General features: G+C 46.3%; 5 protein-coding genes, 3 long non-coding RNA genes and 1 pseudogene across 15 annotated transcripts; 6 read left to right on the top strand and 3 right to left on the bottom strand.

The window, feature by feature from the left end:
• The first annotated feature begins 12,908 nt into the window (after window positions 1–12,908).
• Window positions 12,909–27,944, top strand: LOC115837937. Its single transcript, XR_004032960.1, has 5 exons — window positions 12,909–13,009; window positions 20,829–21,027; window positions 24,605–24,672; window positions 25,205–25,391; window positions 27,343–27,944. It is a non-coding gene; the product is annotated as an uncharacterized LOC115837937 (long non-coding RNA).
• LOC115838094 lies at window positions 16,703–16,795 on the bottom strand (annotated as a pseudogene).
• Window positions 27,945–32,576: 4,632 nt separating the features above from the next.
• On the top strand, window positions 32,577–65,059 carry ADA (adenosine deaminase). Of its 3 annotated transcripts, XM_003253610.4 has the most exons (12): window positions 32,583–32,761; window positions 47,927–47,988; window positions 55,419–55,541; window positions 57,973–58,116; window positions 58,889–59,004; window positions 60,247–60,374; window positions 61,470–61,541; window positions 61,618–61,719; window positions 61,895–61,959; window positions 63,432–63,561; window positions 64,178–64,280; window positions 64,730–65,059. In XM_003253610.4, exons 1-12 carry the CDS (start codon window positions 32,729–32,731, stop codon window positions 64,741–64,743), a joined length of 1,092 nt encoding a protein of 363 aa, XP_003253658.1. In that variant the 5' UTR covers window positions 32,583–32,728; the 3' UTR covers window positions 64,744–65,059. The 3 variants fall into 3 exon arrangements, with proteins under 3 accessions (XP_030681448.1, XP_003253658.1, XP_012367279.1); XM_030825588.1 differs by lacking the exon at window positions 58,889–59,004 and having other exon boundaries at window positions 32,577–32,761; XM_012511825.2 differs by lacking the exon at window positions 61,470–61,541.
• Window positions 65,060–65,538: 479 nt separating this feature from the next.
• Window positions 65,539–154,529, bottom strand: PKIG (cAMP-dependent protein kinase inhibitor gamma). Of its 3 annotated transcripts, XM_030825590.1 has the most exons (5): window positions 154,332–154,529; window positions 101,260–101,406; window positions 95,117–95,186; window positions 69,902–70,075; window positions 65,539–66,292 (listed from the first exon to the last, which is right to left on the bottom strand). In XM_030825590.1, the coding sequence occupies exons 4-5, from the start codon at window positions 70,050–70,052 to the stop codon at window positions 66,213–66,215; spliced, it is 231 nt and encodes a 76-aa protein (XP_030681450.1). In that variant the 5' UTR covers window positions 70,053–70,075; window positions 95,117–95,186; window positions 101,260–101,406; window positions 154,332–154,529; the 3' UTR covers window positions 65,539–66,212. The 3 variants fall into 3 exon arrangements, with proteins under 3 accessions (XP_030681450.1, XP_030681449.1, XP_030681452.1); XM_030825589.1 differs by lacking the exon at window positions 101,260–101,406 and having other exon boundaries at window positions 154,332–154,498; XM_030825592.1 differs by lacking the exons at window positions 101,260–101,406; window positions 154,332–154,529 and adding an exon at window positions 153,913–154,248.
• A 9,230-nt stretch (window positions 154,530–163,759) lies between these two features.
• On the top strand, window positions 163,760–190,181 carry SERINC3 (serine incorporator 3). 2 transcript variants are annotated; one of them, XM_030826655.1, is made up of 11 exons: window positions 163,760–163,977; window positions 172,362–172,523; window positions 173,408–173,601; window positions 175,031–175,110; window positions 176,377–176,514; window positions 179,434–179,603; window positions 181,550–181,640; window positions 182,441–182,621; window positions 185,143–185,370; window positions 186,008–186,184; window positions 190,047–190,181. In XM_030826655.1, exons 1-10 carry the CDS (start codon window positions 163,939–163,941, stop codon window positions 186,144–186,146), a joined length of 1,422 nt encoding a protein of 473 aa, XP_030682515.1. In that variant the 5' UTR covers window positions 163,760–163,938; the 3' UTR covers window positions 186,147–186,184; window positions 190,047–190,181. The 2 variants fall into 2 exon arrangements, with proteins under 2 accessions (XP_030682515.1, XP_030682512.1); XM_030826652.1 differs by lacking the exon at window positions 190,047–190,181 and having other exon boundaries at window positions 186,008–188,937.
• Window positions 190,182–193,809: 3,628 nt separating this feature from the next.
• Window positions 193,810–197,490, top strand: LOC115838017. Its single transcript, XR_004033089.1, has 2 exons — window positions 193,810–195,675; window positions 195,998–197,490. It is a non-coding gene; the product is annotated as an uncharacterized LOC115838017 (long non-coding RNA).
• Window positions 196,735–211,413, bottom strand: TTPAL (alpha tocopherol transfer protein like). Of its 3 annotated transcripts, XM_003253609.4 has the most exons (6): window positions 211,308–211,411; window positions 208,606–208,630; window positions 206,932–207,391; window positions 202,810–203,003; window positions 200,618–200,728; window positions 196,735–198,042 (listed from the first exon to the last, which is right to left on the bottom strand). In XM_003253609.4, exons 3-6 carry the CDS (start codon window positions 207,374–207,376, stop codon window positions 197,764–197,766), a joined length of 1,029 nt encoding a protein of 342 aa, XP_003253657.1. In that variant the 5' UTR covers window positions 207,377–207,391; window positions 208,606–208,630; window positions 211,308–211,411; the 3' UTR covers window positions 196,735–197,763. The 3 variants fall into 3 exon arrangements, with proteins under 3 accessions (XP_003253657.1, XP_003253656.1, XP_004090144.1); XM_003253608.4 differs by lacking the exon at window positions 208,606–208,630 and having other exon boundaries at window positions 197,506–198,042; window positions 211,308–211,413; XM_004090096.3 differs by lacking the exon at window positions 208,606–208,630 and having other exon boundaries at window positions 197,536–198,042; window positions 202,912–203,003; window positions 211,308–211,413.
• Window positions 211,414–222,336: 10,923 nt separating this feature from the next.
• Window positions 222,337–222,615, top strand: LOC100594398 (putative 60S ribosomal protein L37a). Its single transcript, XM_030826656.1, has one exon. It carries the CDS (start codon window positions 222,337–222,339, stop codon window positions 222,613–222,615), a length of 279 nt encoding a protein of 92 aa, XP_030682516.1.
• Window positions 222,616–236,403: 13,788 nt separating this feature from the next.
• Window positions 236,404–237,745, top strand: LOC105740686. The gene is made up of 2 exons (XR_001116760.1): window positions 236,404–236,536; window positions 237,468–237,745. It is a non-coding gene; the product is annotated as an uncharacterized LOC105740686 (long non-coding RNA).
• Window positions 237,746–247,959: the final 10,214 nt, after the last annotated feature.

Below are 247,959 nucleotides of genomic sequence, written 5' to 3' on the forward strand. Positions count from 1 at the left end.
TCCTCACCTATAAAGTCGAAATAATAGCCATTCTTCTCACTCTCGGGGTTGTTGGAGGAATAATCCGGTGATAGGGCATGAAGGTGCTTCACAGAGTGTGTGGCACAAAACAATTGCTAAATAAACAGTAGATAGAATTCTTGACATTCAGAAAGACCCAGTGGGGAGAGAGAAAGGATGACAGGAGCTTAGCAAAAGAAGCAGCTGGTGCAGCTGGAATTTCATAGGTCCACTTTTGCCTAGCCAACTTCTAAACCTGTATTCTCTTGGCTCCCTCACTTTCCAGCCAGAGGTTCAGTCATACTGCAATGCTGAGAACTCCCTGCCTAAGCCAGACAGGGCCTTGACCTTTCCCCCACACTGGGCTGGGCACACTAGAGTGTTGAGCAAATCCACACTCAGCACCTCCCCCCACCCCCCACACACACATACACAAAGCCACACATGCAAAGCATTTGGATATCTTCTTCCAGGGAGCTTATAGACACCCCGGCAGAGGCTTCCGTGATCACACTGGCTGAGCACCAGCTCTCTGTGTGGTGCTGGATGTGGGGAGTTTTATCTGAGCCACTCTGCCCCCCCCCCCGCTGTAGGGCCCTGTCCTCTTATCTGACATTTAACTCTTGCCTAATTGACAATTACACTCATATCCTTCCTCTGCTCTGCAATCTTCCATGGCTCCCCAGTGCCTGCCACGTAAGGCCAGATTCCTCACCCTGGCATTCAAGGCCACTCATGGCCTTGGATGGTCTGTGTGTGGAGGGCCCACTAGGCTACATGAGGAACACTCTCTCAAATCCTGTCCTTCCTTCAAGATTGAACTAAATGCCACTTCCTTCCTTCCTTCATTTCTCTACCCATTCATTCAACATGCTTTATTAAACACAAAATGTATTTATTAGCACATATCTATTACCTACTATGTGAAGACATTATTCTAGGCAGTGGAGAGAGAGAGCGGTCTCAGCCAATTGCAACTGAGATGTGTTAGTTTTGCAAATGTGAAACATACGCCCATGCGAATGCGTTGGAAAGTTCCTCCACGGCCCTGGGAGAGGACATGCAAGTCGGGAGCCCTGATGCGTCACCGGCCTCACAGTAAATTCACCTCTGTGCCCAAGAATGCAGGGCTGTCTCCTGGTCCAGGATCATGGCCTCTTCCTCCTCTGATCTCCAAGGACTTGCACTCTCGGCTCCGCCACCGACCAGCTTTGTGGCTTTGGGAAGTCATTTTTCTAAGTCTCAGATTATGCATGTAAATTGATATATAGGAAGTGATTCCTACCTTGAGAGAGGAATTAAGTGTTAATTAAATTGCTTAAAGGGGTTACATTAGATTAGGTGTAAAAACGTCTGCACGTGGTAAGTGCTCATTGAGCGGCAGCCGTTATTATTATTACTATTAGCCGCAGCTGACTTGGGCAACACTGGCTACCTGCTTCCAGATGGATCCAGAGGTTTGCTTTCTTTTCCCACTGGAGGGCAGCAGAAAGCAGAAAGCAACTGCCTTCCAGTTGCACCCCCGCTAACACCCAACACTGGCCTCTCAAGAGGCAGGAGGAAGGGTAAGGGGTTTCTGGGCTCCAAAGTGAGGCTGGCCAGTGAAGAGCCCTGTTCATTTTCTGTGTCTCTAGGACTGGATGCTGGTGTCTGGGGTAGGCTCCCTAAACAGCTCCAGTCAATGGAAAGGCAGCCAGGTCATTCAGCCCACAGTCCCAGTGTCCATCCCTGGATGCATCCCACAGTCCTGGAGAGGATGGGCAGGAGTTCTGGCCTCTGGAGCCGCTCTTCGCATTTCTGTCTGTGTGACCTTGGGCAAGTGCCTTGACCTCTCTTTGCCTCCATTTCTTTTTCCGTAAAATGGAAATATTGCTGTTTCCCCCAAAAGGAAAAGCTTCCATATATGCAGAGGGATGGCCATGCTTGCGTTGCTTTGCATCAAGTAAATCTGTTACATTGTAATTAGCTTTTTTCTTCTGATCACAAATGCAATGCATTAATTGGTTTGAATATTTTGAGTGCCCTACAGCAGGCCAACCCCTGTATGAGCTGATGAAATTGGCAAAAATGAAGCTAGTCGTTGTGTTGGGGTGGTGGGATTCTGGATGACAGAGTTCCCCACCTCAGCAACTGCCACCCCGTTCTCCACACTTTCTATAATGTTGTTGCATCGCCTTTACAATGGTCGAAAAGGGAGACCAGGAGGAATGCTAACTGAGCACCTACTATGTGTGAGATGTTTCCATTCATCCTTTCCCTAATTCTGCAGGCTCCACACAGGAAAGGCCATGTCTGTGTTGCTTGCTGCTGGTTTCCCAGTGCCCAGCACAGTACCTGGCATGTTGTAGGTCCTCAAAACATACTTGTTTAGCGGTCAAAGAAGTCATTTGTGCAAAGTTTACAAATGAGGAAATTGAGGTTCAAAGAGGTTATGTGACTTGCTCAATGTCACCTAGCTAGTGGGACGCAGGACCAGGATCATTGGACTTCAGGTCCTGTGGAAGGTCTTTCTACTCATGCCTGTCCCTCTACCTGCTCACATTCTGACACCCTCTTTGTAAAGCTGTTTTATTTTACAAGCATCTGATCGGGTGGCCTGCAAGAAGAGTGTGCGCCCTTAGCCAGTATGGCCACGCTTCCTCCCTTAGGGGCTGCCAGGCGTGCCCCTCGTCTTCTCAACCCCCTGGGGACCCCTGGAGGATCTGGAGCACACCCTCCAGCTGGGGGGTTTGCCCAGCAGGTGAGGCCCCTTAGTCACTGTAGCCCATTTGGAAGTTTGGCAAGTGGGTTTCTAGTGCAAGGCCACCTCTGCCCTCTGAGCTCAGAGCCACCTGTTTCTGCCCCACCCAGTCCTGCACACACCTGGTAGCAGGTGCAGGGAGGAGGCAAAAGCCGGACTTTGCTCCTTTATCTGCACCCCTTTTCCCACTCTCAGGCAGATGTGTGTCCAAAAGTGTTTGACCTGTGCTATGTGCATATGGGAATATGCACATGTATACATGCGTGTCCCCATGCACATACCTGTGGACACGGGCAGCCCTGTGTGCGAGCACACATGTGTGTCTGAGTGTGGCTTGTGCGATCCTCCATGTGCCCGTAGGTGCAGACGTGAATCCGAGTGTGAACGTGAGCTTATGTGTAGCTCTGCATGCGTGTGGGTAATGCCGAAGGATAGACCACCAAGCAGAAGGGCATCGCCTTGCCCTGCCTCAGTTTCCTCGTCTGTAAAATGGGGACAACAATGGCACCTAACAGGTGGAACCGGCAAGGCACACAGTAAGTGCCATGATAGTAGCCCTTTTTATTAAGCTCCTCGGGGATGTGTGCAGATTCCACAAAATAAGAACACTGAAAGGGACTGGCTCAAGAAATGTTTCTCCCATCATTCTTTCATTCTTAGGTCCAGAAGTGTTTCTTCTGTTCTCTTGGTTTTATCACTGCAAAGGTAATATAACAACAGTAGAGGAAGTCTGGGAAGAAAACATGGGGAAGGGGGGATAACTGTCTCCCAGAACCCCACCACTCCCAATACAAGAAGGAATTTCATTTTTGCTTGTTCTTTTCCTGACTTTGTCCATGAGCCAGCACGGAGCTTGGCGCATGGCACCGGGCTCGAAAAAAATATTTGGATGTTTTAACAAATATATATTAGCTAAAATGACTACACTGAGTATTTTTCCATGCTGCGTTTGTTCACACATCATGGATATTTTCCATATGATAGCTGGTCTTTATAGTTATTATAATTATTATTATTATTTTGAGACAGAGTCTGACTCTGTTGCCCAGGCCGGAGTGCAGTGGCTCAATCTCGGCTCACTGCAACCTCTGCCTCCCAGGTTTAAGCGATTGTCCTGCCTCAGCCTTCTGAGTAGCTGGGATTACAGGCATGCACCACCATGACAGGCTAATTTTTGTTTTTTTAATAGAGATGAGGTTTCACCATGTTGGCCAGGCTGGTCTTGAACTCCTGACCTCAAGTGATCTGCCCACCTTGGCTTCCCAAAGTGCTGAGATTACAGGCATGAGCCACCACGCCCAGCCCAGTCTTTATAATTATTAAAGATAATAGGCCAGGCGCGGTGGCTCACGCCTGTAATCCCAGCACTTTGGGAGGCCGAGGTGGGCAGATCATGAGGTCAGGAGATGGAGGCCATCCTGGCCACATTTCACAATGTGGCCTAGTTGTTTCCACATGGTGAAACCCCATCTCTACTAAAAATACACAAATTAGCCAGGAGTGGTGGTATGTTCCTGTAGTCCCAGCTACTTGGGAGGCTGAGGGAGGAGAATCACTTGAACCCGGGAGGTGGAGGTTGCAGTGAGCTGAGATCATGCCACTGCACTCCAGCCTGTGGACAAAGTAAGACTCTGTCTCAAAAAAAAAAAAAAAAAAAAAAAAGATAATAAAAGAAAATTAGGAACTACCTAATGCCCCAAAACAGAGAAATAGTTCACTCAGTTATAGACGAGTCACTTGTATTAAGAAATGTTACGTAGCAGTAATGAACATCTTTTTCCATATAGAATTTTTTTTTTCTTTCTTTGGGACAGGTTACTGTTTCCACACTGGGAATAGGGTGTCCCAGAATTTTTAAAGGGGATTCCACTGAAAAAAACCAGAAACATTAACCATCAAGGCCATGCAAATCAAAGCCACAATGAGATCCCACCACATACCCCCACGAGGATGGCTACAATAAAAAAGACAAATAATAACAAGTGTTGGTAAGGAAGCAGAGAAATCAGAACTCTCATACATTGCCGACAGGGATGAAAAAAATGAAAAAAGCCAGTCATAAAAGACCACAGGCCTGGGCGCACTGGCTCATGCCTGTAATCCCAGCACTTTGGGAGGCCAAGGTGGGAGGATCACTTAAGCCCAGGAGTCCTAGACTAGCCTGGGCAACACAGGGAGAACCCATCTCTACAAATAATTTTTTTAAAATTTGCTGGGCATGATGGTGCACTGTGGTCGCAGCTACTTGGGAGGCTGAGCAGGGAGGGTCGTGTGAGCCCCGGAGTTCGAGGCTGCAGTGAGCTGTGATTGCACTGTTGCACTCCAGCTTGGGTAAGAGAGGGAGACCCTGTCTCAAAAGAAAAAAAAAAGACCTCAGGTTGCATGACTTCTTTTACAAGAAACATCCAGAATAAGCAAATTCATAGAGACAGAAAGTAATTGGCAGTTGCCTAGGGCCAGAGAGGGGTCAGCTGCAGGACTGACTGCTGATAGGTACAGGGTTTTTGTGGGGGACAATGAAAAGGTGCCAAAATTGATTGTGACATATATATTAAAAACTATTGAATTGAATTGTACACTTTATTTGTTGTTGTTGTTGTTGTTTTTGAGACAGACTCTTGCTCTGTTGCCTAGGCTGAAGTGTAGTGGCACGACCTTGGCTCACTGCAACCTCCGTCTCCTGGGTTCAAGCGATCCTCCTGCCTCAGCCTCCCGAGTAGCTGGGATTACAGTTGCCCACCACCATGCCCAGCTAATTTGTGTATTTTTTGTAAAGATGGGGTTTCACCATGTTGGCCAGGCTGGTCTCAAACTCCTGACCTCAAGTGATCCGCCCACCTCGGCCTCCCAAAGTGCTAGGATTACAGGCATGAGCCACCGTGCCCAGCCTGAATTGTACACTTTAAATGGGTGAAGTGTATGGCATGTGAATTTTATCTCAATAAAGCTGTTATAATAATGTATTTTTTAAAAAAGGATGGAGACCCAAGATGACAATAAAAGTACACGCCGTCATTTACTGGGAGCAGGGACTATCGCCAAGACTCATTAATCGCATGTATCTTTCACAATAATCCTATTGGCTTATTTTCCCCATTTTACAGATGAGGACGCTGAGATTCAGAATGATTAAGTAACTGGCCCAACGGCACTTAGTTTTTTAGCAGTAGAGGTGTGATTTGAACCCAAGCTCATGCTCAATTTGAAGTACTTTTGTTGCCCCCTTAGAAGGCACCAGGAGCTAAGGCACCAGGAGCTAACGCACCAGGCCGACAGGACAGACAGAGGCCCAGGATCGGGGCCTCCTCTCTCCCCTGCCATTATCTAGCCTGGGCAGCCAGAGCTCACGATCAGGGCTCTGTATCTCTCCCTCAGGCCTTCTCCCTGCACCTCCCTGTGTATGGCCCCTCCAGTAGAAACCCAGTGGAGGGGCTGATCTGGCAAACAGATCTGACTCAGGCCTCTCCAAAGCAGCTCTCAATCCTGTCCACCAAGTAGCCTCCGAGACTTCCCAACTTTACCGCACACAAATAATAATACATGTGCACAAAGATGGACAGACAAAGATATTCAGCATAGCATTGTTTCTAAGAGGGAAAAACTAGAAAGAACCTAAATGTCCGACACTGGAGGACTGGTTATTCTACAACGTAATGTGCAGCCCTTAAAAATCCTATAGCAGAAGGATCGTTACTGACATAGAAAAATGTTCACAATATGTCAAGTGAGAAAAGCAGACCCCTGCTAGCTGCTGCCGCCTGCCACCCAGGCCAACCCCTGCTTGCATCTACAATCCAGCCACATTAACCCTCATTCTGGTCCCCCGAATGCTCCAGGCTTGCTCGTCTCAGGCCTTTGCAGTTGCTGCTTCCTCTGCCTGGAATCCACTTCCCATCCCATCCCTTGTCATTCTCTTTCAAGTTGGCTAACTCTGCTGTAGACTTCAGGTCTCCCCTGAGCTCTCTCTTCCCCTGGGAAGGACCCTTGGGCCCTCAAGATGGGGCAGGGTCCCTCCTGTGTGCTCTCATGGCCCTGTGGGTCACCCATCATGGCCCCCATCACCCTCTCCGTGACTGGCCATTTAACAGTCTGCCGCCTGCATTTGACTCCAGAAGACAAGTCCAGACCTGTCTAACTGGCCTGACACTGCTTTCTTAGTGTCTTATCTCAGAGGAGGCCTCTCCCAGTGACTTCTGAGGCAACTGGAGCAAAAGCCAGACTCCTCTTCATGTTCTCCCAGGCCTTGCGTGGTCTGGCCAGTGCCCACGCCCCAACTCATCTTCTATGTTTTTTCTCCTTCATTCTGTTCCAGCCACATAGGCCTTCTAGATGGTTCTCCACATGCCAAATGCATGCCTGCCTCAGGACCTATGCATTTGCTGTTTCTTCTGCCTGGAATAAATGAAAAATAAATAAATACTTTTTGTTGTTGTTGTTGTTTTTGGAGACGGAGTCCTTTCTGTTGTGCAGGCTGGAGAGTAGTGGCACCATCTTGGCTCACTGCAACCTCTGCCTCCTGGGTTCAAGTGATTCTCCCACCTCAGCCTCCCAAGTATCTGGGATTACAGGTGTCCACCATCACGCCCAACTAATTGTTGTACTTTTAATAGAGACGGGGTTTCTCCATGTTGGCCAGGCTGGCTTTGAACTCCTGACCTCAGGTGATCCGCCTGCCTCGGCCTCCCAAAGTGCTGGGATTACAGACATGAGCCACTGTGCCCAGCCACAGATGATTTTAAAATGGTGTCACCCTGACTCTGTTATGCTCCTGTTTCCCTAACAGTGTCACCATGGACCCAGGCTCTTGCCATCTTTGTACTCTGTCAATCTCAGTGTGTTGGCCAAGTGAGTTTAAAATTGTAGTCATTCATCTAGCCAAAGTGATGATTCAAATATTTCAAAAAGCAAACCTTTACTCTTTCATAGAGAGGAGACTCAATTTTCCAAACAATCAAAATGTCACACGCATCCATGTGAAGAGACCACCAAACAGGCTTTGTGTGAGCACCAAGGCTGTTTATTTCACTGGGTGCAGGCGGGCTGAGTCCGAAAAGAGAGTCACCAAAGGGTAGTGGGATTATCATTAGTTCTTACAGGTTTTGGGATAGGCGGTGGAGTTAGGAGCAATGTTTTGCAAGCAGGGGGTGGATCTCATAAAGTACATTCTCAAGGGTGGGGAGAATTACAAAGAACCTTCTTAAGGGTGGGAGAGGTTACAAAGAACTTTTTTTTTTTTTTTTTTTTTTTTTGAGACGGAGTCTCGCTCTTCACAGGGGAGTGCAGTGGCGATCTCGGCTCACTGCAGCTCGCCCCCGGGTTCACGCCATTCTCCTGCCTCAGCCTCCGGTAGCTGGGACTACAGGCGCTGCCACCGCCGGCTAATTTTTGTATTTTTAGTAGAGACGGGTTCACGTGTTAGCCAGGATGGTCTCGATCTCTGACCTGTGATCCGCCGCCTCGGCCTCCCAAAGTGCTGGGATACAGGCGTGAGCCACTGCGCCGGCCAGAAACTTCTAAGAGTGAGGGAGATTACAAAATACATTGATCAGTTGGGGTGGAGCAGAAACAAACCACAATGGTGGAATGTCTTCAGTTAAGGCTATTTTCACTTTTGTGGATCTTCAGTTGCTTCAGGCCATCTGGATGTATACGTGCAGGTCACTGGGGATATGATGGCTTAGCTTGGGCTCAGAGGCCTGACATTCCTGTCTTCTTATATTAATAAGAAAAGCAAAACAAAATAGTGGTGAAGTGTTGGAGCGGTGAAAAATTTTGGGGCTGGTATGGAGAGGTAATGGGCAATGTTTCTCAGGGCTGCTTCGAGTGCGATTGGGGCAGCATGGGAACCTACAGTGGGAGAGATTCAACTGAGGAAAGATTTTGGGGTAAGGGGTGATATTGTGGGGTTGTTAGAAGGAGCATTTGTCGTACAGAATTATTGGTGATGCCCTGGATGAGGTTTTGTATGAATTGAGAAACTAAATGAAAGATACGAGGTCCGAATAAAAGAAGGAGAAAAATAGGTATTAAAGGACTAAGAAATGGGAGGACCCAGGACATCCAATTACAGAGTGCCCAAGGTGGTTCAGCGTAATTACTTGCTTGGTTGTTGAGTTTTGGGGCTGTATCCTTGACAGAGTCCTCCTTTTTAAGTTGGAGGCTGAGCTTGGTGAGGTGTGTTTTTAAAAGACCGTTAGTCCATTCTACCTTTCCTGACGATTGAGGACGGTAAAGGGTATGAAGGTTCTACTGAATACCAAGAGCCTGAGAAACTGCTTGGGTGATTTGACTAATAAAGGCCAGTCCGTTATCGGACTGTATAGAGGTGGGAAGGCCAAACTGAGGAATTATGTCTGACAGAAGGGAAGAAATTACCACGATGGCCTTCTCAGATCCTGTGGGAAAGGCCTCTACCCATCCAGTGAAAGTGTCTACCCAGACCAGGAGGTATTTTAGTTTCCTGACTTGGGGCATGTGAGTAAAGTTAATTTGCCAGTCCTTGGCAGGGGCAAATCCCCAAGCTGGGTGTGTAGGGAATGGAGGGGGCCTGAACAATCCCTGAGGAGTAGTAGAATAGCAGATGGAACACTGAGAAGTGATTTCCTTGAGGATAGATTTCCATGATGGAAAGGAAATGAGAGGTTCTAAGAGTCGGGCTAGCAGCTTGTAACCTACATGGAAGAGGTTGTGAAATGACAACAGAATAGAATGGGCCTGTGAGGCTGGAAGGAGATATTTTCCTTGGTCTGAGAACCATTTGCCTTGTGTGGGAAGAGATTGATAGGTGGAGGTTTCAGCAGGAGAGTAGGTGGGAGTGATCCATGAGGAGAAAAACTGGCCATGAGGGACAGAAGTTGGAATGCTAGCTGCTTCTTTACCTACCTTATCAACATAAGCATTGCCCTGAACGATGGGATCTGATGCCTTTTGGTGGCCCTTGCAGTGTATGACTCCAGCCTTCCTTTGGAAGCAAAGTGGCCTTGAGCAGAGTTTTTATTAAAGAGGCAATAATGATGGAGGACCCTTGTGTAGTGAGGAAACCTCTTTCAGCCCAAATAACAGCATGGTGGTGCAGGATATGGAAGGCATACTTAGAGTCAATATAAATATTGACGCGTAGTTCCTTTGCAAGAGTGAGGGCTCGAGTTAAGGCAATGAGTTCGGCTTGCTGAGAGGTAGTGGAGGGGGGCAGAGTGGTGGCCTCAATGATACATGTGGAATATACTATAGCATAGCCTGCCTTTGCTGGTGTGTGGCGATTAGGCCTAGTGGAACTGCCATTAATAAACCAGGTGTGATCAGGGTGAGGAACAGGAAAGAAGGAAATATGGGGAAATAGAGTGAATGTCAGGTGTATCAGAGAGATACAGTCATGGGGGTCAGGTGTGGTATCAGGAATAATGTGGGAGGCTGGACTGAAGTCCGGGCCAGGAGCAACGGTAACTGTGGGAGACTCAACAAACAGTGAGTACAGCTGAAGGAGCTGGGCGGCAGAAAGTATATTAGGGTGGCAGCGGCCACCACACGGAGACATGATGGCCAGCCTAAAACAATAAAGTCAAGTTGTTTGGACAAAAAGGCTACAGGGTGCAGTCCCAGTCCTTGTGTAAGAATTCTGACTGCACAGCCCTACACTTCAGCTGCGTGTAATGGAAAGAGTTGAGATGAGTCAGGGAGAGCTAGTGTGGGAGCAGTCTCTAAAACTGTCTTCAAGGAACAGAAAGAGGAGTGGGGAAAGCATTTAGAATCTATGGGGTCAGCTAGGTTTCCTTTTGTGAGTTTATATAATGGTGTTGCTAGGATGGCAAAACCAGGTATCCGAAGGCAAAAGTATCCAACCATGCCCAGGAAGGAAAGGAGTTGTTGTTTTGTAGAAGGGGTTGGGGTTTGAGCAATCAGTTGGACATGATCAGCAGGGAAAGCACATATGTTGTTATGAAGAATTATGCCGAGGTAGGTAATGGATGGAGAAGAAATTTGAGCTTTGGAGGGGGATACCCAATATCCCTTGGAGAATAAATGTTGAAGGAGCAGGAGGGTGTCTTGTTGAGAAGATTCAAAGGAGGGGCTGCAAAGTAGAAGGTCTCAATATATTGAATAAGGTGAGAAGCAGAGGGGTGGAAAGAAAGTAAATCATGAGAAAGAGCGTGGCTGAAGTAATGAGGGCTGTCCCTAAAGCCTTGCGGTAGCACAGCCCAGGTAAGCTGCTGGGACTGATGGGTGTCAGGGTCAGTCTAGGTAAAAGCAAAGAGAGGCTGGGACGAGGGGTGCAGGGGAATAGTGAAAAAAGCATCTTTAAGATCAAGAACGGAATAGTGAGTTGTGGAGGAAGGTATTGAGGACAAAAGAGTGTATGGGTTGGGCACCACAGGGTAGATAGGCAAAACAATTTGGTTGATAAGGTGCAGATCCTGAACTAACCTGTAAGACTTCCAGTTTTTGAATAGGTAAAATGGGAGAATTGTAAGGAGAGTTTATAGGTTTTAGAAGCCCATGCTATAGCAGGCGAGTGATAACAGGATTTAATCCCCTTAAAGCCTGTTGTGGGATGGGATGCTGGCATTGAGTGGGGTAAGTGTGATTAGGTTTTAATGGGATGGAAATGGGCATGTGATCAGTTGCCAAGGAGGGAGTGGAGGTGTCCCATATTTGTGGGTTAAGGTGAGGAGATACGAGAGGAAGATGCAAAGGAGGCTTTGGGTTGGGAGGAAGGGTGGCAATGAGATGTGGCTGTAGTCCAGGAATAATGAGGGAAGCAGATAATTTGATTAAAATGCCTCAGCGTAATAAGGGAGCTGGGCAGGTGGGGATAACTAAAAAAGAGTGCAGAAAAGAACGTTGTCCAAGTTGGCACCAGAGTGGGGGTGTTTTAAGGGGTTTTGAAGCTTGGCCGTTAATACCCACAACAGTTATGGGGGTAAGGGAAACAGGCCCTTGAAAAGAAGGTAATGTGGAGTGGGTAGCCCCCATATCGATTAAACAGGGGACAGACTTACCCTCCACTATAGGAGTTACCCAAAGCTCAGTGTCTGTGATGGTCCAGGAGGCTTCTGAGGCAATCGAGCTGGTCAGTCTTCAGCTGCTAAGCCGAGGAGATCTGGGAAGGAGTTGGCCAAGGAACGTTGGGTTTGGGCTCCAGGGGCTTTAGGAGTGGCGGCAATGTGAGTTGGACAGTCTGACCTCCAGTGGGGGCCCGCACAGACAGGGCACAGCTTAGAAGGAATCCCGGGCCGCGGGCATTCTGAGGCCTAGTGGCCAGGCTTTTGGCATTTGAAGCAAGGTCCATGAGGATGTTTTGAAGGAGCCCCTGGGAGCTGTGGCTTGGATGTTCTGAAGTTCTTGTATGCTGGAGACGTGCTTGTGGGTTGTCTTACCGTGGAGGCAAGTAGCTGTAACTCAGAAATGCGTTGCTGTCTAGCTACCTCCTCTCTATTATTGTACACCTTGAAGGCGAGGTTGATTAATTCTTGTTGTGGGGTTTGAGGGCTGGATTCCAATTTTTAAAGTTTTTTTCTAATGTCAGGAGCTGACTGGGTGATAAAATGCATATTAAGAATAAGGCGGCCTTCTGGCCCCTCTGGGTCTAGGGCGGTAAAGTGTGTAAGGGTTGCTGCTAAGCAGGCCATGAACTGGGCTGGGTTTTCATCTTTACCTTGGGTAGTTTCTTTAAGTTTGTCATAATTAATAGCTTTGTAAGCTGCCTTTTTAAGCCCTTCAACTAGGCAGGAAACCATGTAATCTTGCCTAGCTATACCTGGGGAATTTGCCTGTTAGTTCCATTGGGGGTCCTCTCAGGGAACTGCTCTAATGCCTTCCTGGAGGTCAGGTTCATGAAGCCGGTGGTTATCAGCATGAGATTGGGCTAGAGAAAAAACTCTTTCCCGTTCATTTGGAGAGAGGGTAGAAGTTAGGATGATATTTGAGTCACTCCAGGTTAAATTGTAGGACTGAGTTAGAAATCGGAATTCTTGTATATATTTAGTGGGGTCTGATGAGAAAGAGCCTAAATGCCGGCTGATTTGGGAAAGGTCTGATAGAGAAAAAAGCACACGTACCCTGACCATGCCTTTAGCTCCAGCCACCTCTCTAAGAGAAAATTGTTGGGCAGGTGGGGGAGAGCTAGTCGCAGAACGAAACGTAAACCAGACTGGGTGTGGGGAGGGGAGGTAATAGAAGGGTTATAGGGTGGGGGAGCGGAGGCTGAAGAAGAGTTGGAGCCTGATTCAGCCTGGCGGGGAGCGACCTGAGGAGGAGCAGTCTGGGGAGGAGGTGAGAGGCCAGATGGTTCAGTAGAAAAGGAAGATTCACAAGACTCAGCGACATTTGGGGTTGGGACTGAAGGGACAGGTGGGAGGGAAAGAAGGAGGATTTGGGACGAGTCGCATTGGGAACAGAGACTAGGGAGGGAACAAAGTGTGAAAAATGCCTGGACGTAAGGCACCTCAGATCATTTGCCCATTTTTTGACAAAAATTATCTAGGTCTCGTAGGATGGAGAAATCAAAAGTGCCATTTTCTGGCCATTTAGAACCATTGTCGAGTTTGTATTGGGGCCAAGCGGTGTTGCAGAAGAAAATAAGATGCTTAGATTTTAGGTCAGATGAGAGTTAAAGAGGTTTTAAGTTCTTGAGAACACAGGCTAAGGGAGAAGAAGGAGGAATGGAGGGTGGAAGGTTGCCCATAGTGAAGGAGGCAAGTTTAAAGGGAAGGGTAGAGATACGGAGAAGGGGGTGGGGAGCAGCCCTGGGCTGCAATGTGGGTGAGCAGCTAAAGCAGGGGTCCCCGCAATTGACTTACCACCAAGGGAATGTGGGTGAATGACCAAGGCAGGTGTCCCTGCGGTGATTGGACACCAATGGAATGTGGGTGAATAATCAGGCAGGCGTCCCTGAAGGGATTAAACACCAAGGGAAGACTGTCTTCCCGAGTCCGTGACCGGCGCTGGAGTTTTGGATCCACAGATAAAATGTGTCTCATTTGTCTCCACTAGAGAGGAAAAAGAACTGGAATTGGAAGGACAGGGAGATTGAAGGGTAGCAAGAGAAGGAGATTGAAAGGTAGCAAGAGAGGCTGGAAAAGAGAGTGAAAAGACCACTTACCCGATTTGAAATTGGTGAGATGTTCCTTGGGCTGGTTGATCTGAGGACCCGAGGTCATAGGTGGATCTCTTCACGGAGTGAGGGTGAGGACAGGGGACTGGTCTCCCGAGGGAGTCCCTCTGACCCGGGTCTTCAGCACCAAATGTCATGCGCGTCTATGTGAAGAGACCACCAAACAGGCTTTGTGTGAGCAACAAGGCTATTTATTTCACCTGGGTGCAGGCGGGCTGAGAGTCCGAAAAGAGAGTCAGCAAAGGGCGGTGGGATTATCATTAGTTCTTACAGTTTTGGGATAGGCGGTGGAGTTAGGAGCAATGTTTTGCCGGCAGGGGGTGGATCTCACAAAGTACATTCTCAAGGGTCAGGAGAATTACAAAGAACTTTCTTAAGGGTGGGGGAGATTACAAAGAACTTTCTTAAGTGGGGGGAGATTACGAAGTACATTGATCAGTTAGGGTGGGGCAGAAACAAATCACAATGGTGGAAGATCATCAGTTAAGGCTATTTTCACTTCTTTTGTGGATCTTCAGTTGCTTCAGGCCATTATACATGCAGGTCACAGGGGATATGATGGCTTAGCTTGGGCTCAGAGGCCTGACACAAAAGACCTGAAAAAGACAGCTTGAGACCAACAGAATGTCTCTCCCTCTCCCCAGTTTCTTTTCTCTTTTTTTTTTTTTTAGCAGCAGTTTACTCAAAAGGTAAACAAAAAAATCTTCTACTATCTCTTATTAATACTATATGAGGCAGGGCGCGGTGGCTCCCGCTTGCAATCCCAGCACTTTGGAAGGCCAAGGCAGGTGGATCACCCTGAGATCAGGAGTTCGAGACTAGCCTGGCTAACATGGCAAAACCTTTTCTCTACTCAAAATACAAAAATTAGCCTGGCATGGAGGCGCGTGCCAATAATCCCAGCCACTCAGGAGGCTGAGGCAGGAGAATCACTTGAATCCAGGAGGTGGAGGTCACAGTGAGCCAAGATCACACCATGCACTCCAGCCTAGGTGACAGAATGAGACTCCATCTCAAGAAAAAAAAAAAGAACAAATAAAAACTATGTGAATATCTAGTTCAAAATAGAAAAATGATTCTACTTTTGCATCAATGCATTATAAATATAAAGCCTAATTTTAATAAAACCTTATAAATCATCTAATCTCAATCAGCTTTGACCACACAAGATAATATTCCTATAAACCTTTTATAACTTCTTACAATTTTTCCATTCCTCTTTCTTTTCCCAACTTTCTACATCTATTCAGTTAATCTATTTTATTCTTTCCTTCTTTTATCCCAATTTCATACAGCCTTTAAATAACTTCTAAACTAGGCAAAACCACTTTCTCTTTAACAAAAACCACATACTTATGTCTTTCTTATAATCTTCCTTCCTACAAAGATGTCTTACTTTCCTTACATATTCTGAATACAGAATTGTCTTCCTTCTGGTCTCCAGTGTTAGTTACCATATATTAGTCAGAATTTTAAATCTTAGTAATCTTAATTTATACTGAAAATCTAAGAAGTAATTTTTTTTTTTTTTTTTTTTTTTTTTTTTTTTTTTTCAGACAGAGTCTCACTCTGTCACCCAGGCTGGAGTGCAGTGGCGCGATCTCAGCTCACTGCAACCTCCACCTCCCAGGTTCAAGTGATTCTTCTGCCTCAGCCTCCCAAGTAGCTGGGACTACAGGCACACACCACCATGCCTGGCTAATTTTTTGTATTTTTAGTAGAGACAGGGTTTCACCATGTTGGCCAGGCTGGTCTCGAACTCCTAACCTCAGGTGATCTGCCCGCCTCAGCCTCCCAGAGTGCTAGGATTACAGGTGTGAACCACTACCCAGCCAGAAGTAATTTTGTCAGTATGTACTAACAATTGATTAATACACATTTTATAATATTTGGAAACACAGGCTTTCTAATGGAACAATTTTTCAATGTGGAATAGGATACTTTTACTAGCGGATCTTAATATCTCTTTTTTTTTTTTTTTTGAGACAGGGTCTTGTTCTGTGGCCCAAGCTGGAATATAGGGGTGTGATTATAGCTCACTGCAGCCTCAAACTCCTAGGCTTGAGTGATCCTACTGCCTCATCCTCTCGAGTAGTTAGGACTGCAAGCATGTAACACCACTCCTGGCTAACTTTAAAATTTTTATTTTGTAGAGACAAGGTCTCACTATGTTGCCCAGACTGGTCTTGAACTCCTGGCTTCAAGCAGTCCTCTTACCTTAGCTTTCCAAAGTGCTGGGATTACAGGTATGAGCCACCACACCCAGCCCCTAAATATCTTTTGTTTCTCTGAAATAAGAAACCAAAAGTATATGAGCTTAAACTTACATGTAGTAATTAATGTCTTAGCATTATATCTTATTTGGAAATGATCTAGATCTTCAATAAATATTCATAGTTTAATTTAGCTTGGCAAAACTCTAAAGGCATAGTTACCAAAAAAATTTGAAAAACCTTTTCCCTTTTGTGGCCATCGCCAAAGCAGGAGTAGCCAAAATGATGTTTGATCCCTTTGTGACTTTTTTTTTCATTTTTTTGTTTGTTTGTTTGTTTGTTTGTTTTTGAGACAGAGTCTTGCTCTGTTGCCCAAGCTGGAGTTCAGTGGCACAATCTCAGCTCACTGCAGCCTCCCACCTCCCGGATTCAAGCGATTCTCCTGCCTCAGCCTCCCAAGTAGCTGGGCTTACAGGCGTGCACCACCACGCCCAGCTAATTTTTGCATTTTCAGTAGAGACTGGGTTTCACCATGTTGGCCAGGTTGCTCTCAAACTCTTGACCTCAGCTTCCTAGTGTTGGGATTACAGGTGTGAGCCACCACACCTGGCCTTAATTAATTTTATTAAATAACATATTTTTTTAATGGAACGCTTCAGAATTTACGTTTCATCTTTGCACAGGTGCCATGCTACTAATCTTCTCTGTATCATTCCAATTTCATTTTATTTATTTATTTATTTGTTTGTTTATGTATTTTGAGACAGAGTCTCTCTCTGTCACCCAGGCTGGAGTGCAGTGGTGCGATCTTGGCTCACTGTAACCTCCACCTCCCAGATTCAAGCAATTCCCCTGCCTCAGCTTCCCAACTAGCCAGGATTACAGGCATGTGCCACCATGCCCAGCTAATTTTTGTATGTTTAGTATAGATGGGGTTTCACCATGTTGGCCAGGCTGGTCTCGAACTCCTGACCTCAGGTGATCCACCCGCCTCAGACTCCCAATGTGTTGGGATTACAGGCGTGAGCCACCACGCCTGGCCTTCATTCCAATTTTAATATATGTGCTGCGAAGCGAGTACCTCACTGAATTTTAGACAACAAGGTAGGAAATTTACATTTCAAAGCACAGAGAAGAAATTTAAGCTTTCCAGAAAGCCATTTAAGTTTTACATTTTTTTTTTCCTTCAGCAAAAAATCGTACCAACAAGAAAGGAAGTGAACAGAGAGAGGGACTCACCACATAATTAAAAGAGGGGATTCAGTCACCTAAAAAAAAATTCCCCAAAACAAGATCCAAAATAGAAGAAGCAGAAAGGCTCTGTTTTAAAAATTATGGTCTGAATACCTGCTTTTAATTAAGTTGACTTTGAACTACAGAGCTCTTAAGAAAATATTTTTATCAGGTTTTAGCCAGGTAAATTAACAAACATTCTCGATTTTGTTTTTGTTTTTGGCTTTTCCTCTCTGAAATTTACATTAAGAAGAGTTTTGTAGGAGGGGCATATTTGTTTATTAGAGGTCTAGGGTAATCACTCTTTTAAGCTGTTTGTCTTTGAAATGTTTTAATTAAATGTGTCCTTTCTTTCTGAATATGTGGTTTCATTAAGCTTAGGAGAGAAGGCTAAACAAAACAAAAATTCCTATCATAGTCTAAATAGAAACCAAAATTTTAAATCAAAAGTATACCCGCACAAGTTACTCAAAACCAACATAAATAGGTGTGCATGAGACCAACAGCAGGTGCTCATACAGCACCCGGCACAGAGCCCAGTACATAGTAAGCACTCAGTGCTGGCTAGCTGTTACCTTTATCATCATCATCATTGTCATCCTCATATATGTATGGGTGGCTGATCAATCTCTGAGATCATGGATGAGGAAGACTTTGGAAGTCAAGACATAAAAGGAAACTTTGAAGAAGGGCACGTTATCCCAGGCCAGGGCAAGATACTAGAGCTGCACTGTAGCACTGCAGAGCTATAATAAAATGGGAAGCAGTAGCCCATGATTTCTGGGGGTGCTGGGGAAGATGAGGACCCAAGGGGAAACCACCGACAGCTAGTGATCAGCTTGACTAAAGAACTTCCCACAACCAGAGTTTTGACCCAAGATAGTACAGGATTTGGAGAAGGGGTGAATTTCTCATCCCAGGAAATGTACAGAGCCAAGGCTTAGTGCACAGCTGTCATCAGGAAGAGGATTCCTGCACTGGTGACAGGTTGAAGGAAATGACTTATCAGGTCCTTTATTTGGTCTTGGTCTCTCTGAATAAGGGTCCCAAGATTCCCTCCCCTGTTGTGGCCACATAGTCAGCAACAGTTCATAACATAATATGTTATTAAACATGTTAAGTTACATGTAACATAATAAATACATTTATTTACATAATAGCATTACATTTTTGTTCATAATTACATAAATTAAAATTTACACTTACATTCATATTTACATCAATATGATACATATCTACAATTATTTCATTCCTACACTGTGGTTGTATACTTTTACATTAACCTCTTCATGTGACATTGATTTTGTAATGTCATTTTCTTTAGAGAGAATAAGAAGATGCTTTAGTCTTTTCTCTAGCACAGTTGACCAATTTTTTTTTCTTTTCTTTTTTTTTTTTTTTTGAGACAGTCTCGCTCTGTCACCCAGGCTGGAGTGTAGTGGTGCAATCTAGGCTCACTGCAACCTCCACCTCCTGAGTTCAAGCGATTCTCCTGCCTCAGCCTCCTGAGTAGCTGGGACTACAGGCGTGCCTGGCGAATTTTTGTAATTTTAGTAGAGACAGGGTTTCACCCTGTTGGCCAAGCTGGTCTCAAACTCCTGGTCTCAAATGATCTGCCCACCTTGGCCTCTCAAAGTGCTGGGGTTACAGGTGTGAGCCACCGTGCCCGGCCCCCATTTTTTTTTTTAACACAGGGTCTTGCTCCATTGCCCAGGCAGGCATGCAGTTGTCTGATCTTTGTACACTGCAGCCTCAAACTCTTGGGCTCAAAGGATCCCCCCGTCTCAGCCTCCCAAGTAACCAGGACTACAGGCATGTGTCTCCACACGCAACTAATATTTTAAGATTTTGTAGAGATGGAGTCTCACTATGTTGCCCAGATTGGTCTTGAACTCCTGGCCTCAAGCCGCCCTCCCACCTTGGCCTCCCAAAATGTGGGGATTACAGGCATGAGCCACTGTGTCTGGCCCCAAATTTTTTATGGTCGATAGTTAAAGTTTCTTTCAGCTTTACAACTTATTACTGGTGCAGTAGCCCCCACTTATGCAAGGTTTTGCTTCCTGAGGTTTCAGTTGCCCATGGTCAACCACAGTCTGACAATATTAAATGAAAAATTCCAGAAATCAACAATCCATTAAGTTCTACATTGCATGCTGTTCTGAGTAGCGTGATGAAATTCGGTGCCGCCCCACTCTACCCCACCCTGTCCCACCAGGGCTGTGAATTGTCCCTTTGTCCAGCGTCTTCACTACCTGCCCATTCGTCAACTTAGTAGTTGTCTTGGCTATTGGATCAAAAAAAAAAAAACATAGTCTAAATAGGATTCCGTACTATCCATGGTTTCAGGCACCCACTGAGGGTCTTGAAATGTATCCCTCGAGGATAAGGGGGGACTACTGGAAGGTCATAAAATTCTAGGATTGTTGTCCAATTTAGAAGAACCTCTATCAAGTTTCTTGCATATCAGAGCTGTAAGATTTCCGGACTTGTTATGTTTCCTTGATTACTAAACTTAAAATTTTTTTGAATTGATGCTATCTATTACATCCTTTTTGTAGTGGTGTATTTTGACTTTTGTTATTTTCATCAGTGTCAGTATTCCGTGACAACTTCTCCTTAGCTAGATCCCCCAAAATGCCAGAACCACTGGGGCAATACCCAAAAGGAGGGGAAGTATGACAGAGAGGGAAGTTGGAGTGAGAGGGTCAGCAGTCTTAATAAATTACAATTAAAACATCTTACATTGGCAAATTCTACTAAAGCATGAGATCCTGAGTGTGCATTACTTGGCCCCTCCCAGGCCCCTGGCATGTGAGGGGCTCTAAGGCTTAAGCTGTGACTTTCACAGTAAGTTTGCTAAATCCATTTCTGCCTTTCCCCAGCGTGATGGGGGAGATTTTGTCCACCTCCACTTAAGCGTTGTTTTTTACAGGAAGCCTCCAGAATAAGCTAGTTGCCCCTACCCCCACCCCATTATCTGCGTCGTGAGGCTGGAGGTCATGACCATCTAGTTCCTTCTGTATCCTAAGTAGACTGAAGAGTGCCTGGTACATAGTAGAATCTTAGGCTCAGAGGGCTGAAGTGAGCTGCCAGGGTCATGCAGATAGGAACTGCCAGAGCTCAGGATCAGCCAGAATGAATGAATGAAAGAACGAATGAACTCCAGCTTCCCAGGCTTGGTCAGGGAAATCTCATTTCTTTCTTTTTTTTTTTTTTTTTTTCCTTTTTCTGAGACAGAGTCTTTCTCTGTCACCCAGGCTAGAATGCAGTGCGCGATCTCAGTTGACTGCAACCTCTGCCTTCCGGGTTCAAGCGATTCTGCTGCCTCAGCCTCCCAAATAGCTGGAACTACAGGCGCACTTCACCACTCCTGGCTAATTTTTGTATTTTTAGTAGAGATGGGATTTCACCATGTTGGCCAGGCTGGTCTGGAACTCCTGACCTCAAGTGATCCTCCTGCCTCGGCCTCCCAAAGTACTGGGATTACAGGCATGAGCCACTGTGCCTGGCCAGAAACCTCATCTCTTACCAGAACCCTTGATGGCCTGTTTCCCATCCTCCATCCTGGAAAACTGATCTGGAACGCCAGGAGGAGGTCCTCTGAGCCCTGAGGCAGAGATGTCTCACCTGGAAAATGGGTCTAATGACTGAGCCCCCCATGCAGCAGAGAGGACTGCAGATAGTGTGGATGAGAGGAAGGTCTCTGGCCCTGGACACAGCATCATCAAGTGGTAGCTTCATCTTTGCGAGCTGGGGCCGCTGCAGGAGCTTTCCCCTCCTCTCTCCAGGCTGAGCCTGTCTCTACCCCTCAACCTGCACCCCAGTCTTTTGGGGTCACCTCAAGCCTTTGGCTGATGCTTCTTTTGCTGATGTCAACCAAGGTGATGGACCCATTTGTCCTCATAAAGTAACTCTTGAACATACATGCACTTCTCCCTCCCTCCTCTTGCTTTGAAGGATGGGTGGTCACCTGCCACCATGGGCAGGGTGAAGGCCAGCCCCATACCCACAAAGTCGGAAGGCAGCTGCCCGTGGCCTGTGGGTTTCTCTCAGAGGGGCCAGGTCTTCCTCACCATGTGTCCGCAGCACCTAGCCTGGGGCCCGGTCCAGGGTCACACTCAGTAAATGCTGGCTGAGAATTAAGGGGGAGCTTTCTGGTTCCCCTCCAACACTTTTCTTTTTTTTGAGACAGAGTCTCACTCTGTCGCCCAGGCTGGAGTGCAGTGGCGAGATCTCGGCTCACTGTGACCTCCACCTCTCTGATTCAAGTGATTCTCCTGCTTCAGCCTCCCGAGTAGTTGGGATTACAGGTACCTGTCACCACGTCCGGCTAATTTTTGTATTTTTAGTAGAGATGGGGTTTTGCCATGTTGACCAGGCTGGTCTCAAACTTTTGGCCTCAAGTGATCCACCCGCCTTGGCCTCCCAAAGTGCTGGAGTTACAGGCATGAGCCACTGCACCCGGCACCAACGCTTTTCTGCAAGTGCTAGGGTCTGCCATAGAGACATCTGTGCACGCCCAGGGGCGGCTGAGGGGCCATAAGCCTCCTTTGACTCCATTATCTTGCCTGTGCAGGCCAGACGACTGCCTGAACCCACAACAGCTTTGCCAGAAGAGGGGCTTACTCATCACTTCCACACAACCTGTGCCCCTCCCCGAGTGGGACCAGCTGGGGTTGAGGAGGTGGGGGTCAGGCTGGGGAAGGCTCCTGGAGATTGCATTTGCAACCTACCCCTCCCCTGCCAACCTCTATTACCACACTGAGAGGAACAGGGAGACATCACTAAATTGAGGACCTAGGTAGAGAGAGAAGAAGAGAGTGTCCTGTCAGCCTTCAAAGGTTATTCAGAGCTCTTGGTGCAGGAAGGCACTGCTAGAAAACTCCAAGAGTCCAGGAGGGCCTTGGGCATAAAAGCTCAGAGTTGTCCTCAAGAAGCAACTGCATGGCAGTTATATCAGATGCACATTCAACAATAATAATAGCAAACCCTTACACGGATCTACAAGCCCTTATCCACACTTCAGAGATCCCAGTGTTTCTGAACAAAATAATTTAAGTGTAACACCAAAACTCATTGGGTAGCCAAAACCTAACCTGAACAGATGTATGAATACTCGTATATTGTTTTCTGCAGAAATATTAATGTGTTTCGTTATGGGATGCTAAGCCAGATCCCACTACCCACTAGTGTGTTATATAAGTCATGTGCTTTCCAAAATCCCAAAACTCCCTAAATTCCAAAATGCATCAGGATCCTGAGACACTGGAGTTTCAGTTAAGGAGTTGTGACCTGTGTAGCTTCCTCCATGACAGGCACTGTTCTAACTGCTCTCCATAATATTAACTCATTCAATCCTTACAATGACCTGACAGAGTAGAACTTACTATTATTCTTCCAATTTTATAGATAAGGAAACTGAGGCAGAGAGAGGTGAAGTGACTTGCCCAAACACATACAGCTAATGAATGCTGGAACTGAAGCTTCCAGAGCCTAGTTCCAGAGCCCACTCTCCAAACAATCCTACCATCTATTTCCCTTAAAAGGGCTGGTGAGGCTGGGCGCCATGGCTCACACCTGTAATCCCAGCACTTTGGGAGGCTGAGGTGGGTGGATCACCTGAGGTCAGAAGTTTGAGACCACCCTAGCCAACATGGTGAAACCCCATCTCTATTAAAAATACAAAAATTAGGTGGGTGTGGTGGCGGGCACCTGTAATCTCAGCTACTCGGGAGGCTGAGGCAGAACTGTTGGAACTTGGGAGGCAGAGGTTGCAGTGAGCCGAATCCATGTCATTGCACTCCAGCCCAGGCCGACAACAGCAAGAATCTGTATAAAAAAAAAAAAAAAAAAAAGACTGGTGAGATGGGTGTGGAGGTTGAAGGGTGTGGTAAACAGCAGGAGATAACCATTTTATGTTGTGTGTGTGCTATGGTTTGGATGTGGTTTGTCTCCTCCAAAATGCATGTAGAAACTTGGTCCCCAATGTAATGGTATTGGGAGGGAGGTGGGGCCTTTAAGAGGGGATTAGGTCATTAGGAGGGATTAATGCCTTTCTCACAGGAGTGGGTTAATTCTCACAGGAGTGGGTGAGTTATTGAGAGCAGTTCATTACAAGAGTGAGTTTGGCTTCCTCGGCTTTCTCTTGCTTCCTCTCACCCTACAATGCCTTCTGCCACGTTACAACACAGCACGAGGCCCTCACCAGAAGCTGACCAGATCTGGCCACCCTGTCTTGGACTTCCCAGCCTCCAGAACTGTAAGAAACAAACCCCTTTTCTTTGTAAATTACCCAGTCTCATGGGTTCTATGATAGCAACAGAAAATGGACAAATTGTATAATATGCACATGCCCAGGAGGGTGTGTGAGAGGTAATCCTGTTGTTACGGTTGTTCTGTAGGGTGACCAACCATTGGGAATTTCCCTGGGACTGTTTTGGTTTTAGCACTGAAAACTCTGTATTTCAATAAACTCCTCAGACCTGGTAAACCAGGATGGTTGGTCACCCTAGTTCTTGGCCTCTTTTCCTATGAGCAATATGAGACTCATGACCCACTGAGGAAGATTCTAGGATCTGAAGATGCACTTTGTCTACATAACACAGCTTCTCAACCCAAACCAGGATCTCCAGCAGGCACTTACTCAAGACATGGGGAAGAAGCCCCGGAGAAAACGCTGGCTGTATCAGATGCAGCGAGGGACAATGCCTCTGTCTCCACCTGGCATCTTTCTAAGAGGTTTTCAAGGACCAGTGTGACTCTATGAGGCTTTCGCCTTGAGTGTTGATGCTGGCCTCCATTGTAAATACAGTGGTAATACACTTGATATTCTGATTTAGAAATGCCTGACTCTCATCCCCAGCTTTGAATTTTAACTCCTCAAAGTCCAAAGTGACTTCTCAGCAATGACCCACACCATGAGCTCACATCTATCTTCCAGAGGCCTGCCCAGACCTGTTGAAGTAGACAGAAGAAGGCAAGGCCCCTGCTCTTGAGAAGCAGGTATGGGCTATGGAGGCAGGACAGAACTATGCCCCAGGCTCAGAGAATGGGGAAGAGAGTCCTGTGTGCTGAGGGCTCCCATGGACTCCTGGAGCGGGATGAGGAAGGAATAGGGGGAGGATGGGGATACTATACAATCCTCCTGAGGGCTGAGGATTCCGCCAGTCAAGAACTGAGGCTGGAGACTGCTGTTTAAACATGGCAGGTTGAACACACTTATTTCTCTCCATTGTTCTCTGAAATTCCAAGAAAATGACACAGGGATTTTTTTTTTTTTAAAATGCACATCTATCTACTGGGACAAAGAAAATGTATGAGGAAGAAAATAGCAGATGAGAAGAATCAACCAAATTCCGGAAGCTGGAAGGCAGATGGTGAGTGGGGACTGAAAAGAAACCCAGGAAGTTGAAACCTGGCTGCTCACAGGGAGCCTTTAGGACAAAGCAAATTGCAGAATCTCAGAGCGGCTCAGGGATTAGAGGGACCAGAAATCTCTGAAGACCAAGTGGTGTCGGGTAGGGCAGAAGAGAGAAGGGTGGGTTCGTTATCAATCTGGGGGACAATTGGATGTCCAGGTCTCCTACCCCAGCTGGCACATGCAAGAAGTGCCCCCACCCCACGATAACACGAGGCCCACCCACTGGATAGGCTGGATGAAAAGAATAATCTGAGATGATGTTTGCTGTGGTTTGAATGTGTTCCCCAACAAGCGTGTGTTAGAAACTTAATCCCCAGTGCAACAGTGTTGGCAGGTGGGGCCTCATGGGAGGTGTTTAGGTCATGGGGGCTCCACACTCATGAATGGATTAATGCTGAGTATAAAAAGGCTTGGGGCCGTGAGATCAATCTCTTGCTCCCTCTCTTATCGTCTCAGACTCTCTCATCTTCCACCAGGGAATGATGCAGCAAGAAGGCCCTTGAATGATGCCAGCACCTTGATATTGGACTTCCCAGCCTCCAGAACCATAAGCCAATACATTTCTGTTCCATAAAAATTACCCAGTTTCAGGTGTTCTGCTATAGCAGCACAAAATGGACTAAAACAATGTTGGCACAAGACTCACTGCTGAGCCTGGCATACAACAAGCCCTTGGTAAGTTGTCACTATGATTATACTCAGGCCTCTTTCTATCTTGCTCTCTTATTTTCTTCTCCTGGTCAGAAACAGACTTAAAGACATATGACATGGACAGCAGAATCTGGCTTCCTGGTAACACTTTTTCCACCTATCCATACACCCTCCTAACCTACCAGGCTATTTGATGTGGCAGAAATGAGCAGCCTTCTAGATCTACCATCCTCTTCTTCTTCTTTTTTTTTCCCCCAAGACGGAGTCTTGCTCTGTCATCCAGGCTGGAATGCAGTGGCACGATCATGGCTCACTGCAACCTCTGCCTCCCAGGTTTAAGCAATTCTCCTGCCTCAGCCTCCCAATTAGCTGGGATTACAGGTGTGCATCACCGTGCCCAGCTAATTTTTGTATTTTTAATAGAGACGGGGTTTCACCATGTTGGTCAGGCTGGTCTCGAACTCCTGACCTTGTGATCTGCCCACCTCGACCTCCTAAAGTGTTGGGATTACAGGCATGAGCCACTGCACCGGGCCTACTATCCTCTTCTTTAGTAACAGAATCTCCTTTTTTAAAGCTGGGTACCTTGCCTTACAGGTATAAGACATTTCCTAGTCTCCTTTGCAATTAGATGTGGCCATGTGACTATGTAAGCAGAATTTGTTGTGAGGAAAACCAGGTATCTAGATCTTTAAAAGACAGAAGTGGCCAGGTGTGGTGGCAGGCACCTGTAGTCCCAGCTACTTGGGAGGCTGAAGCAGGAGAATGGCGTGAACCCAGGAGGCGGAGCTTGGAGTGAGCCGAGATGGCGCCACTGCAGTCCAGCCTGGGCAAAACAGTGAGACTCTGTCTCAAAAAAAAAAAAAAAAAAAAGAGAAGCACTAGCTGCTGCTTCCTTTCCTCAGCCCTGCTCTCTGGACTGCAGATGTGAAGGCTGGTGCTCCAGCAGCCATACTGCACAATGAGGTTGGGGGCTGGATGCTAGGGATGGCAGAGCAGAGGGATGGAAGGAGCCATCTTCACAGAGTTGTCACATCAGTGGCATTGCCTGCCTCTGGCCTTTTTACACAACAGAGAAATAAACTTCTGTCTTTTTTCAGCCATTATTATTCGGGGGTTTTCTGTTGTGTGCAACTGATCCTAATCCTGTCTGATAAATGTGAGTGAAAGGGCAACCTGTCCCTTGTCCTCTTTCTTATTCAGAGATCTTAGAAGATCAGAATCAGCAGGGACCTTGGCTGTGTGGGATAAAATCTGGCCCACAGATGTTTTCTTTGGCTTATACAAAGTTGTAAACATTAGGACACATTTGAATACAGTTTAAACATTAAAAGATGGGTCTCCGGCTTTTTTGGATGATTGGAGGATCTGGCAACACAGGATTTATGTTTCAGCGCAGCAGCATCTTGATGAGGCATTTGCTCTCTCATTGCCACAATCCCCACCTCTCCTATTGTGTGAGGATGCTCTTCTCCTCCTCCTGTGAGTGAGGTGTGTCTATGGTTTATCCTATTAATTAGTATGTATATGTTATCCCCACTACACAGATGAGAAAATCAAGGCTCAAAACAACTTTCCCAAAGCCACAGAGCTGTAAGTGGTGGAGCTGAGGCTCCTGATCATATACATTTTGATCTTGATTTTTATTTATTTATTTGAGAGAGTCTCCCTCTGTGGCCCAGAGGGATTCTCATGTCTCATCCTCCCAAGTAGCTGGGATTATGGGTGCGTGCCACCATGCCCGGCTAATTTTTGCATTTTTAGTACAGATGGGGTTTCACCATGTTGGCCAGGCTGGTCTCGAACTCCTGACCTCAGGTGATCTGCCCGCCTCGGCCTCCCAAAGTCCTGGGATGACAGGCGTGAGCCACTGCGCCTGGCCTGGAATAGATCTTGAACTACATTTTTCAGGAGGGCTACATGGGAGGTAGAGAGACTTTCTCAAACATACCCAATCTCTGTTGTCTTCTCACAGGAGTGGCGTGCTGTGTGGATAATGAATGTTGGGGAAGGCGTCTCTCTCCAGCCCCTCTCAAGCTTTCTGTAGTCACTGGTCCACTCTGTATTGCTATGAAGAAGTTCAGGACCAGCCTGTATCACTCGGGGTCCTGGCAGGAACCAGGTGCCACACTCAAACTGAGTAATTGAAGAGGGTTTAATATGGGAGTTATTTACAAAGGTGTGGGCTGGTATAGCTGCCCATATGCCCTCGAAATCACCTCTACATGGCAATAGCTACTTGCTGCTGACAGAGTCTCTCTCTCATTGCTGCAAATATTTTCTAGCCATGCAAGAAACTCAGCCAGTTATGTTGAACAAACTAAGAGTGCCAGGAAGTTAATGTCCTGGAAGCATTGCCAGAGGGGAGGGGGCAGATAGATTCCCCAGCTTCCTCGCTCCTCAGCTGGGTTAAGCCTGCGACATATTCATTATCTCCCAGAGTGCTGCCCAGGGATAGAGCGCCAGGTGCTCAGTGTGGTGACCTGCTCATGTCAGCTTCTTCCCCTTTCCTGTCTTGTTTCTGCACCCACTTCCTTCCCATGTTTCCTCTTCCCAAATAAACTACTTGCATTCAAATCTTTGTCTCAGGCTCTGCTTCTGGGAAAACCTGAACCTAGAGAGGAGAGTTTAAGGAAAACAACAAAGGGTGGTGTGGGACTCTGGTAACAAAGGGAACTACTGCCTTTCAAGAAAACGGCAGGAGGCTGGGTGCGGTGGCTCACGCCTGTAACCCAACACTTTGCGAGGCCAAGGCAGGTGGATTATTTGAGGTCAGGAGATCAAGACCAGCCTGGCCAACATGGTAAAACCCCGTTTCTACTAAAAATACAAAAATTAGCCGGGCATAGTGGTGGGTGCCTGTAATCCCAGCTACTCCAGAGGCTGAGGCATGAGGATTGCTTGAGCCCAGGAGGTGGAGGTTGCAGTGAGCTGAGATTGCACCACCACTCCAACCTGGGAGACAGAGTGAGACTCTGTCTCAAAATCAATCAATCAATCAATCGGCAAGAGGGAACCTGGAGAGGGGAGGGTATGGAGAGGAGGGCCAGGAGGACTGTCAGGAGCTGTGGCCTTGGTAGAGAGACACAGCCCGGTGACTGTGCACTGAGGGAAAGGAGGAATGAATATCCTGACCTCTCTCCTCTTACCTGCTGATCTCCTGCTGGTGCTCCCTGTTGACAAAACCCAACCAGAGCCAGAGGGCAGGAGAGCCCATTGGTGTCACTCACAGCAGCATGGCTGCCGGACACAGAGCAGCAGAGCGGCATGCAGAAGGGTGGAGAGTGCACACCTGCAGGGGCAAACAGAAGAACTGCAGCATGCAGCCCGGCCCTTTGGATTTGACCCATTTGGAAAGCAGAATTTTGACAGTCTAGGATCTGGGTAAAGGGTTTTCCAAGTGTCAGGATGAAAGCGACTAAGGTGCAGAGGCTGGAGGGCTGGGGCAGGTAGAAGCAAGCATTCCTGTTACCTACTGCTGTGTGACAATTTCCCCCTAAAACACAATGGCTTAAAATAACATCCATTTCATTACATATCTCAATACTGTAGGTCAGGAATTTGGGCTGGACTTACTTGGGTAACTCTTCTGTCCCACATGCCATTGACCGAAGCCTGGTTTTCAGTGGGCAGCTCGGCTGGATGGCCCAACACAGCTTCACTAACATGACTGCTGTCTTGGTAGGGATGGTGGAAGCCTGGGCTCAGCGGGACTGTCAACTGGAATGGCCACTGTCAACTGGAATGGCCATGTCTCTTAGCATGATGGTCTCTTCTAGAAGCTTGGGTTCCCAGAGAGAATGTTCAAGAGGCCCCAAAGGACACCACAAAACTTCTTTATGATCAAGGCTTGGAAATCCAGGAAGCTTGCTCCCATCATGCTCTATGACTCCAACAAGCCAGCCCAGGTCCAAGAGGAGGAAACCTAGACTCCATCTTGCAATGTGAAGAATTGCAAATAATTTGTGTCACCCTTAAGCAACCAGCAACTCATCTAGGTTGACTGGCATTTCAGCAATGTAGTGGGAAGTGGTGGGACTGATGTTGAAGAGGAACTTGAATGTCATGAGAGGCTGGGGAGGTAATAAGGTGGGGAGTGAAGTTTCTCGAGTCAGATTCAGATTTAAACCCCAGTTTTGCCACTTACAACCCATGAGCCAAGCAGGCTGTCTCTCTATCTGAACCTCAGTGTCCTCATCTGTAAAATGAGGAGAACACCTCCTACATCTGAGGATGACTGTAAAGATGAAATGGGATGGTGCTTATAAAGTGCTTCCCAGTGTACCTGGCTCCAAACCTGTCTCAGTAAATGGCAGTCCCTATTATTGAACCCGAGTAACACAGAGAGCCAAGAAAGGATCTTACAAAAAACTCCCCTGGCTTTGACAATGTACAAGACCCACTGATAGGGTTTGGCTTTGTGTCTTCACCCAAATCTCATCTAGTAGCTCCCATAATTCCTACATGTTGTGGGAGAGACTCGGTGGGAGATAATTGAATCATGGAGGATGGTCTTTCCCATGCTGTTCTTGTGATAGTAAATAAGTCTCACAAGATCTGATGGTTTTAAAAATGGGAGTTTCCTACAGGAGCTCTCTCTTTGCCTACTGCCATCCATGTAAGACGTGACTTGCTCCTCCTTTGCCTTCCACCATGATTGCAAGGCCTCCCTAACTGTAAGCCCATTAAAGCCTCTTTCTTTTGAAAATTACCCAGTCTCAGGTATGTCTTTTTTTTTTTTCTTGAGATGGAGTTTCGCTCTTGTTGCCCAGGCTGGAATGCAATGGTGCAATCTTGGCTCACCACAACCTCCACCTCCCGGGTTCAAGCAATTCTCCTGCCTCAGCCTCCTGAGTAGCTGGGATTACAGGCATACGCCACCACACCTGGCTAATTTTGTATTTTTTTTTTTTAGTAGAGATGGGGTTTCACCATGTTGGTCAGGCTGGTCTCAAACTCCTGATCTCAGGTGATCCTCCTGCCTCAGCCTCCCAAAGTCCTGGGATTACAGGCATGAGCCACCGTGCCCAGGCTCGGGTATGTCTTTATCAGCAGCATGAAAATAATGGACTAATACAGCCACCCTCTCCCTCGCTCCCACATACAACCAAACCCCAAATTCAGCTGATTTTACATGTGAAATGCAGCTTGAATATGAGTTTCTCCACTTCCCCCACTGATATCACCATGCCCTACCCAGACCATGGCAGTTGCCTCCTTCCTGGTATCCTGTCCTCCCTCACCCCCACTGGCCCCCTGTAATGCCCTCCCCTCACAGCAGGGAGCCCAGGCTTCTCAAAGTGCCCTGTGGGTGCGAGCCACCTGGGGGGTCCTGTTTGTATAAAATACAGATTCTAGTTCAGTAGGTCTGGGATGCGGTCTGAAAGTCTGCATTTCTAGTCAGCTCCCACTGTGGGTACTGATGATTCCTGGATCACACTTTCAGTAGCTGGAGAATATTTTTTCCAAATAAAAGGGCGATTTTGTCTCGCCTCCACTTAAAACACTCCACTGACTTCCTAGCAATCCCACACCATCACTGGGTCCCACAGCCCTGGCAGGATTCAGCTCCCATCTGACCTTCTAGCCCCTTGCTCTCCACTCTCCCACCCTCTCTTTCCCTCTTGTTTATGGGTTAATTTATTTATGATGAAATGAAATCCACCCCAGTACTGGAACATTATCAATAACCTGTGTGTGGCCAGGCGTAGTGGCTCATGCCTGTAATCATGACTTGGGAGGCTGAGGCGGGTGGATCACCTGAGATCAGGAGTTCGAGACCAGCCTGGCCAAAATGGTGAAACCCCGTCTCTACTAAAAATACAAAAATCAGCAGGGCGCGGTGAGACGCATCTGTAATCCCAGCTACTCTGGAGGCTGAGGCAGAGAATTGCTTAAAATCCAGGAGGCGGAGGTTGCAGTGAGCCAAGATTTCACCACTGCACTCCAGCCTGGGCGACAGAGAAAGAGTCCATCTCAAAAAAAAAAAAAAACAAAACCCAAAAAAACAAAAAACAAAAATTAGCCAGGCGTGGTTGTGGGCGCCTATAACCCCAGCTACTCGGGAGGCTGAGACAGGAAAATCGCTTGAAACGCTGGGGGGGTGGGGGTGGGGGTGGGAGGGAGGCCAGAGGGGCAGAGGTTGCAGTGAGCCCATATCGCGCCACTTCACTGCAGCCTCCGCGAAAGAGCAAAACTCCGTCTCAATCAATCAATCAATCAATCAATCAATAACCTGTACCCGGGTGTTATTTCCCTCCGTCCTTACCTCCTCCCAGCTCCTTCCCATTCACCTGAGATAACCACTCTTCACGTATCTATGCTCATCTTTCCCTTGCTTTAAATTTTTTCCACCGATGCACGTGTCTAAACATACATACTTTTGGTTTTGCTTTTACACATTCTAAAAGTTGCACCATTGTATGCAGTTTGCCGCAACTTAGTTTTTTCACTCAACATTGTTTCTGAGACATTGTTTCTGTTGTTGTCTGGCTGAAGTTCATTCCGTTTCACTGCTGTCTAACGTTTCATGGCGTGAATATTCCGGTTTATTTGCCCACTAGCACGTGGAGGGGCATTTGAGGGTGTTTCCAATGTTCCTGTTATTCGGAATAGCGCTGGTGTGAACATTCTGCACAGGTCTCTGGCTGCGCCTGGGCGGGTTTCTTAAAGGTGAATGCCCAGGAGGGGATTGTCTGTGTTCTCCCTCCCTCCGAGCTCCAGCCTTCCTCGCCTCCTTTCACTCCCAGCTCCCTGGAGTCTCTCACGTAGAATGTCCTCTCCACCTCCACCCACCCCTGGTGAACTCCTGCAGGTTCTGCAGGCCACGGCTGGCCCCCCTCGAAAGTTCCTTAACTATACAATTATGGTGTGTGTTTCTGCGACGAGCGTCCGTCTATCCGGTGGAACGCACGCCGCTCGAGGCTTGCGATGCTCCCGGGGTCCCCGCTTCTAGCTCGGGCCTGGCGCACAGCAGCACCCAGACTGCAGGGGGACGCTTGAAAGTTGCTGGAGGAGCCGGGGGGAAGGCAGCGCCCAGCGAGGCGGCCGGAGCGCGCGCCCACAGGTGGGTCCGGTAGGGAGCCGCGGGGCCGTAGTTTTCGGGTCGGCGGGCGAGGTCGCCGGGTCCAGAATTCCAGGAAATGCGCGATCCAGGCCGGCGGGCGGGGCGGGGGCTCCGGCGAGGGGGCGGGCCCCGGGAACGGCGGCGGGCGGGGCGGGAGGCGGGGCCCGGCCCCGTTAAGAAGAGCGTGGCCGGCCGTGGCCACCGCTGCCCCCAGGGAAAGCCGAGCGGCCACTTAGCCGGCAGAGACCCACCGAGCGTCGGCGGAGGGAGCAGCGCCGGGGCGCACAAGGGCACCATGGCCCAGACGCCCGCCTTCGACAAGCCCAAAGTGAGCGCGCGCGGGGGCTCCGGGGACGGGGGTCCAGCGCCCGGGCGGCCCGAGGGGCTTAGCGGGGCCCAGCCCGGGGCGTCCGAACCCTGGGAACGAACGGGGGCTCCTGCAGGCGCGTTATTCCTTCGGCTTAGGCCGTGGCTTGCTTGCGGGCTAATCAGGGACAATGGGGCAGAGAAGGTCCAGAACCCGGAGGCCTCCAGAGTCTGCTTCTGCCCCTGACTTGACCCCTCTGGGTCTCAGTTTCGCTGTCTGTCAAGTGGGCATCCTAGCACGGTTGAGCGCTGTGTGGGCCTGGGCAGGGGCTTGAGGTCTCTGAAGCTCAGCTGTATGATCAGGCCCGATGTCTACGCCGGTTAGGCACCTAGTGCTGTGCCCGGCGCCTACTGAGTGCTCAGTGAATGGAAGCAGCTTTGTACGCCAGCGTTATGGTGGTGAGCGCCAAGGAGCCCAGGTTTGTGGATGCGCCCCGGGGAAGAACCGTGAGCCCTGCCAGAAAGGGGAGGGAGGGGAGCAGAGCACTCCCCTTCCCCCGCACGGGAGGAACAGGAGCTAGGTAGGCCCTGGGTTTGGGGCCCTAGCAGGGTTCACTCGAGGCCAAGCCATGGCCACTGGCCCCAGGGGAGAATCCTCTTGTCTCCGCCCACCAGCTGTGGCGTCTTGGGACTGGTGGGGTCAGGGAGGGTCCGGACCCCCTTGGCCTGTCTCAGAGTCGGAGAGGAGGGGCCCAGGAGTCTGCCAAGCAGGGTGAGTCAGCCAGTAGGGTGTGAGAGTGGTTGGGGAAGGAGTCAGCTGCAATCAGCCTCAACTTACCCTTCTAAGAAATAGGTGTGAGTGGCCCAGCAGGTTGGCTCACGCCTGTAATCCCAGCACTTTGGGAGGCTGAGGCGGGAGGATCACTTGAGTCCAGGAGTTTGAGGCTAGCCTGGACAACATAACTAGACCCCTCTCTCCAAAAAATAAAAAAAGTTAGGGGAAGTGTGTGTGGTGGTGCACTCCCGCAGTCCCAACTACTCAGGAGGCTGAGGCAGGAGGATCGCTGGAGCCCAGGAGGTCGAGGCTGCAGTGAGCTGTGATGGTGCCACTGCACTTCAGCCTGGGAGACAGAGTGAGACCCTGTCTCAAAAAAAAAAAAAAGAAAAGAAAAAAAAAGAAATAAGTATGAATGATGATGACAGATATCACAAAAGTGCTGGTGAGAATCTAGTGAGTGTGCATGGGTTAGTGTGAAGGAGACAGGCTGTGGGTGGGAGAGCCCACCTACCTTCTGAGGAGGGTGAGGCCTGGCCCCCACTACTGATGCCCCCAGCCCAGGGAAAATGCTCAGCTACTCCTGTTCAGAAGCTGGGAGCACTGAGGTGCTGTACAAGCCCTCCCGCCCCCAGCCCTGCCTCCTTCACATCTTACTGGAGCCAGGGGGCCCATGATTGGTGCCTCTCCTTTGCAGTCTTTTTGTTAAATGCTCTGGGCTCCCTCTGCCCTTGGGCTGGGGACCCACTGTACCCTGATGTGAATCCTATGGCAGTAGCAAAGCTCCTTGATTGGCCGCGTGCGGTGGCTCACGCCTGTAATCCCAGCACTTTGGGAGGTGGAGGCAGGCGGATCATGAGGTCAGGAGAATGAGACCATCCTGGCTAACACGGTGTAACCCCGTCTCTACTAAAAATACAAAAAATTAACTGGGCGTGGTGGTGGGCATCTGTAGTCCCAGCTACACAGGAGGCTGAGGCAGGAGAATGGCATGAACCCGGGAGGCGGAGTTTGCAGTGAGCCAGGGTCTTGCCACTGCACTCCAGCCAGGGCAACAGAGTGAGATTCCGTCTCAAAAAAAAAAAAAAAAAAAGCTTCTTGATTGCGAATGTGTTGGGAGTTATGGAGAGAACAGCAGGGCCCACTTCTAGACACTTGTTGCAGACACCCACTGGATCCTTGCAGTTCTTCTGTAACAGCCCGTCAAGGGAGGGGCTCATATTATTATCCCCATTTTTTGGCCTTGCCCAGTCCTTCCATCTGATTCAAGCTGGCAGATCATTTTCCCTGTTGGGACCTCAGTGTCCACACCTGGAGGATGGAACATCAGCTGCTTATGTGGGTGTCCCGTGTCCTGAGTCCCAAGGCCACGAGGTGATGCTTGAGAGTGAAGGTAGAATGTTACCTGCCATGTTTGAGGCGTGACAAATCTTGTATGATTGTGAGGAGGAACTTGCCCGAGCTGGCAAGAGAAGCGGGAAGGAGTGTGAATCTCAGAGCCACTGTGACCAGAGCCAGCTCCCTGCCCTCTCGTGGGTGGCAGAGATGACAGTTATAGTTATTAGCATTACTAGATGCAGCTTATAGAGTGTTGATGTTTCTGTGCCAGGCACCGTTCTAAACACATTATCTGCATTTTTCATTTAATCCAGGCACAGAAAGGTTAACTAGGCCCAAGATCACACAGCTAGGAAATGTCCAATCTGGGGTTTGAGTCCAAGGGAGGCTGGCTTCAGAATCCCATGCCTCTAACCATCTTTCCTAAACTACCTCTGCAGAAGCCTTTGGGCATAGAGGTGCCAGTGCCCCAGGTGCAAACCTCCTGAGACAGGAGCCTTTGCTGTGTCCTTCAGCTTCTCATACCTGCCACCAGCTGAGGCCTGGGACCTGGTCAGCTAGAAGAAAGCAGAGCAGGGCAGCGCTTTTCAAACTGCACTCAAATGGCCTGACCTTTAATGTTCACACTGTGATTCTGTGTGGGTCCGGGTGGGGCCTGCGATGCTGCACTGCTGACCGGCTCCCGGGAAATGCTAATGTCAACGATCCAGGAACACACTTTGCTTAGCAAGGCCCTAGGCAGCTGCCTTCTGTTGTGCGGGATCCCTATTGACTCCAATGGAGATAGCACCAGGTTCAAGAGGCTACCTTCTTTGGAAGAGGTAGCAAACAAGATATGGGGTTTTACTGGGGGCTTACACACAGGGAAGAGAGTCCAGTGGCGGCAGGCTGAGCAGAAGAACCGCAACCACTGGCAAATCATTGCAGTTTATATAGCATTTTCATTTAACACCTTCCCCCAACCACCTCCACCTAGTAACCTTCATTTAACCCAAAACAAAGGGCCTCGGTCCCTATACCCCTATATGGTCAGTGTCCCATGGGAATGGGGTGGGGCTCAGATGTTCCTCATAGATAAGGAAGGGATCTCCAGGTTGGCCACTCCTGGATTCCTTCTCTCAGAACTCTGAACACACATTCAAATGTGCCTGCCACGCAGGGTCATTGTCAGGGGATGCCCAAGTCAAGTTTTCCCTGTCGGGTGTACCTCCCATACCCCCACCTGGTTTGACTGAACACCTGCTGGGCACTGGAGGAAGTGGAAAGCGGGGTTGGAGGGGTGGCCCTTATCAGCCTATGTTCACAGGTGGCACCAGGCACTCAGGCATTCTGCATCCTGGAGGCCAGTGCTGATCACATGCCTGTTGTTATAATAATCATAACAATGGCTGTCCTTGAAGTGGTCCTGGGTACCAGGTGCCTTCAGTGACTTTTTTTTTTTTTTTTTTGCCAGAATCTCACTGTATCGCCCAAGCTGGAGTGCAGTGGCAAGATTTTGGGTCACTGCAACCTCCTGCCTCAGCCTCCCAAGTAGCTGGGACTACAGGCATGCACCACAGAGTCTCACTCTATTGCCCAGGCTGGAGTGCAGTGGTGTGATCCTGGCTCACTACAACCTCCACCTCCCGAGTTCAAGCCATTCTTCTGCCTCAGCCTCCGGAGTAGCTGGGATTACAGGCGTCCGCCACCACACCCGGCTAATTTTTGTATTTTTAGTAAAGACAGGGTTTCACCATGTTAGCCAGCTGGTCTTGAACTCCTGATCTCAGGTGATCCTCCCACCTCGGCTTCCCAAAGTGCTGGGATTACAGGTGTGAGCCACTGTGCCCGGCGAGTGGAATCCTCTGGATGACTTGTCAAGGCATGGGTCTTCATCCCCATTTACAGATGAAGAAACTGAGGCTTAGAGAGTGGAGGGACTTGCCAGGGCTACACAAAATCTGAGAGCCTTGAAGCTGTAGACTGGCGAGTGAACCGGTACAGGCTGGGACAGCAGTTTCTTTCTTTTTTTCTTTTTTTTTTTTTTTTTTAGACAGAGTTTCGCTCTTGTTGCCCAGGCTGGAGTGCAACAGCACGATCTTGGCTCACTGCAACCTCTGCCTCCCAGGTTCAAGTGATTCTTCTGCCTCAGCCTCCCGAGTAGCTGGAATTACAGGCATGCACCACCATGCCCGGCTAATTTTTTGTATTTTTAGTAGAGACGGGGTTTCTCCTTGTTGGCCAGGCTGGTCTCGAACTCCTGATCTCAGGTGATCCGCCCACCTCGGCCTCCCAAAGTGCTGAGATTACAGGCGTGAGCCACTGCACCCCGCCAAGGGACAGCAGTTTCTAAACTGTCCCTCTCTGATGCAGAGGGGAATTGGGGCTAAATCAGCAATGTGCCTTTTCTGTCTCATATTTAAATGTCTACTCTGCACGAGGCACTGTCCTGCTTTGCATACAGTGACTCATTTAATGTTTATGTCAGCCCTCTGAGGAAGGTCCTGTCCTATTATTAACTTCACTTATTATGAGGAAACCGAGACTCAGAGAGGGGAGGGAACTTGCCAAAGTCACACAGCCAGCAAGCAGCAGATCTAGACTGGAACCCAGATCTGCCTGCACTCAAGTAGAAGTTGTTCATTGCTTTGCTCATTTGCCAATCCCACCTTATGCAAAAAAAGGGGGGCAGTGTGGGGGGAAGAGTTAGAATCGGGGTGGCAGTGTGGGCCAGTGCGTTAGCCCCGGGCTTCAGATGTACTGGGGTTGAATTTCTGCCTGCTGCTTAGCAGCTAGGGCACCTCAGGTAGACAACTCCTGAACCTCAGCTTCCCCCTCTGTAAAATGGGGTGACAAAACCAAGATCTTGGGGTTCTTGGGGAAACTGACATGCTGATTGGTTTTTGTACAGTGCCTGGCTGGTAACAGCAGGCCCTCAGGGGTGTGTTTCCTTCCTGGGGACTGGAGTGGGGGTTGCAGTAGACTCTGGGAGGCCTCTCCAGCTGCGGAATCTCCCTCCACTCTCCTCCCTCCTCCTTTTTGTCTTCCTGACACAAAACCCACCAGCTGCACTTCTTTGGGCTTCAGTGGCTTTCAGTTACCAGAGCCACCTGTTAAAACAAAAATGTCCCTAGGAAGAGCCTGCCTTACCCATTTTCACTCACATGGCAGTTGGTGGGGGAGGGGAGCAAAGGAGACTGAGTTTCATTGAAGCCTTTTGCTTCAGAGGAGGAAGGGAGGATCAGAGAGAGGAAGTGGTCTGTGGTCACACAGGGAGGCAGGGGAGGCCAGGCAGCTTCCCAATCCTGCACTCAACCTCTGGGTGGACTTGACCTGGGTGGCTGGGGGCCCTGTGATCCAGGAGAGACTTGTCCACCTGCTCAGGTGTCTTGAAGGGGTCCCTATGGTACCCCCTGGGGTGGGGCAAGGGAGTAGGACCATGGTCTGGGTGGGGTGGTGGAGAAGAGCAGGCTGTGGGGGCAGAGTGAGGTTGGAATCTGTATTTACCCAAAGTGTTGGGGGTAGGCTTGCCCTCAGCCCTTAGTGTTCTCAGGCCCCAGAGCAGTTGTTGGGATAACCTCTGCACTCCTAGTGACCAGGGAGCTAGAACAGCCAGGAATTTGAACTTGGACACCAGCCGGGGTCAGGCTGTCTGGGTCTGAGTCCTGATTTCCCACTTTCCAGCTAGAGGAGCTTGAATGAGTCATTTAACTTCACGGTGCCTCAGTTTCCCCTCTCTAAAATGAGAATTATACCCATACCCACCTCTCAAACACCAAGTGCAGGCCTGGCTCAGAGCAGGTGCTACAGCAATAGCTGCCATTGGTCAGCATCATCATCATGGTTGGTAATGGTCCTGCTTGGACTTTTGAGACAGAGTCTCACTCTGTCGCCCAGGCTGGAGTGCAGTGGTGCAATCTCGGCTCACTACAACCTCTGCCTCCCAGGTTCAAGCGATTCTTCTGCCTCAGTCTCCCAAGTAGTTGGGATTACAGGTGTGCACCACCACGCCTGACTAATTTTTGTGTTTTTAGTAGGGACAGGGTTTCACCATGTTGGCCATAACAATGGCTGTCCTCAAAGTAGTCCTGGGTACCAGGTGCCTTCAGTGACTTTTTTTTTTTTTTTTTTTTTTTGAGCTGGAGTCTCACTCTGTCACCCAAGCTGGAGTGCAGTGGCACGATTTTGGCTCACAACCTCTGCCTCCTGGGTTCATGCGATCCTCCTGCCTCAGCCTCCTGAGTAGCTGGGACTTGGGATCCACTTGCCCTCGCTGGTCCTCCCTTCCACCTCTGTGAAGAGGAGGTCTCAAACTCCTGGCCTCAAGTGATCCACCCGCCTCAGCCTCCCAAAGTGCTGGGATTTCAAGAGTGAGCCACCGCACCTGGCCCCTGTTTAGATGTTAGCATCAGTGACCCAGCACCTTGCTATGTGGTATGAAGGAAGCGTGCTGCTCCTAAGACCTCCCGGTTTAGAGTCAAATAGCTTCCTGGCTGTGGTGTGCATTAGACTTTCTAACTCAAGGTCTTCCCACTCTCTGAGCCTCAGTCTTGTTGCCTTTAAAACGAGTTTAAGTGTGCTGAGTCCCTATGCTGTGGCTCCACAGGAATTTCCCCAGGTGGAAGACACACCTTGCCTCCTGTGAAACCTCTGAGCAGCAGAGCTGTCAGGCCCCGTCAGCAGGAGACACTGTGGGGACTGCTCAGTCCCTTCCACTGTGTATCTCGGAGCTGGCGGAGCCTAGACGAGGCTGAGCATAGAGGGCTACCTGGAGGAAGTGGAGCTGAAACAGTTTATCAGCCCAGGGCTGCTCTGTCTCCTGGCCTCACACTAAAAGTCAGTTGAGAGGCCACAGTGGCATAAGTCACTGACCCTGGCACTGCCCAGCTCATCACCAAAAGCAGGGCTAGGGAGGGAGGGGACATTCGGCTGGCAGTGGGCACCTGTGGCTCATCTGGGTTCTGGCCACGGTGCTCAGGTTCTGTGAGCTGACCAGGCAGCCCTGGCTCCTCTGGCCCTGTGTGGGTTCTGCCAGGTCCCATGGGGGCAGGTCAGCCCCTTTGTTGTTGCAGGGAGAACACCCAGCATTGCTGACATGGGACAGGGAGACGAGGAAATAACGGTGCGGTCATTGAACACATAGAGAGCACCAGGTGCTGTGCGAGGTGCTGAGGACATGACATGATGACACAGACAAGGTCCCCCCTCTCAGCAAATGGCTCATGAGGGAGACAGACATGTTACATACATGAACCCGAGAAGTCAGATGAAAACAAAACAGAGCGATGTGTTTGGGAGGCGAACCCAGCTGCTGGAGGGTGAGCAGGGCCGTCTACCTCCAAGGCAAACCCAGTCAGATTAGTTGTCCCCAAGGCTCGCCAGGGAGAACTAATCTGACTGGGTTTGCCTTGGAGGTAGACGGCCGTGCTCGCCCTCCAGCAGTTGGGAACATGGAAACATGAGTCAGATCTGGGAGTATCTGGCCCAGGAGTCCAAGACTTGGGTCCTCATGGTAGCTCTGCCACCGACACACTGAGTGACCTTGGGTAAGTGAACCCACCGCCCTGGACCTCTCTGGCACGCATCTCTTGAGAGCAGGGACTTAGTGCATTTCCCGAGGGCCTCCACGGTGCCTGGCACATAGTGGGGCTTAGTAAATATTTGTTGGTAACTGAGGATGCTTCCTGTTCACATCAGCGCTGGGAGGATTTCCTGCTGTTCGGACAGATGCTGGGCTGGCTGTGAGTCAGCCTTGCAGAGAGCAAAGGCAGTGGGAAGGGGCGTGAGATTCCCCTCTGGAGAGGTCAGGAGGCCAGGTACGGTCTCGGCATGAGTGCCAGGGAGAGGGTGTGGCCTGTGGGCAGGGCTTGGGCTGAGGCAGAGGGACTTGAGTTCCACCCCAGCTCTACCACCATCAATTTGTATAACCCTGCACAGGCCACTGAATTTCTCCGGGCTTAGCCTGGCAAGTCCATTTCCCCATCTGTAACATGGGCCGATATGTACATTGCCTAGGGATTAAGATTAAATGAGATAAAGGGTCTGAAAACAGTAGGTAGCTGCTTTATCATTATTATTATTTCTGTATTATTGATGTCTGAGGCTTGGCCCACAGAGGCAGTACAGTAGAGTGGTTAGGAGCTCAAGAATCAGACGAGGGTTCAAATTCTGACTCCATCGCTGACTGTTTTGGGGTACTTCTTTGAACCTCAGTTTCTTCATCAGTAAAATGGGAGTGAACTCTCTACCTTGCTGGTTGTAAGGATGAAATAAGATAATGCATATAGATGGTCTAGCACATAGTAGATACTCAAAAGTTCGAGGCCACTGCTGACCCTTTTCCCTGAAAGGGGACAGGAAAGCGGGGTCCCCATCCCATTGTCATTGTCATCTGCAATAGGCTGACAGACTTCCCATGGTGTGTGGCAGTTTTCTAGAAAATTCAGTAGGAGGCCTGCCTGAGCTTGAGCCACCTGTGGAGGTGGCTTCCTGCCTCTGCTCCACACCTGGGCCTCTTCTCAGGCAGCCGTGAGAAGGGATGAGTGCCACTGGTCATGGTGGGCAGCTGGCTCTGCTTTCCCCCTTCCCAGAGGCGCTCCTGCCTCCTGCCCGGCTCCCTGAACCCCCAGCTTCTGCACCCCGGCACCGTCTGGCTCCTGCTCCACTGAGCACCCACTGTCTCTGATGCTGCCTTGAGTACTTCCGTATGTTATTCAAATCCCAATCAGATCTTCCCTCCAGCAGTAGCTGGTCTTCTGTTCTGGCTTCCTGCCATCCTGTCCTCCGCACAGCAGCCGGGAAAGGTTTTTTTAAAGGGGACTCTCCGATTTAACACACTTGGGTGGAAAACCCTTTGCTTCGGCCTCTGCAATCTCCCTGCCCCCTCTCCACTTTGCCCTGGCCTCATTTCTCACCACTAACCTCACTCTGCACTCTCGCCAACTCCCCGCCCGCTTCCTGATTCAGACACTAAGCACACGCAGCTCCCCTTCCTGGAGCCATTCTCCCTCTCCTTCCTTCTTTCTTCTCCCTGGCGAACTCCTTCTTTAAGTGATCTTTTCCCAACACACTTTCTAAATTGCCCCCACCCCGGTGTGATTTTTCTTTATCTCATAGCACTTGGTTCTGCTTCTTATCACAGTTTGCAAAGCTGAGTTCAGAAAGGTGTGTTTGCTCATTCTCAGGCAGGAGAGGCTACCTTGTGCTGCTGCGGTAACAAACAGCCCCCAGGTCTGAGGGGCCTGCAGAGACCCAAGTTGACCTCATACTGCTTGTCCCTCCGGGGCCTCCAGTGAGGTTTAGGCTCCTTGGATCACTCAGGGCCCCAGGCAGATGGGAAGATTCCACTCTGAACATTGCCAATTGTTGTGCCAGAGTAAAGCAGAGCTGGGAGGTGGGCTCTTGAATTGGCATTTAAATACTTTTGCCAGGTGGGGTAAGGCAGCTCACGCCTGTAATCCTAACACTTTGGGAGGCCTAGGTGGGTGGATCACCTGAGGTCAGGAGTTCAAAACCAGCCTGGCCAACATGGTGAAACACTGTCTCTACTAAAAGTACAAAAATTAGCCGGGCATGGTGGCGGGCGCCTGTAGTCCCAGCTACTTGGGAGGCTGAGGCACGAGAATCCCTTGAACCTCGGAGGCAGAGGCTGCGATGAGCTGAGATCTTGCTGCTGCACTCCAGCCTGGGCAACAGAGCCAGACTCCATCTCAAAAAACAACAACAACAACAACAAAAAACCCAAGTAAATAAATAAATACTTTAGCCAAAAGTAGCCATGCAGACCTCCCCCCACCAGTCCCACCCACAGGGGGATGTGACTACTGCCCCCATTCACTGCCTGATCCTCCTGTTCTCAGGAGCTCCAAGGCCAGGCCTGGTTTGACCTTCTGACTTCCTCCTACCTTCCCAGTAACCTCATGCAACTCCTTTCGCTCAGCCTCAATCATCCCCATGAGTGTTTAAACTTGCCCAAGACATTCCCCTTTGAAAAAGCCTGCCATTCTCTTGACCCACATGCACATCCTGCCCCCTCCAAGGCCGCTAGTTCCTTTAGGGGCAAAATTGTGAAAGAGTAGTCTAAACCTGCTTCCTCTTCTTACCTCCACTTCTTTCTTACCTTATTCCCATGCGGATTCTACCCTCACTCAGGCCTCTAGAACGGTTCCTCTAGGGCAGTGGTTCCTAATCTTGACTACAGGTTTTTAAAAAAAAATCCTCCACCTGGGCCTGCCACGAAGGATTTTTCTTTAATTGACCTCAGATGGGGCTGAGGCCTTGGGAACTGGCCAGAACTTCCCGTGCTCCTAACTTGCAGCCGGGGTTGAGAACTACTCCTCTGAAGCCCCCAGTGCCTGCACTTTTAGCCCGACGGACATGTTTCTGCCCTTCCATCCTGTGACCTCCAGCAGGGCCTGACCATGTGAGTTTCCTGTGGCTGCGGTGACAAGTTGCCACACCCTGCGTGGCTTCAACCAACAGAAACGTGTGCCCTGGCAGTTCTGGGGGCCAGAAGTCCAACATCAAGATATCATCAGAGCCACATGCCCTCTGAAGGCTCTCGGGGGAATCCACTCCTTGCCTCTTCTGGCTGCTGGCGACTCCAGGCATTCCTTGGCTTGTGGCCGCATCATTCCAGTCTCTGCGTCTGAGGTCACGTTGCTGCTTCCTCTTGTGTGTGTTTCTCTTAAAGCTCTCTGCTTCTGTCTTATAAGGATACATGTGATTGCATCTAGGGCCCAACCAGATAATCCAGGATAAACTCTTCCTGTCAAGATGTTTAATAATCACACTTTGCCATATAAGGTAATTTTTTTTTTTTTTGAGATGGAGTTTTGCACTTTCACCCAGGTTGGAGTGAATTGACGTAATCTCGGCTCACTGGAATCTCCGCCCCTCAGGTTCAAGCAATTCTCCTGCCTCAGCCTCCGGAGTAGCTGGGATTATAGGTACCCACCACCATGCCCAGTTAACTTTTGTATTTTTAGTAGACACAGGGTTTCACCATGTTGGCCAGGCTGGCCTCGAACTCTTGACCTCAGGTGATCCACCCGCCATAAGGTAATATTTCTTTTTTGAGAGGGAGTCTTGCTCTGTTGCCCAGGCTGGAGTGCAGTGGCTCAATCTCTGCTCACTGCAACCTCCGCCTCCCAGGTTCAAATGATTCTCCTACCTCAGCCTCCTGAGTAGCTGGGACTACAGGTGCATGCCACCATGCCTGGCTGATTTTTGTATTTTTAATAGAGAGGGGATTTCACCATGTTGGCCAGGCTGGTCTTGAACTCCTAACCTCAAGTGATCCACCCACGTCAGCCTCCCAAAGTGTTGGGATTACAGGCACGAGCCACCGTGCCCGACCCATATAAGGTAATATTTACAGGTTCTGGGGATTAGGATTAGCATGTAGACAGCTTTGTGGGGGCCACCATTCAGCCCACTATGCTAACCCTGTGAACCGTTGCTTGCTCCTCCTTGACATCTGATGGCCCAGCCCTCTGCATACCACACACCCTCCCACCTCTCTGGCCACGGTTCTGTAGGCTCAGCCTCCTCCGTAAAGCCACTAAGTGCTTGCACTGGTCAAAGCTTCATCCTAGGCCTTTTCCTTACCTCCCTTGATGTTCTCTCCCTAGGTGAGCTCCTTCAAGCCCACAGCTTCTGCACTCACCCACACTCCTACCTACATTCCCAGCTTGGGCTTCTCAGGCCAGCTCTAGATTTTTGTATCCCATTGGCTTCCTCCATTTACCTTTGGATATCTCAAAGGCATCTCCAGTTGGCTGGGTATGGTGGTTCACACCTGTAACCCCAGCACTTTGGGAGGCCAAGGTGGGCAGATCACTTGAGGTCAGGAGTTCAAGACCAGCCTGGCCAATATGGTGAAACCCCATCTCTACTAAAAATACAAAAATTAGCTGGGCATGGTGGTGGGTGCTTGTAGTCCCAACTACTCGGGAGGCTGAGGCAGGAGAATCACTTGAACCCGGGAGGTAGAGGTTGCCGTGAGCCGAGCTGGAGCCACTGCACTCCAGCCTGGGCAACAGAGCGAAACTCTGTCTTAAAAAAACAAAAAACAAAAGGCGTCTCCAGTTTAACATAACTAAGACCAAACCAGTCATGCCTCCCTCCCCCGCATCCTCCCTCCTGGAGGGAGCTCAGGACTTGGTCTTCTCTTCCAGAGTTCTCTGTCTCACACTGCAGGAATTGCTCCTCACCCAGGCCTAACCTGGAGTGTGAGCCTTGGCATCTCTTTCTATCCACCTGTTTTTCCTCTATGCACCTCACAACCCTGGTCCAAGCCACCGTCATCTTTCAAATGGTTGCAGTAGCCTCTAACTGGCTTGGGGTGAGCCATCCTCTTTCTCTAACCAGCTGCCAACCCTGCAATGGCTTCTGTGTGCTTTCCAGATAAAGCCTGACTCCTCATGGCCCGCAGAGCCCTGCCTGGGTGGTCCTGTCCTGCAGCCTCTCCAGTACCATGAACCCTGCCTTCTCTGAACCTCTATTTAATCCCTTTCATACACCCCTTTTTCTCCTGCCATGGGGCCTTGCACATGCTGTTCCCTCTGCCTGGAATTTTCTTCCCGCCTCCCTCCGCACCCCTGCCTTGCGTTGCAGGTTCCTCTCTATCCTCTAGCTTTTCGCTCAGGCTCATTGTTGGCCCTCTAGATGTGTTCACTTCTGTTGTTTGTTACCCTCTGTCATAGGACTGTGTTTGTACTTCCCAAGGAGTCGTCTTGGTTTGTGACTGTACATTTTCCCATGTGACATTTGCTTAATGCCTCTCCCACTCTGGGGCCTGTACAAGCCCTAGGAACAGGACTTGGACCCTTCTGTTTAACTCTACAATCTACCATCCAGCAGGAGCCCAGGCCTTCCTTGACTTCCGGGTTCAGGTGATTCTCCTGTCTCAGCCTCCCAAGTAGCTGGGATTACAGGTGTGTACCACCACACCCAGCTAATTTTTTGTATTTTTAGTAGAGATGGGGTTTCACCATGTTGGCCAGGCTGGTCTCAAACTCCTGGCCTCAGGTGATCCACCCACCTCGGCCTCCCAAAGCGGTTGGGTTACAGGCGTGAGCCCCCATGCCCAGCCTTCATTGACTTTTAGTTGACAACTATTTAGCATTCGCTGTGTGCCAAGAACTCCCTGCATACTAATACAGTTAACCCTCACGAAGCCTAGAAGGAAGGGCTGTCATTCTCCCCATTTAACAGATGAGGATGTCGAGGCACAGGAAGTGAAGTGACTTTCTCAGGGTCAAGCAGGGAGTGAGCGGAGGAGCCAAGATTCCAGTTCTAACCGCATGATGCTCTATACAGTGCGACTCCAGCTCTCTGGCTGGGCCCTCTCCATAGCCCTGTGAGGGTTAAGGATAGAAAACAGGCTCAGAGAGGTGAGGTCCCTTGCTTGAGGTCACACAGCTGGTTGGCCGTTCCCTGGGCTATAAGCTTCAGTATTCCCAATGCTGAGCATATTTTGAGAACCCAAGAAACAAACATTTGGCTGGGTGGGAACTGAACTCATTTTGTCAGGGAATTCAACAACTAAGTTGGCCCTGAGACTGGGTGTGAAGACCACTCTGTCTCTTGCCAGCTGGATGACCTCAGGAGAGATCTGATGACTCTGAGGTCCTGCTGATGGGACCTCTGGTGTCTCTGTTCCCTGCTGGCCTCCCATGGGCCTGGGTTGGGTTTCCTCTGCAGGAGGCAGCTCATGTATGTGCTCCTAGACGCCCTTGGGCCAGCAGCTCCTTGGCTGTTCCTTCCTGAGCCAGGGCAGCCAACTTTCTTATCCAGCTCTCCATGCTCCCCACCCCAGCATGAGATGTCAGCTGAGAGTTTTCTGGATCTCCCCTTGGCTAGGGGGAAAGCTTCCATCATTTGGAACAGGAACAGCAGGAACAGCAAAGTCCCTTTCCCCACCGTCTCCCACTGCTGGTTGTGCTTCTCCTAACAGCTCGTGGTAAACACCCTGACTGAGTGGCGGGGGCTGTTTCCTCTGGGCTATCCATGTCCACCTACACTGCCCTTTTTCAGCCTTACAATTTTTCTTGGACAGGCATAATAGTCCATTGTTTTTCAGTTGAAGAAACTGAGGCTCAGAGAGGTCAAGTGTCTTGTCTGAGGTCACACAACAGAACTGGGAGTCAAGCCAGATGGGCTACCTCCAAGGACCCTACTCTTAAACTCTGGAGTACTAGAAAGATCTTCTGTTGCTTAATATTGATTCCTGATAGGCTATGCCGGAGTAGCATCTGCTTTTGAAAATGGAGCCTGGGTCGGTTGCGGTGGCACATACCTGTAATCCCAGCACTTTGGGAGGCTGAGGTGGGTGGATCACCTGAGGTCAGGAGTTCGAGACTAGCCTGAGCAACATGGTGAAATCCCATCTCTACTAAAAATACAAAAATTAGCTGGGCGTGGTGGCACCTGCCTATAGTCCCAGCTACTCAGGAGGCTGAGGCACAAGAATTGCTTGAACCCAGGAGGTGGAGGTTGCAGTGAGCGGAGATCGAGTTACTGCACTCCAGCCTGGGAGACAGAGCGAGACTCCATCCATCTCAAAAAAAGAAAAAGAAAATGGATCCTGAATTTTGATATATGCTGTGGCTCTTTCCTAGTTTGGGACATCTGGGTCAATCCCTTTTGTTAAAGTAGTTTATTTAGTTGGCTGAGAGTGGGAGCTGCCTACGTGACCTGGAGCACAAGCTTTGGAATTGGGCTTGGGTTAGAATTCCGCCTCTGCCACTCACCAGCTGCGATTAAGAACAAAGATGCTGGGTTGGGCTCCTGCTTCTATTACTTGCAAGCTGTGTGGCCTTGGATGAGATATTTAACCCCTCTGAACCTCAGTGTCCTCAATTGTGAAAGAGATTGAGATAACAGCTGAACCCATATCCCAGGAGTGGATTAAACGAGATAGTGCAGTACAGAGTTTACTGAAGTGTATGGGGTCAGCAGCCGGCCAGTAAAATGGTGGCTAATGGTTATCATGATTAATGTTAACATTAAGCTCTGAAAGGTCCTTCGCGAACTCATAGGTGTTTGTTCTCTCTCTCCCTTTCTCTCTCTCTTCCCTCTGCCCCCTTGCAGGTAGAACTGCATGTCCACCTAGACGGAGCCATCAAGCCTGAAACCATCTTATACTATGGCAGGTAAGTCCATAGAGAAGAGCCCTCTCTCCCTGGGATTTGAGTGGGGTCCACAGCGCCACCCAGAGGCCCCTGGGGAATTCCAGGGTCACTGTTCCTTCTGTCTCCCTGTGGGAATCAAGCCAGCTCCAGGCCAGAAGTGAGGCTGTAGGGACATGGAGGCCTCAGCACTGAGCTGGAGACCCGCAGACCAACTCCTGAGCTTTCTGGGCCTCTGAGTCTTGTCCTCCTGGTGTCAGGTGAGCCAGGCCTGAGCGTGCTCTCCGCACCCACCCACATACGTGCATGAAGGTAGTTCCCAGGGCTGAATCAGTCTTTTTTTTTTTTTCTTTTGAGATAGAGTCTTGCTCTGTCACCCAGGCTGGAGTGCAGTGGCACGATCTCGGCTCACTGCAAGCTCCGCCTCCCGGGTTCACGCCATTCTCCTGCCTCAGCCTCCCGAGTAGCTGGGATTACAAGCACATGCCACCACGTCCAGCTAATTTTTGTATTTTTAGCAGAGATGGGGTTTCACCATGTTGGCCAGGCTGGTCTCGAACTCCTGACCTCAAGTGATCCACCCAGCTTGGCCTCCCAAAGTGCTGGGATTACAGGCATGAGCCACCGTGCCTGGCTCCTGTCTTTTGACTTAGCTGAGAACCTATAGCAGGTGATGTGCCCACATGAGATGCCAGTACCATTTGTTGAGCATCTCCTAGAGCTGGGCTGGGCTTTATCAGCTCATTGAATTCCTCCATGCTTGGAAGAGGAGGATATGCTCTCTGCATTTTACTGAGGAGGGAATGGGCTCAGACAAGACAGTTGTCCAAGGTCACACAAATTAATAGCAGATCAAGAATTGAACCCAAGGCTCTCTGACCCCTAAGGTTTTACTACATCATCAGGGTCATAACCTGCTAGGAGTCACAGAAAAGTGGCTCCCCCACTCTGGGCCCAAATCTGTGCATCTTCCAAGTGAGAACACACTTCCTGCCTCAGCTCTCAGAGATGCTAGGGGGTCAGAGGGTCCCCCTGTTCCCCAGCGAGGAAGGTTCTTCCCTTCCTACCCAGACCTCAAGGGCTCACAGCAGCTCCTCTCTTAGGACCAGCATTTAAGGGCAGGGACTTTGAAGGCCAGCGGATCTGGATTCAAATCTGGACATATTGTCTCCTGTCTGCAAACTTTGTCTCTATCAACTGAGGCTAAGAACAGGCCCTCCCTAGACAGATGACCTAGGAGATGACCTCTGGATTCAAATCTGGACACATTATCTCCTGTCTGCGAACTTGATCTCTATCAACTGAGGCTAAGAACAGGTCCTCCCTAGAGAGATGACCTAGGTTCCTTGTCCGCCCAGCCCTGCCCCAGCCGACCTGTGTTCCTCGCATGTTTGCACAACACTCATTTTGTCTGGAGCTGAAAGAATTCAGCCTCTCCCTCACAGTCTTGAAATTCAGCTCGGGACCCAAATTTGAACATTTCTGCTCCATAAGCCAGAATCCTGTTATTCAGAGGCCTGCCCCTGTGGAGAGAATGAGGGATCCCTGGGGGGTTGCCCCCAACTCTCGGGAGCATCTCCACCAACTCCCTGAGAGATTTCTGGTTTAAGTCCACTGTTCTCCATCTTTTCGCACTTCCAGGGACCTTTTTCTGCCCCAGGAGGCTGCCATTGATTTAATTCCGTTTAACTGCAAGGCATAAGCATATTAGCATCTCCTGTGTGCCAAACACTTCTTTAAGTGCTTTACCCGGGTTAAGTTATTGAATCCTCACAATTTGTAAGATAGGAACTCTATTGCCGTCATTTACAGATGAGGAGACTGAGCTGTGGTAGGTGGAGTAAGGTGCCCAGTAAGCACAGGGCGGAGGTTTGAACCCAGATAGTCCGCCCCAAGTCCATGGCCCTGGCCATTACCCCCTGTCAGAGGTTTTGGTGAAGTGACGCACGTAAAATGCTTAGTTCAGGGCCTAGCACACATTAATGTGCTCCATAAATGTCACTTAATGATAATATTCTTATTAATTAGAGCTTATGTCTTTAAGTGGAGTGAAGCCTCTTGGCTTATCTCTGCCTGGCCTTTGCCCATGTCAAGCGGCCAACTTGCCAAAAGGCCCCTAATGAGGTTGTTCAGTGGGGCACCAAGATGAGATCGAACCCAGGCACTCATTAAGGGGTCATGGAGGGCTCATCAGCTGCAGCCAGGGACTGGGAGCTCCGGGTGGGGCCAAGAGAAAGGGGAAAGGAGCCGCCGGGAGGGGCACTGGTCTGATTGTCCATTCCTCATACCATCTCTGGGCCTTGGAGATGGCATGCGGCAGGTGCCAGCTGGAGCTTGGCCTGAAGTCAGCAGGCAGGGGACTGGGGAGTTTGTCACACTCAGATATGGGTGTCTGCAAATGCACACAAATATGGGCTAAAAGTGGAAGGAGGAGGGGAGCCCCTGGCTTGAGCCCCGCTAGGCCCAATTCAGTGGCCTTTTTTCCAGCTCTGGGATTCAGGCCTGCCTCATTAACTGTCCTCACCCATTTCTCCTTCCTCCAGTTCACAGGATTCTGGCCTTTTCAGGGGCCTCTCCAGCCTTTTTCTCAGTCTTGTTTATAACCCTGCCAGCTATTTCTACAGAGATTCTGAACCTGGCTGCTCTTTCCTCCGATCACTGCCCTGGTCTGGGCCACCACTGCCCCTCCCTGGTGCTGTGGCCTCCTGATTGGTCTCAGCCATCTACTCTGGCCTTCCTCTCTACGGGCCCCGTAGTGCTGTAGTTGAAGCAAGAGCCTTAACCCATGGTCTTCCCGGCTCATTCCCCACCTTCCCCATCTCATTCAGGGTCGAAGCCAAAGTCCACACATGGGCCTTAAAGTTCTGCAAAGCCTGCATTGCCTCTCTGACCTCTCTAAGGCTCCTTGCTTAGTCCACACTGGATGTTTTTCAAACATGCCAGACCTAGGAAACAAAGAGAGGCTGGGTTACTTGCCCAAGGTCACACAGCCTTTAAGCCACAGAGCTGGGATTCAAACCCAGACCACTGGGCTTCAGAGTCTGCTCTTTCTCGTGACACACAAAGTTTCATTTCTTCCTCTGTGCACCCCTACATGGAAAATATTATCATGTTTTACTGACAAGGGCACCAAGGGCCTTAGAGGGGAGAGCTCCTGCCTGGGATGATGTGATAAATAGGGGTGGGAGATGGACTTGACCTGCAACCCCTGAGCTCATCCTCCCTCCCTCCCTGGGCTCCTGAGGTGGGGCTTCTTGTGGCTGTGTTGCCCACCAAGGCCGGAAGAGTACCAGACAGTGCCCCAGCACAGCAGCTGTGGCTGACCATGGAGTAGGGATCATCTAAGAACATAGCGTGCGTGGTGGCTCAAGCCTGTAATCCCAGCACTTTGGGAGGCCGAGGCGGGTGGATCACCTGAGGTCAGGAGTTCAAGACCAGCATGGCCAACATGGGGAAGCCCTGTGTCTACTAAACATACAACAAATTAGCCAGGCGTGGTGGTGCACACCTATAATCCCAGCTACTTGAGAGGCTGAGGCAGGAGAATCGCTTGAACCAGGGAGGTGGAGGTTGCAGTGAGTCGAGGTTGTGCCATTGCACTCCAGCCTGGGCAACAAGAGCAAGGCCCTGTCTCAAAAATACAAAAGAAAAGAAAAAACAGAGCGTGGCCCTATGAGGAGCTTCAGCTTGTGTGGGTGGCCAGGGACAGCAAGAGGTGCCAGGGCCCTAAGAACAGCTCTTTCCTGCTTCAACTTTGGGCTCCAGATGGGCACTTTCCAGCTCAGTCTGAGCAGCTTCTAGAAGCCGTGTCCCGTGGGAGACACTGGGAGTCCCCTGTGCCCTTTGTCTTCTGTCGGGCCCCCACATTAGCTCTCTGGCCTCAGCTCTGGCTTCCCTCCATTTTGTTTCCCATGCAGCAGCCAGAGGAGCTTTTAAAATAGTAAATTATTTCATGCTGGTCCCCTGCTTGAAATCCTACAGTGCCTTCCCAGTGCTTTCAGCCAAAGCCCCAGTCCCTTCCTAAGCCCAGCCTGGCCCTGCCCTCCCTGGTGCATCATCTACACAAATGCCTGCTTTCTGACCTCCAGCCACCCTGCGCTTCCAATGCCCACCGCTTCCTGCCTGCAGCCTTAGCACAGACCCCTCCCTGCCCAGAACCGCCCCCACCACCCCAAGGCTTCTGCTGAAATGTCACCTCCTCAGAGAGGCCTTCCCTGGCTGCTCTGTCTAAACTGTGTTGAAAAGATCCTTCTTGATGGTTGTTGAGGAGGGAGGCTGGAGAAGAAGAATCGAAGAGGAGAAATAGAAAGCAAAATAATTTGTTCTTGGGGACTGGCTGGTGGTGGGCATGGGGAGGTGCCCATCCCTGGTGTGGGCAGCTGGGTAGATGGAGGAGCCGTATTTGGAAATGTGGAACCCGAGAAGGGAGTGAGCTAGAGGAAGGGGAAAGGTGGCACGAGATGCCTGCCTCTCAACAGGCAGCCAGACACATGGGTCTGTCCTGGTCACTGCTATCTGCCCAGTGCCCAGCACATCACAGGCCCTCAGTGGTGGTGTGTGGGCATAGAGAATTAGAAGCTGTGGACCTCTGGATCCTGAGCTGAAAACCACCAAAGGAGATGAGTTGGCCTGGCCAGGTGTGTGAAAGGCAGAGTCTGAGAGAACGGCCAGAGGGCAGAGCCCCTGCAGGTGGAGTCCCGGGGGCTGGAGGGAGACCGTTAGGAGAATCGCACATGGCTGGTGCAGCAGGTCACAGGAAAATGTGGCCACTGGGTTTGGCAATATGGGAGCCAGAGCCCTAGCGTCATCTTCCTGCCTTCTACCCAGCACTTCCCAGAGTGATAACAGTGTTTGACAACTGGTACAAGCTCTTCAGGGGCCACAGTTACTGGGCAAGGCTTTGTGAGGGTGACTTTGGGGCAGCTGGCCAGCAGTGGGAGGGGAAGCCGTCTCAGGGGAACCCGAGGCACTGAGCTCCGACCTCCAGGTGCCAGTGCCGCACCAGGGCACCGTTCCCCTGCAGGCTGTTACAGGGATTAGGGGCTGGTAAGGAGCCGTGGTGGGCTGACTAGCAGGCTGGTGGGCACCAGGGTGACCCCTTGGTGGTACCTTCTGGGCACTTGTGGGGACTGGGGCTAACAGATGGGGAAGGGAGCACATTCAGGGGGCTTAGGAAACATATTTATATAGGGAAACATTTTAATATTTTAATAACAGAAGCCATTCAGGGACTTACAAACTTACTTACGGATACTATTTGGTCAAACCTCTGTTTCTTTGGCATTTTCCTCCTTTTTTCTTTTTTCTTTTTTTCTTTTTTTGAGACAGGGTCTCACTGTGTCACCCAAGTTGGAGTGCAGTGGTGCAATCTTGGCCCATGGTAGCCTCGACTTCCAGGCTCAGGTGGTCCTCCTACCTTAGCCTCCCAAGTAGCTAGGACTACAGGCGCACGCCACCACGCCTGGTGAATTTTTGTGTTTTGAAGGGGTTTCACCGTGTTGCCCAGGCTGGTCTCAAACTCCTGTGCTTAAGCGATCTGCCTGCCTTGGCTTCCCAAAGTCCTGGGATTACAGGTGTGAGCCACTGTGCCCGGCCTCTTATTTTTCTGTTCCTGCTTTGTGGATAATTGGATGCTTGGACCTCTTGATTTAATCTTCTAATTTTCTTAACTGTTTACTCCTATTTTTCATCACCTTGTCTTTTGTTCTGCTTTGTGGAGGATTTCTTCACTTTTAGCTTCCAGTTCTTTTTTTTTTTGAGACGGAGTCTCGCTCTGTCGCCCAGGCTGGAGTGCAGTGGCACAATCTCGGCTCACTGCAAGCTCCGCCTCCTGGGTTCACGCCATTCTCCTGACTCAGCCTCCCGAGTAGCTGGGACTACAGGTGTCCGCCACCACGCCCGGCTAATTTTTTGTATTTTTAGTAGAGATGGGGTTTCACCGTGTTAGCCAGGATGGTCTGTATCTCCTGACCTCGTGATCCGCCCACCTCGGCCTCCCAAAGTGCTGGGATTACAGGTGTGAGCCACCGCGCCTGGCCGCTTCCAGTTCTTTTCTTACATCCTGACGGTTGCTGCCGCATTCTCTTGTAAATTTCCGGGGGCTCGTTCTTAGGTTCTGTATGTTCCCTCATTTCAAGGATGTTGTGTCTTCTCATCTCTTTGAGGATATTCATGTCTTTTTTGTTTTGGTTCTTAGGTTTTCATCTGTTCTCTGCACTGTTTCCTCAGAGTGCTTTTGTCTATTCTCTTGTTTTGTCCCTCATGTTAGAAGCATTTCTTTTTTTTTTTTTTTTTTTTTTGACAGAGTCTCGCTGTCGCCAGGCTGGAGTGCAGTAGCATGATCTCGGCTCACCACAACCTCTGACTCCCTGGTTCAAGCGATTCTCCTGCCTCAGCCTCCCGAGTAGCTGGGATTACAGGCACGCACCACCATGCCCAACTAATTTTTGCATTTTTAGTAGAGACGGGATTTCGCCATGTTGGCCAGGATGATCTCAATCTCCTGACCTCATGATCCTCCCGCCTCGGCTTCCCAAAGTGCTGAGATTACAGGCATGAGCCACCATGCCAGCCTAGAAGCATTTCTTAATGTCTGGTGTTCTCTGGCTGTCCCTTTTATCTTTAAAAAAAGGGGAGACTGAGGCTCGAGGTGACCTTGTGAGCTGGAGCAGAGCCGGGATGGGAGGAGGAGGCAGGAGCATGTGCAGAAGGGAGGAAGCCCCCCGAGCTTGCACCCTGCTTCCCGTGGCTGGGAGGGGAAGCCGAGATGCTTGGGGAGAAATGGAAGCTCCAAGCCAGAGGGGCTGTTTCCATCATGCCCTTACTGAGCGCTGCTGTTGTCCAGCCTGGTGTGGTGGCTGTGGGCGGGGAGGGGAGAGAGGTCTGAGCTGGATGGCGGCCCACTGGGCCCCTCCCCTGAGCCTCCGTCGGCCCTCTCCCAGTGTGCTGGGCCGGGCAAGCCTCTGATGTGCCAGCCAGATGGAGGGTGGAGAAGTCCTGACGCCTGCCCCTACCCTGGGAATTGTGACGCTGGTTACTGCCCCTGATAACCCCTGACTGGGCATAGGACCAGCTGGCTGTGCCAGCTCCTGGGGCTGAGGAGGAAGCCATGAGCTTGCCCTGGCACTTTCCTTGTCTGTAAGCATCAGTCAACCAAGGATATGGAGGGGGTGTATGCACGTGGGCACACATACACACACACACGACTTCAACCTGTTTGTCCCCCTTGAGATTTGCTGACTTGTGCATTGGGGGTAGAAGGTTCTGGAAAAATTCTGATCCTGGTTCTCAGTTTCCCCATCTGTCCAGTGGGGGCAGCTAGACTGAGAGATGCCCATGTCTCCTGCTGTGGTCCTGCAAGGAGGCTGGCGCTCCTGAGTCTGCTCCACCCTGGCCTGTCAGGCCTGCCTAGGTCTTGCCCCAGGTTGGTCCACCACTCACTGTTTTGTTTCCAGGAGGAGAGGGATCGCCCTCCCAGCTAACACAGCAGAGGGGCTGCTGAACGTCATCGGCATGGACAAGCCGCTCACCCTCCCGGACTTCCTGGCCAAGTTTGACTACTACATGCCTGCTATTGCGTGAGTTGCCCCCAACCCGCAGGTCCTGGGGCAGCACCGATCCCTATGACTAGGACCAGGCCTGTCCCTCAGCCTGTGGGGGCCAGAGAAGGTGCTCTGAAACCACAGCTGTCTTTCTCACTATTGTGTACATTTAGTGAGTCTCTCCAGTGCCTTTAGGCCTCAGTTTTCCCTTCTGAGATGTGGGTGTGATGGACTGAAATTGCTTCAACTTCTACAGAGAAATGGCAGAATATGGGAGCTAAGAACACAGGGTCAGAGGCAGTGCAGGGCTTGAACCTGGGCCATCTGTCTCCTAGTTCAGGGCTTCGTGTTGTGAGGGGAGGGGAGGCCTGAATATAGGGTGGGGGCGGGGAGATATGGGGAAGATTCTCTCAAAGGCTTTTTTTTTTTTCTTGTCTTGAGTCGCTGGGGAACAGCACTAGGTACTGAAAAGGCCCAGAAGGGATATGGGCGAGTGCTAGAGAGAAATTTCAATGACCTATTTATTTATTTATTGAGACAGAGTCTCGCTCTGTTGCCCAGGCTGAAGTGCAGTGGTGCGATCTCAGCTCACTGCAACCTCCACCTCCCAGTTTAAGGGATTCTCCTGCTTTAGCCTCCCAAGTAGCTGGGATCACAGGCACCCACCATCACATCCAGCTAATTGTTTTGTATTTTTAGTAGAGATGGGGTTTTACTATGTTTGCCAGGCTGGTCTCGAACTCCTGATCTCAGGTGATCTGCTCGCCTCGGCCTCCCAAAGTGCTGGGATTACAGGCGTGAGCCACCGCGCCCGGCCTCCATCCTCATCCTTGAGATGCAAGAACTTCCAGTGACCCCTTCTCCTGAGAGTGGCCTGATCTCCCCTGGGCAGGGCACTTTCTTCCCACGCTGGGCTCTCCCGGCACTTGTGTGCCTTCCCTCACACATTCCAGTAACCACTTCATTTTCACTCTTCATGGTGGGAACTTCCAGCTAAGCACAGTCCACAATTATGTGATCCACACAGTGGCCCTGGCAGGCCAATTTGTGCCTTGCTTCTGGAACAAACATGCAGTAATAACAATGAAAATGTTTTGAGCATTTATCTGCTCTGCTCCGAGCGCTGGCCCGGGTGGGGTTTATGAAGTTTGATTCATTTGTCCCCACAATAACTCCTTGACGTAGGTGTCAGAGGGTGACTAACTAGGGGTCACACAGCAGATAAGTGTGGGCACAAGGATCCAAGTCCATGACTGTATCCAACGTGTCTCCCACATCCAGGCATCCCTCTGGACTTGTCCAGCTGTGTCCTTTTCTCTTATTTCTCTTCCCTGCCAGCCTTAACTCCATCACCAACAAATATTGGGCTACTCTGTCCTAGGCGTGGTCCTCAGCTGAGAGGTCACAGCCATCACAAGACAGAGGGATCCTTGCCACATGGAGACTGCATTCTAGTAGGGAATACAGCAAACTGGCTGATAAGCCATATGACACACAATGTTGAGTAGTGATAAGGACCTGGGAAAAAAAGAAAGCCCAGGAGAATGGTGGAGGGGCCGTTTGAAGATAAGACGGTCTGGGCCAGGCACACTGGCTCAGGCCTGTAACCCCAGCACTTTGGGAGGCTGAGGTGGGCGGATCATGAGGTCAGGAGATCAAGACCATCCTGGCTAACACAGTGAAACCCTGTCTCTACTAAAAATACAAAAAATTAGCCGGGCGTGGTGGCACGCGCCTGTAATCTCAGCTACTCGGGAGGCTGAGCAGAAGAATCACTTGAACCCGGGAGGCAGAGGCTGCCGTGAGCTGAGATGGCGCCACCGCACTCCAGCCTGGGCGACAGAGCAAGATTCCGTCTCAAAAAAAAAAAGATAAGGCGGTCAGGGAAGGCCTCTCTGAGGAGGTGAAGCTTGAGCTGGCTCTAAACCAAGGGAGCGGGAGAGACACAGTGTAGGACAGTATCGGGGAAGCGCAGGCCTGTGTCTTCTCCAGTGGCCTCAGGGAATGAGGGAGAAGGAAGATGTTGGGGAAGCTGGCAAGGCCTGGAGGATGCAGGCCTTGTGGGCGGGACCTGGGAGTTGTGATGTCACTCTCCGTAGCAGGAAGCTATTGGGGCTTCGAGGGGAGAAGTGATATGCTTTGATTTACCTTCTTAAAAGATTGTCCCAGCTGCTGGGTGGAGAACAGGATGACAGGGGCAAGCATGGAGACAGGGAGGCCAGTTAGAGATGGCGTGATTCAGGCCAGGATGGAGGGGTGAGAACTGGCATGCACTTCCAAAGTAGAGCTGATAGGACTTGCCCAGTGTCTGGGATCTTATCCAGTGGATGCCCAGAGCTTGGGTCTGGGGGATGAGGATGGGGCCAGAAGTGGGTTTAATCTGCTAAGGGTTGGGGACGTCATTTGCTCCTGGAGTTCCCAAGGGACTTGGGGAAGGTTGTTCCCAACCCCTTTCTTCCCTTCCCAGGGGCTGCCGGGAGGCTATCAAAAGGATCGCCTATGAGTTTGTACAGATGAAGGCCAAAGAAGGCGTGGTGTATGTGGAGGTGCGGTACAGTCCGCACCTGCTGGCCAACTCCAAAGTGGAGCCAATCCCCTGGAACCAGGCTGAGTGAGTGATGGGATGGAAGGGGCCATGCTGAGGGTGTGGCTGGGAGGCTCAGCTCTGAGACTGGAAGGGCGAACTGCTGGGAATCCCTGACCCAAGCAAGACCTTGCTTTTGCCCCCAATCTGGTCCATGGCCTCAGAAAGATGGGTTTAACTCTGTCACAAGAGATGTGGTTCCCATCCTCACTTTGCGGTTATGTTCTTACCTTGGGCACAAGTGTTTGGCTGTGTCTTGCTCTGGCCACAGGCCTGCTGTCCAGGAATGTTAACCTGCGTAGCCACCCAGTATTTCTGAGGGGGTCTCCCTTGTCACTGATGCTGATCAGATCTCTAAAGGCCCTAAAGGTCCTGCTTTAACTTCATAACTGAAGTGAGTCTGGCCCATTTCTAGCCCCCTGCCTGGGCCCCCATGGATCTCTAAGTGGTATCACAAAACCAACCTGCCCCATTTTCTGAGCCATGATTCTGATACATATAGAATGTGAATGTCATGGCAGGCCCAAGCTTAGCAATGCTGTCCATCTGGGGGTGGGGAGGGCCGTGTTGACACCCCACACCTCCCGCTAAGATCTAGGAGCACCCAGCTGCTTTAAGAGCCAGAAGGGACATGCTAGGGCCTGGGGGCATCTCTGCCAGTCTTTCCTCTGAGGCAGTGGGTCAGTGGGGGAGGAGGGTCCTCCCCAAAGCCTCCTCTTCCTCCTCTGTCCCAGTCCCAGAGCTGCCCTTTAGGCCTTCCTTTTGCCTCAGGCCCATCCCTACTCCTCTCCTCACACAGAGGGGACCTCACCCCAGACGAGGTGGTGGCCCTAGTGGGCCAGGGCCTGCAGGAGGGGGAGCGAGACTTCGGGGTCAAGGCCCGGTCCATCCTGTGCTGCATGCGCCACCAGCCCAGTGAGTAGGATCACCGCCCTGCCCAGGGCCGCCCATCTCACCCTGGCCCTGACCTCCTGGCCTAGCAGTGGGGCTGTACCTGATCTCCCCTGTGCCCCACAGCCCCATGGTGTCCCCTTGAGCCCACTGGCAGGAACTTGGGGCTTCCTGAAACAACTGAGACCTCCTAGGCAGGCTCAGAACTTCCTGGAGACGTTCTCCCCAGGGACGCCATGCCTTTATAGCCACCCTGCAGGAAGCTCAACACCAAATGGGAACTTAAGTGTTGAAAAAAAAATCTAGGCTAGATTCTGATCACCCCATGGTCCTCCCTCGAGGCCCAGTGGACCAGGCCCCATCCTGTCTGGGCCTGAATAGGTCTGATTTCCAGGATTTCTGAGGGGTCTCCCTTGTCACTGACGCAGATCAGATCTCTAGAGTTTGTGCCTCATGGTGCACAGCCTCACTGTGTGACCTTGGGCAGGTCACACCGCCTCTCTGGTTGTGCACAAAGACACCTCAGTTGTGCACTGTCACAAGGAGATGATCATACTTACTTCATTCCTCTACCCTCAGGATTAGTGAGAACCAAAGAGCTACCTGCACGCATTTCCTCTAATCCTCGCAGCAGCCTGCAAAGCAGAACTACCACCATTGCTTATTCCCATTTGACAGATGAGGAAACTGAGGTGGAGTGAGGTGCAGCCTCTTGCAAGGCACGAACCCTGGATTTGCATCCAGGGACATCTAGTTCCAAAGCCTGTGTTCATTCATTCTTTCTTAAACACTTCATAATAACTGTATCTGTTAAGAGTACCTAATACATTAGCAAGATACTTCGAAATACTAGTGTGAGTTCTATTTTAGATGACATGTTAAACGGTCCTCCGTTTCCTCATCTGCACATGGGAGTAAGCCTGCCATGAGTGTTGTTGGAAACACCAGGTGAGAGAAGGGTCCGTGTCATTTACTGAGCTCAGGCCCTGTCCTTGGTGCTTTACACACATGGCCTTGGCAAAGCCTGGCCACGACCCTGTGCAATAGCTGGCAGTGTTCTTTCTGAAAAGGGCAGGAACTGAGGCCATAAGCAGAGCAGTTTTCTGCAGGCCATGTGGTTAGGACGTGGCAGTTAGGATTGGAAGACACTGAGCCCTGTTTTGTGCTGGCCTCCCATGGGGGGTTTGGGTGGGACAGCAGGCAGGTAGGCTGGGAGGTCTCTCCATGGTGCTGGTGACACAGCCTGGGTGGGCATCTCGCCCACAGACTGGTCCCCCGAGGTGGTGGAGCTGTGTAAGAAGTACCAGCAGCAGACCGTGGTGGCCATTGACCTGGCTGGAGATGAGACCATCCCAGGAAGCAGCCTCTTGCCTGGACATGTCCAGGCCTACCAGGTGGGTACTGTGAGAAGGAATGGAGAGGCTGGCCCTGGGTGAGCTTGTCTCCCACCCATAGTTGGGAGAAATCACAAGAACCAGCGAGCATGGGGTCTCCTGAGTTCTGAAGTGTGTCTTTGTTGGGTCTTAAGGCTTGGAACTGGAATCCCCCTGGGCCAGGCGTGGTGGTTCATGCCTGTAATCCCAGCACTTTGGGAGGCGGGGCAGGAGGATTGCTTGAGCCCAGGAGTTTGAGACCAGCCAGGACAACATAGTGAGACCCCATCTCTGCAAATACAAAAAACTTAGTCAGGCATGGTGGTGCATGCCTGTAGTCCCAGCTACTTGGGAGGCTGAGGTGGGAGAATTGCTTGAGTCCAGGAAGTCGAAGCTGCAGTGAGCTGTGATAATGCCACTGCACTCCAGCCTGGGTGACAGAGGGAGACCCTGTCTCAAAAAAAAAAGAAGAAGAAAGAGAAAAGAAAGAGGGAGGGAGGAAGGAAGGAAGGAAAGAAGGAAGGAAGGAAGGGAGGGAGGGAGGGAGAGAAAGAAAAGCCTCCATTTGGTGTTGGGAGTCCTGTGTTGAGCCTGCTTCTGGCTGTGATTTGCCGTGTGAACCTGGGCAACACTGTGTCTTCTCTGGGCCTCTGTTTCTTCTATTGGGATGACTGAGTTGGAGCCAACATCTCAAAAGTCGCTTCCAGCCTGATGATGAATGGGCTTCCTGTGGAGGGTGCAGCACGGTGGGGAAGTCAGGGCTCTGGAGTCCCACTGCCCGGGCTCAGAGCTTGGTTCCACACTTCCTGTCTGACCTTGGTCACATTACTTGACTCTCCTGAGCTTCAGTCCCTCATCATAAAATGGGTGGGATAATAGTTGTGAATATTAGATAATGTATACAAGTCACTTCATATACCACCTGACACATGGTAACTGGCTAATGAGTGACAGCCACCACTTAGATAAGGACTTCGGGGGTAAAAGACCAGGTTTCCCCATGCTGTTGAAGCAGGCAGCATGACTGGGATGGTTCAATCTCCACAGCGTGGTCAAGGCAGGGCCTGCCGGGGCCCTCCCCCTAGGGCACCCATGACCTAGCTCTCCCCGTTCCAGGAGGCTGTGAAGAGCGGCATTCACCGTACTGTCCACGCCGGGGAGGTGGGCTCTGCCGAAGTAGTAAAAGAGGTGAGGGCCTGGGCTGGCCATGGGGTCCCTCCTCACTGCCTCCTCCCATACTTGGCTCCATTCTGCTTCTCTACAGGCTGTGGACATACTCAAGACAGAGCGGCTGGGACACGGCTACCACACCCTGGAAGACCAGGCCCTTTATGACAGGCTGCGGCAGGAAAACATGCACTTCGAGGTAAGCGGGCCAGGGAGTGGGGAGGAATCATCCCCGGCTGTCCCCACTTCCTTTATAGACAGGCAGAAAGCAGGGTGGGTCCCAGGAACTCGAGGGGTGGCCCCAGGCCCAGATATGGGGGAGGGATCAGCATGGCCTGGGGCCATCCCTGCCAGCCACACACCTGCTCTTCCAGATCTGCCCCTGGTCCAGCTACCTCACTGGTGCCTGGAAGCCGGACACGGAGCATGCAGTCGTTCGGTGAGCTCTGTTCCCCTGGGCCTGTTCAATTTTGTTCCAGGAAGGCCAAAGAGGGGAGAAACTGTAGGGACTGGGCATCAGCCCATGCCGGGTCTCTTAGATATGAAATCTCTTCGATGCCCTGGGAAGCAGGCATTGCCGTCCTCATCTTACATATGAGGAATCCGAGGCCCAGATGTGCTGTGACTTGACTGGGATTACACAGCTGCTAACCAGCAGAGCTGGGGCCCTATAGCTCATCAGCTGGAGCAGAACACTCCGCTGCTCTAAGGGAAGCTTCCACGCTTCCAATTCTCCCGAGTCTGCCTCCTGGGCATTGCATAGGAAGCAGGAGTCCCTCCGGCCAGCACGTTCTCTGTTCCTGGCACCTGGCCCTTGGGACCCCTGGGCATTCCCGAGTGCCATCTTGAGGGTCTGTTCCACCCTGCCTGTCTCCCATCCTGACCTTCCACTGGAGGGTCTGTTCCACCCTGCCTGTCTCCCATCCTGGAGTCTAACCAGGGTCAAGGCCCTCCTTCCATCCTGTCGCCAAGCCGTAGGAGCAATATCAGGCCTTAGGAAAAAGCCGCCTTCTCCAAGACAAGGACAGCAAGAACTCAGGGTGACCATGGTCAGGCCAGCACTTATCCATCTGTCAGGCATATGAGAAGGGGAGGGGCTTGGGCTCTGATGTTCTGATGACAAGGGGGTTTTGGGGCTTGCCTTAGGGACACGTGGCACCTGTGGAGGTTCTTGGAGGTATGTGGGTATACCATGGGCTGGAAAAAGATCCAGGAGTCATCTGCACAGATATGGTGGCTGAAGGAGAAGCAGGAGGTGGCCCCAGGAGGTGGTGGAGCAAGAGGGCCTAGGATACAACCCAGAAGGACAATGGTATTTAAGGGACCAGCAAGAGACAAGTAGGAGGACAGTCAAAAGTGTGGTGTCACAGACATCCAGGGAAAAGGTTTCAAGAAACAGTCAACAGTGTGAAATTCTGCTATACAAGTCAATTATGGTCAGAGCTAGGAAAGATCCATTAGATACAACAAGATGGTGGTCAGGGATCGTGCCAAGAACCGCTTCCATGGTATGTTGGAATAGCCAGCTCCCAGTGGGGACTGAGGAACAAGTAGGGTAGGGTGCAGAGGGGAAGGCTAGAGAGGGTGGCAGCTGGAGGGGGATGTTGATTTCTTGGCTCCCACCCCCACGCCCCCACTGGCTGCCATTCTGCCTGGTTCCCATGTCTGGCCCCTCTGCTGCCTTTGCCCAGCTCTGGTCTTCAGGATGGGTTGAAGTCTGGAGTTTCTGGTTACATAGACTTGAACAAGTCACCTCAGTTCTGAATTTATTTCCCCCTCTGCACAAGGATCAGATCTTTCAGATCTGTCTGCGGCTGCTGTGAGGATCAAAGGCGGGTGAACGTCAGTGTGTTCTGACTATTTACGTAAGAGTAAAAGGAGGGTCGTTCTCTCCTCCTCCCCCTTCTGCAGACTCAAAAATGACCAGGCTAACTACTCGCTCAACACAGATGACCCGCTCATCTTCAAGTCCACCCTGGACACTGATTACCAGATGACCAAACGGGACATGGGCTTTACCGAAGAGGAGTTTAAAAGGCTGGTGAGTGGGCGTGAGCCATACTGGCCTTGACTCGGGTTTGGGAGTATGGTATCTACAGGTCCAGTCTGGGGCCTGGAACCTTTGGAAAGAGGGAGTGAGTTTGCCTCAACAGTCCAAGACAAGCCCAACTTAGACACTTTCCACAGAGAAGACATCTTTGTGTTGACGTCCTGACCTAGGACCAGGTTTTTGATCCTTTGCTTGGGTTGAGTGCCTTTAAAGAGTCCAGTGAAAGCTGTCAACCCTCTCCCCAGAAAGGTGTGTGCAGCAGCTATGAAGTCTTGCACACTCACTTCAGGTTGTTCTTAAATCCCAGGCTGAATGAGTCCATTCCTGCAGGTGTCTGCGGGGTATCTCTGGCCCCCTACATGCCACCCTGTCTCTCAAAGATTTCTCCAACTTCCTTCTCACAGCCCTTTATCATGTAATGACACATTAAGAACACGACCTCATGGTCTCTACTCTGGCACTTGCTGCCGTGTGACAGTGGACAAATCCTTCCCCCTCTAAGCGTATCTGCCCATGTTCAGTGAAGAGGATGGACTATCACTACATTGCTAAGAGCTGCCTTCTTTGTTCTCTTGTTCCATGTTGTCTGCCATTCTGGCCTTTCCAGAATATCAATGCGGCCAAATCCAGTTTCCTCCCAGAAGATGAGAAGAGGGAGCTTCTCGACCTGCTCTATAAAGCCTATGGGATGCCACCTTCAGCCTCTGCAGGTAGGTTCCTGTCTGGGCTTCTGGGCAGTTGCCCTGGCCTGGCCCCAGTGTGGCTTTCTGTGGGACTTCTAGCAAGATGCCCTTCCATTCTTGGGCAGCGCCAAGAATGTGTGATGACTCCCTGGTTTCTGGGCCCTGGCTGGGAGCAGTCTCATTAGATTGGTTTGTTTTCTATATAACTTCTTGAGAGGCTGTTCTAAGGGGAAACTTTCTGAAGCTCATTCCCAAAGGTCTGGGCAGTTTGGGACATCTCCATGGCTGCCCAAAGCCAAGGGCAGGGAGTGGGGCCCAGGCCTGTTCTGCTCCTTTCTTCCTGTGTGGTCTTGGCAAGGCATCTTCTTGCCATCATAGGAAGGAGTTCCTTTCTGGTTCTGGTGTTCTGTGATTTTTACAACATCCTGGGTACTACAAGTTGCCTGATCTTTCTGCTTCTCTGAACCAACGAGCAGGGCAGAACCTCTGAAGACGCCACCCCTCCAAGCCTTCGCCCTGTGGAGTCACCCCAACTCTGTGGGGCTGAGCAACATTTTTACATTTATTCCTTCCAAGAAGACCATGATCTCAATAGTCAGTTACTGATGCTCCTGAACCCTGTGTGTCCATTTCTGCACACATGTATACCTCGGCATGGCCCCATCACTTCTCTTGATTATGTGCCCTGGCCAGGGACCAGCGCCCTTGCACATGGGCATGGTTGAATCTGAAACCCTCCTTCTGTGGCAACTTGTACTGAAAATCTGGTGCTCAATAAAGCAGCCCATGGCTGGTGGCATGCAGCAGGTGGCATGTAATTTGGTGGTCTTGGGTGGGCCAACGTGGGTAGGATGAGCATGGAGGGAGCCGGGTCAGCCTGCTCAGCAGCAGGGCCTCAGCCTAGGGGTGGCTGTCAATGCCAGGCCAGAGATCCCAATGCCGTGAGCCAAGAGGGGTCCAGAGGCTGTCCTCCTTCCAGAAGAAATAAGGCTTCTCTGGTTGTTGCTCAAACATTCCCTGAACTCTCAGCCCCTCCTAATTCTAGGTTTTAAGGAGTAAGCCTTCCTTTTGGGCTCCTGAAGCTGGCAGCTGGGGTGAGAGTGGATGAGATGGAAGAGGGCTCATGAGACACTGGCCTTGGAGGGTGCTGGCCTCTGCGAAACGCCAGCATCTTCTCAGAATCGTATGTTCTGGAAGCCTGGGGCAAGTCCGGCTAATTGTGGACTTGGGGAAAATAAGGCCCAACCCGTTTTTGCAAGGTTAAGGAGAAATAATCTTAAACCAGTCACACAAATCATCAGCATTTATTTCCTGGGTCCTAGGTGTCATTTATCCTCGTGGACAGGGCAGAGGTGGTCAGATCGTTTTGAGCCAAAATCCCTTCCCTAAAAACAGATCTGTGGAGCTCCATGAGGGAACCTCAGAGATGCACAATGAGAGTTTAGCTAAAATGGCTTAAAAAAATGTGAATTGATTGTCAGCTCTCTCCGTATCTGCTGAAAAAAGGTTTACAATTTTTAAAAAGTTTAAAAGTGTTTTCTAAAAAAGGGACAAGCAGGTCTGGACCCAGAAGATTGGGCTGGAGAGGAGGAGTTGGTGTTGGGACAGGGTCCCTGCCCGGACCGCTCGCGAGAGGAGCGTTCCTGTGTGGGCTGCTCACTGTAGGGCAGGCCCCGCCCAAGTCCCGGCGCCAGCTCAATAAGTAACATCTTGTGGTTACAGTGTCTTGAAAGTGTACCTGGGCACGGTGAGAAGGTGGTGGGAATGTGGAGCCTGTGGGTGTGGGCAGAGGGCTTTCCCGGAGTGGAGGCCACAGAGGCCTCTGGGGAGCCTTCTCAGTCTGGCCTGGTTTATCTGGGACATGGGGCTCAGAGAAGAGGCTGCTGGGCCAGTGCCAGGGTTCCCCCTCTGGGAGGGGACAGAAGGTCTCTCGTCCAGCCTTCTTGGACAAGGTCAGATTCAAGATGAGGTGGTCCCATCGCTGCTCTGGGGCTGGTTGCCAGCTTCCTTGTCTGGGGCGCTTCCCTCCACCTGTCCTTCTGGAGAGGAGAGAAAGAGGTTTTTCTTGGGCACATATACACAAAGTAAAGCACAGAAGGAGGTGTGAAAGGGCCCAGCCAAACTGATAGCAGTGGATATGCCCTGGGGAGCAAGACAAGCTGGATTGAGGTGTTGGTGGCCAATGGACTTTAGCCTGGTCTGTAACATCTTTTTACAAGGAAATGCACATAGTGTTAGTATAATTAAGAGTCAATTAAGGGCCATTATGGATGGGTGCTTAAAGCATCAAGTGAAGGGCTCTTGAAGGTTGCTTTATTTGTGCAGGTTCCCCAGAGAGAGAGGCCAGATGTTAAGTCCCCAGTGTGTCACAGGTGCTCAGCAAATGGCAGCTGTTCTGTTTTTTGTCTGTCTGTTTGTTTTTAATTTTTGTATTTTTAGTAGAGACGGGGTTTCACCATGTTGGCCAGGCTGGTCTCAAACTCCTGACCTCAGGTGATCTGCCTGCCTCGGCCTCCCAAAGTGCTGGGATTATAGGTGTGAGCCACCGTGCCTGGCCAATGTTCTTCTAAGAGAGTAAAGAGCACTGAACCAGGCTAGCTCAGGGAGCGCCAGGGTGTGGCCTGCATCAGGGTCTGTGGGGGCCAACCGTGCATCATGGGGTGTGTGTTGTACCTCCTTCTCAAATCCATCCTGTCAGACATCTTGGTGGGGTGAAGGGCGGCAGCAGGCTCACGGAGATGGAGCACCTCACCCAGGGAGTCAGGATGCAAGCCAAGTCTCCTCACTTTCAGCTTCCCTTGAGCCCCCCTGTGCAAGGTGGGACAGGCAGCTCCTGCCACCCACTGGACCAGCAGTGCAGGGTGAGGGGAGTGCCAAACTCACGCCCAGACCCCAGTCTCCATGCCTTCCTCCTCAGGCTGCATGATAAACAGGTGTCTTTTCATAAGGTGCACCAAGTAGGGCCTGGCATGTGGGCAGAGCTCAATAGGTGGTACATTCTTAAACCCCAGTGACACTGTGCAATGTCACTAGGTGCCCTACAAGCTCACCGAGGGCCTGAGTTCAAATCCAGCCCACCAGACCACACCTTTTTATCCTTCAGGCTAAGCCCTTCACAGAACCAGGAGAATCACCACCCTATAAGCAAGCTCCAGGGTCTGCAGATGGATGGGCACCTTCTTGTGCAATGCACACAGTAACATGGAGGTGTAACTAGGGTCATGATATGCACGAGAAAATCAAGGCCCAGCGAGGTGAGCTGATTTGCCTGGATCGAGGGTGGAGAGCCCTGCCTGCCACCAAGGCTAGTACCCCTTCTACCAAATTTAACCTCTTCCAATAAGCAGCCTTCCTGAAGGTTTATAGAGGCCTGACATCAGCACTGCCTCACTGTGCCCCTGCAGCAAGCTAGGAAGTGGGTGGTAGCTCGGGACTCTATCCCGAGCCCGCTGCCTGGAAAGCCTGCTCTTATTCCCAGCGGGGTGGCGCCTGGAACTCTGTACTCCCTCCTGCCTTGGAGAGTCGCTGGACTGGGCCTGGCCCACAGCCCCGCCTGTGAAACAGAACTGGTCACTGCGGGCTTCCTGGAAGGCTCCTTGGCCAGTCACTGTCGCCTGGACACCACCATGAGTGTTTCATTTCCTTCAGTGAGCACTGTTCTTTCCTCAGGTCCCCTTTCAAAATGTCAGTCACCCTGGCAGGTGAATGTCATGTAGCCAGAGGACCCACACTTTAGGGAATCTGAGTCAGGGAAAACAGCTGTTAAGGAGGGCCTGGGTACATGGGCCAGCAGCTACAACTGCTGAGGGAGAGACAGAACAGAGCTCACCAGAGCTGAGGCTGAGGACACAGAAGCCTTGAGAGAGAGCCCAGGGCAGCCTGCCCAGTGTGGCAGCTGGACATGCTGGTCATTCAGTCGGTCAATGAACAGCCATTGACTGGGTATCTCTGTCATGTGCCAAACACCACCAGGCACCGAGGGCACAAGACACACAGCCTGTGCTGGAGAAGCTCAGTCTAGAGCAGGGCCATTATGATCAGTGGGCTCATGGAGGCAGCAGGGAGAAGAGGTGTCTCCCCGGTCTGGGAGGGGCACTGCGGTCAGGGAAGGCTTCTCAGCTGAGCAGATGCCTGGGTCTCTAAGAATGAAGAGAACCCAGCCACGCAAGGGGAGGGAGGGGAGAAGCAAACAGAGGTGCAGCATGTGAAGGCCCACAGGGGCTTCTGAGCCATCAAAGTACTTTACTATGGCTGGCGAGAGGATGAGAGTTGAGGCTGGAGAGAGAAGAGCAGGGTGAGCCCGTGGAGGTTCTGCCTGGGCCATGTGACAGAGGAGGGTGAACAGATCACGGGACAGGGGAGGCTTGCGGGGTGGGGTTCTGTTGACAGGGTGCTGGGGGCTCTCTCTCAAGCCAGCCAGATTCTATGTTAACTCCCTGGGTGGCCCAGAGCAAGTCCTCCAACTTCTCTGGGCCTCAGTTTGTCCATCTGTAACATGAGAGGGCTGGGTCCATGCCCCTGCAAAGTCTTCTCTGTTCTGTACTTTTAATTCACTTCTGGCCAGTGAGGGGCAAGAAGACTAGGGCTACCCAGGGAGGGGCAGGGCTGTGGCCCTCCAAGGACAGCCCACGGGGAGACAGATGCAGCCTGATGGCTGTGCTGTGAGAAGCACACATGGCCTCTGTGGCACTGTGAGAGCAGGAGGGAAAGGCCTCAGCCGTGCAGGGGTCAGGGAAGCTTCCCAAGGAAATTCCCAGGCTGACTGTGGACTTGAGCCAAGGGGTTCTCTGGGGGAATAGAGGGGGCGGGGGTGTTCCAGCCAGTACTTGGGTGGGTGGATGCTGTTTCCTTTTGTCATTCGGTCTGTGGTTACCAAGCACCTGCTGTGTGCCAAACAGAACGCAAGGCCTCTGCCCTCCTGGCACTCACATTTAGACCCATGAGACCTTGTCAGAGAATGATGAGGGTCATGTGATTGGGGAAGGCTGATCTAGCAGTCAGAGAAGGCCCCTTGGAGAGGCTTAACTGAGAAACAGACCAAAGGTAGATGTAGCTGGAGGGTGTCAGGAAGAGAAGTGGCATCGGGTGAGACTTGGGCAGGGCCTGGCCTACAGCAGGACTGCCCCAGGGCAATGTGACAAGCTTAGCTTCACTCAGTGAAGCCACTGGGGGATTTTTTTTTTGGCAGAAGCATGATGGACAGAATGGTTTAAACGAGGTCTGCCGGCTGCTGCATAGAGCTAAACAGGAAGGGCGGAGATGGGTGTAGGGAGCCCAGGGAAGCCGGCCGCTATAGTCAGCCAGGTGAGAGCTGTGAGTGGCCAGAGCCAGGTATAGCTGTGGGGATAGCAAGAAGTGGAGGGACCTGCGATGTATCTTGGAGGAGAACTGATAGGACTTATGGGTGGGAGGGGGCAGGGGGACAGGAAGAGTCCCGGATGCCCGGCCAGAAGAGTCCTTGGGGCCTAAGACTCAAACATCTTCCAACCTAGAGATTGCTGGACTCTGCCACTGACCATGGGGCAGGCCTGACTTAAATGTGGTTTCTTCTCTAAGAAAGTATGGGCAGTCTAGGACTTGGAGGCCAGCCCGGGGCCTGGCAGAGGGCCTCTGGCATGCAGTAGTGCCAAGGACCTGCTGGCTCTAACCTGCCCCCTCGAGTGCCAGCTCGCCCATGTCTCCAGCCAGCTTCCTCACGCTCACAGCCTCCGAGTCTCCCTGGATGTCAGGGACCGCATTCCGACGGCCTGTCCGGTCACAGGAGATGAAGTCCGAGTAGGAGGACTCGACCTCCATCATGCCTGTCGCATCGCTCCTCAGGCCTGTGGGGACAGGAGGCAAGGGGGCAGAGGTTAAGTCCAGGTGCATTCTGCAGAGAGGACAGCTCCAGTTCCCCAGCACAGTGGCTTCTGTCAAAATGACAGTTATTGCCTCTGATTGAAAACAAAGCAAAAAGCACAGAAAAGTACAAAGAACAAAACAAGTCACTCATAATTCCACACCCAGACAACCACCATCAACATTTTAAAGAACATAGGCTCAGACTTTTCTTTAAATAAAATTATTGACAAACATGTACACACATTTATTAATACCACGCACCAGGCACTGGCGCAGATACCACCACGAACAAATTGGCCATGGTCCCTGGCCTCACAGAGCTTACCATCTACTACAGGTGGCATAAAGTCACCACATACCTAAGTCATGGCCTTGGTGCTCAGGGCTTCAAGGGAGAATGCAGGGTGCTGGAGTGATCACTGGAACCTGATCAAGGCTGGGGGTCACAAAGTGACATTTTAGCTGACAACCAAGGATGACGAGGTGTCATGCAGATGAAGAGTGAGGGGAAGAGCATTACAAAGAGGGGAACAGCAAGTGTGAAGGCTCTGAGGGAGGGAGGCATGAGGGCTTGGAAGGACAGAAAGAGCCAGCAGGCAGGAGCATGGCAGAAGAGGGACAATGACACCGAGGACACTGCTGAGGTAGGCAGGAGCCAGACCACATCTGGAACTTGGTTCCTGAGGGGCTTTAGGCCAGGTCATGAAGGAGCAGCCGTGCCTTTTCAAAGATGACTCTGGCATCCCGGCAGAGCAGTGCCAGGAAGGGGCAAGTTAGGAAGCTCCTGCGAAGTTCAGGTGCCAAGATGGTGGGTGGAGGAGGGGGGCAGTGGGAAGGATTCTAGATGTAACTTGGAAATCGAACCAACAAGAAGTAGTGTTGGACTGACAGGTAATTTAGGTTTCTGGTGTGAATAAGTAAGTGGACGGAAGTGTGGTTTGCTGACATGTGGGAGAACAAAGGAGGAATATTTGGGGGCATAAAGTCCTATTTGGCCTATTCGGTAATTTTGAGATGCCTGTGAGCCCTCCAAGGGGAGAGGTAGGGTAGGTACATGGAACTAGGAGGCTGGAGCTCAGAAGAGAGGTGGAGTGGGGAGGAAAGATATGAAATTAGTAGTTCTAGATCAAGACTATCCTGGCTAACACAGTGAAACCCCATCTCTACTAAAAATACAAAAAAATTAGCTGGGCGTGGTGGCGGGTGCCTGTAGTCCCAGCTACTTGGGAGGCTGAGGCAAGAGAATGATGTGAACCCGGGTGGCGGAGCTTGCAGTGAGCTGAGATTGCGCCACTGCACTCCAGCCTGGGTGACAAAGCGAGACTCCATCTCAAAAAAAAAAAAAAAAAAAAAAAGAAAAAAAGAAAAAAGAAAGAAATGAGTAGTTCTTACTACAGAGATAGCAGTTAACAGCCCTAGTGCTTGGTAACACAGTCTAGAGAGAGGAGAGAAGAGCACCACATATATAAAGAAGAGCCACATACATTTAGAAATGATTTGGGACCATACCTTATGTTGTGTTTTGTAGCCTACTCTTTAGGACGCTTTAGAACATGTCACTAAGGCTCCCTCCACATGAATTTTGTGCCAGCATACTTGGATGGGCCATGATTTACTCTAGGAGGAGGCCTCCAGAAATGAACACAGAGGGACTTCCCAGTTTTCTACCACCACACACAGCACTGGGCCTTTATGAGAGTCTCTGTGCCCATCCCTAATTATTTCCTGAGAGTATATCCCTAGAAGTAGAATTGCTGGGCTAAAGGGAAGGGTGAAATAATTTTTAGATTTCTGACACATTTCCCAGTTGCCTTCCCAAATGGCATAGTGGTATTTATAATGACAAAAAATTGGCAGAAACACTTATAAAGTCAGTACTGTTTTTATTTATATTCCCACCAGTAGCACACAAGATTGTCCATTTATGTACTCTTGGCAACAAGAAGTTCTGCTACTATATTAACGAAAGGTTAATTTGCGAAGGGGATACTAGTATCTCTCATTGAGCACCTATGGTTTTCTGAAGGCAATTAGATAGCAGTCATTGCATGGACTCTGGCTACCTCGCAGACCTGAATTAGTAAATGGGAGGGGTGGTCTAAGCACTGGGCTGACTTTAGGAGTTCATAGTCCAGTGGGGTGGGCCCAGCCAGCAAATCCTAGTTCTAGACCCACTCAGGCAAATGCCCAATGTTTTCTATAGTGTGAGGATGTTTACTGCACCTGGTCAGTAATAGCAGCCTATAGGAAACCACCCAAATGTCCACCAGGAGGTTAGGCATCGCGTGAATTATGAAGTATTCATAAAAAAGAAATGTGCCATACAGCCACTATGGAAAACAGTATGGAGGGTTCCTGAGAAAATTAAAAACAGTACTATATGACCCAACAATCCCACTACTAGGTATATATCCAAAGAACTGACATTGGTATGTCAAGAAGACATCTGACCTCCTATGCTTACTGCAGCACTATTTATAATAGCCAAGATATGGAATCAAACCCAAGATATGATTGAATGGATACAGAAAATGTATATATACACAAAGGAATACTATTCAGCCATAAAAAAGAATGAAATCTTGTTATTTGGGATAACATGGATAAACCTGGAGGACATAATGTTAAGTGAAATAAGCCAGACACAGAAACACAAATACTGCCTGATTTTATGCATACATGGAATCTTAAAAAAAAAAAAAGTTGATATCGGCCAGGCACGGTAGCTCACGCCTGTAATCCCAGCACTTTGGGAGGCTGAGGGGGGTGGATCATGAGGTCAGGAGATCAAGACCATCCTGGCTAACATGGTGAAACCCCGTCTCTACTAAAAATGCAAACAAAAAATTAGCTGGGCGTGGTGGTGGACACCTGTAGTCCCAGCTACTCGGGAGGCTGAGGCAGGAGAATGGTGTGAACCCAGGAGGCGGAGCTCGCAGTGAGCCGAGATCATGCCACTGCACTCTAGCTTAGGCAACGGAGCAAAACTCTGTCAAAAAAAAAAAAAGTTGGTATCATAAAAGGAGAGAATAGAACAGTGGTTACCAGAGACTGGGGAGGGGAGAGGAGAGGGAAGGATGGAAAGCTGGTTAATGGGTACATAGTTACAATTAGATAGGAGCAGTAAGTTATTGCACAGTACGGTGATGGTTAACAATAAGGCATTCTAGGCCGGGTGCGGTGGTTCATGCCTGTAATCCCAGCACTTTGGGAGGCCAAGGCAGGTAGATTACCTGAGGTCAGAAGTTCAAGACTAGGCTGGCCAACATGGTGAAACGTCGCCTCTAATAAAAATACAAAATTAGTCAGGTGTGGTGGCACACGCCTATAGTCCCAGTTACTCTGGAGGCTGAGACAGGAGAATCGCTTGAACCCATGAGGCGGATATTGCCGTGAGCTGAGATCACGCCACTGTACTACTCCACCCTGGGCAAGGCAGACCGAGACTCTGTCTCAAAAAAAAAAAAAAAAAAGGCATTTCTATATTACAAAATAACTAGAGAAGCTTTTGAATATTCTCATCACAAAGAAATAAATGCATGAGATGATGGATATGCTAACTGCCCTGATCTGATTATTACACAACATATATGTATCAAAACATCAAGTTGCACCCCACAAATATATACAATGACATGTCAGAAAAAAAAAAATAAAAAAAGAAATGTGCCAAATTGTCCTGTACTGACATAGGACAATGTCTGAGATAAACTGGCAACTGAAAAACAGAGGTTGCAAAGCAACACCTAAAATAAAACCCAGTTCCCGTGGAGAAAGATAGCAGACATGAAAAAAAATCTGAAAAAACATCTATCAACCCTGTCAACTGTGGTTCTTTGTGATTAAGGGGAACTTTCGTTTTCTAAGTCTATATTTTTTCAATGGTTGGTTTTTATAAACCCAAATTATTGTGCAATGCTTTTAGAAGGTAGCTGACATTGGCAGAAGTGCCCAGAAGGCACCCAGGGTGGGGCCGAGCCAGTAAGTGCTGCAGGTGTGTGTGTGTGTGTGTGTGTGTGTGAGAGAGAGAGAGACAGAGAGAGAAAGAGAGAGAGAGAGAGACAGAGACAGAGAGAGACAGAGACAGAGAGAGAGACAAGAGGATCAGTATGGAGGGCTAGGCCCACATCCCCCCAACAACACCTAGCTCAGAAGAAACACCTAAAGAATGAATTAGGGGCCCTCAAAGATCAGACAAGTGAGACAGGGAGGTGTCTTAGAAAGAGCAAAGAATGAGACACGTGACCTTAAACCCAAGCTCTGCCACCTAACCTTGGGCAAGACCCTGCCTTTCTTGGGGCCTTCATTTCCCCTGTGTAAAATAGAGGAGGGCCAGGACACTGTCCACGGCAATTCCCCCTGGCTGCAGCAGATGGCGCGCCCTGCCTATCTTCCTAGCAGCCTTGAGCGCTGCCCTAGTCACGCTCTGGCTCCTCCTTGGCTAAAAGAATTCCCGGAAGTTCCAGAGGTGGCTCCTTCTACAGGTCACAGAGGTTCACTCCTGCCCTCTCCCTCTGGGGAAACTGCTCAATGCTTCAGGACAGGGAAATGGCTTATGATAATAACAGTAATAACAGGATAAAAATGATGCTGACAATTCCTACAATAAGGAAAGGAACCATGGCCCAGGTGCCTTTGTTTTCACACACATCACACACTCAGTGGCCACAGCTGCCCTCTGAGGTGAGTGAGGCCGGTTTAGAGCCACGGCTCAGAAGGGCCTCAGCCCCACCTGAAACGCGCTGCTCTGGAAAGGGACAAACCCCAAGCAGGCCACACTGGCTCCCGGAGCCTCCGAGTCCTCGGCTCTCCCTCAGTTAGAATGTCAGCTCCACGGGAACAGGAATTTGGTCTGGATTTTTCCCATGTCCAGCTGAAACCTAATCCTAGCAGCTGAGCCAACAGGCTCTGGCTGCTGCATTCCCTGATTCTCATCCAGCACCTGGTAAAGAGCAGGCGCTCCATGCACACTCGCTGGATTTCACTCTCGGGCCTCTGAAGGAGAGGGAGTTTGTATCTATCCCTCTTCTCCCCTGCTGCCCACCCCTCCTCTGTGGGGAGGAGCAGCAGTTCCTTCTTGAGACTGTTGAGAAGGGCCTCTGTGCACTGTGGAGTGCTGTGCAGGTGTTCTTGTCCTAGGACCTGACACCATGGGATGGAATTACAGGCTCCATCTGAAAGGCCAGCTTCATGCTGGAACGTCTCCTGGGGCTTTGACCTCACAATGCCATCTGATGTTACAAGCTGCCCAGTGCAGGCCACTGGCCCTCAGGACACGGAGACAGCAAATGCCACACTCAAAGACCAATCCTAGACAACATCAACTGGGCCAACATGCTCTGGCTACCATATCCCCTCAGGGAACAGCAACTCCAAAGACGGCTCTGGGAAGCTCTCCAATCCAAAGCAGAAACACATCATTTCATTTTTCTCCCATATTTATATTCGTCACTCACCCTCTCATCTTTAAAGTCAACAGCAAATGGGGAAATAAAGAATCCTCAGAGTTGGAAATCATGTCAGAAAATGGTCATTCTCAAACCCTGTTAATGAGAGTGTAAACTTCCAAGACCTCCTTGGGCAGTGACTTGACAGTGTGTATCCAGACACCTCAACTTTTTCCATATCTTTGGCTACTAAATCAGTTTATAATAATCTATTTTAAGAAAATAATCCAAGATCTACATGAAGATAAAATGTACAAAGATGTTCATCAAGGTATTTTGAGACAGGGTCTCGCTGTGTCACACAGGCTGGAGTGCAGTGGTACAATCATGGCTCACTGTAGCCTCAACTTCCTGGGCTCAAGCAATCCTGTTGCCTCAGCCTCCTGAGTAGCTGGGACTATTCCATGCCTGGCTCATTTTTTTTCAGAGATGGGAATCTCATTATGTTAACCAAGGTGGTCTCAAACTCGTGGTCTCAAACTCCTGGGCTCAAGTTATCCTCCTGCCTTGGACTTTCAAAGTGTTGGGATTACCGGCCTGAGCCACTGCGCCTGGCCCACGTTATTATTTACAATAGCAGGAAACTAAAGACACTAAAATGAGTTCCTAAATGGATGTGTCAAATGTCCTAAACGGACAATGGAGAATTATTAATATATACATACTTAACTAATTTATATCTAAATGAAATACCATTCAGGCATTAAAGTGATGTTTGTGAATATTTTTTAAAGACATGGCAAAATGTTCACATATAGTTAAATGAAAAACAATATCAGTGATATAATTACATACATTAATATTTTTATAAGTGATTTTAAAATCTGTTATATTTCCTTTTTTACAGTGAACACATTCACTTCGTCTTAAAATTACTTAATTTTAGATTATGTGTGCATGTGGTCTAAAACTCAAAAGGTCCAAAAGGACAGAGGTAAGAGCTTAGTCTCCTTCCCATCCGATCCAGACACCCTCCCCAAGGCAAGCACGTTTTGGTGTCCTTCCAGACAAAATTTATGCAATATACATGTTCCCCCTTTTTCTCCTTCCCTTCCTTTTTCCTTTATTTAAAACAAAATTTTATTTTCCATCTTGCCTTTTTTTCTTTTTTTTTTTTTGAGATGGAGTATCGCTCTGTCGCCCAGGCTGGAGTGCAGTGGCGCGATCTCGGCTCACTGCAAGCTCCGCCTCCCGGGTTCACGCCATTCTCCCGCCTCAGCCTCTCCGAGTAGCTGGGACTACAGGCGCCCGCCACCACGCCCGGCTAGTTTTTTTGTATTTTTAGTAGAGTCGGGGTTTCACCGTGGTCTCGATCTCCTGAACTTGTGATCCGCCCGCCTCGGCCTCCCAAAGTGCTGGGATTACAAGCGTGAGCCACCGCGCCCGGCCGCCTTTTTTTCATTGGAAAATGTGTCTTGGCTTTGGGAGGCTGAGGTGGGTGGATCACTTGAGGTCAGCAGTTCAAGACCAGCCTGGCCAATATGGTGAAACCCCATCTCTACTAAAAATATAAAAATTAGATGGGTGTTTTGGTGTGCGCCTGTAGTCCCAGCTACTCAGGAGGCTGAGGCAGGAGAATCGCTTGAACCCGGGAGGCAGAGGCTGCAGTGAGCCATGACTGCGCCACTGCACTCCAGCCTGGGTGACAAAGTGGGACTCTATTTAAAAAATATACACACACACACACACACACGCGTGCGCGCGCGCGCCTTGGAAACAACTGCAGATCACTCTGAAGCCACTGCAGAACTGATTACATCAACACACTGAAAACAAACCCAGGCCGGGTGCGGTGGCTCACGCTTGTAATCCCAGCACTTTGGGAGGCTGAGGCAGGCGGATCCCAAGGTCAGGAGATCGAGACCACGGTGAAACCCCGTCTCTACTAAAAATACAAAAAATTAGCCGGGCGTGGTGGCGGGCGCCTGTAGTCCCAGCTACTCGGAGAGGCTGAGGCAGGAGAATGGCGTGAACCCGGGAGGTGGAGCTTGCAGTGAGCCGAGATCGCGCCACTGCACTCCAGCCTGGGCGACAGAGCAAGACTCCGTCTCAAAAAAAAAAAAAAAAAAAAGAAACCCAAAGTAATAACTAAATTGTTCCTTTTATTGTCTGCATGATATTCTGTTGTCTCACTGTTGTAGATTGATTTAATTACTTCCCTATTGATGGACCTGAGGGTTGTTTCCATAAAAGTGGAATTGCCACCTCAAAGGATCTGTGACTTTTTTATTATAATAGGTACTGCCAAATTCTCCCCACAGAAGTTAGTTCCTGTCTCTCAGTCCGTTTTGTGCTGCTACAACAAAATACCTGAGTCTCAGTAATTTCTAAAGAACAGAAATTTATTTCACATAGTTCTGGAGGCTGGGAAGTCCAAGATCAAGGCGCCAGCCTGTGGTGAGGCCTGCTCTCTGCTTCCAAGAGGGCACCTTGAACACTGTGTTCTCACAGAGCAAATGGCAGAAAGGCAAAAAGGGGCAAACTCACTCCCTCAAGCCCATTTATTTATTTATTTATTTATTTGATGGTGTCTTGTTCTGTCGCCCATGCTGGAATGCAGTGGCATGGTCTCGGCTCACTGCAACCTCCTCCTCCCGGATTCAAGCGATTCTCCTGCCTCAGCCTCCCAAGTAGCTGGGATTACAGGTGTGCACCACCACACCCAGCTAATTTTTATATTTTTAGGAGAGATGAGGTTTCACTATGTTGGCCAGGCTGGTCTTGAACTCCTGACCTCAGGTGATCTGGCCGCCTCAGCCTCCCAAAGTGCTGGCATTATAAGCGTGAGCCACCGTGCCTGGCCTCAAGCCCTTTTATAAAAGGTGCCTAATCCCATTCACAAGGAAGGAGCCCTCATGACCTAATCACCTCTTAAAGGCCCTGCCTCTTAATACTATTACATTGATATTTTGGAGGGAACACATTCAAACCACAGCAATTCCCAGTAGGTGTATCAGATGAACACTTTCCTTCACCACAGTCTTCTTAACGCTGTTTTGTTCCTAATCTAAAAGGTGGTTTTAAAACCAGTGCCTGATTGTTTTAGTTCCTACTGCTCCTAGGAGTGAACCTGAGCATCTTCCCACATGCATCTCCTTTTCTGTTTCCTGTTTCTTCAAATCCTTTTGCTCATTTCTAATGGATTTTAGGTCTTTTTCTTATTGATTTGTAGGAGTTCTTATTAAGGCAATTAATCTTTTGTCTAATTAGGAGTTACTAGTATTTTTTACTTGTGATTTGTACTTTGACTTTATTTTCGGCACTTCTCCCCACACACATATTTTTTATATTCATTAGTAAAATTTGATCTTTATTTTATTTTATGGTTTCTGGGCTTTGGAACATAATTAGAAATGTCTTCCCCACTCTAAGATTAGTAAAGAAACCCCCTTATTTATTTCTGGTACTTTGTTTTTTGAGACAGGGTCTGGAGTCACCCAGGCTGGAGTGCAGTGGTGCCAGCTTAGCTCACAGCAACCTTGAACTCCTGGGCTCAAGGGATCCTCCTAGCTTAGCTTCCTGAGTAGCTGCGACTACAGGTGCATGCTAACGTGCCCAGCTAATTCTTTTTTTTTTAAGAGATGGGGTCTCACTATGTTGCCCAGGCTGGTTTTGAACTCCTGGGCTCAAGTGATACTCCTGCCTGAGCCTCCCAAACTGCTGGGATTACAGGTGTGAGCCACCATGCCTGGCCTCTAGTACTTTTATGGCTTCCCTTTTCATATTTAAATCTTTGATTGATCTAGAATTTATCTGTAATAAGGTATGAGTTAGAGAGCCACCTTAATTTTTTCTACCTATCTCAAATCATTTGTGGAGTAATCCATCATTTCCTCATTGATGTGAAAAGCTATCATTGTTACATATAAAACTGTGTATTGGGGTCTGTTTCTGAATCTTTTTTTTTTTTTGAGACGGAGTGTCGCTCTGTCACCCAGGCTGGAGTGCAGTGGCGCGATCTTGGCTCACTGCAAGCTCCACCTCCTAGGTTCACACCATTCTCCTGCCTCAGCCTCCCAAGTAGCTGGGACTACAGGCGCCTGCCACCACGCTTGGCTAATTTTTTGTATTTTGTTTAGTAGAGACCGTGTTAGCCAGGATGGTCTCGATCTCCTGACCTCGTGATCTGCCCATCTCAGCCTCCCAAAGTGCTGGGATCACAGGTGTGAGCCACCATGCCTGGCCTGTTTCTGAATCTTTTAATCTCTCCAGCTGATCTGTCTACTCATGTACTAGTATCATGTTGTTTTCTATTACATAGCTTTAAATTAAAAAAAAAACTGTAGGATGGTTTCCTTCTCATAGCTCAAATCTTTTTTGACTTTAGATTTTTTTTTTCTGGCTGTTTTTGCTGGTCTATGTTTTCTTATGAACTTAATAGTCATTTAACTTGTCCCCCAATTTATCTTATATTTATCAGGACTATACTAAATATATACAGTAATATCTGGTACCTGAATGTAGATAGAAATCACATTTTTATGATATTGAGTCTTCTTTTTCAAATTCCTCTTCCACAAGGTCAGACACTCAGACTTCCCTTTTGCTCCTCTGTGTACTCCAAAGGGCTGGCCCAGCACCTCGCATATGCTGGTGCTTGACTCTTACTTACGGAATGAATGATGAATTATTGCATGAGTTCTACTTCTGATATGCAAGGTAAGTGCCTTCCACACATTCTCTCATGTAACCCTAAACACAATGAGTAGGCACGATTCTAATCCTCATTTTAGAAATGAGGAAACTGAGGCTCAGGCAGTAAAGCAACTGCCTTCAATTTCTTAGAATGCTCTTTTACATTCTCCTAGTCCAACACCTTGACTACTTGTATACCCCCTTAATTCCATCCTTTACTCTCTTCTAATGTTTCTGTAATTGTTCTACACGTCTCATTCTCTCTCATGACATTATCTTCCATTCATTTCAATGTCGATCCTCTCATTGCCGAGCTGCAGACATCTAGATGAATCCTCCCGGAGGATATCAACAAAATTATGCTCTCCCTCCTCCAGGACTCTCTCTCATTCATTCTTAGTCAGGAGCCACCTCCACAATCAATTATGCAAGTCAAAAACCTATTACCCGTAACTCATGCCTGACTTCTTCCTCTCTTTAAGAAGGCATCCTGCACCTTAAAGCTCAATTACCCAGGTTCAATTATTTTCTCTCTTCAGGTCCATCCTCCCATTTTCTCCACGCAGTAATCATGGCCTCAGTTGGGCTTCATCATCTCTATCCAGTCTCTTACAACCTTCCCCAATTGGTTTTTCTGCCCCCAGTCTTCTCACTTATTCCTCACCCCCCACCCCCAGTTCATCCTCAAGCCCTCTGTCCTCTACTTCAAGAGGGACATTCCCCAACATCAGCTGGCTTATCCTCATGCTCAGCTCAGAAACCTTCAATGATTAAAAAGAATCAGGCAGATCCATTTATGTGTATATTGACATGGAAGGATGTTCTCAATATATGATTACTAATATGCCCTAACACATGGGTCTACAGTCTTTTCTCTCCTGAGTTCTAAGCCTTTATTTCCAACAGCCCATGACCTATCTCCAGCAGGGAGACAGCTTTGATTCATTCAGGACCGTCACAGGGGAAATACTTGTTCAATTAATGAAAAGTTGTTGTAGAATCCAACCGAAAGACATCCCAGAGCTCATCTAGACAAGGCTCTCATCAACAGCTGCAGAAACGGAGGCTCAGAAAGGGCAAGGGACTTGCCCAGGGTTCTTGATCTAGCGGTCCTAACTCCCAGTCCAGAGCTCTTTTCCCCACATCACATCACACTGCCCCCTTGGGAGTCCCTGATGACATTACAAATCTCTGAGGGGAATGGGTGGCAGGGTAGAAGGCATCTAGAGTGCTCGTCCAGCCCAGCTTTGCTGTTTACCAGCTGTGAGGCCGTGCACAACTCCCCTCACCTCAGCAAAGCGGGGCTAACAGTCACACCCTGCAGTTCAGGGGGCTGTTATGAAGATTCAATAAGATGATGATGCAAAAAGTGTAGTAAGTGATGGGGAATGTAAGTGGAATGCAATTAATAAATGATTAGGATGGTTCATTTGGGGGCTGAGTTAGTAAAACCTGCCTTTGGACATTTCACTCAGCTCCTTTGTTTTTACTTTAATGGTGCTACAGAAGATTAAAACTTCCTTCTTTGGTGCTTTATGGTGTTGTGTGGTAAGAATATAAACTCCCCAGAAGTGGTGACCCTGGCTGGTGTGTTTACTGTTACGTCCAGAAGGCCCTGCACATACTTGAAGCTCAATGAATAGTTGATGAACAAGTGAATAATAGAAGATGTTCTAGATTACAGGGAAAGAAGAGCAAAGAATGTGCGGCCCTGCATCATAACAGTGGCTAAAGATATGGTTCAATACCCGTGCAACAGGGTGACCCCTGATGAGTCCCCTTCTCTCTCTCAGTTTCCTTTCCCACCATCTAAATAATGAAGTTTGAAATACAATCTCCAAGTCTTCCAGTCTTTTTTTTTTTTTTTTTTTTTGAGATGGAGTCTTACTCTGTCACCCAGGTTGGAGTGCAGTGGCATGATCTCCGCTCATTGCAACCTCCGCCTCCCTGGTTCAAGTGCTTCTCCTGCCTCAGCCTCCCAAGTAGCTGGGATTACAGGCATGAACCAACATACCCGGTGAATTTTTTTTTTTTTTTTGTATTTTTAATAGAGATGGGGTTTCACCATGTTGACCAGGTTAATCTTGAACTCCTGACCTCAAGTGATCCACCTGCCTCGGCCTCCCAAAGTGCTGGGATTACAGGCATGAGCCACTGCACCTGGCCTCCAAGTCTTCCGGTCTTGATATTTCATTTATTCATTCAATGTACTGAGCAACTTCTATATGCCAGGCACTGTGCCAGGCACAGGGTATATACTGGAAACTAAAAAAGATATTTACAATGTGTAAAGAGAAAAAGGCACTGAACAAGTAAATGAATCTATCATCACAGATTATGGTATGTGCTATGGGAGAAGAGGAGAGGGTTCTCTGCATGTGGATCATTGAGTTAATGGCTGGATGATCAGGAAAGGCCTCTCTGAGGAGGTGGTTTTTGCTGAAATCTACAGAAAAGTTGGATAGAGGGTGACCCAGAGAGCCAACAGGCAATTTGAGTCTAAAAACAATCTAGAATCTCCTAGCTCAGCCTGAGCCCTACAGGGTGCTAAGGAATGAAGCTCTTTCTTTTCCTCATCCTCGGGAGGTTTTGGTGTCTTGTGGGATCTGGATGATTGCCAGACATGTGATTGACCTTGAATGCCCAAGACAAAGGGTGAAGCCCTTATACTCTGTCCCCAGACCTTTTGGGGCCCTGGGGTCAGAGGTTACGGTGCCTGCTCTGGGCATTTCCCCACAGGAAGCCACTTCTCCCGTGGGTTTCTAATACTCCCCCAGCTTTGTAAACTGAAGAGGCCCCAGGCTCTGCCAAGAGCTACATGGTCTGTTCCAAGTCTGCAGCTATTAGTCCTCATTGCTCAGGCAGATTCCATTACAAGCTCCAAATTGTTTTCCAAATATACTAGAAAGGTCATTTCCTGTTTTTTTTTCTTTTTCAAAAATTCAATATTTGCAGAAACCATACAAAAAGCAAACAGACTTTTGCAGAAGACATGAAGCACAGAAGTGGGACTTGGTCTCATGGGAGAAGTTTTATCAGGGGTGGGCAAAACGGTCTCTAAGACTTCTCTGAGGGACGAAAGGGCCGTGGAAACAGAAATGCCAGGGCCTACTGAACAGGCATTCATCACATTTCAAGGGTAGCGGCTTCTCTCTGTGATGGAAAGCCAGAAAAGAGAGGCACTGAGGCCAACAGAAAACTCAGGGCCCCAAACTGAGAACATTCCAAGAACCTGGGCAAAGGGAGGGCTGCTGGTTCTATCCATGTGTGGCCTGCCCGGGGCTGTCTGCAAAGCCCTACCCAGCGCCTTAGGGGCACATCCAGCACAAGGTCACCAGAGAGGAGCCTGTCACCTGCCTGGGCAGTGCCTGTTGCCATTCAAAGAGTGGCCCTGGGTGAGGCTTTGTTTAGAGGCAGAGAGGCCGGGCCTTGGCCTCTGCAACTGCCAGGCCTAGATTCAAGCAGGCCTGGATGCAGGCAGTGACAGGAAGGGAAGGTCAGGGTGCTGGAGTCAGACAAGGTCCAGAGTGACTTCTACGCTGCCTATCCCCAGGGACACCTTTCTGTCCTCCTCTTCCAATTCATTTCTTCTCGGACCATTCTCTTCATGGGACTTTCAGACACCACACCCTTTGGGCCTCCCTCCAACCACTCTGCACAGGCACCTGCTACTGCCGGGACCTCTGTGTTAGGACGCCAGTCTCTTCTGTTTGCTCCCTAGGGGCTCTTATCCTTTCCCTGAAATAATCTACGTTGGTGACCCTCAAAGAGGCACAACCCTCTCTTAAGAGCTCTAGATTTGTGACTCAGCCTATTGAGCATGTCATTTGGCTATCCCACCAGCACTGCAAGCTTCAGACGTCAAGCCACCAGCCTGCTCGCCCTGGCCTTCCCAGCTGAGCAAGGGCACCGCCATCTGCCCAGCTGGAAACCCGGGACCATCCCTGACCTCGCTTCTTCTTCACTACCCATGGACAATTCTTTACCAAGTCCTGTCATTTCTTTTTTCTTTTTTTTTTTTTTAATGTTTTTGTAGAGACAGGGTCTCACAAGGCTGCCCAGCCTAGTCTTAAATTCCTGGCCTCAAGCAATCCTCCTACCTCGGCCTCCCAAACAGCTGGGATTACAGGCATGAGCAACAGTGCCCAGCCTTGTCCTTTTGTTTCTACCTGCAAAACAGAGCTTGAATCTGCTGACCTCTCTCCTCCACATGCACCACCCAGGCTCCAGGATGTCTCACCAGGACTCTCGGCAGAGACCCTGACCAGAGTCCTGTGTCTCTCTCACCCCTAGCCCAGGGTCTATTTTCTATATGGCAGGCAGGGTAATGTTCTCAAAATGGAAATTGGATCACTGGAATTTCCCTGCTTCGTTCAACCTGATGCTTTTCTATTTCACATCTAGTGAAATCCACTCTCCTGATGCCTGAAGTCCTGCATTGACCTGGCCCTGCCTGCCTCTGCAGGTGAGCCTTTGTCTCATTTCTGCTCTCTTCTTGGTCCATTTTGCTCTGGTCACACTGGGCCTCTCTTTAAATCCTCAAACCTCATTTAATTCCTGACCTCAAAGCCTTTACTAGACTATTTCCTCTGTGTACAACATTCTCTGTAACCCTGCTCCCTATAGAGCCTCCTAAGTGGATAAGTGGATTCCTGGCCTTGGTTTTTCAAATGTTCTTGCTCTAGGACCTGACATGGGGCTCCTGTAGGGCACGAAGCCTCCTGAGTTCCTCTGCCCCCAACTACTGCATGTCAGGAAAGCCCTGGCAGAGCTGCCCGGAGGCTAATGTGGTGTGGTGGACGCCACAAAGACTTCCGAGTCTCAGCTGCTGTCCCTACAGTGGCACATGGCGCTGGGCACCTCACCTGACTGCAGACACCCCTTCTATAAAATGGGAGGGCTCACACCTGTCTTAAAAAGTGGCTGTGGGGATTAATTGCAGCCAACAGTTAAACAGTTTTTTGTTTGTTTGTTTGTTTTTGAGATGGAGTCTCGCTCTGTCACTAGGCTGGAGTGCAGCAGCACAATCTTGGCTCACTGCAACCTCTGCCTCCCAGGTTCAAGCGATTATCCTGCTTCAACCTCCCAAGTAGCTGGGACTATAGGCGTGCGCCACCATGCCCAGCTAATTTTTGTATTTTTAGTAGAGACAGAGTTTCACCATGTTGGCCAGGATGGTCTCGATCTCTTGACCTTGTGATCTGCCCGCCTCAGCCTCCTAAAGTGCTGGGACTACAGGCTTGAGCCACAGTGCCTGGCCTGTTATACAGTTCTTTCTTACTGCATGCCAGACTGTGCTAAGCATCTTATAAGCATTTAATTTTATAGCAACTCTATGACAGAAAGTATCATTATCCCGTAGTACAAAAGAGGCAGCTGAAACTCAGCGAGGCTAGGGAGCTTGCCCAAGGCCATATACTCAAGGAGTGTGGAGCCAGATGGAGCCTGTGCTATTAGGCTATAAAGCAGGGGAGTGAATTAGTATTATGCCTGGCATGTAGTATGGATTTACTGAAAAGTACCCATTCCCTTTTCTGACCTTCTTTTTCCCCTGCCCCCAGCTTCATAATAAGGCATTTCTTGAGGAAGGGCAAGAAAGTAAGCAAGTCCCTGGAAAACATTCTACAAGGCTGTCTAACACATACACCCAGATACATTTTACCCACGTTTAAGCAACATCCTGTTTTGGATATTCAGCTGGATATAAACCTTCAGAATCTTTTCAGTGATGTTGGGTTGACTCTCTTGATTCTACCACCACATTCTACTCTTTGGTATCTAACTTCACAGCAACAGTAAAAATAATTATTTTGGGGTATGAATTTTTTAAAACTCTTACCTCCTCAGCAGCTATATCCTACTGGCAGGGTGGTGTTACTACTTCACGTAGGGCCAGGGCTAGGGACTGGAATTGTGACACAAACTCTCTTCAACCCATGAAAGTCTGTGCTTCCATGGAGGTCTCTGGAAAGCTGCAGAACAGTCCAGCTGCATCACTGCTTGGTGGCCGGGCATGCTGGGTCCTCCCTAGGCCTCCTGCTGTGTCTGTATTATCAAACTTGCTGAGGCTCAGCTACACAGCAAGGTTCCCAGAGAGTGGCAGTCTGTATCTTACTGTGAGGGGACGGGAAGGAAGGGAAAGTGAGATCACTTCCTGGCAAGCCTGCCAAAGGCCTAGGGGCTGGGTCACACTCCAGGTCTGCCCATGCCAGGCTGGGCACCTCTGGACAAGGCTCTTCCCCTCAAACCTCGGGAGTCTCAAGTGTGGAATGAAGGGGAAACTGGGTATCTCTGTGGTGGTTCTGAAACATGTCTGCAAATTATCTGGCATTCCTCCTCTCGGGAGGTAGAGTTTAATTTCAATTTCCCCCAATAAGCTGGCCTTAGTGACCTCTAACGAATAGAATGCAACAAAAATGATTTTGTGTCACCTCCAAGATGAGGCTATAAAGGGTTATACAGCTTTCACCTAGCTCTCTCTGGGGACACCTGCCTCTAGAGCATTGAGCTGCATATGGGAAATCTGAGGTGGCCATGCTGTGAGGAAGCCCAAACAGGCTCTACGAAGTAAACACAGGGGAGAGGTCCTGAGACGGCCAGGAAAGAGCAGCAGCCGGCCAGCCTCCAGCAGTGCTGGCCCCAAGCTGCTCCAGGTCCAGCCACCATCTAACTGCAACTGCATAAAAGATCCAAGCCAGAACTGCCCAGCCAAGCTGTTCCCAAATTCCTGACCCACAGAAACCATGAGATATAAGAAACTATTGCTGTTGTTTTAAACCACTGAGTAACAGGGGTGATGGATTACGCAGAAGTGGGTAACTGAAGCAATCTCTAATGTTACTTCTAGCTCTGGGGTAAGGGAGGTGAGAGCCTTCTAGCTCTGAAGGAAGGGCAGGAAAGCAAGGAAGTCCTTGGAAAACTGCCCCTCCTTTCACAGTAGGATGGAGACTGCCACTCTCTGAGAACCTTGCTGCGTAGCTGAGCCTCAGCAAGTTTAGATCATACATCCACAGCAGGAGGCCCAGGGAGGACCCAGCATGCCCAGCCACCAAGCAGTGATCCAGTTGGACTGTTCTGCTGCTTTCCAGAGACCTCCATGGAAGCACAGACTTTCATGGGTTGAAGAGAGTTTGTGTCAATTCTAGTTCCTCTAGAATTCTATAAAATGCATCTCCAAAATACACTGTGGAGAATGAAAATAAGCAAGATATTATCTCTATAGTATTCATCCATTCCTTCAGAAAAATTTTACTGATCCCTCAGTGTATACTAGGCTTGGGACTAGATGCCACAGACACAAAAACAGTAAGATACCATTGTGCCCCTGAGGGAAGTCCATGGTTTAGTTAGGGAGCTCAGTTCATAAACCCGTAATTCTTAACCAGTGGTAGTAGGGGGGCACAAATCACAATTACCAGAATCACTACAGGATAGTTTCTCATAGTAATTCTAATAAAGCCAGGTGGGGGGATCTGGTGGGGGATTACTATTATTCTATTATTCTAATAATGCCGGGTGGGGGGACTTGGTGGGGAATTATTATTATTCTAATAATGCTGTGTGGAGAGACTGAGGGTGTGCTCTCTAGCTAATGATCCCTGTCCTCATCAGCTGCTGTTACTGATGGTTGGGTTTCACAGCCCACACACATGATGAGACAGAAGAGTTTAGAAACACTTCTGCATATACATCTAAGTATGCGAGGCAGAGGGCACAGCCTGCAAGAGGCAAGGGGAGCCTGCTGCCCAGAAAGACTAATAAGAGGCCGTGGGGCTGGGGAGCGGTGAGTGGGAGAGGAGGTGAGTGGAATGACAGTGACTGGGGCCTTTCAGGGTCTTGAGGGGCAGGAGCAGACTTTAAATTTTGCTCTAACTTTGACTTTACCCTGAATATGTGAATGCTTCCCTTCCATGCCAATATTCAGAGGCTTCTCACTAGTGTAGGGTGAGTGAAGCCCTTCAGACAGTGAGGGAGTCTCTGCACACACTGCTCAGACACTGCACTGTGTGTCCACGGCCACTGCCAGCAGCGGCTGGGGCTCTGCCATCTCCAGCTGCAGGAGGGATGTCCTTCCATCCTTCCTGCCTCCTGACAGAAGTAGGGTTCCGAACCCAGAACTTGCTACATAGGGAAATACCGGTTGAACAACAGCCTCCCTTGGAACCTGGAAGAGCAACATGTTTGCAAGCCAGGGACCATCACTACTTGAGCAGAGTGCAGATGTCATCCGTACCTCTGGCCCACATTAACATCATTTACTCAAGGTTCCTAAGCCCTTGGTTGTTCAGTATTCCAGCCCTCCACCCCACACCTCCAGATACTGAGTCTTCATGGGAATGCCAGCCCCCTGTGAACAGTCCAGTGTAACTCCTGGCGGCCTGGGGCGTAGGCCCCTTAGCCTGAGTCCCTCTTCCTCTTCCCTGACCCACCAGAAGAGATGAAGTTTCCTTGTCTGCCACCTGCAGCACCTTGACTTCTTCCTAATAATGAACGCAGTCGAAATTCATTCAACAGTCATTTGACAAATACACACAGAAATGTCCCGTGAGCCAGGCATGATGCTGATACATTTGTTCATTATCTGCCATTCCAACTGATTCCAAGAGGGTAGGTACCCTGCCTTTCTTGTTTGTCACTGGATCTTTGAAATATAGCACAGCTCCTGACATACAGATTTCTTGTTTGTCACTGGATCTTTGAAATATAGCACAGCTCCTGACATACAGATTTTAATCACTCAGTGACCAAATAACCATCTGATTCCTGGCTCCTGACCAAATAAATAATAACAATGATAAGAGTAAAACAAAACAAAAATGTGTTTAAAATTAATTTATTTAAAATTTAATAAAATAAAAAAATGGCTACCACTTATGGGGTGAACATACTATGTTCAAACATGTTGACATGTTTGGGGTGCTGGGCGTGCATTTTTGTGGTTGTACTTGGGGCATCCACAGGACAGTTGTACTTTTACAGCATAAAAAGTACTTGGCACGCCAGGCACGGTGGTTCACACCTGTAATCCCAGCACTTTGGGAGGCCAAGGCGGGCGGATCACGAGGTCAGGAGTTCGAGACCAGCTTTACCAACATGGTGAAACCCCATCTCTACTAAAAATACAAAATTAGCCGGGCATGGTGGTGCATGCCTGTGATCCCAGCTACTCAGGAGGCTGAGACAGAAGAATTGCTTGAACCCAGGAGGCAGAGGTTGCCGTGAGCCGAGATCATGCCACTGCACCCCAGCCTGGGCAACAGAGCGAAACTCCATCTCAAAATAAATAAATAAATAAATAAAAGTACTTGGGGCATCCCAAAGCACAGCTGTACATTTATAGTTATAATTGTGACCTTCAGCAATATTTGATACTGTATCCCAGTTCAAGCCTAAGCAGAAACACTAGAGGCTTGGTGTGCTCTCTCGAGATTCTGGCATCTGAGAGGCTGGTGGCCAAGGGAGCACAGTGGCCCACAACACTTTGGGTTCTCTCTAGACCAGTGTTCTTAAACTTTAAGGGTCACAGACACATTTGAGAGTTTGAGGGAAGCTACAGATTCTTTGCCCAGAAAAGTATATATTCTCTGCGTGTGCGTGTAACCATACCTATGATTACAGGGGGCTCTTAACCCATAAGCCCCTGGCTGAAAACTCCAGCTCTAGACATCACATAACCCTGCATTCTTAAGGTCTGGAGGCTCTGGACCTCGACTCTCCCAGCACAGCTGGAACAGAAGCCTTCCTAAAATGGCCTTGGCCAGAAAAAGAGTCCTGGGAGCCGACTGCTGCATCCTAGTCACTGCAAACATCTGCACCCAGGGGATTCCCAGGGGCCCTGAGTCAGAACAGGTCACAAGATGTGTGGCTTGGAAAGTTGCTATGGCAAGGCCCTGAAGCCTTGCTGATAAGCACCCAAATAGTTCCAACCTCAAGGCAGCTTCCCTCCAGATGAGACCCTTGCTATGACAACAGTGAAAAGGACTCTTAAGAGAGGTGCTGGAGGCAGAGTAGAGGCCAAAAGAGGGAATTCAAAGGAGCTGGAAATCCCCCAGACTCCCAGGACTACTAGGACCTAGAGAAATAAAGGCTGGATTTTCTGCCCCCATTGCAAGGAGACAGAGCTGAAAAGGGGTGAGGGGTGGGAATGGGGGAGGCAAGTAAGCTATGGGTCATAGCCTGTATGAATCGGGGCTCCACCAATTGCTAGCTGTATAATGCTGAGCAAATCACTTAACATCTCTGAGCCTCAGTTTCTTCTTTTGTAAAACAGAGATACCAACCCCCAACCCTTAGGGCTGTTGTGAAATTAAAGGAAATTCATGCATAATTTTTTTGAGTCCTTTCCTCCTAGGAACCTGAAAAGGTAAGGAATGAATGAAGTACAGGATGATAGTTGAGAGCTCACTCTAGTCTCAGACGAAAGCTGTGAGGCAAAATTCCTGACTTCTCTGAACCTCAGGTTCTTCATCTGTGAAACGGGGACAGTGATACTTGACTTGTAAGGTTCTATTGGGATTGGAAATAATGGATGTATAATGCCTGGCTCACATGACAAGAGCTCAATAAAGGGTGGTGGTTACTATTATCAGAAAAGCAAAGCTAAATTCAAGAAGTCGTTTTGGTGTAACTGAAAAAATAGAAGATGTGGAGCTAAAAAAAGCTCGAGTGAAATCTTGGTTATGCAACTTTCCAGCTCTGGTACATTGGCCAAATGATGTAATCTCCAAAAGCCTCAGTTTCCTCCTTGGTAAAACATGGATAATAACAGAAACTACCTAATTAGACACTGGATGTAAAGGTTTAGCCCAGCGTTGGCACAAGAGCACTCAACCATATGCTATAAACCATATTCTTTGAGCTCACACAATAGCTCAGGGTATGACTGATGGCTTCCTGTGACCTGGGCAGATTCTTTAAATTTTTTTCAGTTTTATTAAGGTATAAATGACAAATAAAAATTTTATATATTCACACTGTGACATGATTATCACAATCAAGCTAATTAACATATCCACCATCTCACACAGTTACTTTTTGTGGTGAGAATACTTAAGATCTACTCTCTTAGCAAATTTCAAGTATACAATACCGTATTATTAACTGTAATTACCATGCTGTATATTAGGTCGCCAAAATTTATTCATCTTATAACTGCAAGTTTTTACCCTTTGATCAACATCTCCCCATTTCCCCAACAACCCTTTTACTCTCTCTGGAAACCACCCTTCTACTCTCTCTTAGTTCAACACTTTTAGATTCCACATATAACTGAGATCCTATAGTATTTGTCTTTCTGTGTCTGCCCTATTTCACTTAGCACAATGTCCTCCAGGTTCAACCATGTTTTTGCAAATGTCAGGATTTTCTTTTTTAGGGCTGAATAATAGTCCTCTGTGTGTGTGTGTGTTGATTACTATAGCATCATAATTTTTTTTTTTGAGACATGATCTCACTCTGTCAGCCAGGCTGGAGTACAGTGGCATGATCACGGCTCACTGCAGCCTCGATGCGATGCTTGGGCTCAAGGGATCCTCCCACCTTGGCCTCCTGAGTAGCTGGGACTACAGGTGCATGCCACCATGCCCAGTTACTTTAGATTTCTTTTTCTTTTATAGAAACAGGGTTTCACTATGTTGCCCAGATTGGTCTCGAACTCCTGAGCTTAAGCAATCCTCCCGCCTCAGCCTCCCAAAGTGCTGGAATTACAGGTGTGAGTCACCATGTCCAGCCTATAATATTTGAAATCAGGTTGTGTGATGCCTCCAACTTAAATCTTCTTGCTCAAGATTGCCTTAGTAATTTGGGGTCTTTCATGGTTCCATAGAAATTTTAGGATTATTTGTTCTATTTCTGTAAGCAATGCCATTGGAATTTTGATAGGAATGGAATTAGTTCTGTAGATCACTTTGGGTAGTATGGACATTTTGACAATATTGATTCTACTGGGCAGATTCTTCAAATGGCTTGGTGTGGACATAGCCTCAACTCTTTCCAGAACTAGGCATTAGAGATCTTGTTCAGCCGGGCAGGATTCTCACTTTTTACTGTCTCCACTGGCTTCAGAGGCTCCTCTCAAAGGAGTTTTCCTCATGGCCAGGAGACAGGGAGTGACTTCAGTGTCCGTGGTAAACCAGATTAGGGGGTGGCCTTCTGGCAGAAGGAATAACTATGTGCTTCCCTGGATGCATGGCCTGCCCTCCTTGCTGAGGTGCAAAGGAAAGTAGCCTGGGAGATGAGCAGGCACACTCATAGCTGCCAAGCAGTTTGCCCATATGGTGGGAAGGCAGCTGCCCTGTTTAATGCACCTGGGGAAAAGGGCTGATTGAGAGAAGTGCTAAATGGGCATGCTGGCCCCAGGATTCAGTTCTGGACCACGTTTTGGTTGTCTGAGGGCTCTGTACAGGATTTTCAAGGTTTGTAAGAGAATAGCCGTCCCTTGATTCCTCTGTGTCCTCTGCACTGTCTGAAAGGTCTGAAGGAGCACCAGCAGAATGGCAGGCGCTACACACAGAAGTCAGAGGGCACAGACTCGAGACTCCGGCCCTTCTCCTTCTTCCTAATTGTGTCAGTACCAGCAAACAGTTCCACCTCTTTGAGTCTCGGTTTCCTCATCTATCAAATGGAGATAATATATATGTACTTCATAAGATCAAACTAAATGAGGCTGAGAAGGATGTAAGTGCTTATCATGTCTGGCACATGGCTTAAATAATAGTTCTAGCAGCTTTGCCCAAGCACTCTTTTGTCTGTGGGTGTTGCCAAGCACACACCTGGCCTTCAGTCAGTGTTTGCTCCCTCCCCTCTGTAGACTGGTCCTTCTTGGCTGCAGGGAGAGGGAGCTGTGAGACTGATCCTGAGGATAGGACTTCTTCACTGCTCTCATCCCAGGCGATAAGCTGCAGTGACAGGACGCACTTAATATGTGCTTGAGGATTTCAACAAATCCTTACATGGCAAACAAAACAGAGAGATTTCTCTGGAAACCCTAGCTGGGCATGTAAAATATCCATGATATTTTGAGATATCGTGATGGTATCTCATGAGATGAGAGAAAAGAAGAGTAATACTTATTATCTTCATTTAATAGATAAGGAAACTGAAGCTCACAGGTGTGAAGTGACTTGTCCAAGGCCACCTGTATGCTCTGCTTTACACTGGGTGCCCCCATCCACCCACCCAGCACCACTTCCTCTTTTCTCCCCAAGAAGGCTATCGTATCTCAGACTTCGGGCCCTGTCCTCTGCCTTCTTGAAGGTCCAAGGGAAGGAGGAGCACAGGCGCTAAGAAGAGAGGTGATGAGAGTGGGCCAGGCAGAGTGCTGAACTCTCTCAGTCCCTTAGAACTCTCTCAGTCCCTTACCCAAACTGGAGCTAGACAGTCTCCTTCCTAAGCCTGACTCACAACTCTCCCCTGCTTAAAACCCTCCATGACTTTCCATTCAGAGCCATCAGGATAAAGTTCAGATTCATTCATGGCCACCTCCAGACTCAACTCCAGCCAGGGCACCCCCTCTGCACTGCGTTTGGCCCATGGAATTTCCATGGAGTGCTGCTCCCCCCGAGCCTCCAGGCCTTCGCTGTGCTGCTCTGCAAGCCCCCAGCCTGTCCCCATCCACTCTTCTCCAAGTCATCTCCTGCATACCTTTCAAGCCTCAGCGCCCTCCGCCCACTAGCCCTCTGGACCTACCGCAGACTACTGCTATTAGTCTACTGTCGGCCAGACCCATACACTTCCTGAGGGCAAGGACTGTGCCACTTTTGCTTTGTTATCTGGTGTCCAATTTATAGAAGATGCTCCATAAATATCTGCTAAATTAATGTAAAAATGAAAAAATCTTTTCTTGGCTGAGGCAGGAGTCTAAACTGAGCTGCACCAGACACAGCTGCACTGTGCCCCCTACAGTGCTGAAGAGAGAGAAAATCACAAGACCTTCTCTCTCCCATGCAGCTTTCAGCCCTCACACCATCCTTAGCTTATGGACAGATGCACAGTGGATTCGGCAAGCTCTTCAGAGTGATGCACTCATCCCCAGGCTCTTTAGCCTCTTTGTGACAATTCCAGCTATGGAGAAGGTCCAGGTGGGTGTAGGCCAATCTAGAATAGCCTTCAATTCTGATACCTTAACAACTACATCCATGGATGCCGATGGATGCCTGGTAGGTGAAAAGATGCCTGGTGGGTGAAAAGATCTCTGTGGACCCAGTACTTCCAACTTGACGATTCAAATAAATTCACCAGATTTGTTGATAAATACTGCTGCTTTAGGTAAAAAGTCGATTATTATGTTACCCTCAGTTTAAAATTATTAACTTATGCCTGAAACATTTAGATATCATAAACTATGGACACTGACCCAAGGTGGCCATACTGCCAGGTGGGCCACCTGTGCTCTGTGAATGGCAATTTGTTCTCAGCTGGAGGGACTGCATCTTCATCCCTCCTCACCAGACTACTGGGCCGAACCCATTTCTTTGGGTTGGGTTTTGCTTGCTTTTGCTCCCCTATTACAGCATTAACATGAAAATTCCCATAATGTGCCCTGGTCTTTGTGAAAAACAGCTTTACAGCAAACACTTGGTGGAGAGGAAAGCTGGCACCAGGCCCAATGTTGCTAGTAACTCCTGTGTATGATTCCACCTGCTTAAGCTTAAGTACATGGCTGGGAAACCCATCCCCTCTTAAGCCACCAAAGGTAAACTGTCTTTCTGATGCTATTAAAAAAAAACTGCCTGAAAATGGAATCTTGACTGTGAAATTGCAGCATGCTGTTAAGCATATAACTTCTGAAAAGAGCCATCCTGCCTTTTCTTCATAAGGTCAAAACCTCCCACTAATTTCGTTTGGAACTTACGTATTTTCTTCCTTCAACCAGAAATAAAGATATTCAGGCAAAAATGTGTGCTGCTCTGGCAGTAGAGTATGAACAGTGCCACTACCTACCTGGTTTAATTTCTTTTTCCTGCTTGCATCTCTTCAGATTTTCCACTGTTGACTAATCAGTACGGGAATTCTAAGGAACGAGAAGAAAAACAAAAATTAGAGCCAGACATACTCTGGGATTATAAATTGAAACAATCTTTTGGGAAGACAAGTTGACAATATCTATTAACTTGTTAAATGTGCATACATACCCTTTGGGGTCAAATTCCTGGACACATCACATTCTTGAAATGTCCAGGAATTTATACTACAGATATATTTATCTAAGTAAAAAAATACTCAGTGAAACATTGTACAGTAGCAAAACCAAGAGGCGAAAACAACTTAAATGTCTATTAATAGAAAAATAGTTAAATTATGGTGTATCAATACCATGAGAAACTATACAGCTATTTCAAAGAATGAAGGAGATTTCATTGTACTGATACGGAAAAAAGTACATGCTTGATTGTTAAAAAGTATATTGTAAAATTGCATATATTATCATTTTTTAATTAAAAAAAGAACTTTACTTTTTTTTTTTAATTTTAAGAGACAAGGTCTCACTCTGTCCCCAGGCTGGAGTGTACTGGTGCGATCATAGCTCACTGTAGCCTCAAACTCCTGGCCTCAAGCAATCATCCACTCTCAGCCACCTGAGTAGCTGAGATTACAGGTGTGAACTACTGTGTCCTGCTCAAATGTGAACATGATTATTTATGTTTAGAAAAAAAAAAGTACAGCATTTGTGTACCTGCACATTTTTTAAAAGTATACATACTTTACACTTTAAACAATTTTCAGTATACACAGAAAAGGGCAAACTGTAACCAATGGTTCCCCCTGGAAAACTTCTCTCTTGAAAAAAATTCTTCTCTTTTGAGAAATTGTGAGAAAAGAAATGAAAGACTTTCACTTTGTATATTATCTATTTCTGTTTTGATTGAAAACTTTTAAAGAGGCATGTATAACTTTCACATTCATTACACATGCTATGCAAAAAATTCTATATCTAGCTAACATATCAAGTGTGAGGGCAAAAGACATTTTCAAACAAAGACTGGGCAAGTTTACCATTCACAGACCCCAAGAATATTCTCCAGTAGAAAGGAAATGGAATATAGAAAATAAGTGAGATTTTTAGAATCAATAATGAGCAAAGGAAGGAATAATCTAGCACCCTTCTTTACTCCCTCTCCCTCCTTTACTCTTGGTATAACTGACTCCTCTTCTCAGTTTTTTTTTTTTTTTTTTTTAAATGGAGTCTCACTCTGTCACCCAGGCTGGAGTGCAATGGCACGATCTCAGCTCACTGCAACCTCTGCCTCCCAAGTTGAAGCAATTCTTCCGCCTCAGCCTCCCAAGTAGTTGGGACTATAGGCGCGTGCCACTGCACCCAGCTAATTTTTGTATTTTTTTAGTACGGTCGGGGTTTCGCCATGTTGGCCAGGCTGATCTTGAAATCCTGACCTCAGGTGATCCACCCACCTTGGCCTCCCAAAGTGTTGGGATTACAGGCATGAGCCACCGCGCCCAGCCCTCTTCTCAGTTTAAATACCACCTTTTCAAGGAAGACCCCAGCCACACTCTCCAAGGAAGATCCCAGCCACATTCTCCTCTTTCACTCCCCCTGCTTATTGACTTCTTAACACCACCATTTGTGCTTGTAAACTTCATGCAGGTAAAGGCCATGCCTGTTATATTTAACATCATCCACCTATCACCTTGCCCAGTGCCTGACGGATATTAAGTTCTCAACAAATATTGACTAAATACGTGAAAAATTTATTGAAGGCTCAGCTCAAACGCTACTGCTCCTCCAATCTCTTAGGCTTTCTACAGGACTCTGTACCCATCTTGGGGCACGTTTTCACAATGTGTTCATGTTATCTGAGTCTTTTTTTCCTATCTGGCCGTGAGCAACCTCAAAGTCTTATTTACCTTGACATTCCCCACAGCACCTTGCATGATGCCTAACACATAAAGGGTTCTTAGCAGTAGATGAATCTACTCACACATCCAGGAAAGTACAAATGATGGCCGCAGGCTCTAACCAATTGCAGATAGTAGTGATTGGAGCCCAGAACACAAGCACCTTTGAGATATGCAAACAAACACGAGACTTTGCCCAGGGAGAAATTAAAATTAGAGCTAAACTTGAAATACAGCGGTATGTGGGTGGGGGGATTGGGAGACAGGCCCTTATTCAAAAACAGAGAAGTGAAATCACTGAGTGATGATTTATTTTAAGTATGTTTTTCTGTACTATCTAGCTTTTCTTCCCTTGAACATATTCTAATTTTGCAATCAGAAAAAAAAAATCCACAATAAATGTTATAAAAACAAACCAACGGAAAATCAGTGGTGATTTTACACTACAAAAGTCACCCATCCCTCTGTTTCCTTACTATAACTTCGGACTTCAGATTCAGGGCCCTCTCAGGTGGGGCCCATACATTTTTGTGAGGAAGTGTTCTTTCCGCCCCTCTGAAGCCACAGGGGATAGGAAGGTGCCAGAAGTGAGTGCTTCAGCAGGGGCAGCTCTCAGTTGCTCCCTAATGCAAATGCTGGCAAAGCTCCCAGAGTCAGGAACTGTAGGGAGAGAGCAGAAGGAATCAACCCAGCGCAAGATCAGGACCTCCACAAGATGCTGATCCAGTGTCTGGTGTTTTGTAGCACTTGTGCATATTTCTTTTGCAGTACTTTTCACGTGCCATTAAAATTATTCACTCCTCTGCCTGCCTTCCCTTGATGCAACAGAGAATTCTACAAGACCAGAGGCAGTGTCTTTACGCTGGTCCTCTAGCCCAGTGCTTAGTACTAACAGGCCTTCAGTGTACATTTATGGAATGTTAAAGACCACACTGATAAAGTACTAAAACAGTAACTGACCTAGGTCCCTGGGACATAGTAAGAATACACCAAATACTTTCTTCAGTGCCATGAAGGGCCATTATTCAGTTCTGAAGAGTCAAGCTAAAGCCTGTAATTTCTTGAAAGATTAAAGAGACTTCTTTTAGGAAATGCAGCTTCCTCCAGTAAGAGCGGATGCATTATGTGTTCTAATCTGCAATTCATAATCAGTCAGCATAGGAGCCCACGGCAACTTCCAAAGAAACCCACTCTGAAGGAGCAGTACTCCAAGTTTTCCTAAGACATTTCTGAAGGATTTCCAGTAGTGAGCTCAGCCTAGGGTCATGATTAATAACCTGTTTCCCAGAACTTTAGATTTTCCACCTCGGTCTCCACTTAGGAATTGCTTCTGGCCCCTCGTGAAAGCACTTGGCAGAGTTAATTGGGCCAGTTCAGCTTCTTGTCTGTCACACCCAGCACCTGCTACCAGCTTCTTCCTTAAGTGGCTGGGCCAGGGTCCTCTGGTCCCAAGAGACTAGCACCCACTTCTGCTTTTGGCCTCAGCACTGGCTGGCTGATTTGAGGTTCAGCACCACTTGACTGGGTGACAGGAAATAATGCTGAGGCTTGGTTTGAAGAGCCAACATGGCAGCTCCAGGGTCCATCACAGGGGTTTCAAAATGATGAGTTCAAAGATAACTTCTGGTTCCTCATGCAAATGTCATCCTATGTCTGAGGGGGCAGATGCCTGTATACATTGGCTGACATTCTCTTTCTGGAAATTGACAGCAGCTAATCCTAAGCATGTATTTTTGTACCAACTAAGTGCTTTATGAGCCCTATCTCATTTCATCCGCATGGCACCCCTCTGAGGTCAGTATGACTGTGACCCCCCACTTGACAGAAAGATAAGTAGATTCTATAAGGTGAAGTGATGAGTCCAGGATCTCCCAGCTAGGTGGTGGTGAAAGCAGAGCTCTCACCTGCTGTCCCTTTCCAATTTCTCACTGAACTCTAGAGCTCCTGCTACCCCTTTCCAGTTTCTCACTGCACTCTAGATTGTCTAAATCGAAAGAAACGGTGGACACCAACCAGATGCAGGGCTGCAAATTCCCACAGGGGCCAGGGGCCAGGCAGGAGACTAGAGGGCACAAGTGATGGGGCAGGCGAATGCGCAAATTGTAATGAACTGGAGAACACACCTGCCTAAAGGCATTCAAATTAAAACCAAAACACCACTCTGACTTCTGACTAGAGTTCACTTGTCATCATTTAACAGATGGAGCAACTGAGATCCAGGGAGGTGATATGAAAAAGGCATGGCAGTATGGTGAGATATTCAAGGGCTTCGGGGACAGCCAGTTCTCATTGGGAACTAAAGCTCTATCCCCTGCCAGCTGTGAGACTCTGGGCAATCCACTGCACCTCTCTGTGCCTTTCTTAGATGTAAAATGGAGATGATCTCTACCTCACATCATTGCTGTGAAGATTAAGAGAAGTCAGCATATGCAAGATGCCCAGCCCTGTGTGTGACATTTATTTCAGGAAGATACCAAAGCCAAGTAAGATCTCTGGACACATCTTTTCCACAACCTACCTCCACTCCCAAGATGCCCTAAACTCACTGCCAGGAGTGACTGAGGTGGGAGAGATCAGGAAACGCACACTGATAACAGGAGCGACTTTGACACACAAAACAAGAACTGAAAGCCACCCTCATCTGGTACATGAAGGCCTACCTAGTTGAGGAGTGTGAGGCATTCCACATTTCCACTCTCCACCTCCTAGCAGGGACCACAAAGTCTAGGCACCTTCCTTCCAGAGCATCACCTTCTCACCACCACCTTAGGAAAAAGGATGCCTTTTTTGATTACCCCAAATCTCAAGTAGATGGTGGTCCTCAGTCAATGGGGTTAGGGAATAATACTGACCATCTAGCGCTCTGTAAAGGGTTGAGCTTAACATAGGGCCTAGTGCTTAAAAGATACTCAATAATGCCAATTCCTTCTTTCCTGTCTCCCCAAGTGTACGTGCTAGTGTATGTGTGTGCACATACACTTACCACTGAGACTTTTTCTTTCTCTTTCTTCAAGAACACCTAACCTGAAAAAGACCCATAAAAACTCAGAAGTAACTTAATGTTGCCTGTTTTATGTCTTCTTTTAACTGTCCTACAGGCACCCATTTTTAGCTACTCTGGGAAACTGAAAACCTAGGGTACTTTGCTCCTAAGGCGATAAGGGCCCAACACAAAGGGAAAAGAAATATGGGCAGTTCACTTCATACTGAATTTGGAAATACAGAGATCATCTAGTTTTGTCCCCTCATTAGGTACAAATGAAGAAACAAGACCCAGAGAGTGTGAAACACTTGCCCAAGGTGACAGTTTCCTTGGGTGACCCTTCTAATATATGGTGGCTTTTTGTTTAAGCTGAAATCTTCCCCTGTTAGCTGTAACTTTTCAAATATACTTAACCTGCTATCAGGGGAGGTGGGCTCCCACACACTGCAAGCCATCTCAAGCCACCTAGGAACCCTCATTTCAGGGACCCACCAAGTAAGGGACCTGGGTACAACAAGGGCCCCCTCTTTTCCTCTCTACAGAGTAGCTTGCTTAGTTTCAAACCCTGAAAACAGACACCAACAAATAAAACGCCTAAGGGCTTACATGTCCTGTTTATATTCCAGGCATAAACAGCACATTTTTAAAAGGAAGCAATAAAAAGATCGCAAACCCAAGGTTAAAGATTTCCAACCCCTTTCCATCTTGGAGTTTTCCACACAGCTCCTGCAGCACTGGGTTTATATGTGATAAATTCATGAAGTCTGACCATATCTGTAACTGAAATTTAACACAACAATCATATTCCTGAGGGGGAAGATAATAGGGAATTTTCACTACTTGCAGAGACTTTTCTTTCTAGAATGTTTAAAAATTATTATACCACCTTTGTAATCAGAAAAAAAGAAAGCATTTTACAAACACGAATTTCTTAGGGAAGATTTATTTCTTCACCTATATTTGGAGCAAGGAGCTGCTTTTAAAGCTCTGAATACTCTGTCAAAGTTCTTTGGGTAAAAATGACACAGCATCTGAATGGAGCCCATCTGTGAGACTTGAGGCTCCGACTAGCCTTAGGCAGTTTCAGACAAGGCCATAATTTTCAGAGCAAGCTCACATATATCATTATATAAAAATAGACATTTTGTGGCCAACAGGCTGGAAAGCAAGTTCTCCAGAGAGCTCTGCCTCCAAGCTCTGCTTCTCCGTGGGGGTGTTGGGCAGGGGAGGAGAGTAAAGTTCTACTTACAAGACCAAAGTTTCCTCAAAATCCAGTGGTCCTCAGTCAGAAGCGGAGGCAGAATTTAAGAAACCAGGATTCAAGGTTAGCAGTCCAGACCTGTGGTGCAGGCAGGATTCTCACTTTACCCTCCTCTCTGTCTCTTCCCCGTGTCTCCTAAATGAAAAGCACTTTGAGGTTTTAGTGGGTGTTTCCCATGTCTCTGGCCAAGTAAGTCCCCATTTGTTGTAATCCAATGCTCAGCCTGATGATGTCAACCACACAACTCACTCGCTCAGTTTCCACCTCTCTGTCCACAGGAGAGATCCATTTCCTTTGGACAATGAGCCAGGGGGTTGTAACTGCATCCCAGGCCACCACGCTTGCCTAACATCCTTCCTTCAATTTTCAACCCTGCAGCTTTAGTGACAAAAGGCTTCCTATCCACTCACTGAGCCAGGGTTCCTGGGTAAATTCCTTTGCTTCTTAGTGGGTTGTCTGCTTTCCCGTGTGTTTAATTCCTTTCTTTGGTATATACTAGTTATGGTGGAGATCTTCACCCCACCCCACACCCATCTCTTTCTTCCTGCCCAATTTTCCAAGTTGTTTCATTTCTCCCAGGTCTCCTAGGTACATGCTGGGCACAGTACATGAGTTTGTCCTTCATGTAGGGGAGGTGATGTGTGCCCCCGGGGAAGGCCTGGAAACAGCACTGGTCTGTCCCCTGGGGAACTGGGTTCCAGTCTTGGTCAGGGCTTCAACTGAATGAATGACCTCAAGCAAGTCACATCCCTCTCTGGACCTCAGTTTCCCTATCAACAAAATGCTGGCTTTGGTGCTTTCCACTTCTGAGATTCAATGACTAAAAATCAGTGACTGGGGAGCTTATCAACAAATGCATTATAGAGCATTTTACTACAAGCTACCCAACTCTATGCTTGAGGGAAGGAAGAACCCTGGAGAAGTAGAGGCCACTGCCCAAGATGCCAGGCTCAGCTGGGCACCTTTAACCCCCTATATGAAGGAGATGAACAGATTCTCTGGGAGTAAAACCAAAAGAATTCACTGAACAAGTCCTTAGGGACACGCAAAGCAGCAGCATAAACTACAAGATAAGACAAATAAGTAAGAGGCTGTAAGTGTCCTTAGGGACCAACATGGAACAGCAGTGGTTACCAGAGATCATTTCTTGCATTTGGAGAGTGCTTGATGGTAAAGACAAAGAACATCTCTCTACTTTCGTGTACAATGGGAAGCAAGGTGACATGCATAGTGGTTAGGAACATCATTTGGGAGCCACAGATGTGGATCTGAGTCCTGTGTGACTTAATTTCTCTGAACTTCAGTTTTTTTAACTGTCAAGTGGGATACTAGTGCCTCTGTTTTAGGATTGTGAGAATTAAAAAACACATGTAAGGAAACTGAAAGTATTTGGTACATACTAAGTATTAAATAAATGTGTGCTCTCATTGTACATCATCTCATTTGATTCTCATAATATCCTTAGGAGAATTAGATAAGTGCTATGAGGCTACATTATTAATCTCTCCTTCCTGGAGAAGAAGACGTATACAGGCCGAGCGTGGTGGCTCACGCCTGTAATCCCAGCACTTTGGGAGGCCGAGGCGGATGGATCACAATGTCAGGAGATCGAGACCATCCTGGCTAACATGGTGAAACCCTGTCTCTACTAAAAATACAAAAAAATTAGCCGGGCGTGGTGGTGGGCGCCTGTAGTCCCAGCTACTTGGGAGGCTGAGGCAGGAGAATGGCGTGAACCCGGGAGGAGGAGCTTGCAGTGAGCCGAGATCACGCCACTGCACTCCAGCCTGGGCGACAGAGCGAGACTCCATCTCAAAAAAAAAAAAAAAAAAAAGACATATACAGAGAAGTTAGGTGACATGCCCAAGGTCACACAGCTCAAAACGAAAGGGACAGAATTAGAAATGAAGCCTCAACTCCTAACTAGGTCAGCACACATGCCACACACATGCCAATGCCAATGCCATTTCTCAAAATGGTTGCCGCCGCCAGCCTGGGAAAAGAAACACTCAGGCCACTAGGTCAGTGACGCTGCTCTCCTTGCTTTGCTACCCAAAACCTGTGTGGCCTGAAGCAAGACTGGGCTCCAGCTAACTCTCAAAAGGAGCAGATCTGATCTGTTTCAATGCCACTTTGATGGTGATGGGAAGGTAGGACCAGAGCTCTACTGGGAAAGTGGCTCTCTATAGGTAAGGAAGAGGCTGTGGTAGTTTGTGGTTTAACAAGAATTTTTATTAGTTCTCAGAAAACACAGATGCTTATCAGAAAACACCCAAGAAAACAGGCTATATTAGGAGGGAGTTTGCCAATCTGAAGGCTTTTCAACAATGTGACATAGGACTGCTGTGGAATAAAAACCACAACAGCCTGGCCGGGCGCAGTGGCTCATGCCTGTAATCCCAGCACGTTAGGAGGCCGAGGTGGGTGGATTGCCTGAGCTCAGGAGTTTGAAACTAGCTTGGGCAACACGGTGAAACCCCGTCTGTACTAAAATACAAAAAAAGTTAGTCAGGCATGGTGGCGTGTGCCTGTAGTCCCAGCTACTTGGGACGCTGAGGCAGAAGAATTGCTTGAACCCGGGAGGCGGAGGTTGCAGTGAGCCGAGATCGCACCACTGCACTCCAGCTTGGGCGACACAGTGAGACTCCGTCTTTAAAAAAAAACAAAAAAAAAACACAACAAAAAACAAAAAAAACACCAGCCTGGTAACCCACAGCGAGCAGCCGTTCACAGCTCAGAGAGATCTGGGCTTCCTTCTAGTCCCTAGACCTTCTTGCTGTGCCTTGGTTTCCCAGTGTAAAATGAGAATAATAATAGCCTTACTCTCTAAGGTTCCTGTGTGGGTTATGTGCCTGGCACATACTATACATTGAAAAATACTTGAATACTTCTTGTCTAATTCTGACCATTTCATCATCCTTTGCCCTAATGGTGATGTGACAATGAAATAAAGTCAAAGATTGGTCGGGAAGTCAAAAGGGTCCTGTATTTCTCCAGAATGTCAGGATGAGTAAAAAGCCCACCCAGAGCTGTCAGGCCTGTTCTCAGCAGCAACACTCAGTTTGGAGGGACTGGAGGTCAGGGCCATTGTTTGGCTGAGCCTTTATTCCAGAAGCCTGAGTAGGCGTCAGGAAATGAGGCTGGGCGCTTGAGATGGGTGCTTTGAATCATGTTTTGTTACTTGAATAAAAATAATAGTAAGGAGCCCATTCATAAAAACAACATCATTTTCTTCAACAACATGTACTCTGTATCACTTCCCTTGTGAACTGAGTAATTCTATGTCTGTGACAGAATCCCGGAAGACAAAACCATAGCAACACTGGCACATTCATTTCTTCTTATAACTGACAATACTGGACACACTTATGTGGGCTTGGGCCAAGCTGTGCGCTGAGCACTCTATAAACACCACTTCATGTCATCCTCACAATAATCAGGTGCAGGAGGCATTATTAATATTCACATCTTACAGCTGTAGCAACAGATGCATGGTGAGCCGACCAACCTGCTCAAAGGCTCACGGGAGCAAGGGGCAGAGCCTGCGCTCTAACTAGGGACCGCGTGGTGCCAGTCCTCAATCCACAACCCCCTTGCACTACCACCTCCTAAAGGGCTTCCCTTCAGGAAACTTGGCTGTTTTTCACAGACAGCAGTATCAGCTCCGTTTGAGGATGAAGGAAACTTTGGCTGTTTAATTCCACCCTCTACCCCCAGTTTAGAAGGGGTCTCTCCTTCCTCTGAATTTCCTTAGTATTCTCTGTTTCTCTCTTAAGAAACATACCCTTTTCTCCGTTGACACATATTTATTTGGGGGCAGGTCTTTTTTCTCTGCCAGAATCCTAACTTTTTAAGGAAAAGATCTGTGTCTAATTTAGCAGCATTTTGTACATATTATGAGATACTTATTAAAATAAGGAAATCCATAAACAAACCCCAAAACTATTATTGGATATTTACCATATGCCAGGTAATATTCTGTTTATTTTATTTATTTATGTTGTAGAGACGGGGGTCTCGCCATATGCCCAGGTTGGTTTTGAACTCCTGATCTCAAGTGATCTGCCTGCCTTGGCCTCCCAAAGTGTTGGGATTACAGGTGTGAGCCACCGTGCCCGGTCGTATTCTAACTGCTTTATATAAATTACCTCATTTAATCCCATAAGGATCTCTATGAGGTAGGTATAATTATTATCCCTGCCTGACACATGAGAAAATCACAGGCACAGACTGATTAATTTGTTCGGGCACAGTGTTAGTCCATTTGCATTGCTATAAAGGAATACCTGAGGCTGAATAATTTATGAAGAAAAGAGGTTTATTTGACTCACGATTCTGCAGACTGTATAAGAAGCATGGCACCAGCATCTGCTTCTGGTGAGGCCTTAGGAAGCTTTTAGACATGGTAAGATGGAAAGGAGAGCCAGAATGTTGCATGGCAAGACGGGGAGCAAGTGTGAGAGGGAGAAGTGCCAGGTTCTTTAAACAACCAGGGCCAGGCACGGTGGCTGACACCTGTAATCCCAGCACTTTGGGAGGCCAAGGCAGGCAGATCACCTGAGGTCAGGAGTTCAAGACCAGCCTGGCCAACATGGTGAAACACCGTCTCTACTAAAAATACAAAAATTAGCTGGGTGTGGTGGTGCACACATGTAGTCCCTTGCTTTTTTTTTTTTTTTTTTTGAGATGGGAGTCTCAGGCTGGAGTGCAGTGGCACAATCTCGGCTCACTACAAGCTCTGCCTCCAAGGTTCACACCATTCTCCTGCCTCAGCCTCCCGAGTAACTGGGACTACAGGCGCCCACCACCACACCTGGCTAATTTTTTTATATGTTTAGTAGAGATGGAGTTTCACCATGTTAACCAGGATGGTCTGTATCTCCTGACCTCGTGATCCGCCCAGCTTGGGCCCCCAAAGTGCTGGGATTACAGGCATGAGCCACCATGCCTGGCCAAAATAATTTTTTTTAATTAAAAAATAACCAGTTCTCACTTGAACTAACCAAACAAGAACTCACTCATTACAGCAGGGAGGGGATCACGCCATTTATGAGAGATCTGTACCCATAGCCCACACACCTCCCACCAGGCCCCACTTCCAGTACTGGGGTTCACATTTCAACATGACATCCAACAGCTATCCATCAATATAGTTAGACATCCAAACTATATTAGCTAGCAACTGATGGATATCTGTTGAAGGAGTATATGAATAAAAAAATTCTGGCCACCACTACCCACTTTCTAGTCCACACAGCTGCTATACGGTGCAATCGCTCATCACCCTATCAAAGGCAGGTTTCAGCTGTCATATACCATTTCCAACTCACTTATTCACTATGCCATGCAGTTAGAAGGTCCATATTTTTTCTAGACAATTAATTGAGAAGTATATTGATTGAGATTTATGAATAAAAGTAGATTTTCTTTCCAATTATAATCATAATGCTTATTGTAAAAAGATAAGAAAATACAGAAGAACAGGAAAAAAGGAAGGAGAACAATACGTCGTCTCACCACAATCCTGGTGTAAGGCCCCAGAGAAGGAACCACACTTACACTTAAAACAATGTTCTTGGTCAAGCACGGTGGCTGATGCCTGTAATCCCAGCACTTTGGGAGGCTGAGGCGGGCAGATCACTTGAGGTCAGGAGTTCGAGACCAGCCTGGCCAACATGGTGAAACCCCATCTCTACTAAAAAAACACAAAAAAATTAGCTGGGCGTGGTGGTGCACACCTATAGTCCCAGCTACTCAGGAGGCTCCCAGCTACTCAGGAGGCTGAGGCAGGAGAATTGCTTGAACCTGGGAGGCAGAGGTTGCAGTGAGTGAGCTGAGATCATGCCACAGCATTCCAGCCTGGGTAACAGAATGATAATCTGTCTCAAAAAAAAAAAAAAAAAAAAAAAAAAAAACCACACACACACACAATGGTTTGAAATCAGAAACTTAAGTCATTTTTGGGGGGTGGGGAATCAAACTCACAAAAGATGACTAAGACATTGCTCAACGTATTTTTTTGGTTTTGGAGTACACGTGGCTGCTTTTTCTTCAGGGTTTGGTGTCCTGAGGATCCACTTTGTGGTCCCCTTTGAAATGCTGATTTGGTGTGTCTGAAGGAGAGCCAGAAGGAGAAGAGAAGCCTGACTCCAGTGATTATGTCACTAGAAACTGGATGGGTTCACAGGATATCACACTGTCCCCTCCCTGCCTTTTTTCAAACCACTTCCCACCAGCTTGAGATAAGTTTCCAACTACCGCTGTTTTGGGAGAGATGGACCTTCACTTAAACAGTGACCTTAACTTTAAACAGTCTTGGACTCATTGATTTTTGCAGCTGAAAGGAGCATGTGGTCTCTTCATTTTAGGGGTGAGGAATGCCAGATCCAGAGAAGGCAAGGGACTATCCTCAGGTAGTACAGCCTGGTGCTCCAACAGGAGAAGGTTTGAGACTCTCACTTGCTACTCTCTATTGGTTTCAGACTCTCACTTGCTACTGCACTTTGAAATACAAATTTGAAGGGCTCTTCCCTCTTACTTTGGTTAACTCCTATTCAGCCATCAGATTTCAGATTAAATGTCACCTCCCTAGGGCGCCCTTTTCTCTGAGCCACGTTAGCTCCCCCTGCTGTACTGGTCTCATGGTACTCCTATGTCTCTTCTCTTAACATATTTATAAGTACACGTTCCATGTGTTTCCCACCAGACTGTAAGCTCCACAAGGTCAACAGTATGTCTCCCTGGTTCACTGAATACATCTATCCCAAGCGCCTAGAAGAGTGCCTGGCATAAAACAGGAAACTCAATAAATATTTTCTAAACACACACACACACACACACACTCTACTTAGTCCAGTCTATGGTAAAACATTAACATACTTTTTGTAAAAAACACCACGTCTTCTGAACTACAAATTGGGCCTTCTTGCTGAAGGAAGGATCATTAGAGAACAAGGGATTTCATTTCCAATAATTTCCGGAAGATAGAAAAAGTTCAGAGAGGTATGACAACAGAAGCTGAAGTTTGGAGCACAAGGACAAGAAAGCACCATTGGAAATGAGAGACAAGGAATGGTGTGGGACCCCAGGGAGGCTCTGGACTTGAAGGCAGGCGTCAAGAAGATTCAGAAGGGCCAAAAAATTAAGGGATCCACTGAAGGTCCTGTGCCAGCCAGCTCCTCTATCCCATACCTGCAGCACACAGAGGGCCCAAAAGCTCTGCAGAACCACAGCCAAAGACAGGAGGCCTCTTTAAATAAATTGAATGAACTGCCTAGGATTGGAACTGCCTAGGATTGATCTAGGGCTTCTAGTAAGAGACTGGCCTCCTTATGCTAACATGTGAAGGGCCCTCAGTCTAACTGCTGCTCCTGCTCATGTGCCCTAAAGCATCTTCCACTTAGTACCTTAGTACCCTTCCAGTACCCAGCAGCTTCCCGGGCAGGGCAGAGGCCTATGGGACAAACAGATGAACTGAGACCTATCCCATTAAAGAAGTCTTTTATTATTGACTGTGAATGGCCAAATAAAGCATGACAGGACGTCTGATCAAAACCAGCTGCATGACAGGAGTTTGAGAGCAGCCTGGCCAACATGGCAAAACCCCATCTCTACTAAAAATACAAAAATTGGCTGGGCGTGGTGGCAGGTGCCTGTATTCTCAGCTACTCAGGAGGCAGAGGCAGGAGCATTGTTTGAACCCAGGATGCAGAAGTTGCAGTGAGCTGAGATCATGCCATTGCACTCCAGCCTGCGTGACGGCCAGACTCTGTCTCAAAAATAAAAATACAAAAATTAGCCAGGCATGGTGGCGCATGCCTGTAATCCCAGCTACTTGGGAGGCTGAGGCAGGAGAACTACTTGAACCTTGGGAGGTGGAGGTTGCAGTGAGCTGAGATGGTGCCACTGCGCTCCAGCCTGGGCAACAGAGCGAGACTTTCTCAAAAACAAACAAAAAACTGATGAGTCAAGAAAAAGCAGCATAGTAATGTGAGGTCCTTGTTTAGATCTGACTGGAACTAAAAAAATAACTTATGAGTTAAATGGAGATCACTGCTAATAATAAAGGATTATTAATTATTTTATGTGTGATAGTAGTGTGGTTATATTTTTAAAAGAAGTCCTTATTCTCTTAAAAGTATACGCTAGGCTGGGCGTGGTAGCTCACGCCTGTAATCCCAACACTTTGGGAGGCCAAGGCAGGTAGATCACCTGAGGTCAGGAGTTTGAGACCAACCTAATATGGTGAAACCCTGTCTCTACTAAAAATAAAAAAATTAGCTGGGCATGGTGGCGTGCGCTTGTAGTCCCACCTGCCTGGGAGGCTGAGACAGGAGAACTGCTTGAACCAGGGAAGTGGAGGTTGCAGTGAGCCAAGATTGTACCACTGCACTCCAGCCTGGGCGACAGGGTGAGACTCCATTGCAAAAACAAAAACAAAGACAAAAAAAAAACGCTGAAGTAATTACTGATAAAATGATGTCTAGAATTTACTCCAAAATAATCTAGTGGCAGGGGAAAATGGCTACCAGCACAGATGAAAAAAGACTGGTCATGGGTTTTTAATTTTTGAAGCCGGGTAATGGGTGGTACATGCGGATTCATTACACTACTCTTTCTAGTTTTGTACATGTTTCAAAATTTCTGTAATACAATTAAAAAACATATCTCAATAAGCATATTATTTAGACATAGGGAGATAAATGCTAGATCAAACGCCTAAAAGGATCAAAAGTATATGCTCTTGGGAGCAGGATAGGAGGAAGGGTAAAGAAAGGGTGGGGGCAGGGAACAGATGGTTTTTATTATAAATCTTTTATGATATTTGACCTTAAAAAAGACTAACACAAACTATGTGCGTGTACCATTCTGACAAAAACAAAATTCATTTAAAAAAGGAAATAGGAGTAACATGATTTAGAGAAATAGAAGTAACCACCAAAAGAAGTAAAAGCAGAAAAATAAAATGGCTGCCTCAGGGTGAGGAGGTAAGCAGGAGACAGATGCCTTTCTGGACTCAGAGATTTTTTTAAAAAGTCATATTCATGTATTACTTGGATTTTTTAAAGTTAGCTATTACTATCAGTTGCTACTATCCGTTACTAGCAGGGCCTTTTGCTAATCTCTACATCTATAAACTGAATACTTCCTCAGGTTTAGAATCCTAAATCACCCACAGTGAATATCTCCACATTAAGTGTAATAATAACAATTATTGCTATTAAACTATTGTTTGCCATTTGTCAGTGCTTTACATATGTTATTTCTAATCCTTCTAACACTCCTGCAAGGCAAGTATAGATGTTCCCATTTTACAGATGAAAAGGTTGAGGCTGAGAGACATTAGCCATTTGCTTGAGGTCACAGTGTGGGTGAGGCCTGTGAGACTCAAACACCAAGCTCCTTCCGTTACCCTACTTCTCCTTTGCATTCCGTTTGTTCGGTATAGTCCAGAAAGCACCTTTACATAAATTTTCTCATCAACCCCAAGAAACAGGAGGGACATGACTATCCTTACTTGACAAATGAAGAAATCAAAGCTAGGAGAAGTTACATAACTTGCGCAAGAATCCAGGCTCCTGATCCTTAATCTAGTATTCCTTCTACCATTCCTTATGTCCTCTCAACAACAAAATGTTAAATTAGTCATAATCTCCTCATGGGCATTTGACATAAGAGTCACTGCACATGAATGCAGCAATGCAGCTGAAGCAGGAATTTTAAAAAGAGAGAGAGGGGGAGACATTTTTTCCAAAGGAAATACACTAATAAACCATGGAATGTCCTCAGTTGCTCTAATGACAGCATGTTGCTTGAGTCCTTAAAGGGACTCTTGAAATGTCAGCAGCCTGCCTGCCTGGCACAGAGCAGATGAGTTGCTGGCACAGGCAGCCTGCAGCAGTTCTGACAACCAGTGCCACTCTACTTAGTTCCAAAGAAAGAAATGAGCCATGAGTGCCTCTGCCCTGAAAAAAGAACTTCTGTGCTTCCCAAATCTACTTCAGTCAACAGCCGTCGGGCCCCAGGGCTTTTTAATAGTTGCCAGGAATCTTCTTAGATCAGTGCTACTCATCAGAGCAGAGGCATGTTTATGAAACTGTACCTCAGGTTGCATAGGGGTGAGAGCCAAACGTGGGATAACTAAAGAGGGTGAACATGTGACCCTTGGTCATCTCAAGTCAGGGTAGTTGAAGCTCTCCCCACAAGAGAAGCAGCCCAAAATTTGGGCACAAGAGCCTTGAGCCTGGTATAAGATGCTCCTCAGTCTGTGCTCACATCTGAACAATGGCCAAGCAGCAGTTAGGGAGAAGAGGCTGTTTACTTGAGTTCAAACTATTTATAGCACCAGCAATCTGCACATATTTGGATGACAAATCTCTGGGCTTCAAGTAAGTGGTGCTTTGCTCCTGGACAATTTCATCAAACACACTCCCTCCCCACGCCACCCCCAGTCCCCCTCACTAACACATGTTGCCCTCAGGATGTTTTATTTAAGTTGCTGAATTTTAAAAGATTATAAAAAGAAACCACATTTTAAGAACAAGTGACTTTTAATCCATTTACTTCCAAGTTTGAACTACATATTTTCTTTAAGGCTTGAATCAGAAATTAAATTATAATACGTGTATATTCTATAAAAATATACATTTGCCCCATACATGAACAAAACAGTAACTGAATGATGTCTGTAATTTAACACGTATATTGACCTGGCGTGGTGGCTCACGCCTGTAATCCCAGCACTTTGGGAGGCCGAGGTGGGTGGATCACTTGAGGTCAGGAGTTGGAGACTAGCCTGACCAACATGGTGAAACCCTGTCTCTACTAAAAACACAAAAAAATTAGCCGGGTGTGGTGGTGGGCGCCTGTAATCCCGGCTACTGGGGAGGCTGAGGCAGGAGAATTGCTTGAACCCGGGAGGCAGAGGTTATAATGAGCTGAGATTGTGCCACTGCACCCCAGCCCGGGCAACAGAGCGAGACTCCGTCTCAAAACAAACAAAAACATGTATATTGTTGTAAAGATGCTGAGGCCTGCTCAAGACCTACAAAGAGAACGTTTCTACGATGATTAAAGGCTTTCAGAACAGATCCACAAACAATGTGTAATCATATACACATTACAAACAAAAGAGGTCTTATTACCTATGGAAGCAATGGTAGTGTACAGTGTTCACCAATGCCCATTGCCCCCACTGCATGCCATACAGGAAAAAGGCTCAACTGTAACAAACACATGTGCAGAGCCTTCTGCACAGTTTTAACTCACAGAAGGTGTTACAGCCTTAACAATGACTTTGTTTGGAAAAACCAGTCTACCCTAAAAGCTGCCTTGTTTTTATAACAAAAGCATTGCTGCTCTGAATCTTGCATCTCCCCTGACCCAGGCATTGCCTAATTCTAAAGACGAAAAAGTGCTTGTTAGTTAACATGCATGTTGGCGGCTTCCAGTCCTACAATGCAGGCAGGATGTGGTGTAAAGAAAAAGGCCAGTAAAGTGAAGACAAAGGTTTATAGTATAATGGGTGATGGCAGACAATTAACATAGGGAGAGGAAATAGAAGAGATTCCTAAAAGGGACTTACATGTTTTCTTATCTTTTCCCTCTGTCAATAAAGCTCATTAGAAGGTCCCTAAGACAATCTTTGAACAACCACTTTTTTTAAACATTAGGAAAAAAGTTCCGGTCATGGTAAAGAAAAAGAGGCATGTCTATACATAGAATGTAAATTATTTAAAAATTTTTTCAGGTCACTTTGTCATTATTATTATTATTCTTTGAGTCTCGCTCTATCGCATAGGCTATAGTGAGAGCACGATCTCAGCTCACTGCAACCTCCGCCTCCTGGGTTTAAGCAATTTTCCTGCCTCAGCCTCCCAAGTAGCTGGGATTACAGGCCTGCACCACCGCATCCGGTTAATTTTTGTATTTTTAGCATAGACAGGGTTTCACCATGTTGGCCAGGCTGGTCTTGAACTCCTGGCCTCAAGTGATCCACTCACCTCGGCCTCCAAAGTGCTGGAATTACAGGCGTGAGCCACAGTGCCTGGCCTAATGCATGTAATGTTTGATCCCATGTTGTTATTTCTAGGAATTTTTGAATTATAAAACTATCCTTATCATTGAGACCTTAGCTGAGATGTCACTTCTTCAGAAAAACTTTCCCAAGCCACCCAACCTAAAATAACCACCCATCTACCTATCACGTCACTTTCTGTTAAGCGTCCATACAGCACCACTTTTGTTGTTGTTCATTCATTTCTTTACTGCCTTTCACTGCTGCCTCCTCCTGTTCCACATTAAAATATCACTTCTGTGAGATGAGGGACCTGGTCTGTCTTGGACACCATTCTTCCTAGGTGCTGCACACTAGCCAGGGACATTGCAGCATCATCTCATTTAATCTTCACAGCCATATGAGGTTTCTGTTATCCTTCCACTTTAGAGATAGGCAAACTGATGTACAGTTTCATTTTAGTGAGTGGCCAGTAAGTGGCAGTCAGAATCTAAATACTGGCATGTATGACGACAAAGTCTACACTCTAAACTACCTCTCTCAAGATGATACAAAAGTTTAAATAGTTTAAATGTGCACACTTTTTAAACCAAACCATCCTAGTTGTGGAAATGTATGAAATGGAGATGATCACACAAGAACACATAATTAGATACATCTTATTTATTGCATACAACTTATCATAGCAAATACTGGAAATGTTTAGGCAAGTCACCAGTTAGCCATAAGGTTCAAGTTTACATTTTGGTAAACAAGGGCCCCCATCTCAGACACCATGAGGATTTAATGAGACTATGCATAGTACCTGGCTCACAGTCCATGTTTTGTTGTTACTGATATATTTATTGATTCATTCGAGACAGGGTCTTGCACTGTAACTCAGGCAGGAGTGCAGTGATATCATCATAGCTCGCTGTAACCTCAAACTCCTAGTCTCAAGTGATTCTCCCACAACTCAGCCTCCGGAATAACTAGGACTACAGGCACGCACCACCATTCCTGGCTAATATTTTTCATTTTCTGTGGAGACAGGGTCTCACCATGTCGCCAGGCTGGTCTCAAACTTCTGGTCTCAAGTAATCCTCATGCCTTGGCCTCCCAAAGTGCTGGGATTACAGGCGTGAGCCACTGAGCCCAGCCTACATTTAAATCTCCAAAAGGATATACAATATACCAAATTGTATATCTCTGGACAGCAGGATTACACGGGGAGTGTGAGATATGGCAAGGCTCACACCTGTAATCCCAGCACTTTGGGAGGCTGAGGCAGGCGGACCACTTGAGGTCAGGAGTTCAAGATCAACCTGACCAACCTGGTGAAACCCCATCTCTACTAAAAATACAAAATTAGCCTGGCGTGGTGGTGTATGCATGTAATCCCAGCTACTGGGGAGGCTGAAGCAGGAGAATCTCTTGAACCTGGGAGGCAGAGGTTGCAGTGAGCCGAGATCGTGCCACTGCACTCCAGCCTGGGCAACAAGAGTAAAACTCCACCTCAAAAAAATAAATACATAAAATAACAAAATAAAATAACAAAAAAATAAAAATTACATGTTTATGTTTATTTTATTTACAGTTTTGGAAGTTAACCACCACAATTACGAAAAACCATTAAAGTAAAAAACAAACCACTTTCAGAAGGCCTGGCTAAAGCGAGTGGGGCTTTTTTTTACTTTCATCGCTATATCTTTCTGTTCTGAATGTTTATTTTTGTGTCTATGTATTAGTTTTATAATTTTTGTTAAATTGGCCAAAGAAGGAAGGTTGGTGGAATTGTGTGATCATTAACCACAATAAATAATAATGGACTGAATAATGTAAATATAAATTTCAGGAGAAAGAAAATTTAGTCTTACCTTGACTGGAATAGGTATTCTACTAGACCTGTGCCTTATCAAAGATTTCTTTTAAATGATATTTCTCAGTGTTGCAGAGATATGAGAAAATGTAGGTGAAAATGGAAAACGGTACAACATTCCTAAAGGGCAATTTGACAATATGTGCTGAAATCCTTAAAAATGTAGGGGGCATATGGGACCCCTCTGTACTTGCTGTGCAGTTTCACTGGGAACCTACAACTGGTCTAAAAAATAAAGTTTCTTAATTAAAAAATGTAAATGCTCTCTGACCCACTCATGTCACATCTAAGAATCTATCCAAAAGAAACCACTATAGATGTGTGTGCAAAGACTTGACTTAAAGTTGTTCACTTCAGCACTGTTCAGAATACTGTAAAACTGAAAATCCTTAAAGTCCACTATTAGGGAGTAGTTAAATAAACTTTGGCAAATCTACAGAATGGAATATTACAGTCACAATAAGTGATACTATCGAAGAATATCTGATGACATCAAAAAAATAGTCACATAAGGGCCAGGTGCGGTGGCTCACGCCTGTAATCCCAGCAATTTGGGAGGCCGAGGCAGGTAGATCACAAGGTCAGGAGTTCAAGACCAGCCTGGCCAAGACAGTGAAACGCCATCTCTACTAAAATTACAAAAATTAGCCAGGCACGGTGGCAGGTGCCTGTAATCCCAGCTACTTGGGAGGCTGAGGCAGGAGAATTGCTTGAACCCGGGCGGCAGAGGTTGTGCCACTGTACTCCAGCCTGGGAGACAGAGTGAGACTTTGTCTCAAAAAAAATAAAATAAAAGAAAGTCTCACTTTAATGTTAAGGTGAGCCCCTATGTATAGACGGGGCCCATGTTTGTAAAACGGAAAGTAGAAAAAAATGGAAGAAACTATTAATCAGTGGTATATCAGGATGATGACACTGCAGGTAATTTTTATTTTCTTATTGGCATTTTAAATTTTTTCTATAAAATAGTATTTTATAATAAAATATAGCATTACTTCTACAAAAAGAAAAAATACAAAAAGTTATTTTTAAGTTCCTTTGGACAATACATACCAAGTGCTACAAAATGTGCATACACTGACTTATAAATGGCAGAGACATTTATATCAGAGTTATTTATTTATTTACTGCTTTGTTTTCAGACAGGGTCTCATTCTGTCACCCAGGCTCGAGTGCAGTGGCATGATCATGGTGCAACCTCGACCTCCCGGACTCAGGTGATCCTCCCACTTCAGCTTCCTGAATAGCTGGGACTACAGGCATGCGCCACCATGCCCAGCTCATTTTGTATTTTTCTGTAGAGACGGGGGTTCACCATGTTGCCCAGGCTGGTCTCAACCACCTGGGCTCAGGCGATCTGCCAGCCTCAGCCTCCCAAAGTGCTGGGATTACAGGCAGAGTTATTTATAATAGTGAAATAATAGAAATAATCAAAATATCAAACACATTGTCTGGCCATTAAAAATGATGAAGAGAGACATAAGCCACACTCTGTCAGTGGGAACAGTCTCAGACTCTAGGGCCCTGCTCCTGTTCTTAATCCCGGGCCTGGCCCAGAAGGTGTGCTGCCCAGCCTGTGCCCAGCACTGGAAGGTGCAAAAGAAACACAAGCTGGACAACCTCAATGAGGAGTAGCTAGAGCAGCTGTTGAAGGTGCACTGAAAGTGGGAAGAAATGAGCTCTAAGCTCTGTTCAGGGACCTCAGCCTTGAGTTACGCCATCTGATGATAGGAATGACCAAGATGAGTATGAGGATAAAGGAAAAGGAGAAGGAAAGGAGCAAAGTAGATAGCCGAAGAAAAGGAAAATAAAATAGAAGAAGAAAAATTAGGAGTTTTAGAACAGCGAGATGAAAATGAAGCAGGATTCTGAAAGGTAGAAATGCCCTGAGCAGCCTCTGAGCTCCTGAGCCAGGAGAGCCCTCCTTCAAGGAGCTTTGGTGAGACAATCACAGAGACTGAGTTCTTACGGGGCTGACCTTGCAGGATATCTGGTAGCCAGACCCTAGGGTCACAGGTGCTGAGCAATGGCAGCAATAGGGTTTTCTCTAGGGAAGTCTCATGGTGTAGTTAGATGGCTTTCCCCAGCCTGCATTTCGTTTGCTGCTTAATTGCCATCAAGGTAGCACTAGGATCCGTTACCTGGCCCTCTATAAGATTCCGTAAGATCCCTACATTTTTCTTAAGAAATGCTTTTCTGCTTAAACCAGCTGGAGTAGACACCTACTGTTAGCAGTACCTGAGAATCCTGACAGATTGAGTAATGGAAACCAGAAGGGAATGCAGACAAAACTCGTAAAGAAATGAAACAGATCTTGGATAACTCATGAATGGAACATGCCTATTCATGTACCTATGGGTTACAACTGATTTGTGGATCATGAAATCAATTTAGTGGACTGGGACTAGCATATTTTTTATTTTTATTTATTTATTTAGAGACAGTCTTGGTCTGTCACCCAGGCTGGAGTACAGTAGTACAATCTTGGCTCACTGTAACTTCTACCTCCTGGGTTCAAGCAATTCTCCTGCCAAAGCCTCCCGAGTAGCTGGGATTACAGTTGTGCACCACCACGTCTGGCTAATTTTTGTATTTTTAGTAGACACGGGGTTTCGCCATGTTGGCCAGGCTGGTCTCGAACCCCTGGCCTTAAGTGATCTGCCTGCCTTGGCCTCCCAAAGTGCTAGAATTATAGGCATGAGCCACCATGCCCAGCTGGGACTAGCATACTTTTCAAAACACGAAACAGTATAGAATAGAATGAAAATAAGAAAATGTTTCATTTACATATAATATATGATATGCACGCATGAGTCATAATATAAATTGTGCATCTTATTTTCAAAGTCAAAAAGTTTGAAAGAAATTGATTTATCTCACCTGCTGGACTTAAAAGGAAGAGAGAATTTAATAAGCATTACAACAGGGGCTAGTAAACTTTTTCTGCTTTTTCTGTAAACGGATAGACAGTTAAGTACTTTAGGCTTTGTGGTCTCTGTGGTAACTACTAAGCCCTGCCACTATAGTGCAAAAGCAGCCACACACAATGTGTAAACAAAATGAACATAGCTGTATTCCAATAAAACTAATTATTTACAAAAACAAGTGGCAGGCTGGATTTTGCCTGCAGGCCATAGTTTCCCAATCTCTCTCTTAGAGAATGAGATGTGGGTAGTCAGTGGCATGCAATGTTGGAAGAGTTTTTAAAATAATCACCTACTGGCTGGGCGTGGTGGCTCATGCCTGTAATCCTAGCACTTTGGGAGGCCGAGGTGGGCGGATCACCTGAGGTCAGGAGTTCGAGACCAGCCTGGCCAACACGGTGAAACCCCATCTCTACAAAAATACAAAAATTAGCTGAGCATGATGGCGGGTGCCTATAATCCCAGCTACTCGAGGGGCTGAGGAGGGAGAATTGCTTGAACCCGGGAGGCAGAGGTTGTAGTGAGCCGAGATCGTGCCACTGCACTCCAGCTGGGTGACAGAGCAAGACTCTGTATCTAAATAAATAAATAAAATAATCACCTATGATTGCCTGAGGTAAAGTCCATATTAAAGTCAGGGCTATTTCAAACTCAGAAGTAGCTGCTATAGACTAATGAAGGGCATGAAGGATATAAAGATTATGAATGGGCTAACTGCATCTAACTGCACTAGAAAACGTAAAGAAAATTATAAGCCCATGTTCTAGGACTGTTATGGGACAGTTTCTGATGTCCAGTATCTGACGTTACCAGTGCTGGTAAAGGCAGCAGTGGTGTTTTCTCTAAAAGAGTCCCCCTTAGTGGGGTTGACCATTTCTCATGGAAATATTGTCCGTGATTGCTTCACTTCCATCTGTGTAACATCCAAGCACAGACGTTAAACTACCTTTCTGCTTAAGCCAACTACAGTGAATTTTGTTGTTTGCTACTAAGAATCCTGACCAATACATGCCCCCAATAACACTTCTATTATAGTTCACAGCACAGTACATTATAACTACTTGTTATATTCTATCTCCCTTAGTAGATGGAAAATTTTATATTTTATTCAACTCTATAGTCCGAGCACTAGCAGAAGGCCTGACAAACAGAACACACTTAATAAATAAGTATAAGTAGACATTAGAAAAAAACCTACTAACACACAAAAGCTATTGCTTTAGTTAGAATGGTGAGAAAGGTAATTTTTAAATGATGCTTTAAAATATTTTCATAAGCGCCCAGGTCAAAGTTGGTATCATTCATCCAAGAACAAGCAGCATAGTAGTATTCATATAAAGGTCAACACGTCCTAAAGAAGAAAAAGAATCGCTGATTTTCTTTATTTTCATTAATGATTTTTACTGGTTGTTCAAAGGACTTATCTTAGACTAAGCCTCAAAGGTCTGAGAGGTTTATACACGTCTGGAACAATGATAGTAATGTGAAATCATGATCATGAAGGTCTGTTTTCTCCTATATTCACAGCCTATCTTATAATATAATAAATGAATGGAGTGTTATAGAAAGTTACAGAAAGACCACTGCCTGAGATGGACTTGGGATCAAACAAACAAAATGAGAAAGGAGAGCCCTCCAAAACTGATCCTAGAAATAATGGCTAAAGCCGGGCACATCTGTAGTCCCAGCTACTCAAGAGGCTGAGGCAGGAGGCTTGAGCTCAGGAGCTGATTCGCACTGTGGAAAACACAGCAAGACCCCATCTCTAAAAATAATAATAATAATAATGGCTAGAATTCACAATAACTCACACTATATCACAATTTAGAGAAAGCTTATACATAAAATGAAGCTGTGTCCTTTCATGACATCAGAAAAAAAAAAAAACGAGATCAAAATCATAACATGTCATGAGGCCAGTGATACCACGGTAGCAGAAAGTCTTAGGAAATGAGAAGGGACAGTGAAAAAGGATTCAGTTTAAAACCATTTTTCCCACCTGCTGTAGAGGAGAGGCAGTTTTGACTTTAGATGCTCATTCCAATTCCTTTGGGTGAAAAGAGAGTAATTCTTCACAATCCCATACCCTAAGAGATGATCAAGATACTTTACCAGAGCCCTCTTCTCCACAGTCAAAATTAATCTCTCCATCTGACTGAGAAAAGCGAGGTTAATAAGTAGTCTTATACCTCACCCCAAAAATAGCTCCTGGTGGATCCACAAATCTAAATGCAAAAATATGAAACCATAAAAGCACTGGAAAAACACATGGCACATTTTATGACCTCACAATGGAGAAGGTATTTCCAAGTACTATGATATAAAATCCAGAAGCCATTAAAGGAAATATTAATAAATTTGACTATGTATAAAAATATTCTGCATGGCAAAAAGCATGATCAGCAAAATAAAAATCAAATGTCAAGCTAGAAGAAATTATATTTCCTATCAATATAAATAGCTTATTTCCTTAATCCATAAAGAGATTTTAGAAACTGGTAAGATAGACGGCCAGGTGCAGTGGCTCATGCCTGTAATCCCAGCACTTTGGGAGGCTGAGGTGGAAGGATCACGTGAGTCCAGGAGTTTTAGACCAGTCTGGGCAACACAGTAAGACCTCGTCTCTACAAAAAAATACAAAAATTAGCGAGGTGTGGTGGCATGTGCCTGTAGTCACAGCCACTCAGGAGGCTGCGGTAGGAGGATCGCTTGAGCCCAGGAGGCTGAGGCTACAATGAGCTATGATTATGCCACTGTACTCTAGCCTGAGCAAGAGAGCAAGATCCTCTCTCAAAAGAAAAAGAAGACATTGACACGACAAAGATCAACAAGCCAAGGGCTTGATTCCAAGCCCTCCTCTGAGTCTTCCCAGCTGGGAACCTAGACAAAAACAGAAACAAGCCATCCTCGTTGTGCCCAGTCCAAACTTCCGACCCACAGAATCTCTGGAAAAAAAAAACATCGGTTGTTATAAGCCACAAAACTTTGGTAGTTTGTTATACTACAATAATAAGTAAAATATTGGATTGTGCTCTGCTAATATATAGTTCGGAATTTTTCATAGTAAAATGTAGAAATTTTCCTGAGTAAAAGGGCTTATGATTTTTCCTTTCTCATAATGTCACTGTCAGGTTTTTTGTTTTGCTAATCTCTTTCTATTCTCAAGAAGCATTTGTGTAATATTAATTCTTTCTCTTAAGTGCTTGGTATACTCCTAGTGACAGGCTAGTCTTCTTTAAGGGAAGAGTTTAACTGCTGATTCCATTTTTTTTTTTTTTTTTTTTTTTAAATGGAGTCTCACTCTTTCAACCAGACTGGAGTGCAATGGCGTCATCTCCACTCACTGCCACCTCCGCCTCCCGGGTTCAAGCGATTCTCCTGCTTCAGTCTCCCAAGCAGCTGGCACAGGCCATCATGCCCAGCTAATTTTTGTATTTTTAGTAGAGATGGGGTTTTGCCATGTTGGCCAGACTGGTCTTGAACTTCTGACCTCAGGTGATCCTCCCGCCTTGGCCTCCCAAAGTGCTGGGATTACAGGTGTGAGCCACCACGCTCAGATGACTCCATTTTTATTAGTAGTTATATTACTAATAAATTTATCCATTCACCTAAATTTTCAAAATTTTGGTTTAAAATTATTCATAGTATTCATAGTATTATTATTTTGTTAATGAGTATACTATCTCCCTTTTTCACTTTTTTTTTAAGCACTCTTTTTTTTTTTTTTTTTTTTTTTTTTTTTGAGACGGTCTCACTGTGTCCCCTAGGCTGGAGTGCAGTGGCACGATCTAGGCTCACTGCAGCCTCCCCCTTCCAGGGCTCAAGCCATCCTCCCACCTCAGCATCCTGAGTGGCTGGGACTACAGGCGCACACCACCACACCTGGCTAATTTTTGTAGAGATGGCGTTTGGCCATGTTGCCCAGGCTGGTCTCAAACTCCAGAGCTCAAGTGATTTGCCCGCCTCGGTCCCCCAAAGTACTGGGATTAAAGGCTGTGCCCAGCCCCCTCTTTTTCATTCTTGATTTTGGTTATTTGTGCTCCTTTCTTTATTTCTGTCTTCCTTTTCTTGATCAACCTAATCAGAGTATTATCATTTTTATTCATCTTTTCTAAGAATCATACTTTGGCTTCATTGATTTTCCCTACTATACATTTGCTTTATACTTCATTAACTTCTACTGTTTTCATTCTTTCTTTCCCTTTATTTTCTTTCTTTTAGAGACAGGGTAGGTGGGGTCTCACTATGTTGCCTAGGCTGGCCTCCAACTCAAGCAATCTTCCCATTGCAGCCTCCCAAGCAGCTTGGACTACAGGCATGCACCACCATGCCTAGCTTCTCTTTATCTTCTTCAGAATTATGTTGCTGTGTTTTCTCTGACTTACAAAATGTGGTCTGACTTACAAGATGGATGCTTGCTCAGTTTTTAGCTTTTCTTCAAGGCTATACACTTTTGAATCTGCAAATTCATCTTTCTGCAGTTCTAGAAAATGATCATCAATTATCTCTTCAAATATTGTTTCTGCACCATTCTTGCTCCACTCATTTTGTAATTCTAATTAAATGTATATTAAAGCTGGACGCAGTCCCACCTACTTACCTGAGGTGGGAGGATCACTTGAGGCCAGAAGTTTGAGGCCACAGTGTGCCATGATCTCACCTGGGAATAGCCACTGCACTCCAGCCTGGACACTGTAGCAAGAAAAAACTTGAAAAAAAAATTTTTTTTTAATGTATATTAGAACTTGTCACTGGAGCCTTTTAATTCTCTAATCATCTTTTCTATATTTTACATTTTTAAAATCTCTTGATGGTTTATTCTGGAGAATGTTCTTCTATCTTCTAGTTCACTATTTTTCTCTTGCTAGGTAATCTGCTTTAAATTTATCCACTGCATTCTTGTTTTTGATTATTATATGTTTTGGTTCTAGAATGTCTATTTGGATTTTTTCAAATCTGCTGTCACTTTTGACAGTGTCTACTTACTGACTTTTTTTTTTTTCACACTGTCGCCCAGGCTGGAGTACACTGGTGCGATCTCGGCTCACTGCAACCTCCACCTCCCGAGTTCAAGCGATTCTCCTGCCTCAGCCTCTTGAGTAGCTGAGATTACAGGCGCCCACCACCACACCCAGCTAATTTTTTATATTTTTAGTAGAGACGGGGTTTCACTATGTTGGTCAGGCTGGTCTTGAATTCCTGACCTGGTGATCCGCCCGCCTAGGCCTCCCAAAGTGCTGGGATTACAGGCATGAGCCACCGCGCCCGGCCCATTGTGACGTTCTTATCTTGGCTTCTATTTCTTTTTGAATAGTAAATATAGTGTTTTATATTCTGCATCTGAAATTCCACTATCTCATGGCTTTGATACTTTTGTTGTATATGGCTTTTGCTAATTCTTTTCATGGTATCTTATTTCTTCGTGAACCTGGTTTTAATCCTATGTACTAGTCATTACATAAAAAATTATTTAGAGGACTATTTTGATGTCCCGGATGATAACATCTTCCTCGAGAGAAAATTTTCATTTGCTTCTGCCAGCTGCCTGATGGCACTATTACTTGAGAACTATAATGATGAAAGATCTTGGTCTACGTTCCCTAGACCTAGAAGCTCAGTGGCAAGGCTATTGTGAGGGCTGGCTTAGTTCAAGTTCCCTCTTATGCCCTTAGGGGTTCCATTCAAACTAGAAAAGTGGTTTATCTGATTCCCCATCCTTGACGGACAACAAGCTAAGAATTCTGTCCTCAAATATGAAGCCACCAAAAATACAGCTTAACCTAAGAAAATGCTTTCTCAGGATCAGCAAATGCTTCCAGAACAAAAATGGCTTTGGTAGCTATGCTTACCTGATAAATATTGAAACTCTATACCTCAGAAACTTGGACTTCCTTTTTCACCTGGTGTGACACTTTGTGGCTTTTGCTGAATATATGACCATAAATAACTTTGTATCTTGTAAGTTAAAAGCCAGTTCACTTTGTAGATAGGAGTGTAAACCAGTGAAAACTTCTAAGCATGAATTACAATACACATCACAATTGTATTTATTTATTTAGAGACAAGGTCTGGCTCTATCACCTAGGCTCCTGTGCAGTGGCACAATCTCTGCTCACTGCAACCTCTGCCTCCCCAGCTCAAGCCATCCTCCTACCTCAGCCTCCTGAGTAGCTGGAGCTACAGGCGTGCAACACCCTGCCCAGCTAATTTTCTTTTTTCTTTCTTTCTTTCTTTTTTTTTTTTTGTTTTGTATTTTTTTCATATTTTCTTCTTGGGGTTTTGCCCATGAAAAAAATGTTACCCGGGCTGGTCTCGAACTCATGAGCTCAAGTGATCCGCCCACCTCAGCCTCTCAGTTTTGGAATTACAGGCATGAGCCACCACGCCCGGCGCTACATCAAAATGTTAAATATACATACTCTCTGATCCAGCACAGTCTTCTTGAAATTAATCTCACAGATATACTTACAAAAATGCACAAAGACATAAACAATTTTCTTTGCAGCAGTGGTTTTTGCTAGTAAAAAATTGAATATGGCAACCTGAATATTCACCAAGAAGTGGCTAGTTATGAATACATAAAATATGGCATGTTTATACAACAGAATACCAATGTAATGGAAATGTATCATTTTTTAAGTTTTCTAACATCCAGTCACTTCTTTCTATTTGGGGGTACTTCCCCATTGTGCATAGTCTCACTGGGACTCTGAACCTTAAGAAATGGCACTATGACAAAGGAACAGTTAGAATTTATTCCTGACAGTGTCCAAGGGCAGTGATGGCAACATACTGGCCTGGCTGCTTCAGCTAAAACAGGATGATGATTCCCTGGCCTGCCTTGGTTCTGATAATTTGGAAGCCTTGTCTGAGACCCCTTCTGTACATTCCCTGCTTCTGTTACTCAAAGGCAAAAGGTCTGTAAGTGATACAACCATGAAATCATTTAAAAGACTAAAATGTATCTATGTGAACAATAGCAGTAGAATATTTTGTATAATATGATCTCATTTATAGATTTTTTAAGCAACCAATAGATTTTATATTTATGTTTGGACATGCATAATTTCTGGAAGAATTATCCAGGAAATTGTTAAGAATGGTTTACTTCTATGAAATGAGAATGGAGATTTAGGGGAAAGGGGAGAAGAAATCTTACTTAAATATTCTGTACCTTTTAAAAACTTTAATTATTTTCTAAAAGTTTATTTTAAGAAGAAAAACAGCCAGATAAGATGGACTGCTCTGAAGCCGAGATAAACTGAAATCTTTAGGTGCTTATACATACTGAGGGCCATTCAAAGCCAAAGCCCCCTGTCATTCTTTAGGTGATAAGTGATAAGGAATGACATGTGCAAAGAAGGATTTAGGCATAACTTCAGCAGAAGGAGCTTTATTAGCTGGGCACAGTGGTGTGCATTTATAGTCCCAGCTACTTGGGAGACTGAGGCAGGAGCATCACTTGAGCCGTGGAGGTGGAGGCTGCAGTGAGCTGTCATCGTGCCACTGAACTCCAGCCTGGGCAACAGAGCAAGACCCTGTAAGAAAGAAAGAAAGAAAATGAAAAGAAAGGAAGGAAGGGAAGGAAGGGAAAGAAGGGAAGAAAGAAAGAGAAGAGAGAGAAAAGGAGAAAGAAAGAGAGAGGAAGGAAGGAAGGAAGGAAGGAAGGAAGGAAGGAAGGAAGGAAAAAGAAAGAAAGAAAGAAAGAAAGAAAGAAAGAAAGAAAGAAAGAAAGAAAGAAAAAGAAAGGAAGAAAGAAAGAAAGAAACAAACAAATGTGAGGTTGGACTGGAGTGTTGGCAGTAGGAATGGAATAGAAGGGAATAGTCCAAAAGATAAGATGATTTTCTCTCTCTTACAATTATTTGTTACCCAAATACTTACTATTTGGTAACAAGTGTTAAGCACAGGACAAAAGATATCTGAACTTTACCAAAATCAACCAATCGATCAATCATATAGTCCACTTATCAAGTCTCAGTTCTCCTACCCACAAAATGGAGAGAATAAAATGCCTAACTCATAGGATTATTATAAGGGTTAAAGGAAGCTATGTATGTAAAACACATGAAGTCTTCCATAAATGTTAACTACCAGTACTACTAATATTACTATTACTACCACAATGATGAGGACAATTTAAAAAGCAACCTCTCCGTATATTAGAATAGGACTCAAGTATATCTAAATAGGATATCTTTCAGAAACACATTTACAGTATGGAAAGGGATGACATAGAGTATATATTCATTGTCCTTTTTAAAAATATTATGGTCATTTAAAGACAGAAAGTTTTATTACTAATGACTAGTGATTTTATGGGGGTTATCTTATAGAAAGCTAGTCAACTTTTGAGAAATAGTGAGGTTCCTAGCCCCTCTGCTATGCAAAGGCTGCCTCCTGAGTTCTCAGACATGGAAAAGCCTTAGGAATCCAAAAGAGCACCAAGTCTCATGTGTGTACCATACACTCCATCATAGCTTTTTTTTAATTATTTTTTATTTTTTGAGATGGAGTCTTGCTCTGCCGCCCAGGCTGGAATGCAGTGGCGCGATCTCCACTCACTGTACAAGCTCCGTCTCCCAGGTTTACGCCATTCTCCTGCCTCAGCCTGCCGAGCAGCTGGGACTAGAGGTGCCCGCCACCACGCCCGGCTAATTTTTTTTTTTTTTTTTTTTTTGAGACGGAGTCTCGCTCTGTCGCCCAGGCTGGAGTGCAGTGGCGCAGTCTCGGCTCACTGCAAGCTCCGCCTCCCGGGTTCACGCCATTCTCCTGCCTCAGCCTCTCCGAGTAGCTGGGACTACAGGTGCCCGCCACCACGCCCGGCTAAGTTTTTGTATTTTTCAGTAGAGACGGGGTTTCACCGTGGTCTCGATCTCCTGACCTCGTGATCCGCCCACCTCGGCCTCCCAAAGTGCTGGGATTACAAGCGTGAGCCACCACGCCCGGCCTAATTTTCTTTTTTTTTTGTATTTTTAGTAGAGACGGTGTTTCATTGTGTTAGCCAGGATGGTCTCGATCTCCTGACCTCGTGATCCGCCCACCTCAGCCTCCCAAAGTGTTGGGATTACAGGCATGAGCCACCGTGCCTGGCCTTTTTTTTTTTTTTTTTGTCACCTGTCACCCAGCTGGAGTGCAGTGGCGCGATCTCGGCTCACGGCAACCTCCACCTCCCAGGTTCACGCGGTTCCCCTGCAGCAGCCTCCCGAGGAGCTGGGACTACAGGCACTCGCCACCACCCCCGCTAATTTTCGTCTTTTTAGTGGAGACAAGGTTCCACCATGTTGGCCAGGCTGGTCTCCAACTCCTGACCTTGTCAAGTGATCCACCTTCCTTTGCCTCCCAAAGTGCTGGGATTACAGGGGTAAACCACCACGCCCAGCCCACCACAGTTCTTAGAGACCAAGGAATAAGGGCATAGTTTTTTAAAAACATTTACTGTTCAGGAAAGGCTGAAAAATAGTACAAAGAAATGAAAAGTACAAGTCCCTCTCATTAAGTATAATTACTCTAAATACACTGAAAATCCCAATAAAATCATTTATTTATATACGACCTTAATAGAACAGATAGATTCATGGCCCCCTTTTTAATTTCAATGAAGTACTCCTATTGCAAGATGCATAAAACCCCCAGCAGTTTATTTTGAAACTGCAAACAATCCTGGAAGTCTTGAATAATGAGCTTGACAAATTGGAGACTTTTATTCCACTATCATAAAAATAATGAGTGGGGCTTTTTGAAAAGCATGGCATATTCCAAAGGCTTAGAAGAAAGAAAATCGTATGAAGGAGACTTAAACCTATGTATCTAGTATGATTTTTACATACCAATTTGAGAAAACGAATAAAGCCAACAAATATCTATCAACCCTCTACTCTGCCGTAAATAAAAAAGAAAAAAAGAAATGTTTCACTTGGAATCTAAATTTAGTACAGATCTTCATTAACTTACTACTATTGGCCGGGCGTGGTGGCTCATGCCTGTAATCCCAGCACTTTGAGAGGCCAAGGGGGGCAGATCACCTGAGGTCAGGAGTTAAAGACCAGTGTGGCCAACATGGTGAAACCCCGTCTGTACTAAAAACACAAAAATTAGCCGGGCATGGTGGTGCGCACTTGTAATCCCAGCTACTCAGAAGGCTGAGACAGGAGAATCACTTGAACCCAGGAGGCAGAGGTTGCAGTGAACTGAGATCGTGTCACTGCATTCCAGCCTGGATGACAGAACCAGACTCCATCTCAAAAAACAAACAAAAACCTTACTACTAATATTAGCCAAAAGACACTATTATGGCTAATAATTAAGTTTTGGTTGTAACATATGTGGGATAATGTGATATATGAGCCAAACACACTTTTTTTAAGCTCAGAGCTTCAGCTAAATGAGAACAGAAAATAAAAAGATTATTTTAGGTAATAAATGATGTAGTTGTTCACAGTAATAAAGCAGCAATAAACTTTAAATTAGGTCTCTAGGCTGGGTGTGGTGGCTCACACCTGTCACCCCAGCACTTTGGGAGGCCGAGGCGGGTGAATCATGAGGTCAGGAGATCGAGACCATCCTGGCTAACATGGTGAAACCCCGTCTCTACTAAAAATACAAAAATTAGCCGGGCATGGTGGCACACACCTGTAGTCCCAGCTACTTAGGAGGCTGAGGCAGGAGAATCGCTTGAACCTGGGAGGCAGAAGTTGCCATGAGCAGAGATCACGCCATTGCACTCCAGCCTGGGTGACACAGCAAGAGTCCATCTCAAAAAAAAAAATAAATAAATAAAATAAATTAGGTCTCTAATATTCCTCCCAACTCTTGGGTTTTATGACCTTATCACACAAGTATTTTCTTGTTAAAAAACATGAGGTTCCCTAGCAAGTGGACAAAAAATAAATATACGTATATATGGAACAATAAAATAATCTATACACATATACACACACAAAAGGAGTGGGAGTACTAAGATGAAAGAAATATTTTCAGAGTATGAACAGGATGCTTTTCAGATGAAATCCTCAAGTATCAACAAAGAACTGTGGGTGAGCTTAAATCATGTGGGCCTAAACTACTCTGTAACTTATCTAAAACCAACAGGATGGTATCTCTGAATTTAGACGCAGAAAGATACATGGTAGTTTGGATACTTAGAAAGATTTAGTTTAAAGCCAATGTTTACAAGAATATTTATAAACTTACATAAAACCTATAGAGTTTGGCAAGCTTTGGAGAGACAAACAAACAATTCTGGTCAGAAATGAACTTCCTGTAAATAGATTTCAGTGTTTTGACAGTAAACTGTTAAGCACTATTCCTTATAGTTTTTGTAAAAGGAATAAAAGGAAGGTAGAGAATACACGCATCTCTCAATACATTTTCATGTTTGTTTACTTGTTTGTTTTCAATTGAAATTAAAACATTTCTTAATTTCTAATACTGAGGATAATTCTATCGATAGTATCTTTTCTTTTTTCTTTAAGAATAACAACATCAACAAAAATAATAATGACAACATCAACAAAAATAGCACAGTAACATGTTAAATGATTTCTGGCAGTCTGTCAAAAATACAGATATTAAAATAGGACACTTAAATTATATTAAGCTTCAATAAATTCGTAAAATCCAAAACTGTAACAATTTTTAATACCCTACTCTCAGAAAAGAAAAAATGTCACATGTTACTGTAGAACAAAAGTAAATCAATAAGGTGATTATTCTCCTGTATCTTATCAATTGAGTTGGGGGAAATCCTGTCTCTGTAGGTGCCCCCACGCCCCCTGCCCTTTTCAGAAGACAGGCAGCCTGGAAGTCTTTCCAGAAAATCTTTGAAAAACCACAGTCTGTTGTCTTCTGCATAGACACTTTGGATCTTACAAAGCACTTAGAGGTTTGTCCTCTGCTAAAAACAAGTTAGGAAAACCAAGAATCTGTTTTTTCCCCCAAGCTGGAAGCTCCTGCCCACCAGCAAACTACTGCCTATTCCAGCCCTGTCCCCACCAGTACTTGCCACCCCCTCACCCCCTCACTCCCTCACCCCCTCACCCTTGTCCCAGTTCTTAGCTAGCAATTAGCATCAAGTCTGGACCCTGCTCAAAAACCCATCCTTCCCCTTGCTCTGAATATCAAGTTAAAAGTCCCTACTCAAAATGGGGTGTTGGTTACATAGGTATATGCATTTGTCATGAGCATTTCACCATATGTAAAATTTATTTGGATTAAAAAATTTTTTAGGCCATGCGCAGTGGCTCACACCTATAATCCTAGCACTTTGGGAGGCTGAGGTGGGTGGATCATTTGAGGCCAGGAGTTCGAGACCAGCCTGACCAACATGGTGAAACCCCGTCTCTACTAAAAATACAAAAAAAAATTAGTCAGGTGTGGTGGTGTGTGCCTGTAATCCCAGTTACTGGGAAGGCTGAGGCACGAGAATTGCTTGAGCCCGCGAGGCAGAGGTTGCAGTGAACTGAGATTGAGATCATATCACAGCATTCCAGCCTGGGCGACAGAGCAAGATTCTGTCTCAAAAAAAAAAAAATTTTTTTTAGATTAATAAACTGGTCTACAATGCTCTTCTGGCCCTGTTAGCTTCTCTGAATTTATTTTGTGCCAAACTTCTCTCTCACTGTCCTTTGGTCACTTTTTTCAGCTTCTCCAAGGGCAAGCTCTTCTCTCGACCCCAAGACTCATAGCTCATTTCAGCATGTAATACTCTTCAGCCAACCCCACACTCCCCTAACTAACCCCTTTCTCCTAGTTAATGCCTACTCACCCTACCAGGCTCAGCTTGGGTGCCTTTTCCTCCAAGGAGCCTTCCTTCCTCCCTTCACCCATATGCACAGGAACATGTTCACATATGCAGGCCAAGGCATCTCTATGTTCCCTTAGCATTTACTATAAACGAGCATTAGAGTATAAGGTCCATGACAGCAGGCACTATGTTTTTATTAGTCACTGTCATAACCCTAGCACCAAGTATGTCACAGATGATCAGTAAATATTCATTTAATGAATGTCAAATGAAGGCACAAAGATATCAGTCATTCTCATCTATAAACCTTCCTTCACCATTTTGCTGATCTAATGTGCTGTCTGGACTTTCTGTCATCTGAAATCCATCTGTGAAGATATCACAGCTCTGACTCTAATACTGCTTGGATTTCCTATCTCAGAAGAGGAAACTTTCCAGGTTCAACTTAAGGCAACAATTTTCAAAGAGCAAAACGTGTTTACTCTTAACATGTACACTTCAGGCACTTGTCTAACCTCTCAGCCAACAGAAGTGGTTTGTCTAGACAAGGGTTTATGTGAGATATTCACTGCATGGCGTTGGTCATACTGGCACTCCAAGGCAGCATAAACTTTAGCCTTTCCTGGGATGGAATTAATGACGTGACACCTTCAAGCTTTCAACTTTGGAAAATCACAAAAAAGTAAGTCAACTGATTCCCTAAAAATTCTCTCTCTTGCAAGGTTGTTATGAGGCGGTGGGAAGAAAAATGTGAAAGATGAGTCAGTGTGACTCAGTGTTAAGAAAAAAGCTCTGCTTCTGGTAAACAGTTTGCTCTTTTACTGACAGGACTAGGATTACCCGACTCCCACTTCTAAAAATACACAAATAACAGGTGGTATACATTATATAAGTGGTTCCAAAACACAGACTCAGATCATTGACTCTAAAAAGGGAACAGTTAATCAGCAATGAGCCAGACCTTCCCCAGAGCCTGCTTCTCGGAGAAGCCCCCAGACTAAGTAAGCATTTCCCTAAAGACAATTAAGATCCGAAATGCTTCCACTGCCCACTCAAGTGACCTAAAGGAATGACTGAGCCTCCCTTACAATAACAACCACTTCATGAGCACCTACTACGTGCCAATAACTGCTAGGCTTCACACAATTCATCTTTAAACTTTACCACAATCCTGTGAGATGGTTGTTATTATCCATGTTTTACAGATAAAGAACCTGGCGCACAGGGGTTGGGTTAGATTTATATACAGTTGCATAGTGGCAGCACCAGATTTGATTTGAAAGTGCCTGCTTGTTTCCTTTCATTCCAAACTGAATTCAAAAATACGTATGAATCACCCTGAGCAAGGCAATGCATCAGATACTGCAGGGGATACAAGGCTAGAAAAGGCCACTCCAATTATCAAGAAAGCAAAATAGGAAGTAAATGAGACTATGTAGGAGAGCTTCATCTCTCTATTTCCAAGATCCCAAACAAGGCCCGCCACACAGAAGTTGCCCAGGAAATTACTACTGAAACATATGTGGAAGAAAAGGGAAACACATAATCAAATGTAACACAGGCAGTCTGTGCTTAGTGTCACAAGATAGAATGTGCTGTGATGATTTAGATTGTATCTTGATGGACGGCTTTGAGAAATATGCACGAACAACATGGCATTTGAGATAAGTCTGACAAACAGACTGACAGACAACAGAGAAAAATAAAGAAATCAATGGAATATGTGGGAGGTGGTAACAGTTGAGACAAACCCTTTGGTATCTCTAGCAGCACAGGGAGAAATAAAGCTAGAAGAAACAGATTCTACATTGTGTTGGCCCTGAGTCTGCTTCAAGTCCCTTTTTATACAGAAAAGCGTAGCAATTACGAATATTTCCTAGCCGATTCAAATACATGGGGAGGCACTCTTAATGCTTAAATAAGTAAAAATCTGCTGTATAACCTTTTGTGGAACAAAGTGGTGGTGGTAGAATATAACAGAATAAATGAATATTTGTTTACAAATCTAGAACATATGTGGTTGTAGAACTAAAGGAGTATTACAGATAAGTTCTACCACCTTTATTAACTCAACTCTGAATCATGATAAGGATTCTGTGACAGCACATTTTATTTTAATTTAACCTATAGCTCCTTCAGCAGAGGACCAGTCAGGTCAATGACACTCAACAGGCACAGCTGGCTAGAGGACTTTCTGGAAACGGAGGTGATGCAAGGCATTTTTTGGTTGACACAACAGTTGATTGTCTCCTCACTCAAATGGGCATTTAGTAGGTAGAGACCAAGATGTTAAACATCCAGCAAATAGTGGGGCTGTCTTATAGAAACAAAAATTGTCCCTTTATTCTGCTTGATTTTTAAATACCAAGGTACTCATGTAAAGCTCTTTATAGTTATCTGAACCTAGAACTCCACTCCTTTTTGTCTGTAACAAAGTACTTTTGCATGATTTTAGAGGCAATGTATTTTCCAAGAATGCATTTACCAAGTAAAAGGAAAATGTTAGGCCGGGCGCGGTGGCTCACGCCTGTAATCCCAGCAGTTTGGGAGGCCGAGGCGGGTGGATCACAAGGTCAGGAGATCAAGACCATCCTGGCTAACACGGTGAAACCCTGTCTCTACTGAAAACACAAAAAAATTAGCTGGGCGTGGCGGCGTGCGCCTGTAGTCCCAGCTGCCGGGGAGGCTGAGGCAGGAGAGTGGCGTGAACCCGGGAGGCGAAGCTTGGGCAACAGAGTGAGACTCTGTCTCAAAAAAAAAAAAAAAAAAAGGAAAATGTTGCTTTGTTTTGTATTTAAGGAGTGAATTATAATGTCCATAATATATTTTCAAATAGTTCAGCAAAAAATTGAAATACACACATGCAGATAAACTATATGCAGCAAAATGTTAACAACTGTTTGGGCTAGGTTTTTGATACAGGTGCTCATTGTACTCTTGTTAATTTTTTTCCACATTTGAAATTTTTCATAATAAAAAGCTAGAGGGGAAGTCCATCTGGCCTTCATTAAGTGAGAGGTCATAATAGAGGTTAAGACCACTGACTCTAGAGCTCTGGGACCTTAGGCAGGTTACTTTCCCTCTCTCTGCCTCAGTTTCTCCATCTGTAACATAAAGATAATAATAGTACCTATCTCACGGAGCAGTTGTAAGGATTAGATGACTTAAAAAAATGAAAGTTGCGGCTGGGCACGGTGGCCAAAGCTTTAGCACGAAAATGCCTGGGAAAGCTTCACCAGAGTCCTTCTCCACCATGACAACACTCCTCCTGCTCATTCCTTTTATCAAACAAGGGCAATTTTTGTGAGATTTCAATGGGAAATTATTGTGCACAGAAATCACTACGCATCCACCTTACAGTCCTGATTTGGCTCTTTCTGACTTCTTTTTGTTTCCTAATCTTAAGAAATCTTTAAAGGGAACCCATTTTCTTTTTCAGTTAATAATATAAAAAAGACTGCATTAATATGGCTAAATTTCCAGAACTCTCAGTTCTTTAGGAATGGGCTAAATGGCGCCAGTATCATCACTACAATATTGCCTTGAACTTGATGGAGTTTATATTGAGAAATAAAGTTTATATTTTTCTTTTTTTTTTTTTTTTTTTTTGAGACGGAGTCTCGCTCTATCGCCCAGGCTGGAGTGCAGTGGTGCAATCTCGGCTCACTGCAAGCTCCACCTCCCGGGTTCACGCCATTCTCCTGCCTCAGCCTCTCTGAGTAGCTGGGACTACAGGCGCCCACCACCACGCCCGGCTAATTTTTTTTTATATTTTTAGTAGAGACGGGGGTTTCACCGTGGTCTCATCTCCTGACCTCATGATCCGCCTGCCTTGGCCTCCCAAAGTGCTGGGATTACAAGCGTGAGCCACCACGCCCGGCCAAGTTTATATTTTTCATTTTTATCTTTTAATTCAATTTTTTCCATGAATTTTTTGAAGTCTCCTTTTATGTATCTAACAATGTTTGTGTGAGAATTAAATGAGGTAATATATATAAACACACAGTACAATGGCAAGCACATACTAGATGCTCACTACATATTTAAATGAAAGAATAAAACTGGTCCTAAAGATTCAATATATAAAAAACTAAGGTATACCTCAGGTACTAGATAAAATTCCCCCAGTTCCTTCAGAAGTTAAAATTAGTTCCAAATTCCATTTTTAAATGATTAACAAGGAAGATCAAAGAGTACATTTAGATCTCTTCCTAACTCCCTTTTCACTGAAAGAGATATATTATCAAAGAAAAGTAAAGAATTCCTATAATTACAAAAATCCAAAACTTTTTCTGTCACTTTCTCAAATGGAAGTTTGTTTTCTTTTGAGAAAAGGTCTCATGCTGTTACCCAGGCTGGGGTGCAGTGGGACAAACACAGCTCACTGCAGCTTCTACCTCCTAGGCTCAAGCAATCTTTGCACCTCAGCCTCCCAAGTAGCTGAGACTACAAGCATGTGATATCATGTCAGCTATTTTTTTCTATTTTTCATAGAGATGGGGTTTTACTTTGTTGCCCAGGCTGGTCTTGAACTCCTGGGCTCAAGTGATCCTCCTGCGTTGGCCTCCCAAAGTGCTGCGATTATAGGTGTGAGCCACAGCGTCAAGCCTTAAATGGAAGTTTAAATTAGAAGTAACACATCTTCTAGTACAACACTGGCTGGATGACTACTGGAGATGATTTGTGCGGGAGCTTTTGAAAAGAAATATCAACAAAGTATACCGAAATCTCCAGAAAAATAATCCAGATAAAAAAGACTGTGTAATAAAACATTTACACAGAACAGTATATGGGGAAAAAAACAAACAGTTCATATGTCACTGGGACCAAATGATAGCTTCAGGATATTGCTCATTTTGAGATACATGTTTTTTTGTTATCTGGGCATAGAGTAGGGGTTTAGTTTGTTTGAATAAGTAAGCCTATAAAAGTACACGATGCTATAAATCACAAATACTAAGAATGCCAAAAGTTTAGTACCTGAAAAAGCAAAAATCAAACTTTTAAAAAGTCAAATCTAAAAGGCAAGTGGTAGTTTTAAAAGTTTTAAAACTTCCTGAGAATTTAAGTCTACAGCATTGACTTTCTGACCTGGGTTTATATAACTCTCATACCCAGGGGATGTGACAGCTGATTGTCTTGTCCAAACAAACACTGCAGAAAATTATTAAAACCATCAGGGATATTTCATTTCTCTTCCCACAGTATCGAATTCTTATCTCAGACAGATATGTGTGTGTGTGTGTGTGTGTGTGTGTGTGTGGTGGGAGGAGTGGCTGGATGAATGTCCTACATAATTAGAATTCTTTATAGTACTAAGGAGAAGGCAAAGTGTTTTAAAGTCTTAAAAGAAAACTGATTTTCTAGAGAAATTCTGGCTTTAGGAAAGTAGCTAAGTGATGTGTGGATGACAGAGCTATCTTTAATTAGGAGTTGAGTAAATTGTTATAAGCAAAATCTAGACAAATAAAGATGCTGTTTATATTTCAAAGACGGGGAAACAGACTCTGCTACAAAACTTTTCCAACACAAATCCCCAGCAAATAGTTTTCCTTAGGAAAACTATTTTTATCCCTTTATCAACTTGGTTGATAAGTATTTCATTTTCAGTGCATATATGGACAAGCTACATAAAGTAAAATTGTTCTAATTATTTAAAAAACATTTTGCAAATGGAAACAAAGCTTATTGTGCTGTAATGTTTATTTGCTAGGCTGACAAATGACTCTGCCACGAATATTATGAAGTCTCAGAATGAGAATACACAGAAGGAATTGGCTTGACTCCCGAAAAATCCTCCAGAAACATGGTCCCTCCCTCCAGACTAGAACACCATTCTGGAAAATTGTGATTAATGTTAATTAACCCAGAACATATTTACATATATTATTCCACTGCCTGTATGGGATAAGATGCTACCTTTTTTGTTTTTGTTTTTTTTTCTAGACAGTCTTGCTCTATTATCCAGGCTGGAGTGCAGTTGTGCGATCTTGGCTCACTGCAACCTCCACCTCCCAAGTTCAAGTAATTCTCCTGCCCCAGCATCCTGAGTAGCTGGGATTACAGGTGCACAACACCACGACTGGCTAATTTTTTGTATTTTTAGTAGAGACGAGGTTTCACCATGTTGGCCAGGCTGATCTCGAACTCCTGATCTCCAGTGATCCAACTGCCTCAGCCTGCAGAGTGCTGGAATTACAAGTCATAAGCCACCATGCCCAGCCTATTTTTAATGGAGAACAGGGTTCTCCATTAAAACCAACACTATGTTGGTTAGGCTGGTCTCAAATTCCTGAATTCAAGTGATCCACCCACCTTGGCCTCCCAAACTGCTGGGATTACAGGCATGAGCGACCGCGCCCTGCCAATGCTGTTTAAGATGTTATTACTATTCCCATTTTTTCCGATGAAGAAACTGCAGCTTAGAAAGGTCGGTGTCCAAAGTCACCAAGTTAGTAAGTGCCACAGCTGCCACATTCAGCTCCCACAAACTACGCAGGAGTGATGGTAATGGCGGTGGCAGCACTTAGGCTCTACTCACCGTGTGTGAGGTATTGTTCTTCTCACTTTCCTATGTCAACTCAAGTGATCCTCAAGACAACCCATATGAGGCAGGTTTGTATTTGGGCCACCAGCCTCCTCTTTCTCTACCCTGCTCACCACACATGGCCTGCTTCCCTCCCCACAATACCAAAATCAGCATCCTGATGTCGTCATATTCTCTCTACCCTTATCCTAAATCAAAGTTTGTTCTAAAATGCTGGTAATTGTTGAAGCTTGATTATAGATAATGGAGGTTTCTTTATACTATTCTCTCTACTTTTGCTTATATTTGAAATTACCTTATAAACATTTAACATTTTTTGCTCTAACATGGAATGTAAGCTATTGAAAAGGCTACAAGACTAGCTCCACTGACAATGAATTCAAAGGAAGTGTTACTGAAGATGGCTATGCAATAATAGAAGACAGTGACATTGATTCATTCTCTCATTCCATGAACATAAATTGAGCACCCACTGTATGTTAGGATGTACAGAGGTCCAAGGAAGGACTCCTGTCCTCAGCAAACTAAGAGTTTAGTAGCAGACACAAAATAAACACAAAGGTAATTATGGAGGAGGACTATCTATGAGAAATGTTATAAAAAGAAAAGTTTGAAGTGCTACGTGATTTGGAAAAAGAAATAACATCAGGACAAATTCCATTACATTGAACTCCCCAAGACATTCCAAACTTTACATTATTTAAAATCAGTGAGGGGCCTGGGTGCAGTGGCTCATATCTGTAATCCCAGCACTTTGGGATGCCGAGATGGGTGGATCACCTGAGGTCAGGAGTTCGAGACCAACCTGGCCAACATGGTGAAACTCCGTTTCTACTAAAAATACAAAAATTAGCCGGGCGTGATGGTGCATGCCTGTAGTCCCAGCTACTTGGGGGGCTGAGGCAGGAGAATCGCCTGAACTGGGAAGGTAGAGGCTACAGTGAGCCAAGATTGTACCGCTGCACTCCAGCATGAGCAACAAAGTAAGACTCTGTCTCAAAAAAAAAAAATCAAAAAACAAAAAATATACTAGAGAAGATGTCTCTGGAAAGAAGCTCACCAGGGCACCATTTATAATGGCCAACAATAAGGCCTAGTGATATTCATTTCAATTGATACACGGTAACCCATACATAACAACTTAAGAAACAAAGCAGAAGCTCTCTCCTTGATGGGATCAGAACTAATAATGGTATAACTCATTTTTTAAAAAATACAGTTAAAGAAAGGAATCATTAAAAATGCATGTTTGTTTTCCAAATACTTGCTAAGGGATGAAGGCCTCTCCTCTTCCCTCTCCCCTCTCCTCTCCTTCTCTTCGACAGGGTCTCTCCCTGTCACCCATGCTGGACTGCATGGCATGATCATGGCTCACTGCAGCCTCAACCTCCCTGGGCTCAGGTGATTCTCCCACCTCAGCCTCCGAGTAGCTGGGAGTACAGGCATGCACCACCACAACCTGCTAATTTTTGTATTTTTTGTAGAGACAAGGTTTTGCTGTATTTCCCAGGCTTGTGTCTCGAACTCCTGGACTCAAGTAATCCACCTGCCTCGGCCTCCCAAAGTGCTGGGATTATAGACATGAGCCACCGTGACCAGTGAAGGCCTTTTCTTGAGAATAAGTTCAAGCAATTAAAGTTTCTGCATGAACTACACTCGTGATGTACATCTATGATTTTCAGTTTTTACTGGAATGATACTTGTGAAGTATTCTGAAGGCAGAAACATATATGTATATATATGTTTTGGAGACAGAGTCTTACTCTGTCTCCCAGGCTGGAGTAAGTACAGTGGCGTGATCATAGTTCACTGTAACTTCAAACTCCTGGGCTTAAGTGATCCTCCCACTTCAGCCTCCCAAGTAGCTAGGACTACAGGGACACGCCACCACATCTGGCTAATTTTCTTTTTGTAGAGATGGGGTCTCACTGTTGCCCAGATTGGTCTCAAACTCCTGGCCTCAAGTAATCTTCCTGCCTCAGCCTCCCAGTGCTACGATAACAGGTGAGAGCTACCCTACCTGTCAGAATCTGCATATTTTCATAATTTTTTTTCTTCAATCTTTTCAGAGGTCTCTTCCACCTCTAATTTGACAAGAATATTTTTTCTTAGCCATTTATCTTTATCAGGTAAACACATTCAACTTATTTTTCATAAAAGCAGTATCTTCCTTTTTCCCTTTACATTTCATTGGTTAACATAATATTTAATTATTTTGTAATCACAATAATAAAACTGAACAGGCTAGGAAACAAACCCAGTTGATTCTTATGGATTGTCACTGTTAGCAACACATTATGAGGAAATATTTATAATGCAGGCCAGGCACTGCAGGCGCAGTGGCTCACACCTGTAACCCCAGCACTTTGGGAGGCCCAGGTGGGTGGATCACCTGAGGTCAGGAGTTCGAGACTGGCCTGGCCAACATGGTGAAACGCTGTCTCTACTAAAAATACAAAAATTAGCTGGGCATGGTGGGGCACGCCTGTAATCCTAGCTACTCCAGAAGCTGAGGCAGGGGAATTGCTTGAACCCAGGAGGTGGAGGTTGTAGTGAACCGAGATTGTGCCACTGCACTCCAGCTCAGGACACAGAGCAAGATTCCATCAAAAACGAAAGCAGAGGAAAGGAAAGGAAAGGAAAGAGAGGAAAGCCAATGTAAAAACTGCAATTTTCTCCAAATACAGGGTATAGCTGACATTGTTGGCCGCCTCCTGTGGTGGGCACTGCCCACTTCCAGGCTTGTATCTATTTCTCATTCTTCCACAGCTGCAGAATCCCTCTGTTTTTGGGAATGGCAATGTGTACAGCTAAGAAACTGCATTTACCAGCCTTCTTCACAAGTAAGAATGGACAATGAGATGTAAACTGAACATGGTGGTTGGGACTCAGGGTACTTTAAAGGGTGTCCTCTGCCCTCCCCTTTCCTACCTCTTCCTGCCTCAAAGACCATTTGGCTAGAGAGCCAGAGCAACACGTGCGACCACATGGTGACTGCAAGCTGTGTGATAAGCATGGTGAAACAAACAGAGAGAAAGATTTAGGCTGCCTGATGGCACTGTAGAACTGCCATGCCAGGAACAGACTATCTACTTTGGACTTAATATTTTTTGAGAGAAAAATAACCTGTCTTCTTTAAAGCACTGTTATCAGCAGCCAACAGAATTCCTCTTTGACCAATCTACTCAGCTTCCATTCCCCTATTCATAGAAAAAAAAAACTTTCCTAACAGAAACACAATTCTGTTTCTGATTGGTCTAGAGATAATTTCATCCCTCTTGTAAATGGCTTGTTCAAGAACCAGGCCTAAGTCCATCAGGGCATCACATTGCCCTACTAACAGGAATTGGCTCAGGAATGAGCATATGACCCAGTCTAGGCCAATGAGATTCTAGGGTTAGTTCTCTGGAGGCTTCTGAGAAAAATTCTCACTCTAAGGAACAATCTTTCTTTTTTTTTTTTTTTTTTTTTTAGGTGGAGTTTTGCTCTTGTTGCCCAGGTTGGAGTGCAGTGGTGTGACCTCAGCTCACTGCAACCTCCACCTCCCAGGTTCAAGCGATTCTCCTGCGTCAGCCTCCTGAGTAGCTGGGACTACAGGCGTCTACCATCACACACAGCTAATTTTTTGTATTTTTAGTAGAGATGGGGTTTCACCATGTTGGCCAGGCTGGTCTCGAATTCCTGACCTCAGGTGATCCACCCGCCCCGGCTTCCCATAGTTCTGGGATTACAGGCATTTTACAGGTGTAAGCCACTGCGCCCAGCCAAGACAATCTTTCTCTTCCTTAGGTGGGTGTCATACATAGATCTGGGGCTTAGGCCTGCTTCAGCTATTTTGCTGCTAGCCTAAGGAAGAAGCCAATACTCTAGGGAGGGCACAACCAAGAAAATCTTAGGGAAAGAAGCCTGTGACAGTAGATTAAGTGAACCTTGAAGTCTGTCCAGGACAAGTTTGGCTGTATCAGCCAAAACATATACACGGTGCAGAGGTCATCTCAGAAGCAATGGAGTAGGTGCTGAGAGTTATGCAAATATTTTGAGAAGGCCAAAGTAAGTCAGGTCTTCCCAGTGGGCATGCAAGGCGGGGCATGGGGTCTTCAAAATACTTCTGTGCCCTTTCCATACGAGGCCTGATAAAGAACTTACTATACAGTACATTTGCAAATACTGACATATTTTAGAAGTGCTTTTTGAACAGGTTTTTGCAGAAAAAAAAAGGTTACTGTATAAGTGTGCATATGTCAAAAGCATTATAGTAATAAACATAACAGCCGACATTTACATGTTAAGTTCTTTCTATCTGCCAAGACTGTGCTGAGCCCTTTATTTCATGCAATCCTCACAAGAAACAAGGAACTCTCATAATATCCACTTTACAAGTGAGGAAGCTCTGAAGCTTAGGAAGGTTAAGTATATTGTGCAGTAAGTAGAAAGTGCCTGGGCCAAGATGTGAATTCATGTCCAAAGGACTCCAGGGCCTCATTCCTAACCACAACTTTGTACTGCTTCCTTATGAACACATAAAAGCATAGCAACCATTTCTCTGAGAGTGCACTTCTTCAAAATATTCTGTTCTCCTAACCCTCCTAAGTATACTATACTTATCACACCACAAGTCCCTATTTTTGGTTTATAAAATATAGCTACCGGGCACAATGGCTCACGCCTGTAATCCCAGCACTTTGGGAGGCTGAGGTGGGCTGATCACTTGAGGTCAGGAGTTCGAGACCAGTCTGGCCAACATGGTGAAACCCTGTCTCCACTAAAAATACAAAAATTAGCTGGGTATAGTGGCGCATGCCTGTAGTCCCAGATACTGGGGAGGCTGAGGCAGGAGAATCACTTGAACCCAGGAGGCAGAAGCTGCAGTGAGCCAAGATTGCGCCACTGCACTGCAGCCTGGGTGACAGAGCTGGACTCCGTCTTGAAAAAAAAATTATAAAAGAAATTTAAAAAATATATGGCCACTACATTTAATATGTACCATATACAACATGCAGAGATCATCAAAAACCAATGAAAGTTAAGCCTTATGCACATAAGAAACAATAGAATTATGTTATGCTTAACTGACATTGAAAATCAAGATTAAACCATCAGCTTTTTTTTTTTTTTTTAAGTTTCATTCTGGTGATTAGCAGAAACACGGAGTAGGTAGGTTTGCAAAATCAGAACTGGGAGAAAGGAAGATAACTCACATTAATTAAGCCCCTTCTAGGGCCCAAGCTTTATAATGATTAACTCTCACATGACCTCATGAGACATTTTACAGATAAGGGAACCTAGACTCAGAGACCTTGCCCAAGGTTACCCTGATCTGCCTGAAACCCAAGTTCTTGTTCTTCTCATAATACAACTCTGCATTCCTATGAGTTCTAGCAATTTCTAAGGATTGGCTAACAGAGAACAATGACCCTGAGGCCACAGGAAAGCTCCGTAAGTTATTAGCCTCCCTGGAAATATCATTTTCATTTTCAGTTGCTTTCAATCATGGTGTCTTCGGCTTTAATAAATTACAAATGAGAAAATAAGCTATACTTGGCCGGGAGTGGTGGCTTATGCCTATAATCCCAGCACTTTGGGAAGCCGAGGTGGGTGGATCATTTGAGGTCAGGAGTTCAAGACCACCAGCCTGACTAACATGGTGAAACTCTGTCTCTACTAAAAATGCAAAAATTAACCAGGCGTGGTGGCACACCCCTGTAGTCCCAGCTACTCCGGAGACTGAGGCAGGAGAATCGCTTGAACCTGGGAGGCAAGGTTGCAGTGAGCCGTGATCGTGCCATTGCACTCCAGCCTGAGCAACAAGAGCGAAACTCCGTCTCAAAAAAAAAGAACCTACACTTAAAAATCAGTGCTTCAAATTTTACTTAAAAACCACAAGAAAACAGGTATTATGTTTTATATAAGCCAATTAAAAAAATACATATTTATTTTCTTAGGTAGCAAAATATAATCAATAAGCAACAGAATGTTAAGTTTTGGTACAAATATTCAAATAAAAACACAGTCTACCAGCCAGGTCAACATACAGAGATCCTGTATCCACAAAAAAATTTAAAATAAGCTGAATGTGGTGGCACACACCTGTAGTCCCAGCTACTCAAGAGGCTGAGGTGAGAGGATCACTTGAGTCCCAGCGTTCAAAGTGGCAATGAACTATGGCTGCACCACAGCAACTCCAGCCTGGGTGACAGAATGACACCCAGTCTCAAAAACAAAACAAAACAAAACAAAAAAACCCACAGTCTAGTCTTAAAAGCACACAGCTGATGGAGAATCACTTAAAAAATAAATCAGAATCTGTATTTCCTACTCCTTCATTGCTGATGTCACTAAATATCCCACTGCTCATGTCCTAAGCCCATCCTGATTAGAAATGGCAGGAACAAAATTAGGGCTACTCTTGCTACCATTATATGCATAGGAGGTCTGGCTCCCTCCACTGAATTCCCATGCCCAGAAGCTAACAAAACGGCTAAGTCAGTTTCTCCACCCACTCATTCCTGCCCAGTCCTAACTTACCTCCCCTCTCCAACCAACTAATACTGATAAGGCCCTACATTCCTTTAATGGTTCCAGTGCTGGTTAGAATCATTTACTCTACCTCAAGTATAACCAGAGAATCAAAAACATCAGTACGGCCAGGCGCAGTGGCTCATGCCTGTAATCCCAGTACCTGGGGAGGCCGAGGCAGGTGGATCATCTGAGGTCAAGGGTTCAAGATCAGCCTGACCAACATAGTGAAATCCCATCTCTACTAAAAATACAAAAAAAATTAGCCAGGTATAGTGGTGGGCACCTGTAATCCCAGCTACTCAGGAGGCTGAGGCAGGAGAATCTTTGAACCCAGGAGGTAGAGGCTGCAGTGAGTCGACATCATGCCATTGCACTCCAGCCTGGCAACCGGAGTTTTGTTTGAGACTCTATCTCAAACAAAAACAAAAACAAACAAAAAAACAAAACAAAACAAAAACGTCAGTACATGTGAAAACTCCTGGAAGGTTTTTCACATAACTCATGTATCCAGTTCAATTTGACTACCAGGGGATTAATTTGGTCATTGGGATAACGTAATTAATTTTGGTTAATTGGCAGTCACCCAAGAAAGCCTTTAAAGGAAATTCTAAAATGAATCAATATATTGCATAATTTTATAAATGGATCAATATACTGTATTATTTTATAAGTAGCATGCTTGAACATAAATGAATCCTCGACTGAGAAACTTGCTATAGCACAGGTTGGTTGTTTAAACACTGGAAAAACTGGGCCAGGCACAGTGGCTCATGCATGTAATCCCAGCACTTTGGGAGGCCGAGGTGGGCGGATCATATGGGGTCAGGAGCTGGAGACCAGCCTGGCTGACATGGTGAAACCCCGTCTCTACTAAAAAAAATACAAAAATTAGCCAGGTGTGGTGGCGTGCATAATTCCAGCTACTCAGAAGGCTGAGGCAGGAGAATCGCTTGAACCCGGGAGGCAGAGGTTGCAGTAAGCCAAGATTGCGCCAGTGCACTTCAGCCTGGGCAACAAAAGTGAAGCTCCATCTCAATAAATAAATAAATAAATAAATAATAAAATAAGTAAATACTGGAAAAATTATATGACTTGACCAGGACCCCAATAAAAAAACATATTTTACATCATGGCTCAGAGATACATAAATGGAGCTGAAACAAAAGTTTTACAAAACCAAACTTATTCTTACTCTATATGATGTATCTGAGGTGAATTGTGATTTTTTTTCTATTTTTCCATAAAAAAAAAAATGCTAGGCTGGGCATGGTGGCTCACACCTATAATCCAGCACTTTGGGAGGCCAAGGTAGGAGGATCACTTGAGGTCAGGAATTCAAGACCAGCCTGGCCAACATGGTGAAACCCCATCTCTACTAAAAATACAAAACTTAGCCAGGCATGGTGGTGTGTGCCTGTAGTCTCAGCTATTCGGGAGGCTGAGGCAGGAGAATCGTTTGAACCCGGGAAGCAGAGGATGCAGTGAGCCAAGATCGTACCACTGCACTCCAGCCTGGGTAACAGAGCGAAACTCCATTTAAGAAAAAAAAATGCTGGAAATTTTACCCCAAATATTCCTCAACCTACATTAGCAGGCTACAATGTAGGTTGAGGAACAGCAGTTTATAAAACACTAATACAGGCAGCCCTTCCACTGTGTGGTTTTGCAAATACATAAGGCCAACCCAGGAAAGCAATGTTGGGAGCAGTTAGTGCTGGACAGAGCATATAGGTTCTGGCTCTTTTTTATTACTATATTAAGCTGAGCTACTAAATGAGGAATTTTTTTTTCCACCTACCAGAGTGCAGCATAGATGACAGTGTGTAAAGGCTTCCTTTAATTAGGAGATAGTGGGATTAAACACAGCATGTGACTTGGTATCAGAAAATGTGAATTCATTTTGCAACCCCTAATATAATAAAATAATGGATCTAGACAATGATCATTAGTAGCTGCTAAAGCCATTCTGTGAAAGACTGATGGGAGACTTACAATAGATGGATCATACTATCAATACCTGAACCCAATGATCAATCTTAATATCGTGCAAAGAGAGCTAACTAGACCTTACTGCCTCCTGACATGATACAATAGGATGTACACAGCATCACCTATAAAGTACAATGGACAAAAAAACATAAAAGGAATAAACATATTAAATGAATGCTGGCCAGGCGCGGTGGCTTACGCCTGTAATCCCGACACTTTAGGAGGCTGAGGCAGGTGGATCACTGGAGGTCAGGAGTTCAAGACCAGCCTGGCCGACATGGTGAAACCCCCGTCTCTACTAAAAATACAAAAATTAGCTGGGCGTGGTAGCATGCGCCTGTAGTCCCAGCTACTCAGGAGGCTGAGGCAAGAGAATTGCTTCAACCCTGGAGGTGGACGTCGCAGTGAGCCAAGATCGCACCACTGCACTCCAGCAGCCTGGGCAACAGAATGAGACTCCATCTAAGAAAAATAAATAAATAAATAAATAAATAAATGCAATCAGTCAAATGCAGAATACGAGAAGTTGTATAGGGCAAATGATATGACTTTCTTAAACAAATAAATGGCAAAGGGGGAAAAAAGAAGAGGAGAAATTGCTATAGATTAAGAAGATTTTAAACAGGGGTATCCATTCTTTTGGCTTCCCTGGGCCACACTGGAAGAAGAAAAAAAATCACACACAAAAAAAATCTCATAATGTTTTAAGAAAGTTTACAAATTTGAGGCCGGGTGTGGTGGCTCACACCTGTAATCCCAGCACTTTGGGAGGCCGAGGCAGGTGGATCACCTGAGGTCAGAAGTTCAAGACCAGCCTGGTCAACATGGTGAAACCCCGTCTCTACTAAATATACAAAAATTAGCTGGGCGTGGTGGTGGGCGCCTGTAATCCCAGCTACTCAGGAGGCTGAGGCAGGAGAACTGCTTGAACCCAGGAGGCAAGGATGCAGTGAGCCGAGATCACGCCACTGCGCTCCAGCCTGGGCAACAAGAGCGACACTTCGTTCCAAAAAAAAAAAGAAAGTTTACAGATTTGTGTTGGGCCTCATTCAAAGCTGTCCTGGGCCGCATGTGGCCCACAGGCTGTGGATTGGACAAGGTTGATTTAAGAGATCATCAATCAGGTCTAATATGGGCACCTTGTTTGGATCCCAGTGAACACAGACCAACTGTAAAAAGACATTTATGGAAGTTGGGCAGGCCGGGCATGATGGCTCACACCTGTAATCCCAACACTTTGGGAGGCTGAGGTGGGTGGGCAGATCACCTGAGGTCAGGAGTTCGAGACCAGCCTGGCCAAAATGGTGAAACGCTGTCTCTACTAAAAAGACAAAAATTAGTGGGGTATGGTGGTGCATGCCCGTAATCTCAGCTACTCAGGAGGCTGAAGCAGGATAATTGCTTGAATCAAGGAGGCAGAGGCTGCAGTGAGTGGAGATCACATCACTGCATTCCGCCCTGGGTGAAAGAGTGAGGCTCTGTGTCAAAAAAAAAAAAAAAAAAAAAAAAAAAAAGCTGGGTACACTGACACACATCTGTATTTCCAGATACTGATGAGGCTGAGGTAGGAGGATCACTTGAACCTAGGAGTTCAAGTACAGCATGGGCAACATGGCGAGACTCCATCTTGAAAAAACCACTTTTTTAGAAAGACATTTATAAAATTGTTGAAGGAAACTGAATACCAAATGGATATCATGTAATACTTAGGAATGACTACTTTTTATTTCCTTAGGTGTAATAATGATATTGTGACTACAGTGGGGAAAGGAGGAGGAAAAAATCCTTTTCTCTTAGATGTGTATATTGAAGTACAGTATTCATGGATGAAATATGACGTCTAGGATTTGCTTTATGATAATTTAAGGTGGGGTAGAAGTAGGCAGTATAGATGAAATAAAAGTGACCATATGTTGGTAACTGTTAAAGCTCAGTATTAGGTTTCTTTTATTAGGTGTCTTTTATTATCTTTTCTACTTTTGTATGTTTAAAATTTTCCATAATAAAAGGCTAAAATATAAGAAGAAAATAAAACCTGGATTCAAACTCCAGGACTTATTATAGTATCTGAGACGGATCTGTCACATCCTCTGATCTTCAATTTTCTCATTTGAAAATGGGAATGATAATCCCTACCCCACAGAATTGTTAGGAGGATGAAAATGAGATCATAGATTTGCATCTTTTGGAAATCCAGCTCTTCTAAACTGCAGAGCTATTTACAAATGTTAGCACAACAGTTAGCTCCCTCTGTCTGTAATGCTCTGGAAGTAGAGAGAGACTACAGGTTTGTGGGAGTGGAGCTAAGTGATGGGCTGAATCCATCTGGACCCTACAAATTTTCATTTCGTAAGAGTTCCTTAATATTGACACTGTGTACATTATATTGTCCTTTTTCTCTCAAAAGGAGGCTGTCAGAATTTTCAATAAAATGTGAAAAATTTTAAGTTTTAAAATTTTAACAGAATTGTGACATACTCTACCTTGAATTATTTTTGTTTCTTGTTTATTTTCCCAATTATTCATATTTCTCCTACTAAAGTTAGAAAGTATAGTTACAGGATGGCTGGGTGCAGTGGCTCACACCTATAATCCCAGCACTTTAGGAGGCCAAGATGGGTGGATTATCTGAGTTCAGGAGTTTGAGACCAGCCTGGCCAATATGGTGAAACCCTGTCTCTACTAAAAATGCAAAAAAAAAAAAACCAGCCAGTATGGTGGCGTGTGCCTGTAATCCTAGCTACTCGGGAGGCTGAGGCAGGAGAATCACCTGAACCTCAAAGGCAGAGGGTGTAGTGAGCCAAAATTGCGCCACTGCACTCCAGCCTGAGGGACAGAGTGAGACTCCATCTCAAAAAAAAAAAAAAAAAAAAAGTAAGTATATTTACAGGAGACTGTGTTATTGAGATAAAACTGAACACAGGCAGGGCACGGTGACTCACGCCTGTAATCCCAGCACTTTGGGAGGCTGAGGCGGGCAGATCACTTGAGGTCAGGAGTCAAGACCAGCCTGGCCAACATGGTGAAACCCCATCTTTATAAAAATACAAAAATGCCAGGAGCGGTGGCTCACACCTGTAATCACAGCACTTTGGGAGGCCAAGGCGAGCTGAGGTTGGGAGTTCCAGACCAGCCTGACCAATATGGAGAACCCTGTCTCTACTAAAAATACAAAATTAGCCGGGCGTGGTGGTGCGTGCCTGTAATCCCAGCTACTCAGGAGGCTGAGGCAGGAGACTTGCTTGAACCCAGTAGGCGGAGGTTACGGTGAGCCAAGATCGCACCATTACACTCCAGCCTGGGCAGTAAGAGTGAAACTCCATCTCAAAAAATAATAATAATAATACAAAAATTAGCTGGGCATAATGGTGGGTGCTTGTAATCCCAGCTACTTGGGAGGCTGAGGCAGGAGAATTGCTTGAACCTGGGAGGCAGAGGTTGCAGTGAACCGAGATGGCGCCATTGCACTCCAGCCTGGGCAACAGAGTGAGACTCTGTCTCAAAAAAAAAACAAAAAAACACCAAAACATTGTTTAAAATAGTCCAGGTGCTTTTAGAATAATAGATATGTGTACTTCAGTACTAAAGGTTCATCTCAACTAAAAGGAAATTAACAGAAGTTCAAGCATAAGCAACACAAAGGGATACCTGGCACTATCTGGCTTCAGCTTAAAGAATGGTTGGAAAGAGCCAGTGTAATCTCTCTATGTGCAAATCAGATCAAGTCATTTCACTTCCTTTCAATGGTTTCTCTCCGCCTTCTAGATGAAGTCCAAACTGCTAAACAAAAGCTCGGGTGGCTCTCCAGCCTTATTTCCTCCCTCCTCCCCTAGTCAAAGCCCCGCCAGGACTGATGCCCCTTCCCACCAGAGGCCAGGAAAGCTTCATCTTCCACTCCTCTCTCCCTTACCTCTTAGTGGTCAAGTCCTGTTGATTCTCCTTCTGAAATGTCTCTCAAATCTGCCCTCTCCTTTCCCTTCCCGCTGCCACTGCCCTTTTTTACCCTTATTTCCCCAGCCTCCTAAAAAAGATACTTCCCGATTTTTTTTCTGATTATGAAGGCAATTCATGCTCATAAAAAAGGAAAATTAAGGCAATGAGGAACAGAATAGAAGTTTCCCCATGATCTCATAAACAGCTTACCTTTATAGTACACTTATGTTTCACTGCAGTATTATTCACAATAGCCAAAAGATGGAAGCAACTCAAAGTGACCATCAATGAATGGATAAACAAAAGTGTGGTACAAACATGCAATGGAATATTATTCAGCCTTACAAAAAGAATGAAATTCTGACACATGCTACACAACAAGGATGAACCTTGAGGACACTATGCTAGTGAAATAAGCCCTCACAAAAAGACAAATAATGCAAGATTCCACTAGCACGATGTATCCAGAGTAACCAAACACATAGAAAACAAAAGTAGAATGGGTGCTGCCAAGGGCTGGTGGGGAGGGGGAAATGGGGAGCTAAACCTATTAAAGGTATAGTTTGGCTTTTGCACTTTTGCAAGATGAAAAAGTCATGCAGATTGGTTGCACAGCATGAATACACTTAATACTACAAAACTGTACACTTAAAAATAGTTAAGATGGTAAATTTTATCACAAAGATTTAACATTTTTAAGAAGAACTAGTATTCCCAGATTTTTAATTATAAACATGTATACATTTAAAAAAACAGGAACATACTGTACTGTAATCTGCTTTTTACACCTAACCATATAATGTAAACATCTTTCTAATATATATCGCTCCCACCTAATTGTCTTTTTTTTTTTTTTTTTTTTTTTTTTTTTCTGAGATGGAGTTTTGCTCTTGTCACCCAGGCTGGAGTGCAATGGTGCAATCTCAGCTCACTGCAACCTCTGCCTCCCAGGTTGAAGAGAATCTCCTGCCTCAGTTTCCCGAGTAGCTGGGACTATAGGCGTGCACCACTACACCCAGCTAATTTTTGTATTTTTAGCAGAGATGAGGTTTCACCATGTTGACCAGGCTAGTCTCAAACTCCTCACCTCAGATGATCTGCCCGCCTTGGCCTCCCAAAGTGCTGGGATTACAGGTGTGAGCCACCGTGCCAGGCCAGTTTTTCAACTTTATAAAAACATGATAGTGAATATCTCATGATGTCTTATGATAGACATCTGTTTTCTTAACCTACCCCTTCTCCAGTATCAATACTCTGATGTTCCCATGGGAAAACTACTTTACCTTCCTCATCCTGTCCTCCCATCCCCATGCCCAGCCAACTCTTACTCTGTGTGGCTAAGCTGGGTACATGTATTTTTAAGTTTATTTCTAAGTATTTATTTTTCATGTTGCTATTGTCAGTTCTCCTACAATTACATTTTCTATTTTTGTCTGCATAAAACTATTGCTTTTTGTCTATCTTATAACTGCTGTTCACTTACCCTTATTATATCTAAGTATTTTTAGTTTAATTCTCTTGAATTTTCTCAGCAGACAATCATATCACAGGTGGAGATTTATATCATCCAGGTAGTGGTCAAGAGTAAAAGCTCTGGGTTCAGGTAAACCTAGATTCAAATACTGTGTGACCCTGAGTGAGCATTTTACCTCAGTTTCTTTATCCATAAATTTGCAATTATTAGAGGGCCTATCTCACAGGGTTGTTGTAAACATCACATTATCCATTAAGAACGGTGCATGAGGCCGGACACAGTGGCTCATGCCTGTAATCCTAGCACCTTGGGAGGCCGACGCGGGTGATCACTTGAGGTCTGGAGTTCGAGACCAGCCTGGTCAACATGGCAAAACCTCATCTCTACTAAAAATACAAAAATTAGATGAGTGTGGTGGCTCGCACCTGTATTCCCAGCTACTTGGGGGGCTGAGGCAGGAGGATCGCTTGAGCACAGGAGGCAGAGGCTGCAGTGAGCCAAGATTGCACCACTACACTCCAGCATAGGCGACAGAGTGATACCCTGTCTCAAAAAAAAAAAAAAAAAAAAAAAAAAAAAAATGGTGCATGAAAAGTACTTAACACAATACTAGTTCAATAAATGCCTGCTATCTGCCGACAATGAAAATTGTGACTTTCCTTCCACACTTATACCTTTATTTATTTTTGTTGCATTACACTGGTGCACTCCTTTCAGGAATAACCTGGCTTCCCACGTCTCCAAAAAGTAACAGGCATCAGACTCCTATTGAAGGATCTGTACTGTGGAGCTCCTCCACTCCCACCTTCTCAGGAAAGTTATACTATCAATTCTCCCTTTCATATCCTGTGTCTTCTCAGCCTTTCTCTCTACTGGCTCTTTGCCAACAGCATTTAATCTCTTTCATGCTCAAAAAAACTTCACCTATTCCCCAATCGCTCCCCAGCCTTCTCTCTACCTCCCTTCGCAGCCAAACTTCTCTGAGCTGCCTACACTTTGTCTTTCTCACATCCCACTCTTAACTCATCCCACTGATATATTATATTGAACCTTTGAAAGCTGCTGATATTATAGATTCCGCCCCAACCATTTCACCAAATCTGCTCAATGAGGTCCCAACTGACCTCCATATTTATTTACCCAAAAGGACACACTTTAATTTTTAACTTATATTACTCGACATCTCAGCAACATCTACAAAAGCCAACCAACCTCTTCCTTTGGCCTTCATTACTATACTTTGCTGGTTTCTCTCCTGTTCCTGTTTCTCTAGCCATTTCTTTTAGTGTAGACTAAGTGCATGGCTCATTATTCCGAGAGTATGCAATGCAGTAGCCCTGAATAATCTCAGCCTTTTTTTTTCTCAACCTCTCTGGAGGGATCTCTTTCAATATTGATCTTTAAGTTCCAGTTGTAGTGGACTGCTTTTGGCTCCATGAATGTACTTTGAAAATGTTTGGAATATCCCCACAATAGCTAACTCAGACTACACCCTCCAGACATTTTATCAAAACCCTACCTGAATCTCCAAACTATGCTAGTTTGATCTTAACATGCGTCCCCTTTCACAATTCTCATTACAATTATAATCACTTGTTTGATGCATATTTTCTCCACCAATCTGTGATCTCCTTGAGGGCAGGGACCTGCTTCCTTACTACCTACACAGTGCCTTGTACATAGAAGAAGGTGCTCATTAAATATTTTTTGAATTAGCCAGGCGCAGTGGTGTGCACCTGCAGTTCCAGCTGCTTGGGAGGCTGAGACAGGAGGATCACTTGAGCCCAGGAATCTGAGACCGGCCTGGGCAACACAGTGAAACCTCATCTCAAAAACAAATACATACACACACACACTGTCACATACACACATATATATGAATCACCACAAATGAATGCCTGCAAAGTGAAAAACAGATGGGAGGAATGATTAGACCAAGAGAGAAACACAAAAAAACTGATCTTTCTGAAACCATACCTCTGATCAAAAACACACACCTCCGGCTTAAAACCCTTTGATGGCTTCCCACTGCCCCCAAGATAAAGCCCAAACTCCTCCACACTTACAGTCTTTCAGGAGGAGCACCTGCTTGTCTCTCAAACACCATCTAGCCAGATCCCCTCCAACTCTCATAATCTGCTCTCCAGCTAGACTGAAATCCTTGCAGATTCCCAAGAAGTCTGCACTCCCTCTCCCCAAGGCTTTGCACACACTGCTTTCTCTACCTACAGCAAGGTACACTCCAACAGCCTCATCTTCTGGCCAATATAAAGGCAGCCTTCATGTCTCATTTCGGAAGTCACCTTCTTTTGGCATCTCTCCCTGATCATCCACACTAACCTCACCTCCAGAAATCCAGGTTAACTGTTTTCTCTGTGCATTCACAGCCCCTCTGTATGTCCAAAATCATAACCGGAATCACTGTCAATTCTTGTTTACGAGTCTGTCTCCTCCGGAAAACTGTGGAGTTCCCTCAGGACACGATGTCTCTCGTTCACTTTTTTACCCTGGCTATCAGCCCGGGCCCTGGCTCACAATAAATGCTCAGTGGTGGTCCTCCTAGCAGTAGTAGTAGTAATAATAAAAGCTCCCGAGTATTGAGGACTTACCTCCACGAATTTTAAATATAAATTTACTTTGTAATAACGTCATCAGACAGGTGCTACCATGATTCCCATTTTGCAGACGATAAAACTGACACACAAAGAAGTCAATCCTCTCTGGCCCCAGAAGAGTCACACACACAAATAAATTTTCTGCACAGTTTTCAGTTCTTTTCCGGCCCCCAAATAAGAAGGGATTTTTTTTTAAGAAACTTTCGAATGAGGTCGACCAATGGCTACAAATATAATAAACGGCCGAAAACGGACTCTCCCTGAACGCGGGGCGGGGTCAAAGGGCGTCGGGGGCGCAGTCCCCGGCGCGGCTGAGGGACAAAGATCGGGCCGCAGCCTCCCTCCCCGGGGTCCCTGGCGGCTCAGCCCCTCGCCCCCTGCGACGAGTCGACGCCAAGCCCGGAGCATTGGCCGCAACCGGCCGCCCTGCTCCTGCTCACCTGCGGTCTCGCCGCCGCGCCGTGCCTGGGCCGCCGGCCCGCAGCGCCTCCCCGGGGCAGCCTAGCGCCCGCAGCCCGCAACCTGCAGCGGAGCCCGTTGCCTTGGCGACCTGGGCTGCCGAACTCCCGCGGCACTCGCGCTACGGCGGCTCGGATGGGACCAGGACGGTTCGCGTCCCCTTCCGCAGCCGCGGAGGGGGCAGAGGAGGGACGAGGTGGGAGTCGAGGGCTGAGCTGCGAAGGAGGGATCCGGGTTGGAACTTGGCCCGGGGAAGATAGGGAAAGGGGGACAGTGAGGCCAGGGGGAGGTCTTGGGCCGCGGGTGCTGCTTGTGCCTCAGTTTATCTCTCTGTAACCTCAAATGGGGACCGTGCGAGGATGAGACAGGGCCTCAGGTGGTGGCTTGGTAGACTGGGTTTTTGTTATTTTGTTTTTGTTTTTGTTTTTGTTTTGAGACAGAATCTCACTCTGTCGCCCAGGCTGGAGTGCAGTGGAGCAATCTCGGCTCACTGCAACCTCTGCCCCCTGGGTTCGAGCGATTCTCATGCCTCAGCCTCCCGAGTAGCTGGGATTACAGGCAGGTGCCACCACGCCTGGCTAATTTTTGTATTTTTAGTAGAGACGAGGTTTCGCCATATTGGCCAGGCTGGTCTCGAACTCCGACCTCAGCTGATCCATCCGCCTGGGCCTACCAGAATGCTGGGATTACAGGCGTGAGCCACCACTCCCTGCCAAGACTGGGAATATTTAAAGACAAGAAAACTGATGTGGGAGGGGTGGCAGATTCCTCTCTTTTATAGCCTCTGAAGGGGTGGTGTGGCAAAGAGTGAATAAATTGGTTTCTTTAATGGAGAATTAGATCACCAGATTTAATTTCAATATGAGGAATAATTTATTTTTCCTTGTGTCTAGCAACTACACTTCTTAGAATAACTCTGCAGATATGCTGAAACCTGAGCACAAAGGATATATTCATTACTTCATTTTTGTAAAAGCAAAAGGGTTGCGACCAGTCTAAATATCTATCAGGGGCTGGGCGCGATGGCTCACACCTGTCATCCTGAAACCGCCTTTGCAAAAAATCATAACTGAAATATCAGACCTAACTGACCCCATCTTGCTTCTAACCTCTAAAGTGTCCTGTTCATTCCTGGGCATAGGCTAAACTAGTTTTTTTTTTGTTTTTTTTTTTTACCAAGACGGAGTTTCGCTCTTGTTGCCCAGGCGGGAGAGCGATGGCGCCAACTTGGCTCACCACAATGTCCGCCTCCTGAGTTCAAGCGATTCTCCTGCCTCAGCCTCCTGAGTAGCTGGGATTACAGGCATGCACCACCATGCCCAGCTAATTTTTGTATTTTTAGTAGAGACAGGGTTTCTCCATGTTGGTCAGGCTGGTCTGGAACTTCCCACCTCAAGTGATCTGCCTGCCTCAGCCTCCCAAAGTGCTAGGATCACAGACGTGAACCACTGTGCCCGGCCCCCAATTATTCTTGAGGTAAAATCGCTATTGCAAACCTAAGATCAGCCTTTTGAGATGTCTTTTCAGGTTTTTGCATTTCTAACAACCAGATGGCCCCACTGGACCTGCCAACCAGTTCTGTGGCCCTCATCCAGGAACTGACTCAGCAGAAGAGAACAGCTTTGACTCTCCGCAATTTCTGGGTTTTTTGTTTGTTTGTTTGTTTTGGTTTTTTGAGATGGAATCTCACTGTTGCCCAGGCTGGAGTGCAGTGGCGCTATCTTGGCTCACTGCAAGCTCCGCCTCCTGGGTTCACGCCATTCTCCTGCCTCAGCCTCCCGAGTAGCTGGGACTACAGGCGCCCGCCACCACGCCCGGCTAATTTTTTGTATTTTTAGTAGAGACGGGGTTTCACCGTGTTAGCCAGGATGGTCTCCTGACCTCGTGATCCGCCCGCCTCGGCCTCCCAAAGTGCTGGGATTACAGGCGTGAGCCACTGCGCCTAGCGACTCTCTGCAATTTCATCCTCCAGCCAAGTAATCAGCACTCCCAATTCATTGGCCCTCTACCCACCAAATTATCCTTAAAAACTCTGATCCTTGAGTTTTCGGGGAGGATGATTTGAATAATAACAAAACTCCAGGCTCCCGCACAGCAGGCTCTGTGTGAATTACTTTTTCTGTCGCAGTTCCTCCATCTTGATTAATCAGCTCTGTCTAGGCAGCGTGCAAGGTGAACCCCTTGGGCAGTCCAGCACTTTGGTAGGCTGAGGCAGGCAGATTGCTTGAGCCCAGGAGTTCAAGACCAGCCTGGGCAATATAGTGAGACCTCGCCTCTACAAAAAATAAAAAAAATAGACAGGTGTGGTGGTGTGCGCCTGTGGTCCCAGCTACTCGGGAGGCTGAGGTGGGAGGATCCCTTGAGCCCGAGTGGCGGAGGTTGCAGTCTGCAGAGACTGTGCCACTGCACTCCAGCCTGAGTGACAGAGGGACACCTTGTCTCAAAAAAAAAAAAAAAAAAAGCCAGGCACTGTGGCTCACGCCTGTAATCCCAGCACTTTGAGAGGCCGAGGCAGGCGGATCATGAGGTCAGGAGACCAAGACCATCCTGGCCAACGTGGTGAAACCCCATCTCTACTAAAAATACAAAAATTAGCCAGATGTGGCAGTGCGCTCCTGTAGTCCCAGCTACTTGGGAGGCTGAGGCAGGAGAATTGCTTAAACCCGAGAGGCAGAGGCTGCAGTGAGCGGAGATCACGCCCCTGCACCCCAGCCTGGCGACAGCAAGACTCCGTCTCAAACGAAAAAAAAGTCTATCTTTAGGGAACTGAGGAAATAAATTATGATACATCCATAAAATAAAATAGATTACCGTAGCAAGAATTAAGAGGGACCAAGGTAGATATAGACATAGATACAGTTTAGATACAGAGCTGTCTTCAAGCTGTGTAACCAGCCAGTGGGTTTACCTCGCCTGCTACCTAGACAGAGCTGACTTATCAAGACAGGGGAGTTGCAATAGAGAAAGAGTAATTCACACAGAGCCGGCTGTGTGGGAGATCGGAGTTTTATTATTACTCAAATCAGTCTCCCTGAGCATTCGGGGATCAGAGTTTTTTGTTTGTTTGTTTGTTTTGAGATGGAGTCTGTTGCCCAGGCTGGAGTGCAATGGCACAATCTCCACTCCCTGCAGCCTCTGCCTCCCCAGTTCAAGTGATTCTCCTGCCTCAGTCTCCGGAGTAGCTGGGACTACAAGGCATGCGCCACCATGCCTGGCTAATTTTTGTATTTTTTTTTAGTAGAGACGGGGGTTTCACCATGTTGGCCAGGCTGGACTCGAACTCCTGGCCTCAAGTGATCCGCCCGCCTCAGCCTCCCAAGGTACCAGGATTACAGGCAGGAGCCACCGCTCCACGCTGGGGATCAGAGTTTTTAAGGATAACTTGGTGGGTGGGGGGAAGCCAGTGAGCAAGGAGTGCTGATTGGTCAGGTAGGGGATGAAATCATGGGAAGCTGAAGCTGTCCTCTTGCACTGAGTCAGTTCCTGGGTGCGGGCCACAAGATCAGATGAGCCAGTTTATCAATCTGTGTGGTGCCAGCACTGAGTCAGTTCCTGGGTGCGGGCCACAAGATCAGATGAGCCAGTTTATCAATCTGTGTGGTGCCAGCTGATCCATCAAGTTCAGGGTCTGCAAAATATCTCAAGCGCTGATCTTAGGAGAAGTTTAGGGAGGATCAGAATCTTGTAGCCTCCAGCTGCATGACTCCTAAACCATAATTTCTAATCTTGTGGCTAATTTGTTAGTCCTACAAAGGCAGTCTAGTACCCAGGCAAGAGGAAGGTTTGTTTTGGGAAGGGGCTGTTATCATCTTTGTTTTAAACTATAAACTAAGTTCTTCCCAAAGTTAGTTTAGCCTACACCCAGGAAGGAACAAGGACAGGTTAAAGGTTAGAACAAAGATGAAGTTAGATCTTTTTCACTGTCTCAGTCATAATTTTGCAAAGGCGGTTTCAGCTATATATACAGCAATAGTCTCCGAACTAGTCCCGCCATTGCTTCTACTATAACCCTCAACCCTAACCCATCCCTGCTCCAGTCTTTATTCCAACCAGCAGCCAGAATGATCCTTTTGAAAGGTAAACATGGCCGGGCGCAGTGGCTCATGCCTGTAATCCCAACACTTTGGGAGGCCGAGGCGCGTGGATCACGAGGTCAAGAGTACAAGACCATCCTGGCCAACATAGGGAAACCATGTCTCTACTAAAAATACAAAAATTAGCCGGGCGTGGTGGTGTGCGCCTGCAGTCCCAGCTACTCAGGAGGCTGAGGCAGGAGAATTGCTTGAACCTGGGAGGCCGAGGTTGCAGTGAGCCAAGATCATGCCACTGCATTCCAGCCTGGTGACAGAGTGAGACTCCGTCTCAAAAAAATAAATAAAATAAAATGTAAACACGATTGGCACGGTGGCTGAAGGCTTTTTTTTGAAACTCCATCTTAAAAAAAAAAAAAAAAGTAAGCATGACCATGTCCCTCACGTGCTCAAAAGCTTTCAACTGTTTCCCCATTACATTTAGAATAAATCTAGTGTTGTTGTCACCATCAACAAGGCTGGAAGTGAACTGCCCCCCTGAATACTTGTCCAACCTCATCTCTCACCATTTTCCCTCTAAGCTGTCACCATTGGAGGGTGTCCAGGTTCTTGGCATCTTGAACAAAGAACTGGACACAACACACAAAGCAAGAAGGAATTTATTGAAAATGAAAGTACAAGCTGGGCACGGTGGTTCACGCCTGTAATCCCAGCACTTTGGGAGGCCGAGGCGCCCAGATCACGAGGTCAGGAGTTCGAGACCAGCCTGGCCAACATGGTGAAACCCCGTCTCCACTAAAAATACAAAAATTAGCTGGGCATGGTGGCGCACACCTGTAATCCTAGCTACTCGGGAGGCTGAGGCAGGAGAATTGCTTGAACCTGGGAGGCAGAGGTTGCAGTGAGCCAAGTGAGCCACCGTGCTCCAGCCTGGGCCACAGAGCAAGACTCCATCTCACCAATACACTCCGCAGTGTGGGAGGGGGCCCAAGCATAGGGGCTCAAGGGCCCCTGTTACAGAATTTCTGGGAATTTAAATACCCTCTACTTGGGACACGTCCTATGTAAATGAAGAGGATGAAGTAAAGTTACAAAGTCATTTACTTAGCCTACACCCTGTGGAGAGGATATTTCCTGTCATAGCTGAAGTGTGAATCAGCCTTTTGTTCCCAGCCTCCAGACTCTGTTTTCCTGCCTTAAAGCATGCTTTCATCTCAGGGCATTTTCTCCTGCTCTTCCTCCAGGTATCTTTATGGCTTGCTTCCTCGCTTCCCTCATGTCTGTGCTCCAATGTCAAGCCCTCTAAAAGACCTGCCCAGACTACTCTTGAAAATAGTAGGGCCGGGCACAGTGGCTCGTTCCTGTAATCCCAGCACTTTGGGAGGCCTAGGTGCACGGATCACTTGAGGTCAGATGTTCAAGACCAGCCTGGCTAACATGGCGAAATCCTGTCTCTACTAAAAATACAAAAATTGGCCAGGCATGGTGGTATGTGCCTGTAATTCCAGCTACTGGGGAGGCTGAGGCATGAGTATTGCTTCAACCCAAGAGGCTGAGGTTGTAGTAAGGTGCACTGCACTCCAGCCTGGGTGACGGAGTGAGACTGTGTCTCAAAAAAAAAAAAAATTGAAATTAAAAAAAAGAAAAGAAAATAATAGACCTCCACCAACTCTGTATTCTCCTTTCTCTTTTTTCACAGCTCTTGTCAGTGTCTGAGTGTTATATTATATACGTGTGTGTTTGTTGCTTGTCTTTTTTCCCTACAGCATAAGGATTTTTAAGGGTGGGCACTTTGTTTTGTTCTCTACTATTTTGTCATCACTGGCAACAGTGCCTGACACATAGTAATAGCTTGGTAAATATTTATTGAACGAACGAATAAGTTAAGTGAAAAAAAAAGCGGCGGGTGGATCACCTGAGGTCAGGAGTTCAAGATGAGCCTGGCCAACATGGTGAAACCCTGTCTCTACTATAAATACAAAAAAAAATTAGCCAGGCATGGTGGTGGGCACCTGTAATCCTAGCTACTTGGGAGGCTGAGGCAGGAGAGTCACTTGAACTCAGGACGCAGAGTTTGCAGTGAGCCGAGATTGTGCCACTACACTCCAGCCTGGGTGACAGAGCGAGACTCCGTCTCAAAAAAAAAAGAATGCCATAATGCTGGCATATGCATATTCCAGTAGGAACTCTGAAGGAGATCTGGGAGATGGGGGTGGGGGAAGGGTGGGAAGGACACTTCATTTGCACCGTGTGCTCCTTTATGCAGTATTTTATAACCAAGGACATGTGTTATCTTTTCAACAACATATGGGGGAAAGTAACCTAGGTTTTTTCACTCACGTCCGTGTGAAGAGACCACCAAACAGGCTTTGTGTGAGCAACAAGGCTGTTTATTTCACCTGAGTGCAGGCGGGCTGAGTCCGAAAAGAGAGTCAGTGAAGGGAGATAGGGGTGGGGCCGTTTTATAGGATTTGGGTAGGTAAAGGAAAGTTACAGTCAAAGAGGGTTGTTCTCTGCCAGGCAGGGGCGGGGGTCACAAGGTGCTCAGCGGGGGAGCTTTTGAGCCAGGATGAGCCAGGAGAAGGAATCTCACAAGGTAATGTCATCAGTTAAGGCAGGAACAGGCCATTTTCACTTCTTTTGTGGTGGAATGTCATCAGTTAAGGCAGGAACAGGCCATCTGGATGTGTACGTGCAGGTCACAGGGGGTATGATGGCTTAGCTTGGGCTCAGAGTCCTGACACGTTTGACAATGGATGTGTAAAGATGGGAGGAGCTGCCTTGGGTGGCAGTGAGTCCCCTACCCTAGAAGAGATGTTGCTGAGGAGTTCCTGACTGAGGTGGGAAATTGGAGTAGATGATCTCAAAGATCTGCTCTCCTCCCTTTGGCCAAGTAGAGGTGACACACTCAACCAGTTAGGGCCAGAAACACTAAGAGATGGGTGGGATCCTACATTTGGGAGGACAAATGCTTGCAGGTAAGAAAGTGAAAAACTGTTCAGCTGACAGCTAGACCTAATGTTTCTAACTGAACATAAACAGTGATCACAGAATATAAACAAAGATCAGACAAGACCACCATGTAGTTGGAACAAGATACAGACAAAGCCACTCTGGTACTGCAAATAGGACTCAACATCTTCCAATTCTGACTAATATGAGTGGATTTTGCTTCTTTTGTTGTAACCGAGCAAGTTATAGAGAAATGCCACACTCTGAGACGAATTCAGGAGTCCTTTATTAGCCGGCGATGGAGAGATGGCTAGTGCTCAAAATTCTCTCGGCCCCGAAGAAGGGGCTAGATTTTCTTTTATACTTTGGCTTAGAAAGGGGAAGGGGAGCCTAGCTGAGGCAATTTTACAGAAGTAAAACAGGCAAAAAAAGTTAAAAAGACAAATGGTTACAGGAAAACAAACAGTTCCAGGTGCAGGGGCTTTAAATCCATCACAAGGTGATAGATGTGGGGGCTTTGGGTACCATCAACCGGACAAAAATGTGAGGGCTTAGGGTACCATCAACTGAGTGAATTCCTGGGAACTGCAGCTATAGCTTGCCACAGTATCTTATCAGTTAATTGCATTCTTTGATGTGCTGAGAGTCAGCTTGCAGAAGTCTAGTCCTTGAGGAAGAGGGGTAGGTAAGGAGCTGCAAGTGAAGGAGCCAAAATGGAGTTTGTCTGCCTCTCTCAGCTAAGAGAGAGTCAATTCAGGTTAAGACAAGGTAGGGTATCACACTTTTCCAAGGACTAATCTAGCCTTGTTTTAATCCTTCTGCTTTCTGGATAAAAATTTGTAAGATACCTAATCACTGAATTGCCTCTACTGCTTGACTGTGTCCAATCCAAAACTGTTGTCCTCCTCCTTAAACTCTCCTTAGATTTAGTTACCCAGCATAAACCCAAATCCTAAAATAAGCTCTCCCCAGTTACCTCTTATCAAGACTCCTTATGTTTTCTCTGATATGTGTTCTCCCTTTCTGAACAAGCTAAATAAACCTAATTCTTTTGGACTACAGATATGTTTCTGGTAGAATTCGATCTATAAAATTTATCACAGTCTTAGCTCTCTTAAGTTCAGACCAGCAATACTCAGACAGGAAGAAGCAAGAATGTTAAGGGCTACCTGGAAAGTTCAGTGGTCCTGAAGCAACTTGACTTGAACTGGTATTTGTGTATGTGTGGTAAGGAAAGGGATCTGAGAAAAGAGAGGTAGGAATTATTAAATGTGAGTAGTTCCCTTTCATCAACCCTTTTCATGGTCTTGGGCAAACTTTGAGCCTCATTCCATTTCTGTAAAAGATGAATTTGGAATACATTTTGAAGGAATCCAGGAAATAACATCCCCAAATATGCCACACTGGTATGATGATTGCTTGGGGAACAGCACATGGACAGAGGGGCTTTTCATGAATTTCCCTTATCAGACTAAAGGCTGATAATCCAGAAGGAATTCAATTATTAATCCCCTTCCAGAGAGTTTTATCAATCAGGGAAGATTAACACACCACAGGAGAAGAGATTGAAGTGTGATACCTCGTTGTCCAGACATCATCATTGTTTGCCACATTCCACCTAAACTATTATATATGTAAGTAAATAATGTTTTCATTTTCTTCTGTAAGTGAACTCTCAAATTTGACATGTATTTTGAAAGGAATATTTACATCACTGCTTAAATGGGAAATCAGCATTGCTCGGAAGAAATGAAAAGGTTATTGCTAACACACACCTCAAAACAAAACAATATTTTAAAACTGCAGGCATGGTTGCCTGTTTGAGAGATCTGGAAAATGAAGCCTTTACTCTATTAGAAAGGGAGATAAATATTAGAAAAATGTTAAATACCATACTGGCCTCAAACAACTAGCCTGTTGGTTTGAAATGGGACGTTCTCACTCTGCTGTTTAATATCGCTTAATGTCCTGTTCATGCACCCTTAGAGCCTTTCATTTTTCCCAAATGGGGGGCATCCCACATTTTAGGATACGATTTCCATCGATTCTAGGTTAATTTGGACTCATTCTTTAGTTCGCAGATTAAAAAATAAATCCTTCAGAGAGGCCTTCCAAGACTACTGCCCAACTAAATTACTTTCCCCTTCCAATAGTAGGCACTAAATACACCTTTATTGAAAGCCTATTCCCCCATACTACTTCATCGTATTCATTACATTGGGGCATGGTGCATTTATGTTGTCAGATCTCCTATTAACTAGAGAATAAATTCTGAGCGTAGATACTGTGCCTCTCTGTACACTTCTGTAACCTCCAGATCTTCGCACAATGAATACAAATGATGTAAGGAATGACACCTTTACAGTTCCTGCAACCCCAGGATGGTTTAGCCCCGTCTTCCCCCTCAGCCAATGACAGGCGCCCCCTCGGCCGCTCCGGTCGCGGACGGTGGGCGGGGCCACGCCGTGACGCATCCGTGCGTCTGTGGAAGGCTGCGTTTCCGGCCTGAGAAACCGTCGTGTTTCTGGGGAGACGCCTCAGCTGGTAGTTACCACCGCGTTAGAAAGCAGCCTCAGGACCGGCCACCTCCATCACTGGCGTCACCATGGGGGCTGTGCTGGGTGTCTTCTCCCTCGCCAGCTGGGTGAGTTCGGGGTCGCGAGTCCTCGCCGGACCTGCGGTTTGGGGGGAAAGGCCTCAAGCCCAGACCTGCGCGGGCCGTGGCTCCAGAGGTCTTCGGGATGTCAGGAGGCCCTGGGTTACACAGGGTCTCCGGGGCCCCAGACGCAAATCCGCGATACCCTCAGGTCCAGGTTAGGCGGCTCGCTCTCCGGTTTCCTCGGGGAACGGAGGAGGCTAGGCCGCCATTGTTTACAATTCGGATGGCTCCGCCCTGCGAGGCTTCCTGACTGTAGGTTCCTCTGGAGCTGGAGAGGGACCAAGGAATCAGAGCGCCCAGCGCGAGGGCTCCGGTTCCTCCCGAAGCACCTCTTAAGGTGCCATCATTTAGTTCTAGGTGGCTGAAGTAATATTTTTATTCCCTAGCACGGGATTTGCCAAAACTACAGAGTATGTGGCAAAGCTGGGATTTTAGCGGAGGCTTGTCTGCAGTTCAGGTGCAAGGGAAAGAAGGCCTTGTGGATTGTTATTCAAAATTGGAAACCAGGGCTTGAATATTTTGGGACTGCTATAAGTCATTTATCCGAGGATAATCACCCCAGCATTCCTCTCTTCGAGAACGGTTGTGACAGTGAAGTGAAGGTTTAATCACCTTGTAAACTGTAAACATTTTAAAGAGAAAATTATAGGGCTAATAAAAGAATAAGCTGAGTTCCCTCATTTACCCACTTCAGAGGAGCGTGATTCCTTGACTCCTCATTCTCCAGCTGATGTAATTGACCAAGTGTGTAGAAAAAGCACACTCAGTTTCTCTTGCTGTACTTACAACACACTTTTGACACCAGATGTGTGATGTGTGGGGATTTTCCCCCAAGCCTCAGGCAAACAATCAGCTCTGCAGGGGATGCCAGCTTGGTGCCCTACAAGTCAATTCCAAAGCTCTACTTGGAGATAGTATCAAATCACACAAGTGGAGGGCTCAGTCTCACAAGACTGTGCCTACTTTGTGTGCCAATGGCATGCCTCAGGTTGTTTTACCTGTGCTTCTGACCGGCCACCCATAAATCAGTTCCCATGACCCTCCTTGGCTTTGATTAATTTGGTCACAAAACTCAAGGAAACATGTTTACTGGTTTATTATAAAAGTATTTTATTGTGTGTATTTATATTTTTTTAATTTTAGATTCAGAGGGTACATATGCAGTTTTGTTACATGGGTATATTGCCTTATCATGAGGTTTGGGCTTCTAATGATTCCGTTGCCCAAGCAGTGAACATAGTATCCAATAGGTAGTTTTTCAACCCCTGCCCCTCCCCCTCCTTTCCCACTCTTGGACTCTCCAGTGTTTATTGTTGCCATCTTTGTGTCTGTGTTCCCAGTGTTTAGCTCCCACTTGTAAGCGAGAATATGCTGTATTTGGTTTGCTGTTTCTGTATTAATTCACTTGGGGTAGTGGCCTCCAGCTGCATCTTTGTTGCTGCAAAGGACATGATTTTCTTCTTTTTTATGGCTACTATTAATGTATTTTTAAAGATACGGATGAAGTGATATGTAAGACAAGGTATAGGGGAAGGGGTCTGGAGCTTCCATGCTCTGTCTGGGGCAGGGGCGCCATCTCGGCTCTCTTCAGCCTCCTCCTCCTGGGTTCAAACGATTCTCATGTCTCAGCTTCCCGGAGTAGCTGGGATTATAGGTGTATGCCACCATGCCCAGCTCATTTTTGTATTTTCAGTACAGACGGGATTTCGCCATGTTGGCCAGGCTGGTCTTGAACCCCTGGGGTGTGAGCCACCATGCCCAGCCAAAAGTTCTTCTGAACTTTGTCCTTTTGGGCTTTTATTTTATGCAGGCTTCATTATGTAGTCAGCATTCATTAAATCATTGGCTTTTGGTGACTGGCCTAACCTTCAGCCCCTCCTTGGAGGTTCAGGGGTGAGACTGAAAAGTCCCAACCTCCTCCTGTGACTCTCCCACATCATGAAGCTACCTAGGGGCTGCCAGTCACCTGTCATCTCATTAGCATACAAAAAGACACTGGTTATTCCAAGGACTTTAGAAATTGTGTGCCAGGAAATGGGAACCAAACATACATATATTTGACAGTATTACACCAAGGATTCTGTTTCAGCTCTTTCTACTATTTTTCTTTTTTTTTTTTTTTTTTGGAGGGGGACAGAGTTTTGCTCTGTCACCCAGGCTGGAGTGCAGTGGCTCAGTCATAGCTCACTGCAGCCTTGAACTCCTGGATTCAAGTGATCCTCCCACCTCAGCCTCCCCAGTAGCTGGGACTACAGGTGTGTGACACCATGCCTAGCTTCATTCCACTATTTCTTAGGAACAGAATGTATTTTAAGGTTGCTGGTCCTAAATCAAAAGAGTGTTCCGTTTTTAAGGGCTTTCTTGAGAGCAGTGGTTTTCTAATTATTCTGACCTTGACCTAAAGAAAGATTGTACGTAGTTGACCTGATGCACCCATATAGAGACAAAGTTTTATGAAATAATCGTTTACTGTACAATTTTTCTTTTATCTTCTATCATGCTAGAAAATCCTGGTGAGTTGAAGGCCGGGCATGGTGGCTCACGCCAGGATGGTCTCAATCTCCTGACCTCATGATCTGCCCGCCTCGACCTCCCAAAGTGCTTGGATTACAGGCGTGAGCCACCGAGCCCGGCCCGGCTTTTACTCTTAAATTATATGGAAATCTATTACAGAGTTTGGAAAAACGAGTGATGTGATCTGGGCCTGTGTTTGAACAAGGTGGATTCTGGTTGCTGTGTGGAGAATAGACGGTAGAAAAGTAAAGGTAAAGCAGTGTAGGCTGGGAAAAATCTTCCTCCAGCCTTTTGGGTTCTGTTTCCGGGGGCTAGTGAATTAAACTGACCAAACAGATTATTTAGAGGAACAAGAGTTTATGCATGCAAGACATGTACACACAGGAGTGCTCAGTAACAGTAACTCAAAGGGGGCGATTAGAACTTGAGGCTTTTTTTTTTTCCTTTTTGAGACCAAGTTTCATTCTTGTTGCCCAGGCTGGAGTGCAATGGCGGGATCTGGGCTCACTGCAATCTCCACCTCCCAGGTTCAAGCGATTCTCCTGCCTCAGCCTCCCAAGTAGCTGGGATTACAGGCATGTGCCACCACGCCCGGCTGATTTTGTATTTTTAGTAGAGATGGGGTTTCTCCAGGTTGATCAGGCTGGTCTCGAACTCCCGACTTCAGGTGATCTGCCCACCTTAGCTTCCCAAAGTGCTGAGATTACAAGTGTGAGCCACTGCACCCAGCCAAGGCTTTCTAATTTAGTAGGAAAAAGGAAGCTGGGAAAAAGGCTTCTATGAGAAGAACAAATAGGTTTCTTTAGGAAGACAAGTTTGTTTTTAGGAGAATAAATAGGAAATAAGTTTGTGGTAGTATTTGTTTATGCAGGTATGGCAGGTCTTTCCAGCTTCTTCATGATCTGAAAACTTCCCTGGAGAGGGACTTTATGGCAGCCTCATTTCCCAGAAGTTGCTGCTTTTAGTCAGATAAGAGAAGCTCCCAGAAGGCTTTTTTTTTTTTTTTTTTTCTCTGCATCTGTTGAAGCTCAGATGCCTTCAGCTTAAAATAATCTTTATAACAATTCAGGGCCTCTCTCTCTTGTTTTTTTTTTTTTTTTTTTTTTTTTTTTTAGGCTAATTTTGCATGTTTAGTAGAGACAGGATTTCACTGTGTTGGCCTGGCAGGTGTTAAACTCTTGACCTCAGGTGATCTGCCTGCCTTGGCTTCCCAAAGTGCTGGGATTACAAGCGTGAGCCACTGTGCTGGCCAACTCAGAGCTTCTGAATGGGTCACTACAGCTGTGAGATGGGAACTTTTGCGCTTAATCCAGATGAGAGTTGATAGTTGTGGCTTGGACAAAGGTGATAGCTAAGGATACTGTGAAAATGGTCAGATTCTGGATATATTTTAAGGGTAGAGCTGATGTACTGACAGATTGGATGAGGATTTTGGGAAAAGGGAAGGCATTCAGGATGACTCCAGGTTTTGGGCCCAAGCAACAGGAAGAATAGAGTTGTCATTTACTGAAATAGGAAAATGACATAACATATAGTAGGACAGATTTGTCGCACAGATATTTACTGAGTACCTGCTCTGTAAAGATACAAAAGATATAACATTGTAAAGATAGTCTCCCCTTCGAGATATTCTTAAGACAACTATAGGTAAGTAAGTTTATTAGTTTGCCAGGGCTTCATAACAAAGTACCACAGACCGAGTGGCTTAAACCAGTGATTTCTTATCTCTGAATTCTAGAGGCTGGAAGTCTGGGATGAAGGTGTCAGCAGGGTTGGTTCCTTCTAAGGGTGGTGAGAGAGAATCTGTATCATGCCTCTCCCCTGGCTTTTTTTTTTTTTTTTTTTTTTGGTTTGCTGGCAGTCTTTGATGTTCCTTGGCTTGTAGATCTCTGCCTTCACATGGCATGTGGAATTCCTCCTGTGTTGTAAGCTTTTGTCCAAGTTTCCCCATTGTATAAGGACACTGTTATATTGGATTAGCTGCTCACTCTACTCCATATAACCTCATCTTAACTTACTACATCTGCAGTGACAAAGTAAGGATACATTCTGAGGTATTGGGCATTAGGACTTCAAGATAAGAATTTGTGGAGGACATGCCTCTGCAGTGTTTGGCTTATACTGTATAGTTAAGAATTGGAGACTGAGACTGGCTGGTCAATTTCCCATTGCTATTGCAATTACAAATAATAATGGCTACCACGATATATTGAGCTGATATATATGTCAGGGATTATACTAGGTTCTTTATATTCCTGACATCATCTCATTCTTTGCTCAATAACCCTGTTTGAGTAGGTGGTATTATGCTCATTTTTACAGATGAGAAAACTGAACTTTTTTAGAATGTTAGCACCTTGCTGCAAACCACACAAAATTATCATAAAGTGCACACAAGATACCATCTATAAAAAAATGAAGATATTCCTGGGACCGTATTTTAAGACCAGAGTTATCCATTGTTTACATCTGCTAATTCTGAATTAGCCTGTCCTTGTAATATGACTTGATAATGTCACCCCTCAGAGCAATTTCAATCAGTTTCCTAATCAAGCATAATGACTCAAATTATATCCTCTCTTAGCTGGGCATGGTGGTGCTTGCTTGTACTCAGGAGGCTGAGGCCAGAGGATCGCTTGAGCCCAGGAGTTCGATGCTGCAGTGAGCTGTGATCACACAACTGTACTCCAGCTTGGGCAACAGAGTGACACCTTGTCTCTTTAAAACAAAACAAAGGCTGGGCATGGTGGCTCACGCCTGTAATCCCAGCACTTTGGGAGGCCGAGACGGGCGGATCACGAGGTCAGGAGATCGAGACCATCCTGGCTAACACAGTGAAACCCCGTCTCTACTAAAAATACAAAAAATTAGCCAGGCCGGGTGGCGGGCGCCTGTAGTCCCAGCTACTCGGGAGGCTGAGGCAGGAGAATGGCGTGAACCCTGGGGGGCGGAGCCTGCAGTGAGCCAAGATCGCGCCATTGCACTCCAGCCTGGGCGACAGCGAGACTCTGTCTCAAAAAAAAAAAAAAAAAAAAAAAAGAACAAAGGCCGGGTACATTGGCTCACACCTGTAATCCCAGCACTTTGGGAGGCCGAGGCGGGTGGATCACTTGAGGTCAGGAGTTCGAGACCAGCCTGGCCAACATGGTGAAACCCCGTCTCTACACAAAAATTAGCTGGGCATGGTGGCATGTGTCTGTAATCCCTGTAATCCCAGCTACTTGGGAGGCTGAGGTAGGAGAATTGCTTGATCCCAGGAGGGTGAGGTTGCAGTGAGCCGAGATGGTGTTACTGCACTCCAGCCTGGGCGACAGAGTGAGACCCTGTCTCAAAAAAAAAAAAAAAAGAAATAAAGAAATAAAATTATATCTTCTTTCATGTAGTGTGGTCATTAACAGATTTTAGCAGACTAAAGATCTAGGTTACTCTTTTTTTTGAGATGGAGTCTCAGTCTGTCACCCAGGCTGGAGTGTAGTGGCACAATCTTGGCTCACTGCAACCTTGGCCACCCGGGTTCAAGCAGTTCTCCTGCCTCAGCCTCCCAAGTAGCTGGGATTACAGGTGCCTGCCACTGCACCCGGCTAATTTTTGTATTTTTAGTAGAGACGGGGTTTCACCATGTTGGCCAGGCTGGTCTTGAACTCCTGACCTCGTGGTCCACCTGCCTCGGCCTCCCAAAGTGCTGGGATTACAAGCGTGAGCCACCGTGCCCGGCCCTAGGTTACTCTTTAAAAAAAAGGAGGTAAAGTTGATCTAACATGAAGTTAACCATTTGAAAATGTTTAGTGGGCCGGGTGCAGTATCTCACGCCTGTAATCTGGCACTTTGGGAGGCCAATGTGGGTGGATTGCCTGAGCTCAGGAATTCAAGACCAGCCTGGGCAACATGACAAAACCCTGTCTCTACTAAAAAATACAAAAAAAAATCAGCTGGGGGTGGTAGTGCACACCTGTAGTCCCAGCTACTTGGAAGGCTAAAGCACAAGAATTGCTTGAACGCCGTGAGCCGAGATTGTGCCACTGCCTTCCAGCCTGGGCAACAGAGTGAGACCGTCTCAAAAAAAATAAAATAAAAAGCATATAGTGGCATTTAGTACATTCACAATGTTTTGCTGCCATCACATCTGTCTAGTTCATCACCCTAAAGGGAAACCCCCTTACCCATTAAACCATCACTTCCATTTCCCTTTCCCTCAACCCCTAATCTTCTGTTCTAGATTCACTTATTCTGGATATTTTATTATATAAATGCACTAATACAGTATGTGACCTTTCATGTCTGGCTTTTTAAATAACTTAGCATGATGTTTTCAGGGTTCACCTGTGTTCTATCATGTATCTATCTATTATGTCTGAATAAGCCATTGTGTAGATAGGCCAAGTCTCATTCTGTTGCCCAGGCTGGAGTGCAGTGACATGATTTCAGCTCAATGCAACCTCCACCTCCCGGGTTCAAGCAATTCTCCTGCCTCAGCCTCCTGAGTAGTTGGGGCCACAGGTATGAGCCACCACGCCCAGATAGTTTTTGTATTTTTAGTAGAGATGGGGTTTCATCATGTTGGCCAGGCTGGTCTTGAACTCCTGACCTCAGGTGATCTGCCCGCCTCAGCCTCCCAAAGTGCTGGGATTACAGGTGTGAGCTGCCGCACCCAGCCAGATATACCATATTTTACTTAGGCCATATTTACTTATCAATTAATGGACAGTGGGTTGTTTCCACATTTTGGTGATTGTAAATGGTGGTGCTGTGTACAAGCTTTTGTTTTAATAGCTGTTTCAAACAAAACAGCTATTGGGGTCGGGTATATACTTTTCTGGGTCATATGGTCATTCTGTGTTTAACTTTCTGAGGAACCTGGTTCCTCTTGAATTGAGCTAAATGGCCCTTGCTGTTATTATTTGTCAGAGGGTTTCCACATAGTGTTGCTTTATTTTTTTATTTTATTTTATTTTATTTTTGAGATGGAGTCTCACTCTGTAGCCCAGGCTGGAGTGCAGTGGCGCAGTCTCGGCTCACTGCAAGCTCCGCCTCCTGGGTTCACGCCATTCCCCTGCCTCAGCCTCCTGAGTAGCTGGGACTACAGGCGCCCGCCACCAGGCCCAGCTAATTTTTTTTTTTTTTTGGAGATGGAGTCTCGCTGCCGCCCAGGCTGGAGTGCAGTGGCGCAATCTCGGCTGGATCTCAGCTCACTGCAGGCTCCGCCCCCCCGGGATTCACGCCATTCTCCTGCCTCAGCCTCCTGAGCAGCTGGGACTACAGGCGCCCGCCACCTCGCCCGGCTAATTTTTTGTATTTTTAGTAGAGACGGGGTTTCACCATTGGGTTAGCCAGGATGGTCTCGATCTCCTGACCTCGTGATCCGCCCGCCTCGGCCTCCCAAAGTGCTGGGATTATAGGCGTGAGCCACCACACCCGGCACGTTGCTTTATGTTGTAATATCAGCTTTGGTAACTTGGATTCGCAGTAAACAGCAAGTGGAGTTAGGTTTATATTTTTCTCATATTTTAAAACAAATGATGCTCTCAGAATATAATTAACATTTATTGAACTATTAATGCATTTTAGGTAGTGTTGAGTGCTCATTTAATACAGCAAAATCTGAGGGAGGAAAATTCTATTATTGAGCTCATTTTACAAATGGTCAAATGGGGATAGAGTACGTAACTTGCTGGGGTAAAAAGTGGCAGAAATAATATTTATTCCAGAGCCCATACTTTTATCCACTTCCTCCCAGCCATGATTCTCTCAGTTAAAACTATAAAGCCTGATTTGCCTCGCTTTCTTTTCTGTGACATCTGTGTCATAAAGGAGTCTACTGAAGGTGTTCTTAGGTGACCATGGTGTGCTCATTCCAGGTTCCATGCCTCTGCAGCGGTGCCTCATGTTTGCTGTGTAGTTGCTGTCCTAACAGTAAGAACTCCACGGTGACTCGCCTCATTTATGCTTTCATTCTCCTCCTGAGCACTGTCGTATCATATGTCATGCAGAGAAAAGAGATGGAAACTTACCTGAAGAAGGTAAGAAGTAACAATGCCCTTAAGGTATTGGTTATTTTTATTTTTATATTTTGCAAAATTCTAGTTTTATTTCTTCATTGTTAATCAAGTTCATTGTAATTTGGAGATTTTTTACTTACATGGGGGTGTGGTCAAAACACAGAAATATGAGGACATTAGTCCTTTTCCAGAAATACAGAATGAACATCTGGGCTGCAGTCGAACAACTGAGAGAAAACATTAAAAGGGTGGCTCCAGAACATTTTCTTTCCTTATGTGTTAAAGGTCGAAGCATCTAAACTGGACTAGTTCTTCACCTTTGGAAGGACTCAGTCGTAGCTGGAAAATCTCATGGGAAAGTGGCAGGCAGCCTCTTCATCCTAAAAGAGCAAAGAAGAGAGAGCATATTTTTTCGAAACGAAGTCTCACTCTGTTGCCCAGGCCGGAGTGCAGTGACATGATCTTGGCTCACTGCAACCTCTGCCTCCCTGGTTCAAGCAATTCTCCTGCCTTAGCCTCCCGAGTAGCTGGGATTATAGGCATGCACCACCATGCCCGGGTAATTTTTTTGTGTTTTTAGTAGAGACAGGGTTTCACCATGCTGGCCAGGATGGTCTCGAACTCCTGACCTCGTGATCCACCCACCTCGGCCCTCCAAAATACTGGGATTACAAATGTGAGCCACTGTGCCTAGCCGAGAGAGCATTTTTATTTTTAAAATGCAAGTTATTTATACTGTTTGGTAACAAGATTGTAAATGAATCGGAAGACAAAGAGAAAAATTTCATAGTCAGTCTTGCAGTTGTTGAAGTAGTTAATTTTCTAAATCCAGTCTTTCCTGCGATGGGGTAGAGTCTCTGTCTAAATGTAGATATTCTTGTAACATTGAAATTGCTTTTTTCCAGATTCCTGGATTTTGTGAAGGGGGATTTAAAATCCATGAGGCTGATATAAATGCAGATAAAGATTGTGATGTGCTGGTTGGTTATAAAGCTGTGTATCGGATCAGCTTTGCCATGGCCATCTTTTTCTTTGTCTTTTCTCTGCTCATGTTCAAAGTAAAAACAAGTAAAGATCCCCGTGCAGCAGTACACAATGGGTATGTTAGATTTATGATTAACTGGTTACATTATGGTGTGGCTCTTCCTTCCCTTCAGCAGTTAATATTGCCATTCTGATGGAATCAATGGAATATGTAAATGAGTGGCTCAGATGCATTTCTGGTCTATTATGCATGTGAAATTGTTTTAATGTCATTTTCAATTAGATTGCTGTAACATGGAGGGGATAGGGAGTCTTGTCTTTTTATTTTCTTCTATTAAATTCCTTTGCTTCATGTTCTTAGATTTTTATTGAACACCTGTTAAATAGTTGAAGCACTATGCTAGATACTACATACACACACACTTTTTTCTTTCTGTTGTTTAAAGATAAACGTACCTGATAAATTTAAACAGTGTACAAAAAGTCAGTGAATATATATGTGCTACTGATTTACATATTCTATTGCTTCTGACTCCTGACCACCTTTTACCTATGTTTCTAATTCTCTCCCTTTTTTTTTTTTTTTTTTTTTGTTTTCGGAGATGGAGTTTCACTCTTGTCACCCAGGCTGGAGTGTAATGGCGCGATCTCGGCTCACTGCAACCTCCCCCTCCCGGGTTCAAGTGATTCTCCTCCCTCAGCCTCCCTAGTAGCTGGGATTATAGGCACCTGCCACCATGCTTGGCTAATTTTTGTATTTTTAGTAGAGATGGGGTTTCACCGTGTTGGCCAGGCTGGTCTAGAACTCCTGACCTCAGGTGATCCGCCTGCCTTTGCCTCCTGAAGTGCTGGGCTTACAGGCGTGAGCCACTGCGCCCAGCCCTATTTCTAATTCTCAAAGACTGAATGGTGTTTTACAAACTTGATGTGTATTATAATCTCCTTTTTACAGATGCAGTAACTGCATTGCAGACAGGTTAATAAATTGCCTGAGACCTGTTAACCAGTTGGAGGTTGGAGCTAAGATTGAAACTTAGATCTGTCCAGCTCCAAAGCCTAGTTCTTTCCACTCTGCCATACAAGGCAGTCATTAAAGAGCATGAACTGAAAATCAGGTGCCAGTGATGAGCTGTGTCATTGTGGGCAAGGTTTCTGTGCCCTGTGTTGTAAATAGAGGATTTGTGATTACTTTTCATCCAGACCTTACAGTTTGGCTCTGCGTGTACCTAACAGTGTTATTTTAGAACTCCCAGAATGCTAGAAAAATGCCTACCTTTAAGTGCTAAAAGTAGGGAGACTCTAAATTTTCAGTTTTCTCTGGTAATAAATGTGAGTGATTTATCCTCTAGGCTAATGTTGTCCTTTAATTGTGTGAAATATTAAATGAATTAGCCTATTAAATGAATAGTCAAATGAAGAAAATAGTCCAGACAATCATGTTGGGAAGAAAGCTATTAGGCTATTATTTTTGCATTTCAGAAATGAATTTTTCTAAGTATAAGGGTGAAACAGCATTTCATAAATGCATTTTTATATTTTAATAGGTTTTGGTTCTTCAAAATTGCTGCCCTTATTGGAATCATGGTTGGATCTTTCTACATCCCTGGGGGCTATTTCAGCTCAGGTAGGGTTCACCATTAAGGGGGTTAATTTTAAACTATATAAACTCTATAGATGATTGAGTTAAAGCTACATTTTAGGCCAGGCGCAGTGGCTTACACCTGTAAGCTCAGCACTTGGGGAGGCCAAGATGGGCGGATCACCTGAGGTCAGGAGTTTGAGACCAACCTGGCCAATATGGTGAAGCCCTGTCTCTACTAAAAATACAAAAATTAGCCAGGCGTGGTGGTGCACACTTGTAATTCCAGGTACTCAGGAGGCTGAGGCAGCAAAATTGCTTGAACCTGGGAGGCAGAGGTTGCAGTGTGCCAAGATCGTGCCACTGCACTCCAGCCTGGGCGACAGATCAAGACTCTGTCTTAAAAAAAAAAAAAAAAAAAACTACATTTTAATTACTGTTTTTGCAGAACTGACAAGTAAATGAGATGGTATCCAATTAATATGACTTAGTACCTGCAACTCAATAGATATATATATTTTTTAGACAGAGTCTCACTCTGTCTCCCAGGCTGGAGTGCCGTGGCACGATCTCAGCTCACTGCAACCTCCACCTCCCGGGTTCAAGCAGTTCTCTGCCTCAGTCTCCCGAGTAGCTGGGATTACAGACGCCCACCACCACGCCCAGCTACTTTTTGTATTTTAGGTAGAGACGCGGTTTCACCATCTTGGCCAGGCTGGTCTTGAACTCCTGACCTCATGATCCACCTGCCTCAGCCTCCGGAAGTGCTGGGATTACAGGTGTGAGCCACCACGCCCGGCCGCAACTCATTATTAATATGTGGATTTAAGTCAGGAGGCATTCACCGCACCTCTCGGATTTTCTGGAGCCATATGTTAATCTTTGGCAATATCTTAATAGTTTGTGTTCTCACTTGATGGAATACAAAGCTAATCAGAGAGCCTGTCAAAATAAGGACTTACAACTCCTGTGCTCCCCTATCTGTCTTAACCTACTTCCTAAGCATGGCATCAGGTGATATCTTTAGATTTCTACTGTAATTTTCCTGCCTCTAAAAGAAAAGACTTACAGTATCATTTGGAACTCAGGTCCCAGGCTCCCCTTGGCACAAGCTAAAACATATTTTAAAAGGTCTGAAACCCAGTAGAAAGCTTTTAAGAATGCCTTTGAGTTTGGAATCTTGCTGTACTGCTGGAGACAGAATGTCTTTACCACCTCTGTCTTGTTTTAATTGAAATCCATTCAGAATGTTGGATCTTCTGAAATGTTACTCTATGGTAGAGAATAACTTTGCTCTCTTGGTTCTTGTAGTCTGGTTTGTTGTTGGCATGATAGGGGCCGCCCTCTTCATCCTCATTCAGCTGGTGCTGCTGGTAGACTTTGCTCATTCTTGGAATGAATCATGGGTAAATCGAATGGAAGAAGGAAACCCAAGGTTGTGGTATGCTGGTAGGTATCTCTACTCACCTATGTTAGCCATACTGCTACATTAAGCGGGGTGTACAATAAAAATCATCATTATAGTCCTAGCAGCTATGGTCCCCAGGGACAGAAGTCCAAGGTGGGAGAATGGCTTGAATCCAGGAGTTCAAGACCAGTCTAGGCAGCATATTGAGACTCCATCTTTACATTAGAAAAAAAAAATTTGCCAGGCATGTTGGCATATACCTATAGTCCTAGCTACTCAGCAGGCTAAGGCAGGAGAATCTGTGGAACCCAGGAGTTCAAAGCTGCAGTAAGCTATCATCATGCCGCTGTACTGCAGCCTGGGTGACAGAGCAAGACCCGATCTCTAAAAATAATAATAACATTAAATAAAAGGAAAAAAATCTATAATTTCCTGAATTTGGCTCTGAATTATATGCATCACTGGAAGAAAGTAGCACAGATAATATAAATCGTTGGATTTTCCCAGTTTATTTATTTCGAGAGTCATAATGTAATTACATGTGTTTAGATAAGGAAAAACAGTTATATTTAGTGGCTTAGTTCTGGTTTTGATAACCTTGTTTGCATGGAGAGGAAACTCAGATGGGTTCAACATATGGGACAGCTGCCCACCTACTTTAGGCAGATAGGAGTGAGTAGTCCTTATGGCCTTATTCAGAAAGGGACCCCACACCTGCTATGAAAAACTTTCTGGTGGGAAAGGGGCACTTATAATTTCTAGAGTGATAATAGGATTTAACAGTAGCTTGCGAATATATTTTGGCTGTGTTAGAGCCTTACTACCTCATAATATACATTTGCACACATTTCTGATTATTTCCTTAGGACAAATTCCCAGAAACAGAAGAGTCAAAGTGTATGAATATTTTAAAATGCTTTTAGTACACACTATCGAATTGCCCAGTTTTATTTTCATTTGATTTAGTTTTTAAAAATATTTACATATATTTTAAAAAATACTATGTTTACCATAAAGACAAATGATAGAACTTTTAACTTTATGAAGAGTAAAACATGCAAATCTCCACCTATCTGCAACCCATTTTCCTTTCCAGATGTAGCCACTCTTGTGGACCTTTATGTATTTATGCATTCACCTTGCTTTTGTATTTAAATGTAAACAGGATTGTACTGTATATTGTTCCATGACTTGCTCTTTTCACTTCCTACATGATGAATATTCTTCCTTACCAGTGAGTGTAGGTATGTCTTACTCATTTAACTGCATTCAAGCTCCTGGCATGGAGTTTACTGTAAGCCGCATGTTATTCCATTCCATACAATTCCATGGCATTCCATAGCAGAGTATACTGTAATTCATTTAACCTTTACCCTGGTGTTGGTCATTTAAATTGTTTGTAATGACAATTTTATCTTTATCTATTTTTTTCTTTTTTTTTTTTTTTTTTTTTGAGATTAGGTCTCACTCTCTCACCCAGGCTGGAGTACAGTGGCACAATCATGGCTCACTGCAACCTCTGCCTTCCTGGCTCAAGCTGTCCACCTCAGCCTCCCAAGTAGCTGGGACTACAGATACACACCACCACACCCACACTACCACGCCCACACCACAATGACCGGCTAATTTTTGTGTTTTTTGTAGAGACAAGGTTTCGCCATGTTGCCGGAGCTCCTGGGCTCAATCGATCCACCTGCCTTGCCCTCCCAAAGTGTTAGGATTGCAGGCGTGAGCCACCACACCTGGCTGTTATTTTCTTTAATTCATTTTGGATCATACAACTCTAGAAGAATTTATTGAGTTGCAAATTGGTCATACTTTATAGTAACTAAGTGTAGAAAAATCTTGTATATTCAGATGCGAAAACATTAAGAAGTGTGCTAGTAACTTAATATACATCATTTAATTTTAGACATGCAAAATTCATTGAGATAAGTAGAAACTAGTTTTCTTTCATCTGGGCTTTGACTTGAATACAAGTTAACTGAGCTTATCATTCTTGCAGTTGGTCTAAGTGTACTGTATGTGCTGTTTCATGTTTTCTAATTTTCAGAGCTACACAGCTAATTGTTTTGTTTGTTGTTTGAGATGGGGTTTTGTTCTGTTGTCCAGGCTGGAGTGCAGTGGCACCATCTCGGCTCACTGCAACTTCTATGTCCTGGGCTCAGGCAATCCCCCCTGCCTCAGCTTCCCAAGTAGCTGGGGCTACAGCCTCATGCCACCATGCCTGGCTGATTTTTGTATTTTTTGTAGAGACAGGGTTTTGCCATGTTGCCTGGGCTGGTCTGGAGCTCAGGCTCAAGCAATCCACCCACCTTAGCCTCCCAAAGTGCTGGGATTACAGGCATGAGCCACCATACTCAGCCAACACAGCTAATTGTTGATTTTCAGTGTGAATGGAAAGGACCATTACTTTAGATATTAAAAAATAGCAAATGAGCCACTTTTCCAGTTCAGGGATGTAGTCTTACTGTTTGTGATGGGAAATGGGTTTAGATAGCCAATGGCTGCAGAGGAAAAAACTGTCATAAAAAGATATCAGTGTGTCTATTCTGTTTTCCTCTAACACCATCTTGGCATGGAGCTTGCTGTGAACTGGGTCATTTTGAGGGTATAGGAATCATTTAGGTTCCTAAGAAAAGCTCACAATATACGTTGATTAACATATAGGTAGCAGTTAACTCTAGCTGGAATGATCAAATGTCTGGTAATCAACCCATGAAATCAAATTAGGTAATTCAGGAAGTGAATTCAGTTGCTTGGTGGATTTTGGAATTTAACATCAAGCCAATTGAATACAATCTTGATACTTTAACCTTGAGGCCTCTGTAATTTTACTGTAAATTACCCTAGAAAAGTGAAATAATGTCTCATCATTTTTATATGGAGTGGAAGAAAATTGGCCTTCATTATTAGTTTATTATAGTTGTGGTCATTCATATTGGTTTCCCTTTCTGCAGCTTTACTGTCTTTCACAAGCGCCTTTTATATCCTGTCAATCATCTGTGTTGGGCTGCTCTATACATACTACACCAAACCAGATGGCTGCACAGAAAACAAGTTCTTCATCAGTATTAACCTGATCCTTTGCGTTGTGGCTTCTATTATATCGATCCACCCAAAAATTCAGGTATGATTGTTTACTACTTCTTTCTCCTGTGAAAGGTTTTTAATTCTAAGCTTAAAATCTAGGTACCCTTTCTTATGAATTTATGTCTAAGTTTATCTACTTGAACACTTTTCCATATTATAAAATCTTCATAATTCTATTTCATGCCTATATCATAATTAAATGAATTTCACTATCATTAAAAAAAAAAAAAACCCAGGTAACTTGAAAATTTATAGTGCTTTTTTTTTTTTTTTTTTTGAGATGGAGTCTCGCTCTGTCGACCAGGCTGGAGTGCAGTGGCACGATCTCGACTCACTGCAACCTCTTCCTCCTGGGTTCAAGCAGTTCTCTGCCTCAGCCTCCTGAGTAGCTGGGATCACAAGCATCCACCACCAGTCCTGGCCAATTTTTGTATTTTTAGTAGAGATAGGGTTTCACCATCTTGGCCAGGCTGAACTCTTGACCTCGTAATCCACCCGCCTCGGCCTCCCAAGGTGCTGGGATTACAGGCGTGAGCCACCACGCCTGGCCGGGAATTAGTCTTTTTTTTTTTCTTTTTTTGAGACAAAGTCTCACTCTTGTCCCCTAGGCTGGAGTGCGATGGTACAATCTCAGTTCACTACAACCTCCACTTCCCAGGTTCAAGTAATTCTCCTGCCTTGGCCAGGCGCCTGCCACCATGCCTGGCTAATTTTTGTATTTTTAGTTGAGACAGGGTTTCACCAGGTTGGCAAGGCTGGTCTCATACTCCTGACCTCAGGTGATCCACCCATCTCAGCTTCCCAAAGTGCTAGTTTTACAGGTGTAAGCCACCGCACACGGCTGGGAATGATTCTTATGAGTCATTAGCCAAGATATTTTAGGGGAATTAAACTGTGAAAAATAATTGATTTTAATATTTCAAAACAAAACTCATGCTCTTGAGTTCTAAATACCATAGTTTAGGCTGGGTGTGGTGGCCTAACGCCTGTAATCCCAGCACTTTGGGAGGCCAAGGCGGGTGGATCACTAGAGGTCAGGAGTTCAAGACCAGCCTGACTAACATGGTGAAATGTCGTCTCTACTAAAAATACAAAATTAGCTAGGTGTAGGGGCACACACCTGTGATCCCAGCTACTTGGCAGGCTGAGGGGAAGGAGAATAGCCTGAACCCTGGAGGTGGAGGTTGCAGTGAGCTGAGATTGCGCCATTGCACTCCAGCCTGGGCAATAAGAGCGAAACTCCAGCTGGGTGCAATGGCTCATGCCTGTAATCCCAGCACTTTGGGAGGCCGAGGCGGGCTGATCACCTGAGGTCAGGAGTTTGAGACCAGCCTGGCCAACATGACGAAACCCCATCTCTACTAAAAGTACAAAAATTAGCCAGGTGTGGTGGCGGGCACCTGTAATTCCAGCTACTCAGGAGGCTGAAGCAAGGAGAAACTTGAACCCAGGAGGAGGTTACAGTGAGCTGAGATCGCACCACTGCACTCCAGCCTGGGTGACAAGAGCGAGACTCCGTCTCAAAAACAGAACAAACAAACAAAAAAAAAACAGTTTAAAAAAATTCATGGAGTTATAGATATGAAATATGAAAATTCTATCTAGACCTCACCTTTCCTTTTAAAAGTGAGAAAACAGAAGTCTCAAAGAAGTGATAGGTCTCACCCAGCTACTAATTAGTTGCAAAGCTGATCTTAGATCTTTTCACTACACCAAAGGAGTAGAAAATCAAAGGCCTTGTGTGATGCACAGGAATTTCTAGGATCATGAAATGCCTTGAGAACCAGTAGTACTTGCTTCATCTTTCTGGGTTCTTTTGCGAGCTAACTGAACTGAAAGATTACTTGTCACCTTTCAACTCTCAAGAAGAATCTGAAACTTCTCAGTTACTGATAGTTGAATTAATCCCAGAGAAGTGCACTGCATTTTGGAAAGTCAGCCCTTGGCAGTCCCCGTGCCACTGTTTTCCTTTTGATTCCATAGGAACACCAGCCTCGCTCCGGCCTCTTGCAGTCCTCCCTCATCACCCTCTACACTATGTACCTCACCTGGTCAGCCATGTCCAATGAACCTGGTAAGGGAATGTCAATAACACATTCATTTGATAAAAAGAAAGGAAATCAGCCCTTACATAGGTGGTACAAAAACTAGAGCTAGAGCAAATGTGAAACAAGCAAACAAAACTTAAATGTACAGTGTTCACTGTAGGTTTGTAGGTATTTACCTTTCACATTTTAGTCCCCACATCTATTCATAGCTATTTATAACTGACAGTCTAAACGGTCAGAGTCCTTTAGATGGTCTAGGCTTTACCTAACCTAGGCTGAGTCAAACTAGTTGAGAGCCATGGTCAAGGGCTTTGGCCCTTTGTTTTGACTGAATTTTAGTTTGATGTCACAGGCTCTAGAAGAAACAGCTGTAGGAAATCTCCTTTTGTAGTTATTATGGGATTGTTTCTCAGTAGGATATTCTATGGGCTTCTTTTAAAGGAAAACAATTAATGCAGACCCCCTCCATGATAACTTATATTTTGTTCTTAAGTAACTATGTGAAAACCAAAATAGAGATAAACTTCTGTGCTTAAAACCTTGGCACTAAAGAATTAAAAAGATTTGTCAGTCAAACTACAAAACCAATAAAATCAATAATGATGTTTATGAAATTTGACAGATTCTGTTGTTCTTTTCTTTTTTTCCTAATTCTAAGTCATTGATTGTGACCAAATGTGTTACTGACTGCTAAATTTCAGATTTTTTAAGTAAAGCATTCCCATGTTTCACATCATGACTGAATGATATGTAAGGAACTCCTCAAGTCCTTTCTTGGAACAAGATGAGCTATAACCAAGGATAATAAAAATTTTCTCATTTTCAGATCGTTCCTGCAACCCCAACCTGATGAGCTTTATTACACGCATAACTGCACCAACCCTGGCTCCTGGAAATTCAACTGCTGTGGTCCCTACCCCTACTCCACCGTCAAAGAGTGGGTCTTTACTGGATTCAGATAATTTTATTGGACTGTTTGTCTTTGTTCTCTGCCTTTTGTATTCGAGGTAAGTTAAAAGGTACTTAAAACAAGATTTTCATGGAGGTTGATAATAAAGTGAAGAAACTGTTTTGCTTTCAAAAAGCAGCATGAGAAATTAAAAAACTTTGCTCTCTTTAATGAAAAGTTCTTTACTTGCTTCAGTTACAGAGCTGTGTACATATATATTTTTTTGAGACAGCGTCTTGCTCTGTCACCTAGGCTGGAGTGCAGTGGCACGATCTCAGCTCACTGCAATCTCCACCTCCTGGGTTCAAGCAATTCTGCCTCAGGCTCCCAAGTAGCTGGGATTACAGGCACCTGCCACTATGCCTGGCTAATTTTTGTATTTTTAGTAGAGACAGCATTTCACCATGTTGGCTAGGCTGGTCTCGAACTCCTGACCTCAGGTGATCCTCCTGTCTCAGCCTCCCAAAGTGCTGGGATTACAGGTGTGAGCCATCATGCCCAGCCTGTAGTAAGTTTTGAAATTAGGAAGTATGAGTCCTCCAAATTTGTTCTTTTTAAAAATTGTTTTGGCAGTTATGGGTCCTTTGCATTCCCATGTGAATTTCAGGATCAGCTTGTCAATTTCTGCAAAAAAAATATGTAGTTGGGATTTTTGTAGGGATTGAGTTGAATCTGTATAGACCAAATTGGGGAGTATTGTCATCTCAGCAATATTAAGGCTTCCAGTCTGTGACCATGAAGATAGCTTACTGAAGTCTTCTTTACTTAAACCATTTATTTAGGTCTTTAATTTCTTTCAGTGGTTTATAGTTAGTTATTAGTATACAAATCTTAAACTTATTTTGTTTTTAAGCGTTTTATTCTAAATAAAATTCTAAGTGTTTTATTCTTTTCGATGGTATTATAAATGAATATATGTTTTCTTAGCTTAACTTTTGGGTTGTTTATTGCTAGTGTATAGAGATGTGATTGGTGACCAGGCACGGTGGCTCATGCCTGTATTCCCCACACGTTAGGAGGCTGAGGTGGGAGGATCGCTTGTGTGCAGGAGTTTGAGACCAGCCAGAGCAAGATAGTAAGACCCTGTCTCTATAAAAATTAGCCAGGTGTGGTGGTGCAATCTGTAGTCCCAGCTACTTGGGGAGGTGGGAGGACCAATTGAGCCCAGGAGGTCAAGGCTGCAGTGAGCTGTGATTGTACTGCTACAGTCCACCTGGGTGACACAGTGAGCCCTCATCTCAAAAAGAAAGAAATACAATTGATTTTGTGGGTTTTTTTTTTTTTTTTTTTTTAAGAGAAGAAGTCTTGCTCTGTCATCTAGGCTGGAATGCAGTGGTGTGATCATAGTTCACTACAGACTCAAGCTCCTGGTTTCAAGTGATCCTCCCACCTCAGCCTCCTGAGTAGCTGAAACTGCAGGCACACACCATCATGCCCAGCTAATTTTTAATCTTTTTAGGAACAGTCTTGCTATGTTGCACTGGCCAGTCTTGAGCTCCTGTCCTCTAGCGATCCTCCCACCTCAGCCTCTCAAGTAGTTGAGATTACAAGGCGTGAGCCACCACACCCAGTCCTGATTTCTGTATATTGATCTTGTATCCTGCAACTTTGGTGAACTTATTTATTGGTTCTAATAGTTTGCATGTGTATGTATTCCATAGGATTTCCTATAAACAAGATGAAGTCATCTACAGATAGAGATAGTTTTACTTCTTTTCTAATCTGGATACCATTTATCTCCTTTTCTTGCTCTGGCTAGAACTTTACTACATTGTTGGATAGAAGTGGTGAGAGTAGGATCCTTGTCTTGTTCCTGATCTCAGGGGAAAAGTTTTTAGTCTTTCTGTTAAGTATGATGTTAGCTCTGGGTTTTTCATTTGTTCCTTTTATCAGCCTGAGGAAGTTCTACTTTGACTGTTTTTATCATGGAAAGGTATTGGATTTGTGAGATGTTTTGTCTGTGTCTGTTGAAACGAGCATGTAATTTTTGTCCTTTATTTGTATTTACATTTTTATTCAGTCGTTTAACAAACTTTTAGTGAACATCTGTAGTGCTAGAAATACATAGACTAAGGTCATTGTTAAGGCATTCTGTGAATAGCAAGGAAGACAGGAGTGATACGTGCAGTGGCAGAAGGAAGCCTAGGAAGCTGTGGGAAGTCGGAGGAGTGTCTTGTAACCTAGCCAGTGAGGGGTGATGTCAGGGAAAGCCTTCCAGAGGACATGACAGCAAGTCAGAGAAGTGAAGGATGAGTAAGTTAGTTGGAAGGAGGTTAGCGCATGGTATATTCCAATCATAGAAGCGGCACTTGTGAAGTCACGGAAACAGACACTGAGAGCATAGTGTGTTTTATGAAACTCCTAAGCAATTAAACCATCACATCAAGTAGTAACTGATGACAGTGCCATCAGTCTTATGATGATAGGCAGCAGTTCAGAACTTTAAGCAGGATCTTCAGAAAGCTTTCGGTCTCCAGAGTAGGAACAGCTCAGCAGTAAGTGTCTTGTATACAGGCCAGTGGCAGCAGTTCATTGTCATGGCCCCTTTCTGATTTGTCTTCCTTGGGATCACTTTCCAGCATCCGCACTTCCACTAATAGCCAAGTAGACAAGCTGACCCTATCAGGGAGTGACAGCGTCATCCTTGGTGATACAACTACCAATGGTGCCAGTGATGAAGAAGATGGACAGCCTCGGCGGGCTGTGGACAACGAGAAAGAGGGAGTGCAGTATAGCTACTCCTTATTCCATCTCATGCTCTGCTTGGCTTCCTTGTACATCATGATGACCCTGACCAGCTGGTACAGGTAGGAGACACAGACAAAACAGACGGAAGACCATAAAACCCTTGGATGGCCTATAAAATCTCATCCATTGTCCTGACCTCAGAATCCTTGCTCTTACCCATATAGTGAAGTTGGGTTAAATACTCTTGACTTTATCCCCTCTAGCATTTAAAACCCATTGGAATTCTTTGCAGTGCAAATCACTGGGAGTTCTTACAGGGTCGAGTTAATTGAGAGAGAAAATCATGACATAAAGCAATCTGACCCATCTTTGTTCACTAATTTTCTGTGTATAGAGATGGCCATGTCAGAGCATTCTGGTTCACGTAATAATGTACTAAGGAAGGAAAGTTTCAAGGAGGCTATCTCAATCTAGACTTTTGCCAATAACTAGGAACATCTAAAGAACTTTGCCCTGATAGGGTCTTTCATGCTGGCAAGAAGAAAAGTCATTTGAGAGGCAGAGACAATGAGTTCTTTAGTTCTTGGTCATAAGAACTAAAAATAGCAGCTTCCTCTGGTCCCCTGCAACCCTACTGGGGGGTAGTGCCAGCCAAGTTTCACTGGAGAATTTCTTGGCCTTGGCTGGGGGCTGCAGGAGGGTGATAGAAGTCGGGTAGACCGGGCTCTTCTACCTGACTCTCTCTTGTTTTCTTAGCCCTGATGCAAAGTTTCAGAGCATGACCAGCAAGTGGCCAGCTGTGTGGGTCAAGATCAGCTCCAGCTGGGTCTGCCTCCTGCTTTACGTCTGGACCCTTGTGGCTCCACTTGTCCTCACCAGTCGGGACTTCAGCTGAACCCCTGAGTGCGAAGGACAGCACTGAAACTCACAAAGGTCTCCTTCACCAAAAACCCATATACCTTTTAAGTTTGCTTCACCTAGAATATTAAGTGAATGCTTTGCAAGTTTGACTGTATCCAGGTTTATATCAGAAGATGAGATTGAATAATGCTTGATGCAGAATCTAAACTTCTCATTTATCTGTATATTATGTTTACTTCTAAGGATATAGCACAAAGGGAACATTTTTTGTTTAAAGTGAACTACAGCTGTGCTGTGAAGAGAGTTCTTTATAAAGCCTGTAGGTTCTTTTAACTTTGGTTTAAAATGTAAGATAGGAAAATGTTGGATATTTGAGGCCATGCTTAATATATTTATATTGCAGTATCCTTTAAAAGCAAAAAAAAAAAAAAATGCATTTATATTACAGTTTTCCTCTATGAAAGTCCTTACTTATATGATACAAGCACTGTGTTTTGTGCTTAAACTCTTCAGAGGGGTAGCATCAAAGTTCTTGGGGAAGGATTGTATATGTGGGTCCCTTCCCTAGAAGAATGGTTGCTGATATGGCTACTGCTTCTACATCTTGAGTTTTTTAATTTACTTTTTTTACACTGTAGGATTGATACTGCTTGATTCAAGTCTGGTGCTTTGCCAGATGTATTAATTTCCATAAATGCTTTGTGAGTTTGGTTAAAATGAAGATTCACTTGGGAAAACACTGCAGCTTTAGTCTATGTTATTATCTTGTTATGAGAATGTAAAAGTAAAATGCATGTGAATTTATTACATTTGCACTATGAAGGTATTTGTTAAAATAGAAAGACTTTTAAGATTTTAAGGCCCTTTCTTCCAGCAGCTTTTATGAGTTAGCAGCCATTCTTTATTTTCTGGATAGCCAGGTTTTATCAAGCTTCTAGTCAGGATGCTCCTATTCCTTCTAAAAATTACAGTCTGGCTAGTGAGCAAAGTAATTTATTCAAAAGTCCTAAATATCTTCTCTAGGTAAGACACTTGGTAGATGAGAGACAGGGAAGGCATTGTCAAGAAACATTTTCATGAGAGGTGGTGTGCAAAAAGGTAGAATAAAAGAGTTCTTTCAACAAAGATTTACTGTCTGTTCTGTACTAGACCCTGTAGGTTTTGGGGTACAGTGTTTGGACTTTAATAGCTTAGAGAAGAGAGCAAATGAGCTGACAGGTTATAATGTGAATTAGTGCTGTGGTTTAGGAATTGGAGAGAACTCAAAGGAGAGGTATTTGGTGTAATGGTAGGCTTTCTGGAGAAAATGATATTTAAGCCAAGAACTCTTAGAAGTTAGCTAAGAGAGAGATGGGAAAATGAGGTGACATTGCTGGAGTAGATAAAACTGCATGTTAAAGGCAGGAAGATGGGGAAAAAAAAGTTCAGTAAAGCTGGAATGGGGAAATGTAGTCAGGGACTGAATTTTAAAGGGCTTTATCAACCTCAGTAAAAAGTTTGGACCTTATGTTGAGGGCGGCTGAAAACATATTCATAGTGTCATGAACAAATTTTATCTTCAGTCACTTGGGCTGATATATAGAGAATGGATTTAGAGAGATGAGACCAGGAGCAGTCCATATGAGATGTGAAATAGAGAAGTGGAATCTTAGGGATGGGGAGAAATTGACAGGTGAGGGCTACTTAGCAATTAGAATTTTTTTTTTTTAATGTTTAATTTTTTTTTTTTTGAGGCAGAGTCTTGCTCTGTCGCCCAGGCTGGAGTGCAGTAGTGCGATCTCAGCTCACTGCAAGCTCCACCTCCCGGGTTCACGCCATTCTCCCACCTCAGCCTCCTGAGTAGCTGGGACTACAGGCACCCACCACCACACCTGGCCAATTTTTTTTTGTATTTTTAGTAGAGACGGGGTTTCACCATGTTAGCTAGGATGGTCTCGATCTCCTGACCTCGTGATCCACCGCCGCGGCCTCCCAAAGTGCTAGGATTCCTGGCATGAGCCACCGCGCCCGGCCAGCAATTAGAATTTTAACACTGGCAGTTATGAATAATATGAAGGAGAGGTAGATTTCTGAGTGATTCTGGTTTAACCAGCTGGGTGGATAGTGGTTCCATTTATTCAGGTGGCAAACAGGAAGAACGTGTTTGAAGAAGAATGGAGGTAGGTGGTCTCTTAAGAATGGTTAAGAGGCTTGGGAGTCAGACTGCTTGGGTTTGCATCCCAGCTTTGCCATTTTCTGGCTATCAAACTTGTCAGCTAGTATTTGTTGAGTACGTGCTATGATTTATGACCACGGTCAGCTGAGCCTCAGTGTTGGTGCCTAGTATACAAGATTGTTAAAGAATAAAGTTGTTTTGCAAAGTGTAACCCATTTTTAGCACTGACAGTAGCTGCTGATCTCATTATGGGCTAAAATAAGACAATATTCAAAGGTCAGAGATATTTAGCCAGAATCTGATGGAGGCTGGATTTCAGATGTTGTTACAGAATTAGACAGAGGTACACAGAGGGGACAGGCTCAGTTAGGGTAGAGGTGTGGGGTAGGGAAGCAGGACTTGATATAAATTATTGGAATCATTGTCTTTTAAACCAGTGGTTTATGTCAGGGTATAGCGTTTCAAGGGATTTGAGGGACAGATGGGGAAATGTAGCCCCTTATTTTGCCAGTGTGAAGCAGATACCCCGCTTTTCTTTACAGTAGTGGAGTCAGCTTAAGAGCTTTAAAGGTCCTAAACTTCAAAAACATTACAGTGCCCCATCCTCCGCCTTAATGTAATTCAAAATACAAACAATACTAAACTGTAAAATAAATGTAACAAAGTCCAATAAAGTTTTTATTTTTTTCTCATGATGATAACTGATATTAATTTGAAGTAACAAATGCTCTTTAAAAGTCGGGAGGCAGTGTCCCTGCTTTGCTTGGTCCTACCTTAAGAAGTAGTGAAGTCTGCCTTTTAGTAGGAAACCCAGTAGTCTAATCAAGACTCAAGTGAATTATACATGTGAGTGCTGAATTATACATAAGCATAAGACAGCATTCTGAGTAAGGCCAGGATCATCATTTAAAGCAGGGGAGTATTTTGAGTCATCAGATCTCAGGGTGGCGTCTCATTCCAGATGAGTACCTTTGTGTTTCATCACTATGAAAGGGCTTGCCTAGCCTTGGGGAATGTGGGTTGGGGCCCTGGCTTTCAGATCAGGGACATGCTCTAGGAACTCATCAAAGGCAATAGCAGTGGCTGCCACTTTTACCTCGTTAAAGCTGGGAGAAAGCTTCTAGGTCCATGCTGGACTCCTTTACTTTCTAGGTTGGTCTTGTGGGGTATCTGGTTGGGAAGTAAAACTTTCTCTTGATAATCAAAGAGACTGCCTGCCAAAAGTAGCCATGGACCTGGTTCTCAGTATAGAGGTTTTGTTTTTTTTCTTTTTGGCTAGCCAAGTGAGGAATGGAGAAGGAACAAAGAAATCTGTAACTGGTTCTTTTTTCTTTTTTTTAGATAGTTTTGCTCTGTTGCCCAGGCTGGAGTGCAGTGGGGCTATCTTGGCTCACTGCAGCCTCCACCTCCCATGTTCAAGCAATTCTCCTGCCTCAGCCTCCTGAGTAGCTGGGACTACAGGCGCGCACCACCACGCCTGGCTAATTTTTGTGTTTTTAGTAGAGGTGGGATTTCACCATGTTGGCCAGGCTGGTCTCAAACTCCTGGCCTCAGGTGATCCACCTGCCTCAGCCTCCCAAAGTGTTGGGATTACAGGCGTGAGCCACTGCACCTGGCTGTTTTCTTTTTACACATTCAGGCTAAAGCGAGTATTCACATAATGAGTTATGCATTTGATCTGTGCAGACTGGTAACAGATAGTAGGCTTATGCTTATTAATGGAAGCTGCTGTTCATCTCTTTACTCCTGTTGTGTTGGTCTGTCCGCCCTGTTACCTAGGCACCCAACTCAGTGATGTCCTAATTGCTGCTGGATGACTCAAGCCACACCATGCCTATGTTCTCAGGTGAAGAAGAATAATAGAAACCACATAGATGGGTAGGTGTACCAAGCATTAAACAGACAGTATCCACATGCCTATAAGGTGGTGATTATTTCCCTCCCTCCTTCCTTTTACGTATCAGTTTGAGGCTTAAAGAAGTTCATCACTTGCCTATGGTTACTCAGTAAGAGGTGAAACAGAGAAACCCAGGGCTTGGCTTAAGAGTTCTTTTTTCAGTTAGACCCCAGTGTCTCTTGGCCCATAAGAATATAAGAGAGAAGATTTATTAGAGACATGTAGGGGAGTAATCTGGCTTACTAATGACTCATCACCAACTCACCAGATCTACCATGGGAACCTAGTTTTTGTCTACTCTCAGACACAGAGTGTTTGCTCCTCTACCCATCACTGACAAAGTCAAGTTAGTAGTCACCTGAAGGCAGTGACTCATGTCTTTTACTAGGTCAGCTATCCCTAGTGGCTGGCACCTACTCAGGAAAAAGCATGAATATTAGGTTAAAAACGTTTTCCCCAGAAGAGTGGTACCCCAAAGGGTCTTATTACTTACCCTTTAAATGCGATAATGTGAAACTTTATTGCCATTGAGTGTATGGGTACCAAACTAGTACTGTGTAAGGAGGGGGCAGGGGGCATCAAGAAAATACTGACTCATGGAAAAGGGCCTCATAAGACTGCTGTGAGAGAAAAGGATTTTAACAGTTAGCTTCATTTCTCTATACGTGAGAAACAGACTGAACTTAAGTTCCACAATTTCCTCAGGAAAGGCTGACCTGAAGGGGTGGTTATGCTGCAATATAAGTACTTAACCTGTTGCATCATCAAAAGTGTACCTCCTGTGTTGAGTATTTCTCAACTGACTCATCAAGTCACCAGACCTACCATGGGGACCTAGTTTTTGTCTACTCTGGGGCAGAGTACCAAACAAACAGGGGACATAGAAACAGCTTAGCAAGCCTGGGACCAGAGTTGGGCAAGCCATGCTCCAGTTACCCCTCAAGGAGTCTGGGCTTACTTCTGGAATAAAATGTTGTTACAGCTTGGGTTTCAGAGAGGTTAACAACCACTGCTTATATTTTCAAGAAGCCAGGAAAAAAGTCAATTTCTGGTACTTTCTTACTCTATGGAAGAGTCCTGCCTTCTCTCTCTCTTCTATCTGGGGACTGGTTATTTGTCTCCAGCCATCAGGAGAAAACAGTGGGCTTGTCACACTTCCTGGGTTTGAATCCCATCCTTAGTATTTGGCTAGTTGTGTGTCACTGGGCAAGCTACATTTTGCCAACAGGAACAGTAACGCAGCTTCATTAAGGGTAGCTGAAGGTTAAAATACATTATTTATGAGTGTCCTTAACACATGTGTGCCCAGCCCACATGCACATTGAGGAAATGGCGGCTATCACTGGAAAGACTCAAGGCCAGTCCAAGAAGTATAGCTGGGCCTCAAGAATGTAAAAATTTGCATATCCCTCTACTGTTCTGTGTAGCTAGCTGCATTCTCCTCTCCATACTGCAGCAGTCTAATTGTGTATGATCTTCAGAGGCAGCCAGCGCATCTACAGAATGCACTGTCCTATCACAGTGCCCCTCCCTCCCTCACCTGCAGAGGAGGCTGTCTACCTGGGCTGTGAATAATGAACCTTGGAACCTTTATCCAAACTGTCATCATCACAAAAGAACTCCACGCACATTTTTCAGAGATTTTTATTGTTTCAGACTCAGTCATGCATACTAAAATTTACATTATTTTCACCACTTTGACTTAGAAAATGCACTAGAAAAATAAACTTTGGTCAAAACAAACACTGAAGTACATGAATCCACCATGTATCCCTATACTCAAAGCCAAACTGAATTTCAGTTTGAAGCAAGGAATGTGACCAGTGGCTGAAACAGTGCCCCAAGCTGGTCAGAAAATTAGCTCTCCTCCCACTCCATCAGAGGCTCTTGGTCAGAGAGGTTTCAAGTATTTCACTTGTAACAGGTTCCTACCTGATATGCCAAGAAGCCGAGGCATAGCTACAAGAATCCACAGCAGCAGCATCTCACTGCCTCACTAAACCTGCTGCCCAGTGAGATGAAAAGAAAAACAGCCCCATGGGCCGGGCGCGGTGGCTCACGCTTGTAATCCCAGCACTTTGGGAGGCCGAGGTGGGCAGATCACGAGGTCAGGAGATCGAGACCACGGTGAAACCCCCGTCTCTACTAAAAATACAAAAAATTAGCTGGGTGTGGTGGCGGGCGCCTGTAGTCCCAGCTACTCGGAGAGGCTGAGGCAGGAGAATGGCGTGAACCTGGGAGGCGGAGCTTGCAGTGAGCCAAGATTGCGCCACTGCACTCCAGCCTGGGCGACAGAGCAAGACTCCGTCTCAAAAAAAAAAAAAAAAAAGAAAAACAGCCCTATGAAACAGGAATTTCATCACTATCATCTCCATCCACAAATCACATTGATCCTTCCCATGAAGCAAGCTCCTATCGACTGTGATGATGTTTGTTACTAGCATTTTAAGCAAACCATTTCTCTAAGTCAGGAGAGCAGAAGAATGAATTTATTTATTTGACACGGAATATTGCTTTGTCACCCAGGCTGGAGTGCAGTGGCACAATCTTGGCTTACTGCAACCGCTGCCTTCCGGGTTCAAGCGATTCTCCTGCCTCAGCCTCCCAAGTAGCTGGGATTACAGGCAAGCACCACCACACCCAGCTAATTTTTGTACTTTTTAGTAGAGATGGGGTTTCACCATGTTGGCCAGGCTGGTCTCAAACTCCTGACCTCAAATGATCCGTCCCCCTTCAGCCTCCCAAAGTTCTGGGATTACAGGGCATGAGCTACTGCACCTGGCCAAGAGCAGAAGAATTTAGATTTACAAAATTAACAGATCCCAATACAGAGAGGTGTTACCAGAACTGACATCTTTCCTGAACAGTAGACATGTTTCTGTTCGGTATAGCCACACCTCTCATGGCCACAAGAGATACAGTGTATAGTATATAGTATATAATTGGTTTAGCTAACATTTTACTCCCTAAATTAAAGGAGGTTTCAAAGGAAAATGTTAAATGTTGGCAACTTTAAAATGGTAAAACTTTTAAAAAGTATTATAATCGCCACAGCAGTACTCTAGCTTTTGCTACCCAAATGAAAAAAAATCCCATGATTGATCTGAGAGTCAAATACAATTTTTTTTTTTTTTTGAGACAGAATCTCGCTCTTTTGCCCAAGCCGGAGTGCAGTGGCACTATCTCGGCTCACTGCAAGCTCTGCCTTCCAGGTTCATGCCATTTTCCTGCCTCAGCCTCCCGAGTAGCTGGGACTACAGGCGCCCACCACCGCGCCCGGCTAATTTTTTGCATTTTTTTAGTAGAGACGGGATTTCACCGTGTTAGCCAGGATGGTCTCGATCTCCTGACCTCGTGATCCGCCCGCCTCGGCCTCCAAAGTGCTGGGATTACAGGCGTGAGCCACCGCGCCTGGCGAGAGTCAAATACTATTTAAAGAAATTGCCCACCCAGGGAGAATTCGGAAAGGCTCAATATAAAGGAATTCAGAGAAAAGCCTATTATTGTCTTATTTCTGGAAAAATAGTGTTTTGTAACCTGATTTTTAAATTTTTATTTTTATTTTTGAGATGGAATTTCACTCGTCACCCAGGCTGGAGTGCAATGGCACGATCTCGGCTCACTGCAACCTCCGCCACCTGGGTTTAAGTGATTCTCCTGCCTCAGCCTCCCAAGTAGCTGGGATTACAGGCGCCCGCCACCATGCCCAGCCAATTTTTTGTATTTTTAGTAGAGATGGGGTTTCACCATGTTGGCCAGGCTGGTCTCAAACCCCTGACTTCAGGTGATCCACCCACCTCAGCCACCCAAAGTGTTGGGATTACAGGTGTGAGCCACCGCGCCCGGCCTTGTAACCTGACTTACAGACCTCCTAAGATAAGTGACTCCTTGTGAAACCAGGATGAAACATGAAAGATCTAAAGCTACTTTTGCCTTAATTTTTGCAGCAGCAACAGAATAAAAAAGAAAATGCAAGGAAAAAAATTAAAAAATAAAGCGACCTTTGCCAAGAGCAAGTTAGAAACTCAGTGAAGCCAGGGTGGCACTTTTGGCTGTTTCTGTAGATTTCATCCCCCATGAAGGCAGAACAGGGGAAGAGGCACAGTTTTCCAGAATTCCATGTTGGGATATGGGGGAAGAAGAGGAAGAAAATTCCCATATTCTGAATGTATAGATTTGGAAGCTTTTAGGTACCAATTCATTCAGACCTAAATTTACTAAATAACAAGCCAATTGAGGGGGAAAAAAACTTCTAAAAAGACAGAGTACAGTGTCTCTGTGGCAGTGAAGCCAACTAGATACCAGGAATAAAGTTTGGAGTATAGATCTCTATCATAGAATCACTCAGGGATGTTCAGCCAGCTCATCCAAGGCCACGTAGTAAGGTAAAGGTGGAGCCCGCATCTCCTAATTTACTGTCCCATTTCCTTCCGACACCACACTGCCTTGAATTTAGGGAAAAGTTAATTTCCAAGTGTTTGTGCAATGGGCCAGAACTTCTCCCTGAAGGAACATACTCCCAGTTCTTGAGGTTCATGTGTTTGCCTCACCACTGCGCTCCGCAGTGCTGAGTAAGGCTCACTGTGCTCCCTCGCTGGTCATTCCCCACCCTGCTGAGACGGCCTGACACAAACACCCTGGTGAAGCCACAAGGAGACCACCTTGATTTTCACCCAGGGAGGTCTTGGTTTCACAGCTTGGTTCAAGTTTCCTGAGGTGTCAAAACTATTTGATACCTCTTTGGAGCCAAAACAAAGCAAGCAGCTCCCGGAGGCAGATGAACTTAGGCTCCACCTCCTTCTAGAAGCTGAGTGAAACCACTCCTTCCTTGTCCAACTGGAAAAACCTAAGAAATAGGCCTCTCCAAGTCCCTTCTGGTCTTTGAGATAATTCTCTAGGAGATCTTTGGCCATGCCTACATTAAAACAAATGCGACTGGCCAGGAATGCAGTGTAGAATTGAAACATCAGGGCTGAGTGATTCATTCCTCTTTACCCAGTTTTTGTTTTGTTTTGTTTATCTGTCTTCCCTCTTGGGGAAGCCTCCACCCAGTTCTCCCATCCAGGCCACTGGGTTCTGAACCCCCTCCTTCCCTCCTTTAGCCCTCCCGCTTGCCCTACTTGGGCCTTTTCAGCAGTGTGGGTCACATCATCGTCAGATGGAACCAGAAGCAGCCAGGAGTGCTTTTTGACACTTCCAGCTCAGCCAGGACCCTAGAGGATCCAGGGTTACTATCCATGGTGAAAAGAAGTTTCTCTAGAATTGGTATTAATGAGGTTAAGTAACTTAATTTCCACCAACAACTTATCCAGACATTTAAAAAGGCAATAGAGATAAACAGCTTAGTAACAACAGACTGGCCTTCAAATTCCAGAGTATTGTTTTCTCCCTAATTGAGCTGTCTGCCTTGACTGGTTAGTCTAATAAATGCACGGAGAAGGTGTACACACAACACAGTACTTTGCACTATTTAACACCATGATCATGTGGAATACATTAGAAAGGAAATAGGTCAGCTGGGCGCGGTGGCTCATGCCTGTAATCCCAGCACTTTGGGAGGCCGAGGCAGGCGGATCACGAGTTCAGGAGATCGAGACCATCCTGGCTAACACAGTGAAACCCCGTCTCTACTAAAAATACAAAAAATTAGCCAGGCGAGGTGGCGGGCGCCTGTAGTCCCAGCTACTCGGTAGGCTGAGGCAGGAGAATGGCGTGAATCCCGGGGGCGGAGCCTGCAGTGAGCTGAGATCCAGTCGAGATCGCGCCACTGCACTCCAGCCTGGGCCACCGCGAGACTCTGTCTCAAAAAAAAAAAAAAAAAGAAAGGAAATAGGTCAAAAACCATCATGTGAACCATCTAATTTGATGTTTGGGCTAAGGCTAAAATCTTGACAGGGAGGTTCTAAAGTGCTAAAATGCAGAACATTCAGGCTGACTGGTTCACCCACACCAGAGAGAGAAACTCAAGTGGGGCTGGGAGGGCAGGGGGGCCCAGAAGTGACCCAGCAATAACCTGCCCTTGTGTTCATTTCCAGAGACCAAAAAAAAAATTTTTTTTTTTTTTTTTTGAGGCAGAGTCTTGCTCTGTCACCCAGGCTGGAGTGCAGTGGTGCGATCTTGGCTCACTGCCACTTCCACCTCCTGGGTTCAGGCGATTCTTCTGCCTTAGCCTCCCGAGTAGCTGGGACTACAGGAGCCCGCCACCACGCCCAGCTAATTTTTGTATTTTTAGTAGAGATAGGGTTTCACCATCTTGGCCAGGCGGGTCTGGAACTCCTGACCTCGTGACCCGCCCACCTTGGCCTCCCAAAGTGCTGGGATTATAGGCATGAGCCATCACACCTGGCCCAGAGACCAAAATTTAAGAATCTCAAGTAATTAACTACTGTAGCCAGGTTTACAATATAGTACCAGAGTCTCAGGGATGGAAGGAATTCATCATACAAGATCCTGGTCACCTTACCTGGCCTCACAAAAGCCATCTTTTCAAAATTTAACCATCACTATAAAAAGAAAATTGGTGTCAGTGAGCCCCAGAAATACATATAATAGTTTCTTTAAAGGCAGGGCTAATTGTTGACACATCTCTCTTGGGAAGACATGTGTACCACAAACAAACAAAAACAGAATCCAACCACTTCTATCTAGATAGTTATCTTTCCAGGCAGAAAATCTAACATTCAGTAACTAAACCAAATCCCAGAGCCTCAGCAGCCAAAACGGCCCTAGCTGACATTTCATCCAGCCTCATTTTATAGAGGAGAAGGTAGAGGCCCATGTCTTGTCCATAGTTGCACACCTGGGATCCAGGCCAGAATTCTTGTAGCTACACGGGCCTGGAATCCAGCATTTTAGGTTGAGTAAAATCATTTCCTGCTAGGTCCCTGATTCTATTGAGAACCAGGGCTAAGGCTTTATGGATTTGGGAAAACTTAAGTTTCTATTGCAAGTGTCAACCAATGGGTCCCAGAGGTGCTTTGAAGTCTCTGGCTTCCACATTTAACCACAAAGTGCTGCTTATGTCCTGATGCTTACATGATTCAGTTAAGGTGCTTTCCAAACCCGGTGACAACAGCTGGGGCCTTGATCTCACGTAAGGTTCCTGATGAGCAGCAGAGGTCTATACTTAGGGTTCCTGTGAAAAACAAACTCCCAGTCTCACATTTGGTCACACTGCAGGTTTGGCCAAATTATTTCATACAAGTAGTTCTCACTGGCCAAACAGGTTGTTTTTCTCCTGGAAAAGTGGGATCAAAGTGACTTTGGTCCTGATTTTTCTTGCTTCCAAGATGTGTAAGAACCAGATCACCACCCCCCAACCAAAAAGCAAAACAAAACAGATATAGCCTCCAGATTAATAGTTGCAGACTGGGATTCCAAATGTTAAGAATCAGTGGGGACATTTTCCATGTCTTCCATGGAGTAATTCAAGTAACCAAAGGCTTACCCCAAAATGTGCTCACCCTCATATCTCACAGGCTGTTCCTCCATCCTGCAGTTTAATTACAAGGAGCAAGACTGAATCCTTGGATCCTTGAATTCTTGTGCCTCCAAAGAAAAGAAGGAAAAGAATTAAAGATGGTGACCCTGGGGGACAGGCTAGTAGCAGGAGTACAGCTGTGACTTCACAGCTCGCAAGGAGTCGTCACACTGTGCATCTGAGGTCAGGCCCTCAGGCAGCAGCGTCTGGCCCAGGATGCTGTCACAGGCAGGGACAGGTTGGCAGAACTCTTTCACAAAATCATCTTCTGAAGCCAGCAGTACCGCGTTCCAGGTGGCAGTGTCCAGCTCCCCAGCCATGCCCCCATACTCCTTGGGGAGAATGCTTCTCGGAAGGTTTGTGTGGAGAGAGTTCAAGTCAGACCCATGGAGGAAGAACTAAAAGGGAATGAAATGAAAACACACATGTCCTTAGGTTAATCAGGAATGCAGAAATCTCCTCCATGGTAGGTGCTCAAATAAATATCTGTTGAATGAAGAAAGGAAAGGTTAATGGCAACTCTACCCTTACTTTTTCAGCCCAGAAAGCCTGGAGTATCCTTAATTCTCTTTTCCTTATACCATACGCCCTGGTGGCTGGAGCTTCAGAATGTATCCAGGATCCAGCAGCCTCACCACCACACTAATGGCAGCAGCCACATCGCTTCTGCCTGGATTCCTCCAGTGGCCTCCTATCTGGTCTCCCTGCTCCCACTTGTCCCTCTGCAATCTAAGTTCTTTTCATTGAAACTGAGATCACAGTCGTGCCTCTATGTACAGCCTTCCAGCACTGCCACCTCAGACTCTGAGGCCCATCACAATCTAGCCTCATTACTTCTCTGAGTGCTCCTCTCACCACCTGCCCCTCCAGTCTTGACCCAGCTGCTGCCAGCCTAGCTGCTCTCCCAGCATGCTGGGCAGGCTCCCACGTCAGGGTCGTGCCCTTGCTGGCCTCCCAGATACTAGATGGCTCACTCTCTCCCTTCTCAAGTCTTTGCTCAAATGTCAGCTTCTCAAGGCTGCCACCTCTAACCACTCAGTTGAATACCACAACCCTTCCCACCTCACACACGCTATCCTTTTCTCTGCTTTATTTTTCTCTGTAGCACTTACCACATTCTAATACTAGATAACATAATTCACTGTGGCTCCCTTTAGAATCTAATCTTCCTAGGGGCAGGGGTTTTGGTCTGTTTTGTTCATCTAGAACATGCTTGCACATAGAGTTGATCAATAGATATTTCTGAATGAAGGAACCTATGAAGGAACAAAGGAAGAACATTGTGGGCCCCAAATCAGGGCATTTCACAGATGTAAAAGACCTGTCCAAAGGCTGCTTTGGTGAAAGTTCCAAACAGAGTCTTTAGGGACCCACATGGGTTCACACCCAGGCAGGGAAGCCACTAAGTTAGTGGTTTGCAAACCTAGCTGTGCATCAGAATTTCCTAAGGGGATTTTAAAGCACAGATCCCTGAGCTGATGAATCAAAATCTTCAGGGAAAGAGCCTAGGAATCTGGAGCTGGATTTCAAGTTCCCTCCCTTACCTCCTTGAGATTTTCTATCTATATATGTTACTTCTTTGAAAAAGCAAGGGCCCAGTGCAGTGGCTCACGCCTGTAATCCCAGCACTTTGGGAGGCCAAGGCGGGTGGATCACCTGAGGTCAGGAGTTTGAGACCAGCCTGGCCAACATGGTAAAAGCCTATCTCTACTAAAAATACAAAAATTAGCTGTGCGTGGTGGCATGTGCCTGTAATCCCAGCTACTTGGGAGGCTGAGGCAGGAGAATTGCTTGAACCCGGGAGGCAGGGGTTGCAGTGAGCTGAGATCGTACCACTGCACTCTAGCCTGGGTGACAGAGCGAGACTCCGTCTCAGAAAAAGAAAAAAAAAAGAAAAAGCAAGTAAAATTCAGGGCCCAGTCTTTGCAGTGATCTTCCTAGGCCTTGGGAAGGAGAAAAATACCACCCATCCCATTTCAATCAGTGGGACTGGGAAAAGCTGAAGAGGGAAGCGGCTCTTCTGGGTCAGAAAGGAAGACAAAGTGCCATTTATCCCTTCTTAAATAAGAGGTAAGCTAAAAACTCACAGAGCTCATAAACCTTGAATTGCTCCACAAACTACACAGCAGGACAACATATTAGGCAAATCAAAAGGCTTAAGTAGCGATTTTAAACCCCACGGTTCTAATGACCATAACCTTAAAAAAAATTATTTTAGAGACAGTGTTCCGCTCTGTTAACCCAGGCTGGAACACAGTGGCAAGACCACAGCCAATTGTTCAAGCCCATGGCAGCCTTGAACTGAGCTCAAGCAATCTTCCCACCTCAGCCTCCTGAGTAGTGGAGACTACAGACATGTGCCACCACACCCACCTAATTTTTTTTTTTTTTTTTTTTTTTTTTGAGACAGTCTCACTGTTGCCCAGGCTAGAGTGCAGTGGCATGATCTTGGCTCACTGCAACCTCCGCCTCCCAGATTCAAGTGATTCTCCTGCCTCAGCCTCCCAAGTAGCTGCAATTACAGGCATGTGCCACCATGCCTGGCTAATTTTTTGTATTTTTAGTAGAGTCGGGGTTTCACCATGTTGGCCAGGCTGGTCTCGAACTCCTGACCTCAAGTGATCCCTCCACCTCGGCCTCTGAAAGTGCTGGGATTACAGGCATGAGCCACTGTGCCCGGGCACACCCACCTAATTTAAAAAATTTTTTTAGAGATGGGTCTTGCTATACTGCCCAGGGAGGCTCTTACGATAAAAATCCTGTTTTTGCTCTCTCTACTGGCAAATATTAAATTCTTGTTCATTTACTCTTCCATCTTCCCCTCACAAAAGGGACTGGTTCAGTTATTTTATCTGTAACTCTGTACTTTTCCAAATTAGTTGTTCCAGGGCAAAAATAATAAACAAGTACCAGATGTCACAAATAAATCAATGGAGGGAAAGAAAAATCTGAATCAATAGGATCATCACTTACTCTGTTTGCTATTTTCTCCTTTAGAAATGGTTTTATGATGGCAAAAATGCCTTTAAATATTCGAGGTTCATTCACAACATGGACTGCTTTTATCCGAATGGGGAAACCATCCTGTGTGGGAAAGGCAAAGGGGTTTAGAATATCTGGAGAATCTTTCCACACCTTCCTCCCCCCAGTTAAATCTTCATTTTCAGCCCCAACATCAGTCTGATTTGATCCTTATGGCCTCCTCAATGACAGTCCATGTGGGGCCTAACTAGGAAGATGGACCTCAGGGAAAGTCTTTCCTGGGACCCAAAACTGGGTTAGAAGAGAGGCAAATAGAGGCTGGGCGCGGTAGCTCACGCCTGTAATCCCAGCACTTTGGGAGGCCGAGGCGGGCGGATCACTTGAGGTCAGGAGTTCGAGACCAGCCTGGCCAACATGGTGAAATCCCATCTCCACTAAAAATACAAAATTTAGCTGGGCATGGTGGCACGCATCTGTAATCCCAGCTACTTGGGAGGCTGAGGCTGGAGAATTGCTTGAACCCTGGAGGCGGAGGTTGCAGTGAGCCAAAATCGTGCCACTGTACTCCAGCCTGGATGACAGAGCAAGACTCCATCTCAAAAAACAAACAAACAAAAAAACAAAAAGAGAGGCAAACATATGAAGAGCTGCTGCTCTTGTAGCAGAAAACAGTCTTGAGTCTACAGGGACAGATCTGGCAAATACAGACCTTCTAGATCAGTGTTGCCCAAAGTATATTTCTCAGGATATTAGAGGTTATACAAAACAGGGCTCCACAGCAGGCAAATGAGTTTGAGAAACGTAGTCCACTAAGCATAATCAAGTGGGTTTCCTTAACTGCAGTCCTGTTCAGAGCCTTTAACATGTAAATTCTTACAGTGAAATTCACAAGAAAGGGACATGCTATACAGCATTTCCCAAACTTACTTAATTTTTTCTCCTCTCCAGATGATCTTACGGTACTAACACTGATCCACACTCTTGATCCTGACACTTGAATCTACATGGTAATTCAGGAGGAGGCATCAAAAGGAGTGCCAGTGAAGGAAAGCCAGGGTTGGCTCAAAGCCAGAATCCAAATGTTTGATAATGTCCAAATGTGCACTGATTTATTTAAATAATAAAACCTGGTACACCACAGGGGCTGAAACATTTGTGGAATCCAGTGAGAAGAGCTACTATATCACTGGTGCCCCATAGTTCACAAAGGAAAACACCCCACGTGGCGGGTCAGAATGAACAAGTAATCAAAACCGGTCACAGCTGTGACAGGCTATATTTTCTGTAGGTCTCCATCTCCCCATCTATCAAAAAGGAAAAATAGTTCTTGCCTTGCCTATCTCAGAGGATTCGTTGAGGGACTGAATAGGCCCTGATGACTGTAAAAGCACTGTGCAAGCTGTTAAACATGGTACAGATATGGAGGGAGCACCACAGTCCCCAGTGACTCATGTTCTGAAACACAGAACATGAGGTGTGAAGCATCTGACCAAAATACAGCCCAACAGAACGCCATATCCCCCAGGTCCACAGAGGGCAGGAGGGGCTCTAGCATCTTACGCAGAAGCATAATTTCTTAGGTTTTTTTTTTTTTCTTCTGAGACAGAGTTTTGCTGTTCTCACCCAGGCTGGAGTGCAATGGCGCGATCTCAGCTCACTGCAACCTCCGCCTCCCGGGTTCAAGTGATTCTCCTGCCTCAGCCTCCCAAGTAGCTGGGATTACAGGCACCTGCCACCATGCCCAGCTAATTTTTGTATTTTTGGTAGAGATGGGGTTTTACCACGTTGGCCAGGCTGGTCTCGAACTCCTGACCTCAAGTGATCCACCTGCCTTGGCCTCCCAAAGAGTTGAGATTACAGGCGTGAGCCACCGCACCCAGCCAGTTTTGTTTGTTAGGAGAATTTTTCCTCTGCCTTCCAGACCGAAAAAAGGCAAAAAGCAGTTCCCTAGTTTTTTTGGACTCTTGCCTTACTGAAGTACCTACTCCAGAGAGCACTTGAGAGACTGATGAGAACAAGTGGTAAATAGGACTTTTAAATTTCTTCCCATAATGCTTTTGTGTTTTTCAGATTGCAGGTGTGGGATGTGCAGTTTGTGTATCATGTGAGACCCACAGTAAATGGACAGGCCCTGGGGAAAGCCAAAGCCACCACGAAACAGGCAGGACAGATAGGGGTCTTACCTGCAGGATGCCAATCACCTTTTTGGCTATAAAAGGGCCAAAGTGAGATGCTTTTGATAAACTCACTCCTTTGTAGTCTGCAAGAATTACAATTCCATTCACCTGGGTTTCTTCAGACTGAATGAGTTTTTCTAAGGTCAAGTATATGGCTCGGATGTTTTCAGTAATTGGATAGTTGCTCGGTATCCATCTGTCTAAGGTCATAAGAGATTGACAGTATGTTACAGAAGTTAATATAAATAAGTGATCAAACAAAGATTTATCTCCTTTCTATCACTGTTGTTTCAAAATGGAGAAGAAAGATATTCTAGTAGCCATGACTCTATTTAGTTTAGTAAATGGAACAATAAGCAGCAGCTGGTTTCTTAACTCCCAAACAGCAGCACATTTTGTGATGGAAATACAATTGAGTGTTGAGGTTAAGAGCATGAGCTCTGGCTGGGCACAGTGGCTCATGCCTGTAATCCCAGTACTTTGGAAGGCTGAGGTGAGAGGAATTAAGCATAAGCCCAGGAATTCAAGACCCGCCCAGGCAACATGGCGAAACCCCATCTCTACAAAATATACAAACATTAGCCAGGTGTGGTGAGGTGTGGCTGTAGTCCCACAACTTGGAAGGCTGAGGTGGGAGGATCTCTTGAGTTCAGGAGGTTGAGGCTGCAGTGATCATGCCACTGTACTCCAGCCTGGGTGACAGGGTGAGACCCTGTCTCAAAAAAAAAAAAAAAAGTATGCCCTCTGAAGTCAGACACACCTGAGGTTTGAATGTTACTAGCTATGTGACCTTGGGCAAGTTACTGTAATACCTCACTCTGAGCCCTGATGTCCTCATAAGTAGAATAGAGTGTTAATGCCTACCTTCATGGACATCTGTGCTTTCTGCCATCATGTATTTCCCCTTATCTTCATAGCACTAACCTGATTTTCCTTAGGGAACCACCACCTCCCACTCTAGCCATACAGTTTGGATAGAACTGACTTGACTCCTGACTCCAGAGGTGAGCAACTGACTGGGGATTGATTGGCCAATCTGACAGCACATCCTTCTGGCCACAGTGTGTGATCCAAGCCAGGTCAAGCAGAGTCAAGGAGATTCAATTCTAGGACCCTGGCCCTTTGGAAAGAGATCTCTCTTCCCTCTTGTAGTCCCACTACTTGGGAGGCTGAGGTGGGAGGCGGTGAGTCTGAGATTCACAGGCCCCATGAGGCAAGAGAGCTGGCCTGGGAATGAAGCCCCTGTTGAGGACAGCAGTGGTGGGGACAGCTTTCCAGTGCTAGAGTTTGGGCCCCTGAATAGCAATACGGCTGGACTTCAGTTATCTGAGCAACTGAGTTTTTTTTGTTTGTTTCAGCCAATGTGAGTTGGCTTTCTGTCACTTGCCACACAAAGAGTGAGTCTTGGCCAGATGTGGTGGCTCACGCCTGGAATCCCAACACTCTGGGAGGCCAACGCGGGTGGATCATTGGAGGTCAGGAGTTCAAGACCAGCCTGGCCAACGTGGTGAAACCCTGTCTCTACTGAAAATACAAAAATTAGCCGGGCATGGTGGTGCACACTAGTCTCAGCTACTTGGGAGGCTGAGGCAGGAGAATCACTTGAACCCAGGAGGCAGAGGTTACAGTGAGCCGAGATCGCACCATTGCACTCCAACCTGGGCAACAGAGCGAGACTCTGTCTCAAAAAAAAAGCTGAGTCTTGACTCATACACGACCTTGACAGGGGTATTGTGAAGATGGAGCATAGTGCTATGTTCCCCTCCTCTTTCCAAGGTGTATACTTTTTTAATACACCCCATGTATTTAATGATTCTTTCCTCTTTAGGAAAAAAAAAAAATGAGAATGCCCACTTTTTACTGTTAACCACTGTTCTCAAGAAAATCCCAGCAAAATCTATGTGCCTCTTTCTTAAAAGATAAAACTTCACATTTGCCAACAATGGGATATGTGAAACGTGCAAAATTCTTTTTTTTTTTTTTTTTTTTTTTTGAGACAGAGTCTTGCTCTGTCACCCAGGCTGGAGTGCAGTGGTGTGATCTCGGCGCATTGCAACCTCTGCCTCCCGGGTTCAGGTGATTCTCCTGCCTCAGCCTCTGGGGTAGTTGGGATTACAGGCATGTGCCACCATGCCCAGCTAATTTTTATATTTTCAGTAGAGGTGGGGGATGGGGGGTGGGGGGAGGCGGGGGTGATTTACTGTGTTTGCTAGGCTGGTCTCGAACTCCTGACCTCATGATCCACCTGCCTTAGCCTCCCAAAGTGCTGGGATTACAGGCATGAGCCACCGCACCTGGCCTGATATGTGCAAAATTCTCATGAAAGATCTTTGTCCCCAAATTGTGCCAGCTTGCTGTCTAGTGTTGCTGCCAATTAACCCTGCCTCTGTGTAACTGGATATCATCCCTTTCAATCACATGTCTCAAAAGAGCTTTAACAAAGGCAAAGCTGATACCCAATTGAGAAGAAACACTTCTGTGTATGCCTCTTCCTAAAACGCTGGGTCGGTGGAAAGGGGTCCAGATCTGCCCCAGACATACGGAGAAAAAAATTCATCTCATGAGCAAAGGGTTGAAACCACACAAGCAAAGGTGCAATCAGTGTTGTAATATCTGACTGTGTTGTAATATTCTTATGAGTTGAGTACAGAGGAGCAGCAGAAAAACCTGTTGGCTGGTTTCTAGGTCTCCTGGTGCCCTAAAATCTGCACTGCATTGCTTATTTTAAAATAAACACCACTAATTTTGGCAAGTACCTAAAATGGCAGGTAAGCCATTAACAGTGGTCTTGGTACATACATAGTAAAGACTGAAGAGAATGGTTTAGCCTCCAAAGAGAGTTTGGGGAATGAGTAAAGGCAGAGGAAAGTGCATGGAGGTGTCCACTCCCCATCAAACTTCCCTTCAAGAGGGCCTTTATATGAATGAGCGAAAGAGGGCTATTAGTGTGTTCTCATTCCCTGGCTTACTTGGGGAGAACACTGCATCTTACTTTCCATTTTTCTCTCAACTCTGGTCTAATGGAAAATGTTGAGGCTAGGAATGGAGTAGAACATTCCAAAGTTTATAATGCTTTTGGTGTCATGGAAGAGAACAGGCCTAAGAATCAGAAATCTTGAGTTTTGGCAGCCCCTGGTCATTGTATTGAAATGCTCTTTGGGGAACATTTCTTTCTTTTTTTTTAAATGTTTTGTAGAGACAAGGTCTCACTATGTTGCCCAGGCTAGTCTCAAACTCCTGGCCTCAAGCAATCCTTCTCCCTCACCCTCCCAAAGTGCTGGGATTACAGATATGAGCTGCTACGCCTGGCTAGGGAGTATTTCTAAATGCTCCTTTAGTGGCAGAGAGCCCCCACTCATAAACCACCATGACAAAGAAATGTAAGGTATCCTAATTACTGCCATGAAATGCTAAGATCAAAAAACAAATCCAAAGTGAATCCTGTCAGTGGCTTCACAAAATAGAGGAAAGGAAGGAAAGGTTGGAGGAGGCAAGAGGAGGTACCTTTCCAGGTGTCTGCCCAGTCCACACCCTTGCACTGATACCTGTACCTCAACCTATTCACAAAGAGGGCTCAGGGAGGGCCCTGGCAGCCATGCTTGTATCCTATGGCCGGGGGCAGATTCTTAGGCCCCACCAGATGCTCCCCGCTAGAAATTTGGAATCTGCATTGAGGAACTTAGTTCGGTGGTCAGGCAAACCTGAGAGCTGAGAGGGCGCCAGATTTAACTACGTGCACAGGAGCAGGACAGCCATACACAGAAAAAGTGTGAAGAAGGTATGCAAAAGGCAGAAATGTGTGGCTGAAGGATACACAGACCGTCAGGCAGAGACAGGGAGAATGGCTGTCTTGGCTCCCGGTGGCATTCTGGTTCTTGGTTCTAGGCCCTAGTAAGAGCTGCCACGCCTTCAGCTCTCTGGTTCTGGGAGGGACTCCTGTCTCCTTCAACTAAATCCTCCCTTTTTTCTGAAGTTGGTTTGAGTAGGTTTTTGTTATCTGCCATCAAAAGAGCCTTGACTATAACAAAGGAGGGGTAAAAAAGGGACGTGGAAAGGAGGACAGGGTGCTGAATGGACACACTGCAGAAAGATTGGACACACACACCCCACAACAGTCTAGGGAGATACCTGGGCGGATGCAGACGACATGGCAGCCCCTGGGGTCAGTGTGGGGCAGCACGGTGAGGAACCCGGAAGCAAGGACATCTTTTAAGGCTGATGGCTTCAAGTTATTGAATACTTCGGGCCAGCTTCTCCTACAGCTGTGGTAGTTGACGAGGAGCTGCAGGGCCCGGTCGTAATCAAACTTGCGGGCTCGGAGGAAGCGCAGCAGGAAGGCATCATCGAGGGATGTGCTCAGGTTCGGGTACTCCTTCCGCACCATGTCACGAAGGGCCTGCACATCTCGAAGTCTCCATTCCGGCTTTTCCTGCAGCTCTTCCCGGGCTTTGGTGACCAGGTCTTCTGTCAGTGAGCACACGTAGCCCGGAGGCTCAGGTGGTGGCGGCAGCTCATTTTCAGAGAGTGAGGCCACAGAAGGGCTGGTTCTCAGAGAGTCACTTTCTTCTGACATTAGCTACCAGGGTCCCTGCCAACAGAGAAGCCCTAAGCAAAGTTAACAAGTACTTATTTCAAATCCCAGGGCAGCACAGTGTAGGGGACAGGAACACTTCTGTAAAAGCCGAGTAACCTCAGGGCAGTGTTTCTCAACTGGGGGCAATGAACTGGATCTAAACCATACACGCAAGTCTGACCCCAAGCTGGCTGCCGTTAGTCCCCAGGGAGGCAGGCAGCAGCTACAGCAGACTATACACTCCCTAATAAACACCAGGGCCTTCCTTATAAATGTATTAATAGGTGCTCGACCTTATTCATCGTTAAATAAATGTGAATTAAACAACTCTGAGGCCAGGTGTGGTGGCTCACGCCTGTAATCCCAGCACTTTGGGCGGTCGGGGCGGGCAGATCACCTGACTGCACTCCAGCCAGAGCAAGACTGTCTCAAAAAAAAAAAAAAAAAAAAAAAAAAACAAAAAACAACTCTGAGATTCAGATTGGCAAAAATAAAAAAACGTACTCTGATATGCTTGCTGCTGCTGGAAGTATAAATTGACAGCCTCTTTGGAGGGCAGTTGTCAATGTCTTCAGAATGTAAACCCACATGCCCTTTGGGTCAGCAATTCCATTTCTAGGACATATACTTGTATGTATATGCAAAATATGCACATGGCCTTCACAAGTATTGATTATAATGATAAAAGATTGGAAACACCTTAACTGCCCATCAGGGGAGACTGGTTAAGTAATATTACCATATGAATGGGGTACTAGTCAGTCATGAAAAGGAATTAGGGGGTCTGGTGTGGTGGCTCATGCCTGTAATCCCAGCACTTTGGGAGGCTGAGGCGGGCGGATCACGAGGTCAGGAGATCGAGACCATCCTGGCTAACACGGTGGCTAACACGGTGAAACCCCGTCTCTACTAAAAATACAAAAAAAATTAGCCGGGCGTGGTGGCGGGCGCCTGTAGTCCCAGCTACTAGGGAGGCTGAGGCAGGGGAATGGCGTGAACTCGGGAGGCAGAGCTTGCAATGAGCCAAGATCGTGCCACTGTACTCCAGCCTGGGTGATAGAGCGAGACTCCCTCTCAAAAAAATAAAATAAAATAAAATAAAAAAATAAAGGAATTAGGCAGATCCTTATGAATTGACATGTTAAAAAAGTGTAGAGAAAATCACGTTTTTAAATATACACACTTGTGAATGCACACAAAACTTCTGGAAGGAGATGTAAGAAACTTACCAATGGTTATCTCTAGGGAACAGAACTGGACAAGTGAAGATTTAAGATGAGAAAGAGGATTTTTACTGTACTGTTTGAATTTTTTACCACATACCCATGTAACTTATCGTGGCAGTCGGGAATATGTGCCAGTCAGATCTCCTGTGGGAAAACGTAATTGATAAAGGGCCCCAGTGGCTGCCCCTCTAGATCCACTATCCGGGGGAAGCCAAAACTTTCCACAGCCCTTCTGTGGCCTCACTGCTCCTAGCCAATGATTTAGTGAGACATGGGACTCCTCTAACAGGCAGCGTTTGCTTGAGGGCCTGGCCAAACCTTTGTTGGGACTGCCCTGCAGTCAGAGACTTGCTGCCCAAACCTCCTTCACAGGAGCTGATCTGCATCACAGCCAGTGGCTCTTCCTGACTCCTCCAGCTCCCTTCCGAGGTGCTGTCCTTCACAAGGGTTGCCTCTAAATTTCTAGCATGTCTAATCTCATCCTAGTGTCTGCTTCTTAGAGGACCCGAACTCATGCACTTTTTCGTTTTTTAAGAGAGACAGGGTCTTGCTCTGTCACCCAGGCTGAAGTGCAGTGGCACAATCATAGCTCTCTGCAACCTCGAACTCCTAAGTTCAAGCAATCCTCCTGCCTCAGCCTCCCAGGTAGCTGAGACTATAGGCACACACCACCACGCCTGGCTAATTTTTAAATTTTTTTCTCGGGCTGTGTGTGGTGGCTAACGCCTGTAATCCCAACACTTTGGTAGGCTGAGATGGATGGATCACCTGAGGTCAGGAGTTCAAGACCAGCCTGGCCAACATGGCGAAACCCTGTCTCTCCTAAAAATACAAAAATTAGCCAGGCATGGTGATGCGGGCCTGTAGTGCCAGCTATTTGGGAGGTTGAAACAGGATAATCGCTTGAAACCAGGATAAACCTTTAAACAGGATAATCGCTTGATTATCCTCCAATCAAGGATAATCGCTTGAAGTGGAGGTTGCAGTGAGCCGAGATCATGTCACTGCACTCCAGCTTGGGCGACAGGGCGAGACTCCATCTCAAATAAATAAATAGATAAATAAATAAAAATATATTTTAAAAGGACCAATCTGCTGTCTTGAGAATGGACTCTAAGGGGGTGAGGACTGAAGCAAAGAGACTATTTAGAGGCTATTGCAATAATCCAGCTGAGAGATGCTGGTGGCCTGGAGTAGGTAGCCTTCGCTGACCCCTGGCCAGGTTAGGTGCCTCCCCCGCACTTCTCCCACCCTGTTGCAATTGTCTGTTGGCAATTTGTGAGCAACATCCAAGTTTGTCTTGTTCATCGCCTGAAACCCAGCACCTAACATGGCGTTAGACACATAATCTGCACTCCATAAATATTTGTCGAATGACTTTAGTCTGGTTGGCACAGGTATGCTAAGTGAGGAACGGAACAACTATGGCTTTGTTTCTATGGAAGTAACCAAGAGATGCCTGCAATCCCATCAAACATCAGTGTTCACAAGGTACAAGCCTCACCTCAAAGCCCCTCTCCAGCCTCATTTTCCATCTCACCCCACCTTGATGCACATTAAATGCCAGTCAAAACAAACTAATAACACATCATCCTTGGAAGAACTCGTGCACTTCTGATACACTCTGCCTGGAATTTCCTCTTCTAATTTGTCCCTAACTTGACAGCTCAGGCTCAGCTGCCAGGTCACCACCTCTGTGAATCCTTCCCAAACTCCCTGAGGGTGATTCCCTCCCGTTTTCCACAGAACTGGGTTCCTATTTCCTTTTCAGAAATTACAGTCCAATGCCATGGGCGTTTATCTAGAGTCAGTTTCACCACGCACTCATTTATCAAATAATTACTGATCACCTACCATATATGTCAGGCACTGTGCTTACAGGCACTGGGAACACAGACGCAAACAATATAATTCCTTGCCTAATAAAGCTTACATTATAGTGGAATGAAGAGAATGCATACTTGAGCATTTTACCAAGTATCAAGCACTGCTAAACCCTTTACCCATTTCCTTATTTAATCTTCACAGTATTTGGTGAGAGCGCTATTACTGTTCCCATTTTACAAAGGAGGACAAAAAGGACTGTCCCCTAGAATCTAAGTTCCACGAGGGCAGAGGGCTTGTCTGCCACGTCCACTGCCACCCCCAGTGCCTGGCACATGGCAGTGGTCTGTACACATCAGCGGAGGATATAGGTTAAGCGATTCGCCCAAGGGGGCACACCCGGTGAGGCAGAGCAAGGATGCGTCTAGCCCCACCCTGGGCTTCTAATCTCTACCCTCCACCTGGAGCTTCATGTTGACTCTCCAGGGACTCAGCAGTGCCGAGCGCTCAGCAGGGCTCAGTCACAGGCTGGTGAATGAGCTGACAGGCGGACATATGAGTGAGATGCAGACACCATTGGTAAGGGTGAAGCCAGAGATCTCCCCCACCTGGAGCCCATCGCTTTCTGGAGCATCACTTTCCTTTCCACCCCTTCCTCTCAACAAGGAGAAGTCAGGAAGCCATCTCTCCTAAAGCCCCCGAGACACCATATCCCGTGGACAACCTTCCGAGGCCCCCACTTCCGGCTGTCACCCCCTCCCCAGGTGTCCCCATTTCCTGGGGTCTCTTGCTCCTCTGGTCCCCACTTCCGGTTATCCTTCCCTCTCAGGGGTCCCTCTCCTCAGCTCCCAGGGCACACGGACGGGCTCGCGGGCACTCACCGGCCCGGCTACGGGCGGAGCGCGGGTCAATCGGCGGCGGGAGCCTCGTCCGGCAGCGCGCGCAGAACCGACCCGCACTCCCTGCCCGGCCAGCCCGGCCCCTCGCGCCGGAAGTGACGTTCCAGGGCGTAGGAGGCGGTGCTCCGCCTAGGAGCGCGCATGTGCGACGCTTCCCCGCGGCGTTGGCGTTCCGTCCCCACGTGGCTGCTAGAGCTCTGCGCTGCGGACCTGGAGTGGCTGGGAGGGGCAGGGGTGCCAGCCGCTTGTCAAACGTGGCTTATAGGTGGGGAAACTGAGGCTCAGAGAAGGACGGAAAGAAGCTGCCATTTTCCAAGAACATGCTAACATGTACCTGTTGTTTAACATCTATGATCTCATTAACTCCTCATATTTATGCAATTCCCCTATTTCAGGAAAGGGAAACTGGCAATCAAGGCAGTAAAGGGCTTCAAACCCGGACCTCAGGACTAGCATTCTAGACTTCCCCCCACTATGGCTGCTATCAGGACTGGCTGCTCCAAAAGGGGAGATTCCAAACCAGGGGACATCTGTCTGTTATTAACTGAGTGACCTGGAGCAAGACCCCATTCCTCCTTGGGCTTCCGTTTCCTTATCTGAAACTGATTCTTGCTCTGGAGCCTGATTCAATAGTTACTTTTCTCCTGCTTTGGGGTTCATGACGTTCCCTCCAGACAAAGGCTTTACTAACTCCCACCCCAGTCCATTAAGATCCCCCCGCAAGTATTTTGTGCAACTGCAACTTTGAGGCAAATCTCCTAGGTCCCTCTGAGGCAGAGTAGACACTAAGCCATTTCTAGAGAGAAATTCTGGTGGTCCAGGAGAACTCTGAGCCCAAAGAGACGACCTTAAACAGTCTTTTGGTTTTCCTATCCCAGGGGCAAGAGGAGTCCCAAGAAGATGGGAAGTGACCCATGGGGGCCACAAGAACGTGGCAGTTTCTGCCAGATTGAGGGGCAGGGGGCAGCAGTGTGGAGGGGACCTGGGAATCATGAGTTTGGACTCCTGCTCTCAGTTTCATCACTTCTAGGATTGACAGACAAAATATAGAACATTCACTACAGTTTGAATTTCAGATAAACATTTAAGTATGTTCCTTTCCAAACACACACACACAAATAAGTGTGTCTTATGCAACATTTGGGACACATTTATACTTTAAAAATTGTTTATAGGAAATTCAAATATAACTACTGGGCATCCTGGATTTTGTTTTGTTTGCTAAATCTATATATTATTTTCCTGTTACTGTTACAAGGAATTACTACAAACTTCGTGGATTGAAACAACACAGATATATTCTCTTGCAGTTCTCTAGGTCAAAAGTCTGAAACCAAGGTGTTGGCAAGGCTGCATTCTTTCTGAGGATTTCGAGGAAGCACCAGTTCCTTTCCTTGTACAGTTTGTAAAGGCCACCTGCATTCCTTAGCTTATGGCCCCTTCTTCAAATCACCTCAACCTCTGGCTTCTGTTGTCACATCTACTACTGACTGATCCTCCTGCTTCCCTCTTTTTTTTTTTTTTTTTTTTTTTGAGACAGAGTTTTGCTTTTGTTGCCCAGGCTGGAGTGCAATGGCTCGATCTTGGCTCACCGCAACCTCTGCCTCCTGGGTTCAAACGAGTCTCCTGCCTCAGCCTCCCGAGTAGCTGGGATTACAAGCATGGGCCACCATGCCTGGCTAATTTTTTTGTATTTTTAGTGGAGACAGGATTTCTCCATGTTGGTCAGGCTGGTCTCGAACTCCTGACCTCAGGTGATCCACCCGCCTCGACCTCCCAAAGTGCTGGGATTACAGGCGTGAGCCACCATGCCTGGCGCTTCCCTCTTCTTATAAGGACTCTTGGGATTACATTGGGCTCAGCCAGATAATCCAGAATAATCTTACCATCTCAAGATCCTTACATTAATCACATCTGTGAAATCTTTTAAAACGTAAGATAAGGCCGGGCGCAGTGGCTCACGCCTGTAATCCCAGCACTTTGGGAGGCTGAAGCAGGTGGATCACTTGAGGTCAGGAGTACGGCGAGACCACCCTAGCCAACATGGTGAAACCCCGTCTCTACTAAAAATACAAAAATTAGCCCGGCATGGTGGCACGCGCCTGTAATCCCAACTACCCAGGAGGCTGAGGCAGGAGAATCACTTGAACCCAGGAGGCAGAGGTTGCAGTGAGCCGAGATCATGCCACTGCACTCCAGCCTGGGTGACAGAGTGAGACTCTGTCTCAAAAAGAAAACCCCCCAAAACAGCCGGACATGGTGGCTCATTGCCTATAATCTCAGCACTTTGAGAAGCCAAGGCAGGTGGATCACCTGAGTTCGGGAGTTCAAGACCAGCCTGGCCAACCTGGTGAAACCCCGTCTCTGCTAAAAATACAAAAATTAGCCAGGCCTGTAATCCCAACCACCTGGGAGGCTGCCCGGGCTCAAGCCATTCTCCTGTGCCCTGCCAAATGGCAGCTCTTGTGGCAAAGGGTGAGGGATGACCCTGTCCTAACCATGCTGTCCTAGGTGTTGGAATAAATTCGCCCCTCTCCTCAACCCAAACCTAGGACCTACTACTGGTACCTGGAGCCCAGATGGCAATCCTAGATGCTGCCAGCAGGAGAAGAACTTGGTCTCAAGGGCAGGGCAGGGAGAGGATTCAGAGATGCCCCAGAAATCCCTGCCCCTTCCCTCAACTGAGGGCCATTATTTCTTGTTCCTCTTGGTATTACATTTTAGAGAACCAGATTATATCAGGATTAGAACGTCTCCAATAAACAATGATAACAAAAAGAGTTTCTGCTTTTTGAATGATTATATATACCAGGCACTGTGCTTGTATGATCTTAATTTCACCTTACAATGACCCTGTGAACAGCAAGCTAGCCTTGTCCCATTTACAGAAGAGGAAACTAAAATCCAGAAGGAGGCCAGGCTTGGTGGCTCATGCCTGTAATCCCAGCAATTTGGGAGGCCAAAGTGGTGGATCACTTGAGGTCAGGAGTTTGAGACCAGCCTGGCCAACATGGTGAAATCCCGTGTCTACTAAAAATACAAACATTAACCAGGCATGGTGGCAGGCGCCTGTAATCCCAGCTCTGGAGGCTGAAGCAGGAGAATCACTTGAACCCGGGAGGTGGAGGTTGCAGTCAGTCAAGGTCGTTGCACTCCAGGCTGGGCAACAGAGCGAGACTCCATCTCAGGAAATAATAATAAAATAAAATAATGTAAAATATTCAGAAAGAGAAAGTCTCCTAAGGGCTCAAGATATGAAAGAGAGAACTAGGTATCAATTCAAGTTTGTATGACACCATGGTCCCAAATTTTACTTTGTCCTAAAGGTCATGTAGCCCTGTCACTGTTTTTACAGGTTAGGAAAAGGGATCAGAGAAGGACAAAAAATTGCCCAAAGTCACATGATGGCTAAGTGTTTGAGCAGGTATTTGATGTCTGTCTTCTCTGCCTTGGACACTCAGAATTTATGGAGTCTGAACAACCTCTCGAAAAGACTCATTTCCTTATGTATAAAATGGGGATGGCCCTTGTTTAGAGGGGTCCTTGGGAGGACGTCATAGAACAGCATGCGCAGGTCGAGCACGGTGGCTCACATCTGTAACCTCAGCACTGTGGGAGGCTGAGGCGGGTGGATCACCTGAGGCTAGGAGTTCGAGACCAACCTGGCCAACAGGGTGAAACCCCGTCTCTACTAAAAACACACAAAAAACTAGCTGGGTGTGGTGGCACACACCTGTAATCCCAGCTACTCAGGAGGCTGAGGCAGGAGAATCGCTTGTACCTGGGGGGCAGAGGTTACAGTAAGCCGAGATCATGCCACTGCACTCCAGCCCGGGCGACAGAGCGAGACTCTGTCTCAAAAAAAAAAAAAAAAAAAAAAAAAAAAGAATGGCACGTGCAGAATTCTGGCACATTGTATCATGAAATGTCTGTTTATCGGTGATGATCACCCACCCTCAAGCAGAAAGATCACCAGGGGTCAGCTTGCCCTGTGTCTTGGTTTTGAAGGTTTCAAACATCTTGCTCTCCTAGTTTCATCCAGCCTCCGAAGAAAAAAATCTTGACATTGCATTGCATACATGCTGGAGGAGGCTAGACATGCCTGAGCTGTCTCTGTTCAGGGCCTGTGATTCTGAGTTCAGAAAATCTCCTAGGATCAGCCTTAATATTGATTCTAAGGTAAGGCTTATTTAGTTTTATTTATTTTATTTTTTTTTTTTTTTGAGACAGAGTCCCACTCTGTCACCCGGGCTGGAGTGCAGTGGCGCAATCTCGACTCACTGCAACCTGTACCCCCTGGGTTCCAGCGATTCTCCTGCCTCAGCTTCCCTAGTAGCTGGGGCTACAGGTGTGTACCACTACACCCGGCTAATTTTTGTATTTTTAGTAGAGACGGGTTTCACCATGTTGGCCAGGCTAGTCTCAAACTCCTGACGTCAGATGATCTGCCTGCCTCAGCATCCCAAAGTGCTGGGATTACAGGTGTGAGCCACCGTGCCCGGCCTGGTAAGGCTTATTTAGGATGGCACCACAGTATAGGGCATACTTTCTCAACGTTAGCACTATTGACATTTGGAGCTGGAAAAGTCTTTGTTTCGGGGGCGTGGGAGAGATGTGTCCTGTAGGATGTTTAATGTCATTCCTAGGCTTTACCCACTAGATGACAGTAGCACTCCACATTCACAGTGATGAAAACCAAAGGTATCTCCAGACATTGCCAAATACCAGCTGGGAGACAAAGCTGCTCCAAATTAAGAACTGTTGTGGGAGAAAGAATGTTAGGTTCTGGTCAGACAGACCTGAGTCTAAAGCCTGTGTCACTTACCAGCTGTGTAACAGTGGAACAGTTATCTGTCTCTCCAACCCTTAGTTTCATCAACCATGAAATCCTATACTAACTGCTACCAGTTATTGAATGCTTTCATTGGTACAGTGATGAGCTCTTTGCATGGATAATTTCATTTGATTGTCAATAACAGAATCATGGGACCAGGCACGGTGGCTCACGCCTGTAATCCCAGCACTTTGGGAGGCCGAGGCAGGAGGATGACTTGAGGCCAGGATTTCGAGACCAGCCTGGCCAACGTGGTGAAACCCCATCTCTCCTAAAAATACAAAAATTAGCTGGGTGTGGTGGTGGGTGCCTGTAATCCCAGCTACTCGGGAGGCTGAAGCAGGAGAATTGTTTGAACCCAGCAGATGGAGGTTGCAGTGAGCCGAGATCGTGCCACTGCACTCCAGCCTAAGCAACAGAGCAAGACTCCACCTCAAAAAACAAACAAAAAAGCCCCTCCCCAAACCCCGCAGAATCCTGTAAAGACACTGACCGGTGGAAATAGGGAGGAAGATGAGGAGGGAGTGGTTCATATCAGGCATCTTCTCTGTACCTTGCATGAAAGCAGGTGACCTCACATGCATTTCTGCGCTGTCACTGGCTGTGTGATCTTGGGCAAATCACATTTCCCCTGGGGCTCAGTTTCCTCATTTGTGAAAATAATACCAGCTGGGGAATTCTGGAAAGATGGAGGCAATAATGCCTAGCACAGATGTGAATCTCCCCAAATCCCCAAATAAAAATAGAAAAAAATTCATAAACACATTTACAACAAAACTAAGTGACAAGGCATCTTCATGAATTCCAAAAAACGAGCGGGGACAAATCACCAACAGCTACAAGGCCTGCATGCCATTGGCATCTCTGTGCAGTAGAAACAGAAAGGAAGCAGCAAGGTGTCTGACGGGCCTGAGACATGGAGAGTGCTAAAATTGCAACATGTATTCACGTGTTGTTGGGAAAACAGCAGCTGAAACTGGAAAGCGTTTTGCCAGCTCCAGTAGTGGGCGAGTGTAAGGTGTTTGCCACACAACCTTAAGTTTAAAGGAGCTTTTAACCCCTGCGAATTATTGAGTCATTTTAACCAGTAATTATAGCATCTTTCAATTTTATCAGCCCTTGTATCCTTGAAAATGAAAGATTCCAAATGTGGAAGAAAAAAACTACAGATGTAATACAGAATAGATTCCATAAACATCCTATAAAACTCTGTTTACATTGGATATATCAATGTGAACTCGAGACTATTTTTAAAGGAAATGTATATGCATGTATTCATATATATAATACCTAGTTCTAGCTACTAAAAAGACTTAAACCATGATCAATCTTGTAGCAATAAGCATATCTTGCACCCAGATAATAGTTTTGATTAATAAAAATAAAAAGACTTCTTGAAGAAATTACTCATTCCAGATCTGTAGCAGAAAATATACAAAATGAGCCTGGAATATCTTGTCACACCAATTAACAAGGAAGCTATGGAAGGCTACCAGGGTCACACCAAAAGGACTTAGAAGCCAGCCTGCAGATGAAACAATTTTAGCTACAACAAAGATAATACTTGCAGTTGATTGAAACTCATCAAATATGTTTAGCCAGGCGTGGTGGCTCACGCCTGTGATGCCAGCACTTTGGGAGGCCGAGGCGGGCGGATCACCTGAGGTCCGGAGTTAGAGACCAGCCTGACCAACATGGAAAAACTCCATCTCTACTAAAAATACAAAATTAGTCGGGCGTGGTGGTGCATGCCTGTAATCCCAGCTACTCCGGAGGCTGAGGCAGGAGAATGGCTTGAATCCCGGAGGCGGAGGTTGCTGTGAGCCGAGATCACGCCATTGCACTCCAGCCTGGGCAACAAGAGCGAAACTCCGTCTCAAAAAACAAACAAACAAAAACAAAACTCATCAAATATGTTTAAAACCCTGGGTTCATAATGATATCCAGCAAATCGATCACCTTCTGAAGATGGCATGGAAATAAATTGGATTCTTGAAAACTAGGCAAATAAAAAGAAAGAATCTAGTCATTCTCCTGCCTTTCCTAAATGAACTGTAGCACTGGGTAACCAAATAATAGATAAAGGGGAGAAGCTTCCTATAAAATTGCTACGGATAATACATGAAAACAAAATGATGCAATATTGCCATTTTGTTATTTACAGTGAATTAATGTATCTAGCCATTGTACACAATGGCAGCTAACATCAAAAAAGGAGCAAACTCCAGCCTTGTAGGAGCTGCTTGGAAAGGAGTCCAGCATCAGCTATAATCATGCCAAAAAGATGGACCCTGAGTCTGATCCAGCTGCTAATTTGCAGGAAATGCAGAGGTCAGAGGGCCGTGTTGTATTGTACTATGAGGATGCAACTGACAAAAATTCAAACTTTGAGAAACTACATGTAAAACAGCCTGAATTCAACAGATAAACCTCAAGGAAGAGAAAAGGATGGAAGGGAGAACCTGTAGACTATTTTTTAAAAGAGGCTTTTGGATTAATAAAATAGGCTTTTGGCCGGGCACCACAACTCACGCCTGTAGTCCCAGCACTTTGGGAGACCTAAATGGGAGGATCGTTTGAGGCCAGGAGTTCAAGACCAGCCTGGGCAACATGGTAAAACCCTGTCTCTACAAAAAAACACAAAAATCAGCCAGGTGTGGTGGCACATGCCTGTAGTCCTGGCTACTCAGGAGGCTGAGGTGAGAGGATACCTGAGCCTGGGGTGTTTGAGGCTGCAGTGAGCGGAGATTGCACTGGTGCACTCCCTCCTGGGAGACAGAGTGAGACCTTGTCTCCAAAAAACAAACAAACCAACAAAAAACAAAAACAAAAAAAGAAGCTTTTAAGAAGTGGACAGAGCCGGGTGCGGTGGCTCACACCTGTAATTCCAGCACTTTGGGAGGCCGAGGCAGGTGGATCACCTGAGGTCAGGAGTTCAAGAGCAGCCTGGCCAACATGGTGAAACCCCGTCTCCACTAAAATACAAAAATTAGCCAGGTACGATGGTGGGTGCCTGTAATCCCAGCTACTGGGGAGGCTGAGACAGGAGACTCTCTTGAACACGGTAGACAGTGGTTGCAGTGAGCCAAGATCATGCCATTGCCTGGGCGGTTGAGTGAGACTCCAATCTTAACAAAAGATAAATAAATAAAAATAAAAAGTGGACACAACTAAACAATAACATGTAGGAATGCACACTCAGATGATTAAGTCATGAAGAAATGCAAGGAAGTAATTAATAGTCAGATTAGTGATTATTTTGGGGGGAGGGGCTGTGATTGGTATGGAGTACCTGGTGAGGTGGGAAGGAGAACCCTGAGATGGCTGGAAAAATTCTGTTTCTTGACCTGGGTGGTGGTTACAGGGTGTTTGCCTCGATATAAGTCACTAAGCTACAATTTTTTTTTTGAGATAGTGTCTCGCTTTGTTGGCTGGGGTGGAGTACAGTAGTGTGATCTCAGCTCACTGTAGCCTCAGACCTCCCCAGACTCAAGTAATCCTCCTACTTCAGCCTCCTGAGTAACTGGGGCTACAGGTACATGCCACCATGCCTGGCTAATTTGTGTATTTTTCGTAGAGATGGTGTTTCAGATTTTGCCATGTTGCCCAGGTTGGTCTCAAACTCCTGGGCTCAAGCGATCTACTCACCTCGGCTTCTCAAAGTGCTGGGATTACAGGTGTGAGCCACTGCACCTGGCTGTTACAAATTTAATTTGTGTGGTTTTCTGCATCTGTTTTGCTCTATAATATAAAGGTTTTAAAAAATGAAGACAGCAGGACCTACTTCACAGTATGTGTGTGTGCATATGTGTGTATACATGTACATATACATGTATCTAAATGTATGGCTTCTGTTAGCACTAGGTATATAGGTAGATGCTCACTAAATATGACTTCCATGTGAATTTTGTTCAAAACACTGACCCGTGTGATTTCAGCACCATTACCGACATTACTAACTTGTGTGGCTAATTAAAAATAGTTCATGCTTCCCAACTGGGGCAGAGACTGGAAAAATAAAACAAAATAAAAAATCGTTAATGGTTATTAGGCACTGTTTCCAGTGCAACTAATCTAACTGAATCCTTATAACTGTATTATGATTATTCCCATTTTACAGAGAAGAAAACTGAGGCTTAGAGAGATTCCCTGTGGCCACACAGGAGGTGGCAGGGTAGCCTGTTTTGTTTTGTATTGTTTTGTCTTGAGGCAGCGTCTCACTCTGTGGCCCAGGCTGGAGTGCAGTGGCACAATCTTGGCTCATTGCAACCTCTGCCTCCTGGTTTCAGGCGATTCTCCTGCCTCAGCCTCCCAAGTAGCTGGGATTACAGGGGCATGCCACCACGCCCGGCTAATTTTATTTGTATTTTTAGTAGAGATGGGGTTTTGCCATATTGGCCGGGTTGGTCTCGAATTCCTGGCCTCAAGTGATCCACCCTCCTTGGCCTCCCAAAGTGCTAGGATTACAGGCATGAGCCACCGCACCTGGCCAGCAGCCTGGTTTGGAACCCAGGCAGTCTGGCTCTCAGCTCTGCCCTCTCATCCACTGTAGCATGTGTACCATACTGTTTTTTACTTGGTGTCTAGTGCCCCTGTTTGCAATAACTCTCCCTTATGGAGTGCCTGCTAATGTGTGTGCCATTCTTTGACATTCACTACACGAATCTCACATCAACCCTGGAAGGTGAAAGTACTTGTTAGTCTGCATTTGGTGGCTAGGAAAACTAGAACTCAGAGAGCTGAAAAACTTGCTCAAAGTAACAGAGTAAGTAAATGGCAGTAGGTGGTGGGGGAGGAGTTTGAATTGGGGACGGGGAGGGTTCATACTCTGACCCTTGGGATTCTAAAGAACAAAATGTCCTATACTCTTAAACAGATGCTCATCTGATGGGGCTGACCCAGTTTGAGGTCATGGGTTGCCCAACCAGTGGTCCGGAGCCTGGCTTGGCTTGAGAAGTGTCCAGACGCGGGGCTGGGGGAAGTTAGAGGCTTGGCAAACACCAGACATGTTTGACCCCAATCAGAGGGTTGTGCAAAGCTTGTGACCCCTGGGCCTGGGGTTCCCTAAGGGGCGAGAGACTCCTGTTTCTCAGTGTGCCAGCCTTGTGCTCACAAGCTGCAGAATCAGGAGCTAGAACGAAGCTGGCCACCTCTCAGGATGGGGTAAAGAGATGCCCATGGGTTGGCTGTGCAGATTTCCCAGAAGTGGGAAGAAATTGGCTGAGTTTTTGTGGTCACACATTGATTTCCTAACCTGAGTCAGCATGGCTGCTTGGAGGTACAGCATGTCCTTTCTGTTCCCAGGGGCCCTTGATCCCAGCCTGGCTGAAGCATTTCCAAAACAGGGCCTGGAATAGTGAGGGAAATGGAAGGGGTGGAGATCCCACATCCCCTCCGTCAGTACCAGCCACCCACCATTGTATTAATAACGCCCAGCATGGACTGAGTTCTTACCAGGTGTCAGGTCCCATGCTAAGCATGTATGTATTCACTTAACTAACCTTACAGAGATGCAATGGAGTAGAGGCTCTTCCATTTAACAAAGGAGTAAACAGACTCAGAGAAGCCACATCACTTGTAAATGGTCCCACGGAGATGGAATTTGCAGGTCTGTGACTGTGGAATCCTGGAGTGTTAGCTCCACAAATTCACTACTTCATTCAGCCCTCACCGCAAACCCCCAGTAAGGATATGAAAAAACTGAGGCTTGGGGTGGTCGACATGACTTGTAAGATGTTTCTAGAAAGCTCTGCTGTGACAACCAGTAGCTGTTTTTTTTTTTTTTTTTTTTTTTTTTTGAGACGGAGTTTTGCTCTGTCGCCCAGGCTTTTTTTGAGACGGAGTTTTGCTCTGTCGCCCAGGCTGGAGTGCAGTGGCGGGATCTCGGCTCACTGCAAGCTCCACCTCCCGGGTTCACGCCATTCTCCTGCCTCAGCCTCCCGAGTAGCTGGGATCACAGGCACCCGCCACCGCGCCCGGCTAATTTTTTGTATTTGTAGTAGAGACGGGGTTTCACCGTGTTAGCCAGGATGGTCTCGATCTCCTGACCTGGTGATCCACCTGCCTCGGCCTCTCAAAGTGCTGGGATTACAGGAGTGAGCCACCGCGCCCGGCCCCAGTAGCTGTTTTTTAAGAGCCCAGTCCAACTCTCTGGGATGGGACCTAGTTCATGGCAATATGGCCAAACGTACCAAGAAAGTCGCCATCGTCAGTAAATACGGGACCCGCTATGGGGCCTCCCTCCGGAAAATGGTGAAGAAAGTTGAAATCAGCCAGCATGCCAAGTACACTTGCTCTTTCTGTGGCAAAACCAAGATGAAGAGACGAGCTGTGGGGATCTGGCACTGTGGTTCTTGCATGAAGACAGTGGCTGGCGGTGCCTGGATGTACAATACCACTTCCGCTGTCATGGTAAAGTCTGCCATCAGAAGACTGAAGGAGTTGAAAGACCAGTAGACGCACCTCTACTCTTTAAGACATCACTGGCCTATAATAAATGGGTTAATTTATGTAACAAAAACAACAAAAAAAAAGAGCCCAGTCCAAACCCACAGCTGCTAAAATTTGGCCATGGCTACCCAAAACTGCTGCATTTATTATTACCCCTATACCCACCACATTCTCCTAGGATGGGAAGAGGAAGCAAAGAGTTCTTTGGTGACCATCTCCCTGGAAGGGTGGAATGGGGTCACGGGGGCTTTTCCATGAGAGGGGCCACTATTTGTAGAGATTAATGTGTGGCCATTATGAGGGGGCCCAGTGGTCTCATGTGGGCATGGACATCTAGAGGCTGAGAGAAACGGGCTGCCTGGCTGAATTGGTGAAGGAGCCACAGTGTGGGTGTGCTAAGGTAAGCCACATTCCCAGGACTTTCAGGGCACAGGCTGCCGGCTGGAGTGTTTCCCATGGGCCAGTGTTGGCAGAGAGCACCTACAAGTGGTCCTCTTGGGTCCTGTCCCCTAGAGCCTCCTGGAGGGGCAGAGGTGTGGCAGCAGCAAGAAGCTTGAGTTGGATGTTGGGTTCCTAAGGGCTGACGAAGGACTTGCAAGGGACCCCTATGAGGAGAGGTGCATCCCCCAAGGTCAAGAGTGAGAGGGCCCGTGTGACAGTGGCCATCTCCATGGAGCCCACGACAGAAATGGGCAGCTTGAAGCCAGCCAGGATGGTGGCAGCTCAAGGGAGACCCTTTCTCTCCGTTTGCCATCTCCAACACCCCCACTGTACCCCACATGTGGGTGAGGGAAGGAGAGATAGAGAAGTAGCCACCCACACCACCTCCCTGCAGCAGGCCTGAGGGCGAGGAGAGAAGGTTTAAACCCAAATCAAATTGGGAATTTTGGTTCGAAGCTTGACTGGACGTTCTCATTTCTAAATTGAGGTTGTGTTTGTGACCTAAAATGACCATAGAATTGCCTGTTTCATCAGAAGAAACAGAAGAATAATGGAGAGATTTCACCCAGTGGCAGGGAAAATGTTTCTCCACCAAATACATCTTAGAAGGGACACTGGGAGATACAAATTAGGGTGTGCTTTGATTATGTCACAGGCCAGGTTTGTTCAACATGCTGGTCTCAGTGAGAAGGAGGATTCTCCAAAACAAGTCTAGGAAGTGAATGTTCTAAATCAAACTACATAGATTCAAATCACAGCACCATTACTTCACTGCTGTGTGACCTTGGCCAATGACTAATTACTACATCCCAGTTTTCTCGTCTGTCATAGAGAAGGCAAACACTGACCCACCTCACAGGGCTTTGCAAGGATTCAACATACAAAAGCACCTAGGATAGTGCCTGGCACAATCGATGGTGCTATTGTTATTCCTCCAGGCTAACAGCACTGACTAAATGCAAAGGAAGTGGCTTTTTGCCGTCTAGTTGAGGATGCTGTATCCTGGGGTAAGTGGCCAGATCATAGGATGGCTGCAGTTCAATTGTAATAAAATAATCACCCTTGGCCAGGCTGGTGGCTCACACCTGTAATCTAGCACTTTGGGAGGCCAAAGCAGGTGGATCACCTGACGTCAGGAGTTTGAGACCAGCCTGGCTAACATGGTGAAACCTTGTCTCCACTAAAAATACAAAAATTAGCCAGACGTGGTGGTGCGTGCCTGTAATCCCAGCTACTTGGGAGGCTGAGGCAGGAGAATCACTTGAACCTGGGAGGCGGAGGTTGCAGTGAGCACAGATTGCAACACTGCACAAGACTCCATCTCAGAGACAACAACAACAACAACAAAACCCCACCCCTTATGGAACCCCTACTATGACCCAGTCCCTGTTCTATGTGCTGCGTATGTGCTTATGCGCTAGTTCACTCTGTCTTCACTACCTTTCAAAGCTGATATAATTATCTCCTTTTTTTTATGAGATGGAGTCTCACTCTGTTGCCAGGCTGGAGTACAGTGGCACAATCTTGGCTCACTGCAACCTCCGCCACCAGGGTTCATGGCGATTCTCCTGCCTCAGCCTCCCGAGTAGCTGGGACGACAGGTGCGTGCCACCATACCCAGCTAATTTTTGTATTTTTAGTAGAGATCCGGTTTCTCCATGTTGGCCAGGATGGTCTCAATCTCTTGACCTCATGATCTGCCTGCCTCGGCCTCCTAAAGTGCTGGGATTACAGGCATGAGCCACCACACTCAGCCAATTATCTCCATTTTACACATGAAAAAACTGAGGTCCGGACAGTCTAAGAAACCATCTATTAGATCCACAGGTTAAAAAAAAATGAGTGCATCTAAAATGACTATAATTTAAAAGGCCAGGCTGGGAAGTAGTTTGCAGTTTCTTAAAAAGTTAAACATATTCTTATGTGACCAGCAATTGTATTCCTGGATAATGAAAGCATTTGTCCACTCAAAGACATGTATGTGAGTGTTCGTAGCAGTTTTATTTGTAATAGGCAAAAACTGGGGGAAACAATGACATGCCCAGGGGCATGGGTGAAGAAACTGTGGCTTCTGTATCTTTCTTTGTTGTTTGTTTGAGACAAAGTGGAGTGCAGTGGTGCGATCACGGCTCACTGTAGCTCGACCTCAGGGCTCAAGCGATTCTCCCACCTCAACCTCCTGAGACTACAGACAGGCACACGCCACCATGCCTGGCTAATATTTTGGTGTTTAGTAGAGACAGGGTTTCGCTATGTGGCCCAGGCTGGTCTCAAACTCCTGGGCTCAAGTGATCTGCTCGTCTCAGCCTCCCAAAGTGTTGGGATTACAGGCGTGAGCCACCGTGCTTCACCTGTGAGATCTATTAGGTTGGTGCAAAAGTAATTGCAGTTTTTGCCATTAAACGTAATGGCAAAATGGCCGGGCATGGTGGTTCATGCCTGTAATCCCAGCATTTTGGGAGGCCGAGGCAGGTGGATCACTTGAGGCCAGGAGTTCAAGACCAGCCTGGCCAACATGGTGAAACCCTGTCTCTACTAAAAATACAAAAATTAGCCGGACATGGTGTGTACGCCTGTAGTCCCAGCTACTCAGGAGGCTGAGGCAGGAGAATTGCTTGAACCTGGATGCAGAGGTTGCAGTGAGCTGAGCTCATGCCACTGCACTCCAGCATGGGTGATAAAGCAAGACCCTGTCTCAAAAAAAAAAAAGGTAACAGCAAAAACCGCAATTACTTCTGCACCAATCTAATATATGTACATCTACATCTCAATCCTACTTAGCAATAAACAAACTATTGATACATGCAATAACATGAATGAATCACAAAATAATTATGCTGAATGACAGAAGTCAGACAGAAAGAGTACATATTGGCCGGGTGCAGCGGCTCACGCCTGTAATCTTAGCACTTTGGGAGGCTGAGGTAGGCGTATCACCTGAGGCCAGGAGTTCGAGACCAGCCTGGCCAACATGGTGAAACCCCGTCTCTACTAAAAATACAAAAAATAAAAAATAAAAAAATTAGCCAGCTATGGTAGCACACGCCTGTGATCCCAGCTACTAGGAAGGCTGAGGCAGGAGAATTGCTTGAACCCCCGGGGGGGCAGAGGTTTCAGTGAGCCACGATTTCACCAATGCACTGCAGCCTGGGCAACAGAGAGAGGCTCTGTCTCAAAAAAAAAAAAAAAAAATTAAGAAAGAGTACATATAGCGTGATTTCATTTCCATAAAATCCCAGAAAATGTAAAGCCATCTATAATGAAAGAAAGCAACCTATAGTGATGATGGTTACCTGGGAATGGGGTGGTGGGATGAATGGGGGATGACTTATAAACGAGCGTGAGGAAGCTTTTGGAAGCAATGGAAACACCTGGCATCTTGATTGTGGTGATGGCTCCTTGGGTATGTACATATGTTGAAACATCAAATTATTCAATTTAAGTATGTATAGTTTATTGAACACCAATTATATCTCAACAATGCTGTTTATTTTTTATTTTTATTTTTACTTTTGAGACTGAGTCTCACTTTGTCACCCAGGCTGGAATGCAGTGGCACATTCTTGGCTCACTGCAACCTCCACCTTCTGGGTTCAAACGATTCTCCTGCCTCAGCCTCCCGAGTAGCTGGGATTACAGGTGTGCACCACCACGCCCAGCTGATTTTTGTATTTTTAGTAGAGATGGGGTTTCACCATGTTGGCCAGTTTGGTCTCGAACTCCTGACCTCAGGTGATCCGCCAGCCTTGGCATCCCAAAGTGTTGGAATTATAGATGCGAACCACTGTGTCTGGCGATAACGCTGATTTTTTTTTTTTAAACTAGAGTGGCACAATGAAGATTTGAACCCAGGTATGTCTCACTGGACATATGTCCAGGAACTGGCAAGTTATAAAAAGACCTCCTTTATTGGCTGGAGACATAGAATTAGTCCAAACGGTGTCACCTCCAGGAAGCCTTACTGTCACTTCCATGGAGGACAGTGGCCTGAGCCCACACCACCCTCCTGCCTGTCTTCAGCCTTTGCCAGTGGATCCTTTTCCCACTTGGAAGACTCCCCTTGCATCCTCCTCCATGTTGTCCTCCAAATGTGCTGGCTGAGAGCCCAGCGCCTGAATCAGAAGGACCTGGGTTTGAATCCCACCTCTGCCATTAAACACCAGCTATCTGACCTTGACTGTGTTCCTTTGCTTCTCTGGGCTTCAGTTTCCCCATCTGAATAATAATAGAAGCTACCTTGGGATTGCCTCAAGGATCAAATGCGAGAGAGTTCACCTTAAACAATGAGTGGAGGGCCTAGTGTGTAATAAAGCACTCAATAAATGTTAACTATTATTGATCTTCACCTGGGCAGTGGCTGCTGTTTAAGTTTCTCAGCCTTTGAATCAGGTAGTTCTGACCCAGCTCTATTTATTGACATGGAAAGATGCCCAAAGCACACCGCTGAAGGGAAAAAAGCAGGCTACAAAAGAATATATGCCTCACAGGTCATTTTAAAGATCAAAGCTAACAATGGACATCTAGCTCCTGGTAGGGTACCTGGGATGCAGGAAGCTGTCACTGAAAGCTAGCTGTGACTATTAGTAATATGAAAGCATTTTTGTAGTCCGTATGATGCCATATTCAAATATTATGTGAGTTCCTGTGAAACGAGATGATATTTGCAACGTGCTTGCATCAAAGGGAGGTAGAGCTGCGTGTTCCCTTCTGCCTTCCTTCTGACACATTTCAGGGAGTGATCATGGGCAGGGCTTGAGTTGGCCTTGGGACCCATTGATTTGATGTGAATTTTGCTACTTTTTTTTTTTTTTAAGAGAAGGAGTCTCACAGTTTGGACTGCAGTGGCTATTCACAGGCGTGATCCCACCACTGATCAGCGCGGGAGATTTGACCTGCTCTTTTTCCAACCTGGGCCGGTTCACCTCTCCTTAGGCAACCTGGTGTTTCTTTGCTCCCAGGAGGTCATGTTTTGGTCCTTTTTTATGTGGCACTGGAGTGAAAGAAAAGAAAAAAAGCATTGCCCTTTGGCATTGAGACTACAAACTTGGGTTTAGGGTGCTCTTTGTAATAACTGAGGTACTATAACAAATTAAACACTCGAGGGCGCTCCAATCTATCAGCAATAGAGAGAAATACAAAAAGCCATGATAATAATGATGCTGTATGAATGCTGCTGTTACATTTAACAATGCTGTTTACACTTAACATTGAGTTCTTACCATGACAGCCTAAAATGTAGCAAGAGAGTCACAAACTTTATCACATTTTAACCTTGCAAACATCCCATCAGTCAGATAATATCAAAGATTTTATAATAGGGTATATCGCTCGTGGGATTTAAAAAATTTGTGTAATTTATATATATACATGCATATATATATATAATTTTTTTTGAGACAGGGTCTCACTCTGTCCCCCAGGCTGGAGTGCAGTGGCACAATTGCGGCTCACAGTTGCCGAGATCTCCTGAGCTCAAGCAATCCTCCTGCCTCGGCCTTCCAAGAAGCTGGGACTACAGGTATGCACAACCATACCTGGCTGATTTTTTAATTTTTCTGTAGAGACGGGGTCTTGCCATGTTGCCCAAGCTGGTCTTTGACCTCCCAAAGTACTGGGATTACAGACGTGAGCCACTGCAACTGTCCTAAAAATATTTTTTTATGGAGTTGTAATTCACAAGTGTTGTAAAAGGTAAAAACATTAAGTGTACAGCTCGGTGAATTGTTACATGTGTATACACACAGGTAATCTCCATCCAGAACAAGATGTAAAGCTTTTCTGATATCCTTTCTACTCACTCCTACTCCCACCCAAGGAAACCATGCTCATGATTCTATTACCATTTATTCGTTTTGCTTATTTCTGAACTTCACATAAATGGAATCATACATATGCAAACTTCAGGGTTGCCATAAAAATCCAGGATGTCATTTTTTTTTTTTTTTTTGAGATGGAGTCTTGCCCTGTCACCAGGGCATCTTGGTTCACTGCAACCTCCACCTCCCGGGTTCAAGCGATCCGCCCACCTTGGCCTCACAAAGTGCTGGGATTACAGGTGTGAGCCACCACACCCCGCCTTGTTTAGAGGTTTTTAGAAAGGCAAACAGCAAGCAACATCAGACCCAACCAGATGGATAACGAATGGTGACCCACCAGGCTGGGGGAGCGTCCTTCCAAGCGTCCCTGAAACCACTGTGCAGGCCGCTTCGGAGACAGGCCCGGGCCTCCCCGTGGCAAGGGCTGCTGGGAGTTTCCTGCCTGTGACCACCCCCACCTCGTGACCCAGCTCCTATCACCCCAGCCTCAGAAAGGCTGGGCCGTGGGGCCATAAATGCCTGCTATCATCAGTCCGTATCTCTAGAGCCGGGCTGTTTGCCAGGAGCCCTGCAATTATTTTTATTACATACAAGTCTTATAATTAATTTTTATCACTGTTTTCTCACAGCCACCTTGCAAGGAGGGCTAGTTTTGCTCTCTTTTGGTTTGGAGTTGGGGGAACTGGAACCCAGGCCTTGAAGGGGTTTCCAGGAATTTCCTGGCTTTGCCCAAAGCTCTAGAAAGGGTTAGGGTTTGAATTCACAGACTGTGCTGGGGTCAGAGCAGAGAGTTGGCATCAAGGCGGCAGGGTGGGGGGTGGCGGAGAATAGCCATTCAGAGTAGACGAAAGCCCTGAGGCTTGGCTGCTTCCTAGCTGTGTGACCTTAGGCAAGTCACTCAAACTCTCTGTGCCTTAGGTCCTTTTTTTTGTTTTTTTGTTTTTTTCGTTTTGAGAGGGAGTTTCGCTCTTGTTGCCCAGGCTGGAATGCAATGGTGCAATCTCGGCTCACCGCAACCTCTGCCTCCCGGGTTCAAGCGATTCTCCTGCCTCAGCTTCTTGAGTAGCTGGGATTATAGGCATGCACCACTACGCCCGGCTAATTTTGTATTTTTAGTAGAAATGGGGTTTCTCCATGTTTGTCAGGCTGGTCTCTAACTCCTGACCTCAGGTGATCCGCCCGCCTAGGCCTCCCAAAGTGCTGGGATTATAGGTGTGAGCCACCGCGCCCGGCTCCCCCCACCTTTTTTTTTTTTTTTTAAGAGACATGGTCTTGATCTGTTGCCCAGGCTGAAGTGCAGTGGCCTGATCATAGCTCACTGCAGCCTTGAGCTTCTGGGCTCAAGAGTTCCTCTTGCCTCAGCCTCCTGAGCAGCTAGGACTACAGGCAGGCATCACCGAGCCCAGCTAATTCGAAAAATCTTTTTTGGTAGAGTTGGGGGTTTTACTATGTTACCCAGACTGGTCTTGAACTCCTGGCCACAAGCAATCCTCCCATCTCGGCCTCCCACAATTCTGAGATTAACAGGCATGAGCCACTGTTCCTGGCTGTGCCTTAGGAAGGAATAACAGTACTCACCTCATCAGTTAGTACAGATGAGTGCCCAGTAACTGAGGTTCTATTGACTCTTGAGTCGGAACCTGGATTCATCCAGGACCTGTCCCACTGGATGACTTGGTCATGCCCCTTGCCATCTCTGAGCCTCAGATGCCTTATCTGTAACATGGACATCATCTTGCCTGCCGCACCCCCTGGTCTCTCATCTCTAGTCCCATCGGTCTTCACAGCTTCCAACCACCCCCAGCTTTGCCTTGTTAACTCCCAATTATCCACTCAGATGTTCTTCCTTCTCTCCCTCCTTCTCTTCACTCATTTAATAAATATTTTGTGACACCTGCTATGTGCCAGGTGATGGATAAGACAGGCAAAATCATTGTCTTCATGAAGGGGAGATAGACAATAAACTAAAAAAAGAGGAAAAAGGGCTGGGCACAGTGTCTCACGTCCATAATCCCAGCATTTTGGGAGGCAGAGTCAGGCGGATCACCTGAGGTCAGGAGTTCAAGACCAGCCTGGCCAACATGGTGAAATCCTGTCTCTACTAAAAATACAAAAAAATAGACAGGCATGGTGGTGGGCGCCCATAATCCCAGCTACTTGGGAGGCTGAGGCAAGAGAATCACTTGAACCTGGGAGGCAGAGGTTGCATTGAGCCGAGATCTTGCCACTGCACTCCAGCCTGGGTGACAGAGCGAGATTCCATCTCAAAAAAAAAAAAAGGAAAAAAGAAAGAAAACCCCAAATAAACAAGGGAATTGCAGACTGTAATCAGCATTTCCTAAGAGGAAGTTATAGTACCCTAAGAGGAAGTAACTGGGAAGATTGCTTCCTAGAAAGGCCTCTCCAAGGAGATACTTTTGTTTTTTCGTGTTTTTTTTTTTTGAAACAGGGTCTGGCTCTGTTGTCCAGGCTGGAGTGCAGTGGTGAGCTCAGCCCTGACAATTGTATTCTTTTGACCTGTTCAGCAAAGGGTCGTCAGATGCTTCCCATACTTGGAATGGATTATTTCCTCATTTGTTTTCCCTTCTATCCAAACACAATCCTGCTTTGTCCAGGGAAATATTTCCAAATGGTAATGGTTTCTGTGTACGTGTTTCAAAAAATTTTACATAAATTTTGAAGTATAACACACATATGGCTGGGCACGATGGCTAATGCCTGTAATCCTAACACTTTGGGATGCTGAGTCGGGAGGATCACTAGAGCCCAGAAGTTGGAGGCTAGCTTGGGCAACATAGCAGGACCCTGCCTCTACAAATAATAATAATAAATTAGCCAGGCATGGTGGCACGTGCCTGTATATAGTCCCAGCTACTCGGGAGGCTGAGGTGGGAGGATTGCCTGAGCCTCAGGAGGTGGAGCCTGCAGGGAGCTGTGATGGTGCCACTGCACTCCAGGCTGGGTGACAAAGGCTTCAACTCAAAAGAAAACAAAAACCAAAAAACAGACATCAAAAATGCACAAAACTCAAGTGTGCAGCTCAATGAATCATCGCAAACAGAACCCCCATGCCACTGGGACCCAGATGAAGAAATGGAACCTGGCCAGGCTCCCGGAAGTCTTCCCTTTACCCCTCCCAATCACTCACTAGCATCTCTCTCCCGGGTAACCACAAGCCTGACTCCTGACACCAGAGATGAGTCTTGTCTGTTGTTAAACGTTAAAGAAACAGAATAACACAGGATGTAGTCTTTTGTGTCTGGCTTATGTTTGTGAGATTCATCCATATTTTTCATAGCTAGAGTTTATTCTTATTGCTGTCTAGTGTTCCATTGAATGAATATGCCACAGTTTCAAATAGTTGGTTTTTTTTTTTTTTTGAGACGGAGTCTTGCTCTGTCACCCAGGCTGGAGTGCAGTGGTGCAATCTCGGCTCACTGCAACCTCTACCTCCCGGGTTCAGGCAATTCTCTGCCTCAGCCTCCCGAGTAGCTGGGGTTACAGGTGCCCGCCACCATGCCTGGCTAATTTTTGTATTTTTAATGGAGACAGGATTTCACCATTTTGGCCAGGCTGGTCTTGAACTCCTGACCTCGTGATCCACCTGCCTCGGCCTCCCAAAGTGCTGGGATTACAGTCATGAGCCACTGCACCTGGCCAGTGTTGTTGTTGTTGTTGTTTTTGACAGCTTTCCTGATAATCTGAGCATACGTTCAATTTGGGCAGGGCAGCGGTGGAAGGAGAGCAGGAACTGGGTTTGACCCACAGGCACGTTTTATTTCACACACCTTGTGTTTTTGTATTGTTTTCATTGAATTAGTTGCTGATGAAGATGGTTGTTTGTCTCCTGAAGGATCTGCCATTGCTGGTCCCCAATTCCAAGTGCCTGGAGTTGAGTCCTGGCTGCATCTTCTCAGCTCATGCATTCCATTCCCGTTTGCCACAGTCCCCACCACTCCCTGTTGCCGTAAAACCACTCACTGACATCACGCACCTGGCCCTGTAAACATTTGAGTCTTCCATTCTAGCTTTAATTCAGCAGAGGTGGCCAAAAATGCTTTATTCTAAGGTCTGCACAACAATGGGCTAATCAAGCAGCTCAAGTTAGTTTATACGTGGCCTCCATAGTGTTAAACTTTGGGATGCATATTTCAGTGTTCAAAAATGTATTGTCATTATTACTATTTCAAAAATGTTTTAAAATATATTTCCATTATTATTATTATCATCATTATTGATATTATTACTGTCTCCAAAGATGTTTTGAAAATATATTTGCCTGGCGTGGTGGCTCACGCCTGTAATCCCAGCACTTTGGGAGCCTGAGGTGGGCACATCACTTGAAGTCAGGAGTTTGAGACCAGCCAGGCCAAAACGGTGAAACTCCGTCTCTACTAAAAATACAAAAGTTAGCTGGGCATAGTGGTGCATGCTTGTAATTCCAGCTACTTGGGAGGAGACTGAGGCTAAAGAATCGCTTGAGCCTGGGAGGTAGAGGTTGCAGTGAGCTGAGATCGTGTCACTGCACTCCAGCCTGGGTGACGGAGTAAGACTTCATCTCAAAAAATAAAAAATAAAAATATATTCAAATATATAGTAGAGGTCAAATTAAATATGGCAACTCTGGACCCAGATGGCCTGGAATCAAATCCTGGCTTTATACTCAGGAGTTGTGTGAACTCAGGCAATTACAGAAATTTTCTGTGCCACTGTATAAAGAGAGATGTTAATATTTACCTTGCTGGGTTCTTATAAAGATTAAATGAGCTAATATTTGTAAAGTCAGTGCCTGGCACAAAATAAGTATTCAACATATATTGTTTGTTTGTTTATTTATTTATTTTGAGGTGGAGGCTGGAGTGCAGTGGCACGATCTTGGCTCACTGCAACCTCTGCCTGCTGGGTTCAAGCTATTCTCCTGCCTCAGCCTCCCAAGTAGATAGAATTACAGGCATCTGCCACCACTCCCAGCTAATTTTTGTGTTTTTAGTAGAGACGGGGTTTCGCCATGTTGGCCAGACTGGTCTCATACTCCTGACCTCAAGTGATTCGCCTGAGTCAGCCTCCCTAAGTGCTGGGATTACAGGCGTGAGCCACTGTGTCGGGCAGCTAGCTATTTATTATCTTTGAAATTAGTATGGGCAAGCTGATCATTTGACCTGCTGGGGTGACCAGCTATCCTAATCTGCTGAGACTGAGGAAGAGTTTCAGGACACAGGACTTTCAGAGCTACAACTAGACAAGTCTTGGGCAAAAGAGGATGAGTTGGTCACCCTAGCCCTGCCTGATGGTAATATTTCACTCCAGTTTAACAGACTGACCTTTTACTTTTATTAAATTACAGGTTTGATGTTGAAAATGATATTTGCACTATGTATTGTAGAACCCCTCTCAAGCATCCCTATGATATAATTTCTGCAAAACACTAATCTTGCTTACATTTTCCTCACGTTACAGATTGGGAAAGTGAGACCCAGGGGTGCAAACCAGTCCAATATTAGCGGCAGAGCTCTTCCCTAGACCCGTCTTGAAGCCACTGCCCCATCATTTCCTCCAGGTAGCTGGTGGATACTGTTTATCTGGTGCTCACCATGCACTAGGTAACACTGTAAGTGATTTTCATTAAATTTAATCTCATACAATCTTAGGAGGTGGGTTCTACCGTTGTAACCATTTTAGAGATGGGATGCTTGTAGTTGTCTTCTGTCCGACTCACCCACCCATACCCCTGGGACTAGAATTCATTCATTCTGTACATCTTTGCCTGATTGTGGTTTCCTTGGAACTTTTGTTACAGGGAAACTCACCAGGGTTTCCTGGGTCTTGTTTAGCCATTGATCCTAACCTTCTGTCTGTTTTAAGACTTTTTTTTTTTTTTTTTTTTTTGGGACAGAGTCTTGCTCTGTCACCCAGATTGGAGTGCAGTGGCGCAATCTTGGCTCACTGCACCTCCACCTCCCAGATTCAAGCAATTCTCCCTGCCTCAGCCTCCTGAGTAGTTGGGATTACAGGCGCTCACCACCATGCCTAGCTAATTTTTTTTTTTTTTTTGGGTATTTTAAGCAGAGACAGGGTTTCACCATGTTGCCCAGTCTGGTTTAAAACTCCTGACCTCAGGTGATCTGCCCCACCTTGGCCTCCCAAAATGCTGGGATTACAGGCGTGAGCCACCACGCCTGGACTTGTTTTAAGATATTTTTAAAGGACCTTTTGTTTCAACTGGCAAATGTCTGCTGCTCTCCTACTACAGGGGCTATGCGGTGACTGACAAAGAGACTTTGCCCTCAAGGACTCGAGGCTGCTGGGGAACCCTGCCCACCAGGGTCTCTCTCCACTGCACTATGGCCAGCTTGAGGGCAAGGATGGGGTCTTTTCATCTCTGTGTCACTAAGAGGAGATCAACAGCAGGTGTGGAAACTGGCAGATGACACCACAAAGCAGAGAGGGCAGCAGAAGTCTAGGATCCCAGCCATGAACTGTTGGGCTTCAGGCAGGGAGCAGTGGGAGACCCAAAGTCTCAGTGCTGTTGATATCTGGGGCTGGCTAATTCTGTTGTGGGGGATGTCCTGTGCGGGGTAGGATGGTTAGCACTATCTGTTGCCTCTGCCAGTAGCATCTTCTCTACCAGTCATGACAACCTAAAGTATCTCCAGACATCACCGAATGTTCCCTGGGGGCAAAGTCACCCCAGATTGTGAACCACTGGCTTAACTGAAGCAAATTTAATGAAGGAAGTGTTTGCAGAGGTGAGGCATGCAGGGACTGGCAACAGTGGGGAGCTGTTAGCACCCCAAGGCCAAAGGGGTGAGAGAGAGAATGGTGTTACTTGACCCAGAGATAGCTGGAGCCATATAAGTGAGGCTAAGACAGGAGTTAAGGCCATGGGGAAATTCAGCCACTGCCAAAATTAAGGCAAAACAGGGAGGGAGCTGGAGGTGGCATAAACATGCCAACGTCCCCCTCATCCTGCCCTTTTATCTCTGCTGATTCCTCCCCTTGGCTGAATGCATTGTGATGTCAGAAGGCACAGGTGCCAACAGACCACAGAGCAGGACAGACAGGGTTAGAGATTGGACTGCTTGCATGTGGATGTGGTGGGTAAGCAGAGAAGAACCATCACAGGGAGGCAGGAACAAGCCCCAAAAGACAGGACTTTTATGTACATCCTGGAGGACGTGTACTTCTCCAGTTGGAGAAAGCTGGGAAGGAGTATCTCACCAGCGGGAAGAGCATGCGTGAAGCCATGGAGCTCTGAGACAGCCTGGCTCCCTGCATTGTTTATTTAATTGTAATTGTTTGTTTGATTGACTCTGCTCCGTGTGCACGTGGTGAAAATAAAACATTTCAAAAGGTACAAAAGGGCATAAAATGAGAAGTAGGTCTTCCTCCCACCCTGACCCCAGCTACCTATCCCCCCCACACCCCCCCGAAAGCCATCTCGCTCTCCGGTCTCTCATCGCCTTCCGGAAGTAGTTGGTGCGCATGCTAGCTTGTGTCACTTAAACTCCTAATCTGATTTAATTTCACGGGTGTTTGCAGAGCCCCTGCTGTGTGCAAAGAAATGAACTGAGCTCTCTGGCCTCAGACCCTAAGCCCAACCCTGATCCACTAAGCACTGGCAGCTTCAGGCCCATCACTGCTGGCCTCCCATCTCTTTCTCCAAGCAACGGGTAAGCCTGTCACAGTTAAGTTGTTCAATTTATTTTATTATTTTATTTTATTTTGTTTTATTTTTTGAGGTGGAGTCTTGCTCTGTCACCCAGGCTGGAGTGCAGTGGTGCTATCTCAGCTCACTGCAACCTCTGCCTCCCGGGTTCAAGCGCTTCTCCCACTGCAGCCTCCCGAATAGCTGGGATTACAGGCGCCCGCCACTACGCCATGCTAATTTTTGTATTTTTAGTAGAGATGGGGTTTCACCATGTTGGCCAGGCTGGTCTCAAACTCCTGGCCTCAAGTGATCCACCCGCCTTGGCCTCCCAAAGTGCTGGGATTACAGGTGTGAGCCACCATGCCCGGCCTCAATGGATATTTTGTGGATTGAACTGAATTAAAACTGAACCATTGGTGAGAAGCAAATTCTAATGCAGGAGACACATAAACCTTGGGTGTGGTTCAGGAGACCACGTGTTTTGGGGAGAGGAGTGAGGGTTCTGTCTCCAAAGACTTGCTCTTGCTGCAGCCAATGGACAGTTGTCTAAGAAGGGAATGCCTATAGTGTGACCTAGAGGGGGCGCTAGAGTGTGAGCAGGTTGGAACTTGATCAGGCTTTGTGGGACTTAATCTGGCTTAGATCAGTCCAGGGAAGACCAGATCTTGCCTGGCTACCCCCAGCTGGTGTCTGTAGCCCTTGGGGGAGTTTAAGACCAGGAAAGGGGAGTTTCTGGCCAGCTGCAGAAATGGGAAACCCCACAACCAACATGTAAACTTGTCGGTGCCTGGAAGCAAACAACCAAATCTGGGTATGAGATGCCCAGGCAGAAGCCGGGAGGCCAGAGCAGCCCAGGTCTCCAGGAGCAGACAAGGACCAGGCTCTTCCTTGCCTGCCCTGCTCTTCCCTGCTGATCTCTCTTGTTCTCTCAACACCTGGCTGTTTCCTAACAGTGCCTGTGTGTTGAGCACTTCCGGACAAACACGCCTGCCATGATGGACCACATTTCTGTGCAGATGCTGAGTACACACCGGCTCCCACTCCCACAGCTGCTTTGCAAGGACAGTGTTAATGATCCTTACTTTGTAAACAAGGAAAACTGAAGCTCAGAAAGGAGGGATGGAGGGCAATAAGGTTGGGCATCCTATACATATGGTGATATCATTGAACATTTTGTGTTGAAGAATGATGGAGTGTTGAACACAGAATCAGAGAATTTTATTTTATTTTATTTTTTGAGACGGAGTCTCAATCTGTCACCCAGGCTGGAGTGCAGTGGCGCGATCTTGGCTCAGGGCAAGATCCACCTCCTGGGTTCAAGGGATCCTCCTGCCTCAGCCTCCCGACTCGCTGGGATCACAGGTGTACGCTACCAGGCCCGGCTGATTGTTTTGTGTTTTTAGTGGAGACGCGGTTTCACAATGTTGGCCAGGCTGGTCTCAAACTCCTGACCTCAAGTGATCTGCCCACCGTGCCTCGCAAAGTACTGGGATTACAGGCATGAGCCACTGTGCCTGGCCAAGAATTTTAGAATCATAAAATCCAGAAGTCCTGGGCTCCCAGGTTACCAGTATAACCCACACTGCCACCAACTCCCTGTCCATTCCCCACACTGTAAATAAAAGGTCTCTCTGGGGCCCACCTCCCATTCACTCAGGCCTCTTCTCTCACCTGGGATCTTGTTCCAGACTTGTCTCTCGTCTCTCCTCCTTCCAAACCCGTACACAGCAGCCAGAGGCATCTTTCCAAACTACCAAGCAGATTGTGCCACTCTGCTGCCCCTTGAAACCCTTCCCTGGCTCTCCTTTGCCCTCAGGATAAAGTTCAAACTCCTTGACATGGTTTACTAGGTTCTCAGTCATCTGGCCACAGTCTCTGGCCACTCTGCCTTCTACCGCCCCCGACCCCCAACTCTATACCAACCCATACAGAACTCGTTTTGCTTCACCATATGTGCTGGAGGCTGGCTGTCTCCCCCGACCCCTGGACCTTTGCACTGGCTGTTCCTGCTACCTGGAACACAGTCTACAACACCACCTCCTTCTCTGGTTGAAGTACTCTCTCTTCCTGTTTGCTCTGAGGACAGTTTCTGCTCACATCCCTCCTGAATATCTGGGTTGGTGTTCCTTCCTTTACCACACTCCCCACCCCAGCTGCTGTGCTTACCCATGTGACAGAGATCACTACATCATGTGTGCCCGTGTGTTTGCCTGTGTCCCCATCCATTCATGAGCCACAGGAGGGCAGATATCGGGATCATCTTTTCTCTACTGAATCCCTAGCACCCAGCACTGTGCCTGGCAGAGAAGAGTTGTTCAGCCAAGATATATGTTGATAAATGAATCGTAAGATGTTAGAATCACAAGCTTTTAGAGCCATGGACTTGGTGAAACAGAAGCCTAAAGTCTCAGAATTATATAATCCTAGACTTAGCATTAATTATACACAGAAACTGAGAATCTCCGAATCTTAGGATCTCAAGGTTGAAAGAATTCTTATATAGGCATCTTGTCCAAGGACTATCAGTGGACTAGGAAAGTTTTAATTGTGCCCTTCTATATTATTTAATGTGTATTTTTATGTTTATTTATATAAAAACTATAATACATTTGTCTTTCAAACATTTATTTTATTTTAATAAAAGTTTAGTTGGCACCTAATGAGTGAGAATGCACTCACCGCAGCGGCCCCAAACATTTATTTTTATAATGTGTCCTTCTATATTTATTAAGCACTTAACTTATTTATTAACCAATATTAATTGAGCCTATTTATTCTCTGACCAGACACTGTGCTAGGCAACTATGTGAGTCATCTGTGGCTGCATAACTAATTACTAATTACTTTGATTTTAAAACAACAAACATATATTAGATCATAGTTTCTGTGTGGTAGGACTTCAGAAATGGCTTAGCTGGATGGTTCTGGCTTAGAACTCTCATGAGGTTGTAGTCAAAATACCAGCTGGGACTGTGATCTCCTGAAAGCTTGACTGGGGCTGGAGAATCCACTTTCAATTTGGCTCATTTGCGTGGCTGGCAGTTGGCAGGAGGCCTCAGTTCCTCCCATGTGGACCTTGCTATAGGATTGCTTGAGTGTCCTTACAACATGGCTGCTGGCATCCCCAGAGCAAGGGATTCAAGGTGGCAAGATGAAATCCACAATGCCTTTTATCATCTAGCCTCAAAAGTCACACTCCATCTTTTTCACAATATCCTAGTGATTACACAGACAACGATATTCAGTCTGGGAGGGGAGTACATAATGGTGGGAATACCAGGAAATGGGGATCACCGGGGGACATCTTGGAGGCTGGCTACGACAGCAGCATTGAACAAGACTCAGAGTCTCTGCTCTTATGGAGTTAACAGTCTAGGGAGGGAAGGATAGAGGAAGACAATCAAACACGACAATTAGTTAGAGCTGGAGTAAGCAAACTACATTCATAGGCCAAATCCAGCCTACTGCCTACTTTTGTAAATAAAGTTTTATTGAACTCAGCCACACCCATTCACTTACGTATTGCTTATGGCTGTTCTACTCTGTAAGAGCAGACTTAAGTAGTTGCAGCAGGGACTGTGTATCCTGCAAAGCCTCATGTATTTAGCCAAGTGATCAGGGAAGGCCTCTCCAAGAGGCAACGTTTGAGTAGGGACCTGAATGTTTAGAAGGAAGTGGCCATGGGAAGAGCTGAGGACAGAATGTTCCAGATAAAGGGAACATTAGGGTAAAGGCTGTGAAATGGGAACAGCTTTAGTGTGTTGAGGAACAGGGAGGAGCCCAAGGGGGCTGGAATGGAGTGACTGTGGGGAGATGATCTCAGAGGCATGATCAGGAACCAGGTTCTGTAGGACCTTGGGGCCCTGGTGAAGAATTTAAAATTGTTCCAAGAATGATGGGAAGCCATTGGAGGGTTTTAAGCAGAGAGAGGTAGGATCTGATGGGGATGGTAGAGATGCCTGGTGTAGTTTGGCCCCATTCTTTGAGCAAGATGGTGCCTCTACTGGCCCCCTAAGTGCAACTGTCCTGGAACCTGTTAGTGTTGACAAGACTCAGGTAAAGACCTTTGGCATCATCCCACAATTACATGTTCAGGTCTTGCCAGTCCTTCTGACCTGGAAGTTCTTTCTTTTGACTCACTCTGAGTCCCCTGCTGTCCCTTGCCAGCCTGCCTCTTCTGGATCTAAAAAATCTGTGAAGTTGGAAAGAACACTGCATTTTGAGCCCTGGGTTCCAGGCCGTGCCCTTCCCTGACTTGCTTGCAACAGTCCAGCAGCCTCTCTGTGTCTCAGTTTCCTTGTCTGTAAAATGAAGGGAGAGTCCAGTCTGCCTGGCCCAAGACAAGGTGATTAAATGTCCTAGGAAGAGCATGAAGGGCGTGTGGCAGCAAGGGTTGGGATGGACTTGGCCAGACTGGGGTTGCTGAGGTGAGCAGTGGGAAGTAGGGGTGGTTGGTACATTGGGAAGAAGGCTTCCTGCTAACCCTCCTCAGCTTGAGTTTTTTTTTTTTTTTTTTTCTTGAGAGGGAGTCTTGCTCTGTCTCCCAGGCTGTAGTGCAGTGGCATGATCTTGGCTCACTGCAACCTCCTCGTACCGGGTTCAAGTGATCCTCCTGCCTTAGCCTCTGGAGTAGCTGGGATTACAGGTGCTCACCACCCCATGCCTGGCTAATTTTTGTATTTTTAGTAGAGACAGGGTTTCACCATGTTGGCCAGGCTGGTCTTGAACTCCTGACCTCAGGTGATCCGCTCGCCTCGACCTCCCAGAATGCTGAGATTACAGGTGTGAGCCACCATGCTGGCCTGAGTTTTGAACAATAGGAGAGCTCACTGCCTCCCAGAGGCCCTTGGGATGGTGGAGTTGGAGTTGTCTGGCTGGGGTCAAGACCTTTGAGGGAGGAAGAGCCAGGGGGCTAATCCACATCCAAGTCAGCCTCAGATGTTAGGAAGAGCACAGTATCTGTTGTCAGAGAGCCCTGGCACCATCACTGATTTGCCCTGTGGCCTCTGTGGCCTCAGTTTTCTCATCTGTGAAATGTGGTAACCTGACTGGAGATGCTTCTGCTGTAAGCAGCACTAGCATTTTATGTACCACTTAGAAAAGAGACTGCCAATTAATTGTGACAATGCCTCCTTATCACTGAGAATTTTTATTTTCTATTTATTAAAAGGCTCTTTGAGACTTAGACATAGTTTTTAAAATTATATATTGGCAGGGCACTGCAGCTTACACCTGTAATCCCAGCACTTTTGGAGACCAAGGCGGGAAGAGGTCAGGAGTTTGAGACCAGCCTGGCCAACATGGTGAAACCCCATCTCTACTGAAAATACAAAAAATTAGCCGGGTGTGGTGGTGGGCACCATTTATCCCACCTACTCGGGAGGCTGAGGTAGGAGAATCCCTGGAACCTGGGAGGTGGAGGCTGCAGTGAGCCAAGATCTTGCCACTGCACTCCAGCCTGGGCGACAGAGTGGAACTCCATCTCAAAAAAAAAAAAAAATTGCCAGGCATGGTGGCTCATGCCTGTAATTCCAGCACTTTGGGAGGCCGAAGTGGGCAGATCACTTGAGGTCAGGAGTTTGTGACCAACCTGGTCAACATGGTGAAACCCCATCTTCATTAAAAATACAAAAATTAGGCCGGGCGCGGTGGCTCAAGCCTGTAATCCCAGCACTTTGGGAGGCCGAGGCGGGCGGATCACGAGGTCAGGAGATCGAGACCATCCTGGCTAACACAGTGAAACCCCGTCTCTACTAAAAAAATACAAAAAATTAGCCGGGTGTGTTGGCGGGCGCCTGTAGTCCCAGCTACTCGGGAGGCTGAGGCAGGAGAATGGCGTGAACCCGGGAGGCGGAGCTTGCAGTGAGCCGAGATCGCGCCACTGCACTCCAGCCTGGGGCACAGAACAAGACTCCGTCTCAAAAAAAAAAAAAAAAAAAAAAAAAAAAAATACAAAAATTAGCCCGGTTTGGTGGCACGCACTTGTAGTTCCAGCTACTCGGGAGGCTGAGGCAGGAGAATTGCTTGAACCGGGGAGGTGGAGGTTGCAGTGAGCCGAGATCACACTATTACACTCCAGCCTGGGCTACAGGGCAAGATTCTGTCTCAAGAAAATAAAAAATCATATATCACCCTTGTGTACACATAAAAAGGAAAATCTGGGTAAGATAGATTAGGTAAGGAGTTTCAAAAGTTCATAGTCAGCATCCAGCCCACTGAGGTCACTTTTCTGCCCAGAATCTTCATTGTCCATATTTTTCCATGCAATATCATCTTCCATTCCATTAAATGCTTTGTTCATGCAGCATTTCTTCTTTTTTTTTTTTTTTTTTTTGAGACAGAGTCTCACTCTGTTGCCCAGGCTGGAGTGCAGTGGCACCATCTCAGCTCACTGCAAGCTCTGCCTCCTGGGTTCACGCCATTCTCCCTCCTCGGTTCACGCTATTCTCCCTACTCAGCCTCCCGAGTAGCTGGGACTACAGGCGCCCACCACCATGCCTGGCTAATTTTTTTTTTTTTTTTTTTTTTGAGAAGGAGTCTCGCTTTGTCGCCCAGGCTGGAGTGCAGTGGCGCAATCTCGGCTCACTGCAAGCTCCGCCTCCCGGGTTCACGCCATTCTCCTGCCTCAGCCTCTCCGAGTAGCTGGGACTACAGGCGCCCGCCACCACGCCCGGCTAATTTTTTTTTTGTATTTTTAGTAGAGACGGGGTTTCACTGTGGTCTCGATCTCCTGACCTCGTGATCCGCCTGCCTCGGCCTCCCAAAGTGCTGGGATTACAAGCGTGAGCCACCACGCCCGGCCCTAATTTTTTGTATTTTTAGTAGAGACTGGGTTTCACCGTGTTAGCCAGGATGGTCTTGATCTCCTGACCTCGTGATCCACCCGCCTTGGCCTCCCAAAGTACTGGGATTACAGGCGTGAGCCACCGCGCCCGGCCCATGCAGCATTTCTTGAAAGAACGCTCCACTATTGTCTCCTGGATTTCCTCCCAACCCACTTACTCCTATTCTGCAGGTTTTGCCCCAGGTGCTTTCTTGATCTTATCAGAAGGTGTTAATGGAAGGTTTTGGGAAACAAGCAGGACTCTGGTCCCTTCCTCAAATGGTCCTTAAGTCATTTTTGATTAAATATAAAGGGGGTGTGGTTGTCCAGTTAGGCCACTGGAAATAATGACCAGAACCAACTAGGTCAGGGCTACCACCTGATCAAACCCTTAGCAATTGTGGGAAGCCACTGATTTAAAGACACATCCTGATTTCAGAGATACCACAATGTGAAAAAGGGCATGTCCTAGAATTTTTAAAAACATTGCAATAAGGCTAGACGCAGTGGCTCACACCTGCAGTCCCAGCACTTTGCAAGCTGAAGTGGGGGGACGAATTGAACCCGGGAGTTTGAGATCAGCCTGGGCAACATAGTGAGACCCTAAGTCTCCAAAAAATTTAAAAATTTGCCAAGCATGGCGGCATGTGTCTGTAGTCTCAGCTACTTAGGAGGGTGAGGCAGGAGGATCACTTGAGCCCAGGGAATCGAGGTTGCCATGGGCCATGATTGAGCCACTGTATCCCAACCTGGGTGACAAAGCAAGATCTGTCTCAAAAAGAAAAAAACTCATAGGATTTTATGTGAGGATGAAATGAGGTAAAGGAATGATGGTCCCTGACCACAGGCCCCAGAATGCTCGGCTCAGCACGGCCGCTCGCTTGGCATTGCTCAACTCTCCCCTGACTCCTCTCAGCCCAGGGTATTGCCCTCCCTTGCAGGGCCAGCTCAAGTTTATAACGACAATCGCTGCCCCTTGCAGACGTGATCTCAAAGCCATAAAGGCTTTTACAGTTTCACTCTCCCCCCTAGATAAGCCTGGGGAGCCCTTCCCAAGGCCGGGGAGCAATCTCAGAGCCAAAGGGGGAGGGGCTGGGCGTTGCACAAGTTGGGAAATGGAACAAGTTTTATGGCCCCAACTTCGCTAAAAATATCACGTTCTCAGATCCTTGGCTGGAATCTGCTAGTGAAACCTCAGCACCTGCAGTGATATTCACTCATTCATTCTTCCACTCATTTGATACAAAGGGAAGAGTGTGCAGGACACACCAGCATGGATATTCTCACTTCACCACTATTATGCTGTGTGTGGACCCAGGGCAAACCACTTTCCTCTCATCCGTATAGCAGGGCTAGTCCATTTCACCTTCCCCACAATCTCAGTAAGGTGAGCGGGTAAGACCAGTATGTCAGCACGCTTAGCACCCAGTAGGTCTGCAACAAATTTGCTTGAATCCCTTTCGTTCACCAACTATATTCATCTTTTTTGTTTTTATTTTTTAAAACAGGGTCTCACTCTGTTTCCCAGGCTGGAGTGCAGTGACACAATTATGGTCACTGCAGCCTCGAACTCCTGGGTTCAAGCAATCCTCCTGCCTCAGCCTCCCAAGTAGCTGGGGCTACAGGCGCACACCACCACGCCTGGTTAATTTTTTTTATATTTGCAGAGATGGGGGGCGTCTCACTAAGTTGTCCTGGTGGGTCTTGAACTCCTAGGGACCCAAGGATTGCTCCAAGCAATCCTCCCACCTCAGCCTCCCAAAGTGCTGGGATTACGGGCGTGAGCCACCATGCCCGGCCTCTATTCGCCTCACTTGTTCTTTGCAGCCTTCCCTTTCCCTCTCTCCAACCTCCATGGTGGTGTAACCTAGAGTGAAGTCCTCACCTATTTTCTGTTTCTTCTCTTCACTCTTCAATGAGCCCAAGCAACTATTGGCTTTTCATTTCTTTCATTTGTTAAATTAAGGTATAATTTTCTTTCTTTTTTTTTTTTTGAGATGGAGTCTCACTCCCGTTGCACAGGCTGAAGTGTAGTGGCGCCATCTCAGCTCACTGCAACCTCTCCACCTCCTGGGTTCAAGCGATTCTCCTTCCTCAGCTTCCCGAATAGCTGGGATTACAGGTGTGTGCCACCATGCCTGGCTAATTTTTGTATTTTTAGTAGAGACGGGCTTTTGCCATATTGGCTAGGCTGGTCTCGAACTCCTGACTTCAGGTGATCCGCCTGCCTTGGCCTCCCAAAGTGCTAGGATTACAGGCGTGAGCCACCACACCTGGCCAAATTAAGGTATAATTTCCATAGACTAAGATTTGCCCTTTTTAGTGTATGCTTTTGCAAGTTTTGGCACATGTATGCAGTCATGTCACCACCATCACAATCAAGATTTTCTCAGAGCATTCCCATCACTCCAAACCCCCTCCCCTGTGTCCCTTGGTATTCAAACCCCTACCCCAGCCCTTGCCCCTGGCAGCCACAGATCTGTGTCTATGGTTTTGCCTTCTCCAGAACATCACAGAGATGGAATCATATAGTATGTAGTCTTCTGAGCCTGGCTTCTTTCACCTAGTGTTATGACTTTGAGTTCCATGGTTTTCTTTTTTTTCTTTTTTGAGACTGAGTCTCCCTCTGTCACCTAGCCTGGAGTGCAGTGGCTCGATCTTAGCTCACTGCAACCTCCGCCTCCAGGGTTCAAGCAATTCTCCTGCCTCAGCCTCCTGAGTAGCTGAGATTACAGGCTTGTGCCACCACACCCAGCTTATTTTTGTGTTTTTAGTAGAGATGGGGTTTCACCATGTTGGCCAGGCTGGTCTCGAACTCTTGACATCAGATGATCCACCTCCCCCCCTCCCCCCACTCCGCACTCAGCCTCCCAAAGTGCTGGGAATACAGGTGTGAGCCACCACGCCTGGCCCCACGTTGTTTGTATCAGTAGTTTGCTTCTTTTTATTGCTGAGCAATCTTCCTATTGACTTTTCTTTCTTTAATAGAGACAGGGTCTTGCTCTGTCATCTAGGCTGAAGTGCAGTGGCTTGATCACGGCTCACTGCAGCCTCAAACCTTTGGGCTTAAACAATTCTCCTGCTTCAGCCTCCAGAGTAGCTGGGGCTACAGGCATGTGCCAGCACACCTGGCTATTTTTTTTTTGTTTTTTTGAATTTTTTGTAGAGACAGGGGGTCTTGCTGTGTTGCCCATGCTGGTCTCGAAATCCTGGCCTCAAGAGATTCTCCCTTTTTCGCCTCCCAAAGCTCTGGGATTACAGGAGTGAGCACCACGCTCAGCCCAGTTGATTATTAAACTTCTCATCTAAGCTTATGACTTAGACTTTTTATCTCCAGCCCCAACTTTTCCCCAAGCTCTAGACTCATATATCCAATGAGTCCCTGGATGTTTAATTGGGATCTCAAACAGCACATCCAAAACCAAGCTCTTTGTTTTCTAACCCAAATTTGCAGCTCCTCCAGTCTTCCTCTGTCAGCAGACAGCACCACCTGGCCACAGTTACTTTTCTTCACATACCTTAGTAAGTTCTTGGCTGTTCTACTTCCAGAACACTCCACTCTGACCGCCTCTCACGACCACCACCTGTATTCATTTTCTATTGCTGCATAACAAATTGCCACAAATGTAGATGCTTAAAACACTGCCCATTTGTGAGCTGGGCACAGTGGCTCATGCTTGTAATCCCAGCACTTTGGGAGGCCGAGGTGGGCAGATTACCTGAGGTCAAGAGTTCGAGACCAGCCTGGCCAACATGGTGAAACCCCGTCTCTATTAAAAATTACAAAATTAGCTGGGCGTGGTGGTGCATGCCTGTAATCCCAGCCACTTGGGAGGCTGAGGCAGGAGAATCACTTGAACCTGGGAGGTGGAGGTTGCAGTGAACCAAGATCACATCATTGCACTCCAGCCTGGGCAAAAAGAGAGAAACTTCGTTTCAAAAGAAAAGAAAAAAAAAGAAAACACTGCCCATTTGTGATTTCTCAGGTCTATAGTTCAGCAGTCCAGATGTGGCGTGATTGGGTTCCCTGCTCGGGTTCTTAAATGACTGGGCTGTGTACCTACCTGAGGGCTCTAGGAAAGGATCCAAGCTCATTCATGTTGTTGCCTGCATTCAGTTCCCCATGGTTGTCGGACTGTCACCCTGTCACCATTTTCTTGCTGGTTGTCAGCCAGGGGTCTCTCAGTTTCTAGAGGCCACTTGCATCCCTTGCCAAGTGCCCCCTTGGTGTTCAAAGCCAGCAACAGAGACTCTCCCTTATGTGGAATCCTTCTCACATTTCTAATTTCATAGAAACAGCCCAGCTCCCTTTATGGCCTCACCTGATTAGGTCAGGCCCACCAAAGAATATCTCCCTATCAAAAAGTCAGCTGGTTTGGGACTTAAATTACATCTGCAAAATCTCTTCACTGGAGCACCTAGATTCATGTCTAATTGGATAACTGGAAGAAGGTGTGTATGCACCAAAGGCAGGCATCTTGGGGGGGGGCATTTAAAAAATTCTGCCCACTCCACAACCCTAGTCCATGCTGCCATCATCTTTCACCAGGACCACTGCCCAGGCCACCTGTGGGCATCTCTGCTTCCACTGTTTTTCCACATAGGCCATTCTCTATACAGCA

The sequence above is a fragment of the Nomascus leucogenys genome, chromosome 13, assembly GCF_006542625.1.
Source record: "Nomascus leucogenys isolate Asia chromosome 13, Asia_NLE_v1, whole genome shotgun sequence".
NCBI classification, from domain to species: domain Eukaryota; kingdom Metazoa; phylum Chordata; class Mammalia; order Primates; family Hylobatidae; genus Nomascus; species Nomascus leucogenys.

Bases quoted from the DNA above. Each gene is read 5' to 3' on its own strand.
- ADA (XM_003253610.4), top strand. From the start codon at position 32,729: ATGGCCCAGACGCCCGCCTTCGACAAGCCCAAA. The intron at 59,005-60,246 runs GTGAGTAGGATC...TCTCGCCCACAG, and splicing joins CTGCATGCGCCACCAGCCCA to ACTGGTCCCCCGAGGTGGTG. The intron at 63,562-64,177 runs GTGAGTGGGCGT...TGGCCTTTCCAG, and splicing joins AAGAGGAGTTTAAAAGGCTG to AATATCAATGCGGCCAAATC.
- SERINC3 (XM_030826655.1), top strand. From the start codon at position 163,939: ATGGGGGCTGTGCTGGGTGTCTTCTCCCTCGCCAGCTGG. The intron at 163,978-172,361 runs GTGAGTTCGGGG...TGCTCATTCCAG, and splicing joins TCTTCTCCCTCGCCAGCTGG to GTTCCATGCCTCTGCAGCGG. The intron at 172,524-173,407 runs GTAAGAAGTAAC...GCTTTTTTCCAG, and splicing joins TGGAAACTTACCTGAAGAAG to ATTCCTGGATTTTGTGAAGG.
- TTPAL (XM_003253609.4), bottom strand. From the start codon at position 207,376: ATGTCAGAAGAAAGTGACTCTCTGAGAACCAGCCCTTCTGTGGCCTCA. The intron at 200,729-202,809 runs GTAAGACCCCTA...TTTCCCACACAG, and splicing joins AGGTGATTGGCATCCTGCAG to GATGGTTTCCCCATTCGGAT. The intron at 198,043-200,617 runs GTAAGTGATGAT...ATTCCCTTTTAG, and splicing joins AGGAGAAAATAGCAAACAGA to TTCTTCCTCCATGGGTCTGA.
- LOC100594398 (XM_030826656.1), top strand. From the start codon at position 222,337: ATGGCCAAACGTACCAAGAAAGTCGCCATCGTCAGTAAATACGGGACC.
- PKIG (XM_030825590.1), bottom strand. From the start codon at position 70,052: ATGATGGAGGTCGAGTCCTCCTACTCGGACTTCATCTCCTGTGACCGG. The intron at 66,293-69,901 runs GTTAGAGCCAGC...TCTCCTCTCCAG, and splicing joins GCTGGCACTCGAGGGGGCAG to AAGGACAGGTGGAGGGAAGC.